At 40.5% G+C, this 277,495-nt stretch overlaps 6 protein-coding genes across 10 annotated transcripts; 4 read left to right on the forward strand and 2 right to left on the reverse strand.

Moving 5' to 3' along the window:
• Positions 1-278: 278 nt before the first annotated feature.
• On the forward strand, positions 279-39,993 carry MTCL3 (MTCL family member 3; the record flags this gene model as incomplete). The annotated part of the gene is made up of 6 exons (XM_080929537.1): positions 279-1,373; positions 1,840-2,064; positions 3,839-3,997; positions 30,589-30,660; positions 37,285-38,460; positions 39,883-39,993. 6 exons carry the CDS (start codon positions 279-281, stop codon positions 39,991-39,993), a joined length of 2,838 nt encoding a protein of 945 aa, XP_080785663.1.
• An 11,810-nt stretch (positions 39,994-51,803) lies between these two features.
• Positions 51,804-68,140, forward strand: KIAA0408. 2 transcript variants are annotated; one of them, XM_080929539.1, is made up of 6 exons: positions 51,804-51,964; positions 57,733-57,985; positions 58,947-59,291; positions 59,878-59,957; positions 62,186-63,335; positions 65,022-68,140. In XM_080929539.1, the coding sequence occupies exons 2-6, from the start codon at positions 57,812-57,814 to the stop codon at positions 65,193-65,195; spliced, it is 1,923 nt and encodes a 640-aa protein (XP_080785665.1). In that variant the 5' UTR covers positions 51,804-51,964; positions 57,733-57,811; the 3' UTR covers positions 65,196-68,140. The 2 variants fall into 2 exon arrangements, with proteins under 2 accessions (XP_080785665.1, XP_080785666.1); XM_080929540.1 differs by having other exon boundaries at positions 57,747-57,985.
• Positions 68,141-92,738: 24,598 nt separating this feature from the next.
• On the forward strand, positions 92,739-160,682 carry LOC308430284 (protein LEG1 homolog; the record flags this gene model as incomplete). Its single annotated transcript, XM_080929438.1, has 6 exons — positions 92,739-93,039; positions 95,164-95,250; positions 97,046-97,230; positions 97,722-97,822; positions 103,274-103,512; positions 160,576-160,682. 6 exons carry the CDS (start codon positions 92,739-92,741, stop codon positions 160,680-160,682), a joined length of 1,020 nt encoding a protein of 339 aa, XP_080785564.1.
• Positions 160,683-163,933: 3,251 nt separating this feature from the next.
• Positions 163,934-195,829, forward strand: ECHDC1 (ethylmalonyl-CoA decarboxylase 1). 2 transcript variants are annotated; one of them, XM_080929351.1, is made up of 6 exons: positions 163,934-164,039; positions 168,101-168,316; positions 173,689-173,831; positions 180,653-180,705; positions 182,790-182,870; positions 194,503-195,829. In XM_080929351.1, exons 2-6 carry the CDS (start codon positions 168,103-168,105, stop codon positions 194,909-194,911), a joined length of 900 nt encoding a protein of 299 aa, XP_080785477.1. In that variant the 5' UTR covers positions 163,934-164,039; positions 168,101-168,102; the 3' UTR covers positions 194,912-195,829. The 2 variants fall into 2 exon arrangements, with proteins under 2 accessions (XP_080785477.1, XP_080785478.1); XM_080929352.1 differs by lacking the exon at positions 163,934-164,039 and adding an exon at positions 164,228-164,456 and having other exon boundaries at positions 194,503-195,828.
• Positions 195,830-196,298: 469 nt separating this feature from the next.
• RNF146 (ring finger protein 146) lies at positions 196,299-213,011 on the reverse strand. Of its 3 annotated transcripts, XM_080929488.1 has the most exons (4): positions 212,927-212,980; positions 207,834-208,044; positions 202,221-202,328; positions 196,299-198,027 (listed from the first exon to the last, which is right to left on the reverse strand). In XM_080929488.1, exons 3-4 carry the CDS (start codon positions 202,226-202,228, stop codon positions 196,953-196,955), a joined length of 1,083 nt encoding a protein of 360 aa, XP_080785614.1. In that variant the 5' UTR covers positions 202,229-202,328; positions 207,834-208,044; positions 212,927-212,980; the 3' UTR covers positions 196,299-196,952. The 3 variants fall into 3 exon arrangements, with proteins under 3 accessions (XP_080785614.1, XP_080785613.1, XP_080785615.1); XM_080929487.1 differs by lacking the exon at positions 207,834-208,044 and having other exon boundaries at positions 212,927-213,011; XM_080929489.1 differs by lacking the exons at positions 207,834-208,044; positions 212,927-212,980 and adding an exon at positions 212,229-212,349.
• Positions 213,012-265,116: 52,105 nt separating this feature from the next.
• Positions 265,117-265,248, reverse strand: LOC308430172 (thymosin beta-10-like; the record flags this gene model as incomplete). Its single annotated transcript, XM_080929303.1, has 1 exon — positions 265,117-265,248. One exon carries the CDS (start codon positions 265,246-265,248, stop codon positions 265,117-265,119), a length of 132 nt encoding a protein of 43 aa, XP_080785429.1.
• Between the last annotated feature and the right edge of the window lie 12,247 nt (positions 265,249-277,495).

Below are 277,495 nucleotides of genomic sequence, written 5' to 3' on the forward strand. Positions count from 1 at the left end.
AGGATGAGACGGCGCCACTTTGGGCAACGTGAGAACTTACAGCCCTGAATCTTTTACCTAGTCAAAGCTTCCATCTGCATTTGGCTTCCGAATCTGATATTTCTCTCTAGCTTCTCTAGTACAGCACATTGACCTTTGGCTTTGCAACAGTGTTAAACATACTGTATATTTTTCTTCTTTTATTTCCACCCCAGCTTACACAGGAAGGTTGGTGGCAGAAAGGAGAGAAGAGGATGATCTAGAGTTGGACGCATCCAGTAGATTCTTTCTAGACTGCCATGAGTCAGCCACCGTCCGGGGGCGCTGCCCCAGCCGCAACCTCAGCTTCTGCCGCCGCCGCAGCCACAGAGGCTCGCATGCACCCGGAGGGCAGCAGCAGAAAGCAGCAGCGAGCTCAGTCACCCGCTAGGCCTAGGGACAATCCTCTCCGACAGGCCGCCGGGGCTGCGCGATCCCCGCTTGGGGTTGGCCCTAAACTCAATTCTGTTCGGCAGCAGCAGCTGCAGCTGCAGCAACAACAGGGTAACAAGATAACCGGTCGGGGCGCCTCGGGGGCCGGCTCTAGAGGAGTCGGAGGCGGGGCGGAGAAGGCGGCGCCCTCGGTACCCAAAGGGGCTGCTCCCGGAGCTGTCCAGCCCGCGCCTGGTGCTGAAGGGTCCCCCGCGGCTATCCTGGCCACTGTGAGCTGCAGGAGGTCCGGACCGCCGGAGGAGCCACCCCGGGAGATAGAATCGGGGCCCTCGAAAGTCGGGGAACCCCCTCCGCTCGGGGGAGGAGGAGGGGGCGGGGAAGGAGGAGGAGCTGGTGGTGGCCCAGGGGACCGGGAGGGGGGCGCTCCGCAGCCGCCGCCGCCCAGGGGTTTGCGAGGGAAAGGCACCCGCGTCTCGCAGAGGGGTAATAGCGGCGGGGAGGGAGTCTCCCCTTCGCCACCCACCGCTGCTACGAGCAGAAGCCCCGGCCCAGGCGGCAGAAACTCCGGTAGCGGAGGCACAGGGGGAGGCAGCGGTGGTGGAGCGAGCTACTGGAAGGAGGGATGTCTGCAGTCTGAGCTCATCCAGTTCCATCTCAAGAAGGAGCGGGCGGCAGCAGCGGCGGCCGCGGCTCAGATGCACACTAAAAACGGTGGCAGCGGCAGCCGCAGTTCCCCGGTCGCCGGCTCTCCTGCCATCTGTGAGCCCCTTGTGGTCCCCTCCTCCTCCCCAATGGCGGCTGCCGCCGAGGGCCCCCAGCAGAGCGCAGAGGGCAGCGGCAGCGGCGGGGCCATGCAGGCGGCTGCTCCCCCTTCGTCCCAGCCACACTCGCAACAGCTCCAAGAGCAGGAAGATATGCAGGAGGAGATGGAGAAGCTGAGGGAAGAGAACGAGACTCTCAAGGTGAGAAAGAGGGGGGGTGGGACCCGAATGGGGGAGGGGAAATGCGGGGCCTCCGATGATTAGGGCGTGTCCCGGCAGGGTGGGAAGGCTGCTAACCTTTTAGGACCACATGAAGGGAGAGAGAACTAGGAAGATGGGGGTCTGGGGTGGTCCATGGCCCGCTCCTAATTTGGAACGGAACTAATATCAATACTATTGTGTTTAAAACCAAGTCTAGGCCTTCGTTTACCCAATTATGATTTGCCCCACTTTCTCATAGGCAGAGAGAGCTAGAGCAAGAGAAGGAAAGACAGGCCTAAACTAGGCCTGATTTTTCGGGTTTTGCTTTTAGCTCCTTGTCACTCTTGTCTTGTGCAAAGGGAGGCAATAAAACTAGGAATTGGGAGTAGGGATGGGGTGTACATGGTGCGCGTCTGAGGGACTAGTGGCAAGACTGGTTGTGACCCGTGGCCTGTCACTGTCTCAGAACGAGATCGATGAGCTGAGGACGGAGATGGATGAGATGAGGGATACTTTCTTCGAGGAGGATGCCTGTCAACTGCAGGAAATGCGCCATGATTTGGAGAGAGCCAACAAAAACTGCCGGATTCTGCAGTACCGCCTCCGCAAAGCCGAGCGCAAAAGGCTCCGCTACGCGCAGACCGGGGAAATTGATGGAGAGCTGTTGCGCAGCCTGGAGCAGGATCTCAAGGTCTGCCTTGGGGGTGGGGTGGGGGACGGCGAGGGTCAGGGCGCGCTAGGGTCAGTGGGTGGAGACTTTGCATTGAAAGGGCCTTCACTGACAGTCTCCAAGCCTTTACCACAAAAATGTCAGCATCCGGGAAGGGAGGGAAGTAATTCAGTTTAGTGGGGAAAATGGGGGAGAGCGTCTTCTGGGAGTAACTCTTCCCGAAGTAATAAGGCGCCTCCCTCCTGGGCGGATACAAGGCCTTGGTTTTGCACAGGCTCTACAGGGCCTAGATTCCAGTGATCTGGCTTCCAGCTATGTACTTCCGGTGAAGGCCAGGTGGAATCAGGCATTCAAGAGTAGCAATGTAGATTACTGTGGCGCACTAACAGCCAGAACAGAACAGCACTGAGAAAATAGTTAAGGTCCCTTTTCTCAGCTTTTGCCCAGGACTCTTTCCCATCAGCATTCACCCATGTCTGTGACTCCCCCAAAGGCAACCTGTCTAAACAGCAAGCCATTTGAAGGAGGAGAGTGCCTGAAGTTGCCCATTCAGAATGTCTCCCAGAGGACAGGCTATCAGAGAGCTGGGCTTGAAGTAGAACCTTTGATGGGGTGCTCTCTCTTCAGTTGGACAACAGGCAGATTTATTCACAAGGCAAACTGGACATTCAACACATCACCACTGACAACCACATATACTTTTAACTGTATTAACTTCATCGATATTCAAGTAGAGTTAATTGCCCTAGATGCGTTTCCAAGAAAGCTCTTGCAAACAAGGAAGTCCTTGCTCCATTAGTGTGGTTTGCTTTGAATACGTCATGACTCAGCGGAAGCTGAAGCAAAAGTTACGTGTGGTACTGATTGACTTCGAGGAAAAATTCCGTGAGGCAGAGGTTATAAACGGAACTGCTTTACAGGTGCACAGATGGCACTTTTGTGTATTGGTATTTTGCTGTAAGCGTTTCTGTGCCCTACATGAGTGCCTGATGTCCTTGGATGCTGGAAAAGACCATAGCATCTGGAAATTGAACAAAAATCCCTCTAGAAAAGCATTCAGTGCTCTTAACTACTTAGGTACCTCTCCAATCCCAAGAAACAGCAGTTTTTACATAAATTGTATGCATGTACCTGGGCCTTGTAAAAGCTAGGCAATAGCCAAATTCCCCCCATCCAACCTAAAATAGGACTGGCCGTGTTCTGATCCTCTAACACTAGATACTCAGCATCCCTTCAAAGCCCTATAATTTTCAAGATAGCTTCAAAAGTTGGGGTAAAAATACATACTAGTAAAGCAAAAAGAAATCTCAAAAACTGTGATGTTCGGAAAACTAAGTACCTGGAACTAGCTAGAGTTATAAGGGAAAGAGCAAGCCCAACTACCCAGAAGTTAAAACTGTCTTTCTCCATTTCTCAGTGGGGGCCACTGTGGCACATATAGCTCCTGGTGCTACTGTAAAACTAGAGCAGATATATTAAACATATATATAACTGAACATGAAATAAAACACGTGTTACCCTGATGTAGTAAAGCTAAGGAATGAAGTCGACCCAGACCATCTACCTACCTGTTAATCGTGCAGCCTTGAACATCTTCCTTTATAATTCTCCACTCTACAAAGCAGAGCACCTGTCCCATGGGTGTGCCGTGAGGATAAAGTGATTGATACATGTGAATGGCTTAAGTATGAGGTATTGGGAACCCTGTGACATAGGAAGTGCTCTGGAAACACTGGCTCTTATTGCCCTCAGTATGAACCAATTATATTTTATTTTTACAAACACATCATTTTAGGTTGCAAAGGATGTGTCTGTGAGACTCCACCATGAGTTGGAAAATGTGGAAGAGAAAAGGTCGACGACAGAAGATGAGAATGAAAAGCTGAGACAGCAGCTTATAGAAGTTGAGATTGCAAAGCAAGCCTTGCAGAACGAACTGGAAAAAATGAAAGAGGTCGGTTTCCGGTCGTTCCGTGCTTAACTGTGTTAGTTCCACTCTTTGAACAGAGTCTCGGGGATGAGCGTCACTGATAAAGTGTTCTTTCCCGATCACAACTTTTCATCCCATGCAATACAGTGAGGGATAGAGGATTTCATACTGATGAATGAAGAGTAAAGAAAATCCTCTAACATGAACATTTAATCTAAGTTCCTGTTGGAATGTGTGTGAATTAAATATGTTAAATATCACACACAATTGATATAAACCTAAGAGTTAAGTGATGGTTTGTTAGGTCGAAGGGAACAGTTTTGTGAGGTCATCGCTGAGCTCCTAGAACAAGAACGTTCTGGAATGGCAGAACTGTAAAGGCCTTTCATTCTATTCCAACCATTACTTGGGTTTGTCTATAACAAAGCTTCTCAAATTGTTTAATGCCCAGAATACGACCCTGAAGATCTTCCATGGCAGCCAGTTCAGTCCCATCAGAGTTCTGGAGAAAGGGTTTCTTTGCTTCCAGTTGGGATCTATACAACTTTACCTGTCTTTTAGGGTGGAGGATTTAATGTTCTTTTTTTCATGTTAGCTCTGTGAAGGTCTACACTTTATTTACCATCCATCTTCTGAAAGAATAATGGTATAGAAATAAATGGAGATGAGAAAAAAACAAAAAGAAATCTATCAAGTAATTAGAGTGGTGATAAACACATCCACTGAACTAAAAATGTTTTTTATACTATTTGAGTTATCAGCAGTGTAATATATAAAAACTGTGAGTGAAAAGCAGCAAAAGCAGAAATGGACTACTTGGATATATAGAATTCCAAAATCTTAGTCTTTGGATGTACTGAATATCGAACCACTCGTGTGGTTCCCAGTGAAAAGACCAGCAGTGTGGCTATGCATCTGTAACGTGTAGGGTCTCTGAAATATTATGGTAATGGAGCAAACTAATCTTTGTGTTCTTTGTGCCCAATTACTCTTATATTACCTTAATTTTAGACACCTTTTCAATTAAAAAAATTTCATTTATTGACTAATTAATTTTTTGAAATAGGATCTCCTTCTGTAGGTATGAAGCTTTCTACATAATCTAGGCTGGCCTCAGGCTTGAGGTGTTCCTTCTGTCTCTGCTTCCCAAGGTCTGAGACTGCAGATGTGACCACCTGCACTTGGCCTAAACATCTTGTTACCATGGCAGTATAAGGAAACTATTATCGTTGCTATACGCTTCTTGGCCACTGATCCCTAGTGCCTCTGTGCTGCAGTGGAAAAATAGATTGAGAGTCATGTAATAGGCTTTCATCAGTAACTAATGGGGTGACCTTGAAAGGCCTTTAACTTCTATTTTTCTCTTTTTATTCTAAACTGTAAAGATTGTTTCCAATCTCTTCTCCTATGACATATTTTCTATGCTTCAATGTCTCCTCCTATGACATATTTATCATGTGGTCCAAGGCATTGCCATTTAGAGAACAGTGCATATCTTTCCCCCTGAAGTTATAAAGTCAAATGTGAAGTCAGTGCATGTATAAGTATGTATTATCTTAAGCAATAATGCCCAGGTAAAGAGATTCAAAGTTTTATTGTGTTTCTGGGGAAGGAGAAAATGAAGTACATAATTGGTTTAATTTTTAAGCACCGCATTCATAAAATACCAGATATTTGACTATCCTGGAGGCCAAAGGGGCAAGGCGGAGGTTTCAGCAGGATTGGTGCTTTCTGAGGGCCATGAAGGAAGGGTCTGCCCTAAGCCTCTCTCCTTAGCTTGTTGACAGTAAATTTTGTGTTCCCATGGCAGGTTCCCTGTAACTACCAAGAAAGTAGCTACAAGGTCTGTGTGCATACCTCACCTCACTTACTAGAGCTCCCCCTTCTCCCCACCTTGCCCATGTGTGTGTGTGTGTGTGTGTGTGTGTGTGTGTGTGCATTGCTTAGATATTTGTGTAAGTCAGAGGTCAACCTCAGATGGAATTTTTCCTTTCTCAGAATCTGTCCACCTTGTTTGTAGAGACAGGCATCCCCACCTATGACTCAAGGACTAGGCTAGGCTGGCTGACCAGGAAGCTCCCACAATCCAATCCACCTCCTCAGGGTAAGGCTTACAGGCATGCACCTCCACACTCAGGCTTGCCGTACAGCACTAAGAATGTAAGTCAGGTACTTGGCTTTGCAGGGCACAATCAGTCACCTTACTGTCTAACATATTTCTCCAATGCCCAATACTTCCACTGAAGTCTGCACTAATAGCTTTACTTTCAATTGATCACCTTTGCAAATAAAATTATTTCCATGTAATTTTCTCCAACCTAGCGATTATCTCCTAACTGGAGATTACGATTTTAACATGAATTTAAAGAAGAAGTTAAAGGAAGATTATGTGATTGCCTAATGTGGGCAAGTGAGAGTCCCGTGCTGTTCTCATGAGTCTCTTCCAGTTTATGTGTGATTATTTTAGTTGGGGGGGGGCTTCCAGGTCTTTGTCTACACCATCAAAAAATTCAAGTATAAACAAACATTACTTGATTGCCGGGGATAAAAGAGAAATGCCTTGCAATTTGGTGTCATGTGAATATTTCTCAAGTGGCTATTCTGAAACTTGTGTTTAGGAATGGCTTAAGTTGAGGAACTGGAATATGGCTCAGTGCATGAAATATTCACTGGGCAAGCATGAAGGCCTGAGTTCAGATCCCCAGCACTCCTGTAAAGTCGAGCAGGCCATGGTGTTCATCAAGCAGCAGTGACTCCAGTGCTGGCAGGGGAGGGGTAAAGACAGGCAGACTCTGGGGCCTCAGTGGCCAGAAAGCCTAGATGATATGGGGAGACCCCGGTCCAGGAAAAGACCATGTCTTCCAAAAGAAAGCAGAAATGGAAGAGAAAGACACCCAACACTAACTTCCAATCTCTAAATGACCCCACATAAACACGTACACGGGTGCATAAAAAACAGAATGGTATAAGGGTTTTCTGATTTTCATCTTGTGCCCTGAAAAGAGGAAAATGCTCTGAGCAATCTCCTTAGCCCAGGTCATTAACTTTTAAAAATACCTTTCTAAGAAAAATAATGTTAGAAAATGTGTGTTGATGTTAGAGAAAGACACATGTGTAACCTATGGAAATGTAGAAAATATTAATTTTATAATAGTAATAAGGAAAAATGAAAAATAGGCAGGTATAACCATCTGGCCCGGGCTGACTTCAGAGTGTCAGCAAAACACCTGTAAAAAACATAGTTTAAAAGCCAGAAATATCTTATTCAAATAAGGTGTTTGGAATAATAGTGTTTTTATTATCTAAGAGAACAATGTTAAAACCGAGCTTCAGGCTGGTAAGGTGTCTTAGGAAATAAAGGTACTGGCCTCCAAGCCTGACATAATCTGAATTTGAGCCCCTGAATCCACATCTTAAAAGGAGAGGACCAACTCCCTAAAATTGACTCCAGAGTTTGGTATGTGGGCTATGACAGCCATCCTAAACAAACAAATACATAGATAAATAAATGAAGCAAGAATGAACACATATAGTTGTCTGATAGAATGGAACTATTACCCACCAGATTCCTTATTTGTAAAGGGAAGATATTTAAATCCTTACTGAGAATTAACCATGTGAACCAGAAGCCCTTTATGATACTCTGAAAAACAGAGAAAAGCAGAACCCTGTCAAATTCTGATGAAAAGACACTAGTAATAGAGTAAAATCATAAAATATTAAATAAAAGCAGTACTCTAATCCTGAGATTTTAGCTGCATGCGTGGATCCACATAAATGCTCTTAAGACCAATAGACCATCTGCTAGAGTTTGGAGCCATTTACCAAGACTTTAACTAGCTTCAAGGGTATTGACCAATGGCTCTCAGAGGTAGTGGCTACACAGAGTCCTATGCACCTGCTTACATCCATCTGCTTATGGACTTCCTCTGAGAGGTTGTAGTGGGCACTTGGGAGTAAGAACTGAGTAGAAGCAGGATGAGCATAATTGGTTTAGGCTCTTGCAATTTGTTCCTTATATTGAAACAGTTGATATTCTGCCAACTGTAAACAAGAGGGACCTCTTAAAATTCTGCCTGTGAACCTAAACAGCAGTCTCATCCCCATTATGAAACACTGATTTGCCTGTAGCTGTACGTCTTCCTCCTGGAGGAAAATGCTCTTAGCTTTCTATAACCCGGAGGAAGTGACAGGCTGACGTTCAGCATCGTGAAGGACCGCAGCAATACGGAGTAATGTGAAAGTTATGGCACACAGACAAGAGCTCTTTGACTGTCAGGATAGGCTGATGCACACAGAAGATAAAGTTAGAGTTTTGTAACTTCATGTACATGTTCTCTGGGTCACATAGGTTTTGTCCCTGTGAAAGCAGTTGCTTTCCTTTGTGGAGTTTTTCTGCTGTTACTAGGGGTAGCATCATTTTTGGTGCCTCAAAGCTTATGTGCATGAAGAGAGATGAGATCTTCCTAGGTCATTTTTAATGGCCTCAGATTGAAAAAAATATTCATGATAGAAACTTGAACAAAAGTCATTTAAAGAAGAACAACCAAAGTGAGCTGATGGTGTGAAGTGTTCGCTGCATCTTTATATTTCAGAACCTCTATTATCTTTGTTGTTTCTTCTCCCAGACTTACTCAAGCTTAGAGAAAACAACTTTCTTAAAATCTTCCAGTTTTGACTCTAGAAGGCTCTTCACTGCCCAGCTGCAAGAGCACCGTCTGCCTTGGGGACTTTTATTTTGTGTGCCTGTTTATATAGGGTATATAACTCTATCTATCATCATGCGTGTTCATCCTGGAACACAGAAATAATTAGCACTATAAACTTTAGCAGAAGCATCACTGTTCTTTTAATACATTGTGATCATAGCCTTATATCTGATGGTTTTAACACATGGGGCATCTTAATAACAAGTTTATGTTCTGCATGTTTACAATTTTATGTGTATCTTCTTATATAAAATTAGGTTTTGCTATTAACTATACTTGGTTTTGGTAGGTCATGTTAGCCTGAGTTATAAGGTACAGGAAGCAATTCTGACTGGTAACTCATTTACAGGATAGCTCATGATACAGTTTTAATGAAGAATTAATCAACATGTGATTATTTTCTGTTTGTTATGGTTTATACTTATATATAAATTACAGAATTTATATATAAAAGTTATGACTATTTACAAAAAAATACAGGTCAGCACTAACCCTACACCCCCAAGCATACACACACAGTTGATCAGACCCCAGCTCCTTGTGTGGTTGGACGTTTTACCTTCTATATAGGAAACAGTAAAGCTTTGTGTAAGCACAAAGTTTATAAAATGACACAGCTGAGTGGAAACGAAGTTACCCCTGATGCACAAGGTCCAAACATCACAGACAAGAAAGGAATAGGAAGGGGGGAAGGGGAAGGGAGGACAGGGAAAGGGAGGGGAAAGAAATTACACTCGATTCAGCACATTCTTTGTGAGCACATTTCCACTTCCTACCTTCAGTCCATCGATCTGAAGGTTTAAAAACATAATGAGTGGGCTGGAGAGATGGCTCAGTGCTTAAGAGCACTGACGGCTCTTCCGGAGGTCCTGAGTTCAATTCCCAGCAACCACGTGACTCACAGCCATCTATACCGGGATCCATTGCCCTCTTTTGGTGTGTCTGAAGACATATACTCACATACATAAAATAAATCAGTAAGTCTTTTTAAAAGATTAAGTTCAGAATCAAACAGGCTAGAGTTAAAATAAACATAATGGGCCTCATCATGCAATAGCTGTGTTTGAAGATCTGCTGAATTTGCTGGAAAGATGTATTTATGAGCCCAGAGTCTCTGCTTTAGTTTGATACCGTCTAGGATCCCTGAGCTGTGCTTTGAATGACCCACCCCTGAGAGGGCAAGTCAGCACTTTATCTATAGGAAAAAAAAATCTCATTATAATAACTGATATCGTTATGGTTGAAGGTTGTTTACAGCTCTGACTTCTACATTCAGCTTATTGTTTTAATAAGTGAATTATAAGCATCACAATAAAGCTAGTCAACAATTGAAACAAAAATTTAAAAGCAAAAGTTCAGAGAACTTCACCCAAGAGACATGCATGCTGTGAGATAGCTCTGAGTTTAGAAGTAATCAAAGAAGGAAGGAGGTTGAAAGAACTTCTTTCCCATCCATGACCAGATTTGGAGGGAACACTTAGGTGCTTAGAACTGTTGTCTTATACAGACTGTATCACAACCAGCATGGATGGATGGATGGATGAGTTTTCTAGGTACTGTTTGCCTCCTGGTTCTATGATGCTTAAATTAGGAACTAAAAGTTTTCAGAAAACAAAATCAGGTCTCTTTTGACTCACAAACTTGAGTGTGATTGGATTAGAACGTTCTTATGTTCTGGAGTCTGGAAACTACATTTCTTATGACAAACACCTGAACTTTGTAGAGCTTGTTCTCCTTATTTATAAGTGTATAATTTAAACAGTGTATTCTCAAAAGTCCTTATATAGAGGGGACATTTTATATTTTGTCAGGCATCATCTATATTCTCCTGTGACGTACTGTGAGCATAGGTAAAGCTGAATTTATTACTGAGTTACCTTGCTGTGACAAGGCGTCAAACAAAAGCCACTAAGGGAGGAGTGGTTTAGTTTTGGCCTATGGTTCTAAGGGATATAGTCTGAGCTAACAGCAGGAATTCAAAGTGGCAGGTCACAGTGCATCTATAATCAGAAAGAAGAGGGTAATAGCTGCTTGTGTTCATCTTCAGTTTCTCCTTTTTATTCCAACTAGGATCCCAGGTGCCATAGTTAAAGTGTGTCTTCCCAACCCACCCTGGTCTAGGTATTTCCTCATGCTGTGTCTCAGGGCTTGCTTTCTAGCTAATTTTACTGAAAGCCTGCAATTCTTTTTAATTTCTCACCACTCTAATTTTGCTTGAGATTGTATGTGTGACTAACATAAACCTCATATAAAATGAGCCCCCATTAAGAATCTCAGTCTGAGACCTACATAGCATTGGTGGTGCCTTTAGACTTTGGGCAATGTTGTGGTTCGGGTCTGATGATCCTCACAGGTTCTTGTCTGAATGCTTCGTTCCTGACTGACAATGCTGTACGGGCAGAGTCTAGAAGTGTCAGAGCTTAAGCTTAGGTAAGGGAGAATTTACTTTTCAGAGTGATGCTTGGTTCCAGGCCGCCTTCTCCTCACATGCTACTCTTTGTGTACAAAAGACTGACAGCCTCCTGAGCCACATACTCCCACCTACGTGCTGTTTCCCTAACGTACTTGGGAAAGCATCCTTGAACTGAGCACTCTGAAATCATAAGCTCCAACAAATCTCACCTCTCTTGACCTGATTCTATTTTGTCATAGCAAATAATAGGCAATAATTAACAGTATTGTTCTCTAGTACTATTTGCCATGGTCAGTCTTGGCACCAGAGAAATGCTTTTGTATACTCCTAGAATGGTCAAAACGTAACATATTCTATACCTATAATCCTTTTATAGATAAAAACCCATACAGTTTTGACTTTAATTTAACAAACATGAATCTCTCTCTCTCTCTCTCTCTCTCTCTCTCTCTCTCTCTCTCTCTCTCTCCCCCTCCCTCCCTCCCTCTCCCTCCCTCCCTCCCTCCCTCTCTCTCTCTCTCTCTCTCTCTCTCTCTTATAGATATAGATATAGATTAGATATAGATATAGATTAGATATAGATATAGATTAGATATAGATATAGATATAGATATAGATTAGATAGAGATAGATTAGATAGAGATAGAGATAGACATAGACATAGATATAGATGATATAGATATAGACATAGATATAGATGATATAGATATAGATTAGATAGAGATAGACATAGACATATAGATAAGATTTAGATATAGATTAGATAGAGATATAGATATAGATGATATAGATATAGATGATATAGATATAGATTAGATATAGATATAGATTAGATATAGATATAGACATAGATTAGATATAGATATAGACATAGACATAGACTTAGGCTTAGACTTAGACTTAGACATAGACAGACATAGATACAGATATAGATAGATAGATATAGATATAGATATAGATATAGATATAGATATAGATATAGATATAGATATAGATATAGATATAGATATAGATATAGATATAGATATAGATATAGATATATAGTACCAAATGATTTGTTGTCCATGTTGTCAGAAGATTTTCCTAAGAACATACAGGTTGAATTCTCTGAGATCAAGGTCTAGACCTGTTTTTTTCCCCCATAGATTTCTGAACACCCAGTTTGGTGTCGGGATATAGGTGATTTGACCATCTATATTTGTAATATGATAGCTTGTGTTTCATAGTCAGTATTTCCTGTTGTTGTTGTCGCTCTGGTTGTTTTGTGACCATGTTTTATATACCCTAGGCTACCTTAGACTCACTCTGTAGCTGAGGATGCCCTTGGACTTCTGACTCCCCTACTTCCATCCTTAAGTGCCAGGATGACAGACATGTGCTCTTCCGCTTGCTTAGGCTTCATCTTAACATCCATTTTCCACATGGTGTTCTGTAAATTCCCCAAGACTTGGTTGAGTTTATTTTCATTATTTCCATAGCAACCAGAGGACAGCCTGACAGGAACCTGATGAACAATAAGTAATTGTGAATGACAAACATAAAATTGTTATTAAGAGAGATGTTTTGTTTTTGAGTTAAAAAAATAAGACAAAACAAAACCAAATAAAATAATGTAAGAACTGTGAACCAAAACAAAACTGTTTCTATGTAGCCTGATGCAATATACACAAGAGGAGAAGGAGCCGTGGGTGACTGTGGCCTCACCTGCCTCGCTCTCCTGCCCCGCTGTTCTCTGCACAGAGAAAATGGCTGCTCATCAAATGCTAGAGCACAAGGTGTGTTAAGTTGTCCTGTAGCGTTACTGATGGCACAGCTAAAGTTCTCTGAATGCATGCGTATATCTACTAAACTGATGCATGTATACCATACGTGTAAAACCTCAGGCTAAAGAGGAAGATGATAAAAGATGAACTTGGTGCCATAGGAGCATCTTGTTAGCTGTGGAAATCAGGACTCACTTGGTCCCCTGGCCCTTTAAAACCCACACTGCCTTGGAACAGACAACACACTATTTCATTGCAAATTGGGATATGCAGTTATTTGTTATTTTAAGATATACAATTATTTATTTGACCTTTTAAAATATAATTTCTTTTTTTTTTTTTGTTTTACATTCTACGGTCATTTAAACTGATCTTTATACCAATGGTAAATGACATTTGAAGATGACATTTGAAGATGTCATTAAGCCTTGCTCCTGACATTTTCCACTTTATACTTACATATTTTAGTTAATAGGGCCATTTATATTCAGCACAATTAAACTTAGAAGCACTTAAAATAAAAAATTCGAAGTAGCCTGCATCCATCTGCTGTCTACCTCCGTTATTCCCAATGGTCCAGCCAGCTCATCACAAATTGTCCCTGTTACCTTTCCTTTTCTTCATAAAGTTTCCTATCATCCCGTTGGCCAAGAACTGTAAATTGTGGAATAAATAATTAGACAGCCCATTTGCATTGCATTGCTAAATGCTGATAGTTTCTATGAAGGTATGCCCTTTGCTTCTTTTCACATGAAAGAAAAGTTCAAACCATGATCCTTTATTTAAATTTAGGAGAACCCACATGGAAGGTATTCCTTTCCAAAGACATCTATAACTGTTGGAGGTCAAGTTATGTGTAAACTAATTGCATTTTATAAGGACTCTGTGAATAGTTATTTTGTTTTTAATTCTACTGTTATTAACTCTAAGAATTTGGTGATTTTTAACATATATTTATTTAGTTTTTAGCTTTTTAAATTACTGGACTTAAAAGTGAAGTGAGGAATTAAAAAGTCAGTTCATTCACACTCTGAGACCATAAGCCGGACTTCATTAGTACAAAGGAAGCTAAGCTAAGCTGGCTAGTGTTAGTTCTTCACTGTTACAGCAGATGGCTTCAGTTTCAAGCCATCTTTGCTTTCATATGCCATTATTTTATATAGTCATCTAAAAATCCTATGTTTGCACTTAATTGCTTTCAATCTCTATACAACTAAACTTTAAACAATATTCTTGCATTGGTTTTCCAGAAGAAAAAAAAAAACTTAAGAGACACTATCTTTTCTGGAATAGTGACTTTTAAAATTTGTTATTGGTAAACTCCAGACAGGATTGGTATATGAAAACCATTGAACAAAAAAATAATGGTTTTCTTATTATCGGTTCAATTTATTTTTAGCTCTGATTTTGTTTGCAATGAGCAAATGTGAGTTCAGTGATGGATGTAGGGTTAGGAGAACTAGGCTCAGCAGACATCTGGAGGAGACTAACAACACATGGACACCATTGTCACTCTAATAGATAGACCTGATAGATGATTTGCTGATAAATATAGATGATGGATGGGTGGATGGATGGATGGATGGATGGATGGATGGATGGATGGATGGATGGATGGAGAGATGGATGGAGAGATGGGTGGGTGGGTGGGTGGATGGATGGGTGGGTGGATGGAGAGATGGATGGAGAGATGGGTGGGTGGGTGGATGGGTGGATGGATTGATGGAGAGATGGGTGGGTGGGTGGGTGGGTGGATGGATGGATGGATGGATGGAGAGATGGATGGAGAGATGGGTGGGTTGGTGGGTGGGTGGGTGGGTGGGTGGGTGGATGGATGGATGGATGGATGGATGGATGGATGGATGGATGGATGGAGAGATGGGTGGGTGGGTGGATAGATTGGTGGATGGATGGAGAGATGGATGGAGAGATGGGTGGGTGTGTGAGTGGATGGATGGGTGGGCAGGTGGGTGTATGGATGGATGCACAGACGGACAGATGAAAGGGTGAGCAAGGTGTGGAAGCAGCATTACAGATGCAGTGGCAGCTGATCTAAGAAGTTTATCTCCCTGGTACTATCTGTTGACTGTTGACTGATTGAAGGGGACTTGGCTACTGTGTTTGATGTAGTGTAGGATGAAGACATGAGAGACCCTGTCCCACATCACCTCCCACCCTCTTACCTCAGCATTCCTGCCATTATCTTTGTTGGTTGCATCCATATTTGAGTGACTGAGGTACTTGGAGGACTCTCCCTACTCTTTCTGGCCTCCAGTTAACAGTGCTTATATTGTTTTCCTGTAGCAGAGAACAGTGCAGAGAAAGGGCAAGACATATATATCTTGGTAACTACAAAGAGAATAACAAGTTCAGAGATTAACGCCTTGGTGCATCTGTATGATCATCTTTGCTGATAATATGTCCAAACTATTCAATCTATAAATCAGAAAGCATTTGTTCATCTCAAAATTCCTTGTGTTATACAGACATTTTATCATACTTTGATACATATACTTAACATATAATTATCAGGTCAAGGTAATTAGCATATATGGCTAATTTATGGCTCCTTGGAAATGATCAGTTCTCTATGTTGGGAAGGTTGAACCTCTTCTAGTTATTTCAAATATATAATAGAGGGTTACAGACTATCAGCTACACTATCATACCAAAGCTTATTTGAACTGATTTTTCTACCTTTTCTAGTTATCCAATGCCATTTTCCTCCTCTGCCCTTATTTCTATATTATCATAAGTTTTAGCTTCCAAACCAAGCCAGTCAGTGTGGTACTTATCCTCTTGTGCCTCATTTTACTTAGCGTAGTGCTTTCCAGGTTTGTTTCAGCAGCTGACAAAAATGTCATCCTTTTGTGGACAGCTATTATTCTACCATGTGTATGACAGTGGATATGAATGTTTAACTCGAGTGAATTTAGAAATCCTCACAGGATTAGGAGAGTGAGGGCCCTTCCAGGGGAGAGTACATCTTGGGCTTTCTTATCTCATGAATGGTTTGATCCATTAGCGGATTCAGAGTTCAGATGAACGATTGGTATCAGGTAGAACTGAAGAAGGGTGAGAAGGATGAGCTTGACTGGAGGGAGGAAGTCTCTGAGGGTGTGTCCCTGTGGCATCTTTGTCTTGGCTGTCTTCTGCTTCCTCTCTGGCCTGATATGAGATACATCAATGCCTTCCCTGCAGGATAGAATGAAACCTCTGGGCCTGGGAACTAAAATCCTTCCTCCTTGAATTTAACTTTGTCAGGTGATACAAAGGTAATTAACAGAGTGGGTACATTACACACTTTAATCATTCACTCATTCACGGACATCTTATTGATTCCATGTGTTGATCACCTTGGATAGCTCTGCAGTAAGCATGGATGATCAGGAATCTCTGTAATAGGATAGTTTGTTTCCCTTAAGATCTACATTTCTTGGCCCTATGGTAGTTTTAGTTTGAAGAACTTCCCTACTGTTTTTCACAGTGGCTATACTAATTTAAGTTCCTAAGAGCAATGTAAGAGTTTTGCTTTTTCATCATCTCCACTATGTGTGGATTTTTTGCCTTTTGCCATTTTTTAATTATTATGTATTATATGTGTTTGATACGCACATGCTGCAGTATCTTTGTGGAGGTCAGAGGTAGGTCAGAACTCAGGAATCAGTTCTCTCTTCGCACTTTGTCAGTTCTGGATATTGAACTCAGATTGGTCATGGGGCTTGGCCAAAAGAGCCCTTACCCAGTAAGCCAGTTCAGAAGACCAATTCTCCTCATTGTGTGAGTACACCTTAACTTGGTGTATTTCTCCCCACTCTGTTTGTTTCTGGAATTATCTCACTGAATGTCAAAAAGAAATATCTGTGCATGTCATATTGGCTCACTGAGGAGGCTTTACCTGTCCATGTAATGCTTCTTATTCTGTTTTTGTTACAAAGGTGTAGTCACCTTGATCTGTAATTTCCCTTTATTTTTGGAGAGCTACTAGCAGTCAGTCTAGCCCTTTTCTATTTAAGGTAAAAATGAAATTAAGTCTAACTCTGAACACTGAGTGACCCTAGGTTTGGGGAGCACTTTAATCTCAGAAAGTTTTAAAAGAAGCTTATCTGTGGAATATACAAAACAATATCTTTTCTCCACGGCTCTTTAATGTGTGAAGATGGTAAGGAAAATTACATCTTGGGGTTTGTTGTTCAGTTTATCATCCTTGCTGTCCCTAAAGGGCTCCTTGCTGTATTGAAATTTTAATAAGCAGAGCATTACTCATTGCAGTTGAGTTGGGCATCTTCTTCCAATGCATGAGCGCTTTTGTGCTTGTACTGGGAACAAAGGGTAGAGGTACAGGTGTTTGAATACCCCAGATTCCCATGTTTTAATAATCTCCAAGAACCACTTCCAGAAACTTTCTTTCCTCCTTCTGAGAAGGCATTTCACAAATTTCATAAGTGATTGTTCTGACACAAAAATGGTTTTATTAAAACTCCCAAGTATAGGGCTGGAGAGATGGCTCAGCAGTTAAGAGCCCTAACTGCTCTTCCAGAGGTCCTGAGTTCAAACCCTAGCAACCACATGGTGGCTCACAACCATTTGTAATGTGCTCTGATACCCTCTTCTGGTGTGTCTGAAAACAGATCCAATGTACTAATATATGATAAATAAATAAATAAATAAATAAATAAATATTAAAAAAAATCCCAAGTATATGCTCATAACACTCATATAAGGATAAATTTTCAAGGACTCATGTTACAGCCATTCCTTATCATCCTGACACTTTGGAATAGCACCTCCAGGCTCATTTGCTACAATATTCTCAAACAAATGCACCCACATTGAAATTATCATGTTCATGATTGGAGTTGGTGGAGACACCACGTGACAGAGATTGAACTTTTCATTTATAGATGCTCTACGTGGTTATTATTTTTGTTTGCCTCATTGTAGAGAAAGTCCATAAGGAACTGCTGTTGTCACCATACACGGCCTTCTAAACGTCTTAACTGGTGAGCTAATGCTGGTTATAACCCACCTCAGTAACCACAGAAAACCAAGTGGAAACTGAAATCTCTGCATTTTTTGATGAGCAGTAGTCACAGCTTAAAAAGCATACCTCACCCATCAAAGGAATAAAATTACTTTAATGATTATTTCGTGAATTATTAACCTGACTCTCAAATTAAAATAACAAACAAACAAAAACAAAAAACACAAAGCCATCAATGTGTTGAGCAAAACTCTATCAGTCTTAACTCCAAATCTTCGGAGGAGTTTTCCAAGGCTTGTGGCTGTTATCTAACACTTACTGTATATGATATGAATACTATCTCACTAGTAGCCTTGAGTCTGCTGGGTGGGGAACATAGAGAAACTTGAACAATCCAGTTTTTTTTTTTTCTACATACATAGAAATTATGTGATCATATAGGCGGAACCACACCGTGAAGGACCAGTAGCTGCTGGATCTAAGCCTGGTTTATATAAGAGACACTTTCACAAAGCTGTGTGAGCTTCAGCTTTTAGTCTCCTGCCAGTGCTCCTGAATCCCGTTAACAAAAATGTCCCCGTTTCTCTCTGTTAGTCAAAGGCCTTAAAGGCCTTTATCTCTTTGGAGCTGAGTTTCTCAATTCTGCTTACCTATATTTGGAGAGTCAGAGTTCTGGAGAGTCAGTTTTCTCATCTAAAGCCTTTAATCACTATACCAAGTAGGATGGTAACAAAGTTTAGAGAGGTTCTAAAGTCATTACTACCAGAGAATGACTTTAAAAAGAAAATACCAGCATAGGCCAGTGGAGATCTGAGTTCGAGGCCAGCCTGGTCTACAGAGCAAATTGCAGGACAGCCATGACTATGCAGAGAAAAACGGTCTCTGGAAAAACCCAAACCAAACCAATAAACAAAAAATCTAAAACAATAACAATGACAAAAACAACACAATAACAAACAACAAAAAAGTAAAGATAGAAACATTATTTAATCCTAAAGTGAGACCCCTGATTCCCAAACAGAAAAATACTAAAGTGTTCTCTTTCTTTGTTAGCTTATAAGGTCATATGCTATAATATTTAATAACAATGAATTTATAAACACTATACCAATGTGATCTTTTGTATGTATCTTCTTTACCACAGTGGGAAAAAGATGGAGGAGCTAAAGAGAGAGAAGTCATTGAATTGTTTGTATTAATAACGTAATCTGATCTTCCTATTTCAATTTCGCATTGAATCAACATTTTAAAAAGACTAACGTTAGTATGTGTGTGGGCCTGGGTGTATATATGTGCACCATGCATGTGCAGGTGCCTTTGAGGGCCGGAAGAGTGCATAGAACCCCTGGATCTGGGGTTGTAGGTGGTTGAGCATCAGCATGTATGTGCACTGAACCAAATAAGGTTTAAATTCAAGGCAACAAGTGCTCCTTACGACTAAAGCATCTCTTCAGCAACTGCATAAAAATTCTTAGAGCAAAACAGCATGCTTTGCGTAGTTAAAAAGTTGCTTTTAATTAGACATTTGTCGGACAGACATGCTAGCATGTGCTTGCAATAGGACAAAACTATTTGGCAGAAAAAGGATGATATATCGGGTGCAGACGTGGAGCTTGACCTTCATAACAAACTCACCTCTCTACGTTTGATTTGTACCTCTGGGACTGAGCATCCTCGGGAAGGAATACATTCTTATTTAGCATAAAAGAAAAATTGTGTTTCTACTTAGTATTATATACTGGGAGCCAATCCCAGAATGAGTTCTAAGGCTGACTCCTGGAGTAGAGTTAAGGATGCTTTGCCTTGCCTTCTTTCTCCATCTGTGCATCTATCTCACTTCGCTATTGGCCTTCTGACATTTCCGTAGAACCGAATCCCAGGGCTTCTTGGGTACAGCTCCCTCTTTGCATTTGTCTTCATGTTTCTATGACTTATTAGCCTTGTGAAAATCAGGGTTGTCTTTCTTCCTCTGCCAAGAAAGACTGTAGGAGCAAAAGGAGAAGATTTTTGGTAAAATTTGGTAAAACTAATTTTAAGTTGTAGATTTGACTTTTTTTCATACATTTTATTTTTAAGCATCTCCCAATGCTTCCTAAATCCTCCTCACATCTCTATACAACTGACTTTATGTCCCTTCTCTGTGATGAATATATATACTTTTCATCAGAAGACCAATAAGATAAAAGAAAGCAAAACAAAACAAAATATCCACCCAAACCCACAGAGTTCATTGGGTGTTGCTCTGTCCTGCAGTGTGGATGGTACACATAGTAACATTCCATTGGAGAAAACTGTTTTCCCATCTGCCATCTAGTATCAATTGCAGATAATATCTTGGTTAGGGGTTGGAACCCCTGTCCAATTCCCCCTCTCAATGTTGGAACCCCATCTGGCTCAAACCTCTGCAAGTCCTAGGCATAGTGCTATAGTCTCTGTGAGGTCATATATGTAGTCATACTGTTGTGTATGGAAGTTGGTATTTTTTTTTTTTTTTTGGAGTAATCCTGGAACTCTGGCTCCTAAAATATTCCATCGCCCTCTTTTCATACATCAATGGAGATTGAGGGGAGAGATTTGATGCACACATCTAATTTAAGACTGGGTGATCAAAGTGCTCCCACTCTCTGTACACTCCAGGAGTTGGCAGATTTTAATTTGAAAGTTAGATCTGGGAAGGGGTCACTCTAAAGATGTGCACATAGTCTCTTCCTGAAGATGAGGGATGAAAAGTAAGCTTAAATAGAAGAAACAGTTCAAAGCTGTGCAGTATTATTAGTCAAGCCCAGTGATAAGTGTGAATGTTGGATCTATTTCATTCAGTCTTAACTCAGATCACACCTTTGGTGCTAATTGAAACACTTTTATTAAAAGACGCACTTGCAATTTAGAACTGGAATGTGAGCTTTTTCAAATAATTGAAAACTTCCATGAAAAGTCTTTTCTGGAGTCAAATATTGGTAGATGTCCTAGGGAAATATATTAATGAGAATGTTTTAAAAAGCCAGCTATGGAGGTTGATGTCTGTAGTGCCAGCACTCAGCAGATGAAAAAGGGATAACCAGGAATCTGAAACTAGCTTTCATGGATCATAGAGTAACCCTATCCAATATTCCTAGGATAAGCGAAATGTATCCAATCTGCTAGCAGCTGCCCATGAGTATGGGAAACTGGGAGGTCTGGGGAAGAATGCGCTGGGTTAACCACTCTGGCTTCTGCCGCTCTTATATCCATTCTCCTTTAGACACAAGATTGTGCCTTGGTACACGGCTTGGGAACCGGTTCACCCTCACAGGGTGAGAATGGGCAATCTGTAGAGCAGAGCCGCACTGTTCTTGTACTCTAAGTTGTCCCCTCTCCTGCTCCCAGGCTTTCTCATGTCAGTGAAGACAAGGCCAACTTTACAGCCAAGAGACCCCTTTGTGCCCTCTTAACGGCCTGGTTGTTTGGTTTCTGTTTTGCTTTGTTTCAAGATAAGGTCTCATACAGCCTGTGATAGTCTCAAATTTGCTATTTAGCTAAATTCGCAGTCTTTAATTCTCGATCCTTTTGCCTCCTTCCTAAATACTGGAGGAGAATCTGCTCCCAAGCCCAGATCCCAAGAAGTGTTTGAGACAGGTTCCTGCTGCTGTCGGGTTCCCGCCATCCTTTGGTGGCGGTGCCTTGTGTATTTCCCTCCAGTGCTGACATGACAGAAATGTCAGATTCTGAGGACCAGTGGGCACATCACTTTTGTTGTGTTGGTGATGGAAGACACCATACAGCTGGGGGACAGCCCCTGTGGGGGTTGGGGTCTTCTTGTCAGTTCTTCTTGAGGCAGCAGAGGGGGAAGAGTATTGGCGGAGGGTAAGACTTGGTCTTAGGTGATACAAGGATAAGACTGTCTTACAAGTATTAAGGGTTGCTGTATAATAACAGGTTTACTATCTAGGTCTGTGTTACTGGGCTACTGTAGCTGACCTATCTTCTGTACTCCTCTGAGGCCAGAAACTTAGCACCTCTTCCTAAAATCAGCCAAGGATTAAGTAAATAGCCTTTGTACTATTTCAACCTGAATGGTTGGGGTCTAACTTTCTGCATGCTAGTCAGAAGTTGCAGGAAGAAAAGGGGACACTTAGAAAAGTGATCACAGTGTTTATTACTACGTTGTAAAAAGTTTTCTATAAAAGTTATCCAAGGAAAAATATAGAAAGATCCTAAGTGAGGAAAGGGAAAAATTCTTCTAAGTGAAAAAAGTTGTTCTATCTCTCTCTCATCTCTTTTGTCCAGATGCCTCTTGCTAGTTGGGCTAGGGGGAAGTTTGGAGCAATAAACTTCTATTGAACCAAGAAAAGAAGATAGCGCTTACAGAAGGAAAAATTGCACATAGGCAAATATGCATAAACTCACATAAGTTCATTTACAGAATCATGAATGCATATTTGTACATTTCCACTCAAATTAATTGGGTCCAACTTTCATGCCTTCTCAAAATTATTTTCTCTCTCTCTCTCTCTCTCTCTCTCTCTCTCTCAATTACATACTTACACACACACATCCATATTTACATGTGTATATGGTGCAAAAGACCAAGCACCCGTGCAGAAAGAACTCACTCATTCTGGATAAAAAATGAGTTCCAATCTTTATTGCATAGAGAAAAAAAAAAGCTTCTACCCTTTTAATGTTGAATGAATTAAACACAAGTTTGTAAAAAAAAAAAAAAAAGGCATTGCTCCTTTTAATAAGACTAAGCCTGCCTTGTTATTAAGAAAGGAGCTGTTCTGTCCGGTGGTGAGGAGAAGCCTGCCTGCTCCTTCTGCTCTCTGCGGCTTCTTCTCTTTCCCCCTCTGCATCTGCACATGACTCAGTATTTTATGTTACCCATAGTCTCTAACTTATCCCACTTACATTCTCCTTCTAATCTTGCTCTGTCCTCCTGCTCTGATGTCTCAATAATGCTCTTACTCTCAATGCCCTTTCTCACAATGCTATGCCTATACTTTTAAGTTGTTGAGTTCAGTTCTGTCTAAAAGTGTTCTGTCTAAAACTTCTCCTCAGCTCAGTTCCTCTCTCAGCTCTGTTCTTCTCAGCTCAATTCTGACTCTTCTTTTCTTAGTCCTTAGCATTTAAACATCTTTCAGATACATGATCACATGTTACAAAGTTCATCACAAGTTCACACAAAATCAAATCAGAAATTGAAATAGGAGTTTACAGCAGAGAATGTTTACATACAGATCCATTAGGAGTAATTATCTGGCTAAACATCCATCACCTGTCTCAGCTCCACAGGTTCACTGAAGGTTTAAAACCATAACTAAGTTGTTAGTGAAGTTTTGTATAGATAAACCCAGTCAATATTTTATCCTCTGTTTTAGCACCTATAATAAACCATCAGTTCCATTTTTATGACCTTTGGTTAATTGTTTTATAACCTCTTGGAATGTTCTCTGAGTAGGAGAAAGTCTGGTTACTAAGAGTACTTAACTGGTGACACTTGGGAGACTGACAGGGTTCTCATTGCAGTTCTGACTATCAGAAATGACCTAATCGCAGTCCCACTATAAAAGACCTTAATAATCACTGTTATAATTTTAGGAATTCTTATAGGATCATTATTAAGACTTAGGAAGTCATCTATTTGTCTCTATAGCACCATTACAAGACAGAACATCTTCCTAGATCTGCAGAGATCTGCTCCAAAGGGTGTGCTATTACTTAATGATTGCCATATATGTTTAATAATAACAGGAAAAGCATTTTAATAGCAGGAATCTTCCCTAAAATGAATCCCTTACAGCCTTGCTGAATAAGGGTGAACTGGTGGAAGATTATAGAGTAACCCAAGGCCACGTCAGGATGATCACCTGCTGGTTATTGACTTGTCCCGTTATGGCTCCTGACACCATATGTCTGTGTAATGTGTGAAGGGGTTCACATGCCTGTGCAGCCAAACTCTGAAAGAATAGAAAAGTAATAATGCTAGTTGCTAGACTTCTGTTCCCCTGCTTCACACTTAAATGTATGTAGTTATTAAGAGCAAGAGCTCTGAGACTGGCAATGTGGATGCTAGTTTAACTTCTGCCAGCTGGGTAATTTATCCAGCTATAATGCCATGACACATATACTATGATGTCACACTCAGAGCAGCCGACAGACTTGAAGAGGAGATAGACATTAAATGTTTAGAAAAGGACAAATCCATATTCATTGCTCTGTAAAAATCACAGGCATTCATATACTTAGTCCACTGATTTAATCACCATACAAATGGATCTCCCTTTATATTATGATGCACATAATAGATCTTTTGGTGGCATCTATTGGGAGTTGGCCTGTAACCCTAGCACTCAGGAGCTGGGGTTGCAGGAGTACTGAGGTTAGTCAACAGCAGGGTGCAGAACATAGTGGGTACTAGGCCAGTCAGGACTGCAGAGCAAACTCCCTGTTAAACCAACAGAACAGGTCGTGCAGAAGCACAAGTACACCAAATCTCAATTAGAAGAGCAATCTTCTAGCACTTTGAGAACATAAACAATCAATTTTATATAATTGCCATGTGCGCATAATTATTGGCAACACTCTCCTTCTGGGCTGTCATGTGGGAGAAGGCATAGCATCCTCTTTTGGACAAGTTATGTCTGAGAACGGAAAGAAAAAGCAAACGAGAAATATTTCCCACAAACATCTCTGGGGAAACTGTCTCAAGTGTCCCTACTGCCAACAGTGCTGTTGTCACTGTTCAAATTGATCCTACCCCCCCCACACTTACACACACACACACACACACACACACACACACACACACGCGAATGCATGTACATGCACAAATACAAATACACACAGCACATATATACACATATACATATAAACACATGCACACACAAGTACAAACATATACATAAACACATGTACATACATATACACACGAAGACACATACACAGGCAGGCACACATGTACACACAGACACATGCACACATACCAACACACAGACACACATACATACAGACACACACAGAAACTGGTAGATTGAGTGTGTGCGGTTTTAGCAGAGTAACAACAGAAAAGGAGAGATGACGTCACTGCTGTAACTTTCTCTATGCTTGTCTGTCTCCTGCCTTTGTCTTATAGGCATCAGAAAGCTAATGAAATCATACTGGCCCATGAATAGATTATAGTAATTACTGAAAGTTGAATGTGGCACTTGAAGTTACTCTAGTCCCACAGTCTTCTTAAAAGCAACACTTCTTTATTTCCAGGGGAGGGATTTTGCACAGAGCTTCCTTTAGCACCATATTTGAATGCTCTCTATATGAGAGTGAAAAACAGGTGCCTCCCAGGAAAGAACGCCCTAGTTTCAGCATTTCTCAGGGGCTAATTCATCCTTTTAACATTGACTACAGGACAACGTTAACTTTCTCAGCTTTGAAAGCAAACGCATCTTTTCTTTGTTTTCTTCTCTCCCCTGTCCTCAGGGTCTAGGCCTCTATTTTTTCTCTATTACTTCTGAAGTTAATGTGTCTGGAGATATACTCACCTCTCTACACCTTTCTTCCGGCTGCTCATGCCATTTAATTTTTCAAAATCCCTGAGCAGTCAGACTTCCTGGATAACTTTGTTGCAACTCTTCCATTCTGGAACAACAGCTTATTCCACTGTCTTCTGACTTCCCTCTATTCATTTGTTGCCTTTAGATAACTCTGTTTAGTGCTTAAAAGCTTTTGTCCCATTTTGAATCAACTCAAAACACTTCAGAAGAAAAATTATTTTCAGTAACATTTGTTTACAGTGTTTCTTGGGGCTGACAAAGGCAACTTGGGGAGAAAAGGTTTGTTTGATTTCAGAGTTCCTAGCTTTGGTCCATCACTGTGAGGACGGCAAGACAACCGAACTTGAAGCAGCAGGATGAGGCCACAGACAAGAGCAGAGAGAGAATGGATGGATGAATGGATGGATGGATGGATTGATGGATGGATGGATGGATGCATAAATTCAGGCTTATGGTTGGGGCCCTTCTTTCCACTCATTCAGTTCAAGATTTGCTGCCTAGAGATTGGTAAACATCATCTATTTATCCTCTACATCACAGGCACACCCACAGGCCAATCTAATTTAGACAATCCATCACTAATATTCCCTTTCCCAAGTGATTCTATACTGTTTCCAGTTGACAATTAGAACTAAACATCACATTATATATGTGAAATGGGTGAGACACAAAGAATAAACAGTATTTTCAGAACTAGAGCACACTTTCCCTCCTAACTCTTGTACACCTGCCTGTGATCTTGAAGCCATTGGGCTGGCATCTGTGTGCCTTTGTATGTCGGAACTGTGATGGTCCAATAACACCCCTCTTCTCCCCTTAAAAGCTGCCCCTACTTCTAATTAAAGCAACCATTTGACGCCAGTGAGATAGAATCCAGACCTTGCTCCATGTCTTTCCAGATCTGACTTGGGTCATATATCTTGGGTCATACATCTCCTTTTCCACCACACCCACACTAAATTCATGTTTCCCAGGAATATGTGTTATTCTTACATAAAAGTTTTGCAATTCGTTCTCTCCTCCCCTTTTCTTTCCATCTATCATGGCCTGGCTACTTATATATCAGATTCAATACAAGACATTACTTCATTCTAAAAATCATGCCTGGATTTTCCCCACTAAGTCTAGCCACAAACTAGGCTAATCCTTTCTCCTATGTGATCTAATTGTAAAGAATTAGGGATCACAGACTTGGGTCAGAACATGATTCTTCTATGTAACTAGTTATTGTTTTCACGTGTATTTATTGGGGGTAGGGTGGAAGTTGCATGTAAGGATATGCATAGAGGCTTTATCATTATGATATCATTTATTATTTATGATAAGGTACAGGAGCCAGATCCTCCCTTCCACAATGAGAGTCCTGGAACCCAATTAAGCTCTCTGGCTTCAGCACTTTTACAGGCAAACAAGTCATAACTTTAGACTAAGGTAGGCTTAACCTCAGAATCACAGTCTAAGGCTAAGTGTGCTGCCTCCTTCTGTAACCCAGCCCTGAGGAGGAGGAGGAAGTTGAGAGTCGATAACTCTGGCTAGCCTTGACTACAGAGTTGAAACTCTGTCACAAGGGGAATAAAAGTAGAAGAACCTACTGTAGATCAGCCTCAGTGTTTCTGATTCACTGGGCCTTGGAAGGGTGTCAACAAGCTGATTTCCTAACTGCTACTGGTGACATTTGTGATGCTGTTTTAGTGACTGAACTTGGGAAACCATTTGTTTATTGGTTTTGCTAAGTTCTCAGTTCAATATCTTCGAAATGATGAGTTGAGGTACACGTTCAGCATCTCCGTGAGTTAGCGCACAATCCAGGGCAGCTACATACTGTCACACTATCAGTGCTGTTGTGGCACTGCTACCCGGCCATGGTGAGCAAACTGGGAACTGTTCAAAGAATGGGGATTGCACTGGTTTTATTAGGACTACGGCATGGTGGCATTTCAGATTTTCTAATTCAGCCCTTATGGTCTTGACATTCTCTGGACTGTTTCTTGCCAACAAGTGACTCAGACACTAGAGCTTCTAATTCTAAGAGTATTTCTGAGGTGGCTTAAAAGAGACAGAAGCCCGGAAAGCAGAAGCACCTGATCTTAGATAGGTGGGGGCACCTTCCTTGGTAGACAAGGTGAAGAGGCAAAGTTTCACCCACCTGGGTTTTGTGACTGTACCACACCATGAAGGTGGGAAAGAGAGTTTGGGGAGAAAGATGGCTGCAACCGTTTGTAGGGTTGGAAATTACTGCACCAGGTTTTCTCTTCTCTGAAGTTACGTTGCCTGGCCTCAAGTGAAGCTGGGAGGTGTTGTCTTTCAGAAGGAAACTATCATTTCAGACTCTAAGGAGACACAGAAAATTAGGGATGCAGAAAAACGAGGGCATAGGCTCTTAAGTTGTTTCCTGCTGAGTAGTGTTTCTGTTGGACGGGGCTAGTTCCATGCTGTTGAAGAGAGGAGTCTTCAGGTTAGTCAGCGGGAGGGAAGTTTTAACTCCATTATCTGTGATGGACTTCGTGATTTCCACCCTGCATTTCTGGAGAAACTTTTGAGTGATACTCTGTAAGCAGATGATTTGGTTTCAGAGTAAAACTGAGATTTTTCCAGGAAAGTGGGCAAGAATGGGGGAGCAGTGGTGGGAGTGATGAGGTGAGTCAGAGGAAGTGGGCACGGAGTTGACGCACAGACTGTCGGAATGCAGCAGCACAGTGAGCTAGCAGAAGCAACAGAACAGGAAAGGACAGCAAGGGGAGAGCAGTACAGCACTGTCGTAAAGAATTGCACAACTTCCGGTGAAGGCTGAAGGTCCCCTGCAGCCAGAGTTTCTCCACAGTGCCTGAAAAGTTCTGCAGGTGTGTCAGGGGACGAGTGGAACAAACTCAGCTGATTGTGGGGTGAGAGCCGGTGGGAGAACTTCCGTGGAACATTCGGTTTTGTTAAAGGGTGAAGTTCAGGAAGTAAAACATGTAAAAGGCAGGGAGAGGAGGGAAAAAGCAAACAAAGGGAGGACCAGGATGGATGAAGCAGGAAGCCCTTACTTAGCTTACGGTTGAATTCTTTATGTTTCCAGTGTGTAGGGCGTCACTGCAAACCAGGTATGAGTATTAGTGTGAAGAAGCCCTGGTCTTGGAGGAGGCACAGATCTCATCATTAGCAGTATTCGGACCCAGTCTCCTTTTCCTTAAAATTCTTCAGCCTGGCTTGAGCCTCTGAGCCTTCAAAAATCTGCTCCCAGTGACACACTTCCTTCTATAAGGCCAAACCCACTTCAATAAGGCTACACCTCCTAATAGTGTCAGTCCCTATGGGTCTACAGGGGAAAGGGGGTCATTTTTATTCAAACCACCACAATCAAAAAGGGGGTAGTATGCTGAGCCCCAACAGACATATTTAGGCTTTGGAAGGGGCAGAGAAAAAGGCAGGCCTGTAAGGGTCCATGATTGGCTGAAGAATGATACCCCAGACTCAAATAGTATGCAAAAGCAAAGAACATTTTATTCTGCAGAAGTCCAAGCATGCTGGGACCTGGAGGTGCCCCATGGAGTTCTCAGGCCTTATTAAAACACTTTAGGGTAATTCTGGGGAGGGGTAGGTGACCTGTATCCTAATCTGTTGGCTCTAAGCTCTAAAACTGTTGCTGGGGCTTGAAACCATTGCTGGAGAAGCCTGGAAACTGTTGCTGACCCACTGTCCTTGCCTCAACCTCAGGCGGGGCAGTTTCTGACTGGCTACCGGAGGCCTAGGTTGTTTTCTATAATAGTCTTGCCTGGACTTGCCAGGTTCTTGGAAACAGAGATTTAAGCCTAGTCCCTGAAGTGCCAATTTGAAGCGTGTCACGGAGTCAGCATAGCCTGTCTCAGCCTAAAGGCATAAGGCAAAAGGATCCCATCTTGTCTTAGGACTGTGATGACACACATTTAGAGAACCAATAGAAGGAACAGTAGTTTCTTCCCATAGACCCTCCCTCCTGGAATTGCCTTGCCTGGATGCAAGGGAAACTGGGAGGTGTAGTCTTTTAGCAGGAAACTCTTATTCTATAAGGAACTTAGTTTACTCTGAATTACAACTGAATAGCAACATGCACCACCCATTGACCTCTGTGGCTTGAATTTCATCCTGAATAAAAGCAGTTACATTCCGATTTCTTCCCCCAGGGTGGCAGAAACAGATACATTTGTTTACTACTTGATAGCATGAGGAATTTTCATATGAAGGATTTAGTTTCCTCTTCTTTGAATTCACACAAAGCTTCTTGTTTTGAGAAGTTATTTCTGCTTTGATTTGTCTCTCCATTCCTGCTCTTCTCTTTGGCTTTAGAACTTAGAATTTTATATTTGCTCATTTGTTTAACAAATACTTCCCATCCTCTCTGCCAAGTGGTAAGCACTTTTGTCATGGAGGAGATGCTGCACTAAAAACAACACCCATGCTTCCCAAAGCCCAAAGCACTGCATTTTCTACTGTGTAATTACTGGCTTCCTCTCTCCTTTGTCTAATTTGAGCCTCTGCTGGTGTACGTGGAACCTAATTGAACTTTGATTCTGTAGTTCAATATCTGGTGTGATGTAGTCACTTGTGGATGATTCGTCTTTACGGGACCATTCTTATTATTAGAGGGTGAGGACGAGCACCAATAAAGTGCTCATCCATGACATGGGCTCTAGTTAATATTCTGCGAATTACTGCTTCAACCAGCCCTTCAATTATGAGAGCCTTTATGTAATGATCCAGACTCCAGGCTCCCTGACCTGTTCTGCCCCACTTCCCACTGCATGCCACGGGTATTTGATTGTTTGAAAGGGTCTTTGATGAGAGGGTAGAAAGACGTAAATTCTACATGAGTCCACTGGAACTGTTTTGGAGAGTGTTCACAACCTAACCAACAAAGGAAAAACAATAGCCTAACCTCCTCTTTCCTTTGCTTTAAACGAGGATTGCTTGCACTTGCCTACTTGTGAACTCCAGAGCTTGCTGAGTCACTGATCCGTTGTATTTTATCTCACTTGTTTCCCTGAATTTCAAAGTACATGACTAATTGTTAGCAACAGTCTATTGTGATTTAGATCTCTCGCTTCCGGTGAAATTGTATCTGATTCTGTCTTGGGAATTTTTACTTCTTTTGGGAACTCATGTATGTGTCTTGGTTTTATATGAGGTTAGGGTACTTAAAAAGAGATGGTGTTAAAAACTATCTTTTACCAAACTCATCATGTTCTTGCTTTGTTCCAGTTATCCCTGAAAAGAAGAGGAAGTAAAGATTTGCCAAAATCTGAAAAAAAGGCTCAGCAGACACCCACAGAGGTATGTCAAGATAAACCTTGAAAGCACACACATGGAGCACGCCCAAAGGCCCATGTTAGCAAGCTACATTTATTATATATTATAAATATAAGTAGACATAATAGCTCAACAGGCTTTTGTGAAGCACAGGAGTTATACATCTCAGTTATGTAGCTGTAGACTCGGGTGGTAAAATGTGTTCAGAGTAGTTGCTTATATGCTAGCATGCTTATCATGGGCTGTTTCATGATGAACCCATAGTGACACGTAGTGCCTTCTGTGAGTGCTAACCTCCTTCTTTCATAACTAACGAACTCAGTGGAATTACTGTTCCTATAGCTGTCGCGCGCCCACGCTTCTCGCCGATAGGAACAGGCGTGCAATAAACAACAAGATTCTTCTGCGGACAACCTTTATTGTACAGCACTCTGAGCAGGGGACTTCTTGAGCAGGAAACTTCTCTCTGAGCAGGGGACTCCCTACCGGGGTCTACTGTATAGGCGACCTCTCACGTGCAGTCTCCCACGTGCGATCTCTCTGCCCAGTCTCTCTCCACGTGGGATCTCTCCGCAATCTCTCTTACCGAGTCTCTCTCCACACGGGATCTCCCGCAATCTCTCCTATCGGGTCTCTCTCCACGTGGTATCTCTCTGCCATCTCTCCACGTGGTGTCTCCCGCAATCTCTCCACTATCTCCCACGTGGGAGAGAAATGCACTGCTTATATATGCCTAAGAGACTTGTGTTGCTACCTGATTGGTGCATCCTCCAGTAGCTCATTCACGTGCCCCGAGATTGGGCTGTGACTTATGTGGTTGCCAAGCAACACGAGGGGAAAGGTTTTTGTAGGCTGAATAATGGGCGGGAAGCTGGCGCCATCTATTGGCGCCAACAGCTTCCTACATATAGCATCTGCAGAATAAAGAAAATGATGCTGTAGGAAGAGGTAGCAGGTAAGAAAGCCTGCAGCTGACGACACTATTCTTGGTACCAATGACTAGGGAGACAAAAAGAGGGAAAGAAAGCACTAAAAAAAAAAAGCTTAAAAAATAGACTGAACATGGGCCCAGGAACATTGGAACAGGAGGGTAATTAATGGGTGGAGGATAAACTAGTATTGAGCCAGTCTAGGGCTATCAACCAGGTTCACACTCTCTGCCACTTAAACAATTAAAAGGCAGAAAAAAAATTCTAAAGTGCATCAGGTGGCAGTGGAGACACCCAAGCACTGAAGAAAATCAGCAGTTGAAGAATGGTCTTTGTTGGGGGAGGGGCACGAACACAGTATGCAGCACAGGTCCAGACACAAAGCATGGGGTGCGGGGGCAGAGAGCTGAAAGATCCTGTTTCTTCTTGAGGCAGGTTTAAGAGCCTTTGAAGAATTTTTTCTTCTTGGATTTAGAGTTGTCCATTAGCCCACAACTGTCCTGATCCGGCCATCGATATCTTGAGCCGGTCCAACCCATCAATATGGAGGCTGCTGGTAGAGACAGGGGCCAGCGAGATGTTAAGCTTCCAAGCTTCTGTCTCAAGTCAGCAAGGAGTGGAAGACGTGACCATTATGGCCGTTTGCCACTTTTATTTCTTAGCGTGGCTCCTCAGCTTATCTGCCTGCCCGGGAGTTTAACTCCTAGTCTAATTGGCATCATATAATTCTCCCACATGTGGAACAGCGAGTTAACTTAATTGCATAAATATGTGATAACAAAAAAGCAAACTATTTGTACAGGAATGGGTCAGTGAGGAGAACTGGACAGATGGCTAGAGGTCCCCAGTACTGGGTGTCTGGCTGGCCCTTGCCAAGTTGTCCCCGAGAAATCGCACCATGCAACAGACCTGGTGCAAAGTTTTATTTGGGGGAATGGGAGAAAAGGGACAGAGGCAGACAGACTGGAGCTGAGCTATGAGGGCAGAGAAGGGGGACAGAGAAGGAAAGAAAAGGGAAAGGGAAGCCAGCAGGGCTGGGAACATGTGGGAGGAGACAGAGGGGGGAGGGGGAGAGAGAGGGAGAGGGAGAGAGAGGGAGAGATTCTAAATACTCCCCTGTGGGTCTTTCCTCAGGAACCCTTCCTGTTTTCAGTGATGAGAAGATGCCTTCCCATCCTAAAACCATGAGCCAAGCTTAACCAGTAATTTATCTTTTAAACCTTCTTTTTTTTTTTTTTTTTTTTTTTTACAAATGGCACTTATTTTGTTAAAATGGATTCAGCTCAGGAGTCCCTTCCTTTGTTCCTGGCTGAGTGGACTGAATCCTCCAGGGGTTCCTGGGAACTGCCAATGACTTCCCCGTTTCCATCCCATCCTCAGGACAACCACCTTACAAAAATCAGTATGCCTCCTGGTCCACTAGCTCTGATGTCCAGACAGTAACTTCCTGGGAAGTACCTGTAGTGCTGTGAGTTTGCCCACATTTCCAACACACTGATTTTCAGACTGTACTACCGCATTTAAAAAACCTACCCAAGGAGGTTGGATGGGGCTCCCTTTGGTGGAAGCTGCCAGTTTACAAAAGAATGCATTTTTTATTCAATTATAAAATGACTTAGTTGTTAAGTCAAGGTTGAAGACAACATATTTATGTTACTATAAGGAACCAACTTTTGTTTTATAACTCTTGCTATGAATTGATCTGTCTTATTTAGAGCACTTTGTAGACAGAGATATTCTGTGTGACCTTGAGTGATCTGTGATCCACACTTCGCATGCTCAGCACACACTTTTAAATGACATTGTTTTATTTTCTGGGTTAAGTAGAAATTGTCAGCAGACTTTTTGTTCGAATCTATCTATAGTCATTGCAATACCAGGTGATCTAACCTGCTGTGGTCTGTATGACTTTTATATCTCATTTGTGACTCTACTTCATGTTCTTTGATTTATTCCATGTACCTTCCAACAGCAGCAGACTGACTCTATTCACCAAGGAGTAATATTAAATGAAGTTCGAGAGCAGTCACTTTTGAATATAGTTACCTATATTGAAATCACTATTTGCTCTCTACACGACTTTTGATTAGCTACTCCTTATTTCAGAGACTCGTCTTCCATAGACATCAGATCTTAGTTGAGAATTACTGAGTCCTTAAATAAGTAAATGTATGTGTGTGTGTGTGAGTGAGTGTGTGTATATGTGTGTGTGTGTGTGTGTGTATGTGTGTGTGTGAGTGTGTGTGTGTGTGTGTGTGATTAGAATGCAAATTATCTTCTAGCATCACCCTTTTGGGTCAAAGCCAGACTGGGTTTGCATCTTGTTAGCCCTTTGCTGTTTCCATGTCTCCTTCCTCATACATCTGTTACACACACATTTGTGTCAGAGTTTTCTTGAGTTTGTTTCTTGAGAGAGTTTGAGTTTTCTTGCCTCCATTTTATATAGAAAAAAAAAAAGAGCAAATATTTTACCACTCAATTACTTTGGACAGAACGTGTTTGTGTGAGTCTTTTTTGTTTGGTTTGGTACTAAGAACACTGTTTCTGTGCCCGGTGTGAAGTGCAGCCTATAAGTAGGTTATGAGACACAAAAGGCACATGCACTCGCAGAGTTGCATAATCCAGCACAGTTTGTATCTTGAGAAGACTTGGCCTCTAAGAAGCAAATGGATTCCTGTGCCCACCTCCTCTCTCTACAGCTCCTTTAAAGTGACTTTGTCGCATAAAGGATATTTCCAAGCCTTAAATATGTTTTTATTCCTTTGGGTAGGAGAGCTGGTGGGCATACAACTCAGACATGCTTCTATCCTTGGATTGAGTGACACAGCAAAGTGCAGAATTGTCCTGCTCCATTGTATGGTTTGTATCGAACCAACTGTTGTGATAATTAGATTAAAAACCACGCCATATGTGAACATAAGAAAGGTTTTTTTTTCTACAGTAGAAAATGAAATTTTCTACCTTAAAGGTGATGCTGTTCAGGCTCACAATAAAACTTAGCCTGTTCGAAGGCACATTTGATTCTGATGAGTCAGACATGCTTTCTGATTGTTGGTCTTCATGGCCTATCAAACCTCCGAACATGGCTTACCTTGTGCTCTCTCTTTTCTTCCCATGTTTCTTTGCCTCCATAGCTGTTAAAATAGCTTCAGCCATTACAATACACCGTGTTCTTTCATTCTTCAAAGAGAAGCTTTCTGAAACTCTAAGAACACAAATGTTCACGATTCCAGCCCTGAACTACCACAAGCCCATTGCTAGATGTTGATACCGTCTCCATCAATGCTGCCCCACAAAGACAGTGTTATAAGCCCCTAAGGCCACATTCTTCGCTCAGAACTTGTTCCTCTTTGTTCTTTCCATCCCTAAAATCATCAGTTGAATCTACCAAGACACTATAGTTCAGAACTTCAGGCTATTTCTTTGTATCTTTGACCACTGTGGTCTTAAACATTGTAATGCACCCTTGATCTAAAGGGTTTCCTACACGACTGCTTCTCTCTTCTCTTGTGGATTGGATCCCCCCATGGAAGCTTGTGATGGGTCCTTTAGCCTCCACTCTCGCTACTACTGAATTTGTTTCACCTCAGCTCTCCCTGCTTTTCTCTGCGATCAAGTGAGGCTTCTCAAGGAGAATAAACAGGCAGTTCCTCTTAGGTCTTCAACTTTACCCTACTGCCCTAGATTCCTTATCGGGACCTGTGTTCTAGAAACAGCTTAAATGTTATCTGTCACTTTTGCAACCAGCCTGGTTACAGACTCTGTGTTAACTGTGTTGTGCCAAAATGAGCCTTCTCCTCTGTGATGAGGTGAAATATCCAGTTGCTCTGATGGAGTGAGGCTTGAAAGGGAGAAGGGCTGTGCTGTTCTGAGGGAGTGAGGCTCGAAAGGGAGAAGGGCCGTGCTGTTCTGAGGGAGTGAGGCTCGAAAGGGAGAAGGGCTGTGCTGTTCCGCGCTCCATGACTAGCAGCTCTCCAACCCTTCCTTCTCTCTTCCATATAAGAGCAAGAGGCCTGCAGCTTTTCATCATGGCTTTTTCGAACATCTCTAGCAGCATCTCATTCTCCATATTGCTTTATCAGAATGCATCTCCAGTACCTCTGGCCTGGATGTCTGTGTGCAGAAGGGATGCTTACTTTAATCTTAGACTAGGGATGTTATTTGTTGGTAGAATGCTTGCAGAGCATGTGCTAGGCCTTAGACTCCATCCCTCTACTGAAAAACTACCCATCTGTCTGTCTGTCTGTCTGTCTGTCTCTCTGTCTGCCTATCTACCAACCTATTCATTCATCTAAATAAGAAACACCAAATGGATTTTGAAAAATGGTCTTTGGAATAAATCTTCTTGGACACTGTATTAGTTATTTTTCTATTGCTGTGAGAATATGCCATGACCAGGGCAATTTATAAAGGACAGCATTTAATTCAGCTTTCCGTTTTAGGGGTTAGAACTCACGGAGACAGTGCAATGGCAGTGGCTTCGGGAATGGCTGCAAGCTCATGTCTCGATCCACACACAGAAGGCAGAGAGAACACACTGGTATTCTCTGGCATTCTCTATTCCTAAGTCTTTTGAAGCGCCAAGGCTGTCTCCCAGCGACACACCCCTTCTAACAAGGCAACATCTTTTAATCCTTCCCAGATAGTTCTATTTCCGTGCACACAAGTTCAGACTTGTGAGCTTAGTGGTTCAATCTTCAAACTACCACACGAACTACGAGAGATCTTAAACGAGATTTCTGTTTCTTTTCCAATCCGTTCCGGTGTTGAAATAAGAACGTGTGAGAGGACCCTCTCCGGGTCTACCTTACTGTTCTGTCAGCAGGCAGAGCCAGCCCTATCTATTTTAGCAGAGGGCAGTGCATCCTATTTCAAAAGCCCCCCTTAAAGGCTATGAAGCAGCTCCCAGTCAATAGCAATGGAGGGCTGTTTCCTGACAATGCCCAGGAACCATAAGTTCAGAGAGCAGGGAGGCTGTAGATCACGTTTCTTCTCTTCCACTGTGTTCCTTGAACATCCCAGTCAACACCTGTGCACTGTGTAGTTCGAGACCTTTGTTCTATTAAATCAAGTCGCTTTTGGAAAGAGCTGAAGAACTGCTGGCTCCCACTCAAGCTCAATAAAAGGCACTGTGAGATCACAGGCACCTCTATGTTCCTCAAAGCAAACAAGTTTACACTTGGGGCAGTTTGGGGAGAATTCAGAGTGAAACCAACTGAAAGAGTAAGAGGTCCACGAAATAGTTTATAATGGTTAGCACATGTAATGATCGCTGAATAGTGCTGGTCAGACTTTCTCACCTTTTCCTATACTCTTCTTTTGGTTTCCAGATCGTCCAACCTTAATTAAAAAAATATTTAGTTATTTATCTTATGCATCTGAGTATACTGTAGCTGGTGTGTAGACACACCAGAAGAGGGCACTGGATCTCTTTACAGGTGGTGGTGAGCTACCATGTGGTTGGTAGTTGCTGAGCATTGAAGGTAGAACCAACCTTTGGAAGAACGGCCCATACTCTTAACCGCTGGGCCCTCTCTCAAGTCCCCCTACCTTAATTTTTAGTTGGGCAAAACTGTAAATGATGTGGAGAAAACTGATTTATGTGATACGCGATTACAAAGGAAATAAATGAGTTTTGCAGGCCGATGTCCTCCCTCAGCTGTTTTCTCTGTTTGCATAGAAATGACCTCCTGTCCTTTCCCACTTTTCCCCTCTTGAGGACGACAATGAGGATCTCAAGTGCCAGCTGCAATTCGTTAAGGAAGAAGCCGCCCTGATGAGAAAGAAAATGGCCAAGATTGATAAAGAAAAGGACAGATTTGAGCACGAACTCCAGAAGTACAGATCTTTCTATGGGGATCTAGACAGTCCTCTACCCAAAGGAGAGGCTGGGGGACCTCCCAGTACCAGGGAGGCGGAGCTCAAGCTGCGGCTGCGGCTGGTGGAGGAAGAGGCCAACATCCTGGGCAGGAAAATCGTGGAGCTGGAAGTGGAGAACCGAGGCCTGAAGGCAGAACTGGACGACCTGCGGGGCGACGATTTCAATGGCTCTTCCAACCCCCTCATGAGGGAGCAGAGCGAGTCCCTGTCGGAGCTGCGACAGCACCTGCAGCTGGTGGAAGACGAGACCGAGCTGTTGCGGAGGAACGTGGCTGACCTCGAGGAGCAGAACAAGCGCATCACCGCGGAGCTCAACAAGTACAAGTACAAGTCCAGCGGCCACGACAGCTCGCGGCACCACGACAGCGCCAAGACCGAGGCCCTGCAGGAGGAGCTGAAGGCGGCTCGCCTGCAGATCAACGAGCTGAGCGGCAAGGTCATGCAGCTGCAGTACGAGAATCGCGTGCTCATGTCCAACATGCAGCGCTACGACCTGGCCTCGCACCTGGGTATCCGTGGCAGCCCTCGCGACAGCGACGCCGAGAGCGACGCGGGCAAGAAGGAGAGCGACGATGACTCCCGGCCACCCCATCGCAAGCGCGAAGGGCCAATCGGAGGCGAGAGCGACTCGGAGGAGGTGCGGAACATCCGCTCCCTCACGCCCACCCGCTCCTTCTACCCCACACCCGGGCCCTGGCCCAAGAGTTTCTCCGACCGGCAGCAGATGAAGGACATCCGCTCCGAGGCGGAGCGCCTGGGCCGGACCATCGATCGGCTCATCGCAGACACGAGCACCATCATCACCGAGGCGCGCATCTACGTGGCCAACGGGGACCTGTTTGGACTGATGGACGAGGAGGACGACGGCAGCCGCATCCGGGAGCACGAGCTGCTCTACCGCATCAACGCGCAGATGAAGGCCTTCCGCAAGGAGCTGCAGACCTTCATCGACCGCCTGGAGGTGCCCAAGTCTGCGGACGACCGCGGAGCCGAGGAGCCCATATCCGTGAGTCAGGTACAGTTCTGCCTTTTGCGAGCCATGGCGATGGCAAGGCTGGCCCGCGGAGCTGCGGTTCCTCGTGGGGCATCTCCAACTCCAACATCCCTCTTTAGGGAAGCTCCAACCCACGGCCTTGCTGGGCTTAAGGCACCCGTATTGTCACACCGTGTTCCACCAGGCAGAGGTTCTCGAAGCCCGACCGATCATTAACACTCCCTTTTGTTCTATTTGAAGGGGAAATTTAACACGGACACAATCAGATTTTGCACCAATGGCTGGTGGATTTTTTTTTTAATGCACATAATCATTTTTAAAAGGTCAACATTTTAAGCATTTCCTTAATGGGTTGGCCAATATAGTACCTTATGTTCTATAGGTACTGACTGGGAACCTTCAAGTGTCCATTTGAGGTTTGTGAGAAGGTCCGAAGTGAGTTTAAGATGATGAAAGTTACTATATAAGCCAGGGTAGAGGTGCACACTTTCTATCCCGACCCTTGAGAGAAGTAAAAGCAGGTGGGTCTCTGTGATTACAGATCCCCGGGGCTACAGAGTAAAACCCTGTCTACATTTTTTTAAATTAAACAAGATTGATCGATACTTCTGATAAATGTATAAGATGGTAGTAAAGAGACATGATCTTGTGCTCAGAGACACATACAAGCGACCCTTTCCCCTCTACCTGTTTCTAGTTAAACTCGATGATGGAGATCCGTAGTGAGAAGCTTTGTAGGCGATACTAATTGAAAGAAATAAGTATTCCAGCGCAGGGGGAAGCAGCGTTTCCCTCCTGACTTGTAGAGGCACAGCGGATGTGAATTGGACTCAGCAGCTTTGGCCAGATATGGTGGCCACTGAAAGATCAATGCATTTGTCCGAGTAAACCGCATACACGGTCTTTATGGACAAAAACAGGTAGTGCTGTGCCTTGCGGCAGCCTGATGCCCTGTTTCCATCGGAGAACCCACCGAAGTACAACAGCACGCATGGCTTTGAACACACTCGAGCCCGCCCCACTCCCCTGTCTAACACCCAGTTCATGAGCAGCAGCATGACTTTAGAGGAACTGCCTGCTGACCGCGCTAGAGAACTCGCAGCCATGCCGCTTTTTCTTGCATGTTGCTATGCTTTTGCAGGGCGGGGGCGGGGGCGGGGGGGGGGAGGGTGATGGAACCCATGGGGTTTCACGGCGTTAAGTTTTATCTTTTTCTATTTAGTATGTCTTGGTACAGGTTTTTGGTTTGCAGGTCTTTGAATAGCAAGCATGTGTTTTCAGCTAGACTCTTGGGTGGGGTGTATATATGTCGGAGGGAGAGGAAGTGCCGTTTTTTAAGAAGGTACTTCATTTGAGGCTGACTCGGCGTTTGGATGAGCCGGTACAAGGCTTGCGATGGTTGCTGACTGGCTCTTCTCTCTGTCTCCACGTTTGCCTCCCCAGATGTTCCAGCCTATCATTCTCCTTATCCTCATCCTCGTCTTGTTCTCATCCCTTTCTTACACAACAATCTTTAAACTCGTCTTCCTTTTCACACTGTTTTTTGTACTGTAAGCCTTTCCTCATTTGCTGTTCATTGTAGTGTTTTCAGTTGTTTTTACTTTGTCCACCCTTCAAGACAAGACATAAAAGAAGCGTCATTTCTGTAGTAACTGCTGCTGTAAACAAAAACACTGAAGACTGCCTATCTCTGTAAAAAGACACAACTCATCCTCCACTGACAAATTCACTGGGACACCCCAGCGCCCCACGTGTTCCAGGTAAGAAGCGAGAGTTATCAGAGTTTTGTGTGGCGTATATCTGTTGCACCTCTTTTATATCTTTCTTTGTTTTGCACTCCTGATTCACGGTTGACATTCTGACTCTGAACATAGCCTAAGTCTCGTAATTATTCTGTAGAAATGGAGTATTGCTCTACACCTGGCAATTTTCAGTTGGCTGCATTCTCAGAATCCATCTAGAGGCATTAAGAGGCACAAGTCAATGTAGATGTTTTATAAATTATCTCTGATATAAGTTATATAGATTTATAAGTATGCTGTTACTCATGTCAGACCAAAAGAAAAACATCAGCATCTAATAAATATCGTTGAAGTTTGGAAATATGGAATGATGAAATGCAGCTCTCTTGGAAAATAAGTAATGTTCTGACCCTGACATGGTCTGTCTCCAGAAATATGCTTGGAAACATCAGCATAAATGATCCTTTATTTAATAAGAAACTACGTTGTCCCTTTCTGCTGAATCCCCCCCCCCCCCCGCCTTCCACTAAACCAGCTCTCTCCATTTATGGATTATGCATGAAGCCGTGTATCTATGACTGACCAGGTTGCCTCAAGTCCCTTCTTTTCCATGATAAACTATTACACAGAACCCCCTTCTCTGCAGAAAACATGCCAGAAATAGCATGAAAAACAACTCGAAATAAATACAGTGTCCAGAATTTTCTTGAGTTATAATCCACAACCGAAGCATCATTCCAGTGGGAGATACTTTGCACACCTAAACTTACTTTGGTCGCCCCCAGCACCCTTGTCTTCGCATGTGTAACTAAAGGCACCTGGGGACTGTAAGTTCACAAGGTTCTATTCTGCCCATCATGTTGGCAGCTCAGCCACCGGAATCCCCGAGTCCGTGGGAACTCCACGCAGGACCTAGGGGAGATGATCCACTTATCCCAGTACTGGGGAAGGTAAGACAGGGGCATTGTGAATTGGAGGTCAGCCTAAGCTATCTAGCTAGACGTCAGGAAAAAAAGGTTAAAAAAAGATCACATTCTTCTCAGTTCATGCATTGGTCAGTAGACGTGAAAACCTGTGACAAAGGGAAGTACCATGACAACAGGCAGTAGATCCCGTGGGAAGTTTCTCAGCTAAAAGATACACAGGTCGGCCTTTGGGACCCCAGGAAGTTAATCTGCAAGAAAGTGTTTTACCTCATCCCCCTACAGCGATATTTTTGTTCTTTAGATATCAACCTTTGGAAACTTTTGCAGTGAAATGGTTCCATAAGTAAGAGAACTTCCACATAGACACGACTGGAGTTCAAATCCCCAGAACCCATGCAAAGAGCTGGGCATGGCCGTGCACCATGGGCGGGTATGCTGCAGCAAGGCCAGGAGGACGACGTGATAGAGGGGACATCCAACACCTTCCTCTGGCCTGAACAAGTGCTTGTACTCATGTACACACACATTACATACTACATACTAACAAACATACTACATGCATATGCAAGCATACTACACACATATACACTACCTACTAAACACATACTACATATATATAATATATATATATATATATACACACTAACTACTATACACACACACCACATACACATACCACATATTACACACAAACATACAAACACACCACATCCACATGTATACACATACCACCTACTACACACATCACATAACACACATATCAAGTAACATACACACTACATATGCATACTATACCTACATATATACAATATCCCCTTCTACCCTTCATAAATACATGTACCTACATATTCACACACATGCCATACCTTCATATATGCACATACACACCACATACAACATCCTTCTCTGTCTTTCACTAGTGTATGTACCAACATGCTCACATAACCATAGTACCTGTACATACACACACACACACACACTAACACCACAACATACTACACATACAAATCACAACACGTAGTACATACAACACACACACTACACATCCATACACAATAATATTCCCTTCTGACCTTCATAAGTGCATGTACCTGCACACTTGCATGCATGCAGTGTACACACACACACACACACACACACTTAAATTTAGAAAGTTTTACAGTTGTTCAAAAGTTAGATTTAACTGTTCTTAATGTTCATTATCTTTGCTTTGCTTGGGATTTTTTTGAAGTTCGTTTATTTAATTGTAATTATTTCTGTGGGGGGAGGAAAGAATCGTCTAATGATTAGTTACCAGCACTTGGAATCAATCAATCAATAGACTTTAATTGGATGTTTTCCCTTTGGTGTTGCAGTGTTAGTAATAGAGCCAAGATCTTGTGTATGGCAGGTAATGCTCTACCTTAGAACTATGTGTCCAGCCACACTGGGCTTTTAATCTTGAAATGCAAAAGGAGAAAGAAGGGAGAAAATTCTGTCCTGCTCAAATTGCTGGCACAGCCTACAGTTGGAACAGTCGGCCTAAGGCAGGGACCACGGGAAGCTTGAGACTGACTCCAAACCAACCACTCACGTAACAACAACAACAACACACACACACACACACACACCTGTCTGCAAGATTTTTGATACTTTTCCAAGTTACACACTCAATGGAACTGAACAAAAATGGGTTGGAACTGAAAATCTGAAATGTCTATATCACTTAGAGCCAGAGACCCCCCCAGCCAAGCAGCGGCTCTTAGCTCCCCGTGGAGCGTCTGGGGGTACATTAAAGGGTTTCACCATGCACAATGACTGGGAAGTTCTCTACTGTGCTGTTGCCATTTTAAGAAGATGGAGCTAAAGAGAGGCTTTACGTACTCAGTGCTGTGCAGAGAAGCTGGGTTCCATTCTCATGGCCCAAAGGCTTCCCACAACTGCCTCTGTAGCTCCAGCTCTGGGGGCCCAGTGCTGGATTCTGGACCATTCGAGCATTGTCGGCATTTGACGCTTATATAGACACGCAGGCAAACACTCATACACACGAATCACATAACAATAAAATTAAAATTTCAAGAAGAAAGGAAAACTCTCCACTACTATTCAGCTTCTCTAAAACTAACAAAGTCAAAGAAGACAAAAGGAACATTTATGCAGTGGGAAGAGGAGCCAGGATAGACAAATGTGAGGTGGGCACATTACAGATGTGTAGATGTGCACATAATCCAACCTTTGTGATGACTCTGTGCAAACAACAAATCCACTGGCTTTCTGAAAGGTACTGGAAATGTCAGTAGTGGCAATGAAAGGACCAGAATAATGATTTTGTGCCCTGGTCTAGCCAAATGTCTTTACATCTCATTTGCCAGACATGCTTATCCTGGTGACAGCAGCATTGATACAGACTCAGATGGCTGATTTTTTTATACCAGAGCTTTATGTGACTCTTACATCCCAGCCACGCTTTCCGTAAATAGAAATGTCTTAAGATGCTGGGAAAGGGACACCAGGTCGAATGGGACTGGCCTGGCTACTGTACTCTGGGCGCTTTGGATCCCCTCTGAGTGCACCTTAAGGATGTAGACTTACTGTCCCAGTGATGTCTGAGAAAGGCATTTCTAACTCTGCTCTGTCGACTGTCCAGAAAGGTTTCTACATGTGCTTCTTCCACATGTACACATACACACATATGCACACAAACACACACATGTGAACACACAGCCAGACTGCTGTGATGTGTAATAAATTCACTAGAGTCAGGTAGTCAGAGGCCGCTGTGTCATAGAGAATACAGCTGTTGGGCTAGTGAAAGGAACGTGGTCTCAGCACACCGCCAGTGAAGTCTTTAATCATCGCCCTTGAGGGAGGAAGCTAGTAGTACTTAGGGCTGGGAAGAAAAGTCAAGAAAGATGGTGCCCGAGACCTGTGAGAGTTCCCAGCATGCCCTTTCCCTGACGTCTCACTCGGCATCTCCACCCCACAGGCTTCCCTACCTGTGTCTTTGTCCCTCATTGCAGCAGGTTTTTTGTTATTTTGTTTAGTGTGCAGTTATTTCCTTTCTGCTTGTTTCAAACAGTCAACTTCACAAAATCCCCCAGTTGTGGAGACAAAGAATCTTCTCTTCTCACTTTCAAAGCTAAAGCTACGTTATTTAAACGGCGTGCTGGAAATAATCTTTAAAGCAAAAAATTTATGATAGATGATTCCCTTCTATGGTACTTTCTTGGGCCTAGAAACAAGAGCCTTGGTTAATTTAGTCCAGGTTTAAGAAAAACAGGAATCTGCTTGGTTATTTTTAAATAAAAATGACTGAAACTCATTAAACAAAGAAAAGTTTGGTCCAAGCCGAGAATGTGCAGTTTATGCGGGAGACTGGGATGTGGGCTATTTAATTGTCTACCACTGAGGCTTGGAATGTAAGCCTAGCAGCTCAGCTTCAATTCCAGCACTCTTAGTGGCTCCCCTGGTAGAATCAGGTGCTCAAACTGATTGTAGGGAATAAGCAGGAAGTGGCAGTGGGTAGTATTGAAATGTATTGAAATGTGTTAACTATTTATTAACATAATGAGATTTTGTACAATTCAAAACCTTATGCATAAAGACACATCTTTACAATGGAGAAAGGCACACGGGGATAAGCAGGCTCGAATCTGTAATCTGGTTTGGGGTAAGTGAGATGGTTTCGTATACAGTTTTATGGCAGTGTGCCCCAGTATTCTTAGGGCGCTGGAAATATTTCAGAGAGAAACAAAGGGAGGATCCTTTACATTCCGAATGCACTAGCATCCACATGCTCCTACGTAGTGCTTTTGTGTCAACTGTTAGTGGGGGAGGAGGTACGGGTGGCTGTTTTTCATGACCATCCTGAAAGTTTGTGGAGCCATAGATGGTTCTGGTTATATAACCTAATACATTTCTACCAGTATCTTCTCTGCTTGAATGTATATAGATAGATAGATAGATAGATAGATAGATAGATAGATAGACAGACAGATAGGGGATACATATACATATATATATAAACTCAGTTCTGTGTGTATTTCATTATTCTTTTTCATGACTAGCTATAGTTTTTTTTTTTTATTTTTTTAATCTCTGACATTTTATTTGTAGTATTAACTCCCGAATGGAAAACAAACACCTTTAAACTAGATCAGTTATGTAGAATTTCCAAGGTAGATCATTTTACATGACGAAGTACAGAAACTAATTTATTCCGGAGTTTAGGTGAGCTCTAGGAATCTGAGCACCTTCATGTGGAGGTTAGGGCTACTGGGCTTAGGGCTACCACCTGGAGCGCCGTCCATTCTTCTCACAGGCTTGGACTCTATCTGGGTGAAGAAGCCACAGTGAAGCGGGCAGAGGACAGTGTTGGAGGGAAGTGAGCACCTTCCTATTCTGGCCTCACTCACAGAATTGCTGTGAGAACACACTACCAAGATAAACGTGTATTTCTGATCGTCCCCTGACTTTAGAAGTGACGAAATTGGTTCCAAAATAGGTCCGTGTTTAAAATTACTGAAGTTTTAGAAAATAGGTAGATTCAAAATATCACAGTGGGTTCCAAATAAGTGCAGTAGAAAAAAGCAGAGCTTTAGGGTTGTGATTGTGGAAACTATTTCAGAAGCACCGAGAAGCGTGAGGTTCAGACAGACACACCGGTGGGCTGACCTCATTGGACACTAAACTACCTCTTTATTAAATACTACAACATTTTAATGTCCCTCGCTTCTTAATGGACACCTGAGATGTTTGCAGACAAGCTTTCTTGGATTGTGTCATGTTTCCGAGTTCACGTGGGCTCACCGAGATGCCTTGACCTGGGGGAATGAGTCTGGCAGCCGTAGAAGTTTTCTGATTACACTGCGATCTGACTTAGGGCCTCTCTTTCATTATTAGGCCTTTCTCCCCAACTATGGCACAAGTCTTCCGTGCTCCAGATGGCCTCAGAATCTAGTCCCCAGCCCTGCTTCTTCCTTTCCAGTCCTTGCTCCTTTCTCACCCATGACATAGAAAAGAAACAGCTAACTGCCCTACACCCCCAGCTTGTTCCTTTCCGTCTTTTCTATATGGTGGCGATTCTCCTTTCCTGTGCAGCTTGTGAAGATCCAGCAATTGGCTTCTTATATCACTGCCATTGTAGCAGACAAATTTGGAGACATAATGCCATTGCGGGTGCATAGCCAGACTGGGCTTCAGAACTTACTAGCAGAAAGAAATGACTCAGGTTTGCCCTCTAGTGGCAAACACTAAATACACACCCCCTAGCCGACTCCCCTGTTATTTTGATTTTTTAGTCATTGTCAACAGGTCATGAATCTGTAAATTACAGAGTTAGATGCTAAACACGAGTTTGAGAGCTTAAAGGCATGTCTTTTTTAAATTTTAAATAACATAACATTTCTCAAAGTCATTGTTATTTTACTCTGAATTTGGACTTGAATTTAAAATAAAATTTGATAGTTCAAAAAGCGTTTCTTTGGACTATTTCTTACATTTGGAAGTGCCTGTATATAAGCCCAATGATGGATCTACTTGACTAAAATATCTACTGGCATGGCCCCAGACCTCAGAATAGAAGAATTCCAGCATCCCACGAGTCTCAGGAAAAACACCCAACATAGTGCACTAGCTGAAATGTAATAATCTAAGTATGTAACTTCTAAGGAAACATGTTCTTCGTGTAACCACCCCAGCTTTTACCCAGAATCAGAGTCTTATATGCATCAATGTTGTTTTTATTCTCTTAACACACTCAAAGCTCTGCTCTTCTAGGTGCCGAGAGCATAAGACCACATTTGATGGGGGAGGGGCACACTGGACGAATTGATTGAAATAGTTCAAAGTACTGGAGCAACCCAGTTCTCACATGTGTCTCAGTGTGAGCCTCTGAGCAGCGTGAGCTACAGCTGCAACACTGGACCAAATCCCAGTGTTACAGGAGACTTGAGGAGTTGTGCTGCAGGACCCGTTTCTCCCCTTCCTCGCAGTAGCTTTTGAATACATGACTTTGTCTTATTCTTCAGATCTCCCTGAGTCTGACCTGGGATGTAGTTGCTGCTCATCGATGTTTTATAAGTGAAATATTAACTGAAATACCTCAGATCTTTCTTCCTTAAAAATTGGAGATACAAACTCAAATAGAGGATCAGGGATTGGAGAAACGATCATTCAGAGGCTGCCTCATCTTGGGATCCACCCCATATGTAGCCACCAAACCCGGGCTCTATTGCTGATGCCAAGTAGTGCTTACTGACAGGAGCCTGATATGGATGCCTCCTCAGAGGCTCTGACAGAGTCATACAGATACAGATGAGGATGCTTGCAGCTAACTATCAGACTGAACAGAGGGACCCCAATAAAAGAGCTAGAGAAAGAGCTGAAGGAGCTAGCGGAAAGAGTTTGCAACCCCATGGGAAGAACAACCTTATCAACCAACCAAACCCTCCAGAACTCCCAGGGACTAAAACACCAACCACTGAGCACACATGGAGAGACCCATGGCTCCAGGTGCATATGCAGCAGAGGACAGCATTGTATGGCATCAATGGGAGGAGAGGCCTTTGATCCAGTGAAGGTTTGTTTTCCCAGTGTAGGGGAATGCCAAGGCTCTGAGGTGGAGTGGGTGGTTGGGAAAGGGAGCACCTTCATGGAAGCAAGTGGAGGGGGAGGGGGAATGAGAGTGGGGGGAAAGAGGGTCACATTTGGAATGCAAATACAGAGAATATCCAATAAAATAATTAAAGATGGAGATACTTTAAGACTAAAGAGCTCAGCTGAACAAGGAAGATCGAATACCTTCAAGAAGCTATAGAAGGCAGACATTCTGGAGAAACAGTGGGCAGTGTTGGCACACCTTTAGTCCCAGAACTTGGCAGGCAGAGGCAGGCAGGTTCAGGACCAGCCTGGGCTACATAGTGAGTTCCAGAATGGTCAGGGCTTCACAAAGAAACTATTAAAAAAAAAACCCAAACCAAACAAAACAAAAACAGCAACATCAAAAAGTTGTGAGTGGTAGGAATGACTACCTAAAACACATTGCTTCTACTATACTTTAGCAGGAAAAAAAATGAGCCCCTTTTGTTCTCCAACTTTATTCTGTGATTTTGGGTCATTTTTATAGAAACCAGGAACACACTGTAAATATTATTAAATGGTAAAGAAGGAAGGAAAAACAACTGTACAGATATTCCCCAGTCTTACGTTCCTCAGAGTAGAGGTCAGAGTGCAGCCCTGAGGCGTCGCCCTCACATAGCCTATGTCGGCACAGCGAACCTCGTCTCTGTGCCTGTGCGGTGCAGCTTCAAGTTCTAACTGCCTCCCATCCTTCCCCGGAAGAGCCAGGCTCACAGATGCACCACCTCCTTCAGCTTTGTACATTGCTTTCGGGGATTGAGGCAGGGCCATTAAGCTTATATGACTAATACTTTTACCCACTGAGCCATCTCCCCAGGCTCCAAGTCTCTTTACCGTATTAGCAAAATAAATTCTTAGCCATATGGCATGTATGGTGTACTTGACAGAGAGACTATCCCTTCCCTTGATTTAACACAGAATTTCACAAAGCCAGAAGCCAGCATCTTATTCTCCGGTCACAGTCAACATCCTTATCCCCCATCTTGATTCTTGTCTCTTGACTTGGTTGGAATTTTAAATTTCATGGGGCTGCACTGGGAGAGAGAGCCAGGATTCTATTCTTGGCGATACTAGTGACCTTGAGCAGATGATCTCATGACAGGGTCTCCGCCTTTACTGTAAACTGAGAAGGTTCGCTACATGACCTCAGAGGCTCCTTTCGGCTCTAGATTTGGCAACTCTGGAAACACCTGCCCGTGCCATTTATGTGTTCTGCATCTTTCTTTTGCTTTTCCAAAACGTTCTAGCTTGTGCCCAGTGTGACCATTAGCACAAATGTTTTAAAACCCTTTCCTGTTTATAATTTGCTGTATTACTTCTTAATAGCAGCTGATTGTTAAATACTGTGTATATTCGGTCACACTTTGGATTAGCAGGCAGGCAGCTGTGGGTGTGAAATCTTTCTAAAATGGAGAGCAATAGTTTGGGTGTGTTTCTTGTTTTGAGAAGAAATCCAGTGTTCAAATGGCTTACAAGTCTAATGTATTACACAGTAGATGGCACGTTCTCTATAACATTGTTGTTATTCTAACACCTGCCTTAAAACATCAAAACATTTAGTGAGCAAAAGTATCCCTGTTACTGTGGGACTCCATATACTATCATTAGGGTTTTCTCAGTTCGCTACCTTCTGCACGTGCGGTAGCCGATCTCCTTACAATGCAGTGTTCGGAAGCTCCCAAAGGTGTTGTCTTTGTATCCTATCAGTTAGTTGGTGTGCCCATGCCAGAGACAGAGAAAGACAAAGAGAGACACAGAGACAGAGAGACAGAGGCAGAGATCAAGAGAGTATGTATGTATGTATATTTATGAAATTATTTAGTAGAAAGGGATAGAAGACATTCACATTGGTATTAAATTTAAAGTGACTCATTGGTAAAAATCTACCTACAATACAAGAAGCTAATTAAAAGGAACTGTAGTTTTTTTTTTTTTTTTTTTTTTTTTATTGGCACAGGAAAGGGGGCCTTGGAATAGCTGAGGGGAAGACCTGAGTCCATACATGACTTCTGAAAGTCAGCCAGATGTTCTTTGACTTTCCGATAGAATTTTGGAAGGGCCTTTTTTTTCTCTTTCTTCTCTTTGGTTCTTGCTTATGGGTTTATGTCTGTTTGTTTGGAGAACAAGACCTCATGGAGCGTAGGCTGGCCTTGAACGTTATCTGAGATTAGCCTTAAGTTGCTGGTCCTCCTGCCTTTACCTCTCAGGTTCTGGCACTCCAGGCTTATGCCAACACAAAGATGCAAAGCCCAACCTGCGTAATGGGGAACACATAGAAGCTCGATGATTTGGAATGAAGAGTTCACAGGAGCAGCATTTGGTAGCTCCAGCTGATAGTTCTGAGCAAAGTTTCTTCTTTACCCCTGTTTGCATTAGCACCAAGACAAGGAGGAGGAGCCAACTGTGACTGTCTGTCATTCCCTTATCTGTTTGCCTTATGAAGTAAATACATCTAATTGTTTAAGGAAGAAACAGAGGCCATAGGCTCACACAGTTAAATGGTGGGGGGTGAGGGAACAGAAGAATTGAACCCTAGGTTCCTGTGACAAAATTCCAGTGTCCCCCAACTGGCTCCAAGTCTCTCTCTCCCTCTTAGAAGCCTTACTGTGGGCTTTGTCAAAGATGGTTTAGCCCTCTAAGCCATATAAGTTAGATCAGGTTAATAACAGCTGTAGAGACAGTTGCTAAGGGAGCAACCTAACAGGAAGCTCCATCCTGGGCACAGAGCAGCTCAAAGCTGCTTGACTGAGTCCCCAGTGTTCCTGCTGTAGCTCTGATGGTTATTGCAGCCGTTGGAATTATGGAGCCTCGCTCTTTAAACACAGGGAGGCATTTCTTTCCGTTATGCTGCACTTATAATGATGCCCTTCTATGGAAGTAAAGAAGCTGAACTTGGTGGCTCACAACCGTAAGTCAAGGGCTTGGAAAGGCTGAAGCACCATTGTGCTAAGTTGAGACCAGTCTGCGATGCAATAGTGAGTTTCAGGCTAGCCTGTTTGGCAGAGAAAGACTTTATATGCTAATTAGTCGGTTGATTAAATTAAATAAATATATTTCTACTAAGACCGGTTCACCATTATTAAGCAAGTTAGCTACATATGAAATGGTGCCTGGAGGTAGGCAAAAAAAAAAAAAAACAAAAACAAAAACAAAAAAAAAACAAAAACAAAAACAAAAAAAAAACCCCAAAAAAACAAAACAACAACAACAAAAACAAACATAAAAAAACAAAAAAAACAAACAAAAAACCAACAAAATGATGGCATGCTTCAAATAACATATTGTACAGGTGGGAAAGTTCACCATGTAGATAAGCGCATATTACTTAAAATTCAGTGTAGCTTATTTGCTATATTAACCCTAGAGACTTTATTGACTGAAGTTAACCATCAGATCCCTGTATACATAAGGCCAAATATAGTCTCTGTCTCTCTCTAGTACACACACACACACACACAGAGGCACACACACTCGCACACACATATACACACACACACACACACACTGTTCTTTATATATGTTCCATTTCTCTTTTACATAAAGCCATACATTCAATATGTTCCAACATACATTTTTACTTTTTGACTCTTGCTTGCTGGTGTGTGTGTGTGTGTGTGTGTGTGTGTGTGTGTGTGTGTGTGTGTATTTCCTATTTTTTCTCACTCTGCGTGATTGATGCATTTTTACACTTCACCCCTGGCCAGACTTACAAAGGCACTGAAACTGTGTGTCACTGAGGGGAGGGAGGGAAAGAGAAGAGATGGAGGAAGAGGATAGTTTTTGCTCCTGAACATGAGGCTACTTTCCAAATAAAAGAAACCTAAATATGGCCATTGTCATTGTGTGCAGCAAACAAGCAGATTTCTCTTAGCAAGTTTGAAAATGCTGGGCTTTATTATAAAAGCTAAAAATGTCCTGGACCTGGAGTTGTTTACCCGGAGGGAGAACTGCTCTAAAGTTACAGAGCTCTGGTTGGAAGCAGAGGCCTTAAGGCCGCCTCCAAGTCCCTGACGTCACAGTAGCCCAGCTGCTGTTGTGAGACTGAGCTGAGTAGCCCTCTGAGGGGGCAACTTGCAAAGGGGTTTGTCAGGACTGCAGAGGGAAATGGGTGGACCTTGTTTAATAACAGAATCGCCGTGCCTGTTCTTTAAGATAGCCAGCTCTCTGCCTCCCCTCTTCCATTGCTAGACTGGCCACACACAGCCTGCCTGCAGCAGGACGACCCCCAAGTGCAAGAAGGTATGTTTCTTCCTGGGACACTCAGAGCAGACAGGCTAGGGCAGGGTGCAGATGGGTTGCTTCTGCATCTTAGAGTAAAGACAGCAGGAGTGAGCGGTGTCAGCATCTCCTGTGCTGACTGTGCTGGTGTCTGGGCCTCAGAGCAGAGGACAGGGTACATAATGGATTCAGCTGCTGGGGGTGGATTTCTAAAGCTTAGACAACAGCAGCATCCTTAACCCTCAGACTGTCCTCGCTCATTCTCAGTAGTTCAGTGTGAGTTTCCATGAACTAGATTTTAGAGTGCAATCTGTGGTATGAGGAAGTTATTTTTCATATCTGTGATGTAAAACTTTACAATCCATGAGTTCACTGTTATTTGAATTTTATAATTTTTCTTTTAAAAAATGTAGTTTTACTCAAGGCTACTACCATTGCACCACAGGAGAAGTATTTTTTTATAATGTGAGCTCAGAGGCACTGGTGTTTTCGAGAAATCACAGAAGCACCTTTGCTCTCAAGGTTATAATTACTTTTAGATCTTTGTTTCCCCCAAGCTTAAAAGTCATTTTTAATCAAAGCTTTACCCGTGTCTTCTTGGTTAAGGGAACTAAAATGGATGGGCCTGTAGCTTAAACTGAGACTATGAGTAAACAGTTGGAGAACCAAGGATCAAGACGGTGGCCCCGTGAGAGAACAAGACTGATTTCTTTGGGGTTCTTTGTGCTGTATTCCTTTGACCTTGCTAGAAAGGGGGGGGGGGGCAGGAACAGCAGTGAATGGTAACAGATTTTGTTTTTCATTTTAATCTTCCAATAAAATCAAGTGGGAGGTCTCTGGATAGATGCATTTGCTGATGATCAGTAGAGGAGAAATATGATTCTTTAACTGCCCAAAATGGTCTCAGTGGTGGATAATAACCTGGAAAGTGAGGGAAGGAATTTTGGAGACTAGTGACACAGTACTCTGATGTATAGGCATGGGGCTTCCTAACCCACAAAGTTCACCGGGAGCAACTTATTGTCAGGACAAATGATTCCTTCTAGGAATCGTGAGGTTGGCAGTTTTGCTGTCTCTGACATTCCTTCTGGAGTCTGCAAGTGTGTAAAGGACCTAAAATATAAGAAATGTAATGTGCTCAGAAAGAATAATGGAAGGAAACAATGGGCACAAAGCAAGTACTCCCAGCGGAGTTCTCCAAAGACAGAAGTCGAGGGAGGACCAGCCCTCCCGACTCTGTTCAGTTAGCATCGCTAAAATCCGGTGTCAGCAGGCAAGATGGAGTTTGAAATGGTCATATCTGTGATGGAGAAAGCACCGGGCGTGCCTCGGGTGAGCATGGCCTAACTGAGGTAGATTTAGGGGCAGAAACTGCAGCAGTAGATCCTCTGTTCATCACATTGGTTTCTTTTCTTTTCCAACCCAGAAGTTGTTTGCAATTCAAGTTTGCATTTTATCATGTGCACTGTGTGAGACGCACTTGCTGTTCTTAGATTGTGTCCCCTGGCAGGACTGAACCGTCAGCTAAACCGTCTTTGCTTCCATTACAGCACGTGCATAACCCACTCTCAGCCCTTTACCATCCTGGCTTCTGGCTTTGGGGAGAAGTAGATCTAAAGGAAGTGTGAAATGCAGATCTAAAGGAAGTGTGAAATGCTAGCTTAGTGTTGCTGGGGGCGGGGCATGTGTGTAACTAACAAATATGGCTTCCTCTCTCCGTATTTCCTCTAATAAACGTCTATTCTGAATGAAACTGGGGAATGCTGCATTGAGACAGGAAGGAACTTTAGGGAAGGGGATGTGGGGTGTAGAAATCCTTTCTTCTCCCCCACAGAGATGCCAGAATCTGTGGGAGGGAAAGACGGACAGCTAAGAACAAGGACAGCTTTTATACTGGCTTCAGTGGAGAGCTCTAAAACCAGGCTTTTGAATGGCTGGTCCACTTGGCCTTGAAACATCACGGAACATTCTGTTCCCATAAAATTGATCATTTAACCTGACATTCTAAAGACTCAATTTAGAACAATAACAAAAAGCAGTTTTAAATATTCATCCAACTTTTTACTAGGAACAAATCGCTTTACACTAGACCTAACTTGGCATATATCTTTAAGAAAATTGAAAAATACCAAGGCAAGACAGTCAAAGGAAACAGAAGTTAACCCATTGAGATTTGCTTTCAGCGAGGTAAAGTTTGAAAAAGTCAGTTTTATTTTAGAAAACAGTGGTTTACATAGAGTGAAGGAAAGGATGAAGGGAAAGAGGGAAGATGACAGGCAAGGGGGACAAGTCAGCACTTAGCAAGAATTTGCAGTCCTGGAGAGATGGTTCAGTGGTTAAGAGCACTGGCTTCTGAGTTCAATTTCCTGTAACTACATGGTGGCTCACAACCATCTATAATGTGATCTGCATATAATGCCCTCTTCTGGAATGCAGGTGTACATGCAGATAGAACACTCATACATAACATAAATCTTTAAAACAAATCCGTACGCAGCAGTGTTAGATTCTTGTTATGCATCCTCCCACTTGCTAATCCTTCAGAATGCATTTAAGTGCTCTCCCTGCATGCTTTGTGTACAGAGGACATTTAAGTGTATGTCGATGACAAGGCTGAGATCCTTCCAAAGCTAAGGAAATGCCCTTCCAAAAACACTGCCAGAGAAACAGCTGTAAATAAACTTCCAGAAAGCCTCCCTTCTTGTTTGCAACGGCTATGGTTGGTTTTCAATCACAGCCATTACCGTTCGGGGACTAGGTTTTACTCTGGCCCTGGCAAGAGTAATCTGCGTATAGATCAGCCCTACAACAGTGATGAGTTTGACTCTGCAGATAATAAGCTTCAGACCCTCATGCCTGTTTCCTGGGTGGACATATTTGCTGTTACTACTGACAACACTGATGTAAAATCTTCATGGATGATTTTATTGCAGATAAAAACAGGAAGGCTTAACCACTATAAACTCTGAGGTGTGAATGGTCCAAGAAGAGTTAGGAATGAATACAAGAACCAAACAAAAGTACTCGTGAGCCCACCAGTTGCGGTGGCTGTAGTAAACCCTTGTGAGGACGATACTGCACAAGGGCACTGTTCTAACCCTGGACAAAGCGTGGGGCGCTATAAAGCCTCTTTTCTACCCTGTCATTACTCCACTCCTGTCTTGACAATGTCTTTGGATAAATTTGTAGTTGCCTCGTGATGTCTACAGGTCTCTGCTTTTCCTAAGAAGCCCCAGAAACAATTCCTCCTGGCCCGTGAGTTGCTTTCTATATAGACAAGTTTTTAAGCAGTCTTCCATTTTCAACACAACCCTAGTCTGTGTTTCCTAAAGTATCACTAGATTAGTAAAGCTTATGTGAGGAAAACAAAAGCCCAGATTCGGTAGTTCTTCAGTCTCTTCCTTTGTTAGATTTCCGTGGTCTGGCTTATAAGTAGGGTGCGTAGCAAAAGAAAGCCAAGGTAAGAAGGAAACAAATGAAAATGAGGCTAAGCAGCACATTTGTAACCACACTGGAAATTGTTTCCTGTTCTTGATTGAATTATTGATGATACCGTGAATGACAAGGAAAAACATAACACTATCAAAGGGCCGCTGGCAAATGGTTTTTGGGAAACGTCAGTAAGGATTTTTTCTTTTTAAATTAAGTGCCGGGTTTTAATTCCTTAAGTCTAAAATAATTCATTCATATCTCGACTGGAGAAGCCTGACAAAAAAATGAAGTTGTCTTTCATAGTCCTCTAATACGCAAAATATAAAATATGCATCTATCGGCTGCGAAGGCAAAGTAGCTCTTACTTCGTAATCGTGCAGACTTAATTCTGCCAGAAACAGCACACACTGACTATTGGCAGATCCGTGCATAAGTAACAGGAAGGTTGTGGTCTTCTGAACATATGTTAATTAGTAATTCTGCTAATTGATTGGTGAATGATAATTAATAAGCTGAACAATCAGGGTTTAGGTGTTTTGTTTTCTTCTCTTTTGAGAAAGAGAGAGAGAGAGAGAGAGAGAGAGAGAGAGAGAGAGAGAGGGAGTGTGTGTGTGTGTGAGTGTGTGTGTTACTGTGTGTGTGTGTGAGTGTATGTGTGTGAGTGTGTGTGTGTGTGAGTGTGTGTCTGTGAATGTGTGAGTGTGTGTGAGTGTGTGTGTGTGAGTGTGTGTGTGTGTGTTCTGTGAGTGTGTGAGTGTGTGTGTGTTGTTTATGGGGGTGGGGAAGATCAGCCCAGGGCCTAGATAAGTTAAGCAGGTGCTCCTACTAAATTACATATAACACTATGTTTCTTATTGGCATAATTGTCTTAAATAAAATTATTCATTTATAAATATGTTTTTTTTGTTCAGTACAAAGGCACATGATTTTATTAATAAAAACCTTTTTCAGACAAAGCAAAAGTTTTAAAGTCCAAATTGTAAGATTTTTAATTTCTCATACAGTCTAAAGTCTATAGTAAGTCTACAGATATTCTCGTTTTAGTGTAAATAAGATACTAAAGCCTATAGGAGAATTATATATCCAGTCTTTCAAAGTTTATTTTTAACTATGTGCATATGTGTGTGTGGTGGGGATGGAGGTATGAGCATGTGTGAGTGTGGGTGCCCACAGACTTCAGAAAAAGCTGTTGGATTCCTTGGAGCTGGAGTCACAGATGGTTTTAAGTCACCCGAGACGGAGGCTGAGATCCAGACTTCAGTCCTCCGTAAAAACAGTGTGCAATCTTAAGGTCTGAGCCATCTCTCTGGCCCCCATAGCTGTTATTTTAAATTGTCTCTTCAAACCCTAAATATCCATATGCTGAATGTTAGAAATTAAATTGTTTTTTGTCACTACTTAGTGTAACATAAGCAGTTCCTGGGCTGGAGAGATGGCTCAGTGGTTAAGCACACTGACTGCTGTTCCAAAGGTTCTCAGTTCAATTCTCAGCAACCATATGGTGGCTCACAACCATCTGTAATGGGATCAGATGTCCTCTTCTGGTGTGTCTGAAGGCAGGGCAGTGTACTCACATACCTGAAATTAATAAATCTTTAAAATTACAATGTTGTCCTATCACTTTAAAAAAAGGGAAGTGGTTTTCCATAGTTAGTGTTCTATATTTCCTATAGCTATGTTTCAGACATAAATAGTCCCAGTGACAGAGAAGAGGTCGCGAATACGTTTTAACACATGATAAAATTCTCATGGAACAATAGTGATGCTTTAGATTTTATTTGAGGAAGTAAAATAATGAGCTTTTCATTTTGAGATTAGGCTAGTTTCTTGCTGAGACGTGACCGCCTGCTTTGGGTGCTGGTACTTTCTTCACACATGACATAGGTTGGTCTCTGAACACATAACTCAGACAGTTGTCCTGAACTGGCTCACAGTCTTAGGTCATGGGTGTATGTAACTAACTTGTGCTGCCACATAAAGAGTTAATTCCATTTTAACACAGTCGGCCCACCTAGGCAGATGCAGCCATGCAATTGTATTTCATACTCAAACTTGTGAATGTTTACGAAGAAAGTCTGTTTTTAGATTAGGTAGTTAATTAGGTAAGGAAATATTTATATCAAACTTGTGCACTCGGCCAGCTTGTCCACCATCATTTTCCTGTTCGTCTTGAAAGAGAGGAAAAGGTCTTAGGACAATACCACTCTTATTGACTTTAATTTTTATAAAAAATGTTTGATAAGCAGATTTTCGTTATATTTTCCCTTCCTTTTGTTTAGTTTTCTATAGTTTAATGATGCCATTGACTTTAGACAAAAATGCTATGTTGAGAGAAAGTCTTGTTATGTTTGTCTCAGGCTTTATTTTAAAGGCAAGTGAGACCACTTCAAATCAAACAGCTTAACACTTCCAAGAATCAGCTAAGAGAAGGCAGAGATGAGCAGAAATCCTTGGGCTGACACTCACACAGTTGCCACGGACCTGCATGGGCAGTGGGAGGCCATGAAGGCCAGTGAGCACACGGAGAAGATGGAGCTACTGGACCAGTTCGACAGTGAAAGAAAAGAGTGGGAGAGCCAGTGGAAGATCATGCAGAGGAAGATGGAGGAGGTGAGGCTCCGTTTACTTAGACATACTGTAGATCCCAGCGGGAAATGAATCCTGCTACATTCATTTATATTGGGAACTACTCTCATGTTTCTCCTTCCATCAAAGAAACAGACGTCTAGTCTTGTGATATTTACTAGAACAAAACTGGCTCAATTCCACCCAGTGGCATCTCTGTGACCACATTTATTTTATAGTCTTGCATGGACATGAAGACTTGGTCATGTTACTCTGCAGTGTATCAATTTCTTTTTCTCTGAATTCAGAGGCATGGTACCAAAAGTAATGTACACATTCTATATAAGTGTACATTAGACACTAGAACCTAGGACATAATTTGTGGGACAAATACTACTATATACTATATACTATATACTATATACTATATACTATATACTATATACTATATACTATATACTATATACTATATACTATATACTATATACTATATACTATATACTATATACTATATACTATATTATATAATACATAATACATAATACATAATACAACTAATATATAATATATATAATATATAAGTATATATAACTTAGCACTAGAATAGAGATTGTTCCTGAGATGGTATCTAAGTCATGTATACCAAAGGATGTCAAGTAACTCATATTTGTGCCATATGCCAAATAGAAAGTGGCAGCTGCCACCAGACTTACTCTGGCAGGGGTCCTCAGTGTTAGCACACTTACTAGGAAATGGGTTTTTAAAGAGACATGTTCTGGCTCTCATCTACTCAGTGATTTTATTCTTAATCATCTCCTAGTCATCCATACTTTGTTCTGAAATATTTCTTCCTACATATGTTTTGGTATGGATTCCGCCTTTCCCCATCTGAAAGTGAATTTGTTCTAGGCTGCCCAGGGCTACAAGGTGAAAGTGCCTTTAGAAGGATATATTTATTGGTCAGGTAAATTAGGGAAAATATACTTCTAATTTCTTATTCTTACAGCTTTGCCAGGAAGTAAGGCTGCGGAGGAAAATGAACATGAAGGAACATTCTAAGGTCATTGATCTTTGTCACGATCAAGACAAAATGGAATTTCCTCCAAATCACTTCAGCTCAAAGCAATGTGAATTCCGAGTGCTGAATCACCAAGATGATCCAGAAAAGAAAAAGAAAACAGAAAGGGATTTCCTTGGGGAAGAAAGTCAAATGTATCCAGAACACAACACACACAGAGAAACCAAAGTGGGGTTCCGGAATCCTTTGGCCACAGACAGGGAGGTATGTGAGGCCCAGGCTGGTGGCACAACCTCTGAGGAGAGTGAAGATTGTTCTGCCGCCCTTAACACAGTAAGTAAGATGGGCCAGCCAGGAGCTCTTTCTTTTTGTTTTTCCAACTTTATTTTAAAAAAATCAGAGATACATGTACATAATTTTAAAAAGCATTTTGGCATAACACTATATGAATATATTTTTGTCAGTACTTGTTTTTTTTTTAAAGGTTTGATAGTATACATTGAAATCTTACTAGTTACCATAAGCATAAAGTACATGTAAAACAAAACATAACATGGAAATAGTTAAAGTTTTCTTGGTGTGTATAGATTAGACATAATGATTTTTAAATACCAAAAATTGCCACAAGGCTACATTCTTAGCTCTTGAGTTATTAATTATTTAAGGTCTAGGTATACTCCACTCTGAGAGGGTGCTATACACTTTTTTTTTTCTAAGAAGGACCGAGGCTTCCACTTTTTGGCCCTTCTTTTTTTTTTTGAGCTTCGTATGGTCTGTGAGTTGTTTCTTGGGTATTCAGAGCTTTCTGGGGCTAGTATCCAATTATCAGTGACTGTCTATTATGTCTGTTCTTTTTCTAAGAAGCCTTTACTCCTCAGCATGCTAACAGCAGGTCTCTTTTATGTGCTATGGTTTGTAGGCTCTTGAAGAACTTGCAAAAGTTAGTGAAGAATTGTGCACCTTTCAAGAGGAAATCCGAAAGCGTGTTAACCACAGAAGGTAGGTTGACACATGTGATCACTGCAGACAGGAGAATTGAAAAGAATTCTGTGTGTTGTCTATGAATCTACACTGATTCATCATGTATATCTTAGCTCATGATCCTTAAAAGTAGTCTTCCAGTATATTTCATAACTTAAGTATTAGGAATATGTACTGTTCTCTTTCACACAAAACGACTACATGTCTACTCAAGTTCTTTCTCCATCTGAGTTTTTGACCAGAAGAAGAATTTACAAAATCTACAAACCCAGTTAAATTGGCTTTTAAACTGTGACAGCATTAACAACATGGTATCTGAATAATGTAAGATGTTCTATTCAAACATTTTATGGCTTGGTCATTTATTTTCAACAGTGATGTGTAGAGAACAGAAGTAAATGTACCTTTCAAAGTAACACATTATATATCTACAGGGCACAAACTCTTGTTTTGGATCGGAATTACTATGTAAACTCAAGACTACATTTCAGCTAAGTTAAAAACCAACAATTTAGAATTCTGTGAATAGTTAATATGGGTTATTCTTTATCAATATTTAGCTCATTAGGAAATCTGATATTATGGGAGGAGATGCTGTTGGTCCTGCCGAGGCTTGATGCTGCAGTGTAGGGGAATGTCGGGGTGGGGAGGTGGGAGGCGGTGGGTGGGTGAACACACTCATAGAAGCAGGGAAAGGGGTAATGGGATAGAGGATAAGGAGGGGAATCAGAAAGGGGATAAATTATATTTAATAAAATCAGAAAAAAATCAATACTACTCAGAATGCAAAAAAAGAAAGAGAGAGAGAGAGAGAGAGAGAGAGAGAGAGAGAGAGAGAGAGAGAGAGAGAGAGAGACGGGGGGGAAGTAGGGAGGGAGGGAGGGAGGGAGGGAGGAAGGAAAGGAAAGGAAAGGAAGGAAGGAAGGAAGGAATTTGATATTCTCTTAGAATAGTACAGCAATGAGATTCATTCTTATTATTTAGCTTTTGGGAAATTGAAAATTTCTGTGCTGACTTGCAACAGAGTTTGTTAGCCACTGTACGCTGCCCTTTCTCTGCCCATTGAGCTACCCTGCTGTCATTTGTTGGGACGTGCTTAGTTTACGTCACTGTAAGTTGTCATAGAAGCTTTTTCTAAGTGTGACTTACTTTATTAAGTGATTTTATCACTTGTTAGTTCACGTCGTTGCTCTATTCGTGTTCTGTGCAGAAACTCATTACTTTCCATTGACAGATCACATACAGTACAAAGCCTCACGGTGATAACAGAGCAGGAGCAGGAAGGTGGGGGAGATGGAGCGGGGGCTTGAGGGAAGATCACAGCATATGGGCAGAATTTATTGTATGGAATTCTCAGGAATTCTCAAAAAGAACCCATACACATTTAAACAGGACACTTTCCCTGTCATCCCCCGGCCTCCAGAAAGCTCTTCAAAGCCTCAGATGTGGTTCCGAGATCGTTGCAAGATTTGCCGTGCTCAAGGCTCTCTGTGTCATCAATTACTTTAAGTCCAGCCGGGTATTCTTTCTTTGCTCAGGGGGCACACTCCGTCGGAGCCTATTTCTTTGATTAATAAAATGTAATCTTATGTTCCTTTCAAGTTGGAACGACGCACTCCATTTGGAGCTAGAGCTCATGATGCTTCATTCAGAACAACCCCATTCTCCGTGCTGTTTAAAACGCTAGGAGAAAAGGCTGAAGAGGAATTATGAGTAAGGGATAGAAACTGCATAGGAAAAGAGGAAGAAAATATGTGACAGTAGAAGAACTTTAGAAATGAGAACGTCAAGAGCAGAAACTGAAGAGACTACATTGTCTACTTTGAGTCTAGCATACGTTTCAGATTATAGGGAAAATGAAAGGGAACACTGAATAAAATTTGGGATAGACTCATAAAGGTAACACTAACAACATTACCCTACAATAAAGGGGATTTGCAACAAGTAGATTTAGAATATATGTGTGTATTTGTATATATGTGTGTGTATGTGTGTAACATTATATATATATATTCATATCACTTATATATCATATTATTCATATATTGCAATACTTATATATCACATTATTTATATATGTGCACATACACTATATCTATTCATACATATTTATAGATTATATAAACATTTGATCAAAGTGTGACTCTTTTCTATAGCAGAAATGCATTTTTTTTAAACTATGGCTTTTCAAAGTGCACTTTGAAAAGGTAATTGTCACCAATATATCATGATTTGTAATTGCTTAGGATGAAATCAGATCCTGTTCTCCAGGAAATGCCAAATGCAATCCATGTGCCTCCTGAGGACCACTTGACCAGCAATGACCAGGGTAGTCTTCCAACCAATTTGGAGAAAGAAAAGCAGAGCAAGAATCTGAGCTGTGTCAATGGGCTCCAGAACCACCCCATGGGCAACTCTGGAATTGGTACAACTGGTTTACAAAGAAGCCAAATACCACCAACTCCCCCTCCAAGAAGTACCTCTCGAAATCTCCCCAGGTCATATTCTGAACTAGCCCAAGAAAGACTGAAGGAAAGTTTATACCAAGGATGGGAGGTCCATGAGAAGAAAACAAATAGCAATCCTCATCTCCTCTTGAGACAGTCCCCATTGTTTCCACAAGAAGGCAAGAGTTTGAAAGATAGTACCACGTTTTCCTCTTGGACACCAGAAGTCAAAATAGATAGAAAGTCTTCAGGTAGCAAAGACATTGGACTTAATTTGTGGTCATGTGACACTGTATTGGGTACAAAAGAGAGCCCTTCCAGGCCATCTCAAAAAACTTGTTTTACCCCCAGTGGAGCAGAGTTTGAAAAGGTGATTCCAGATAAGCCTACAAAATTGCGTCTTGATCTTCATGTGAAAAGTGACTTTCTTCCCTCAGTGACAGAGAGAGACCCACTTAGAAGCTACAACTGCAATTTTGAACCAACTCCAAGGAATGAAAAACTGGCTGCAAAGATCGATGAGTTTAACAGAACTGTTTTTAGAACCGACAGAAGTTGTCAAGCAGTACGGGGGAATGAGAGCGATACTAAATCAACTGACAATCTCTGTACCTGTGATATCTCTACTGCTCACAGAGGGATCAGTGTTCTGAAAGCTAGTGGTGATGTGCCCGTGCCCTTGGAAAACGTGTTCAGTGGTCCCACAAGAGTATGTGCACCAGGCATGAGCAGACAAACGCAGACAGGTGAGAACCCCAGCAGCTATCAGCTTATGTTCCATGAGCATGACTGGAGACCAAACAATTTTTCTAGCCGGCCAAGGTCAGCTGATCCCAAATCAAATTATGGTGTTGTGGAAAAGATGCTGAAAACCTACGAGACAGAAACAAGATCTGCACTGCAAAACTCAAACTGCTTCCAGGATAACTGGACCAAATGTGGCTCTGACGTAAGTGGTTGCATTATAGTGAGTCAATGTTTAGAATGCATCAAATGGAACATTTGCTTTACACAGGAATCAGCAAGTGGATCAAGGAGTAGATTCAAATAAGATTACAGAGTTGAGAAAGCAAGGACTACATTCATCTTTAGCAATAGCTCTGAAATCAGTTCAGTACCTTAATCATGTAAGTAGGATGTAGACATATTTTGTCATCTTTTGAACATCTTGGTCCTCTGTGAGCAAACAGCTTAATATGGGTTAAGGTTATGGCTTTTAAAACTTTAACTAGAAAAAAAACTTGGACTAGCACATTGTTTCTTTAAGTGAATAATAGTAGAGACACCTGTGGTGACCTGTACATTTAATTTCAACACTCAGTAGGCAGAAGCAGGTGGATCTCTCTGAAACTAGATTGATTTCCAAAATGGTTCCAGGCTATCTGGGACTATGTAGTGAGATCAAGTTTCAAAAATTATATATATATATATATATGTGTGTGTGTGTGTGTGTGTGTGTGTGTGTGTGTGTGTGCGTGCATGTGTGTGTATGTGTGTGTGTGTGTGTTTGTGTGTGTATTTATATATACATATATGAATATGAATAATTAACTCAAGATGTTTTCAAGGACTTGGGGAAGGTTGTTTTCTTTCTTTAAAAAATACAGAATACATATTTGTTGATTTACAGAGTTTTACTCTAACAGTTTATTATTTCTGTACAAACACAATACCTTCCACTTTCCCAGTTATGCCTCATTCAGACTTTCCCATTCCATGATCCATGTCCTCATAGGGTTGGTCATATGAGGGTGAGTAAAACAATAATTTAAAACAGTGTCCAGCAGAAGTCTTTGTTTGTGCCACTAAAAGACTGTCTACACAATGCAACTCATCGTACATAGTCTTTACATGGAAGTTAACAGGAGTGCGTTCTTCAATCAGCCTTTTTCCTTCTGTTTTTATCCACTCAAAACTGACAGTCTTCATTCATCGTAAAGGTCAACCAAGTTGTTACATACTCTGAACACTGATTCAAAATGCCCTTTAATGTGTGTAATTAAACAACATAACTCATAAGATGTTGTAGGGCATGGTATTATCATTAGCAAGCATTTGCAAATAATTTTTCCTGAACTAAGAATAAATGCTGAGTGTTTTCTTCTTTTCATTAATTGGGGATTTGCAAGGCATTATTTTGCTGTTGACCCTTAAAAACAAAAACAAAAGAAACAGTGAGTTAAATTTAAGTCTCCAAAGGGACAATAAAAAAAAATTGAGGGTATTAGCATCTGAGTGTGTCCTTGCTGCCTGTCTCAGAAGTAAGAATATTAGCTTTATTAGCAAGATCAGTTGGAGGAGCTGGAGAGATGGCTGTTCTTCCATCCCCAGCTACCACATGGTGTCTCACATGTGTCTGTAACTCTTCCAGCCAATCCATGTAGACCAGTCACATACGTGGTGCACATACATACATACATACAGGCAGTCTATCCATATATAGAAAATAAAAATAAATATATCTAAAAAAAGGTCTTGAAAGGAGGCTCATTGGGAAACCATAAGTATAAAATCTCATGAACACTTTTATTACGATGATGATGATGATGATGATGATGATGATGATGATCAAAAGGATATTTCCAGGATAAAGGTGGTATGTATTAAGAGATTACAGCCTTTATTTATGTTGTAGGAGTCCATAGCAGTGAAAGCCTCCAATGGAAAAGGATTTTCCCGACCTGCTAGACCAGCAAATCGCCGGCTCCCATCCAGATGGGCATCCAGATCACCCTCTGCACCCCTAGCCTTGAGGAGGACTGCCCACAGCTATAAAGTCTCTCTGCAAAAGGAAGCCCAGATGCTCTAGACCTCTAGCCTGGATTGCTGGATTCCCCAAGTTCTCACACCTTTTGCAAACTGGATATTCAGAATGTTTACAGACAGTCCTGTTCTCTTGTGTCTTCTAAGACCACTGGGATGAGCAATCTAAATCCTAACCCCCATCAGTCTTCAGTGTTTTTCATCCATGGGATAATTATCTTTTTGTACTTTACTTTCTTACATTAGATTTTTTTATTGCCATCCTCATTGACTTTCCAATGTGATTTAAGTTGACACAATGTACAATATTGTATATTCTAACTTTTCCTTGCAAATGCAGAAAATGAGGTTCTGTGCATGGTCATGTGTTTGTGGGTGCATGTATTGTCATAGGAAGTACTCTGGTATGTATTTAGGTAAAACTTTATGTGCTAGCGTTGACTTTGAAATTATAACATGTAGACCTATATATACTTTGTGTTTATTATTTAAAGTTTTGAAAATATACAATCCTGTTTATATTTTGCATACCTTTTAATAGGCACTCACCTAAGGCATTTGACGTTCACATACCACTTAGTGACTTCCTTGGCCATCAACTATATTGAAAAATAAGAATTATACACAAGCCTAACATTAACAGTTTTCCAGAAATCAATCTTAAATAGCATTTTAACCCATAGGAGGATAACAGATACTACTGGTTTCTTCTTAAATGAAAATGTCACAGGTCTAATATACCAGCCCTCTAAAGATGCCCACACATGCTTTTATATATTACTTGGTAGTCTCACGTGGCTTTAACTGTATACTTGACTCTCAGAGCCAGGATCATTAGGCTGCCTTAATAATGCCAAGACAAAGGAATGAACTTATTTTGCCATTTGCATTAACATACATCTCTTAGATGAGATAAAGAAATGAATCAAATCATACTAAACTTTCCTTTTTGTTAAAATATTCCTGAGTTTTAAGTTGTCTGCTTTATCTGGAATTCCTCTGTAGAGGTAAGTTGCTTGGGCTTTTTGTTTGTTTGTTGTTTTTTCCCCTTCTTTTTTTCATACAATTTCCCCAAAATTAGTAGATAAGACTGATTCACTTTTTTCTGTATAACAAGAATAATCAGGAACAAGGTTTTGTTAACAGCTCAATTTAATTGTATTTCTTACACTGTGTAAAAAGGCCTTAAACTAAATTGGGCATTGATAACATAAGAAAGGGTGATGTACATCAAGGGTGTAATTTGCTTACACCTGACACATAGAATCTATACTGAGACGTGGAATAGAAGAAATAGAAGAGCTAAGGTTAGAATCCTCCACGGATGATCTTAGAAACAACTTTGCTGTCCATTGTTCCTATTTTAAATCAACTATATTAGATGGTTTGTTAAATATTAATTCTACTTCATCCAAAACGATGTTAAGAAATTCCCTTTGCCAAACGAAATCAGTGGGCTTTCTGCTTATAATACCCATAGCAACTAAGAGAATTACACCCTATTACACCATTCTCTGACGTAAAGAAAATCACTTTTAATCACTGATTGCCTTAAAAGGCTTGAGACTGTAGCTCAGTGATGGTGAGATTTGTGGCTTACTGTGAGAAGGCTACTAGGGCTTAGGGGGTATTAGGTGTCTAGAATGTGAGTTTGGCACAGACCATGAAGGCTATAGATCCACTTCTCTCCATCTTGCGTCCTTCGGGGACCTGTTCTACCGCAGGAGAGTAGCCTAGATACCAGATGCTAGTTATAGCTCATTTTCCCAGCAGAGGAGAGGAAACACTGGAAAGGTGCTTCCTTGGGGGCATGAAGTGATATCCCAAGACTACTGCTGTGGCCACATCTGATTCTCTGTGCCCCAGATTCCCAGGCAGTCTGGGAATGATCTGTAACACGTCTGCATGTTCAAATCTGAATGGCGAGGTCTCCTTTCAAGTTGGGAAATCTTGATCTCATCCCCAAAATAATAAAGACTTCCAGCTGTGGAGACCTGAGATCCATAAGTCTTTAATAAAACAAAACAATGTAATATATTTGATGATCATACTGGCTTAGAAGCAGTGATGCTGAGTAGGCCTGGAGTGGGTTAGGACTTGGGTAGTGTCTTTGATCACTAATACTTACCTTTGTTATCAACAAACAGTTGCCTTGCAGACTTCAGAAGCTTAAGCCACCTTTTCTATTATCATTTGAATAGACCAATGGGATCATTTTAATACCATATATTAATGCAAATCATAGAATATTAGAACTGAGAAAAATTAGCATTTAGTCAGGCTCCTTGATTAGAAAACAGAACAAACTAAATTGATTAGCCTATCTTTTAAAGTAGTTTATAAATTTTATAGAAAAATTTACCAGAGAAGTAGAAGCTGTCACTAAAAATATTTTTTTGAATTGTTGTGATTTCTAACTGGTTCTTTTTCTATTCTGGGTAGACATTTTCTTCTCTGAAAACTTCATTATGCCATCATCCTTAGGTTTAAGGTATTTTTACTGTTTACAGGAATATTTCATTAGGAATATCTAGTAAGAGATGTTTTCCCTAGCAGGTTTTGAAAATAAAATAAAGGTCTTTTTTCACAGGGGATTATTGGGACTTTTAGCTGATCTCAGAACTGGAGTACTTGAATCTCTCTCTCTCTCTCTCTCTCTCTCTCTCTCTCTCTCTCTCTCTCCATTCCATCCTCCCTTTCCTCCCTCACCCTCTCCCCTTCTTGCTCCGTGTTTGCACTTTCATGTACATTATTAATATTTGCCTTATTTCCCCAAACCAAATAGAAAATACACGTGATAATTTGTGTCATTCAGCACTTCACACATCACCATGCCTTTCACCTGTCCCTCACAAGAAATGAAGAGAAGGTTTCATTATGCGGACCTTTCCCCAAAGTGTGATCTACTTTTATGTGAACAACTTAACAAGGCCACCACAAAGTCTTAAAGCAAAACAAAACATCCGATCCCCAAAAGAGTATCAAGTTCCATTAAAAGCATCTTTAAACTTAGTTACATTTTTCTGATAAAAAAATAATTATTTGAAGTCTTCAGCCATTGGAAGTGATTAAATAAAATGAGTTTGGAAACACTGTTGCAGACACAATAATGTCTTTTTTTCCCCTTCTTTCTGATACTGAATGCCAGTTGGGCCTTGAGTTCAAACCTAAATGCACCTATTGTTTAATTCAGCTGCCTCCTGAATAACACAGAGTTTAGGACAAACCTATTGATAGACACATCCAACCCCATATAGCTCTTTGTGCACATCCACTATTTCCATCTGAATGCTATTAAATCTGTGCCATTAGAATCGGCATGATGGACTTAAATTAGTTTTAGGTAGATAACAATTGTTTTGTATCATATTCTACTGCATGACATTTTATATGCTTTTCTTAAGTAGAATTTATAACTTAGTGACTTCTCTAAGAAAATGCAATTTTTTAAAAGGGAGGAGTATTATGAGACAAACAAAATACATGAATTGGAAAGTCATCCTTTGGAAAACATCAGAGGGATGCCTGCTCCTGAATCCTTTTTTCTTACCATAGGAATTTTTTATATCAGTAAAATAAATCATAAGACTTAAAATGGAGGTCATGTTGGGTGATCTCATGAATCTAACAAACTACAGTGGAGGACGTGTCAAGTTGGCGAAGAGTCAGGTTTGGAAGCATCTTCAAAATCTTTATCTTAGAGGATGTGAGCAGATAGGCCAGATGTACTACAAGGGGATTTGTTAGGTCATCTGACATGATGCATTCTGGGTAGTTCTACAGTGGCTGCCTACAAGCTGGAGAGCCTAAGAACCTGGTCACTGCTCAATCTGTGAGGCTGGACCCCTCTGCAGTCAAAATCTGGTACAGAAGGAGGATCCCTGCAAGGCACTGGTCTTCCGCTCACACTGGAAGGCTGAAGACACCGAGTGAGATGTAAGACAAAGACACCAGGAGAGACGAAAGCACACTCACAGTGGGAGCACACAAAGCAATAGCCTTTCCCTTAAACCCCAGAACCGGGGTACAATTAGGTACAGTTAGTAGGTGCCGCTTACTTGGAGGAAGTGAGTGTCTTTTCATTCATACAATTGGAAATTTCTCCCTTTCAGGAAACACCCTCAAAGATTTCCCCAGAGGCATCTTTCTTAGTTGACCCAAGATCTATTAACGTTGACAACCAGTATCCACCGTCATGATCCCTAACACCATCTTTCAGAGGTACAGAATCTCTGACAGCTACCCACAGCCCAGGAACAGAAGGCAACCCTCGATGTGACCATCCACAATCTGCTCCCTGTATAACTTGTTCCATGTGTGACTTAAAGTTTGCCAAACACTTTCTTGGTCTATGATTTGTTTCCTTCTTATAGCAAATTTCCGGACAGACCTTGCAATTTCTAATTGCAAAAAGGGAATTAAATAGAATAAGCTGTAGTAAGGCTCTCTCAAGGGCTCCTGAGTAAGCCTCCTCAATCCTTTCTTCCCATAAAAAGGGGCAGAGGGATAAGAGGGAAAAAGAGGTAGACAGTGCCCTATCATCAAGAGTTTAATTTTGCCTTGCGGTGTCCTGTGTGTGATGCTCGCCACAAACTTGTATGTATTTAACAGCTTCATGACGTTCCACTCAACACTCACATTAAAGAACTGGTTTCCACACTTGCTCTCTGGTTTCCGGTGGATTTCAGGGTAGAGAGTAGGAGATGGTACAGTAAGTGAGCCATCGGTATCTATGCAGTATGAACTAAATCCTGGCCTTTCCCTGCCTTCAGAAGGATTATCACAGTTTCATGCACCATGACAACCAACTGCAGAATAAAGATGCCCTGCACCTCGAGCTCTCTCTTCACCCTTCCTTCCCATCGTGACAAGATGTGGACAAGTGAGTAACTTTTGAGGGACAGAGCTGTAGGTTTTACAACTCTGGCAGCTGCTGCTAGCAAACTGAGTGCCTGGTAATGAATGACATTCCTTACACCTAAGAATCTAAGACAGGGTCTTGTTGCTGCTACTCAACATGTGAGAGGTGTCCTTCCAGAGCCAAATACAAAAATGTCCCAGTGGTAACTAAAGCTAAGGTTTCTCTCTTTAGCAGGGTCACAAATTTGTTCATTCTTGAGAAGGTCTCCTGATGCTGTAAATGGAAGGGCCTGCCTTTTAACAATGTTGCAATGAGATTAAGTTTCAATGTAAATTTTGGAGGGGCACATCCAGACCATAACAATCAATTAGTTACCTCCAATTTAAGTCTCAGTTAAATTTGTTCCCCGAGGATCATTACATTTTTAAGCCCATTTTCCATCCCGGGGTTGAAACCAAAACTACATAGCAGAATCCAGAGCCAGAGTGCTCAGGGGTGAAATGGGTCACAATTTTCTTTTTCAAAAAGAAGTTCTGATTTCTCTGTCAGGGCCCCAGTAGAACTAAGGAGGCCCAGGATAGAAACTGGCAGATGCAAGATCTGAAACCTGTAAAGCCAGAAATGAGGCCCCATTTGTAGGCAACTAGGACAATAATCATGCAAAGCTAGAATGAATGGTGAGGCAGCACACCTTGGGTTTTAACATGGGACAGCTTCAGGAGCTGGAAATGGCAGAAAGCCATTGGAGGACCTCGTTGGGAAGCACCAGAGAAAACGAGAAGGAAATCTCCCTTTACTGTGATTGTCTTTTGTTTTCATGCTGGAACATAAATGTTTCCTGAGAACACAATAAATAAAGTAGTTTATTCATGACTTCATAGAATAGATAAGAGAGAATTAGATAACCCAGAGACTGCAAACTCCCACCTAATACACATAAAGAGGCAAAGTGTTTTAATAAGAACAGACTTCAGTGTCGAGGACAAACAAGTGCAATGTGGTGATAGGTGAAGCAGTTGTAGCATTAATCATTCTGAGCATCGCTGTCTGACAGGAAAGGAATTGGGCTTCCAGGAACCCACACAATGGGATGTCAGGTACAAGAATGCTCTGCCTTGGTCCACTGTTGCCTAGTGGGAAGGGCAAGGTACTAGAAGTGACACTTTCCGGCTCTAAGATTAATCCATGCAGAGGCAGGAGACTCCCCAGGCAAACGGGGATCACAGGTATCACTGATGCCATCTACGGCTGGGTGACTTATTCCAAGTTCATCACTCCTGTCTTCTCACTACACACTATTTTGGGTGACACCATTCCCTAGGCTGCACTCCAGGACTGTATAAAGAGAATTAGGGGCTGGAGAGATGGCTTATCAGACAAGAGAGTTCACTGCTTTTAAAGGACCTGAGTTTGTTCCTAGCGTGCACCTGAAGCAGCTCTCAATTCCCTATAGTTCAAGCACCAGGAAATCAAACACTGTCTTCCCAGTTCTGCACCTTCATCACCTCACATACCCTCAGACATTTATACATACATACATTGGAAAGAATAAACACAACAATAAAAGACAATGTAACCTATGGGGTTGCCATCCCCTTTAGCTCCTTCAGTCCTTCCCCTAACTCTTCCCTATTGGTCCCTGACCTACAGCCTTGGTCCAATGCTTGGCTGTAAGTATCTGCATCTGTCACAGTCAGCTGCTGGTACAGCCTCTCAGGGAACAGCCATGATAGGCTCCTGTCTGCAAGCACACATATTTTCCATATCTGATTTTTTTGCTAGGTTGACGATGTCATTTATTTTTAAAATTTTGAGCATTTCATGCGTATATGCATGCAGTGCACTATGATTATGTTTCCCATCCCTGTGACTTTATCTTACTCACTTCCCCTGGTTGTCCATTTGTCTTCCTTCTGTTTTCCTGTCTGTTTATGTGTACTCACAGGTAGTTGTGGCTACCAGGTGACTGTAGCCAAAATGACCATGGTGTAGACAGAAGAGAACATTTCATAGTCATCCTCTTTCTCCAACTGTGTGTTCTCTATTCCACAGTGTTCCCTGGGACTTGAGAGACACAATGTTAATGTCCTTTTTAGGGTGGAGAACTCAATAGTTATTCAGTTCTCTGCACTGGGACCAATTATGACTTACTGCTTCAGCTGTCACTCAAAGTTGGTGTCTCTGGCCAAGCACTAGTCTATGGTAGAAACAAACATTTGGAAAGCAGTTTAAACGCATTACACTTAGTCATGCATGAGTACCCCTAGGGCCTGTGGCACCCCCAACTGTGAGAGATTGTTCAAGTCAGGTTTACAATACCGTGCATGTCATTTTTTTCTTGTGGAATAGGACTTGAGTTCAATCAGAACATTGTGAGTTTCCACTAGGACATTCATGTCAGTGCTGTGCCTAATGGACATTTATTGCCTGGAAATCAGGTTAATAGGTTCATGGTCCACAGCTGGATAAAATCTTGATAATCTTTGTTCTGCAAAACAAACACTAGAGAGCAGGTAAGAATCTTCTAGATCGGTTCCAGTTTGATTTCTATTTTATATCCAAAGTGTGTAGGTAGCATCAGCAATAGAAAGACTACCCCTTCAACCCAGGGATTACTTAGAATATTGTTTGAGTTTGATTTTTTTTGTGGGCTTTCTTGTTCTCTTCCAGTAACTTATTTCTGACTTGATTCTAATATGGTCAGAAAGAACATTTGTTTGATATGGTTTCAATCACTTCAAATTTCTTGAAGCTAGTTTTATGGCCTTTTCTTCCAAATTAGTTGACCTAGAAAGAACATCCAGTTAAGTACTGAACAGGAATGGTAAAAATAAATATTCTTTTTCATTTTGAAGATTCATTTTATTGTTAGTTGTGTGGATTGCCTGGGTCTGAAGTCAAAAGAGGTTGTAAACTTCCCTGTGTGGGTTCTAGAAACTGGACTCAAGTCTTAGCAAGAGCAGCTTACTGAGAAATCTTGCCAGTTCCATCTGGCTTTATTTCTTATTTAGGGGGAAGAATCCAGTCTTCATCACCAAGTGTGATAATTAGCTCTAAGATTCCCATATTTAGTTACAAAAGAGTATCCCATTTGCTCAAACTTTAGTGAATTTTACCATAAAATAGAGTTGGATCTTGCCAGATGCATTTCTATATTCAGATAATAAAACAATCTTTCCTTAATATTCCACACGTAGGCAGGGCATGAGACCGTTTTTACAGTTGCTGACTTTAGTTCTCTAACATTTTGTTGAGAATTTCAGATGTATGTTTACAGAGTGGATATGGACTTCTTTTGTCCGATGTCTTTGGAGGAATCTGTTGTTGTCTTTTGTTGCATAGAGTAAATGAGAAAAAGTATTTCATTTTCTTATTTTTTTCAAGGATTATGAAGGCATATTATGAAGTTGTAAAAATATTTAGTAGAATTTGCTAGAACAATAACAGGCCAATTTTTATATTTTTAATTTTTTTCGGTATCTGTCATATATGTGTATTGGGGGTATATGTAGGCCTATGTGGGACATAGCATGCCTTTGGAAGTCAGAGGATATCTTCTAGGTCTCAGTTCTAGCCTTCTAACATGAAGGTCCTGGAAACTAAATTCATATCATTGGACTAGGTGGACAAAGCTTTGACCAGCTGAGCTACCTCACAGCCTCTGTGCCAAAATTTTTTAAGCTAAAAAAAAAAAAAAAAAAAAGAAAGATAATTTTAAATACAAATCTTCACTTTAAGTTTACATCCTGGGATCTTATGTTGAGTTTATTATATAATGCATTAAGCATGTCTCCATTTCAGAAGCATGACCTTTGCTTCCCAGGGAGCATAGTTTTGGATGCTTCTTTTTACTCTGTGTTGAAGACCTAAGTTCTCCTTATTGTGTGTGAGTTTCAGTAGCTCTTTATCAGTATTAGTCAGGAAAACACAGACAACACCAGAAAGCTAACCTCAGAACAGAAGCTCGTGGAAAAGATATTGGACTGTCTGGAAGGACAGAGTGGGGGGGGGGAGTTGAAGGAACAACAACGAAGATGGGTCTGGATGTAGAGAGGAAGCTACTGTACTCCCTCAAGCTAGAAGCCTCTGCTTCACTGCTATCTGATACTAAGGAATTCCAGATTGCAAAGTGTTGCTCCTGTCTGTTTGGAGCACCTTTCACCATTTTTGCAACGCCACAAGAGCAACTAGCTACCAGATTTGCGCTAGAAGCCAAAGGCTGATCGTGTCCTGTATTTTTTCTGATCTTCTGGTTTAAGTGGAACTAGTCTCCCACCCCCGATCCACACAGTAAATTATACACAGGTACATGGCACAGACCCAACTGTCTTTGAAGAACTTACTCTAAAGTTAAACAACATGGGGGTGGGAGAGAGACAGACAGAGAGAGAGAGAGAGAGAGAGAGAGAGAGAGAGAGAGAGAGAGAGAGAGAGAGAGAGAGGATGTTATTGGCCACACGATTTTCTATTTATTCCAGTGTTTTAAACTTAACAAGACTTCTAGGTGGAGTTCTTCATTATCGACAATGATGAATTGCGTTTGAACTTGGAAGAGAGCATTACAGAAAGTGCAAACTTGTCGGAGAAGAGAATAAAGAAAATTATTTGGAGGATTTTGTTTTTACTCAGATTGTTAGCTTGTATATGTGAATGAGAATAAGAAATAAGACCTCCATTCTAAAGAACTGAATCCATTCCAAAAGTAGGCAGGATTTATAAACTATTGAAGTTTAGTCTTCAAGGTAAACTTTCCCTGTGTGCCCACTACGTCAAACCCTTTGAGTTTATGTATCCATGACTATACTTAGTTACCCATTATATATTCTCCAAATTTGTAGCTTAAGATTCCCAAGTGCCCATGGTTCATAAAAATTATTTTGATCTCAAGTCCATTTTAAAAATATATATATACACTAGAAGCAAAATTCATTTGAGTTTTGTCCCTTAAAATATTTCTTCAAAATATTTTTACTTTTTATAATTTTGTATAAATAATAAAGGAAGCAAAGACTCAGAATGGAAGGGAGGATGATGAATTACTGCCATTGTAATGAAATGGTTGGATGTTTCTCAGTTCTACTTGGAATTAAGTGAGAGACCCTTTAAATGTCATAAAATCACAGTGGAAGGGCAAAGCAGATTTAAAGACACCATAACCATCTCTCCAGTTCAGATACACATGACATGAACTGTACCTTTAAAGGTACAGGTTTATTACCTAGAGCCAAAAGGTAAAGGAAAAAACTGGACACCTCCTCGCCCCCAATCATTTTGGGGCACTGAAAACATAGACTTGTGGCAAATGGGACACTTGTGAGCTCAGACAGGAGTGTTTCTGGTAAGGTAATAACCAAAGCACTAAGTTACCAAAATGAGAAATAAATGAGCTGCTAGTGCAACATTCTCAAGTAGTCTTTCCTTGCTATATTCTGGACTGTGGTAGCCAAGGGAAGAAAAGCTTCAGGAAGAATTTTCGAACATTAACTAGCAAACAGATCCACTGACTGGAGGAGAGACAATGGGCAGCACAGAATACAGAAACAGCAAGAAGGTAACTTCTATGCCGTAAAGTATTTTTGTTTTTGTCATGCAAAATATTTATCGGAACAAAATTAGGAAAAGTATGTTTTAAAACACAAAACAACATACAATTTTCTCCACCTTCCTTTGTAAATAAAGCCACTTTTTATTGTTCTGATTAGAATGCCAGCTTAATTTTCTCTCCCCCAAACTAGAAAAATCTCATTTTAAATGATAATTTTATGTCTATCCAATGAAGTGACACAGACTTGAAAGTTTCATTATATGTCATCTATTAATTTAAAAAATATGACAGAAATGAGTTGATTCACCCTAGTCATTATAATGAAATTACTAAGGACGATTATCTCCTGAGTATAATGACCATATATCCTACATTTGGAGAACCAAAAACATAAATAAAGAACAACATTTTGGACATAGTTGGATATACTCTATTGAGACAATGGAGGTAACCTGGGGCCAAGGAGCCTTTCTTTCAGAAAATATAAGAGTCTTATTTACTTTTCTATTGCCACAGCACATCACCATGGTCAAAAAAAAGCTTATAAAATATAGCATTTCATTTGGGGCTCACAGTTCTGAAAGATCGGGGTCCATGACCATCACAGCAGGGACTGTGGCAGCAGGCAGACATGGTGCAGGAGCAGTGGCTGAGAGCCTACATCTGATGCACAAGCGTGAGGCAGAGGAAGGGAAACGCTGGGGACGGCATGAACTTCTGAAACCATAAAGCTCACAGTCAGTGACTCATCCCCTCCAACAAACCCAAACCTCCTAATCTTTCTCAAACAGCTCCCCCAACTGGGGCCAACCATACTTGACATGAACTAGTCATTTAAGAAGAGAAGATCTTAACTAAGAAAATGCCTTCATTAGATTGGGCTCTGGGTTAGCCTTTAGGGCATTTTCTTAATTAGTAATTGATGGTGGAAGGGCCCAGTCCACCATAGGTGGTGTGATTCCTGGGCTAGTGGTCTTATGTTCCTTAAGAAAGCAACTGAGCAAGCTATGGAAAGCAAGCCAGCAAGCAGCACCTCTCCATGACAACCGCATTACCTCTGCCTCCACCTTCCTGCATTGTCTGAGTTCCTGTCCTGATTTCCTTTAATGCTCAACAGTGGTGTGGAAGCAGAGGCTGAGACCCTTCCTCCCTATGTTTTGTGAGTCATGGTGATTCACCACAGCAAGAGTAACCAAAACTGAGTAAGAGGCCACCCTCACTAATCATATTCAGTTAGCCTGTCTTTCAGCTAAATGATCATAGGTTCCAGCATTTTCCTCACAGCCTTTTTATAAGGTATGGCCACTGGGAAGAGACATCTGTGTAATACGTGGGAGATAAGGGGAAAACATCTCTAACCCCACACATTTTACCCCATCTATCAAACCATAGATATATCCATTTTCTTCTGATTTTCTAATTTCTTGGAAACACAGGGAAACTGAGGAGATGGATTCACATACTTGGATAGCTAGAAGCATTTTTCTGTTTCTTTTCTTTTCTTTTCTTGAAATTGTCTTATCCAGGAGAATTCTGATTGCAGAGTGACTTCTTAGCAATTATTCCACTTTTGGCTCCCAAGTAACTGGTTCAAACAATAAAATATGTGTCACTTCTATAAGAATCCATCTTAGTTAGGGTTTCTATTATTGTGAAGAGACATTGTCTTAGTCAGGGTTTCTATTCCTGCACAAACATCATGACCAAGAAGCAAGTTGGGGAGGAAAGGGTTTATACAGCTTACACTTCCACATTTCTGTTCATCACCAAAGGAAGTCAGGACTGGAACTCAAGCAGGTCAGGGAGCAGGAGGCAGAGGCCATGGAGGGATGTTACTTACTGGCTTCCTTCCCCTGGCTTGCCCAGCTTGCCTTCTTATAGAACCCAGGTCTACCAGCCCAGGGATGGCACCACCCACAATGGGCTGGGCCTCCCTGCCTTGATCTCTAGTTGAGAAAATGCCTTACAGCTGGATCTCATGGAGGCATTTCCTCAGCTGAGGCTCCTTTCTCTGTGATAACTCCAGCTTGTGTCTAGTTAACATAAAATTAGCCAGCACAGACACTATGACAAAAGCATCTCTTAAAAGTTACATTTAATTGGGATTGACTTATAGATTCAGAGATTTAATCCATTATTATAAAGGCAGGAACATGACCGCTCCTAGGTAGGCATGGCCAGGAAGAGCTGAAAGTTCTACATCTTCTTCCAAAGGCAAACAGGAGAAGACTGTCTCAAGGGCAGCTACGAAGAAGGGTCTCAAAGCCCACCCCAACAGTGACATACTTCCTTCAACAAGGCCACACCTCCTAATACTGCCACTCGCTTGGCCAATCATATTCAAACCACCACAGCATCCAAAGTTCTCATGGGGATATCAGTAGATAAAAGAAAGAAATCCCAGTGTGGTACTCAGTCACCTTCTGCTGACTGTAGATCAAGACATAGGATTCTCAGTTCCTTCTTCAGCACCATGTCAGCCTGCAAGCTGCCATCCTTCCCACCATAATAATGATGGACTCAACCTCTAAAACTATAGGTCAGCCCCAAGTAAATGTTATCCTTTATAAGAATTGCTTTGGTCATGATGTCTCCTCACAGCAATAAAAATCCTAATCAACACACTCACTTTTATGAACATTGCACTATAATCTGCCTTGTAGGCTTCTTTCGTTGTTATCTTCCCATATATTAGACAAACACTCCACCAGTCAAGCTGCATCTGAACCCCAGTATACAATTCTCTTCACATAAGGAATAACTCGAGTGTTAGGCACATACCTACATTCCTAGCATATGGGAGACCGAGGCAGGAAGATCATAAATTTGAGCCCATCTTTGGAAACAGTGAGGCCCTCAAAGAAAACAGGCAAAATCACTGCAGTTGGGAAAGTATCACAGGCAGATTGTGAATGCCTAATCCTCAGCATAGAAAGATTTCATATCTTAGTCATCCTCAGTCATATGTGGCTGAGAAATGATCTATCCATCATCCTCCACGACCTTGGTGCCCACATCACCGGTGTCTACACAGAGCAGCCAGCTGGGAGATTAATGCTTCCTGCCCAAACTCAAGAACAACAGGAAAGTGTGGGTATAAGAGTTTATCACTGGTAGCTGTGGGTTACACTGTTTATCTTTCCTCCTACTTCTACAAAGGAGAATGAAGCTTGCTATTGAAAACAAATGAACAGTTTTCATAACGATAAAACTAGGTAGGATTTTGCCACTTCACTCTTCAAACAAACAAACACAACATAACGCACACTCATGCGGATAAAATGAAAATCCCAAAAGCACAATCGAAGGGTTTCTTGCTCTTTTTTTTTACATACTTTATTTTTGCACCCCCCCCCCCCAAAAAAAACCCTGGAGTTACTTAACTGTTAATTTATATTTCTTGCTCATGTTGTTAAGACGGCTTTCCTAACAGCCACTTCCCCAGGTCTACATCACCCTGAATGAAGTATTAATATGAAGTGAAAGAACAAACTTCAGCATGGGAAGCCATCAGCTGTCCAATAGGCCAACATCACTAAATGTCCCCACCCTGTCTTTGAACAGTGTTATGTGCCTCATGGAGTTGTACATTGCTCTGATGACACCTGTGAAGTTCCTGTCAGACAACAGTATCTCAATATTAACTGCACGGAAAGGGAATTTGCTTGATATACCTCAGAGAGCAGGCCTAAAACCCCAGCTATTTGAAGGCTGAGGCAGAAGGATGATTTGATGCTTACTTGGGCTACAAAGTGAGTTCAAGGCCAGGCTAAGTGACATGAGACCTTGACTCAAAAAACAAAAACAAAATAGGATTGCTACACAGAGGTAGAGGGTTTGCCTTACATGTGTATGACCCTGGCTTCTATCCCAGCAGTGCATTAATAAACACTCAAGGAAAATCACAGAGGGACTGTGGAAAGGTATTCAGAGTAAGAAAATCTGCCTCTTGATGCTGACAGAGGTAGACAGACTGTGTGATCCTAAGAACTGTTTCCTTCAAATGCACCTTGGTTATATGATGTAGAGAAAGTAAACAGGCCACTCTTTCATCTGTATGACTTAGGGCAAACAGAAACACTGAGCCACATGTTCCCAACACATCATACACATCATAGCAATAAACTTGTAAATTATGTATGCAGAACTATAGTTTACATACCTGAAAAACACTGAATTTTACTAAATTTAATTTCTATTGCATATCTGGATTTTTAATTCATAGGTATTCTCATAAAAGTAATAAACAAATATAATTAGTAAATTATAAATTTTCAGAATATTTCTTTTTCATATTGTGGCCTTTCATGTCTTTCCTTAAGTGCTATAACAGCTCACTACAAGAAAGTAAAAATCAAGTAAAGCAAAACGTCTCACAAATAACTTCTTTGTTAATTACATACTGATGGAATAACATCAGAAACAAAGGGAGATGACAGATCTGTGGAAATTGGGTCACAATTTAAAAGAATATACTCTACAAAACTGAACAATCAAAAATGGATGTTTTTCTCAATAGGTACTACTTACCAAAGTTAAATCATGATCAGGTAAAGAATTTAGAAATAATCCTCAAAGAAATAGGAGCAGTCATTAAGTCTCCCAACCAAAAACAGCCCAGGGCTACATGGTTTTAGCTCAGAATTCTATCAGATTTTCAAAGAAGAGCTAATGCCAATGCCACTAAAATTATTCCACAAAATACAATGAACATTGCCAAACTCATTCTAGGAGGCCACAGTTACCCCATACTAAAATCACACAAGTTTCAACAAAGAAAGAGAATTACAGAGTAATTTCCCTTATGAACATATATGCAAAAATATTCAATAAAATACTAGAAAACTGTTCAAAAAACACATCTTAAAAAATCATCTTTCATAACCACATAAGCTTCATGCCAGAGATACAAAGATGGTTCAACACTAAAAAATAAGTCCATGAAATCCACCATATAAACAAAGTGAAAGAAAGAGAAAAACACCATCTGATTATGTTACTAGGTGCAGTAAAAACCTTTAACAAAATCCTACACACTTTCGTGGTAAAAGGCTTGGAGAGAGTAGGGATACAAGGAACATATAAAAACATAGTTAAGGCAATTTAAGGCAAGCCTATAGCCAACATTAAATTAAATGGAGAGAACCTCAAAGCAATTCCACAAAAATCAAGAACAAGACAGACTGTCAGCTCTTTCCACGTGTGTTCAAAGAGTAATGGAAGTTCTAGCTAGAACTGTAAGACAACCAGGGGAAGTCAAGCAGACATAGGAAAGGAAAAAGTCAAAGTGTGCTGTTGATATCACAGTTGATATGAGAGTATATATACATAAGAGACCCTGGAAATTCCACCAGGGAACTCCCACAGCTGATACACACCTTCAGCAAAATAGCTGGATTCACTAAACAATAAGAATTAAAACAACAACAACAACAAAAATCAATAGCCTGTCTATAAACAAATGACAAACAAACTGAGAAAGAAATCAGGGGAACAACACTATTCACAGTAGGTACAAATGATATAAATCATCTTGTAACTCTAACCAAGCAAAATGAAAGACTTGTATAATATTGCAAGTGTCTGAAAAAATAAATTAAAGATATGAGAAGATGCAAAGTTCTCCCATGTTTATGGAGTGGAAGGATTAACACAGCACAAATAGCCGTTCTACCAAAAACAATCTACAGTTTCAACACAATCCCCATCAAAATTCCAATATAATTCTTTACAGACCTGAAAAGGACAGTCATTTCACATGGAAAAACTAAAGTCAGAATAGCGAAAACAACCCTATATGACAAAAGAACTTCCATGGGTATCACAATTCCTGATTTCAGGATATACACCAGAGCAATAGTAATAAAAGTCACATGGTATTGGCATAAAAACGGACACATTGATTCATGAAATCAAATCGAAGACCCAGAAGTCAATCCACACACCTATGGATACCTGTTCGTTCGTTTGTTTGAAATGACAGAAACCAGAAATACACACTGGAAAAAAGAAATTCTATTCTCCAACTGTTGCTGGTCTATCTAGACATACATATGTAGAATGCAAACATACATATTTATCACCCTACACACAAGTCAAGTCCACCTGAATCTAAGACCTTAGCATAAGCCCCGTTTACATTATTCTAAAAGCTATGTTTTAACTTCCCTATCAGGGCTGCTGTGCACATTGGAGAAAAAAGTATTTACACTTCTGCAGAGCAGTACTTTCCCCAGGAAGCAACCAGCAAACTGAACTGTAGCCTTATTGTTGCCAAATATTCTGGTTGTGTAGAATCATCTCAGCCATGTAAAACTCTGGGCATGTCTTCTGCTTTTTTCAACCAACACTTTACACCTGTTGTGCAACTTTTCCTCTAGAAAGATGAAGAAACGTGTATATGCCCTAGATAGTGCCTGAAGGACAACTAAAGAAATCATTCCACACCATTCTAGCTGAGTAAACCGATGAGCTTATCGGGAATTATTTAACAGTATGGGCAGAAGCTGCTTACAGCAGCATTGGGATTAAAGACAACCCGGTCACAGAAGAGCCACTCCAAATTACTCAAGTGATTACTGAAAGGTTGCATCCCTGGAGCTTCCTGCTTGGCTTGCAGGCTGTTCAGCTTGGCTGGTCATGGTGAGTCAGTCTTGCACTCAATTCAGCTACCATTCTTTAAGAGCAAAAAGAATAGAGAGTGAAGGTGCTATGTTTGTCTCCCCATTGAGAAGTATCAGTGGAAGAGAGAATTGGTCCTGGTGCTCAGAGAGAGCAACATCTGTCTAGGGCTCTAACCATCTCTAGAAGACAAAAGATGAAGAGGTTAAACTTCATGGTGCAAAGTACCTTACTGACAAACTCAATGGATGACATTTAGTATCAGCTCCTGCAGGCATGAATTGTCTCTACAGTGGGCCTACGTTAGACAAAATATTGCCTAAAACAACTTGAATTCATTGGAACAAGAAAATATATCAATACATTCAGTGACTTTATACTTTTAGGGCATTTGGCATGTACTGAGTGTGCTAAGAATGTCTAGGGAAATACATATTAAATTCATAGTCACATAGACCGTATTTAATTATATGAAGGAAGGAAAAAATATGGGGTGGTGAGGGTATACAGTAGGAAATGTTGCCTGGTTTGGAGTGTAAGGGAAAGTTCCCCTGAGAAAATTTTAGTTGAAAGGTAGATGTGTAGGAGTGAGATAAGTACATGAGTAGAGTAGAGAAAGAATCCATCTAGTAAGAGGCTACAAGGCCAGCCTGCACATCTCCCTGTAGCTTGAGAAGCTAAAAACTAAAACCGGGCCAGTGTGACTTGAGGTGATCAAAGCAATGGGTTGATGAAGATAGGGTTACTGGGAGTAACACTGGCAGGATTTGTCCCGTCGAGCCCTAGTTCATTATTTACTATCTTGCCTGGAGTCAGAATCTCATGATGTTATTCCCCCAACTGCTCACAGTTGCCTTTCACAACGAGCTCAGTAAGATGACTGGCCATTGGTGGATATACAGTATGTCACTCAGTAAGATGACTGGCGATTGGTGGATATACAGAATTTCACTATGAGAAGAAGAAACCTCTTCCTGGGAGATGTGATTTAAAAAGTTAGGTAAAAAAAAGTAATGTTTGATACATAAAATTACTTAGCCATTCACGATAAAAGCAAAATTTTGTTGGCGACCACTGCAGTATGGAAAGATATGTCCCGCCGGAGCTCACACTGCACTGTGAGCCATGGTACTTGTGCAGACATAGACTTTGCAGCTGTTTCTGTCGAGCCAGCGATACTAGTTACACATTTTGCATCCATGTCCTTGACAACATCCCCTAGAAGCTGAAGAATTCTGATCCACTGCAATAAACTTCGATTACAATTTTTATTAACAGATTTTGGTGTTTAGGTTTCAGTACATTTCAAAACATGCGTACAAGCCGTCAAAATGTTCTGTATTTTTTCAACAGCACATTTTGAATACATGAGAATTTTAAGGTAAGTTTGCAAGTGATGTCTTAAAGTTTAAAAAAAAAAAGGAAATACAAACAAACAAAAACAAAAATGGCTCCATGGTGACTTCACTTCAGTTTGCTACAATGGAAAATTAGATTGAGCCATTTCAATTCCTTCCTTTGGCTGTGTGTGTGTGTGTGGGGGGAGTCTAGTAAGGGAACCGAGTCAAAAAATAGCCCCCCCCCCAACCCTTTTCAAGAGCAAAGCAAACGCACAGTTACTTTGCAGAAATGAAAGACACAGTGAGGGCAATCCACAGAACCAGATGGAAAAGCCACAGAACACAATCTGAAAGCTCATCCTCAGTGGGTGAATAGAAGCAATTTTGAGAATTTATAAAGAAACGTACCACACATATCAACACTACAAACAACCGTTGTCATTTTTGGATGGAAATTCTCCAGTTGAGAAAGAAAGACACATAGAGTGAGAGAGTTAGAGGGGAGAGAAAGAGGCAGAGAGAGGAAGGGAGGGAGGAAGAGAGGAAGGGGGGTGTGTGAGAGAGGGAGAGACCTGACAACTTGGTTTTGGAAGGTGAAACAGGCCATCTGAGTCTGCTGGGCTATTTTCTCAGAAACAGCACAGTTCTTGGGAACCAGTTCACCATGAGCTAGCTTTGGGCTTGCTTCCTTTCTCTTCCTGTGGTATAGATTGCCTCTTTCTGTGTTTCTATTCCTTTTCTACTACACTGGACTATACAGCTAGAAATTGCCTGGCTTCATTCCGCATAGCATTCCACAGTTCTCACCCGGGTTTTAGGCTTTCTGAAGTTCCTCCGACGTGGAAAATAAATCTCCTCTTAGTTAAAGGGAGAAACTGTGATTCTTCTAGTACTTCCACTAGATCATGTTTTTAACTAAATATAAAAGAACTCTGATAACCCTGATTAACTAGTAAGTTTCCAGCTAAAACTAGTAGAGTACGCTCAAAGACCTTTAAGGTAGAAAGCGTGGCTAAGACCTCAAGGTGACACGACTCAAGTAGGAGAGCTGAGGAAAATCCTCCTGATGGCCCCATGCCGAAGATGGAGCCTCTCAGATGTCCTTGAATCAACGTGGCAGGCAAGGCGTAAATGTCACACCATGTCACTTCTTACAGATATAAAAATAGAAAAAATGTATATTAAAGTACATCTATCTTTGTATTTTAAAAGAAAAAAAAAGAAAAGAGAAAATCAAGTACTGACAAAAATATATTCATATTGTTTTACGCAAAAATGCTTTAAATTTTTTTTTATAAGCTGGAAATTTTGAGCACTGAAACCTCTGGAGAGGACAGGTAGGGGTTTGTCATCTGCCTGCCACATTGGAGGAACATAGTAACGTAGTTGCGGTGTCACGTGAGCAATTTGAGCTAATACAAATGCTTTACTTAAATCCTGGATTATATTTAAAGAGATCTCAGGCATCCAGACATGAAGAGAACTTGAAAGCCAAGTGTATACACCCAACACACCAGTCCGGCTAATCCTCGCTACACTCTAAATCAACCTGGAGTAGGGGGAAGCCTTGTTTCAAAAAATGATGATGATAATGATGAGGAGGACCATTATTTATCTATTCTGTCAACCTTGATACATAGGGCCCCACGCTCTGCCAGAGGTGAACACTCGTGGGAAATTACATTACATCAGAAAGGAAGAACACGAGTGGGTTGTTTGTGATCTAGGGTGTATTTTTCTTACAGGGTTGCTGTGACGTCTCTACGTTCTTGGCTTACCTACAGCCACTGCAACACCGCCTTTATGCTCCAGTTATTCTGTATACAAGGATGACTTCTCCTTCATCCTGTCTTCTTCTGATTTTATCTTTGGCTTATTCACTTAAATACTGCCCATTGCTCCTCCAGGCCACAATCCTTCCAGACCCCCTCCCCAAATCCTCTGAGTTGGCCCCCCCAGGTATGCCCCTACCATGTCACTTCCAGTCTCTGTGAGGCTAGGCACTTTCTCTCCCACTGACACACATGAACACCACTCAGTCAACTGACTCTTGCTCTGTCATTTACAGTTAAAGCTAACCAGGATGGGTAGCAAGTCCCAGTTAGCAAATAACAAGAGAGCCCTTGTCAATGCTTAACTTTCCTAACTGTCCTACTAATAATGTCCAATCAGTTAAACAGCAGGATACCACCATTTGTATTTGATCCATTTCTTTATTTCATTGCTGTTCTTCCTCTTCTCCCATCCTGAGTGCTGGGAATCACACACCAGACTTCAAGCACACTAGGTTAGTGTACGGTATAGCACCAGACACCTGTGCAACTCGGCATCAATGGTACCTACTGCTGTTACTTTAAAGGTCAGTACTGAATTTTGGCCATTTTATGTATGATAAAAGTCACAAAATGTAGGGAAAAAAAGAACTAAATCCTTTATTGAAAAAGATATCCCAAAAGTATTAAATGTCATTTATTTTGAAATAGTTCACATATATTTACATATAATAATAATAATATAAAATATAATAATATAATTGTATATAATTATATATACTTTTATTGCTATAATATTTATTATACAATATAACATAATTATTTATTATAGTTAATATAATATTTATTATGCTATATATTATATATAATTTAAGGTAGTTAGTATTATCTATCATATGATATAAATATAAATGCATCTTACAAATATATTGCAGAACAGGCACTGAGATCATTCGCCACCAGGAACAGCGGAGATCCAGGAACACAATCCTGGTGAGAAGACATTCCGACTAGCTGGGGTGCAGAGAGATCTCTGCAGAGAGATCTCTGCCGAGCTTGCAGAAAGTGCACCACCCCTCCCCAGCTTGGTTCAGGGAACCAGTAACCCAGCATTGGGCTATTCCCAGCAAGAGGACATTGAGTGCAGAACCTTCACTCAGACCATCCACCACCAGGAACAGCGAGGATCCAGGGAGACAGGCCTGGTGAGAAGGCATTCTGACTAGCCTGGGGGCACAGAGATCTGTGGAGAGAAGGCATTCCGAGTAGCCAGGGATCAGGAGATCCAGGGACACAGGCCAGGTACAAGGGAGAGACAAGAACCAATCACTTACAACAAGACCACGTATAATCACAGACAACAAGATGGGAAGAGGAAAGCGAAAGAATGTACCCCAGGGAAACCAAGACAACCTGGCAACACCAGAACACAGATCTCTCATCACAGCAAACAGTGGAATGCCAAACACTCTAGAAAAAGAAGACTCAGAACTGAAATCATACCTCACGATGATGATAGAGATCCTTAAATGAGAACAGGAGGAAAAGCATAAAGAATTAGAAGCTTTTAAGGAGGAAACAAGAAAAACACGCAAAAAACTCAAAGAACTAGAGGAAAACAGAACCAAAGAGATGAAGGAATGAAAGAAGGAATTTAGAATGGAAATGGAAACAATAAAGAAAACACTAAAAGAGACAACCCTAGAGGTAGAAAACCTAAAAAAGAAACCAGTTGTCACAGATGCAAGCATTTCCAACAGACTACAAGAGATGAAAGAAAAAATATCAGGGGCCAAAGACAACATTGAAAACATAGACAAAACAGTCAGAGAACATGCAAAAACCAAAAAGCTCCTAACCCAAAATGTCCGGGAGATCCAGGACACAATGAGAAGACCAAACCTAAGGATAATAGGAAGAGAAGAGGGCAAAGAATATCAACTGAGAGGCACGATAAATATCTCCAACCAAATTGTAGAAGAAAACTTCCCTACCCTTAAGAATGAGATGACCATGAGCATAAAACAAGCCTACCGAACTCCAAATAGGTTGGACCAGAAAAGAAATACCTCCCGACATATAATAGTCAAAATGCCAAGTGCCCAAAGGAAAGAAAAAAATATTAAAAGCAGTAAGGGAAAAAGGCCATGTAACATATAAAGGCAGACCAATCAGAATTACACCCGACTTCTCAACAGAGACTATGAAAGCTAGAAGATCCTGGAGAGACATCATGCAGACCCTAAGAGAGCACAGGTGCCAGCAGAAGCTGCTACACCCAGCAAAACTCTCAATTACCATAGATGGAGAGACTAAGAAATTCCAAGACAAAACTAAATTTACACAATATCTGACAACAAACCCAGCACTACAAAAAAATTATAGAGGAAAAACCAAATCCAACAAGGGGAACTACATCCTAATAAAAACAAGAAAACCCCTAAGAAAGAAAACCAAAAGAAGAAAGACATACAGGCACGATTCAACCTCCAAAAACAAAAATAGCAGGTAACAGCAACCATTATTCCTTGATATCTGTTAACATAACTGGACTCAATTCTCCAATAAAAGACATAGGCTATCAGACTGGATACATAAACAAAACCCAGCATTTTGTTGCATACAGGAAACTCATCTCAGAAACAAAGACAGATACTATCTCAGAGTAAAAGGTTGGGGAAAAAAATCTTCCAAGCAAATGGCCCAAAGAAGCAAGCTGGAGTGGCCATTGTAATATCGAATAAAGTAGATTTTCAACCAAAAGTTATCACAAAAGATAAGGAAGGACATTTTTTATTCATTACAGGGAAAATTGGTCAGGAGGAACTCTCAATCTTTAACATATATGCTCCAAATACAAAAGCACCCATATTCATAAAAGAAACCCTACTAAAGCTCAAAAAATACATTGTGCCCCACACAATAATAGTGGGAGTCCTCAATACCCCACTCTTACCAATGGACAGATCATGGAAACAAACACTGAACAAGGACACTGTAAAACTAGCAGAGACTATGAACCAACTGGAATTAATAGATATCTACAGAACATATAATCCTAAAGTAAAAGAATACACCTTCTTCTCAGCACCTCAGGGCACCTTCTAAAAGATTGACCACATAATTGGTCACAAAATGAGCTTCAATAGATATAAGAAGATTGAATTACTCCCATGCATACTTTCAGATCACCATGGTCTACGGCTGGTCTTTAACAACAACAAAGACAACAAAAGCCCATATACACATGGAAACTAAACAACGCTCTATTAAACAATAGCAGGGTCAACGAAGAAATAACGAAAGAAATTAAGAATTTTCTAGAATTCATTGAAAACGAAAGCACAACATACCCAAACGTATGGGATGCAATGAAAGCAGTACTGAGAGAAAAACTCATAACACTGAGTGCGCCCAAAAAGAAATTGGAGAGAGCATACATCAGCAACTTGACAGCACTGCTAAAAGCTCTAAAACAAAAGGAAGCAGATACACCCAAGAGGAGTAGATGGCAAGAAATAATCAAACTTAGGGCAGAAATAGATCAAATAGAAGCAAAGAGAACCATTGAAAGAATCAACAAAACCAAGAGCTGGTTCTTTGAGAAAATTAACAAGATTGATAAACCCTTAGCCAGACTAACTAGAGGGCAAAGAGAGAGTATACAAATTAACAAAATCAGAAAGGAAAGTGAAGACATAACAACAGAAACTGAGGAAATTCAAGAAACCATCAGATCCTACTACAAAAGCCTGTACTCAACAAAGCTGGAAAATCTGGAGGAAATGGATGAATTCCTACACAGATACCAGATACTAAAGTTAAACCAGGACCAGGTAAACCATCTAAATAATCCCACAACACCTAAAGAAATAGAGGCAGTCATCAAAAGCCTCCGAACCAAAAAAAGTCCATGTCCAGATGGGTTCAGTGCAGAACTTTGTCATTTATTGATGACTTAATACCAATACTCTCCAAACTATTCCACAAAATAGAATCAGATGGAACACTACCTAACTCATTTTTCCAGGTTGCAATAACCCTTGTTCCTAAACCATACAAAGACCCTACAAGGAAAGAGTACTTCAGACCAATATCAGTTATGAACATTGGTGCAAAAATACTCATCAAAATCCTTGCAAACCAAATCCAAGAACGCACCAAAATGATCATTCACGATGATTAAGTAGGCTTCATCCCTGGGATACAGGGATGGTTTAATATGTGGAAATCCATCAATGTAATCCACCATATAAACAAATGCAAAGAAAAAAACCCACATGGTCATCTCACTAGATGCTGGGAAAGCATTTGACAAAATTTAACACCCCTTCATGTTAAAAGTCTTGGAAAGAACATGAATCCAAGGCTCATACCTTAACATAATAAAAGCAATATACAGCAAACCAACAGACAGCATCAAACTTAATGGTGAAAAACTTGAAGCAATCCCACTAAAATCAGATGGAACAAGGCTGCCCACTCTCCCCCTACCTATTCAACATAGTACTGGAAGTCCTGACTGGAGCAATTAGACAGCAAAAGGAAATCAAAGGGATACAAATTGGAAAGGAAGAAGTAAAAACATCACTATTTGCAGATGACATGATAGTGTACTTAAATGACCCCACAAATTCCACCAGAGAACTCCTACAGCTGATAAACAATTTCAGCAAAGTGGCTGGATACAAATTTAACTCACACAAATCAGTAGCCTTCCTCTACTTAAAGGACAAACATGTGGAGAAAGAAATTGGGGAAAAGATACCCTTCACAATAGTCACAAAAAATATGAAATACCTTGGTTGACTCTAACTAAGCAAGTGAAAAACCTGTCTGACAAGCACTTCAAACCTCTAAAGAAGGAAATCAAGGAAGATCTCAGAAAATGGAAAGATCTCCCATGCTCATGGAATGGAAGGATCAACATTGTAAAAATGGCCTTCTTACCAAAAGCAATCCACAGATTCAATGCAATCCCCAACCCAATTCTTCATTGAGTTGGAAATAGCAATGTGCAATTTCATCTGGAAAAACAAAAGACCTAGAATAGAAAAATTCATCCTCAACAACAAGAAAACATCTGCGGGAATCACTATCCCTGACCTCAAGCTATATTACAAGGCAATTGTCCTGAAAACTGCACGTGAAAATAGGCACCTGGATCAATGGAATACAATAGAAGATCCAGGAATGAACCCTCACATATATGGACACCTGATTTTTGACAAAGGAGCTGTAAGCATTCAATGGAAAAAGGACAGCCTATTCAACAAGTGGTGTTGGTCCAACTGGCATTCAGCATGCAGAAGAATGAATATAGACCCTTTCTTATCTCCTTGTACAAAGCTCAAGTGCAAGTGGATCAAAGATATCCACATTAAACCAGGTACACTGGAACTATTAGATGAGAAAGTAGGGAAAACCTTAGAACTCATAGGCACAGGAGAAAATTTCCTGAACACAACACCAATGGCTCATGCTCTAGGGTCAAAGATCGACAAATGGGACTTAATGAGATTGCAAAGTTTCTGTAAGGCTAAGGACACTGTCAAGAAAAACAAAATGGAAGCCAACAGAGTGGGAGAAGATCTTTACCAACCCCATATTAGATAGAGGCCTAATATCCAAGGTATACAAAGAACTCAAGAAGCTAGACACCAGAAAATCAAACAACCCTATTAAAAAATGGGATACAGAGCTAAACAAAAGTTCTCAATTGAGGAATATCGAAGGGCTGAGAAGCATCTAAGAATGTCCTCGACATCATTAGATAAAAGGAAATACACATCAAAACAACCTTGAGATTCCACCTTACACCAGTCAGAATGGGTAAGATCAAAAATTCAGATGACAGCAGATACTGGTGGTCATGTGGAGAAAGAGGAACACTTCTCTTTTGGTAGGGTTGTAAACTGGTACAACTTGGAAATCAGTCTGGCGGTTCCTCAGACAATTGGACATAGTACTACCTGAAGACTCAATTATTCCACTTCTGGTCATATACCCCAGAGAGGCTCCAACATACAACAAAAACACATGCACCACAATGTTCATAGCAGCTCTATTTATAATAGCCAGAAGCTGGAAAGAACCCAGATGTCCTTCAGCAGATGAATGGATACAAAAATTGTGGTACATTTACACAATGCAGTACTACTCAGCTATCAGAAACAATCACTTTCCAAAATTTAAGAAAATGGATGCATCTAGAAAATATCATTCTGAGTGAGATAACCCAGTCACAAGAGAACAGACATAATATGCAGTCACTGATAATTGGATACCCCAGAAAGCTCTGAACACCCCAGAAACAACTTATAGACTATATAAAGTTCAAGAAAATAAAATGAAAAACCATTATGCTTAACGTTTACACGCCAAAATAACTTTGACTATTTCCAGGTTACATCTTGTTATACATGTACTTTATGCTCATTGTAACTAGCAAGATTTTAATGCATACTATCAAACCTTTAAAAAATCAAGTATTGACAAAAATGTATTCATATACTGTTTTGCAAAAATGTTTTAAAAATCTGTACATTTATCTTGTTTTTTAAAATAAAGTTGTTCAATTAAGAAATAAAGTTAGCACATACAACATGAAAAAAGTATGTGTATCATTTTATATATTACATTATGCTATATTTATTAGTATATACTGTATTGTATATAATATATAACAATATAACCTATTATGTATTATATAAACATAATATAATATAGATATTTTATATAGTAAATATTATGTTATACATAATATAGTACATATAATTGTAAAATATACTATTATATAATATATAAAACATAATTTATTATTATAGTTTTAATATTTATGAGGGATTCAGAAATGTAGGTTATTAAGGAACATTCTTAGAAAATGTATAAATGCTGAAAATTAAATAGGAGTATTTAAATTTTTTTAATAAATTGGCTTTGTCCATTTGAGATAATTTGATATATTTTAAGCATTTTACTTGAAACAGAAAGAATTGCCATAAATGTATTACATGTACTTTACAGTATAACACTAAAAATTATTGTAAATATCTATATTTCTATATTTAATTATTCAATATTTTCTATGAATTATATAAAATTAATTTTATGAGGGGTCATGAATATAATACCATCAATAATGTAATTTGTAATTACAACATCGACTGTACACCTTCCAGAAGAATTTCTTCATTAAGATATTGCATCATTCAATCTCTCACAAGTTTCTGCTTGCGTTCAGGTTCAGCTACAATGTATTGTTCATGGAAAGGTGACAAAACTCTTTATCTTTAATGCTAATCCCCAAGATACACATTTTTCTCCATTGGCAGTCAGCCTAGATAATAATATTACTTGCTTGTAAAGCATGAGATAAGAAAATATCCTGTCTTCCTCCTACCCTCTTCAATAAAAGCCAGGTCACATTCTTGGTTCCCGGTTTGGGACCATGGCTGTCCTGGCTTCCTGGGTCTGGGTACTGGCTGGCTGCTTCTCTGCAGCTGGAGCAGAGATTTCTAATATCTTAGCACTGTATCCTCCTCTCTGGAAAGAGAGCCCTGAGCAGTTAAGTGGCTATAGGCTGGAGGGAGGGAAGCATGTAATTAACCCTTGGGTATTCACTGACAGAATGGGATTGTACAGAATCTTACTGAAAGAGACAGCCACGTATTTTGCCAGATATGGTCCAGAAAATGAACAGAATCTTCTGTGGGGGTTGCCAATGATGCTTGGCTGGCAGTATCAATCAGGTAAGAAGACACTTGTTCTTCTATACACCAATATAATCCTGAAGTATTAGGAACAGAGGATTCTCCCTGCCTTACACTGCTATCTAGATTTATGTCAACTTGTCCCAGGGTGATGTCATGAGAGGAGGGAACATCAATCGAGAAAATGCTTTCCTAAGATCAACCAGTGTAGAGAGCTGTTTGTGCCGCACCCAAACATGGCACCGGCTTCCCGCCTAGGACTCAGCAAACAGAGCCGTTGCCCAGCCAAAAGACTTAGAGTGCATGTACCACATAAGTCACAGCCCGCTCTCGGGGCATGCTAATGAGTTACTGGAGGGCGCACCAATCAGGTAGCGACAGGAGTCTCCTGGGCATATATAAGCAGTGCATTTTTCTTCCACGTGGGGTCCCCTGCTCAGAGTGTTGTACAATAAAGGTTGTTCGAAGAAGAATCTTGTTGCACGCCTTTTCCTGCCGGCGGGACGTGGGGCGTGCGACAAACCAGTCAGCAAGTCTGTAGGTCACTGGTCACTTTCTTAACCAGTGATTGATCTGAAAAGGTCCAGTTCACTGTGGATGGTGCCATTCCTGGGCTGGTGGTCCTGGATTCTATGAGAAAGCAGGCTGAACAAGCCATGAAGAGCAAACCAGCCTTCTTCCAAGGTCTCTGTGTCAGCTGCTGCCTCCTGGTTCTAGTCTGATTTGAGCTCCTGCCTTTGCATTCCTCAGTGTACTGTGATCAGGGTAAATAGGCTAAACCTTTCCTCTCCATGTTTTTGTTTGTTTGTTTGTTTGTTTTATCTTGTTGTTTCTTCACTCCCATAGTAACTGTAACTGAGACACCCACACGTCACTTTGAAAACTGATTCATTTTCAATCTCCTCATATTAGTCCTTTTATTTGTGTTTGTCATGAACCACAGACTCTTCCCCTGTGGACTTATTGTTGCTACCAGACACTTCAGAGACATATCGGCATGAAGACCAACCATAAAGACATATTTTTTCCTCTAATTTGAGTATTTTCAAAATAGTTACTGAACCACTGCTAACTACATATTCCTTCTTGTCCCTGTGAACAGACCAGGGTATTGGTTTGAAAGAGGAGTTGATTATATTGATCTTTGTGACTGTCTTAATTGAAATTGCTAGATTGTACGCATAAAATTACAAATGAGTAGTTCTTTGGTTAGTGGTGGTCTGTGCCGAGGGTTGCTTCTTCTTGGAAACCCAGTCCTTTCCAGTGTATACACTTGGGAGATGTTTTGAGGCAAAACACTGATAAAAAGACAGTTCCTTCTGGATAACGGAAGATGTGCTGGAGAAGGTTTCACCTGGTGCCCAACCTACTGTACTTACTCATTGCTCAAGAAGAGAAAATGCAGGGGAAGAGGAGAAGGGAGAAGGAGAGTGGTATCACATTTGTAGAAAAAGGAGAAACATTTTATGATGTTCTGGTGCCCATTTCATATATAGACAACATGTAACTTCTGATAACTTCTCTTACTTTAGGTAGTACTGAATATTACTGAATGTTCTCTAGGTAGTACTGAATGTTACTGAATGTTCTCTAGGTAGTACTGAATGTTACTGAATGTTCTCTAGGTAGTACTGAATGTTCTCTAGGTAGTACTGAATGTTACTGAATGTTCTCTAGTACTGAATGTTACTGAAAGTTCTCTAGGTAGTACTGAATGTTACTCTCACGTGCACTGAATGCTGTTATCTCCACTTTACAAGAGGGTAAAATAAAATGAAACAGATATGCTAATGGAACATAGGAAATGTAGTCTAACATTTAAATTTGACTATTACCCCCTTTTGTGTGTGTGTGTGTGTGTGTGTGTGTGTGTGTGTGTGATTGTTGCTACCGTGATTTTTATTAGGAGGTTGAGAAGGCAGTAAAATACAGTTATAAAACTAAAACTACCTGTATCCTATAAACTAAAAGTAAAAATTTTGATGTCACTGAAGTATAGGAAATAATTAGGTTGAGAGACAAGAAATAAAATATTTTAAAATGACAATAAGTAAAATATAAGTAATTTGGAATATTTTGCACCTATAATTTAAATGCATGTATACAACAACTTTGAAGGCATATGATGCCTTCGAATACACCTATGCCTTCTCTGTCCTCTAGGTAGATTAGCTGATCCCACTGGAACAACAGACTGTGGCAATGAACCTCAAGACAGCCTGTGTGTCTCTGTGGACAGTTGGTGGGCTGGTAGGTTCCTTTTCTTTTAATTGGATAGTTTATGTATTTACATTTCAAATGATATTCCCTTTCCAGGTTTCCCTCTCTTCTATCCCCCATCACCCAGCTTTTATGAGGATACTCCCCGTCCCACCCACCCACCCACTTCCACCTCAACACACTGGCATTTCCCTACACTGGAGAAATCCAGCCTTCATAGGACCAAGGGCCTCACCTTCTATTGATTCCAGACAATAACATCCTCTGCTACATATGCAGCTGGAGCCATGGGTCCCTCCAGGTGTACTCTTTGGTTGGTGGTTTAGTCCCTGGGAGCTGTTGGGGGACTGTTGGTTGATATTGTTGTTCTTCCTATGGGGTTACAAACCTCTTCAGCTCCTTTTGTCCTTTCTCTAACTCCTTCATTGTGGTCCTTGTGCTCAGTCTGTTGGTTACCTGCAAGTATCTTAATTTTTATCAGTAAGGCTGAGGCAGAACCTCTCTGGAGACATCCATATCAGGTGCCTGTCAACGTACACTTTGTGGCATCAGCATTAGTGACTAGGTTTGGTGGCTGCATATGGGATGGATCCCCAGTCTCTAGATGGCCTTTCCTCAGTCTCTGCTCTTTGTCCCTGTATCTCCTCCTGTGAGTATTTTGTTCCCCCTCTAAGAAGGACTGAAGCATCTACATTTTGGTCTTCCTTCTTCTTGAGCTTCTGGTCTGTGAATTATATCTTGGGTGATATGAGCTTATGGCTAATATCCACTTATCAGTGAATGCATACCATGTCTGTTCTTTTGTGTCTGTGTTATCTCACTCAGGATGATATTTTCAAGTTCCATCCATTTGCCTAAGAATCTCATAAAGTCATTGTTTTTAATAGCTGAGTAGCAAAATCTTACTGTTACCTCAAAAAATACATTTAGCTTGAATTTTCAAGGAAAAGACAAAACTGAAACAGTGCTGCCCCTTTTCCAAGATGAATCCACTTCATACACCAGTGGCTAGATGACATGTGGCAAAGTTGGCCAGCCAAATGGAATATAATCATTTTTAAGGATGTACTCAGACTTTTCCAGGAAGAATTGAATCAATGTCCCTCTAGGGACCAGCATGTTTGGTGGCAATGTATCTTTGAAACATGATATTGAGATGATGATGCTTTGCTTTTGTGTCAGAACAAATTTTCTGACTACTGAAACTCAAACACGTGCCAGACTAGTATTATACTTTGTTTGGCTAAGAATCATTATAAGCAAATTATCTATCTAAATTAAAATTCATAAATCTGCAGGACTTGCTTCTCTATAAGTGGGAAGCTTGAGGTTCTGAGAAGACTATTAGGTTTCCAGTCAAATGTTATTCCTTTAGTGAAACAGGATAAAAGTACTTAGCAATATTCTGTATAAAAATTAGGCTAAGATGCAAAACACAAAATACTCATTTTTCAAATTCATAATTGTGCTTGATTATTATAGAAAAATTAATATTGGCAGTTTTACTGAGAATTTTACTGAGAACTTCTGTACCATTCTGTGAACAATTTGATAGTTTTTCTTTCCTTACTTATTGAATTCTTTGAAATAAGGTTGTTATGTAATCCATTTAAGCTACCTCTCTTAAAATATGGTAATATGACACTTCAGTATTTCTATATATCTTCATGATTATAGGACTATTAAAGTATAAAAGCTGATTTTCCTCAATCAATTTTAGTTAATAATTTTTATCATCATTTGAGATTTGTGAATTTTCTTTAGTGATTTATGCTTCTGTGTTTTGTCCTTGGTTCCGAGTCTGACCAGCCTCTTGTTTTTACAGATGTTAATTACTATCTGAGTGTCTTACCTTTCCTTGCTGCTGTTGGTTCTGGAATAGCAGGGCTATCGCCAAACCAAATCACGATCTCGCCACCACCCAAGGATGAGATGAGGTTTTGTTACAATGTTTCTGGCTGTCGATCTGCCTTCCCTGAAACAATGGACAGATGGAGAGACTTTTTCCAGGTTCTTGTGTTTAGTTTTATGTCACACCACTCATACATGCTTGGAAGAATGCTCTTTGTAAAAGTCCCTCGTGGTTGTTTTTTATGCATTGTATACTTTTCATAATATTAAAATGTAAATTGTAAGGTTTTTTTGTTTTGGGGATATTTTATGTTTTACTCATAAGTGATGTAGAAATACAGTGTATGCCAGGGAAACACACCATTCTAGAATAGTTCTAACACAAAATTTACCTGTTCTTAATGCAAGTAAAAAAAATACCACAAATGGCAATATGTCTTTCAAGTAGAAAACATGGGCACTTTGCAGATACCCCAAGCTTATTTCAACTTGTTGTTATGCTGTACTGGACAGCAGTTTTTCCTTTTGCTGTTAAGCACTAAGCGTGGCATGTCATAACATTACCCACCGCCATGCTGGTGGTTCCTCATATCTCTATCTGGAAGAGCTGTAGGGAGAGTTGTCCACATACATTTTCCTCTGTTCTTCAGAGTATACAGTCGCCTTCTAGTGACTTTGATGGCCTCCTGAAGAAATTATGGGATGCCCACACCTCATCCTTGGAGTATCCCATCCGTGTCTTTGTAGACAGGTAAGAAATACTTTCGTCTCTGTTTTAGCTTGATTTTTTTTATTGGTTTAATAAAAACCATGAGCAAAAGCAACTTAGGAAAGAATGTGGTGTTTGTTTCCGCTTAAAAAGTATAGTCCATCATCAAGGGAAGCCAGGGCGGGAGCTCAAGCAAGAGCCTGCAAGCAGAGACCACAGACAAATACTGTTTACCTGTGTTTCTTCCTTTAGTACAGCTCACTTTCTAGTACAGATCAAGGCTACCTGCTCAGGGACAGGTCTTCCTTCAGTGGGGCTGGGTCCACCTGGATGAATTAACAATCGTAGAATATAATTTCTGAATTAAAATTCCACCTTCCCACATTATATCAGTTTGTTGTTGAGTTGATTAAAGCAAGGCAACATGGCTTTTCTCATCTTTCATTTTCTTTTGGAACAACCACAGCTTTTAATCCTGATAACAAAGGACGAGTGTAGTCACAGGTGATTTAGAATGGAATTTTAGGGGGAAGAGGAAACCATTATTGTGAATAAAGGGACTAGGATATGGTGGAGGGAGTGGAAAAGGAGCCCACAAAGATGCTTGGGATTCAGATTCTAGAGACAGCATCAGAGTTCAGCTATAAATTGATGGTTTAGTACACAAGCTTATATATAGTTATTTTGTCAATTAAGGTACATTGATGGATTCAAGTGCAAGTCAGAATACAACCTGTGTTGTGTAGCAGAATCTGACTAGCCAGTCCAAGAACCTGTAGGATTCCTCTGGAGATTTCTGTGAAGACAGGGAAGCAGCCGCTGTGCTGGTCCTTTGTGTTGTCTTACTGTGATGCTGTGATCCACGTTAGACAGTACACGGTGGTTCAAGACTGTCCTAGCTGTCGCTCGCCCCACGTCCTGCTGGCAGGAATGGCGTGCAACAACAGAATTCTTCGGCGAACAACCTTTATTGTACAATACTCTGAGCAGGGGACCACTTGGAAGGAAAATGCACTGCTTATATATGCCCAGGAGACTCGTGTCGCTACCTGATTGGTGCGCCCTCCAGTAACTCATTAGCATGCCCCGAGAGCGGGCTGTGATGTATGTGGCACATGCGCACTATGTCTCTTCGGCTGGGCAATAGCTCTGTTTGCTGAGTCATCGGAGGGAAGCCGGCGCCATGTTTGGGTGCAGCACGAACGGCTCTCAACACCCAGCAGTCGCAGAAGCCCGTGGCACCTTGCTCTCCATCCAACTTCTTCCAACACACAGTATCTGAGAAACGGCTGGGGCCATAGCTTAGCTGGCTCAATTGCTTGAGCCCCTGACCTGCTGTTCCTTCTACAAAAGCATGAAGACATGGTTTGGTTCCTATAACTCCTGTAATCCAAGCTAAGCATCATGGTATGTATTTGTCATACCCATGCTGGGGAGGTAAAACCTAGTGGATCCTTGCAACTCGCTGGCCAGCCTAGCCTTAAGGTAAGGGCAAGCCATTGGAAGAAGCCCTTTCAAAGAATAAACATGGGTGTACCACAACTAAGGTTGTACTCTGTACTCTACAGGCATGCACAATTCTACACACACACACACACACACACATGCTTACACACTCATACTCAGACACAGATGAATGTACTCAAGCAGCACACTCTCACACATACACACAGATATGTACACACACCAACACACACACACATACTAACATACACACTCACCCACAGACATACACACAAAGAGCAATTGACAAAGGCCATGAATTTAGAAGAGAACTTTTGCAGGGTATATAAAAAACGTTGGAAGGAAAATAAGGAAAAGAATTTATGTAATTATATCTCAACCTCAGAAACTAGAAAAATAATTTTAAAAAAAGAAAAAGCAAACTCAGCTCTATTCAAACTATTTTGAAAATTCTTTCAGAAACATAGAATATAGTTGTTCTTTTACACAATGCCAGAATTTCCTGAATAACAACACATTTATGTGCCAGGCGTGTTTTGTTCCTGTAATGTACCGCGTACTACTAATTCTGCTTGAATATTTTGGTGAGGGACAGTCACAGTCTCTTTAACTTCGATATTAATTGCTGGTGTTCATTCTCAGATTATCTGTCATCCTTGAGATTCAAACATATAGAGAGGCAAAGGGAACCAGTCAGTCTCGTAGCTCCTAAGGAAGGCAACCATTTAGCTGTGAGGGCTGGCAGAAGCAGAGCTGGTTCCGATCTGAGGGGACTCAGGGTAAGAAGTAGGGGCAGCGATTACTTGAGTGGGTACCTTGCTGAACTGAAATCATGGGCAGTCAAGAGTTTAGAGTCTGCCTGTAAATCCCATAATGCATATGGTCAGTGGTCTCACCAAACCCTAACATGAGGGGTTTTATTATCATTTAATAATTTGGTGGTTTGAGGTGTTCAATAATTTTATAAGCCTCGTGTTTCTGATATGGCTTTGAGATGTCCATGCGTCCAGGTTAGGTCTTGACCTAAGTTGGTAAGTCTGTAAGTGGTGATATTTTATGTATAACAGTTACTATCAGTCTGAGTCTCAGGATTGGTGTTGGTTGGAGGCGATTGCTTAATTCACAGACAGGATGCAGATTTATTCTGTGTCATTCTGTATTTAAAATGAAACATATGGTGCTTTGGAAGATGAAGTTGCCTGAAGCAAGGCACACCCTGACAGGTTCCTGTCTTGTATAAAGTACAGTAACTTACAACAATGCAGTGTGGGGTGGGGTCCGTCCTCACAGAACCCACCCCTATCCACACTGATGTTCACTACCTGTGCACACACTGCTTTCTGTCCTTTATCCCTCCCCCATCTTTCTTCTCCTCCTTCCTTAAAAGCGCTTTTTTGTCTCCCCCCACTGTCTCTGTCTCTGGTCCCTCCCTCCCTCTATCTCCCATGATTATTTTGATCCCCCTTCTAAGAAGAACTGAAGCATCCACTCTTTGGTCATCCTTCTTCTTGAGCTCCATATGATCTGTGAATTGTATCTTAGGTATTCCGAGGTTTTGGGCTAATACTCATTTATTAGTGGGTACATGCCATCAGAGTTCTTTTGTGACTAGGTTACCTTACTCAGAATAATATTTTATAGTTCAATCCATTTGCCTGAGAATTTCATGAAGTTGTTTTTGATAGCATGAGTCATTTTTGATACTCCATTGTGTGAATGTACCACAATTTCTGTATCATTTCCTTTCTTAAGGGGCATATGGGTTCTTTGCAGTTTCTGGCTATTATAAATAAGGCTGCTATGAACATGGTGGAGGATGTGTCCTTGTTATATGCTGAAGCATCTTTGGAGTATAAACCCAGCAGTGGAATAGCTGGGTCTTCAGGCAGTACTATGTCCAATGTTCTGAGGAACTGCCAGACTGATTTCCAGAGTGGTTGTACCAGCTTGCAATCCCACCAATGGAGGAGTGTTCCTCTTTTTCTACACGCTTGCCAGTATCTGCTGTCAACTGAACTTTTTATCTTAGCCATTCTGACTGTTGTGAATCTTAGGGTTATTTTGATTTGCATTTCCCTGCTGACTAGGGATTTTGAACATTTCTTTAGGTGCTTCTCAGCCATTTGGTATTCCTCAGTTGAGAATTCTTTGTTTGGCGCTGTACCCCATTTTTAATAAGGTTATTTGTTCTCTGGAGTCTAACTTCTTGAGTTCTTTGTATGTATTGGATATTAGCACTCTATTGGATATAGGGTTGGTATTCTTTGCCTTGAAGAAGCTTTTCAGTTTTATGAGATCTCATTTGTCAATAGTTGATCTTAGAGCCTGAGCCATGGGTGTGTTCGAGGAGCTTCTCCATGTTCTCTTCTATTGAATTCAGTGGATCTGGGTTTATGTGGCGGTCCTTGATCCACTTGGACTTGAGCTTTGTATATGGAAATGAGAATAGATTTACTTGCATTCTTGAGCACATTCATATAAGCAAAGGGGAGGGGAAACTGGGAAGAGTGGGGACAACATTTGAAATGAAAATAAATAAAATAACCAATAAAAATAAAAAACAAATAATTATAGAATAAAAGTGCTTTGTTGCTGTTTTCTGTGCTTGCCATTGAAACAACCCAGAGCCCCATGCATTCATGGCCAGTCCTACGTGGGAGGTGAAACTCTATCCCATGGCCAGTCCTACATGGGAGGTGAAACTCTATCCCATGGCCAGTCCTACGTGGGAGGTGTAACTCTATCCCATGGCCTCTGTTTAAATTTCTGTGTTGAGATAGTGTCTCACTGAACTGATTTAAGTTAGCCTCTGGAGTAGCTGAGATTATAGTCATTTGCTAACAAGACCTGCTATGGCCAGTCTTCTTTAAACATACTTATATAGATAGTGCTTTGTTTTATTTGCAGTTCTGGGTAGTAGCCTTTGAAACCTCACCTTAGGAAGATATGGCTTAGTTTCTATGATTCTCATGCTATGTGTAACCAGCTTGCTCTGGATAGAGTTGTTCAGTACTGCTCTTTATGTTGATAATTGGAGATTGTTATTTTTGTGGTTGAAATCACTACTTACATTTTTGCTAGCTCTGTAAATCTATCAAATTTCAAGAGAAATTTGGAGACAGAACTATTCGAGAAAATGAGTTTCTGTTCACTTTGGCTAGACAGGGAAAGGAAGTCTGCTTTCTTTTACTTTTCCTGCAGCTAGCTGTCTTGTAGCACTTTGGAAGAATGAAGGAAAGTCGGGAAATATACGTACGTCAGCTCAACTAAGAGATAGATACACTTTCAGAATTTCAAGAAATCTCTTCCTGCCATGGGAGTTGGTCCTGTTGGACCAGGGCTTTATTTATGAGCCTGTTTTCCCTCAGCATGAAATTCGCAGGTAAAAGGCAGGTCTCTGGTGGCCATTGGTTTACTATTCCTGTTTGAACATCTTTGGCATTGATAGGTTCTCTCAGTATCTTAGCCTCCTTTGAGTCCATTTTTGTTTCTGATTTTTATTCAACAAATGTCTATAACACTACTGGTCATAGACCAGACAAGCTAGAACAACTTTCTACATCTGGTCGGAGCTTCAGAGATTCTGTCCATAGACTTTCTTCTAAGGAGCTCTGCTTCTGAGTACGTTATTGGCCCTGATCTGAGCAGGTGCTTTGCATGGCAATTGTGGATTGGTAGGTTGTGGCATTAGTCCTTGTTTGAATTTGTTGTTTCACAGATAGATTGTAGCATTTAAACATGTTTTTAATATGTTTACTCCATGGGTTTCACATACAGTGTGCCCAAGGACTATCATAAATGAAAAGTAAAATATTAAGAAGAAATGGCGAATTGCATCAACCTTCATAGATTTATGTTTTATTTAGCCAGCCTCACAACTCCTGAAAGACAAGCCAAATTCACTGTATTCTCAGACTTCCTTTAAAAATAATGTCTGTGTTTTATTTTTTGGTAGCAAATGATTTCCGCCAAGTGAGATGCAAAGTCTGAGGAAATTCTAGTTGACATTTTTGTCTGTTTGTCTTTTAGATATGGCTACTATTCTGACAAAGAAGCAACTTTTGTGCATGACTGGGCTGTTGCTATATACTACATAACTGCTACCCGTCTCCCTACAACCCTGAGTAGATCACACAGCTTCCAGAGTTGTCTGCCCCCACGGGTCCTTGCTGAAGCTGACATGGTCTCTTTTATTCCTGACTTCACTCCTCTTCAGAACGAAGTCCTGATATCACTCAAACTTCTTGGTGATATTGACAGAAGTACAGGTAAAAATTGTAAAAGGGTACTAAAATAAATCATATCTATAAATTGGAAGGGTGTAGAACCTACTTTAAGTGAAGATCTATCATCATACCAGCATGCATTTAAAACGTTTTGAGTTCCTATTTCAGATTTCCTTCGCAGTAATTATACTTCTGAGATAGTAAAAGCATTGATCAACCACAGTTTTTAAAAGTTACAGCCTGTCCCCTCATTTGAATGCCATTGAACCTTCCCATCTGTAATATGGAAGGAGCCACATGACATAGACCAGCGCGTTGGTGTAGTCATTATTTCACCCACAAAAACTTCTGTTTTTGTTTTTAAATTTTCTTCTATTTTACTCTTAGGTTTAAAGAAAATAAATTAATTTCAAAAGAAAATTTGCCATCATTAATGAAATCGCTGTCAACCCAAGTCACCCAATGCTTTTAACCTAAAATTACTAGTCAGGGAAGAAGTCCTTTCCCCCATAGTGTCAAAAGCCGAGAAAAATCCAACTTCTTTAACTAATCATTTGAAAATTAATGTGTCATTCTTGGTTTACAGTTGTGCCCTGAGACCTTGAGATGAACTAAACATATACGCTATTTCTATTTCGCAAAGGAAAGCTTTTTGAGTCTCTAAATTATAAATTAAAAAAAAAAAATGGCCATAAGTTTGTTATCTTCAAATCTGTGGGAAACTCTGGCGATAGATCTACTGAATGCATTGGTTCCCAGTGCATATGATGTGTCTTCTCAGCCTGGGCTGTAGTGTGACACTGTCAGTCAGCACGTCGCTTCCCTCACTCAGTGAACAGGAGCCCAGCCTCCAGAGGGTGGGTAACATTTGGGAGGAATATATTAGAATCATTTCCTCACAGACATGCAGTATTTTCTTCTGTGGATTTATTATGACTATGGAAATGTTATTATAAGCTGTGGCTGACAACAGGGAATCAGTCCATATATACAGATATTTTAATCATTTGTCTCTGCCACTTAGAAAGCTTGACTTTCAGGTTAGTTATTACAAAATGACAATTGTATCAAATATTTTTGTGAAGCAAATATTTCTTGTGCACTGATGATTTTATTAAGTGACAGAAAGCAACATAAATCTGATCAACGCTTATTGCTTGATAGAACTAATACGTGTACGTTTTCAGAAGTTGCCATGAACTCATATTTCTATTTAATCTTTTCTAGGATCATTATCTTTGACTCTATGCGAAAGGCTCATGGATATAAATTTTGCAAGGGAACTATTTCTAAAAGTCTTTGATTGGTTCCTGAAAATGTCTTCTTAAAGTATAACATTTTTAGTGACTTGTGAACTGCCTTTGACCACAAGCAATTACAAATAATGAATATGATCAGAAACCTTATGATTTGGGGGTTTTTTTTTGTCCTGGTGTTCATTTTTCAGAATTTCCCCCATGTATTCTTAGTATAAAATTTAAATTAATTTTGCACAATAACTCATAAATTTTAAATTCTTTGATACTTAAGATATAAAGATACTGGTCAATGACAACCAAATCCTAGAGATATCATTAAACTGATATTAGGCTTGTATGGCTGTCTTGATGCTAATTGATGTAATGTATTCTTTTTAAATATAGAATGTTATATTTTATTGATGCTTAACTAAAATCCAGAACACTTTGAAATCCAATACTGACATTCCACTTAAATATTTAAACCTCATAAAACTTAATTTTAAATGGAACTCATCAACTTAATCAGGTTTGAATTATGATTTGCTAAGTTTATAATTACTTCCTCGAGTTCCCATCATTGACCTATTTGTCAAGAATCCTTCAGCGTCAAATGTCTCGTGGTTGTACCCTTTAAGAGAGAGGACACACTGGACTTGATGGTTTCCAAAGGCCTCTGTCTCACTGCTTCAGACCCATCCAGAGTCTGCACAGAAGCCAGCGCCGATGGTTGACCGACTACGTCATCATCTTTCTTACTGCAACAACTCGGCTTCTCCGTATCGGTGTTCTATACTAGCTGCTTCTCCACTTGCTGTGACAGAACATGGCAGAGGCAACCTAATGGAGAAGAGCTTCGCAGTTTAAAAGCACATATTCCAATATGATGGGGCAGATATGGCACCTCCTGGCACAGCACTGGGTGACTGATGCCTCTCACGTGGAGTTAAGTGTGGGAACCAGGAGGGGAGAATTATAACTAAGTGTCTGTCTCTTGTGACACAGCTGAGCCAGCCAGGCCACATGACTTCAGAAGTGTCACCTGCTAGAACCTGTGTGTTCAAATACATGAGCATGTGCAGTAAATTTCACACTCAATCTGTAATAAAGCCACATGGATGGCTGTGCAGAAAACCAATCATTCTGTCAACAATAAAATAAAACAAACAGCATCCAGGAGGTAGAAGCAAACTGCTCTCTGGGGGGGGACAATAAGAAGATACATGGCACCTGCAAACTTACAGCTCTTTCTGCCTGTTGTCTCACGTGCCATCTCTTTCCCAAGAATGCTGATTCCCCAGATTTCTTCTAAGACAGAAATAGTCCTTTCCTTCTGCCAACTCCTAACATTTCGACGGCATTGCCAGGATTGAGTGTTGTCTTAGGGCTTCATTGCTGTGAAGATACACCATGATCACGGGAGTTCTCACACAGACCATGGTTTACCTGGGGCTGCCTTACAGTCTCAGAGGGTCAGTCCATTGTCAGGATTCGGGGAAGCATGGCAGGGTGCTGCAGACTTGGTGCTGAAGGGGCCACGAGTTACACATCTTGATCATGAGGCAGACAGGAGGCTGCTCTGTACTCGGACATCAGGAGGTTCTGATCTGATCCTTTAGCGTAGGAATCCTCAAACTCACTTCCTCCAGTAACAACACACATGCTCGAACAAGGCCACATCTCCTGTGTTGCAAGTAGCCATGGGCCAAGCATTCAGACACATGGGTCAGTGTGGGTCAAACCTACTCAAACCATCATATACGTCACTGGGACTAGACCTGTCTCACATGATCAGAAGCTGCGTAACCTACCACTGTACAAGTGCAAGTGTAAGACTGGTGACTGAACGCGGAGTCTGAATCCTGTTTTTGTCCAGGTAAAAGTATGGTGTCCATTCTTTCCGAAGGTCATGGCATCCTTAAATTGCTAGAGGTTTTTCTTTTCCTTCATCTTCTCTCTCTCTCTCTCTCTCTCTCTCTCTCTCTCTCTCTCTCTCTCTCTCTCTCTCTCTCTCTCTCTCTTCTCTCTCTCTCTCTCTCTCTCTCTCCCTTTCTCTCTCTCTCTGTACAAATACACCCCAGTGTCTTCTACTGATGTGCAAGTTCAAGTGGAGATTTCAGTGAGGACGGAGTTCAGACAAGTCCTGGGGAGAGAGCCACTTCTTCTCAACACCTCTGTTTTCTGAAAAAAAAGCTAAAATACTTTTTTTGACATTGGCTCTGAAATGCTCACAGTTTCCCAAAGGGACACATTATACTCATGAGTGTGACAAGTTCATCCTGGCAACAACGGACAATCAATACCAAGCACAGGCACCTTTAGAAAATAAACATTCTCAGAAAAAGAGAGGAAATTTTAATAACCTGGACTGTGATTGTGTCAGACTTGAGTAAATACGGCAGTGATAAAAGCTCACAGTAACAGGGCTCTTGTGCAGATTCCCAACACCAACATCCAAAGCTCTCCCAATTCAATAAGGATTTTACAAACAATGAAACTAAATGAATAAAATGGGCTGTGCCTATGGAGCCATTTTTATCATTTTATTGGATATTCTATGTATTTGCATTTCAAATGTTTTCCTCTTTCTCCTCTCCAGTCCCCTCTCCCCTCCTGTTGCCTCCATGAGTGTGCTCCCACTCCTAACCACCGTTTCCACCTCAGCACCTTGGTGTTCCCCTACACTGGGAAAATGAGCCTTCGCTGGACCAAAAGCCTGTCCTCCCATTGATGCCACACAATGCCATCCTCTGCTGCATATACAGCTGGAGCCATGGGTCTCTCCAAGTGTAGCCACTGGGCCATTTTCAAAGCAGAGAGTTTGCACAATTTATTCATTTAGTTATCTAACTTTTATTCCTTCTTGGGTGCTACTTCACAGTCTGTGACAGCATCACCACAGGGCATTACGTTAATAGTATCGTCCTCTAGCAGATAAAGTGACTATACATCTATGACAAGTTTCTGCAGAACAAAGCCTTCATATTGCATGAAGGCAGATAGTCATGTAATGAAACAGCGAAATGACCTAGATGAGAAAGAGGAGACCTGACAAATACCTATGTCCCTGGCCCCAGGACCAGGCAATAAACACTTATGCCACAGTTGTCAAGGCGTCGACCTGACTAACGAGACAGCAATAGGCATAGGAAACATAACACTGGCAAAGGTGCCTGAATGGCCAGGAGGAGTAACCAGAAAGATTAAGTCAAAACTGTTAATGACACACGCCTGCAATTGGAACATAGGCTCTCCTCACAGCATGAACAGAGGTATAGATTTAGTGTTAGTGTCAAAAAAACAGCCTGTAATATATAAGAATTTTCTTTATAGAGGAAGCTTCATTTACATGGATTGGCAGTTTTAAGTGACCGTTATTTTAATAACATAAGTACTGGGGAAAAAGCCAGAATGAATGGATCTGATCGTAGGAACAGACAAACAGAAACATGATGAAAGGATCAGAAACATAAGTGAGTTACTAATCATCATTTTTGCATAATCTTCATATGTATGTATGTGGTTTATGTGTGTGTTCATGATGTGTGCATATAAGCATGCATATATGTGTATATGCATGTGGAAGCCGGGCAAATTTGGTGTCATTCTTCAGAAGCTGTCCATCCTGTGTCTTGAGAAAGTATCCTGAAACTCACAGGTTAGAGTAGGCTGGTTAGCTGGCTGGAACTTGCCTGTCTCGTCCTCCCTAGTGTTGGGATTACACGGCTTGCCACAGCTGATGTGCTGGTCTGTTACTTTGGATATGGGTGCTAGGGATTGGATCCAGGATCTCTTCTTTCTTTTGTGTAAACACTTTAGATTGGACTATTTCCCAGAACCTAGTATAGATTTCTTTCCAACATGTCAAATCAAATGGGTTAAAAAAGTAATTTGCTTGATCTCATAATTTTCTCAGGTCAAAACTCAGGCCACTATTAAAATTTGCAGTTGTGTTTGGAGCTAATGATAGATACTCTATACAAAATGAAGGTAGAGTTCTGTTTCGTCTGTTTGCTTTGCTGTTAGGTAATTACCTTGTGGGACCTAATGGTGAGGCAATGATTTTCAGCAAAACAGTTTCAAATTCCCTTTGCGGTTCCTAGAGCTTTTTTTCAATAACTATTTATGTACATCTAGCATTTAAATGTACGCCAAGTAATGAAAAGTGGATTGTTCTATGAGGACGTATTGGTTATTCAGCGTGTTGTTCACAGGCAAACGAGACATATCTGTATAAAATACTGTATATAGGATGAAGGTTAGTAATGCCAGAACATGCTCCATGAATGAAGCTGTGTTAGGGAAATTCGTAAAGCTGGTGAGAAAACTCCAAGCAAACAAGACAAGAGTTTTGCTGCCACTGTTCCTTCATAGCAGCTGTATGGTTGACATCAAGGATATGTATGTGCATATTGATGCCATCAAGGACATCAGTCAAATTACTATATGTTTGACATGGGCTTCTGGGCATAAAGGCATATCGTCACCCTCAAAACCCAGCCTCTATACTTGAAGGTAACCAGGGAAGAAATGGCTAAGCACATGTTGTTGTTGTTGTTTCCAGTTCTGTTGTCAGGAGATATCGAGGAGAGACTAAAGCTAGCAGATGACTTTTCTGGAGAGCCCACTGTATTGCTTGGCCTTCCATGGGTGAGCTCTAAGAGGAAAACCCCAAATAGACTTTATCGCAGGATTACTTCTGATAGGCCTTTCTTGTCACTATTAAATTAATATAATAATTCCCTGGGCATTAGTAATGGGCAGATTTTCTGCAGATCAATGCAGTACTCTCTGATAACAATGCTATGGAGACAAGTTAATTATTTCATAGTTCCTCATAATGATTCTAGACAATTCATAAATTTATAGAGGTAATTTTGAATCTTCTGTAGTAAGAAGGTTGCAATTAGGGCTCTGTTAGCCTTCATGTATCATGGGCTCATTGCATAGAAAGCAAGTTCAAAACAGATTTACAAACAGGGAAAACATTAGTTCTAGGCTGGCTATGAAACCATTACATGACAACTGGGCTTGTAAACTGGGAATGAACAATTTATTATGGGCACAAGGACAGAAGAGAAAACATTGAGTGGATTTATCTCCACAGAACTTCAAAACTAATGAGACACTGGGCAGATGATTTGCCTCTTGACAAAGCCATGCTAATTTATGATATGAGAATTATTTTTTAATTATTAATGACCCCATAAAGCTAGTGGCAGATAATGAATGCTAGATAACTAGTCTTAATTTAAACACATGTAAACATTTTTGCTGTGAATTCTTATACAATCTAACTCGAATTTTTGTTTTAATTTTGTGAACCTTAAAAGAAAAGATACTTGGAATTCCATGTGATCATGTACCCAAATAAAGTACAAGAACTAGGAAAGACAATGAGAGAACGGAGCAGAAAGAATAGGAAGGCTTCTTACCATGAGACAGGATTTTTTTTTAACAGCAGGCTTCTTCTTACTGACAGGACAGGGCCTTCTTACAGACTGAGGTTTCCTTCGTTCCTCAATAAAAAAGTAGAGGATTTTTCTTTCTCTGAGCAATAAAGTTCAGAGCTTATTTTTTTGAACAACTTTATTTTAAAAAACAAGGATAAATGTACAAATTTTAAGGATTTTTGCATAAAAGTATACGAATACGTTTTTGTCAATGTTTGGCTTTTTTTTCCCCAAAGGTTTTATAGTGTGCATTAAGGTCTTACTAGTTACAATGAGCATAAAGTACATGTAAAACAGGATGTAACCCAGAATTAGTCAACATTTTCTTGGTGTGTAAGGATTGAGCATAATGAATTTTTCTTTTCTTTCTTTTCCTTTTTTTTTTTTCTTGAGCTTCACACAGTCTGTGAGTTGTTTCTGGGGTGTTCAGTGCTTTCTGGGGTTAGTATCCCATTATCAGTGACTGCATATTATGTCTGTTCTTTTGTGACTGGGTTATCTCACTCAGGATGATATTCTCTAGATGCATCCATTTTCTTAAGAATTTCGTTAAGTCATTGTTTCTCATAGCTGAGGAGTACTCCATTGTGTAGATGTACCACAATTTTTGTATCCATTCACCTTCTGAAGGACAGCTGGGTTCTTTCCAACTTCTGGCTATTATAAATAGAGCTGCTATGAACGTTGTGGTGCATATATCTTTGTTGTGTACTAAAGTGTCTCTGGGGTATATGCCCAGAAGTGGTATAGCTGGGTCTTCAGGTAGTACTATGTCCAATTTTCTGAGGAATTGCCAGACTGATTTCCAGAGTGGTTGTATCAGTTTGCAACCCCACCAACAGTGGAGAAGTGTTCCTCTTTCTCCTTAACCTCGCCAGCATCTGTTGTCATCTGAGTTTTGGATCTTGGCCAATCTGACTGGTGTGAGGTGGAATCTCAGGGTTGTTTTGATTTGCATTTCCCTGATGGCTAAGGATGTCGAGCACTTCCTCAGATATTTCTCAGCCGTTCGATATTCCTCAGCTGAAAACGTTTTGTTTAGCTCTGTACCCCATTTTTAATAGGGTTATTTGATTCTCTGGTGTCTAGCTTTTTGAGTTCTTTGCATACCTTGGATAATAGGCCTCTATCTGATGTGGAGTTGGTAAAGATCTTTTCCCATTCTGTTGGCTGCCATTTTGTATTCTTGACAGTGTCCTTAGCCTTACAGAATCTTTGCAATCTCATTAAGTCCCATTTGTTAATCTTTGACCTGAGAGGTTGAGCCAGTGGTGTTTTGTTCAGAAAATTTTCTCCTGTGCCTATGTGTTCTAAGGTTTTCCCTATTTTCCCATCTAATAGTTTCAGTGTATCTGGTTTAATGTGGAGATCTTTAATCCACTTACACTTGAGCTTTGTACAAGGAGATAAGAAAGGGTTTATTTTCATTCTTTTGCATGCTGAGTGCAAGTTGGACCAACACCATTTGTTGAATAGGCTGTCCTTTTTCCATTGAATGTTTACAGCTCCTTTGTCAAAAATCAGGTGACCATATACATGAGGGCTCATTTCTGGATCTTCTATTCTATTCCATTGATCCACATGACAATTTCTGTACCAGTACCATTCAGTTTTCAGCACAATTGCCTTGTAATATAGTTTGAGGTCAGGGATAGTGATTCCCGCAGATGTTTTTTTGTTGTTGAGGATGGATTTCGCTATTCTATGTCTTTTGTTATTCCATATGAAATTGCACATTGATCTTTCCAATTCCATGAAGAACTGGGTTGGAATTTTGATGGGGATTGCATTGAATCTTTGGATTGTTTTTGGTAGGATGGCCATTTTTAAAATGTTGATCCTTCCAATCCATGAGCATGGGAGATCTTTCCATTTTCTGAGATCATCCTCAATTTCCTTCTTTAGAGGTTTGAAGTTCTTGTCATACAGGTCCTTCACTTGCTTAGTTAGCGTCACACCAAGGTATTTCATAGTTTTTGTGGCGATTGTGAAGGGTACCTTTTCCCTGTTTTCTTTCTCCACATGTTTGTCCTTTGAATATAGGAAGGCTACTGATTTGTTTGAGTTAATTTTGTATCCAGCCATTTTGCTGAACTTGTTTATCATCTGTAGGAGTTCTCTGATGGAATTTTTGGGGTCACTTAAGTACACTATCATGTCATCGGCAAAGAGTGATGTTTTAACTTCTTCCTTTCTGATTTGTATCCCCTTGATCTCCTTTTGCTGTCTAATTGCTCCAGCCAGGACTTCCAGTACTATGTTGAATAGGTACGGGGAGAGTGGGCAGCCTTGTCGGGTCCCTGTTTTTAATGGGATTGCTTCAAGTTTCTCACCATTAAGTTTGATGTTGGCTGTTGGTTTGCTGTATATTGTCTTTATTATGTTGAAGTATGGACCTTGGATTCCTGTTCTTTCCAGGACTTTTAACATGAAGGGGTGTTGAATTTTGTCAAATGCTTTCTCAGCATTTAGTGAGATGACCATGTGATTTTGTTCTTTGAGTTTGTTTATATGGTGGATTACATTGATGGATAAAATTCTGCATTGAACCTGTCTGGACCTGGGCTTTTTTTGGTTGGGAGGTTTTGATGACTTCTTCTATTTCATTAGGTGTTATAGGATTATTAAGATGGTTTACTTGGTCCTCGTTTAACTTTAGGATCTTGTATCTGTCTAGGAATTCGTCCATTTCCTCCAGATTTTCCAATTTTGTGGAGTATAAGTTTTTGTAGTAGGATCTAATGATTTCTTGAATTTCCTCAGTTTCAGTTGTGATGTCTCCACTTTCCTTTCTGATTTTGTTAATTTGTATACTCTCTCTTTGCCCTCTAGTTAGTCTGGCTAGGGGTTTATCAATCTTGTTGATTTTCTCAAAGAACAAACTCTTGGTTTTGTTGATTTTTTCAATGGTTCTTTTTGTTTCTATTTGGTCTATTTCTGCCCTAATTTTGATTATTTCTTGATGTCTACTCTTCTTGGGTATATCTGCTTCCTTTTGTTCTAGGGCTTTTAGCTGTGCTGTCAGGTTGCTGATGTAAGCTCTCTCCAGTTTCTTTTTGGAAGCACTTAGGGCTATGAGTTTTCCTCTCAGTACTGCTTTCATTGTGTCCCATAGGTTTGGGTATGTTGTGTTTTCATTTTCATTGAATTCTAGAAAATCCTTAATTTCTTTCTTTATTTCTTCTTTGACCCTGCTATCGTTTAACAGAGCATTGTTTAGTTTCCATGTGTATGTGGGCTTTTTGTTGTCTTTGTTGTTGTTAAAGACCAGCTGTAGACCATGGTGATCTGAGAGAATGCATGGGAGTATTTCAATCTTCTTATATCGATTGAGGCTCGTTCTGTGTCCAATTATGTGGTCAATTTTCGAGAAGGTGCCATGGGGTGGTGAGAAGAAGGTGTATTCTTTTACTTTAGGATGATATTTTCTGTAGATATCTATTAATTCCAGTTTGTTCGAAGTCTCTGCTAGTTTTACAGTGTCCTTGTTCAGTTTCTGTTTCCATGATCTGTCCATTGGAGAGAGTGGGGTATTAAAGTCTCCCACTATTATTGTGTGGGGGAAATGTATTTTTTGAGCTTAAGTAGGGTTTCTTTTATAAATGTGGGTGCTTTTTTATTTGGAGCATATATGTTAAGGATTGAGAGTTCCTCCTGACAGATTTCCCTGGTAATGAGTAAAAAGTGTCCTTCCTTATCTTTTTTGGTAACTTTTGGTTGGAAATTTACTTTATTCGATATTAGAATAGCCACTCCAGCTTGCTTCTTGGGGCTGTTTGCTTGGAAGTTTTTTTCCCACCCTTTTACTCTGAGATAATGTCTGTCTTTGTCTCTGAGATGGGTTTCCTGTATGCAGCAAAAGGCTGGATTTTGTTTATGTATCCAGTCTGATAGCCTATGTCTTTTTATTGGGGAGTTGAGTCCATTTATGTTAATAGATATCAAGGAATAGTTGTTTCTGTTTCCTGCTATTATTGCTTTTGTGGGTTGAGTTGTGTCTGTGTCTTTTTCCTCTTTTGGTTTTCTTGTTTAGTTTTCTTGTTTTCACTAGGTTGTATTTTCCCTCATTGTATTGGGTTTTCCACCTAAAATTTGTTGTAGTGCTGGGTTTGTGGTCAGATATTGTGTAAATTTTGATTTGTCTTGAAATATCTTCATCTCTCCATCTATGGTGATTGATTGCTTTGCTGGGTATAGCAGCTTGGGCTGGCACTTTGCTCTCTTAGGGTCTGCATGATGTCTGTCCAGGCTCTTCTAGCTGTTGAGAAGTCGGGTGTGATTCTGATTGGCCTGCCTTTATATGTTACCTGACCTTTTTCCCTTACTGCTTTTAGTATTCTTTCTTTGCTTTGGGAACTTGGTGTTTTGACTATTATGTGTCGGGAGGTATTTCTTTTCTGGTCCAACCTATTTGGAGTTCTGAAGGCTTCTTTTATGCTCGTGGTCATCTTATTCTTGAGGGTAAGGAAGTTTTCTTCTACGATTTTCTTGAAGATATTTACTGTGCCTCTTAGTTGATACTCTTCTCCCTCTTCTATACCTATTATCCTTAGGTTTGGTCTTCTCATTGTGTCTTGAATTTCCTGGACATTTTGGGTTAGGAGCTTTTTGTTTTTTGCATGTTCTCTGGCTGTTTTGTCTATGTTTACAATGTTGTTTTCTGCCCCCGAGATTCTTTCTTCGATCTCTTGTAATCTATTGGAAATGCTTGCTTCTGTGACTCCTGATTTCTTTTTTTGGTGTTCTGCCTCTAGGGTTATCTCTTTTAGTGTTTTCTTTATTGTGTCAATTTCCATTTTAATTTCCCTCTTCCATTCCTTCATTTCTTTGGTTCTGTTTTCCTCTAGTTTTTTGAGTTCTTTGAGTGTTTTTCTTGTTTCCTCTTTAAAAGCTTCTGAATCTTTTTGCTTTTCCTCCCGTTCTTCTTTTGGTATCTCTATCAGCATCTTGAGGTATGATTTCAGGTCTGCATCTTCTTTTTCTGGAATGTTTGGCATTCTGATGTTTGCTGTTATGGGAGAGCTGGGTTCTGGTGTTGCCAGGTTGTCTTGGTTTCCTTGGGATATACTCTTTCGCTTTCCTCTTGCCATTTTGTTGTCAGTGATATGTTCTCACCTTTCCCTTGTATCTATCTGGTCTGTGTCCCTGGATCTCCACTGGTCCAGATGGCAGATGGGCTGAGCCCTGTTCTGTGCCTCAGAGTCGCCGGGTGGGAACAGAAGTTCCAAAGTTGTGTTCCTGGTCCCTGGATCGGGCAGGGCGGGGGGGGGGGTTCGCTTTCTGTGTGCACTCCGCAGAGATCTCTCTGCTCCCTGGCTGCCTCAATCTCCTACTCACCAGTTTTTAAACCTTTAGTGCCTGCCGGACCAGGTGGCAGATGGGCTGTGCTCTGTTCTAGAGCGTATTTTTTGTCCAAAATGAATGAGCTTCTTTTGCATTGGTGCTTGCTTAATGGAACTTGCTCATGGGGACTTCTGTTCCATCCTCCAACTGTAAAGACAATACATATATGTATATGTATACAACATATACATATGTATACGTGTGTGTGTGTGCGTTTGTGTACTGCATGAATCCACTTGTGGAATAGAGGAGACATGTGATTGAGCCCAATAAAAATGAGACGATGTGTATGAACATATGTATGAATGTTTGTAGGTCTATGCATAGCTGCTTGTATACATGTTTCTTTTTGTGAGCTTGACTTTCTTTTCTGGGTACACAAAGACCTAATTGCTCCAAGCCTTCCCCAGCCCTGTCCAGTGAAAGGTAAGGCTCCCAGGTAAGAGTGAAAGGAACTCTAACAATGAATCCTTATTTGATTTCCTGCTGCTGCCAAAAATTAATTGCCAAATGTATATCTGTTTATCTGTCTCTTCATAAATACACGTAAGAGTTAAAAGAGCTCAGAGTTTCTCACTTTTTTCTCACCAGCCCCAGAAAAATAAGTTTTGTCCCATCAATACTATTGCCCTTTATGTCACTAGGCCTGCCTGGCTATCCGTGTGACGCAAATCTCCAGTGATTCCCCACATCTGCTGCCTTTCCAGAGAGAAAGGCTGCCACAGGCTCCTGGAACCTTACTGCCAGTTTGTGGCTCTGATTTGTTCCTCAAACCTCAGCATAGGTGTTTGAGATAGAACATAACTAAGTTCATTTATTTTACAAGCTTGCCTCCTAGATTTGAGCCAACTAACAGCTGCCCCAACATTGGTCCATCCCTGAGTTTCAAGCCTCAAATATCTCTGCTGGTTCAATTTCAAATCACAAGCTTCAGAATTGGTTGCTTGCACAACATACTAATTTGCATGCCTTCTGGGATGGAAACTACCTGTTCATCTACCTTTCTTCAACTGCTCTGCTGCTATAAAGAGCATAGTTGTGAACAAACTTTCTCTTTCTTGATTGTTTACAGCAAGGCAGAAACGCCTTGCCTCCTCCCCCACAGCTACTTTGCTCACCTGGTGTAGCAGAGAGAAGGCTGGCTCCTGAGCTTCATCAGGTCCCTTTCCTCCAGATGGTTTGCAGGCACAGGGTACATCTGCCCTGTCTTGAGATGGAGAAGCCAGCTAGCCTCAGAGGAAGAATGACAAACACAAATAGAAGAAAAAACAAGGAGGTTAAAAAGAAAGCAAAAATGATCAGTTTTCAAAGGGACATGTGTGGGCATCTTGGTTACAGTTACTATGGAGCTATGAAACACCATGATCAAAAGGAACTTGGAAAGGAAAAGATTGGCTTATTTACCCTGATCACAGTTCACTGAGGAATGCAAAGGCAGGAGCTCAAATCAGACTAGAACCTGGAGGCAGGAGCTGACACAGAGACCTTGGAAGAAGGCTGGCTTGCTCTTCATTGCTTGTGCATAGAATCCAGCAATCTGCTAGAAAGAATCTGCTTTTTTATAGCATCCAGGGCCACCAGCCCAGGGATGGCGCCATCCACAGTGAGCTGGACCTCTTCAGATCAATCACTGATTAAGTGTAAGTCCTATAGGCATGCATACTGTTTGATCATATAAAGTCAGTTTCCTCCTCTCATATTACTGTGTCAAGTTGACATAGAACTAGACAGCAGTGTAAGATAGAGAAAATCCTGTTTCCCTATACATCAGGATTACACTCGTATATAGAAGAACAAGTGTCTTCTTACCTGATTAATACTGCCAGCCAAACTGCAGAGGCAACCCCCCACAGAAGATTCTGTTCATTTTATGGACCATATCTGGCAAAATACGTGGCTGTCTCTTTCAGTAAGATTCTGTACAAACCCATTCTGTCAGTGAATACCCAAGGGCTAATTACATGCTTCCCTCCCTCCAGCCTGTAGCCACTTAACTGCTCAGGGCTTTCTTTCCAGAGAGGAGGATACAGCACTGAGATATTAGAAATCTCTTCTACATCTGCAGAGAAGCAGCCAGCCAGTACCCAGACCCAGGAAGCCAGGACAGCCATGGTGCCAAATCGGGAACCAAGAATGTGATCTGGCTTTTATTGGAGAAGGAAGGAGGAAGCCAGAATTACTTTTTTCAAGTTGTATTATTTTCTAGTCAAAATGCCAATGGAGAAGAAATGTGTATCCTGGCGATTAGGATTAATGATAAAGTGTTGCATGAAATGTGCCACTCCTGACACTGCAGGATATGAGCACATGAACACTAACCCTAGCCACACAGGAATTTCCTGGGACACACCGATGAACGGAGACAAAATACAATGTTGCAGGGACATAACTGTCTGGGCTATAGCGTGATGCTCCAAATGTGGCTCCTTGACAACTGTTCACACTGCAGATGGAAAGGTCACTCATGTACAGAGATTCTCTGTGAGGGCTGGCCAAGAAGGGATCCTCTGACACACCTCACCCAAAAGGAGGTCCGAAGGTCCCCACTCGGGAGAGCTGCGCACTCTACATGGAAGACAGAAAAGCCACACAGCGAACACAATAAAAACGTGTAAAGAGACCTTGTGAATTCCCCTGCAGCTCATCAACATTATCACATCACAGATCTTTAGATCCAATCACATCTCTACATCACTATTCCTTCTTCATTGACCTAAAGCATAGTTCTCCGATGCCTTTATTTGTGGAAACAAATGACCGCATAACGTTTGCTTAAATGTGTCTTGTTAGGTGGTGAAGAAAACTTAATTTTGAGTAACTTGTTCTGAGATTGCAGTCCATGGTGCTTAGATTCAGTGATTCTGGCAAGAGGTGCAAAAAAAAAAAAAAAAAAAAAAAAAAAGAAAGGTTGGGTTTTGTAGAGGTACATGGGGGTGGAGAGCCCAGAAGTGGGAACAGCAGGTGGTGAGTGTGTTGGAGTCTGACAGAGAAAGTGCTAGAAGCCGTGGCCAGAAGCATCCACCTATTCTGGGCTGCCCACACTCCATCCTTGGAGTATCCCACCAGTGTCTTTGTACATAGGTAAGAAATATTTTTGTCTCTCTTTTAGTTTGATTTTTTTATTTATTTAATAAAAATCATGTCCAAAAGCAACTTAGGAAAGAACATGTTTGTTTCAGCTTACAAATTATTAGTCCATCATCAAGGGAAGCCAGGGCAGAAGCTCAAGCAAGAGCCTAGAGTCAGGAACCAGAGCAGAGACCATGGGTAAAGATCGTTTAACTGGCACTCTTCTTTTTGTCAGCCTAACTTTCTTGATTAGCACAAGGCTACCTGCTCAGGGATGGTACAACCTTCAATGCATTGGACCACATGCATGAATTGGCAATCATAAAAACACTTCGCAGGCCAATCTGATAGACACAATTCATGAATCCAAAGCCTTCTTAGCATACACGTCTAGATTTGATGTAAAGTTAACTAAAAACTACCCAACATAGCTTTATTTGTTTTTCATTTTCTTTCAGAATAATCAAGATTTTTAATCTTGATAATAAATAACAAATATAATCCCTGTTGATTATAAGAGTGAAGAACAAATTCAGAATATATTTTGGGGTGGAAGAGGAAAACTAATATTTGAGAAACAGCTGGGAACATAGTTCAGTTGGGTCAATTGCTTGAGCCCCTGCCCTGGTTTTCCTTCTCTAAAGTTTGAAGACATAGTTTGGTTTCTAGAACTCATGTAATAGAGGCCAGCATTGGGGCATATATTTGTCATACTCATGCTGAAGAGGTTACTACGGAATCCCTGAAACTCACTGGCCAGCCTAGCCTTATGGTGAGTGCAGTCACTGAGAGACCCCTTTCAAAGGAAAAACACAGTGGACCACACGGGAGGTTGTACTCTGGCCTCCACAGGTATGCACAATTCTCTCTCCACACAAACACACACACACACACACACCTCTCTCACATACATACACACTCACACACACATCTATACCCTCACTGACACAGATACATAGGTGAATGTACTCACACATATACATAGTCTGAGAAGAGAGAATTAAATGACCTTGTGAGTAGTGGTGGTCAATTTACAATATTTGTTATACTTTCCCACATTTAGAGAATTTTTATACGTCTATAACAATAAAACAATAGAAGAGAAAACTCTATAATTTTTATTTTTATTTGTATTCATTTTTTACCTGCACACATGTTTCTGTGCACTACTTCCATGCCTGGTTCTCAGGGAAGCCAGACAAAAACTGTGGATGCCCTGGAACAGGACAGCTGGGTGTGTGCTTCCAAGTGGATTCTGGGAATCAATTCAGGTCCTCTGGGAATGAAACTCGGGATCCTGAGAGAGTAGCCTGTGCTCTTAACCACTGAGCTGCCTCTCTGGGCCCCGGAACAATACAGATCAAAGCACAGCAATTGTTGAGTATTTAAAACATTTATAATTTATAGTGATTATAGAAGTTTTCCTTTCTAGATTATTTCTTTTCTCTTATAGTTTTATATGTCCAAATTCTTTGCATTTAGGACAGGCCAGATTTATTTTAAAATTGCTCTAAAATGGAACATTATGAAATTCTTTGTTACTAAATGATATAAATATCGGTATCATATGTTCACTAATTATAGCAAAATATTATTTGATTTACTCCTTGAACCTCAGGTTCCCCACACCTTTGGCCTTTCATATAGTGCTACGAAATCTTTAAAGCCAATTATTAAAATATCATACAGTAAATTGTATACTTTAATATTAAGAATAGTAAAATAAATCATTACATCCATCAGTGTAACATAATTTCAGCTTTATTTCATTTCACTGGCACAAAGTCTGGGTCTTGTCTGTTCAGTTTGGCACTAACACCTTATAACTGGTGGCTGTAAAGTCTGATGCTCACATCCGTGTGACTTGCTGTTCCTCCCTTTTCCCTCCAGGCTCTGCTGCGTCCAGTTCATGGGGCACGAGCTGGATGTAAGATCAAGTCCACTCAGTTTTCTCACATTGGTAAAGTCACACTGGACCTATACATAAGCTTGAACTGCTACAGTATATTGATAAGTGAATGGATGGAGCAGAACATGAACTGTGGGTCACGTCCTTTAGTGAGGAACCTCTGTCTTCAGGAGACATGAACCACAGCCACAGCCAGGAAACCGAGCAACAGCTGTTTCATGTCCACTTCACCCAGATATGGTAAAGGATGGCGGCATCCAAGCAAGGCCTCTGTGTCTCTCCAGTACACACATACACACACACACTTATACACTAACACACACATACACACACACACTTATACACTAACACACACACATACACACACATACCAACACACACAAACACACACCAACACACAGACATTACACACACATCAACACAGAGACACATACCAACACAGACACACACATACACACACACACTTACACATCAACACACAGACATACACACATACCAACAAAGACATACACACACACACACACACACACACACACACACACACACACACACACAGAGCAATTGACAAAGGCCATGCATTTGGAAGAGAGCTGTGGTAGGGTATATAGGAAAGCATGGAGGGCAGAAAGGAAGGAGGAGAAATGATGTAATGTTGCTGTTTTATGATGAAGTAACCCAGGGCCTCATGCATCCCTGACAGGCTGTGTCTGAGAGCGGTGACTTCATCCCATGCCTTTTAGAAAGAATTTTATCTTGAGATATTGTCTCACTACAGTGACACAGCCTGGCTGTTCTTGATGTCAACCTGTACGTATCACAGTGTAGACACTTCTGAGATGCACGTGGCATCATGCTTTAGCTTCAGCTCCTCTAAGCCCTGCTGCTGCTAATGTGTCCCTTTCACAAAAGCATTAACTATGTTACGTTAGTCACTCCCACTTTTCCAGGGACCCAAGTGTAGCAGTGAGCATCAAGAACATTGGGTTTTCAAATGAAAAAATAAAAACCATCCTGGCATCCCCAGCAGCTGCATCTAAGTAGTTATCTGGAGGGGGTTCTGCACAAGCAGGTGGTGTAGCAGAAGCTAAGATAAGCTAGCTGGGCATCTTTCACCTTGGGTTCCTAGAGGAGAATTTTTCAGTGGTGTTTCTCACGAAAGAGATCAAATCCTAGTCAGCAAATTCTAGTCTACTTTGGCCTCAGTAAGAACAAAAGATAGAACAACCTCTGTACATGTCACACCGCATGTTACGAGGCATTTTAAAATGACTTGGGAGGACGATTTTGGTTGCATTTTTGTAATATACATTGAAGGCTATTGATGAATTGACCCAACTCACTGTGTGTCATGAGTCTATAGAAACCGTAGCAATAGTGCTTTCCCTGAAAGGAAGAAATCTGAAGTATAATGAATGTTTACACTAACTAGGAGGTATCTATTCAAAGTGGCTTACTCCTTAGATTTGAAAAACCAAGCCCTAGATTACATTATTATAGCCAGAAGGTGTTATATTCTCAGTATGAAAATGAGAACAGGTGCTGTCTCCTTCCCCTGGCTTTTAGAAGAGGTGTTTGGAGTGCAATGGTTTGAGTTGAAATGAAAATATTTTTGTAAGAATGGGCATATGTCCATGCACGCGCATGTGGGTGCAGCTGTCTGTGGAGCTCAGTGGATCCTCTGGAGCTGGAGACATGGATCTAGGGAATCAAACTTGTGTCCTGTACAAGAGCAGTGTGTACACTGGACAGCCAAGTCGTCTATCCAGCCCGGAGGGAAACATTTTTAATGAAGAATTAAAGAGCTCAAATTCAGTGTCCCAGGATCTTCAGAAAGCACAAGCAAGAGAAGGCCAGTGAAGCTGATCTGAGGAATTAACACGCAGCTCTTCTCGTCTGTTTCACTTCAAGGTGTTAAAGAACCTAGAAGTCAAGATGCGCATGCCTCATTGCTGGACCTTCAGAGTTCCACCGAGATAACCCAGGGTTGAAAGCATATTGTACTGATTTTAACAAAGATCACAGTGATGGGAGACAGTGCCAGACTGATTCCACTGGTAAGCCTTCTCAGACTGTTTCCCTCAGAAATGCTAGCCTTCCACGTGTGCCATCCGGAAGCCTCACGCTCAGTCTGGATACCTTAGTAACTTTAATTCCAGGTATTCTGTCCCACGTGGTAAGTCTGTGCTACTTTTTCTGTAGGAGCCCACATGTCCCATAGATTTACCATTTCCCCAAAGGTCTAGATATTTCATAAGAGCTAAATTCTTTATAAAACAATAATGTGAAGGAAGTTTACAGATAGGTTACCCATGGGTTCAAATTTTACTTATTCCTGAATGGTATTTGAACCAGAAAGCTTAACTGGCCTTGTCAAGAGTTAGTAGGAGAATTATTAATTAATAGAACCTTGACTAGACCTTAACATCACAAGAACTATTAACTATATCTAGGAACATGTCATCTTACTGGTTATAAATCCTATCATAAGGAAAATAAGCACAGAGAGGGTGCGGTCCATACTGGCCCATACTGGTCAGTTTTGTGTATCAATTGGGTTCTAAAAGAAAGCAGGTTGAGCAAAGCAGTAAACACACCATTCTTTGGCTTCTGCTTCTAGGACCATTGTCCTGTCTGAGTTCCTGTCCTGACTTTGTTTAGTGATGAACACAATGTGGAGTGTAAGCTGAATAAACTGTTTCCTCTCCAACTTGCTTTTTGGTCAGTGTCCTGTAAGAGTAGTAGAAACCCCAAGACACTGCATGCTACTACTTCTCAACATTAAAAGAATAAATGGCTAGTACACAATTTCTCTTTTTGACTTCTGAAACCCATCTGATTTTATTCATTATATTTTAAAAAAAGAAGTCTTGAGAGAGCCGGCTACAACAGCATTCAGCTTTCCTGGGAAAGACTCAGTCTTCTAAGAGTTGTGTACATTTCTTTTTTGTCGTAAGATAAACATTGCAGGACCAGGAAGAAATATACTCAAAACACCTCCAGAAAAAAATATGTTTTGGCAGAAGAGCAGGTATCCGAGCTCTAGTTAGGAGTTCTAGTTATTACTTTGTCATGTTTGTATGAATGAAAGTGACTTTCATTGTTCTCTTCTAGTCTGGGCCCCAGATCCTTTAGCTTTTTGGCAGCTAAACAGAACAGCTAAGTGTTGATTTCTCAACCACTTTCTATGTTGGCCTTAAAGGAGCACTCAAACCTAAAATTCTGTCTCTTCCAAAATGTAAGATTTTAAAAAGAAAAACTGGTCCTATATGAGAGCCAGCATGAGTCTGTATCTTGGCTGCCATCTGACTGGTGACTGGGCCAAGGGGACAGGGAAGGTTCTACTACAAGCCACACAGTGTGAGGGATGTTTTTGTCCCTTTTGCAGCTTACCTGCCTGATGCTTTCAACTGCTCTGTCTGGAAGGATGGTCTCCTGCAGTCATTATTTAATGTGCTCTTGGAAATCACAGAAAGAATGGATTTTAAGTGTCCTCATGATAAAATTGTCATGATTGAGTAATAACATGATGGGTTAAATAGCTCACTGAACTCATCTTACAGAAGAGAGACATTTCAAAACACATACATTATAGACATGCACAATCTTTGTAAATATAAAACATTTCTTTTTATTTCAATGAAATGAAGGAAGGAGATGACAGCCATTCATTTAAAAAAAATCTATTCAGGGGTAGACTAATCACAGGCTTCTTCTGAAGCCTTCACGTGTGGGGAACAATGTAGTTTATTATCTAAAACTAGGTATGTGCTTGGCATGAGGGGGGAGCTGTGGCTTCAGATTCCGAGAACCCAACTTTTTCTACTCTAAGTAGCTGTGGTTATCAGTCCCCAAGCCTGCAGTGTACTTATTCTGTGATGTTTCTTTGAGCAACACTGTTCTTCAATAGCAGGGCAGAAATCCCACAGGAAATTTAGCAATGAGTAAGGAAGAGCTCACGGTTATTATGAGCTAATAATAGCTAATAGTCAGTGAGATGACCTTGAATGACCTATCATACACCAGCAGAAAAAGCACCTCTCAGTTCTCATCTGAGAAGCTTCTGACTGCAGAAGACAGCGATTCCTTCAAAGCCCAACAACTAGGTGAAGTGAAGAGAAGAAGCAGAATGCTCATCCATCCCTAAGAGGAACTGAGATTGAATCTACGCTCTCCCAAGGCCCAGGGATCATTGCAGAAGAGGGATGTGGGGGAAAACTACTAGGAAACGTCACCCCGGCACAGCAGAGCAACTGCAAACGTGGACTTACAGTGATTATGATGATAGGCTCACAACACACACACTCTCAATCTACACCAAATCCCAGTGTGAAGAGAGGAGCCTCCTGCAAAGTCCTATCCCCAGAGGAGAAGCAAGAAGCAATGGCTAGCTGCTGAGAACTGAAGATACCGTTTTCTCTAATAGTGTGTCTGTCCTCTGAGAAGTTGACCATGCTACAAAACTGAACAACTCGTTCTTGGAGTTCTCCCCCTGTCCCGGTCTCTTTAAGATACAATATTGAGTGGATACAGAAGGGGTGGTAGGTCTGGAAATGTTGGATAATGATGGTGAATATGATCAAACTATGTAGGAAATTCAAAACACTCGAAGAATAAAATAAAAATATAGGGTCATTTGTGCTCCTACTAATGGTGACCTAGTTGATCAGAAGAGGGCAAAAGCCCCATGAGAGTTACATGAGATAAATGAATGACTGGGAGATGTTGACAAACATGATTGCAGTATACTGTTCCAAGAGCTGTTCTCTTCCTCAGGCTCAGACTGGTGTGTGTGTGTGTGTGTGTGTGTGTGTGTGTGTGTGTGTGTGTGTGTGTATGAGTGAATGTCTTTCTGTGCACGACACTGTGTGTTTGAGTGTGTACAAGAGTGTGTGACTGTGTATATGCTTTTGAGTGTGTGCATAAGTGTGTGCATTTGAGTGTGTGTACATGTGAGTGTAAGAGTCTACTTATGTATGACTGCGTGTGTGTGAGTAAATGTGTTTGTGAGTGTGTGTATATGTGTGAGTGACTGTGTGTATGTGTGTCTATGCATTTGTGTGTGAGGGTGTGAAGACGCTTATGTGTGAATATTTATATGAGTGAATGTATAAAAGAGGATCTGTCTGACCATATGTGTTACTTCTGAAATCTATCTACAGTCTTCCAACAAATTCCCTGGTTTTGTGTTGTAAATAATCTACTGCTGTTTTTAGAAAATTCAGGTACCTAAAACTGAGATGGTATGAAGTTAAGATAAACTTTCTAGGTGGTCACATGTTACCACTCTGGTTTGTGTGGACAGCAGAGGTACTAGATATATATGGCAAATGCTACCACTGTGTGTGGACAGCAGAGGCACTAGGTACATACTGCACATGCTCTGTGTGTGTGGACAGCAGAGGCACTAGGTACATACTGCACATGTTATCACTGTGTGTGGACAGCAGAGGCACTAGTTACATACTGCACATGTTATCACTGTGTGTGGACAGCAGAGGCACTAGTTACATACTGCACATGTTACCACTGTGTATGTGGACAGCAGAGGCACTAGTTACATACTGCACATGCTCTGTGTGTGTGGACAGCAGAGGCACTAGTTACATACTGCACATGTTATCACTGTGTGTGTGCAGCAGAGGCACTAGTTAAATACTGCACATGTTATCACTGTGTGTGGACAGCAGAGGCACTAGGTACATACTGCACATGCTCTGTGTGTGTGGACAGCAGAGGCACTAGGTACATACTGCACATGCTCTGTGTGTGTGGACAGCAGAGGCACTAGTTACATACTGCACATGTTATCACTGTGTGTGGACAGCAGAGGCACTAGTTACATACTGCACATGTTATCACTGTGTGTGGACAGCAGAGGCACTAGTTACATACTGCACATGTTATCACTGTGTGTGGACAGCAGAGGCACTAGTTACATACTGCACATGTTATCAATGTGTGTGGACAGCAGAGGCACTAGTTACATACTGCACATGTTACCACTGTGTATGTGGACAGCAGAGGCACTAGTTACATACTGCACATGCTCTGTGTGTGTGGACAGCAGAGGCACTAGTTACATACTGCACATGCTCTGTGTGTGTGGACAGCAGAGGCACTAGGTACATACTGCACATGTTCTGTGTGTGTGGACAGCAGAGGCACTAGGTACATACTGCACATGTTATCACTGTGTGTGGACAGCAGAGGCACTAGGTACATACTGCACATGTTATCAATGTGTGTGGACAGCAGAGGCACTAGTTACATACTGCACATGCTCTGTGTGTGTGGACAGCAGAGGCACTAGTTACATACTGCACATGTTATCAATGTGTGTGGACAGCAGAGGCACTAGTTACATACTGCACATGCTCTGTGTGTGTGGACAGCAGAGGCACTAGGTACATACTGCACATGTTATCACTGTGTGTGTGGACAGCAGAGGCACTAGTTACATACTGCACATGCTCTGTGTGTGTGGACAGCAGAGGCACTAGGTACATACTGCACATGCTCTGTGTGTGTGGACAGCAGAGGCACTAGTTACATACTGCACATGTTACCACTGTGTGTGGACAGCAGAGGCACTAGGTACATACTGCACATGCTCTGTGTGTGTGGACAGCAGAGGCACTAGGTACATACTGCACATGCTCTTTGTGTGTGGACAGCAGAGGCACTAGCTACAAACTGCTCCATTAGTCTTGGATCTCTTACTACCTTATAAACTTCACAATAAAAAAACCCTGAGAAACATCTCTAAACCATGCTTTCTGCACTGAAAGCTTGGCATCTAGCAAGGGCCTCAGTTTTAATGATTACTCTCAGGTGTGAAATGGATGTGATGTAGAATCACCTGTGGGAAGCACCTAGGGGCACCTCTGTGGTCTTATGGTCATTAAGTTAATCAAAGTGGATGACCCACATACTGCGGATTGCAACATTCAGTGGTTTGGAATCCTACACTGGGTACAGAGAAGACAGAACGTTCTCTGCTTCCTGACCTAAATTCCTCGAACCAGGACTTCCTTATGAGACTAATGAACTTGACCCCACATAGACACATTTGTTTTTTTTTTTTACATAGTGAATGTTTTATTATATTTAGATATTTCATATATAATGATAAATAAAACAGGTATCCTTAGTTACATCAACTTGTCTACATTATGAGACACAGGCATTATCAAACAAATTATACTGTGACATAAACACATTATGTTACGTTCCTAAAAGATGTAAGTAGTGCGTCAGTATCATAAATACTATCAATATGCATGAAAACTATAACCTGTTGCATTATAAATTTTGGATTAAGTTGTCAAACAGTTTATTCAAATAATTTAAATAAAATATTTTAACCTGTCTAGCAGACAGAAATAGCGGAGTAATGTAACTAAAGAAAGATAATAATCCAGTAACTTATTCAAAGTTTGTGAGTGATTACTTGAAAGAATAACACGGTTTTTCTTGTCATAGTTTTAACTAGTATAGGAAATACTGAGCTATATTTTCTCTCAAATATAAGAGACATTACCCATGAACTCACAGATATTTCTGTGAAAAGAACATATATATCTCTTATGGTCTATACTAGTGATTTTATGTACTAATGAAGAAACAAATAAATAAAAAGAAACATAGCAGCAAAGGGAGTTGTTACAGATTCCAAGGTAATGTGTTGAAATGTAACACAGTAAACTCCTCTGATCTTTCTCAGTCTTGAGTAAACTGACACATTTGTTCTTTACAGTACTTTGTCTAAGTATGTTATTACAGACATAGAAAACTAAGACATAGGACAAGTAGGACAAAGTGGAATCATTGACTGCTCCATGGGTGTGAAGAAGAAAGGCTGACTATAAATATGAAAGTGCCCTGTGCAGAGAGAGCAGCAGGGGTGTCAGGGGTAGTTCAGAGCTGCCCTGGCTATCTCTCAGGGGCTGAAAGAATTGCAGCCAGGGAGAAAAGTCTTGCTAGTTCTTTGTTTTGTTTTGTTTTAAAAGAAAACTGGGTAGCTGCAGGAAGAGGAAAGTGATGGGTGGGGATGGGGTGACAGGACAGGTAGCAAGCCAGAAGTGCCAGGAGCTCTGAGATTAGAAGCTCTGGAGCTGGGAGGTTTCTATAGGACTCTGATTTGTAACTGGATGCCCCACTTTGCAGGCAGTAAAAGAGATTAAGGAAGTGGGTTCTTGCCAGGCTAACCTGTTTCGCAGGTTTCTGCTGGTTCATCTATCTGCCAGGGATCCTTTCATAGTCCAGCCTGAGTTGAGACTAAACTGTAATTCTAGACAGTGCCAATGATTCTGTCTCCCCCATAAACCCTACTAGGGACACTGGGACCTAAGAGGAGTATTGTATTATTGGATAAAAAGTTAATGATATAGGTATACTTTTGAAAAATAGAATATGTTCTTTTTTTCTACAACAAAACTAATAGTATTTTCTTTTTAATTGGGGATTTTTATTTATATTACCTTACAAGTTTTTTATACTAAATCTTGAGTCTGAGTTCATTTCTTTGTTTTGAAGAATAAGTGTATTTAGTACTTATAATGCAGACATGAGACTGGAGCTTCATTCAGCAACTGAGAGTCACATATGAAAACCACAGGTGAGGGGCAGACTTATAAAAACAAAACCAACAAATGAAGGAAACAAACTACTGATCCCCCACATTCCTCTTTCTGGTCTTGTCCTCTAACTCAGCATGAGAGAGAAGCATGAACCCTGTGAACCCCTGAGTCAGTGGAAAATCAGCTTTCTCTTGGAAGGTATTTAGTGTAGCTAATGCAGTTTGCAAAGCATTGGAATCTGAAATGTCACACTCTGAATTTGGCAAACAGACTGAGCTGGTGTGGTGGATGGGCTGGGTCTGTGCCTAGACAACTGTACAACAGCTGGAGTCTGCTGAGAGCCTTGAGCCTTCAATGATGTAACAGATCTAACACCAGACCTAACAGCAGGTCTCTCTGATGATGAACTACTTTGAAAGTTTGCACAACTGGCTTTCTGGGAAAGGAAGACAAAGAAGACAATAAACAAAAATCTAGTGGTAGTATTTGACAGTTTCCACGGTCTGCATTGTTTCCATAGTGGCCAATTTCCAGCCACAATGTGATGTTCACCAGTTTACAAAATTCCTGAATGTTTTTCAGTTGTTCCTAACCAAATGGCACAAATAATCCCCAGAAAACAAGCAGCTCTTCTTGTTGAAACAATCATACCATAGTCCGTTTAAAGTCTGGCTTCGATTATTAATACCATGTGTACTTGTATTTACTTATTAAACTTTAATCTTTATGAAGTGTCTTGTGAAAGAAGTGGAAGAAAATTTACGATCACCTAAAAGTCTCAAAACAACAGAACTTTGGTAAGGATAATACTGCAGTTTTCATATTCAGGTTGTCCTGGAAACATGAAAACAAACATTGTCAACCTATCTAAGAAGGTCAAGAAAAACAACAATCACCATTTGGTCATTTGATCAGAATACTTATTAACTATTATGTGATTTATGACTAAAAATGTGACAATAAAGCAAATTACACTTGTCTACTGAGATCTTCACCGGTGACAGAGCAAGACAAGGCAAAGTTTCCTCCATCTTGTATTATTTTTGAGGTCATTTAAGATTTACCTAGAATTTAAACTCCTTGATGAAGACTCCCATGAAAACACAACCAAACTCCATCCTAAGAACCCAATGGCAGGATGTCCTAGCTAATGTAAATTAGCTTCTTTTAAACTGCTTGTTTGTGCAAACCTCCTCCTCCAGCTAACTGCTTGTAATATACATTATATCTGTTAAACTGCTTGCTTCTATAAAGCTCCCCTCTAGCTGCTGAGAAAGATGCCTGGACATAGTTTCTGCCTTTAAAACCCCTGCTTTCTAAATCAGGTTCCCAAAGACTTCGATGCTGTCTCAGCTGACTGGAACAAAGACTTTCAGTTGGCTATCAACTGTGTCAGAGTGGTAAACTCATCTCTGGTAAACTCCCTGAAACAATACTAATATAAAAATGATAGATTGTGGATGGAGATGTAGCTCAGTTGAAGAATGCTTACCTGGTGTGGTAATATAAAAATGCTTGGCACACGGGAAGTGATACTACTAGGAGACGTGGTTCTGTTGGACTAGATCTGGCCCTGTTGGAGTAGGTGTGACAATGTTAGAAAAAGTTCATTATTGTGGGGATAGACTTTGAGGTCCTGTGCTCAAGTTTCACTCATGGCAGAAGAGATACCCTCCTCCTGGCTGCCTGCAGAAGACAGTCTCTTCTGGTTGATTTTAGATCAAGATGTAGAATTCTCAGCTCCTCCAGTACCATGTCTGCCCACACATTGCTAGTCTTCCTGCCATAAAGGTAATGGACTGAACCTCTGAAACTACAGGCCAACCACAATTAAATGTTATCCCTTATAAGAATTGCCTTGGTCATGATGTTTCTTCACAGCAATGATAACCCTAATAAGACACCCAGCTTGTATAAGCACATGGTATGAATTCTCAGCATCACATAAAATTGGGCTTGGTAGCTCACACTTGTATTTCCACCCCTTCAGAAATAGCAGCAGCAGAAAAAGAAGCTGAAGATCATTGGTGGTTTGAATGAAAATGGCCTCCATAGGCTGTGGCACTATCAGGAGGTGTGGCTTTGTTGGAGGAAGTGTGTCACTGAGGGCGGGATGTGAGGTTTCAGATGCTCAAGTCAGGCCCAATGTCTAACTCTCTTCCTGCTGCCTGCAGATCCAGATGTAGAACTCCCCAGCTCCATGCTTGCCTGCACTCTGTTGCTATGCTTCCCTCCATGATGATACTAGACTGACCCTCTGAACCTGTAAGCCAGCCCCAATTAAATGTTGTCCTTTATAAGAGTTGCTGTGGTCATGGTTTCTGTTCACAGCAGTGAAAGTCATCCTCAGCTATATCCAAATTTGATAGCAGCTTAGGTGACACAAAACTGAGGAAGGTGAAAGAAAAGTAAGTTAAAGATCGCAGTTGAATGTAGGTGCATCATAGGTGGGATATCAGGAACAGAGACAGTACACCCATAGACTCCACATCAACAGTATTCAAACTCCAAGTCAGAGAACCCCAGCGTCCATTCTCTTGCTAGGCGTGCTGTTCATGTTCATCCCAACTGTGTATCTGAGCTCTGTTAAATTTCCTTTTACTGTAATTAAGTAATTTAAAATATATCCATATAAATAGTGTTAGATTTATTTATTTTATTCTATGTGTGTGTGACTGTTCTGCTCACACCATGTGCATGCTGATGCCCATGGAAGCCAGAAGAGAGCATTGGGTATCCCAAACTGGAGATACTAATGGTTGAGAGCCACTGTGCAGGGTCCCTACAAGCACAATAGATGCTCTTAACCACTGAGCAATCTCTCCAGATTCTACTCTATACATTTGGAAAAGAGATACAATACAGTAGCCTCTATCGGTCTCTCAGAGATTCCTTATACAAAGAATATTAGATATTACTTTAACAAATTATTTCATGGCATTGTATAAATGGCTTTGAAACTTGTCTACTTGAAATTTTCTTCACAGACACAATACTAAAGCCTACATTTTAAATTCTTTTGAGCTGGTATGGAGTTTTCACAAAATGTTACATGAAGTGATAAGAGGGTAACAGAAACATGGCGCCATTACTATTTTTCTGAGCACTGGTGCCTAAATGCAGAACAAAAAAGCAATTACTGTTATTTTCCAAGCACCATGCTTTTTTGCTTTGAGGTAATAAATAGCATGTCACAAACTGGAGATTTGCATTTGTCTCCTTTTCCTTCTGCCTTTTCTTTTACTTTTATTGTGTGTTTTGTTCAATGCTTAGAGAGTTTCAGCTTTTTTCATACAGTAAACCAAATATGTATTAGAAAGTCTAATTAAGATGGTAGTCTTGAGTTTAACTACATCAAAAATAATGGCCAGTTTAGTTAGGCCCTTGAATCATTTGTTTCAGAAGCCAACAGCACCTGGGCACGCAAAGCTGACTCTGACATTTGCAGTTTCACTCTTCAATGGCTTCCTGATGGAACTATGATCTGTTTTGTCTTTGCAGTATACTGTCTTAGAGTTTGTATTGCTGTGATAAAGCATCAGGACCATAAGCCACATTGGGAGGAAAAGCTTTATTTCCTTACAATTCTACAAAAAAAGAATTTGGCACAGGAAGTCATGGCAAGGACTCAAAAAGGATTGGAACTTGGCAGGAGGTGATGTAGGGGCCATGGAGGGATGCTGCTTACTGGCTTTCTACCTGTTGCTTGCTCAACCTGCTTTCTTATAGTATTCAGGACCACCAACATAGGGGTGATAGACTCTCATCTCATGATTAAAAATTAAACAAGGAAGAAAATGACTAGCGTGTTACCATCTCCTTAAAAGGATGCTTTCAATGACTTAAGAGCCTCTCAGTGAGTGGGCCCATTTCCTAAAGGGTCTACTATCTCCCAACAGTGACATCCTTAAGACCAAGCCTTTTTTATTTATTTACTTTTTGGTGTGCATATACTTTGTTCATGTGACCAGTAACTGTATGTGAACCATTGAATAGTGGAAAGGAGTTTATAGGGTAAATGTAAAATCATTGGCTAGAGCTTAAATTACTGTGAATGCTTGAATGCTTCATTTGTATGGACAGGTATTCCAGCAATCCCAGCTTCTTGACACCAAGCTTTAAACACAAGGACCATTGCAGAGGCAGGGTCTTTCGAGATCCAAACTTGAGCAACAAATATTTATTAAAGTTCTAGGATATCCAGATTTGAAGTGTTGTTTATGAAATTTAATAATGTAATAAAAGGCAATCTCAAAGAAGTCCAGATTTAGATGATATAAATAAATTGCCTAGGAACGAGGCTTGGTTCGGTCAGTACAGTACCCACCTGAAATGGGCAACGCCCGGGGCGCAACCTCCAGTGTCACACACATATTACACAAGCCAAAGGAAGGTCTAAGTTACAGCTGACTGAACATATACAAGCCTGAAAGTTCATTTCTGAGCAGATAGTAAGCAACACATCATTCTGCATGAGTAACAGCAGCACTAATGGGTAGATGTGGCTTCTTATTTCATTGTGAGAAGTTAGAGGCTTCTTGGGGTAGAGGCTCATCAACATATATCTGAGCTGTCACAAATCAGGATGTGGAGGGAATCCAGACATGAGGCAGTCCAGTGGCGAGGGAGGCTAGCTCTCAACCCAAATCCATAGCTATGCCCAGAACTAGATGAACAATGTTCTTTAAACTTCAGAATGTTACTTCTGAGTAATAACCGAGGAATGTTTTTATTTAGTTAATTTTCAGGAGAGGTGAAAGTGCAATCCTGGTTTGTCGTGCAGTGTTCTTTGTTACTGAATTTACCTCATAAACACTTGCTGGCTGTTCTCAAGATGGCACAGACATTTTTTCCGTACATACAGCCTCTTCCCCACATCAGGTTTCTTTTTTCCTGAAACCCAGTTTCCAATAATGTCAAGAGAAGCATATCTAAAACATAAATTAGGAGGACAGGAAGGGAAATGCCTTCACTTATTGATTATTGAGCTAAGCATGTCTGTCCAAATGTGATGTACGTGTGAAGTCAGAGCTGTTCTCATTGCTGGCAGTGAGCCTTAGACTATTGTAATGAATATTTGAAGTAAATCAACTTATAGCAAGGAAACTTCATTCTGGCGCATGGCTCTGGAGATTGTTAGCTCCATTCCCTCTGGAACAGGAATGGGTGCAGTGTGGCACAGTGCATGAATGGAGCAAGTTGTCACCTCCTGAGGGTTACAAGTAATCAGAGACAGACGATTCCCACAATTCTCTCTGAGAGCACACACTCTGATTTAAGGCCTCTAGTATGTCTCACCAACTAACAGATACACTACCAGTCAATAATATCACAATCTGGGGAACAAATTTTAAAACATTGCCTTTTAGGGAATATTGCAGATTCAAACTATAGCATTTGATGATAAATTTATTTTAATTTTTTTATACAATACTCCTTCAATGAATATTTCTGGCCATTCAAAAATAACATTTCAGTATGTGGGCTGTGATACACTGTAGAAAGGAAGAGATCCCACTATTTCTTTAAAAAATTTTAGTGAAAATGCTATATATAATGTAGATTTGGCTTGAATGTTTGATTGACTTCAATGTATAAACAAATATGGTTGATTCGTGTTCTTATATGTATCATGCCCTGCATATGATAGGCTTGGTAGTATTACCGTTGCATTGTTTAAGGTCAGAAACACTCCCTATCATTTCAATCTAACTCCCCTCAAGATACTGTATGGGAAACCCCACTCCCTTGACCCTAGCTTCCAGAGTGACTTTTCAGGCTGACAAGAATCTTATGGCTCAGTTGCTAGCTTTTCAGATCATCTACCAGGAAGTTTGGCCTAAACTTAGTGCTCTGTATAGCACAGGCACTAAGATTCTATACAAGTACCAAGTTGGAGATTGGGTATATGTTAAAAGGTACCATGCTCAAAACTTGGAAGCAAAGTGGAAAGGGCCATACTTGGTGTTGTTGACCACCCTGAACACATTAAAGTTGGAGTAACTGCCTGGTTTCCCTTAATTCACGTTAGACCTGCACCTGACGCCAACTGGATAATAGCCAGACACCTGAACAACCCCCTCAAACTCAATATCACCTGCCCTTCTGCAAGGCCGGAGAAACCATGAGATAGCTATGGTGTATCTCATTTCCCACGCTGAGCCTTAGCACCCTCATTAACCCTACCACAGTGACTTGGCAAGCAATCTCAGCCATTGGGGATGTATCTTGGTCCACTCCAGAGGAATACTTGCCTCATACCTGGTGGCCGGATCTTGTCTTTGATCTCTGTAAGTTAGCAGTAGGCCTTGACTCCTGGGATATTTCTACCCTAGGGACACAGAGAGAGGGGCTACCCAAATGTGAGGGGTGAGGGAATTATGAATCTAAATCATGTCCCAGAAGCAACCTTGGAGGGTGGAACTTGAGGTATGGGCACCCAAAGTTGAGGACTGTCTTTCGAGAAACCCCAATATATGTTTGCCCCCAGATGGGAGAAGCTGGCAGCAGGCCCATCAGTGTGCAAGGAGGGGGGCAACCACTTTTTATGTGCTACCTGGGGTGTGAAACATCGGGAAGCACATACTGGAGACCTAGCTCTTCATGGGATCTGCTCAGAGTGAGGAGGAAACATATGGGGGCCAGGCTAAAAGCCAGTGTGAGGGACACCAACAATCCTTAGGATTTAATGACTAAACTGAGGGCACTTGAAGAGGAGAAGGCACCTGTCTCTCCCTTACCTGCAACCCTGTTATTCAGTTTACTCAAAAGGAAAAGGAAGCCTGGGACTGGACCAAAGGAAAAACCTGGGGCCTACGATTATACACAAGAGGGTATGATGACAGAGTCCTGCTGACTGTCTAAATAAAATTATAAGTTTCCTTCATGTTACTGGGACCTAACCCAGTGCTAGCTCCCTACCAGCCCATTTTGGTCCAACCCACTGTTCTGTCCCTGATATCCACCTCAGCCCTAGAAGGGGGTGCAGGTGATGTGGCATCCCTCTTGACCATGTTCATAGAGAAGACCTTCCAGGTCCTCAATGAAACCAACCCTAATACCATCCATTCCTGTTGGCTTTGCCCTACCATATTATGAAGGAATTGCCTTCAGTGTCTCGGTGATCTCATCAAACAATACATCACTGTGCTGATGGCAACAAAAGACCATCCTAGCCCTACAGGCTGTAACGGCAGCAGGGTTTTGTGTATGTAAGGTCCCACCAACTCATCTCCACCAAAGTTCACAGATCATAGTCATTAGCAACTCTCCTGTCTACTACCTGCTTCCCCCCACACCCCACCCCAGTACAGATGGTGAGTTTGTACCTCAGGATTGGCTCCTTGTGTACACTCTAACATCCTTAATGAGTCCTCTGATTCTTGTGTACTAGTTTAATTGATTCCAAGGCTTATTTACCACCCCTGTGGAGAGCTTCTAGATAGATGAGACACTATCCTCTATCGAACGAGAAGGGAACTCTTCATGTTGATAACAATGCCGTTGCTCTTGGGGCTGGGAGTGGCTGGAGTGCCTACGGTTACCTCTTCCTTGGTGCTACAATGTCAGCAATATCAGCGCCTCAAGGCCACCACAGATCTGGACATTGAGAGGATCAAAACATCAACCTCCCACCTCTAGGAGTCTCTGACATCTCTGTTAGAAGTGGGTCCTACAGAATAGAAGAGGGTTAGATTTCCTGTTCCTCCAACAGGGTCCACTGCCCTCAGTGAAGAATGTTTCTTTAACATAGACCATCCTGGTTTGATTCCTACCAGTGGATGACAACCCTAATCTCCACTTTATTGGATCCCATTTTTATTTTGCTGCTAGCACTAACCTTTGGTCCTTGCATTATTAACAAGTTTATAATTTTGTAAAAGATAGAATAAGTTTGTGCAGCTGATAGTTCTAAGGCAATATGAGTTCCTAAGATTAGGAGAGGAAGACTATGAGCTAGCAGACCCTTATGACCAAGAAAGAAGAGTTTTATAATTGGAGCTCACACAAGAAGGGGGAAATGAAAAGATTAAGCAACTCTGACCCACTCCTGAGTTGGCTCCAGAAAAGGGTGTTAGGCCCCAAGGAAGAGTTTCATGCTCCTGATCCCAGAACAATTTCCTGGAAATGATTCTGATAAAATACTTCTCAGAAAAACAATAAAATATAATGGGCAAAGGCCACCTGGGTCCTCTGGGGAAAGAAGGTACCCTCCTAGGATGACTGTAATGTGCTCTCTAAAAATGTAAGTTAGAATGGAGATTGCCTCCAGTCTCTGGCTTGGGAGATTACTGAAGGTCCATCTGGGACACCTGGAAAAATAAAGCTCTTGCTTTAGCATTGATCTGAGTCTCACTCGAGGTCTCCTGGCAAAGCCCTTGTGGGGCTTTGCAGCAAAGCTCTTCATTTGAAAGCAGGATCAACAAGGGAACCCTGCTAGATACCACACTCCTATTCCTTTTAAACAGCTAAAAAAATTAAAAACTTCCAGCGTTCTATATGGACCTACTGCTCCATTCACTATGCCTATGTTAGGCGGCCTGTCCATTGAGGCTCTTCTGCCTGCAGATTGGAAACAGCTCAAGCATGTTTGGGGGAAGGAGATTATCTGTTATGGAAAACAGACATTTTTGAAACATGTCAGCAGACAACAGAGTTACATGCTAGAGCTGACAATTCAGGTTTTTATGAAATGGTAACAGGAGATAAATTATGAGGAAATACAGAATCAGTTTCAGTTTAATCTGGTACTTATGCTCAAGTTGCTGCTGCTGCTCTTAGGTCCTGGAATACCTTGCCTAATAAAGGGGATTTGTCTCAAGATCTTTTGAAAATAAGTCAGGAACCTGATGAGCATTTTCAGTAGATTGTTGATATGCTGATTAAAGCATCCTGGAGAGTATTTGGAGACGTTAATACTGGAATGCTTTTAGTAAAACAATTGGCTTATGAGAATACAAACAGGGCCTGTCAGGCTGCCATACCTTATAGAACTGGAACTGTTACAGACTGTATTCGATTATGTTCAACATTGGTTCCTCTTATGCGCCATGGCTACCGCACTACAGGAAAAAAGTATACAACAAGTTTTGTTTCAACAGACTGGAAAGGAAAAAGGAGGGTCAATTGGCCTCCTGGAGGTTGTTTTAGATGTGGAGAGGCAGGACATCTAGTGAAGAATTGTTCAAATAAAACTGAGGAAAATAGTGGGAAAAAAATCCAGGACTTTGTCCTAGTTGCAAGATAGGGACATACTGGGCTAATGGATGCAGGTCTAAGAGATGATTCAGGGAATCCTCTCCCTAGGTCCAGACCCTGACCCCTAAACAATGTTATGGGGCAATGCAGTTCATTCCCCAGCAAAATAACCCCTTCAGGAGTTGTTCTGAGCCATACCAGGCAGTGCAGGACTGGGCATTAGTTCCTCCACAGTACTAACTCTTGAAATGGGGATGCAGGCTCTCCCTACTTGAATATAGAGTCCCTTATTGCCAGGAACTGTAGGCGTGTTATGGGAAGAAAGAGCGCCACTATGGCAGGATTGATGATTGTCCCAGGAGTTATAGATGCAGATTATATCAGGGAAATTAAAATTATGACCTCCTCACCTACCCACATTTCTGTTCTCCAACCAGGACAGAGAATTGCTCAGTTACTCCTTACACCATTGATTATGACAAAAATAAGGTTAAAACTAATGTTCTAAGACACTTATTGGGTCCAAGTGATAAAAGCTGAAAGACCTGAACTAGTCTTAAGAAAAAAAATCAAAAAAAAAAAAAAAAAAAAAAAATTAGAGGGCTGCTGGATATAGGATGAGATGCGTCTGTAATGACTTCTGTTCATTGACCTGGATCTTGGCCTAAAACAACTATTACTCAATTACAGGGAATAGGGCAAAGTCAGAGTCCTGATCAAAGCAGTGATCTCTTACATTAGGATGAATGGGAAGGTCACCAAGGATATTGGTGAACTGGAGCTCATAATAGTAACCCCTAGAAAAGGAAAAATAGGTGTGGGCATTTTTAATGGAGAACATTGTTAAGCCTGCACTCCATGTGGATAAAGTTACTTGGAAAAAGAATGTTCCTGTATGGGTGGATCAGTGGTCTCTTATTTCAGAACAAAATCTGACTGCTCAGCAGCTACTGCAGGAACAGTTGTAGGCAGGCCACACTGAGCCTTCTAATTTCCCCTGGAATTCACTGATATTTTTAATTAAGAAAAATCAGGCAAGTGGAGACTACTGCAGGATTAATGAAAGTTTGTGAAACTATGGAATGTATGGGAGCATTACAGCATGGCCTACCTACTCCAGATGCCATTCCAAAAACAATGCATAAAATTATCAGAAATTGAACAGACTGTTTTTATACTATTCCTTTGCATCCTGGTGACTGTGAAGTGTTTGCATTTAGTGCAGCCACTGTAGTTTTGAAGAACCCTGGAATCAGTATCATTGGAAGGTTTTGCCTCAAGGGATGGCTAATGGCCCTACTTTTGTCAAAACTTTGTTGCTGTTTCAATACAAGAGGTTAGAATTCGAATCCTTCCGTGTATCTTATTAAATATATAAATAATTTATTACCTGATTCCTCTGAAGAAGGTTTACTACAAGACTTTGCTCTTATACAACAAGCTTTAAATTCTTGGGCATTAGTTGTTGCTCCAGAAAAGATTCAAAGGCAATGTCCTTTTCGGTATTTGGGACATCAGTTATATCCTAGATTGTGGCACAGAAAACTCAAATAAAAATTTACTTACATTAAATGATTTTCTAAAGTTGTTAGGAAATGCTAATTGGCTAAGGTCACCACAGGAGAACTTAAACCTTTTTGATATTCTTAAGGGGGATACAAATCCTAATTCCCCTAGACAATTAACTGATGAGGGTTGGATAGCTTTGCAGAAAGTAGTCATCAACAGATACATTATATAGACGATGATCAATTGTTGAATGTTAGCATTGTTGCTACCTCTCATGCACACAGTCCTTTGGTAAAAGGGACTATTCGTGTGGATTCATTTATCTTCATCTCCAAGTAAAGTTTTAACACCCTATTATGAATTGCTGTGTTAATACAGAATTGTAGGATAGAATTACAAAAGTATTTTGGGAAAGAACCTAATAAAATACTCCTTATTCCAAACAGCAATTAAATTGTTATTGCAGAATACTAATATTTGGCCTATTGCATGTGTAAACTTTTCAGGTAAAATTAACAATCATTATCCACAAGACAAGTAGTTATAATTTGCCTTTATGCATGCTTTTGTATTTCCTGTAAATGTCTAAATATAGCCAATAGATAATGTGTTTACTGTATTTACAGATAACTCATCTAATGGGAAGGCAGCAATGTAATTGGATCACATGTTTATTCTCTTAAGTTTCCCTCTGCTTCATCACAAATAGTTGATGTATATTACAGAAGTTATTAGTAAGTAGCAGTCTGACACTCCAGATAGAGAGCTTATCAGATGAATGGTATATGTAAGTCGGCAGAATAAATCATAGTCTTTCTACTATGAGCTCCATTGGAATTTTGGGTTGATTTCCTGGCATGACAGATTAGAGAGGCCTAAGAATAGACTCATACAGGGTTTTAGGTTGTTTCATTTGTTTTGGATTATTTTAATTTCAAAATGTCTGTGATTTTAAATTTTGTGGTTATATTATTTCTCTGGAAGAAGATGCAAGATAAAAGTTTTTCTGGTTGCCAACTAAAGGACATGATATTTTGTGTTTTTAAAACTGGAGATTACTTTGGACACCTTCCAGAGTTATATAGATTCGATTTGATAGAGAGAGACCTCCTGAATAACTAGATTCAAGAGAATCAAACAAAAAGATATTTAGAGCATAGTAAAATTTTGTTTTGAGATTTATATATGACAGAATGTACAATTGTGGTGAGTCTTGCCATCAGACATACAGAACTGGCCTGCTTAGACTCCTGATCAGAAACTTGCAGCCTGGATCCAGTCAAGACACACATCAGAGACTACACCAATCATTGGTGTGGCCTTCTTAACTCCTGGCCAGTTTCCTCATTTTTATTACCTCACCCCTTCAAGATATCTCAATGACCATGGACAACTTGAAGAAGTTATTAAAGATCCATTGCCCTGGTTCCCTGAAATTTGGGAGGCTGAAGCGGGTTATTCCAAGGTGTCTTTACTGGGAATTTAGACCTGTTCTTAATAAACCTTTAGCCATACTAACTAGAGGGCAAAGACAGAGTATCCAAATTAACAAAATCAGAAAAGAAATGGGAGACATAACAACAGAAACTGAGGAAATTCAAGAAATCATTAGATCCTACTACAAAAGCCTATACTCAACAAAACAGGAAAATCTGGAGGAAATGAATACATTTCTAGACAGATACCAAATACCAAAGTTAAATGAGGATCAGATAAATAATAAATAGTCCCCAAACACCTAAATAAATAGAAGCAGCCATCAAACCCTCCCAACTTAAAAAAAAGCCCAGGAACAGATGGGTTTAGTGGAGAATTATATAAGACTTTTATAGAAGACCTAATACCTATACTCTCCAAACTATTCCACAAAATAGAAACAGAAGGAGCACTACCCAACTAGTTCTTCAAAGCCACAATTAAGTTAATATCTAGACACACAAAGACACTACAAAGGAAAAGAACTTTAGACCAATTTCTCTCATAAACATTGATGCAAAAATACTCAATAAAATTCTTGCAAACCGAATCCAAGAACTCATGAAAACAATCATCCACTATGGCCAAGTAAGCTTTATCCCAGGGATACAGGGATGGTTCAACACTTGGAAATCCATTAACATGATACACTATATAAACCAACTCAAAGAAATAACTACATGATCCTCTCACTAGATGCTGAAAAAGCATTCAACAAACATCAACACCCCTTCATGATAAAGGTCTTGGAAAGATCAGGAATCCAAGGCCCATAACTTAGCATAGTAAAAGCAATATACAGCAAACCAGTAGCCAACATCAAACTAAATGGAGAGAAACTTGAAGCAATCCCATTAAAATCAGGGACTAGATAAGGCTGCCCACTCACCTGCTTCCTATTCAATATAGAACTGGAAGTCCTGACTAGAGCAATTAGACAACAGAAATCAAAAGGATTCACATTGGAAAGGAAGAAATCAAAATATCACTATTTGTAGGTAACATGATAGTATACTTAAGTGACCCCAAAAATTGCACCAGAGGATTTTTACAACTAATAACTTCAGCAAAGTGACTGGCTATAAAATTAACTCAAACAAACCAACCACCTTCCTCTACACAATGAATAAACAGGCTGAGAAAGAAATTAGGGAATTGACACCCTTCACAATAGTCACAAAGACTGTAAAATACCTTGGAGTGACCCTAACCAAGCAAGTGAAGAATCTGTATGACAAGAACTTCAAGACTCTAAAGAAGGAAATTGAAGACCTCAGAAGACAGAAAGATCTCCCATGGCAATCTATTGGCAGGATCAACATTGTAAAAATGTCTATCTTGTCAAAAGTAATCTACAGATTCAATGCAATCCCCATCAAAATTCCAACTCAATTCTTCATAGAGTTGGAAAAAGCATTTGCAAAATCATCTGGAATTACAAAAAACCTAAAATAGTGACATCTATTCTCAAGAATAAAAACAATTCTAGGGTAATCACCATCCCTGATCTCAAGCTGTATTACAAAGCAATTGTGATAAAAACTGCATGGTACTGGTACAGAGATAGGCAGGTAGATCAATGGAACAGAACTGAGGAACCAGAAATGAACCCACACACCTATGGTCACTTGATCTTTGACAAAATAGCTAAAAACATTCAATAGAAAAAGGACAGCCTCTTCAACAAATGGTGTTGGTTCAACTGTCAGTCAGCATGCAGAAGAATGCAAATCAATACATTCTTATCTCATACAAAGCTCAAGTCCAAGTGGATCAAAGATCTCCACATAAAACCAGGTATACTAAACTATTAGAAGAGAAAGTGGGGAAAAGCTTAGAACACATAGGTACAGGAGAAAATTTTTTGAACAAAACACCAATAGCTTATGCTCTAAGATCAAGAATCGATAAATGGGACCTCATGAAATTGCAAAGCTTCTGTAAGGCTAAGGACAATGTTAAGAAGACAATGGCAGCCTACAAATTGGGAAAAGATCTTTACCAATTCTACATCTGATAGAGGACTAGTATCCAATATATACAAAGAACTCGGGATGCTCAACTATAGAGAATCAAATAATCCTATTTAAAAATGGGGTACAGAACTAAACAAAGAATTCTCACCTGAGGAACATGGAATGGCTGTGAAGCACCTAAAGAAATGCTCAACATCCCTGGTCATCAGGGAAATGCAAATCAAAACAACCTGAGATTCCACCTCATAACAGTTAGAATGGCTAAGATAAAAAAAAAAAAAAAAAAAAAAAAAAAAAACTCAGGTGACAAGGATGTTGAGAAAGAGGAACACTCCTCCACTGTTGGTAGGATTGTAAGCTGGTACAACCACTCTGGAAATCAGTCTGGCGGTTCCTCAGAAAATTGAACATAGTACTATCTGAAAACCCAGTTATTCTACTCCTGGGCATATACCCCAAAGATGCTCCAACATGTAACAAGGACACATGCTCCACCATGTTCATAGCAGCCTTATTTATAATAGCCTGAAGCTGGAAAGAACCCAGATGTCCTTCAACAGATGAATGTATACAGAAAATGTGGTACTTTTACACAATGAAGTACTATGATGCTATTAGAAACAATGACTTCATGAAATTTGTAGGCAAATGAATGGAACTAGAGACTATCATCCTGAGTGAGGTAACCCAGTCACAAAAGAGCACAGATGATATGCACTCACTGATAATTGGATACTAGCCCCAGAAAGTTCTGAATTCCCAATACCCAAGAAACAATTCACAGACATTATGAAGCTCAAAAAGAAGGAAGGCCAAAATGGGGATGCCTCAGTTCTTCTTAGAAAACAGAAAAAATCTCTCATGGGAGGAAAGGCAAGGTCAAATAGAGGAACAGGGATTGAAGAAAAGATCACTCAGAAGCCACCTCACCTGGGGATCTACCACACATGCAGTGACCAAATCCAAGCACTATAGCTGATGCCAAGAACTACTTAACTGGCAGGAACCAGATAGAGATGCCTCCTCAGGGACTACAATACAGTCATATAGATACAGCTGAGCATGCTTGAAGCTAACCATTGGTCTGAACTCAGAAAGGACCTAAGGAGCTGAAAGGGGTTGCAACCTCATGGGAAGATAACAACATTATCCACCAACCAAACCCTCTAAAACTCCCATGGAGTAAAATACCAACCTTTGTGCACACTTTGAGAGACCTATTGATCCAGTTGAGTATGTAGCTGAAGATAGCAGTGTCTGGCATCAGTGTGAGAAGAGGCTTTTGTTCCAGAGAGGGCACATTTTCCCAATGTAGGGGAATGACAATGCAATGGGCTGGAGAGGGGGATCAGAAGGGAGTGCACCTCTGTGAAGACAAATGAAGGGGGAGAGGGAATGGGAGCAGGGTGAGGTAAAGGGATAACATCTGAAGTGTAAATAGAGTGTCTATTAAAAATAATAACAATAAAAATATAGACTTTAAGCCCTCTTAAGCCAGGATAGAGAACAGAATATTCTATTTATTTAACAAAAATGATAGACTGGGTGTTAGGTGTATTTTGTAATAGTTGTGATCAGCTTATATTGCAAACAAAGGGTGAACTGTGATTAATGTCTGTGTGCAGGTAAGGGCAGGCACAGGGTGGGGTAAGTCCTGTGATTAGACAGTTAGAAAGTAAGGCAGGCACAGGGTTTTCGAGAGTCTGGAGAGTTGGGAGAAGTGTGGAATAAGAGAAAATGGAGAAGGAGAAGGATGACCCACCCCTGCGTGGCTTTAAATATCCACAGGTAGCTATGACTATCTTATAAGAGGTGTCTTATTACCAGACAATTTGTCTTATCTAGGTGGGCAGTTTGTATCAATATCAATTGGCTCTGAGTTTATTGTGTGGACATTTTGTGGAGTTAGAATTTACTGATATAAATCTGATTGATAAATTACAAGCCTCTAGAACTTTGATTTTACCAGGTTTCTGGGAATGTAAGGATAGTCTTCAGCAGAAAGGCATGGGACACCAGCTACTGCTGGGGCCAGAGAGTAGCTGGTACCAACATGGGGCTAGCCATGGAGTGGAGAGACCACCTGACAGAGAGTAGCAGGAGGTAGCATGGCATGGTGCCTTGAACTATCACCATTTTCTAATGTGTACCACTACAGGTTCCATTTTTTACATACTGCTAATTCTCAAATTTTGCAATTATTTATGCAAATACAACTCAATTTAAAAGAACGTACTGTTCTTTACTTTATAGGACATTTAGAGCTTATAGTGGATTACCTGGAGCCCTTAGTGAATACAATGTCACAGCAGATCTGTATACCAGGCAGATTATAGGCCTTACACATGAACAATTAGCCAAACAAACTCATTCTTTACATCATCGAGATAGTAGTAGCTTGAGAGAACAATTTAGAATTTCTAAAGAATGTGCGTGTCAAACTGTAAAGACTTATCCTCATTTTCCTCAATTTCTTCCTGTACCACATAATGGTGTTAATCCTTGAGGACTTATATCTAATCAATTATGGAAAATAAATATAACCAATATTTTTTAATTTGGAAAATTAAAGTATGTACATATGACTATTGGCACATTTTCAGGCTTTCTAGTCGGAATTTCTTTAGAGGAGTATGTGTGCGCTGTGTATGTGTTGTGTGTGGTGTGTATTTGAGTATGCATGTGTGTGTGTGGTTTTTTTGATTGAAGGAGATTATAGTCGAAGAGTTTCTTCAGTTTATGAAGAACAGGAAGGAGATGGGAAAGGAGAGAACAAGAGAAGGATGAGAGGAGGAGGAAGAACAAACCAGGGGAATATATTCTCAAAGAGCTGGGACTTCTTTCCTCCAGCTATGTTCCATCACTAGAGGTTCTGAAAACCTCCTCAGATGGTGCCACAAGCTGAAGACCAAGCTTCGAATAACAAATCTGTGCGGGCCCTCTCACACTCAAATCTCAACCGTTTTATTTGAGCGTGGTGGAATATGCCTGTAATCTCAAAATCGGAAGGTGGAGGCAAGAGCCGCAGGAGTGCAAAGCCAGAGCTGCCCTCTGGTGAGTTCCAGGCCCACCCAGGCTAAGTTAGGCCCTTGTCAGGAAAACAAAATCAAAATCTATGATTTTAAAGATGCCATTCATAAGAACATCAAAAAATTCGAGGATATCAAGAATTAAGCTCAGTTCAAAAAATAAAAATATTATAAAAATACATTATCAAATATATGAAAAAAAGTTTTTTTATATAACTGATACCTAGTTCAGTTCATTATGAAACTGAAAAACTGCCTTGTAAATGGTTAGGCAGCCAAGAAAAGTCAAGATTTTGACATTAGCATGACAGGGGAGATTGCCCAATTATGTAGCAATGCTTCATACAAACCATTCATAGCTGAAACGTTGTATTGTCTCAGAGCAGACAAAACATACAGCAACCAGAGAGCAAGCCTAGAAATAATTACATAAACACAACTTCATATATAATGGTTGTCCTAGGTATTCAGTATCAAATTTTAGCTATTTCAATAGAAAGTGCTAATAATTTATACATATAAAAAGTATCTATATGTCATAGCATACTTGAAAGTCATTCAAAGTAATAAATAAAATAAACTAAAATTTAGGAATACTGCCTTATTACTTTAAGCAATAAAAACATTCTTTTTGTTTGTGTTTTTTTCTACTTTTGTTAGTAACATAATTAAATCCTTTCTTCCTCCCCGTTCCTTCCTCCAAATTCACCCATAAATTAGTCCTTGCATTCTTTCAAATTTATGGATTCTTTTAAGGTGCTTTGTGTTAAATGCATGCATGTATATACATATATAACTTGCTCATCTACATAATGGTACTTGTGTGTATGTTTTCAGGGCTGACCACTGGGTATTATAAACCAACTGCTGTGCTCTTCCCTGGGTGAGACTGTTTTCTTCCACTGCCAGTATTTCTTAGCTGCCTCTAGTTTTTATGTAAGCTAGAGGCCTTGCTTGGACCCCATGCCTTCTTCCACTTAGGCATGTCTATTGTTGAAAACATCATGCAGTTCAGACACAGAGCCAGAGGCCCTTGAGCTCAAACAGACCTAAATGCCTCCTCCTGGGGACTAGTTTCAAGGATGCATAATGAAATCTTCCAAAGGTTTCAAAGTGATCACTAGTCCTACCCAGCTATTCTCCTATCAACTACAACAATGGCCAGCATGGTACAGAAGCATCTATCCATGCCATATGCACGCAAACCTCAGTGGCTCTCTAATCAGAAGTAAGATCTGCTTAACTAGGGGGGAGATCATCCCTGATACTGGAAACCCAGTGCATACCTACTGCTAGTGGTCTCATGGACCTTGTAGAAGAATCTACAATCACCACTTCACTAAGCCAGCTTAATTCCCAACTGTTTTCTAAATATTAGTTCTTATATGTCCAGATAGATGTCATCCTCACCCTTCATCAAGGAAACTTCTCTGAAAGAAACAGGGGCCTTTACAGAAACTACAACCAATCACAATGCAGACTTGTGGAACTCGATCAATGGATACGTGTTCTATACAACTGCTGTGCCTAAGGCACAGGGAACACTGCAGAAGAGGGAACAGAAAGACTGTGAGACCCAGAGGTCCCAGGAGTCTGCTGTGGTGGTATATCTCTTAGCAATGACAGAAGCAACACCCAGAAAGTCTTGCTGACATGGCCATCTAAACATGCGCTGAACAAGAAGGCATGAGGTTTTAGCTGTGAGGGGCCAGCTTTGGTTCCCAGCGTTCAGGCTGCAGCTCACCACTTTCTGCCACTCCTGTTCCTGGCAACGTGACACCCTCTCCTGACCTCCGCAGGTACTTTTCACTTTCATGTGCACATATTTAGCTACATGGAGGCAAAATACCCATGCAAAAATGTTTTAAGCCATTTAAGCAGGAAGAAGACATTGACAGTGTGTATAAAGAGTTCAGCTTCAGGAGTCAAGTAAATTGAGTTTCACATATTAATATTGGTATAGAATATTTTTATCAACTTATGGATTTCAGGGTATTCATGATCACATGAATCACCACATAATTAATTTCTATTTCCATTTAAGAGAAATACAAGTTGTGGGCTATGCACTGTGTGTTTACAATACACACTGACTGTATCTCGGAGGTCTGAAGATCAGAGCCTTATTTTCTGGACTCCAAATAATCAAGGGATGGATCCAACTGCTCTGTTTCCAGCCTGATGCTTACCAAGCTCCTCTGAATTCGCTTGGACTCGACACACATAGAGCAGCTACAACACTTGCTACACAGTCAAAAGTATATAAAAGGCATGCATATCATTAAAAAGAAGCCAAGCTCCCCGCCTCCCAATTTCCCAGTAAGCCAGATGCCAAAGTAAACCCAAGCCAAGGCTGCCAACAACCCCCCCCCCCCAGAAGCAGACCAAGTCATGGGTTTCACAAAATGGAAATTAACATTTGCTATAGTCAGGAGTACATTAGAAAGCACTGTCTAAATATTTCAGATAAAAATGAGAAAAGTTTCCCCCGGGCCTGACTTAGAAAGCTAGCTATATCCCTTTCATTTCCTGCCCTCGCAGACGACTATATAAACCTGCCAGCATTGTTAATGCATCTCACTGTGGGTCCTTGGTGTTACTAAATATGGAAAGGCAGAGGAAAGGATCCTTAAAAGAAGAAAATATCATTGCTGCTGACGGAGGAGCAGTATTTCCTGTCCTTTTTTTTCTTTATACTTTGGGTCTTCATATAGGAGTGTCTGCAAGTGTAAAAGTAAAAATAGCTAGCTCTACTGGATGTCACATACACAGAAATATACACTCAGACACACACCACCACCATCACCAACACTGCCACCACCACCACCACCACCACCACCATGGAATAAATGCACTTTACTTAAGTCTTAGATATTTTTTCTTTAGAAAGAAATTATAGCTCATGTGTAAGTAAAACTTTCAATTCGTAAGTGTATTATTTTGTTGTAAGTTGGTGCCTAACCATGGTTTATCTGTTTTTGTCTTTGAATTAATTGCTTCCCGGGCTGTGTGGTGGTTAATGTGAGTTCAGTTTAAATGGCGGTGCTTATGGCATCCGTGTTTTTTAAAAAGCCTTTAGCCTGTTAACCCCATTTTCACAAGCACAGATAACTTCCTGGAATGCTGGGGGCTGCTGTTCATTTAACATAACAAACATGCCTGGTTTTTGCTTCTGTAAACAAAATTGTTTGCCCTGAGTACACAGACTCTGTGCTTGGTGACACAGAATCTGTGCTTGGTGACAAGCGGGCAGGAAGTAATAGCCCTGTGAGTTTTACCTTTATGTCTCTCTGTGGAACTGAGAAACAAACAAAGGAAGAGGGAAAATTAAACTTTAGGGTCTTTTCAGAAGAAACAAGAAACAAATTAAAATGTTGAAATTGAACTGAATTCATAAAGGCAGAAAGTCCATAACTTTGAGTTTTGCCTGTATCAGTCCCTCATTAATGTAATTCCAGGTCATGTTCTGAGTGTGAGTGTCAGGTAAGCAGCTAACTAGTATCCACTCTCTGGCCAGTATTAATTGCTCTGTTATTAAAATTCTTCATGGTCAGACTGGTAAATCCCTGAACAGGTTCAAAACTGCCGTATCATCCCACGAAGACTAATAAGTTCCATCTCACAATTTTTGCTTTTCCTCTAATGCTCAGTATGGTATTCTGTATGGACCATGATGGTCCTGATTGAATCTTGTAAGGCTCTTGTAATTTTTTTACTTCAACATTTTATTTACATTTTTTCTTCCAAAGAGACCTTGAAGTTAACTTTTCTTTTTCTTCTGACTCCCAGTTTCATGGTGACCTGTTTTAGGTTCTTCATCTAATTTCCATAGTACTGTACTGGCTGGTTTTATGTCAACTTGACACAAGCTGGAGTTATTACAGAGAAAGGAGCCTCAGCTGAGGAAATTCCTCCATGAGATCCAGCTGTAAGGAATTTTCTCAACTAGTGATCAAGGGGAGAGGGCCCAGCCCATTGTGGGTGGAGCCATCCCTGGCCCAGCCCATTGTGGTTGGTGCCATCCCTGGGCTGGTAGACCTGGGTTCTATAAGAAAGCAGGCTGAGCAAGCCAGGGGGAGCAAGCCAGTAAGTAACATCCCTCCATGGCCTCTGTATCAGCTCCTGCTTCCTGACCTGCTTGAGTTCCAGTCCTGACTTCCTTTGGTGATGAACAGCAATGTGGAAGTGTAAGCTGAATAAACCCTTCCCTCCCCAACTTGCTTCTTGGTCATGATGTTTGTGCAGGAATAGAAACCCTGACTAAGACAATTGGCACCAGCAGAGTGGGGTATCCCCATGACAATCTGACCATGTTTCGGGGAGAACTGTGAAAGGACTTTGGAACTTTGAGCTAGAAGAGCCATTAGGATATTAAGAGCTCTGTGGGATTTTCTGTAGGAGCTTGGAAGATAATGTTGAGAACAGTGCAGAAGGTGGAGGCCTGGCTTGTGAAATTTCAGAGGGAAGATTAAAGACTCTTATCAGGGCTGTTGCTATTTTGATTGTAAAGATTCTGTGGTGTTGGTTAGCTGGGGCTGATGAATCAGCTGTGATTAACAAGATACTAGAACTACTTAAGCAAAACCTTTACATTAGTGGGACTATTGATGATGGTCAGCTGGAGCTAAGAAATTAGTGGTGATTAAGAAGAGACCAGCATCACTGATGTGAAATCTGGGAAGTGTTTCCTGAGAGCACAAAGAAGCTGTGTTCCAGAGATAGCCAAGGAACCTCATGCTGTGGCTGGACTTGAAAATGTGTTAGAGTCACCCAGGTGGTACTGGTTTTGAAGGAGTGAAGGGGTCATGGAGAGCAGCTGAGGCTTGGCACTGTGAGAGGCCATGGAAGGCCATTGGTGAAGGTTGCAATTAGTGCCCCAGGACTGACAGTAGTGTTTTGGAGATGCCAGTACCATAAAATGAGCACCAAGAACAGCATTGGCAGTGGAGAACAGACAGCTGGAGCCTAGGAGGTGTGTGCTACAAATGGCAGAGCTAGAGAAGTCATCCAAGCTCTTGGAGGGGCCCAGAAGTTTGTGAGTGGATCCTAGACATTGATTGGATAGTTAGAGTTTGATTTTTCTTTGGAATGTGATAGTGCCCCTGATATTTTTCCCTCTTAAAGGAAGAAGTGGAGCCCACAGTTAAGAGACTTTGAATTGAAAAAACTTTTGATTTTAAAAGAGACTGGTTATTTTAAGGGGATTACAATTTTGATATGTAATAATCTGTAAAGACTCTTAAGGTTATTTAGATCTTGGGGATGAATAAGTAAGGGTTGAGTTTTAATAGTGTTGTGTTTGTGTGTCAAGTTGACAAGGGGTCAAGTGTACTCGCTGGTTTTGTGTCAACTTGACACAAGCTGGAGTTGTCACAGAGAAAGGAGCCTCAGTTGAGGAAAGGCCTCCATGAGATCCTGCTGTAAGGCATTTTCTCAACTAGTGATCAAGGGGGGAGGGTCCAGCCCATTGTGGGTGGTGCCATCCCTGGGCTGGTAGACCTGGGTTCTATAAGAAAGCAGGCTGAGCAAGTCAGGGGAAGCAAGTCAGTAAATGACATCCCTCCATGGCCTCTGCATCAGCTCCTGCTTCCTGACCTGCTTGAGTTCCAGTCCTGACTTCCTTTGGTGATGAGCAGCATTCGGAAGTGTAAGGTGAATAAACCCTTTCCTCCCCAACTTGTTTCTTGGCCATGTTTGTGCAAGAATAGAAACCCTGACCGACAGTCTCTAACCAAAAAAACTGAAATTGTTTGCCATCAAAACACTTCCTAAAGCTTGTGAATCAATTCCATCTTTTCTTTCTTTCTTTCTTTCTTTCTTTCTTTTTTTTTTTTTTTTTTTTACAGTTCAACAAGCAAAGATAGCTTGAGATGAAGGTTGGGGAGAAAAACAGGATTCACACTAATTTCTTTGTTGATAAGCTTCTGTTAGGAAGCAGGCACTGGCAATGTCACAATGTCCACACATGGTAGCATGTTTTCTGATAGCTAGTCACTACATCTTTGTCACTGAGCCACTCTTGGAATTTGTCACTGAGCATAACAGGCCAGATGTGCTTGCATGTTGACAGCTCCTAATCACACCTTACATAATGCCCTGCTGTGGAGACCTAAGTGTACATGGCTCTGACCCCTGCCTTGACAAGATGCTTTGCATGTTATACATGACGTCCTAGGCCTGCCTGTGGTGTCAGACTCCATCTGTCTTATTATATTATTGAGGGTTGTCCTGGTGATGTTTTGTGTTCTGATATCAATTCTGCTTCTAGAGGGGTTGAGCGGTCCATGACATGTTCAGGTGATCTTGTGTGAACCTTCTCCCTGTTTTAACTGGTCAATCAAGGCTAGACCTTGTGATTGGGCAGTGGAGGGGAAAAGAGAACAAGAGAGAAGGGGAGAGGATGGAAGAGGAGGAGGAAAAAGTGATGGATCTGAATCATGTGGCCAGGAGAAACAGTGAGATGCAAAGGGTCTTATAGCTTGGGAATAAGTTAGTGTAGTGTTAAATCTGTCCAATCTAGGCAAATAGCTTACAATTATAATAATTGGAATCTGAAATTTTCATATGGGCTTATTGGGGTTTGAAATTCCAGCAACTTTATATGTCCTAGTGGTACAGAGTCAGTGCAATGGGATGTAGAGCTAGGGGAAAGACAGCCAGAGCATTCTAATATACAATTTCCTCAAACATACTGTTGGAGATCAATAGTTCAGCAAGACATCACAACCAGCTTGAACTGACCCTTATCTTCTACTGTTCCTCTGCTAATAAATGTTGTCCTAACTTTTCTATAACTAGAAACTGCACTGTGGTCAATCTTGTGGGACACATGTATAATATCTACCCTTGACACCCTTCCTACTCTGTGGAACAACCAAGTTCAAGATCAGACTGAGAACCCGTATCAAAAACAAAATTCACAGTGAACTCATTTAAGTTTCTCATACTTTCAAACTTCAAGAGGCATCTGTTCTCTTTAAATTTTTAAAAATTTTTATTATGTCTAATAACATATAAAATAATTTGTAGTATTGTCCTAGCCCCATTAATATATTTTCATCACAGATTAGCAAATATAAGCCCCAAAATACTACTTTACTTCTTTCTCAATGTTTCTCAATATTTTCTCAAGTATTTAATTGCTAATATCAGCTGTTTTGGAGTTATAACTAAAATATTACTACCTTTAAGTTAAAGTATTGAATTTGCTCATTTTGTGTATCACAAGAATCTGGTTTCACTTTTAGGTGTGCACTTATTTATGTAACCTGTGTGTGCTTGGGTGAACTCATCTGCACTGTATTTGTACATGTGCTCTGAAAGGCATTAGATCCCCAGGAGCTGGAGTGACAGGTAGTTACATGCTAAAAGGCATTAGTGTTGGGATGTGAACTCAGGTCTTCTGGAAGAGTAGCAATACTCGTAACCACTAAGCCATCTTTCTATCCCTCTCTTTAGTTATTAATCATTTTACTCTTTCCAACTTGAAGCTACTTATGCAAAAGTAACATATTTGAAGAGTTCACTCCTGAAGTAACAGCAATAGGCCTAAACCATAGTTGGTAAACAAACATAGTTGGAAAAAGTTTTCATAAAAACCACAGCCAACAAGTGTGTATGGAAATTGATGTAAGAGCAGACAACAGTCTTTTTAACATTGTTGGTAAAAAACGTATTATAATTCATTTAAAAACAATTTAGAATTAGGGGACATTTGAATCTCAGTCTCCTTTTCAGCTGCTTTCTGCTAGCTAAACACTGGGGTAATTTCATTCTAGACAAGTACAGCCAAGTAAATGGCTCCCATGTATCCATTCCATTTCCTTTAGTTGCCAGGTGAGGTGCCAGATACTGCTATTTATCAAACACTCTGGCTAGGTTTTCATAAAGGACAAATTCCAGCTGCCAAATTAGCAAATATGCCTCTATTTATTCTTTCTTCCACCTATCTACTTAGTGCAGAGGCATCATGAAGGTATGTAGTTGGTTAAGACTGATGTCTAGGTTATTCTCATACTAGGTTATATTCATGGGATAGAGTTCCTACTCTGAAGAGCAAGCCATAGCTGCTGTAGGATACTATATCCTTCCAATACTTAATCTAAAGTAAAGGGATATAAAACCCAAATAGTGATATCTTTAGAACAGAGATGACTGAAGTTCTCTACCAAAGTATTAACTTTATTTGAAATGAAGTGTGGGAGAATTCTAGTCAAGGGTGTCCTTAATACAATGTAGGTGTTTGTAGGCAGTGAAAGACATCAAATTATTGCTTATAGCAATTTTGGCAAAGAGGACAAGATAGGTATCAGAGAAGTATTTCTGGATCAGGGCAATCTTCCAACTATTTCTAAAACAAAGTTCAAATTTAATCGCATTAAAGGTAAGACAATTCATGTTCAGAGATGGTAAAAATAACAAAGTAGTCAGCATACAGTAACAAAGGTTAAAGTATTAGCAAGATTAGAGAAGAAAGTTTCTAAGGGAACCCTGCAGAGCCCTTTCTCACCCTAGTTGAAGGTTGAACTGGTGATTGTATTTAAAATTTAATGGACTATTGGAATTTACCAGAAAACTGAGATGGAATTTTTGTGACATGTAGACTTCATTGTCATTTTCTCTGCATGCAGAATCATCTATGAGATTAAGACTTTCATCTGGGTGTCTTCAGGTCTCTGAGGATGTCTTCTGAAAGGATTCACAGAGGAGGGAAGACTCCTACTGAATGTGGTGGTATTATTAGTATAGGTTGGAAATTCATGATGCCAAGTAGAAAAAGAGAGCATGAGGCAGATGCTGACATTCCTCGCTTCTGGTTGATCATGAAAATAGCTCTTTGTAGCCACTTGCTCCCACTGGCATGATTGATGTTCTTCTGTCTCAACACATGAGGTTAAGTGTTGCTAGTCACTCTGTGACCATGACCCAAAATATCTTATGTCTCCTCTAGCAGATTTTTGTCACAGTGACAAGAAAGTATGTAATAGACCCTGTGTTTAAAAAAACACTTTGTTCCCAATTCTTCTGCTATACTCCCTTTATAGCCCATCATGATAATGTTCTCCATCAATACAGATCCAGAAATAGTAGCGTCATGTGACCATGAACTGAGATTGTTAGCATCAGATGCATCAGATCCATGGACATCCAGAAGCTATTTATAGCCAGCTCCTGGACCCAGGGACAAGACAGGTCATCTCTAGGTGACAGACCTGCTCCTGTGTCTGTTGCCATGGTACCCACCACACATCCCATGTGCATGTGTTACATGTATAATGGCCTGGATAAGTGTCTCATCTCCTGGTCTTCAGCCCTCCTCTTCTTCCTCCTCTTTTTTATTTCCTCTCTCACTCCCTGAGATGCCACCTCTGCCAATAAAACCTCCCACATAAAACCTGTGGTTGGTATGATTTGTTCAAGATTGGGCTACATACTCGAACAGAGACCTTTGAGATGCAAGGTAACAACTACTTCTACCTTCTTTTCTTTCTCCTCCTTTTGTTGAGACAGAATCTCTGTGCATAGCCTTGGCTGTCCTGAAAGTCATTATGTAGACCAGATTAAGAGTGTGCAAGACACCTGGAGCATATTCTTCTTTAAGTAGGGTATTCTGTCACAGCCCATTTACTTAGAAATTAGAGGTCATGGTTGATAAATTTTGACAAAGAATTGTCTGCATTTTCTTCAGGCCATAACAACTGTGGGAAAATTAAAGGTACCAAACTCACCAACCCAGTGAAGGAAATTTCAAGGGGTCCCACAATGCAGGCTGTAAAATTGGTATTATCATTTGACTGCCTTTAGTCACATTTACAGGAGGAGCATGAGCAAAAAGCCAAGCAGAGAGATCAGAAAAACTGGACTCTGTATAGCAAATTGTTGTATATAAGGCTACACGGTATCATAATACTATTACTGTGATTATTAAACCAGTTTCTCTCCTTTCTTCTCCCTTCCACTTCTCACTTTCAGTCCCCATTCCTCTCTTCTTCCTTTGCTGTCCTGCAGAAAGTAGATAATCCCAGAATACTTACTCTCTAAATGCTGCATGGAGTTCTGCCTCACTACAAGTTCAGAAAGGACAGTCAAGTGACAACTAACACCCCTAATAGCAGAAGACAAAATAGCAAGGCTTTGCCTCCTTTTTAGCCCAGGTGTTTAGTAAATGATACCCAGATCTGATGGCACACAGGGTAGCTACTCTGAAGAGCAATGGCAGAGGCTCTGCACCGAACCCTTGATGACCAAACAACTAAGCAAGCAAACAGCACCACAGCACATGGAATCTTTATTTGCAGTTGTATGTATTTTAAATATTTTGTACTTTTTTAAATAGAAAAACTGTTTTTGATATTTTAAAAACTGTATTTACTGTTACTGTAGTAGGATGTGTGTGAGGGAGAGGGAGCAAGTACAACAGGGGAGTGTGAAAGAGACACAAGGTAGGAAGAGGAGGGAAGGGCAAATGAGAAAGGGGGGAGGTGCGTATTATGAAAGTCAGACAACCTCTTTTGGGATCAGTCCTCCCCATCCATAATTGGTTCTGGGGATTGAGTTCAGGCCACTGGCTTTAATGTGGCAAGTGGTTTACTCTTGGAGCCATATCACAGGTCTCAAAGGTATGTGTGTGTGTGTGTGTGTGTGTGTGTGTACACATTAAGTTATATATCTGACAAGAAACTAATCTATAATTATGAAAAAAATTTAAAACTTTAAATAAAGTCCTAATCTAATTTTTAATGAGAAAGTTTTGAGTAGACATATTAGAATACCTGCAAATAGCTAATCTGAAAATAAAACTTTAAATTCCATGTAACATATAAGTAATTTCATAATAAAGTCAAAATAACTTTTGACTTTTTGGAGTGGCATTTTCTGTCATATAAGGATACAAGTAATTTTGAGTTTATTTTGTGTATAGCAATCAAGCAGCACACATTTAATACTCTTGAACATGAACATTCAATTGTTACTTATTGAAATGACTGCTACTTAAAACTGGGTCTGTTTTCATACCTCTGCAACTCCGTCACACAAGAATCAGAGGCAGGATTATTTCACAGCCCCTCTAAATACATAACAAGTCCCAATATTAAAATCATTCATTAAAATTATCCAAACTTTTCTTTGGGTATTGATTCTGCATTGGACATTCAGACTGATTCTATATCTTAGCTGCAATAATGATGCTTTGATAAAATAGTACTGTTCAATGTACACATTTCATTTTCCTCTCTATCTTCAAGAGATTTTTGTTTAAAAACCCACATGTACAAATGGTGTTATACAACAGATCTAAGGTATTTCTTATGCTATTTTCGAAACAGCCATGACTTCAGTTTCTACAAACATTGTTCAGTGTTTCTATTTTCACATACTTATCAAAACCTTTTGCTCTATCAATAGGCAACAAGTGTGATATGGTAGATTAATTGGGTTTTAACTAGCCTTCTGGAAATTAGTGGAGCTGAACATGTTCATTTTGCTTGTGGGTTTTATTTTGTTTCTGTTCTCTGGTGGTACAGTCTGTGTAGTACATGCTACCCTCAAACCTGATTGGTGATCCTTCTGTCTTCACATCTTGAGCACCAGTGCTATAGGCATCCATGACCATGCCTAACTGTATACACTCTTTTGGAAAGTGAATGTTTGAGAGCACAATCCATCTTTATTTTAAAATATAAGGACAGTTCTATTAAGTTAAGTAGTACTGGACTTTAAATGTCTGGGTATTGTTCATAAAAATCTCTCATTTGCAGATCTCTCTTTTAATTCTTTGTGGTGAAGAGACTTTTCAGTTTGATGTAATCTTTTCTACTTGAGTTGCCTACACTTTATAGATCATATTAAAAATCATTAGATTAATGTGAAGAACCTGTTTCATACTTCTTTTCTAGTACTCTTATGGTTATATGCTTTATTTTTCTTTACCCATATTGAATTAATTTGAAGTGAGAAAAGATTCTAATTTCTTTCTCAAGTGGGGGAAATCTGCTGTTTAGGAACTATCTTCAGTTTGCCACCTGTTCTTTCTAAATAAACAACAATATCCAGACTCCTCCTCTCCTTTGGGGACTGCAATCTCTGGTTTTCCAAGATTCTTTTGCTGGAACTGGTGCTAGGGCTGAGAGTCTCAAGTCAGATTCTTTACTGACATTTACTAATATACTTAATGAGAACAATCTAAATCTTCTGAGATAATTTTTAAGACATCTGAAAAGACTCTTAGGTAAAAGGGTGGGTTAAGTGTTTGCAGTATATCTGTTGGTTTGCTGAACTCTTCTGAAATTACTCCAAGGTAACCTGAAAAAAAGAAAAACAAAGAGACAAACTGTGGCGCGCTCCTTGTCCAGTGAGGAAAGACGACCACCACCAGAGGATTCTTCTCAGATCACGCTTTATTGTGGGAGCCTCTTGATTGAAGGGGAGAGCAGGAAGCGAGGGGCCCGAACTACCCTAGCTGTCCACTTATATAGGGAGAAGCACATACGGGCTTGCCATGATTGGTTGTCACCAGTCTGCTGACACCAGAGGCCTCGGGATTGGCCGGAGATAGGTTATGTACTACTCATGCGCAGGGTGCAGCGCCTTAGCTGACAGGAACATTACTATATAAGGAGTTGTTTACCTCAAGCCGTTGAGGGAGCCAACGCCATCTTGTCCGCATTCGGCTCCCCACAACAAACAATAAAACAACAAAAAATGTTGCAGTAAATATTAAAAATAAAAAACGGTTTATCTCTTTACCAGCCCTGAGGTCTCACTCCTCAGGCCCAACCCTGATACAGAGCCATGCGCACCTCTGTTGCCCGAGCCACCGTGGCCCAACTCATCTGTGCAACTCCCTTCCCTTGGTGGTTTACTACCTGTTCTGCACCTCTGTCCCGACATATTTCTGTGCCCCCAAATCCCACACAAACACAACTCTACAGCCTGATAGCTTTTCATACAGGTTTATATGTTCAACTCTCAATCCACAAAACCTCTACACAACAAGATTACATCAAAAAGACAAAGATACAAACTGCCCTTCATATAAGATGCTCTACCTATAAAATCCTTAATGTTCATAGCTACTTAACGCCAATTAGTATCACCTGAGTCTAGCTGGTCCTTGGGAAACTTCATGTTGCCATGATGACCTGCCCTCTGACCTCCTCTGCCCTCTCTACCTCCCTCATCCTGCCCAGTCACTGGCTTTCCTTTATTTTACTAATTAAAATGGGAGGTTCAGTTGGATGGAGTCATGTGACTAGGCAGCCCTTCTTGGGGAAGTGGAATTAACATTAAAATACAAACAGCTTCAGGACACTCTACAAACAAAAACAACAAAAATCCCTAAATCTTTCAAAAGTCCTAAAAATCTATGTTTTCTGTGTTTCCAGCAGTTGATTAGTAGTATTAGGAATTTAGGGCCAGCTGCAGCTTCAGAGTAGATTCTTGATAGCCTGTGGTATATGACACAGTTTCAGGAGACTAAAAAGTAAGAAAATACAAAAAGAAAATAAATACCCAAACTCTAACAAATGATGGTTAAGTTAAACAACTAGTGAACATTTTCATCACAATATTTTGGTGAACTTCCACTTCCATAAGTTGGTTAAACTCCCTACCATGGAATTGAAATTTAGCATTTATCTGATTTTGCCACATGGCTGGCCCAATTTAGTCTCAACAGTAGTAGAGCTTTTTAGGTCCTTACTAACCCTGGCCATTTCATATAACATTTTAAAATAAAGTCTTTATTGTCTATTAGCCACTGTACTGGAGAGGACTCAAGTCCACATAATGATATAAAAATGCCAGAAAGCCCATTTCCTTCAGCACCAGCTATGTGAATGCCCCCATCCAAGAATAGGCACCAGAGAGAATAATTTCAGCTTCTGTTCTTAGCCCTTAACTGACACAGAGCAAAGGCTTGACTGTTCCCATGGCTGTGCTGATGTTTCTGGGTCTGTAGTGAGGCAATAATTCATGGCAGAGGAGCATGCATGATAATCCAGAGATGATCATGCAATGGCAGACAGGTGGAAAAGAAACGAATAAAGATTTTTATATAGGTTGCAGGTAGTACAAATTAAGTATCTGGGCTCAAGTACATATCTGTCACCTTCCTGTTTTCTAAAAGCACTTAAAATTTATTTCATGTGGTTTAGTTTAAAAGTTTATTCCGATTTATTCAAGATTATGCTTGTGATAGTTATTCTTGATTGTCAGCTTGGCTAAATCTGGAATAAACTACAATCCAGAAAAGGAGGGCGCATCTGTGAGAAATAGTCTGCTTGGTTTGTGTAGATTTGTGTTAAGTCAATTCTTGATTGGACAGGGAGAGGAAGTGGGAAAAAGGAGAGGAAACGGAGGAGAAGGAGTCAAGAAGAGGAGAAAGAGAGGAAGAAGCAGGAACAGGAGGCCTGGAAAAACGGCAAGTTATAAGGGATTCCTAGGAGGGGACTAGAGAGTGTAGTGCACAGTAAATTTGCACAATATAGACCCGCAGCTTGTGTTCTAATTACTGAATTGTGTTTTCATTGAATGGGTTTATTTGGGTTGAAGAGGATATTGCAACAAATTGGTGATTTGGGTTGAAGAGGATATTGCAACAAATTGGTGATTTGGGTTGCAGAGGATATTGCAACAGGTATGAAGTGAGTCAATCCTTTGAGGTGGAAAGGCACAACCTTTTGATCCAGATCTTGAGGTAGAACAACACATCTTTAATCTTGGTCACACCTTCTGCTGGAAGCCAATATAAGGACATAGAAGAAGGAAAGTGTTAGTCTTCGCCTGCTTGCCCTTGCCTTGCTAGTACATCTATTTCTTCAGTGGCACTGTAGCTTTGTTCTTTAAGATTCCATCATATACAAAAGACCAGCTGAGATATACAGCCTGTGGGACTGATCAACTCTTATTCTTGGATTTTCTAGTCATACCTGGCCATTGTTGGGTTACTCGGACTGCAGCCTGTAAGTTATTCTAATAAATTCCCTTTATATATACATATATGTTTCATGTATTATGTATTTGTTCAATATATATGTGTGTCCCATATATATGTGTTCAGATATATATGTTCCATATATGTGTTATGTATATATGCAGTCTATAACTTGTGACTCCACAGAAAACTAATTAATACAATGATTACATCATACATATGGATACAGAGGGGATTGTATATGAAATATAAAGAATGATTGGGTTACTTCAGTTCACCAAGTATTCAGTTTTTTCTTTATCCCAAAATTTCTAAGATACTTTTAAAGTCATTTTAACTTTTTTCCTCTCTTTTGCCCATTCCATTTCAACTTTCTGGTAAATTCTTTGAGAACTGGCAACTCATGAACTACTTAGAAAACCGATGTAGAACAGGGTAGTGTAATGTCTTATAGAAATCTACTCAATAAAGATGGTATCAGACAGTTACACAAGGACAAAGGCTTCCAATGTTGGACAGCAGCCTGGGACACAATATATACATCCAGTCAAGGAGAAAGTGACAAATGAGTTCTGTCAAGTCACTATTGTCAAGAGGTTTTTCTGTTCAACACTCTAACAGTGTATTTTGCTTACCATATAAGAAATAATATCAGGCTGGCCAAAAAAAACAAAACAAAACAAAAAAAACTGAAACTAAAAGACAGTAAGTTATTTTAAATACTCTAAATATAAAAATCATTCATAGAACACAAATAACCATACATACAGGAAAAACAGTCAATCTAGTTTTAAAGGAACAATTTTGATTGGTTACATTTTCTGCTCCCTTCTTTTGCTGTCTTCTTCTTAGTAGGCCAGCATTTTGATTTTTAGGTGACACTTTTATTATGTCTGTATTATACAAATATAGAGAAAAAGATAAGCCAGATCTGTATCCTAACGTCCATAAGATTCTGACAATATGATTCTGGAGTTTTTCCTTTAGTGGATTTACTAGATACTCCTTTCTCCTAAAGACTCATTTCCTGAGTATTACTCAACCCATTTAATGTGCCTTCCTCACAACTACAGGGAACTATGACAAAGGTTTCTGGAAAGAAGCACAGGGAACACTGACTCTTCTGCAAGGCCAATTACCTGATTAAAGCCTTCAAAGTTTGTGCATAGGCTGGAATGTTATAGGTTCAGGATCAAATAACAAGTTATCTTGGGCCATCTTTATCTTAATAGTCCTTTGCTATCACCTCTCTACGTGACCTAATAGTTTTACAGTCATTGATAAATCTTCTGGAATAGACAAACTAATAGCTTCCACCAGTAGAACTAAGGATGTTGTCCGATATCATTTTCTACCCACAGACTGAGACCTAAGATCTGAGACTTAGGATTTCCCTGCTCCTTTCACCCGATGATCTCACATTCCCATCAATGTATTTGGAAAATAATTTTCGTTGGTCTATTACTATAACACCTTCATAAAACTGCTACCGTAGGAGAACAAAGAACTGGGGGTAACCCAAACCTCGCTTATATTTGGCTTTAGAATAAACTCTCTGCCTTTTGAAAAAATACTGGAATTAAACACTTCTAGTAATGACTTCTTCCTACCAGTTCAGCTAACCTAGACTCCCGACTCCTTATTACACACACCTCTGTGTTCTAAACTGATCATTTCTGTCCCACTGCTTTGCCACATTACATCCACCCCACCAGAAATGAATGCTCTTATTTCTTTGATCATTATCTATGATAATTACAGAAATCTTCCAACGCCAGAGTGCCACCCGAACCAAGGCACAGAAATGAGAGAACTGACCCCCAAGAGATGCTCTCTGGACACCCATCTTTCTTTTCTCCCCTTTTCTTCCTTTTGAAAAAACAAAACCGTAATTCCAAGTAGCCCAGGCTGGCCCTCGACTCTCCATAGCTGAAGGAGTCCTTGAAAGGGCTGGAATAACAAGTGTACATCATCAAGCTTAGATTTCTCTTTCTTAATAGGGACAAAAAACAAACAAACAAACAAACAAAAAAAACAACGTTTCAAGTGTCAATTTCTCACACACACTTCTGGACACTTCCACGGAGACAAGAAGCACTCAAGAAGAGCAAAGTCTTTTGCCCCCCAGTTCCTGTAGGTTAGATTTCTGTGGTAAACTACACAAATTCGGCTGGACTAGCTGCCTCTACGCTGGCCAACAGGCTGTACTTTTCAGTTCTCTGCTTATTAAACTCTGAAGTCCTTTTTAAAACACTCAAATTATGTCAGCCCAACTAGGGTCAGATACCTCCCTGTTCCTGACATTTGCAGTTACTGATTAAAATGTTCCAACCACATTCTTTTTTTTATATCATCTACCTAAGACTTAATCTGAGGCCTTTCTCTGTGATAAAACGATTCTTACAGAGGATTTTTTTTTTAGCTTCATGTCTCTGTCGTGTCACAAAAATCTGATTTTTTTTTTTTTTTTTTTTTGATAAACGACAAAATACTGTCCACAGCTCTTAAACCCATGAAGGCTCGCTGTTCTTTACCTTCCTCTCCCCTTCTCTTCTTATCTTTCCCTTTTTTCGTTTGCAGCCAAACGGAGTAGGATTTGGGTGTCCTCCTTTCCCTTGTCTGAAACCTGAACTCCCTCCTCTAGCTTGCAACGTTTGGGGAGAAAGTTCCAGAAATGAAGAGTCTGATGGCAAGAGGCGGGACTTCCGGGCTGCAGGAGTTCCTTAGGATTACAAAAGGGCTCTGGCCAAAGAAGGACCTCGGGGAGCAAACCGAAGCGGAAACAGGCCCGCGGGGGAGAGGAAACAGGCCCGGGAGCCCTGTGGAAGCCGGAAGAGGGTCGCGCGCAGCGGAAGGTGGGGTGCGGGAAGAGCGGCTCAGAACTCGGAAAGGGACAGCAGAGGCAGGGGCTGCAGGCCGGTGTGTGCGAATGGGGTGGCGGTAAGGCTGCGCGCGAGCGTCAGGCCGCGGAGAGCCCCCCTCCGCCCCGCACCCCGGCCCACGAGCTGTGGCGTGACGGGGGAGGAGCGCCTTTTCCGGCGAATCCCGAGCAGAGGGGGCGCGGCTGCGCACAGGCTCGCCGCGCAGGCGCACTGCCCTCTGCCGGCTCGGGACCGCAGTGCAGGCGCCGCGGTGCCGGTGGGCTCGAGGGGCTCCGGAGGTGTCCAGGAGGAGTCCTGAGGTGTTACAGAGAACGTGGGGAAAGGATGAGGAGGCTCGGGTTAACTCTAAGCTGATTTCCGAATACTTTGGAATCCCTTGTGAGAACCGAGGTAATGGTCCGTGGGATCCCTAGGATATCTACTACTTGTGAGCGAAATGATCTTGCGAATTTCAAACATTTCCTACACCTTTGTTTCGTGAAGCCCAACTTTTCAACAACAACAAGAAAAAAAAAAAAAAAAAGAGGAGCAACCCAGTTTTGATGGGAGTTATTAAAGGTATCTTACCCCGTCTCCACTTGTATCAAATCCCAAGGAGTTACTTCCCAAGGACGGCAGAGTTTAGCACTTCTAAATTTCCTAACTTCCACGTGCTCTAACGAGTTGTTTGTTTCTTGTTCTCAGTGCTACACGTTTAGAGATAGAACCGAGACTGATCAAAGACTTAGTTTGAAGAAGCAGCACCCTCATAAGGGTAGAATTGTGAAATCTTGGGGCAGGGCTGGAACATGGCAGCAAGACACCTTTTTTTTTTCTTTTGTCCTTTGGACACCTTGTTAGACTATGACTCGAAAACCAATTAGGTAAGAGCTAGGTGAGGCACACAGAGGATGGTCATCACTCCACTGAGACAAAGTTGCAACAGGTGAATCAGAAGAATGAACCGGGTGGATGGTGAGTCATCCTTGTGGTCAGTCAGGACCTTCACCCTACCAAATTGTTTTAAGAAAATTCTTGGAAATTCCTGTTTGCCGGTCACTATTCTCAGCAACTAAATTTAGTAGGACGACTTGTCAAAAAGAAGTTAATGATAGTGTTTGATGTGACCACAGCTGTTTGTAGTGAAGATGGATTTTATGTAGCCCAGCAATTTAGTGATGATGGCTTGAAATTAGTGTCTGGGGATGGGGGCCTGTAAGGGCCCATACTCTGAAATGTGGGGTGACAAAAATCAAGATTTGAGGAAATGAAAGTTGTTTTCTTAGGTGTGTGTGGGGAAAGGTGTGGGTGTTGTGCACTGGAACTTGAAAAGGTAAAGTTAAGGAGTATAAAATTGAAAACTTGAGAAACTCGTTATGTATTTCATTCTAAAGTACCTTCTGATTTTTCTTTGTTTACTTCCTCACGCTAACTGCTTTAAATATGGAATTATGTTAGTTTTCTAGTACAATTTAAGGACTTTTACTGGAAAAACTAGCATGTAAGAACTTGGGGCGGGGGGGGGGGCTTTGGTTTCAGGTGGCCAGACATGCTTTTCAGTGGCTTGGCAGTGAGCATGCTCACCTGGAATAATCTGTTTCCTGATAGAGCAGCTGCTTTGCTGTCCTACTACCTGACACAATTTGGTTTTCTTTTCCCCCCTGGAGAAAGTTTTATAACTTTATAACTCAGATATTTTCATTGCCTTGTGTTCCCAGGAGTAAAGCAAATACAAGCTGTTTATGTGTGTCTACTCAAGACAGTCCCGGAATCTTAAACTCTACTTACATTTTCAGATACTACACAAATTCACCAATGTCTAACATCTTGCCGTCTTAGCACTGTAGCCACCACAGTTGTTTTTAATTATGTTTATGGGGTGTGGTGGGCAGGTTATATGCACAGGAATGGGAGGTCAGAAGAGGCCTGGGTTTCCTGGAGCTGGAGTTATCGGCCAGAAACCAAACTTAGGTTCTCTGAGCAGTGGTAAATGATTTTAAACATTGAACCAACTCTCTAGCCCAGACCACTGTGTATTTTTAGTTTGTGTATTTAGAATTTGGATGAAAATAGGCACAACAAGCTGTTAGCACATTGTTACAATGCAATTTCCAACATTTGGGTCAGTGTGTCTAGCAGGTTTGAGCTGTTCTTTGAATTAGGCTGGTACAGACAAGAAATCTGAAAGAAGTACAGGAAAGAAGTCACACAGACAAACACACAAAGAAAGGAAGAAGAGAAAAGTAGGGAGCTAATAGAAGAATTGGCACATGTCATAATAGGCTTTCTTGGAAGAGTATCTGTTTCTATTGAGGCAAAGTAATGCATTACATAAATAAATGTCTAAGTGTCCAGTGAAGGGGTATGATCCAATACCATTTATACTAATCATGCAAGAGTTGCCAGATGTTGGAGGGCTAGACAGTATTTCTAGATAAATTAGGCAGACCCCTTACCAAATATATGTGTGTGTGTATGAATATGTACATATATATTTTTTCTAACTTACAGTAACATTTAAAATGCCCATGATTTCTAAGCCTTAACTCTATATTTTATACTTTGATTTCTTGTTCTTTTTATAGACCAATTAATAATCTTTAAATAGCCATCTAAATTATAATCAAGTTTCCTTAGCATTTTCATTTGACGTTATAGTCAGTGTGGGGAAGATCAGAACTTGTGCTTCAAATTAATTTCCTAGTTGAGTTATGTATATACTAAAGGTACTCATGAGCAAACCAAACAATTTGCAGAGCACACACAGCCATATATAACTCTTCAATTTGAATCCTTGATCTTGAGAACTTATGTTTTTCTAGACTAGAAGCCGATCCAGCAGAACTGTGACACACCTAGTCTGTTTACGGTGAGAGGGTAAAAGTAGCTCCAAATGTCTTTTCCTAAAACATGACAGGTGTTGTGGGGGAATAAGACTGGACAGTAGAGAGGAAATGAAGGAGAAGAGAATTGAGTAAGTCAAAATATCAGCACCAGTAGAAGCAGGCACACTTTGTTCCTTCCTACAGAGTCCACATTTCAGTCTTTTTCTAGAAATGCATAGGATGACACCAGTCACACAGGGTTTTCTCACTTGTGTTTGCTAATAATTTTTTGGTATTTACTGGTAAATTACTTCTAAATCTGAAAGAATATATTAGTCCTAACCCAAAACATCCATTAGCCTTGTAAGAAGAAAATTACTGATCTGTGTAGCACAATAACATTGGATAATATTAATAATCATTTCTGGGTGGAAACTTAGAAATTCTGTTCTGGATGTATCAGATCAGAAAAAGGAGAAAAAATATTTTAGGAAGAAGTAATGTAGCATGTTATGCTTGATATACTGTTATTATTTGGGTCCATATTAGGTGTGGGTATGTATATGTAGGGTGAATGGTAAGAGAAGAAAAAGCCAAATCAAGGATAGTTTTGGACAAGATTCTTTTGTTAGTAGAGAGGCATTAAAAATAATGTCAATTTCAGAATATCTGCATTGGATTGCAGGGGCATCCAGGTATCAATAAGGCCTTAATCGGAGCCAGGAATATGAGATTTGTTTCTCACAGACCTTAAGAAAACTGTGGGCAATAGAATGAAGGATTTGTAACAGTCAATTAAAAATGCAAACAATAAATAAATGCAAACACTGTGTTATGAGATACTGTTCCTAGGGGAGATACAACAACACAAATGTGGGTTCAGTCCAAAGAACCAATAAGAGACCAAAGCATCACTCTACTGAAGTTCAGCGTGATGCACTGATTTGGACGCCTATAGGAGCAAAGATGACTCAGAGCTGGTTGCATCACTCCTGAAAGTTGGTACCTTGAAGAAAAATGAGTTGTAGACTAGCCTAGTCTACTTAACCAGACCTTGTGTTTTTGTTTCATTTTTTGTTTTGTTTTGTGTTTTAAACTGGAGCTTACCTTCATTATCCAGGTTTTCACAATTCAAGAGAAAGGGTTGTTTTTATATCCAATACAACAGTATAAAAATAAAAATGGGTCTCTTTGTATTGGGAAAACTTGTATACTGTTTTTCTTTTCTAGAAATGGCAAAAAGTCTCTTGGCTTCATCTCTGTCTGTAAGAACAAAGCTCTTACAAACAGGAGTATCACTTTATAATACGACTCATGGCTTCTACGAGGAGGAAGTGAAGAAGATACTGGAGCAGTTTCCTGGTGGATCCATTGACCTTCAGAAGACGCAGAATGGCATTGGCATTCTGACGCTAAACAACCCCAGTAAAATGAACGCCTTCTCAGGTAAGAGGGGCCTGCCTTCTCCACACGGAGAAAGACACTGAGTCATAGATTTCTACCATGCTTTTGCTGCTCTTGCCCCAGTGGAAAAATTAAAAGCTTTGGTATTCTTCGTAGAGTATATGCACACAGACACCATTTCTTTTTTTTTTTTTTTAATTGAACAACTTTATTTTAAAAACAAAGATAAATGTACAGATTTTAAGCATTTTTGCATAAAAGTATATGAATACATTTTTGTCAGTACTTGATTTTTTTTAAAGGTTTGATAGTGTGCATTAAAGTCTTTCTAGTTACAATGAGCATAAAGTACAGGTAAAACAAGATGTAACCTGGAAATAGTCAAAGTTTTCTTGGTGTGTAAAGATTAAGCATAATGGTTTTTCATTTTCTTTTTTTTTTTTCTCTTTTGGCCTTTGTTTTTCTTGAACTTCATATAGTCTGTGAGTTGTTTCTGGGGTGTTCAGGGCTTTCTGGGGTTAGTATCTCTCTGCCTTCCTCCCACACACACAGTGTGTGTCCCTGAATACATAGTGTAACCTGCTCAGCCTGTATAATGTCAGTTGTCTGCATATGTTTTCAGAACCGACCACTTGGTTTTAGATAACCAAGAGCTCTTTCTTCCGTGAGGAAGACTTTTTTCCCCAGTTCCAACATTCCTTAATTACCTGTAGTTCTTTGTATAGGGTTGAGTCCTCATGAACTTTCCCAGTTCCAACATTCCTTAATTACCTGGAGTTCTTTGTATAGGGTTGAGTCCTCATGAACTTTCCCTTGTCCACATTGTCATGAGTGTTGGTGTCATCCTTCTTCAGGTCAAATTTAGGCAGCCATGTTGGCGAAACCTCATGGATGTAGCTTCTGATATTTCTAGAAGACATACCATAAAGTAAACTCACTTTTCCTCTGGCTTTTACATTCCCCTCTCCCCTCTTCTGCAATGTTCCCTAAACTTTAGGTGCAGTAGGAGTTGGTGTTGTAGGTTCATCAGTTGGAACTGCACTATACAACTCTGCATTTTGATTGACTGTGGCCTTCAGCACCCCTCACTGTTAAGCTGATAGAATTCTTTGATTATTAATTGTTATTTTCACACACATACACACAGGTGTATCAGTACAAATTGCTGAGTGCTTTTTGTTGTTTGTATTTATCTGGTTTCAGCACTGACCACTTTGTATTGGGCTCACCCCAGAAGCTAATTCTCTCTCATGAGGAATTAGTTGACTCTGTTCTTTGTCTAGGGGCAGGGCCCTGTAGGAGTTTACACGTTTACACATCTATCGATGGTGCTATTGCTCAGGTCTTGTTTATACAACCATTTCTAGGAAAGCCCTGTGTCTCCTCTTACTTTGTGTGAGCTGTGATGCAGATGTGTCCACTGTGACTGAGCGCACTCAATCCGTCGATCTCTGCGTTGAATTCTTCACTTGTGGTTTTCTGTGATGGCCTCCATTGCAGACATTTCCCTTTTGTTTTATTTTATGAAAGATGGTAGCCACGTTTGTCTGTGGTATTCTAGTCCAGCAAAGGAGTGATAGTAGATTTTTCTTCTAGGGTCCATGACTTACTTCACTACCACTAGGAAGTTTGCTAAGTTTCTAGTACTAGGTATGATTTCCCATGTTGCGTGGTCCTTCAGTTTAAGTAGATAGTGTTGGCATTAGGACAGCTCCTACCCCCAGTGATAGTGCCACTACAAGTGACAGGTACCTGGCACATCCATTGCCATGGAAATAGCCAAAGCATTCCCAGGATACATAGGTTCAGAAGCCCACCTCCACCTGGGAGCAAATGACGTCACTACTCCCATAAAAGACTAAAACCCCTCCCCCCTTCTAGTCTCTTGACCCAGACTCTTGCCCTGTTCTATTAAACCTCTCCACGTGGAACCGTGTTGGTTTGGTGTGGTTTGTCCGGGCATGAGCCAAGAAATCTAATAACAGATATTTCCTGGCAAATACCAATATGTGAGCACCAGCAGTCAGCACCACTGCACATTTAAGGTTGCCTTGCCTGTCGCTTGGTTCACAGGTGTCAGCTTTGAGTAGAGCCGTTGTCGGCAGCTTCATAGTGTTTTCTGGCACCATGTATGTTAGGCTAATGCCCACCTCAAATAGTCCAAGTCCTGTGTCCAGTGTTTTCAGCTTTAGAGATTTACCTTCAACCTTTGAAAGACAAGCAAGAGCAACACCAATGGTCTATGTTGTTTGAGGAGAGACTTGGATGACGTTGACTAGCCATTTAAAGATTTCTCCAGACTGGCTTGGGCATTGTTAGTCTCTGATTCTTATGGAAAGCAGCATAGTTTACTTTGTGTGTGTGTGTGTGTACTAATATGTAGTATGTATATTTTCAGATACATAAAAATAATACAAAAATAATAACTTGAGGTTTTATCAAACACCCTTGGTCTCCGTACCTCCTCCTCCTTCCTTTGGTAGTGAGCTCCCTCTACCCTCCCTGTTCCCTCTTCTGTCTCCACTTTGTATCTATCACCTGTGTCTTGTTATCCTCTCAAGTCCTCCACCCATCCCTTTATACTTTCTGATATCTGTGGTTTCTCCATGGTGTATACGCTCATTTGAAGATTTAGATCTAGAAACTGCAAATGAGAGAGGACATGTGACATCTGTCTTTCTCAGTCTGGGAAGGCATAATTATTTCTAAGCCTACCCAGTTACTTGCATATTTTGTGATTTTATTTATATTTATAGCTCAATAGTATTGTATTGTGTATATGACCACATTTTCATTACCCATCATATATTGAAGGACATTTAGGTTGTTTGGCTTTGTTTTGCTTTTCTTATTTCCTATCTATTGTTAGCTGAGTGGCAGTGTGTAGATTGCTGATGCCGTGTAGGTGAGGGCAGGTGTAATATAAGACTGGAGTCTGTGCTTGGGCAGTGAAAAAAGGAGGCGGGCTGGGGGGGGGTGCTTAGAGATGGAGGGTGAGGGAGGAAGGGGACAGAAAAAGAGAAGATGGAAAAAAGAAGGATCAACCCAATCCATGTGGCTTTAAATAGCCACAGGTAGCTATAAATATTACAGAAGACATGGAGTAATACAGGACAGTTTGTCCCGGCTAAGTGAGCAGTTTATATCAATGTCAGTTGTCCATGAGTTCATTGTGTGGGCCTTTCGTTGTTGAGAATTTACTGATGTAAATCTGACTGATAAATTACAAGCCTCTGTAGGTTGGTTTACTGGGATCTGTGACAGCTAGATCAGGGAGGCGGATGACTAGGGATGTGAGCAGGTTCTGGCAAGCAAAATGCTGTAGCTGAGTCGGTCCATTTATCCTTAGTTTGTGAGGATTTTCCATACTGATTTTCACAGTGGTTGCACCAGTTTGCAGTTTTACTTTTAGCATTTGAATTGTTAGGCTCAGGAGTATTTGAAGACATTTGATGTATTTACACATAATTCAATCAATTGGAGACTGAGTTTCCAGCACTTTCCTTCTGCTTATGGAATGCAGACCTGGTTTATAGCAATGCTGATCAACAAATGGAAAGCCACGCACAGTGAGATTTATGGGTAATGTTGAATATTCTAACAGCCATCATTTAGACAGAACCAATTAGGTAATAATAGTTCATTTTACTTCCTTTATTTAAAATATTTTCACCGGAGTAATGAACATAAGAAATTTCATGTGAGATACTTTCCTTTCTCTTTTAATAGTATGTCTTTGAAATATGCTACTACATGTAGAACCTATCTCAGGTTAACACCCACATCTCAAATGTTCACAATTTGCAGGTAACTAATGATAGTCACTTCATATATTCCTTTTTGTTGGGGGAATAATAATTCAATGCATGATGTTCAAAACAAGGAAAAGTAGAGGTGCTTTAAGTAATGATGTTTTGTTAACATGTGTGTGAAGATGAATCCCCAGTTCCTTTGCTTAGATGGTGTCTTAGTCAGGGTTTCTACTCCTGCACAAACATCATGACCAAGAAGCAAGTTGGGGAGGAAAGGGTTTATTCAGCTTACACTTCCACATTGCTGTTCATCACCAGAGGAAGTCAGGACTGGAACTCAAGCAGGTCAGGAAGCAGGAGCTGATGCAGAGGCCATGGAGAGATGTTACTTATTTGCTTGCTTCCCCTGGCTTGCTCAGTCTGATTTCTTATAGAACCCAGGTCTCCCAGCCCAGGGATGGCACCAACCACAATGGGCGGGGTCAGGGATGGCTCCACCCACAATGGGCTGGGCCAGGGATGGCTCCACCCACAATGGGCTGGACCCTCCCCCCTTGATCACTAGTTGAGAAAATGCCTTACAGCTGGATCTCATGGAGGCGTTTCCTCAGCTGAGGCTCCTTTCTCTCTGATAACTCCAGCTTGTGTCAAGTTGACACAAAACCAGCCAGTACAGACATCATCAAAGCAGATGCTCTAAGGCCCTGAGTACATAAGGTCTCCTCCAGCTCTTAAGTCAAAAGAATGGGTTTTCAATGGACTAGTGGTATAGTTTTTATATTCATGGCCATCATTATTGTTTAGGCACTTAAATATCATTTGTGATTGAAGATACAGATTTGTCTACATAGATTTATTCTTACCCTAAATGTATGGATTGTTATTGACTCCCAAACTGTAAATAATTTTCATGCAAGAAAACTTTTCAAGCACGAAGGACATTCTTGACACGTTTCCATTTTAAGTAGGTAGTACTTAGAAAGGATGATTTTTTTATTTGTGAATTCATAACATTGACCTAACATTTACTGTGGCAGAATATATTATGAGCCAAGATATGCATAGATGTAGGTAATTTATTAGAATTGAAATGATACTTTCTGCTGTTTCCATATGAAAATTACTTAGTGTGCAATCCATTGACGTTTTTGCTGCTACCAGCAATTTTGTACTGTGCCTCAGGTGTGTTAGTTTTTCAGCCATGGCCTTAATTTACTATGTGTTTATTAGCCCTTTCCAGATGTAAGTGAGCACTCACTAGTCCTGCTGAGAAAGACTAGTTGGAGGTTTGTTTTAGACATTTCGTATGTGGTGTATGATAAAATCTCAGTCATGTATGCTCATAGAGCTCCTTGAGCTTGTTCACTGAGACAACATGTCACTGTATCCAATATAATATATTCCAATATTTCTATTCCTAGGACATGTATGACACATTCTTATTTTTCTATCTAAATACATAGATTTGTCTGATTTCTTAAGATACATAGAGTAATGAATTTAAATTTTAAGGCAGGGTCTTTTTTATGTACCTTGTATGTTCCATTGTATGGAGACAGTAAGCATTTAGTAACTGTGTCTGTTCGATCTGTCCTCTTAGCACTTCACTGCATCTGCTTTATTACATCCCAGATGGGTTTATGTTTTCCTCTCATCTGATAGGTGTCATGATGCTGCAACTTTTGGAAAGGGTTATTGAATTAGAAAATTGGACAGAAGGGAAAGGCCTCATTGTCCATGGAGCAAAAAGTACTTTCTGCTCAGGATCTGATCTGAATGCTGTGAAGGCCCTCTCCACTCCAGAGGTAAGCACGGGGCTGTGTGCTCAAGGCTGCTCTCAGCTTTACCTCTGCTGGCATTGTTATAGCTCTTCAGACAGTCGTCTTTGTTTGATTTGGTTCATTTTGTTTAGTGAGAAAGTAGGAAGATTTGTAAGGGGACAAACAAGGGGGATTCATAAGGAAAACGAGGAAATGTTAGGGGCTTCTCTACAGAGTATTATAAAGGACATTTTTGCTGGTGCCATGAGATGACTCATCTCTGCGGTCCAAGCGGAGCACCCTTGGATGTGCCTGTGTTTGGAGCATGAGCGTCTCTTGCTTTCAGTGCTGCTCTTTCCCCCAGCAGTGCCCCTGCACCTCTTCTGTAATTTGGTTGAATATTTTTAAAGAAAAATTTAAATTCTAGAAATTTGGGAATTATGAAAAAGTTACAAGAGTAGTACTGAGTCCCCAATACCTGTACCCCCTGTCCTTTGCTTGAATGTATTACTTCAGTGTAAAGGTTTGTCAACAACTTACACACCAACATTGGTGTTTTACTGCTAATGCAACAGCTCTGTATCTAGTATGTGGACTCTGAAATAGTGAAGCTCATTGAAGCACAGAGTAGAATGGTGACGTCACAGGCACTAAGGGTAGATATGAGAAATTGAGCTTCTATTACGTGTGGCAAATTAGTGCTGTAGCATAGTGTCTGTCTATAGTGCATCCATCAGGGTTCCCACGCACCCATACTGGTAATAAAATGGAGGACAGAAAATACTTGAATTGCTGGGTATACCTAAGCCTGAATGGGTGTTGATAGTTGAGTTGATTATATCTACTAACTCCAGTTGTGCACATTAGATATCTATTTATTTATATGTGTCAGAATGGTATAAAAGAGAAGAGAGAAAGGAAATTTCATATGTTATTAGTATGGGTCCTTGTGTCCTTCTCTGCTTTGGAATGTGATTCAGGTCATCCTGATTCCTTAAGTCTGTCCTCTGTGAAAGTTCCTCAAACTCTGTGTGTGCATGTGTGCATGGGCATGCACACGTGTATAATCTTATCCTGTAGCTCAGACTGTCCTGGAACTCTTTATGAACATTAGATATCTTTGACTGGATTCAGAGTCCCTGAAATTCTGCTGTCTCAGTGTTCTGAGAGCTGGGATTATAGGCATGAGCCATTACATCCAACTTTTTTAGGTAATATTCAGAATTAAAATAATATTTGTAATGTATAGAATATTTTGTGACATGATAATTTTAAAATTGACAGAAATGGTATATATTAAATGCCTGAACCATTTATTTTTTTCAGATAGACTGTACTCTTTTGCACTCGAGAAGTAGTAATAAGTCTTTGTAAATATGGAACTTAAAGTCTTGGAGCTGTGGAGCTCACAGACTTAACATGAGTTGCAGCTGAGTGTGTAAATCATCTTAGCACTTGCAGCTGAGACCATGAGACCTTCCTGTGATCTCACATTGTAATTGGGTTCCCAGTGAGGCTCTTCATCTCCTGCACACTGATGCTGTGTGTTACAGAGGTATCAGTGGTGTCTGTATGCTTGGTGAATATGATTTCTGGGAATGCTTGAAGTAACTGAAATATATTATGATTGAGTAAGTAGATCACCATTGTCCTCTAAAGAAAATGAACTGCTTTAAAAGATTATTAAGTGCCTTGCCCTTTAAAGATCACTGTGTTGGTGTTTGCCACTGCAGTTTTTCAACTAACATTTTTGAAGAAAATTTCCAGATGTCCACAGAAACAGAAAATCTAGTGCAGCCTTCATATTCCCGTGATTGTTGTCACTGGTAATGTCCTATTCCTAAGCTCTGTCCTTGGCTCTTTCCTTGTACTGGCACAGATCACTTAAGAAGCTGGTTTCATTTGGACTTTTCTGTGTAATGCTGAGAAAAAACTGCAGTTTTCCCTGTTACACAGTTGTTTCTTCTTCTTTTGACTGTTAGGTATTTTTAATTATGAATGTAAATATATAATTCTAACATTTAGTATTTTGTATAAAAACATTTTACAGTACATAAGATATTTCAAATGCAACAGAAAGTATATATGTGCCAAGTTTACAGCCTATGGTGAAGCATTTATCTTAAAAATACCTTCAGGAGAATAAATAAACATCCAACCAGTCCTCTCAGCTTTAAAAAATATTATTAGAAATATGCAATTTAATAAAATATCAAGACAATGGCTGATCAGACACTGATGCATCAGAAACATTTTAAAACTCCATCTGTACATGAGTGCACAATAAAGTCTTCAAACAGTGGATGTAAGACTGCAGTACTGGAATCTGACAGACATGTCTATCCACAGTGAGTTCTACGGGGTCAGCGAGGTCATTTCTTACACAGTATAGGCAGTCTTTTAAACACGTCTGTACTGTTTCCACTCAATGACACGGGGACACTCAGATTTATGGAGAAATGCAAGAGTGGTAGCTGTCCTCACTAGTCCACGCCAGAGGGAGAGATCTTAAAATAGTTTTTATACTGTCTGTCTGTCTTTTGAGACAGGGTTTCTTCTCTGTAGCCCTAGCTGGAGAGATGGTTCAGCCATTAAAGACTCACAACCAAAAATACAGTCATTTCTTAATCGAAGCTATGGAAGCCAGGATGTGGGCTAATGCAACACAAGGGTTAGCCCTGAAGAGTTATGGCAAGGAGTAAAGCAAACCATAAAGGAAAATGTACACGATTCATTTGTAAGATTGTGGCTTTATGCAGTAGTTGCTCTAGAGACCTTGAGAAATCTCTGTAGAAAGCTGAAGGAATCAAAGTCCACAGTTGTAAACTTAAGTGTATAGGAAGACATAAAATTGCTTACTTTGCAGCAGTTGAGTGTAATGTGTCAAGGAAAGACTTAATGCTTAGAAAGCTTCAGTTTTAACCTAGTGTGAAGAGGATGTCCTTTCGCTCTGACCTCTGCTACTCCTGCCAAATTACTGCTTAGGTCGTTGTTGCTTAAATGTCTGTCAGCCCCCAAATTTCTGAGATTTATAAACATTTTCGGTTTGGTGTTACTCTGGTGCAATTTTATTTTAGCCGTAATAGTGTATAGATAAGTTGTTTATACTCGGTATATTTGGAAGGAATTCACTACTCCATAAATTAGGTACTTCTGGTTATTGAATAAGATACTTCGCAAGGTGGGAGTTTTTATACTCAAGAGGCATGTAAGTGCAGAGGCTGACGCTTCTGGTTCCTGTGCACACACAAGGATTGTACAGGTTTTATCTTGGTTGTTGGTGGCATGACCTAGAAAAGTGAACCTGACTCCCAGGATACAGACAAATGAAAAACCACATCTGTTGTAGTTTTTCACTCCTTGTCCAGTGCTTCCCAGTGCCTGTCCCCGAGCACTACAGTGCTGTCGTTCTTTTCTCTGGCTGCTCCACAGCACTGTTCTCCCCGTGCCTGGCAGTGGTTGTTGTTGACATCTTTTCTTTTTTCTCTAACGTTCTGAAATGTGTTTGCTGGTTTAGCCTGTGTGTCACTCTCATGCTCAGGGAGGACAGAACAGGGCATTCGATCCCCTGGAGTGTAAGTTCTCATACTATGAGCTAGATTGTGGGTGCTAAAAATTGAACCCTGGTTCCTGGAGGAATAGCCAGTGCTCTTAACTGGTGGGCCACATCTCTAGACTCCCGACCTTTTCTTCCTTCAGATCAGGGAATAGATAGATAAGTATCTGACCCTGTAGCTTTGCGTGAGGAAATAATAGTTTCTCTTCCTCCTCTTCCTCCTCCTGTTCTGCTTCTTCCTCTTTTCCTTGTAGCCCAGGCTTGTCTGGACCTCATAGAGATTGTCCTGTCTCTGCTTCCCAAGTACCGGGGATTAAGGTGTGTGCTACCATGCCTGACCAAATGAAATCTTATCCTTAGGTCTTTTCTTCTAGTATTAGTCTCCTCTTTTACAATACATTTATAGTCAAAACACTCAATACATTGTGCAATTTTTATTAGTGTTGGTAGTATACTGTCAGCCTCAAGTAACTTATTGCACAGGCCTAGCATTTCCCGCTGCCTCTTTTCGTATGTAAGGTCGCCCGCATCTCTGTTTAGTTGTTTCTTCATTGCTACTCTTGTCAGTTATTACTTTGTGTGCGTTCGTGCATGCATGTGTGGGGGGGGGGCTGGTATGGTACATGTGTGTATGCATGCTTGTCCGTGTGTTATATGTTGCTATATATGCTATATAATGTTATGCTTATGGTATTTAGAGGGTTGCCAGATATTTGAAGTTCAGATTCTTGGTTGAAGGGTATGGAAGTTAATAATGATGTTGGTAAGATACTTTCAGATAATGTGCAATTTGGAGTTTTCAAGATCTTAGAGTTTATTCTGCCGGTGACAGGAAATCATTATCCTACAGGAAGGGTTACCAGGCTGCAGGATGGAAATTATGTCTAAGAAGAAATTAAATACAGAAAAATTGATTAGGAAGGAAAGCTTTTTTTAAACTTATAAACCCATGAACAGGTCCAAATTAGTTTAGTTGGAACAGAAGTGAAAAGAAAGAAAGTAAATATTGGCGCTAATTCTAAGGAGGAGCTGAGAAGGCACAGTTAGGTCCTGACGAGGAGGGTTTTGTAAGCTAGAGGAGTTGGAAATAGTATTGCAATCCTGAACCTGCTGACTATGCCTAACTTTTCTAGTAACTAAGCAGCTAGTGTTAATCGTACAGAATGTTCGGGTCTTTGTCTTTCCCACTGTACTGTAAGTCAGCTACAATTTGTGCATCCCTTCCTCATTGCTGTGGATGAGGACGTGGGCTCATCGGCATGACTTGCTCACATGCATGCTAATACTAAGTGGTAGAACTAGAACCCAGGTAAGTTTGGCATTGAGAGCCTGAGAAACTACATGCTGAAAGTGGAAATACCTAGTAGGGTCTACTGCTTCCTTAAAAGTCAGCAGTTGGAGTGGCTGAAGCTTCCAAAGAAGAGAAGGAATGAGTAAGAGAGGAAGAGCTATGGCCTGGGTTTGGGGGGAGTGCATGCATTTAGGAGATTGGCTGATGAGAGTAACAAAGGGAGAAGACTACAAAGAAGCAGTTTCACAGAAGGCAAACAGTCAGGAGTAAAACCTATTTTTAGCAGGGGAGGACCAGAGTCAAGAAACTGGTGTTAACAGTCAGAATGGCTAAGATCAAAAACTCAGGTGACAGCAGATGCTGGGAAGGATGTGGAGAAAGAGGAACACTCCTCCACTGTTGGTGGGATTGTAAACTGGTACAACCACTCTGGAAATCAGTCTCGCAGTTCCTGCGAAAATTGGACATAGTACTACCTGAAGACCCAGTTATTCCACTTCTGGGCCTATACCCCAGAGATGCTCCAACATACAACAAAGATGCATGCACCACAATGTTCATTGCAGCTCTATTTATAATAGCCAGAAGCTGGAAAGAACCCAGATGTCCTTCAGTAGATGAATGGATACAAAAATTGTGGTATATTTACACAATGGATTACTACTCAGCCACCAGAAACAATGTCTTTATGAAATTCTTAAGAAAATGGATGCATCTAGAGAATATCATCCTGAGTGAGATAACCCAGTCACAAAAGAACAGACATAATATGCAGCACTGATAATTGGATACTAACCCCAGAAAGCTCGGAACACCCCAGAAACAACTCACAGACTATATAAAGCTCAAGAAAAAAAAAGAAAAAAGAAAGCCTCAGTCCTTCTTAGGAAAAAATGTATAGCACCCTCTCAGAGTGTGGTACACCTGTACCTCAACTCATTCATAGTCCAAGAGCTAAGATAATAGCCTTGTGGCAATTTTTGCTATTCACAGATCATTATGCTTAATCTATACCCAACAAGAAATCTGCTTCCATGTTACGTTCTGTCCTACATGTACTTTATGCTTATGGTAACTAGTGGGATTTCAGCGCATGCTATCAAACCTCTAAAAGAATTAAGTACTGACAAAAATATTCTTATAATGTTATGCCAAAATGCCTTTAAAAATCTGTATATGTATCCCTCTTTTTTAAAGTTAAAGTGGTAAGAAAAAAGAAAGAACTGTGTTAAGTTTGAGAGAAGATGATAAGGAGAAGGAAAACTCACTTATATTGACAAGTGGAATACTAAAGAGTTTGGGGACAAGGTTGAAAGCCAGATTATGCTGTGTTGAAGAAGGTAGGGCTTTTATGAAAAACCTAGGAACTAGAGCCTTAGAATGCAAAATCCCAAAGCTCATTCTAACTCCTTCATTTTCATATACCTTCCTAGCAGTGGCCGGTGGGAGACACTGTGCAGGGAACTGTTCTGTCTTCTAGGACGCTGTAAATGTCCTGCTTGGTTGTCAACCTGATGTTTAGAGTCACCTTAGAAATAAAGCTCTGGATATTCTTAGGAAGAATTATGTCGGTTAAGTTGACAGGAAGAGCGCTGGAAGTGTGGACTACACTTTGCACAGACTGTGGGCCTGGGTCTGAGTGAAAAGCAAGCAGGCTGAACAAACCTGCTCACCTCTGCCTCCTGACTAAGGACGCCATATTCCCAGCTGCCATCCTTACCACAAGTTCTCCTAGCCTCACACCATTCCACCGAATCCCCTTCCTTCAACTTAAGTCTGCAGAACTTTTGCCACATCAGCAAGAAAAGTAAATAATTTGGGTTGCAGTCTGACTCACCTTGGGCCATCCTGCGCTCAAGATCTGGGTGAACTCACAGCACCATTTATACTTCAGCCTCAGAGAATTGAAAGTGAAAACTTTAATTTTCAAAAAGTTTGGTCTTGTTCCTTTTAAAAATCTGAATTTTAAAAGTACCTGTTATAAAATATAATCATGCTTTTGTTTATTTTTATTTAAAGAATGGAGTGGCCCTGTCTATGTTCATGCAAAACACCTTAACAAGATTTATGAGGTAATGTATCTTTCTTTTAAAAATAGAATTTTTAACAGACTGGAATTTGCAATTCATTCTTGCTTTATTTGTACATTTTAAAAAGTTAGCTGAGCTTTGTAGTGTGGCTGTTGTGATGGTGAACTATTACTGTGCTGTGGAGAACAGTCATTGGGGTGAAATAGTCGTGAGCTATGAATAGTTTTGTAAATAGCGAGGCGGAAGAGGAAAACAGTTTAGGAAACAGCACCCATATAACTGGCCACCACTGGGAACAGCAGGGGACGTGACATGCAGACTCCCAGGATGGAGAGACGTGGAGGGAAGCAGACTGTCCACAGACAGAGAAGAAGGCAAATACTCTGAAAAGCTTTCTAAAAATGGGTTTTCTAGATAAAGGCAAGAAAGGAAAAAAATCTGTGCATGTGAGGTTACAAGTGCAGTATGTTGTGAATCTTTCTGATTTTGTCTTTAAGATTTATTTTATAAATGTGAGTGCACTGTAGCTGTCTTCAGACACACCAGAAGAGGGCATCAGATCCCATTACAGATGGTCGTCAGCCACCATGTAGTTGCTGAAAATTGAACTCAGGACTTGTGGAAGAGCAGCCAGTGCTCTTAACTGCTGAGCCATCTCTCCAGCCCTCTTTCTGATTTTTTTTATATTCATAATATAAGCAATTTAAAATTATGAAAACTAAGAAAATTCATATTTAAGCATGCTTATTCAACATTTCTGTATTCTTAGTACTCATTTGAGAGTCTAGAAAAAAATAGTTGTAACTTTAAATATCATTGCCTTACCTCCTGTTGACTCCCAGCACACTAGAATCTACTTTTTTTTCTGGTTTAAAGCTCTTTAAAGATTATTTGACATATATGAATGTTTTGCCTTCAGTGACCAGAGGAAGGCATCTGATCCCCTGAAATGGAGTTACGGATAATTATTAGGTAGCATGTGGGTGCTGGAGATTGAACGTGGGTCCTCTGCAAGAGAAAAAGTACTCTAAGCCACTACGCTGTCTGCTCTTTCTTCAAGATAGTCTTCTCATTCTTTTAGTTATCTGTCTGTCTATTCATCTATCCACAGAGTAATAATATGTAGCCCAATTTGTTCACAAACTTACAAGTCGAAGCTGGCCTCAAACTCCTGATTTCCTTACTTTTATCTTATAAAGTGCTAGGATTACAGGTAACACCACATCTGGCTAAAATATTCTTGTCGAAGTCATCCTTTCTATGTGAGAGTAGGGCACATTAAGAAAATATTTAGGTTAGACCAATAGCTTTCCATTTTGGTTAGAATCTGTAAAAAAAAAAAGCATACTTTGAAAACACTTTACATACCTAATAGTATTCTCACAATGTTGTGACATGTTTTGCTTTTATTTTATTATTATTTTTCAAGCCAAGGTCTCAACTCTATAGCCCTGACTGTGCAGAAACTCAGTAGACCAGGCTGATCTTGTACCCTTAATTCGTTTGTCTCTGTCACTCAAGTGCTAGGATTGACAGTGTTTACCAATGTCCCCCCCCCCCCTTCTGACGTCTTCCTCTGGTCTCTGAAAGGCTCTAGACATATATAGAGAGTATATGATATAGACCCCAGGCTAAACACTCATACATACAATTGTTAAAAAAAGATTAATCTGGGGGGGGGGACTAGCATAAATTGCAGTGTGGTAGACGCAAACAGGAGTTAAGGCAAATCATCTATATATTATTATATATATATATATATATACATATATACATACACACACATATATGGTTCTTTATAAAAGAAACAGTAAGGTTTATTTTAAATAACTATAGAAACAGCCTACAGCCATGTAGTCTTTTGATGGAAACCTTAAACACTTGATTTTGTAGCTCTCTGTTGACTGTAGAGCAATGCAGTGGAGCAGTGTCACATAGTCACTAGGATAGACTAAAGGCTCTGTCCTAGGTTCCTTATTCAGAACACAGTTCAGTCTGCTTCACTGTAAACCAGGCGGTGACCTGCTGGTGCCCTTGATGGTTCCTGTTATTGCAAAATGTTGATGATGTATATAAATGCATACTAAAGTTAGAATCATTCACATCTGTTTTCCCTCCATATACAGACTACCACTAATAAGTGTTGCTCTGGTTCAAGGCTGGGCAATGGGTGGAGGAGCAGAACTTACTACAGCATGTGATTTCAGGTAAGACAGAATTACACTGAAGTAGGCATAAACATAATTAGCACACGCGTGGATTTAGTTTTACCATAATTTCAATATTTCATACACTCTTAAACACAGACACATCTTCACACACTTCAACATAATGCTTACCCTTAATGTAAACACAATATTAAAGTGGGTTTAAAGTCACCTTATTTTTTCCTTATAGTTTTTACTAGAAAAAAATCAATAAATAGTTATGTGTCATACTTTAAGACTACTCATTACTTGACATACTTTCACCCATTATTTTGGCTTCATTTTATGTTTTTTAAAGTACTTTATGTTTTTTAAAGTTCTTTATAGCAATACAGTTTACATATTAAATAACTCATCTAATGATTTGATATAATTTTAAACAAAACACAATTTCAGATTCTATAATTCTCCACACAGAATATACATTTTTGAAAATCACCTTTTAAAAGGATTTATCTCTTTTTTTGTATGAATATTTTTCTTGTCTACATGTGTACTCATAGAAGGCAGAAGAGGGTACCAGATCCCCTGAAACTGGAGTTGAGAGGGTTTTGAACTGTGATGTGGGTGCTGGGAATCAAACTGTTGTTCCTGACAAAAATAATAAATTCTCTTAACTGCTGAGCCATCTTTCCAACTCCTAAAATCATTGTGTAAATGTTTAATTCCTTGTCTACACATTGTGTAGACTTCATCTTTTACAGTTGGCATGTACACTAAGAGACAAATTTCAGTCAACTTTTGACCGAATTTCTAAGTCTAAGGACATGACCCTTCTGCTCTGGTAAATAGCATTCTGGACATTCCAGTAGGTTATGTTGATTAAAGTCACAAAGGTTTTTGTTTGTTTTTTAAATAATCTTATACTGAGATGTAAATTACATGTAGCCAAATGCATGTATTTTATTTGTACATTATAAATGAATTTGATGACTGTATATACCCATGTAACTACTATAGTTAAAATATAGAACATTTTTATTTCCCTTATGTGTCTGTAAATAATGCTACAATAAACATGGGTATGCAGGTGCCTCTACCATATGTTGACAGAGATTTCAGAAGGTCTAACTGCTGGACTTATAACTGGATGGTCTAGTAGATCTGTCTGTGTAGGCAAGTGTATCTAAAGTGGAATCCCTTCTACCTCATCCTGCCAGATAACTTAGTTACAGGTTTGAATTTCTCCACATTTGCTTTTTCAAAGAACAGAAATTTTTAGTTTTAAAGTATGTTTAGTTTCTCATTTTAAAATATTTACAAATGTCTAAAAACTTTTACTCAAGACTGAATATTCAAATGCTAGTTACCAACCAGGGTACAATTACAAACCAAGAAAGTCAAAGAAAAGCAATAAATACTTTTAACTAATCTGTAGATGTCATTAAGGTTTGTGTTGTTGTTAACATATTAATAGAGTCTTTTTTTTTGATATGAATTGATCAAGAATCTATTTTGCTTGGTACAGGTATAGCCACCCTCAAACTTTTGTATTTAACCTTTCTGTCCTTTTGTATACTTGATATATAACTTGAACATAGATTCAAGTAGATCATTGTGAATTAGGATCATATTTCTTTCCTATTTGGTAGGACTGGGTATTGAATTTATGGATTTGTTGGCAATCCATCTACCACTAAGCTACATTCCCTGACATTTTGTTACTTTAATGGTGAGATGGGTTCTCAGCAAGTCACTGGGGGAGAACTTTAAGAAGTTGTTGACCAAGACTCAGGACCAGCCCACAGACAGCTGAGCCCACAGTAAGACCTAAGACCAATGCATACCCTCACTGGCTGTCCCGGGAGGGAACTCCTGGAGGTGCTGGAGGGCAGATGTCGGGTTCTTTCTAGCACAAAGAGAGGGCAGGGTGACCACCATCAGGACTCAGGGCCTGCCCCCAGACAGCTGAGCTCCCAGAACAGCCTCTCAAGGGGTCTCCCAGCTGAGCTCATGGAGACAGAACGGAGTCACTGCCATCTGAATTCACTGCCTGCCCTAAAGAGCCAAACACAAAGAAGCAATCTTCTTCCTGAGCCTCAGACCCACAGAAGAGACAGGCTCCAGTCAGAGACAACAAGACTAGATCACCTGTAATTACAGATAACAAGATAGCAAGAGGAAAGAGAAAGAAACTAAGCAATGGAAACCAAGGCAACCTGGCAACATCAGAACCCAGCTCTTACACCGCAGCAAGTAGTGGATTGCCAAACATGCCAGAAAAAACAAGATTTAGACTTGAAATCATGCTTCACGGTGATAACGGAGATCTTCGAGAAGTGCTTGAATAACTCCTTTAAACAATTACAGAAGAACAGACATAAACAAATAGAAGCCCTTAAAGAGGAAACACAAAAGTCACTCAAAGAACTACAGGAAACACAACCAAACAGGTGAAGGAATTGAAAACGGAAATAAAAACAATAAAGAAATCACAAAAAGACAACCCTGGAGATAGAAAACCTAAAAAAGAAATCAGGAGTCATAGATGCAAGCATCATCAACAGACTATAAGAGATGGAAGAGAGGATCTCAGGGGCAGAAGACAACATAGAAAACATTGACACACAGTCAGAAAATCCAAAAACTAAAAAGCTCCTAACCCGAAACATCCAGGATGTTCAGGACACATTGAAAAGACCAAATGTAAGAATAATAGGTGTAGAAGAGGGCAAAGACTCCCAACTAAAAGGCACAGTAAGTATCTTCAAAAAACTCACAAAAGAAAACTTTCCTACCCTTAAGAATGAGATGACCATGAACATACAAGAAGCCTACAGAAATCCAAATAGATTGGACCAGAAAAGAAACTCATCCTGACATGTAATAGTCAAAACACCAAGTGTTTGAAACACAGAAAGAATCCTAAAAGCAGCAAGGGAAAAAGAACTATTAACATATAAAGGCAGACCAATCAGAATTACACCAGACGTCTCAACAGAGAATATGAAAGCTAGAAAATCTTGGACAATAAGACATAAACACCCTAAGAGAACACAAATGCCAGCCCAGGTTACTATATCCATCAAAGCTCTCAATTACCATAGATGGAGAAACCGAGACATTCCAGGACAAAACCAAATTTACACAAGATCTGTCCATGAATCTAGTCCTACAAAGGATAATAGATGGAAAAATCCAACACAAGGAGGGAAACTATACCCTAGGAAAAGCAAGAAAATAATCATGCAAAAAACCAAGAGAAGAAAAGCACACAAACATAAGTCCACCTCTAACAACAAAAATAACAGGAAACAACAGTCACTATTCCTTAATAATCTCTTAACATCACTGGACTTAATTCCCCAATAAAAAGACACAGATTATCAGACTGGATATGTAAACAGGATCCAGTATTTTGCTGCATACAGGAAACTCCTCTCAGAGACAAAAAGACACTACTTCAGAGTAAAAGGCTGAGGGAAAAAACCTTCCAAGCAAATGGTCCCAGGAAACAAGCTGGGGTAGCTATTCTAATATCAAATAAAATAGATTTTCAAACAAAAGTAATCAAAAAATATAAGGAAGGACAGTTTTTAATCATCACTGGAAAAAATTTATCAAGATGAACTCTCAATCTTGAACATCTATGCTCCAAATACAAGGGCACCCACATTCATCAAAGAAATCCTACTAACGTTCAAAGCATATATTACACTACACACAATAATAGGGGGAGACTTAAACACCCCACTTTCATCAATGGACAGATTACGGAGGCAGAAACTGAACAGAGACACAGCAAAACTAGCAGAGCTTATGAACTAACTGGAATTAACAGACATCTACAGAACATTTCATCCTAAAACAAAAGAATATACTTTCGTCTCAGCATCTCATGGCACCTCCTCCAAAATTGACCATATACTCAGTCACAAAACAGGGCCAACAGATATAAGAAGATCAAAATACTCCCATGCATCCTATGAGATCACCATGGACTAAGGCTTGTCTTTAACAACAACAGAAAGAACAAAAAACCCACATACACATGGAAGCTGAACAATGTTCTACTCCGTGATAACAGGGTCAAGGAAGAAATAAAGAAAGAAATTATTGATTTAAAAAATTTTAACAAAAATGAAAGCACAACATACTCAAACCTATGGGATGCAATGAAAGCAAGGCTAAGAGGAAAACTCATGGCTCTGAGTACCTCCAAAAAGAAACTGGAGAGAGCACACACTAGCAGCTTGACAGCACAGTTGAAAGCTCTAGAACAAAAAGCAGCAGATACACCCAGGAGCAGGAGACGGCAGGAACTAACCAAACTCAGAACAGAAATCAACCAAATGGAAAGAAAAAGAACTATACAAAGAATCAACAAAACCAAGAGCTGGTTCTTTGAGAAAATCAACAAGATCAATAAACCCTTAGCCGGACTAACTAGAGGGCACAGAGAGAGTATCCAAATTTACAAAATCAAGAATCAATAAATGGGACCTCATGAAATTTCTAAGCTTCTGTAAGGCTAAAGGACACTGCCAAGAAGACAAAACAGCAGCCAATAGATTGGGAAAGGATCCTTATCAATCCTATATCTAATAGAGTGCTAGCATTCAAAATATACAAAGAATTCAAGAAGTTAGACTCTAGAGAATCAAATAATCCTGTTAAAATATGGGGTACAGACATAAACAGTGAATTCTCAGCTGAGGAATATCAAATGGCTGAGAAACACCTAAAGAAATGCTCAACATCCCTAGTCATCAGGGAAATGCAAATCACTACAACCCTGAGATTCCAGCTATCACCAGTCAGAATGGCTAAGATCAAAAACCCAGATGCTGACAAGGATATGGAGAAAGGAAGACCCCTCCACTGTTGGTGGGGTTGTATGTTGGTACAACCACTCTGGAAATCAGTCTGGTGGTTCCTCAGAAAACTGGACATAGTACTACTTGAAGACCCGGCTATTCCACTCCTGGGCATATACTCCAAAGATGCTCTAACATATAAAAAGGCACATGCCTCCCCATGTTCGTAGCAGCCTTATTTATAATAGCCAGAAGCAGGAAAGAACCCAGGTGCCCTTGAACAGAGGAATGGATACAGAAAGTGTGATATATTTACATAATGGAGCACTACTCAGCTATTAGAAACAATGACTTCATGAAATTCTTAGGCAAATGGATGGAACTAGAGAATATCATCCTGCGTGAGGTAACCCAGTCGCAAAAGAACATACATGGTATGCACTCACTGATAAGTGCATACTAGCCCCAGAAAGCTCTGAATACCTAACAAACAATTCACAGACCTTATGAAGCTCAAAAAGAAGGCAGGCCAAAATGGGGATGCCTCAGTCCTTAGAAGGGAGAACAAAGCACTTCATGGGAGAAAATGTAAGTTCAAATAGACAAAGAGGGATCAAAGAAAAGATCATTCAGAGGCTGCCTCACTCAGGAATCTACCACATATCCAGCCACCAAATCCAAGCACCATAGCTTATTCCAAGGAGTACTTACTGGCAGGAACCAGAGTCCTCAGGGACTCTATCAGATTCATATAGATACAGCTGAGCATGCAGCTAACCATTGTACTGAACACGTGGACCCCAATTAAGGCACTAAAGTAAAGACTGAAGAAACTGAAAGGGGTTGCGACCTTATGGGAAGAACAACATTATCAACCAACCAAACCCTCCAAAACTCCCATGGACTAAAACACCAACCTTTGATCAGACATTGGGAGACCTATTTATCCAGTTGCATATGTAGCTGAAGATAGCAGTGTCTGGCATCATTGTGAGAAGAGGCCTTTGGTCCAGGGAGGGTATATTTTTCCAATTTAGGAGAATGCCAAAGGCAATGGGGTGGAGAGGGGGATTAGGAGGGAGTGCACCTCGGTGAAGACAAATGGAGGGGGAGGGGGGATGGGAGTGGGGCAGGGGAAAGGGATAACATCTGAAATGTAAGTGCAGAGTATCTAATAAGAAAATGAGAAGAAAAAAAAAAGTTGTTGATCCTACTTCTTCCTTGGGTTTTCAGGAAACTAGGATTAGTGAACTGCGTACCAGGCCAGGCTAGGGGTACAATTTCTTTATTCAGTATTGCAACCTGTCCTTTCATTGGTGGATATGTACTGTTTCATACTCATTGTTGCTATTGATATGATTTTTTAATATTCCATCGTCTTAAAATATTTTTATATTCCTGAGTATTTTATCTTTATGCATATATACATACCACAGTGTGCTCTTAAGAGGGCAGAATAAGGTGTTAGATCCCCTGACACTGGAGTTATTGGCCATTGTGAGTCACTGTTAGTCAATGCTGGGACCTGATCCTGAGTTCGGTCCAAAAGCAGAAAATGCTCTTAATCACTAAGCTATCTTTTTTGCGCCGCCAATACCATAGATATTTTTTTCTGATTTTGATTCTGTCCTTTCTTACTCTTTATTTTTTCTTGCCTCATTGTTGATTATATAGTTCATTTTACTTCTATTGACTACACAGACATGCATGCAAATACACACACAGAGAGAGAGAAAGAGAGAGACAGACAGACAGACAGAGACAGACAGAGAAAGGGAGAGAGATAGGGAGGGAGAGATGAGATTTCTTTCCGTTTTGAATTAAACAGTATCTTAAGGTGGCCACAGACCACTACAAAATCCTAAACTAATTGAGGTGAGATATTGGGACTATATGTTTGTTCCTTATGTCCTGTTCTTTGAGTATTATCTTTATTTTGCTTCTATGCATTGTATTGCCACAATTGCTATATGTTTGCTTTAGTTGATCATCACTTAAATATGTATACATGGTGAAAGTAGATTAGCAAGCCAATTGTTTTCTTTCCGTCAGAATGAATATTTGGGTTCAGTATGTTCATTTACATTGATTGTCAACCTGACAGGACATAGAATACTTCAGAGACAAACCATTGGGCATATTCATGAGGAATGCCTAAATTAGGTTAATTGAGGTGGGAAGATTATCCCTTACTGTATGTGCTACCATTTCATGGCCCAGGGTTCTGGACTGTATAAAAAAGGGAATGCATGCAGAGCACCAGACTTAGAGCTTTCTGTTTCCTGAGTGTGTCTGCAGTGTGCAGAGCAACCCTCCCTTTCCTGTTGTTAGACCCTCCTTGTCATGAGAAAGTACACCCGCAAAAGCAGCCAGAATAAACCCTTCCTTCCCTCCCTCCCTCCCTCCCTCTCTCCATCCTTCCTTCCTTAGTTTCTTGTTAGACATTTTGACATCTCAGTGAGAAGAGTAACTATCCCAGACTCCATGCAGTCACTCAGGATTTTTGTCAGGTTTTTTTTTTTTTAAGTCATAAGTGAAGGGGAAAGTTTCTCTAAGAAGGGATTCCTTTGGCATTAGATTTATTTTGTTGAATGTTATGCACTAGTTTAGAATCTAAGTTTTGATAAAGCAGTTTAACATTTTGCTATGTATATCGATGTATATGAAACACAAATGTCCTGTTTCATGAGCTGTTACAAAATCAGAACCTAGGAACCCATGACTCGGTCAACAGTGGGCTCCTGGCAACAGCGTTGGAGCCCCACTTAATCACCCCTTAATCACCCTAGTCACAGCCTCTCACTTGCATGTCATTAAAATGTGCTTTCCCTTTCAACTTCGCACCTGGATGATAGACACAAGCAAACTCATGAGGAAGATTTGTTTTTCACTTGATAATTAAGGTCTTGTTTCAGTTAACAGATTTTTTTTTTTTTAACTCAGAAACTTTAAAATTGTTTTGATGTAGGAGACAATTTATCGAGAGCTCAACCTGTTTGAAAACCAGTATAAGGGATGGATTTGTAGATGGAATGGAAAAAAGAGGAAAGGTCATTTCATGTTATAGCACCCTCTGCAGTCCTGACTTCAGACTGCATTATCTCAGTTCTGTTCTTTGAGGAAGCAGTCACGTGGCTTTATGGGTGCTGTGAGATTAAATAGAAAACACTTTATGTATAAATTGAATAAATGCCTTCCTTATTTTACCCAGAGATACAAGTACTTAGTATACAATTCAAATATGTAATTATATAAACATAAAACATCTTTAAAGAATTCTAGGCTATATGTAAACAGGTACTAATACACTTAATGTTCTTCCATAGGACCATTGAGAATTTTTACATGCTCATTGATTAAAAAAATTTTAAAAATTAATATTAGCAAGGTTTTAGCTTTAATACACTGGTTTTTAACAAGGAAGTATACTAGTTATGCATTGTCTGTCCTGCTCCACTTAATCCTTACAATACCAATGCGATAATCTTTACAATATTTATCCTGTTACCTGTATTTCCTAGCTATTCTTAAACTAGTTACTATTAAAGGTATAAGTGTCTGGTTTTCTATTTCTTTCATAATCAGTTTGAATCTTTTATTTCAACACCATGTCTAGATAAGCAAAACATTTTTCATTACTTGGAAAGACAAAAATGTCCGTCTGTCTTATGGTCTCTATTCATGTAATCATCATTGAAAGGTGGCCCACTACCATATGGGATTCCACAGTGTAAAGATGGTTGTTTTAAATGAATTAGATTATGTAATACTAGACAATGAAAGAATTCCCAGAAACACAGTGTTTCTGTGCTAATCTGTTTAAGTGTTGTACTAAATTGTAACAAAAGCTTATGTGTGAGGTTACAAAACATACAACTTTAATATTTCTAAGTACATTATAACACAGTATCATAGACTTTTAAAATAAAGCATAAAATAAAATAGCTATTTATATATTATGTATAAAGGAATTGGAAAGTACATGTACTAAGTATCTGTTATATAGAACACATTTGATAACTAGTGGTTCTGTGGCATGAGTAATGCTTTATAAAGCACACTCTGGCCAAGAGAGGGTAACTACCTAGGATCTAAATAATGATATTTCTCTTCCTATGTGTCCTGGTTCCTAGTACTCTATGGGGTGCAGTGTGCAGCCAGAGACTGTATTAGGAAGCCTAGCCCGAGCCTGGCTATGGCTCCATGCATTCACAGGAAAGATGCAGTCTTCTAGTTCAGTACATATCCCACCATTTATCACAGGTCACAATACCTTTCTTCATCAGTGAACACTTGCAATACTGGATTTCTTGTATACATTTCATAAAACATGTCCTATTGAGTAGTTTGTTAAGTTCATTATAAAATGGTCTTGGATATGGTTACAAACCCTGAAACTTGGTGTTAACTCTTTAGAAAGTAGTATCAGCACACAGAATAGCCTCTCCTGAGAACATTTGATATGCATCCCTATTCAAAGTAACAGTCAGGCCACAGAGATGGCTCAGCAGTTAAGATCACTGACTGCTCTTCCAATGGTCCTGAGTTCAAATCCCAGCAACCACATGGTGGCTCACAACCATCTGTAGTGGGACCCAATGCCCTCTTCTGGTGTGTCTGAAGTCAGCTATGGTGTACTCACATACATAAGATAAATAAATAAATGTAAAAAAAAAAAAAAAAAAAAACCTGCATGATGTGCTCTCTGTGTGTGTGTACACACAGAGTAATAGTCGGCCCAGAGTGGGTAGTTTTTCCTGTAACTGTTCCATCCAAATAGCTTTAAGAAACATTTGGTGAATTTCATTTATATCCTTGATATATGTCAGTGGCACATAGAACTTTTATGTCAAAGGGAGTTTAATGGTCTTATAAGTGGACTATTATGTCTTTATAATTATGAGGACAAATTCTTTATGGGCACATAGATTCTTCCTAGCAATAGCATTTCAGTTAATACTAGGTAACTGCACGTAAACTCTACAATTACTGCAGATGATGAGGCAGTATCTACTTTGAGAAATACCTTTTGATTCAATGATTTCTTCTTGAATTACTAAAATTATAGTTTAACTTTGTGAGGCTAACAAAGAATTTTGTGAAAGGTTTTCTGCTGTGTGCTATGTATCTGTCACTGTTGAGACACTTTCTTTATTGACAGTGGATTTTCAAAATTATGTTTAATGCATACTAAAGGGTACGCCAACACAAGCATATTAGCTATGTAATCTATAAAGAACATGTTAGACTATTGTGCGTGCTTTTATAAGAATGTCTTGAGGATTTGTTAGTTGTAAAATAGGATTCAAAAGGGGCAAACGTGGGGCAGTGAGTTTGGCTTAGTTATTGAGGGCACTTCCCGCCAAGCCTGACAACCCAAGTCCCATCCGCAAGACTCACATGGTAAAAGAGAAGCAACTGACCTTCATACATGTGCCGTAGCATGTGTACCCACACGTGTATGAAAAAATGTGATGAAGCTTCAAAAACTGACTAAAGTAACCTTGTAAAATAGACAAAACGTATATAAGGATGCTTGCCCAGGTTTCTTAGACACAACGGATCTCATGCAGTGTTAAATACATCGTACCAACATCTAGTCTCACTAGTTCAGTTACAAGTAAGTTTACTCCTTACACCGTTTCTCAGTTGTCATAGCTAAGTCAACAAATGTCAGTCCCAAAACTTGGTTTAAAAACTGGCATATTTAAGCAATTATGCTACTTAAGAGTAGCAAATATTTCTATTCCCATAATTATTAGTATTATATTTTGCAAATTTAATTCCTTCCCAAATTTTTGGCAGCTTCCCATTATGGTATTTATGGTATTAGACTCGGTCCTCTGGTGAAGCTTGTTCTGTTTGCTGTCCATGTAAAGGCTATTGTTAGAGCCATTTCTGTACACCTGACCGTAGAAGCAGTTACCCATCATTGTGACACACCACAGGTGGACATCCGTCTTCCGAGGTTCCCAGTGGGTTAGGCTTTTGCAGGAATTGTCCACTGTGGTGTCTCACAGGTTATGATCAGGCTACAGTCTAAGACACTTGTGCTATGAGAATTAAGTCATCCACACTTGAATGTACAATACTGAAAGGCAATCACTTCAGCTCTTCTTTTTTCTGAGTAGTTTTCAAAATGACTACTTTTAGGAAAATATTAAAATTTCAGCTTGACATTTAGTTCAGATTAGGTTTTCACATTTAAAAAGCTTCCATTGTTGCATACAACAACAACAAAATGCACAGGTAACCCTTCCTAGCGTCACTGTACACTTTAGAACTTTACAGGACCCTGATTACAGAAGTAACTAGATGTGAACTTCTACATCCACCAGTTATTCTCTTTATGAATTGTCCTCTCCAGAGAAGCACTAGTTAGCTGGACTCTGTGGACTGCTGTCAGTTCAGTCCACGCTCCTGTCATCCATCCATCTTCTACTCCTGTTTCGGCTTAGGCCTAGCTTTGACTTGTACCATCAGATAAGCATGCGGACACTGAAACCAACTATCTGGGGGTCAAGTCCTGGTGTTACTAGGGCTGTATGACTTTAGATGAGCTGTTTGGCTTCCACTGCATGTTTTCTCAGCCATAAAAATCAGTATTTATGTCACAGTTACTTTTGGGAATTTGTTAACAAAGTTCCTTAAATGTGAGACTGAGTTCTTACAAAAATGTTACTTTTAAAAGAAGAGTTTCTTGAATGACAAGTTAAATTCTAGCTGGAAACATTTGCTAACATTTTTATGCTAACATATTAGCTAACATTTGCTGCCTAAAAAGATCAGCGATTTCCTATCAGACCAGGAGTACTAACTACTTTGTGGTTCTCATATATACGTGTAGTTACAATTTTTCCTCTTTGTTTTTACAGGTTGATGACTGAGGGAAGTGTGATCAGATTTGTCCACAAGGAGATGGGTATAGTTCCAAGCTGGGGTGGTGCCAGCCGGCTGGTGGAAATCATTGGCAGCAGACAAGCTCTCAAAGTGTTAGGTGGGACTCTCAAACTGGATTCCAAGGAAGCTTTAACTATAGGCTTGGCTGACGAGGTCTTACAGTCTTCAGATGGAACGAAGGCTCTAGAGCAGGCACAAGAGTGGCTGGAGCAATTTGTCAGTGGACCTCCACAAGTCATCAGGGGTTTAAAAAAGTCTGTCTGTTCTGGCCGAGAACTGTATTTAGAGGAGGCATTACAGAATGAAAGAGATGTTTTAGAAACACTGTGGGGTGGACCTGCAAATTTAGAGGCTATTGCTAAGAAAGAAAAGCATACCAAATAGTTTTAAAATGTAGTGTAGCACAAGTGAAGCTGCAGTGAGAGCATGCATGGCAGCGGTGGCACTGGAAACGAGCACGGTCACTGAAGGGGACTGCTAACGTGCCTACTTGGTCTGGGTGGCATTCTCCATACTTCAGCCAGTGCCCTCTTATCTTTCTTTTTCAACATTTAACACTTCTACCAACTTCTACATTCCTGTAGTAATTCTTAGCCTGGGCTTATGTTTTGGAACACCCTTACTAACTTTTAAGAGAGGGCCTTCAACTTGCTACGTAGCCAACGGTAGTCATTAATTTCTGACCCTCCTGCCACAGCCTCTGCTGTTTCTGGCTGTTTGTTCTTTAAGCTGAAGTAATTTACAAAAGCAAAGTTGAAAACAAATTTAAAAGGCCTTAGTAAATCTTTCATAAGAAGCAAAAAGTAGGGAGGTTAGAGAGGCACTGTAAAAAATGTTAGGATTTTTGTCTGCTCTGTACACCTAGGATACTGATGGGAAATGGTTCTTCATTTAAAGGAAAAAAAGGTTCATATTTGCCTGGTTTTGGAGCTTTTGTTGGTCTTTTTAACCATCTGTCTTCTATTTTAAAAAGTGAAAGCCACTCTACTGAGCACAGACTGCCTATACAAAGTGGCATTGCATTTGTCCCTGGAATTTTCAAGTAATAATAAAACAGTAGTGTTGATAGGGTTTTTAAATCGAAACTATTAAAGATTCATGAAGCATCCTTTTCATTTTCACCAAATTTATATTTGAATAATAACTTTTAGTGTAGCTATCTTTTAATAACTAAATTCAATAAAAACACATAACCCAAACTTTGTGTCCATTCCAGAATTCACTTATTACAAACTGTTTTAAGAATTAATTTCTAACCAGTCTCAACCAGAGGTAAAAGACACTCAAAATAATGACTTTTCGTTGTTTGTTGTAGCACTCCTTATCTTGATAATCCTAAATAAAAGGAATTTAGAAGGTTGTAAGTACAGAATCCATTTTTTAAAGGAAACATAGACCAGACAGGTTTACTGAGACAAACTCTCAACTCTGTATCCCTACCAAGCCATATGAAGTGGGCTTACTGGAGCTATAGCACTGTGCTTTTAAGTTTTCTGTGTAACCCAGACAGTAACACTACTGGTAAAAGCAATATAAATTAATGGTATTAGCTGCTTGAGAAATTTAAATCCCATGGCCTTTGGATCCTTTTCCATGTCTGTTTATTGCGAGCACAGTGTCCGTATTCTCTTCTAAAGCAATCAGACTTACTTCCAAGTAGGGAAGTTTGAATAGAAAACAGTCAAACCTCACCTTTTAAAAAGCTCTTTAGCTGCAAATACCAGTGCCCCCATCCCGTTTTCAGAGTCACACAAGAAACAAATTATTTCTGATAAACTCTAGTATTTATTAAATTATAAATTTTTTTAATCAAAAAGAAAAATGCAGACTAAGAGAAACCTCAAAGTACAAGGACAAGACAGCAAATTTTACGGAAAGGAACGCCATGAAGTGTGTTACAGATTCTGAAATGCATTAGCTGCAGCTTTACACTTGTACCTCAGTAAGACCAACCATAAAATAGTTGTTAGTCATCTATTTTTAAATCCCAAATTCACATCTGTTTTCCACATTAAGCTTCCTGTCATGATATCAAATATCTCACAGGTGCCAAGTTTTAGTGAAGATTTTATACCAATCCATGCAGAAAAATAAGGTAGTGCAAGAGTCAGATGAGGACCATTAATGCACAGGGACACACTAGCCCAAAGAACTAAAGACTTAAAAAAAAAAAAAAAAACACTATAAAGTAAACAGATGCCAAGAAAACTGTGTTATACTGAACAGCTCTCAACTATCAACACCCCAATCCCTCACATTAAATAAATTCCAGCAGAGACATGTTAGACATTTTAATTTCAGGTCTGTCCTTCCCACATCCCTTCCCGCCCCAACTCCCACAATGCACTACTAAGGATGAGTGTTATGTGGGCAGAAATTTACAGGTATTCATTTCTCCCTTGAGTGCGGTGCTGAAGACCTTCGTTTAAACCTCTGTCACTGTGCACTGTCCATCAGGCCTTCTGGATCTGACACTGACACTCATGGTCCCACCCCCTGCAACTGACTGCTCAGTTCCTGATCGGTCAGCCCGGTCAGCTACGGTCTGGTTTGTACTGGAAACCAAAGGTCTCTGTTGGGTCAAGGAGTGCTGTGCAACCAGCACAGGGGCATCCTCACTGTCACTACTGGCATCTGACTCTGTTTCTTCAGCGGAGGTATCTGGAACCCTACCGGAAGACGGCGACTCATGATCTTCTTCTCCTTCACCTCTATGACTCCTTTCAGCTATGCTATCTCCACCGAGCTGTAAATGAGCAAAAGAGTCTTCCAAAGCAGCGCCTGCATCAGGGGACGGTGTTACAGGGCTGGCTAACTGACCATCAACTGAAGTCAGCGGCCTTGCAGAAGACGGCACTGGAAGCTGGACAGAAGCTGCAGTCTGTGCTGATCCGCTGTCCGCACCGTCCGCAGAACTCTCTCTTGCTAGGTTTACAGTACTGGTGTCGCAGTCCAGCCTAAGTCCAGCTACCCCCTTCTTTGGTATATCTATTATGTCTCGCTTAATCTTCCTGCGACGCCCATGTTCATTCCTCCTATACTGAACCATGTTTTCAAGATCAGCGACATACAGAAATCCAGCAATTAGCATCTCCGTGCTCTTTTTCCCTTTGGACAAGGCGTCTTCTAGCTCCCGACTCGTGCGCTCGTCGTACTGCCACCACCCGTTCCGGCCTTCGTAGTACCACGCAAACTCGCCATGGCCTCTGCTCGCGGCCTTGAGCTCTTCTGGCGACAACAAGGTTGGCTTGTCCAGAAAATCCTCAGGAATCTCTTGCCGACAAAGAGCACATCGCTTCCCAAGCCATGAAGCGCCCTTTACACACAGATAACAGAAAACATGCTTACAGGGCAGACTGACTGGATGAACACATGTCTGTAGACAAATGGCACACTCGGGAACTGTTAGAGAAGGTGCGGTATTAGTACAGGACTCGTTCGCCTTCTTATTTGTAGGAAGCATATTTATTGAGTGATCAATTTCACCGCAGCCAGCCATCCTATGGAAGTAAGAAAAAATAGAAATCAGATTTAATCTTTTCTTATATTTAACTCACTAGTTCAGAAAACACTCAGTAAGTTCATTCCATACAAACCACCTGCTATGTAAGGTATAAAGAATGAAGAGACCAGCAAATTCAAAGCTAGCCTATATAATGCTCTCATGGAAAAGACAAGGGCAGGGAAGTAAAAGAAAACAGCAAAAACTCAATATATATAAAAACCGTTTTTCATTTATAGTTATATGTTGATGCAGGAACCAATGAAAAGTATAGTTATTAGACAAAACAGAAAAGAAAAAAACCCAAACAAGGCACATATAGCATATCTTAAATACTGAGAATTAAAATCAAACATTTAAAGACATGAAAACTACTCCAAGTTGACTTCAGAATCAGTATGAAGGGTAGGAAAACAGCTAGGATCTTCAAATTATAACTCCAGACAAAATGAACCATCAGGTGACATTCCTAGATGTTTATTCAAACCAGTAATTTAGCTCCTAAACTGCACTTATACCTCAATACATCAAAACATCAAAAAGTCATACTATCATCTCCCATCTGCCCAAACCATTTTAATTTGGTCACACTCCTTCCTCAAAGGGCTGATGTTAGGATAACCCAGAAGCTCTTAGGATCCTTAAATGGTCCGGCTGCCACTTCATCTATCAAGGTTTCCTCTCATCAGGCTTCGAGCCATCCTGTGGACTCCTGCAGTGTCATCTATGTATTCCCACAAGACCTTGCAAATATTTGCTAAAACAAAACACCTTTTAATAGCAAAACCATGAGCACATTATATTGTACAACAGAAATTTAAGTTTTTATTTTAAGTTCCAGTATCTAGAGCAAAGCTTTTTCAATACTTGTACCTCGTCACTATAAAAAGGTTCCGTCAGTGCCTTAAATGTACTGCGTATCAGTACTGAGAAAGCACAACAAAGCGCCCAAGTGTGGGTGGCTGCAGCACCCACAGAGAAAGCACACCGTCACTGGACTGTGAAACCAATGCTAAGCAAGAAATCTAAAACCCCAAGTCTCACCGCCCTTTATTTACTATGTGCTTTTAGCCATTCAGATAAACCAGTAGCTTACTTGAAAATCACATGGTTTGGGTTAAAAAAATGAATTCTAAATTTAAGTTTCTAAAGTTCTATGAAAGTTCCACATAATCATGAGAGAAAAATAGAGAATTTACTGTGAAGAGGGGAAAAAAAGAAAAGATTTGCTTAATCTTTTAATTATTAATCCATAAATAGAAAGCAAAGGTAAAAAGAAAACAGCTGACTAGAGACAGGAACTAAGACTGAAGAATGGAGGTGACAATCCCAGAGATCAGAAATCATGACTCAACTGCTATTTAAATGAGTGACGCCTTTACCATTTCATTCTGCCACACTACACACAGACCATTTCAAACTGAACTAGTGTAAGGCGTCTGCTGTAGTCCTACGTCACTCCACACTAGGGCCAGTGGCTATAAAAGGGATAGCCAATAAAAGTGCTTTCACTTTCAAAACTGAGGAAGAATATCCTTTGCCTTTCAATCTTAAATCCCCATCAAAGGCAGGAGGGATGTAGCCACAGCAAGTTGAAGCAGAAATCCTTAAGCTGCATAGCTCACTGATTCTGCTTTGACTGTCAGGAATCACAGTAAGTTTGTTCCCAGTAACTTAGTCAAGACATCTTTACTTCCTGGGTTATGAGATTTCCTCACCCCTCTTAGTTATGAAACAGTCGGACTCCTGTTACTGGCAAAACACAGCTGTGTCTGTTCTCTGCCTTGCTGTCATTTACTCCTGGTTCGGGATGGGGTTCTGCCAGCCATTTGCAAAACTAACCCCTTACATTTTGTAATCAGTACCACACTCTAACTCCTCTAGAACTCTGACTAGCAACTCAAAATCAATGATCCCCCTTTACCTTAATAACTTGAACCCATTCTTTTTTCTAAAACCTTATGCTTTTCATTTGGATTCTGGAATATTCTCAATTCATTTAAGTTTCTTCTTCCCTTTTCAAGACTCTATAGGTATTCCCTGTTGTGTACGTTATATGCTGACTTCTCACACTTCACATCTGAAAATGCTCCACCTCAGACCTATATTCCAAAATTTCCCATCAAAACTGTCTAGGCCCTTGACCTTTAATGTGACTGAAAACCGGATACTGCTCCCTGTATCCTGTGCATTGTTTTTCTCTCCTCCTTTATAAATACCTAAGCCCTAGCCTCTTCATGCAAACATGACCCTTAGCTACCCCTTGCACAGAATACAGACCTCCCCACAGACTGCAGTCTTCTCTCCCTGGCTTCTCTGCTCAGTGAAGTCTGAGTCATCTCTCAGCCTTTGAGTCTCCTCCTGTACACACAGTGCAGGAGTTCCCAAGTATGCTACTGCACTGAAAGTTAAAATCTTACTATGGTAATACTTGCTAAACCTGCCTAACAGCAGGAATTAACTAGTGTGCTGTTTCTGAACCCTTGGTTCTGGATTTGGGTTCAATAGTCTGTCTTTTAATAAGTGCCTATCAATGTTGGTATAGGTGCTACAGTAGAAAGAAAAGCTTACCAAGATGCTAAGACTTGATTTCCCAAAGGAAAAGAGGGGCTTTAGCCTTCTTGAAAAAGACTGACCCAGCTAGCTCACTTCAGTCTCAGAAGTAAGAACTCCAGGTTTTCCAGGAGATTAAGATTTGTGCAGCTGCAAGCTTTAACATAGCACCAAGTGCAGATTTGCCAGGGAGACCACATTTTTTCAAGGTTCAAACAGTCTCAAAACAATTTCTCAGCCTCTACTGATTAGGGCAAATATAGCAAAGGCTTTGAAAAAACATTTCACTCAAAGCCAAACACAAAGGTTTTACTACACTTATAACTAACTACATGTGTCTCAAGGGATTATACTTAGAGAAATTTGATAAATACTCATAGGGAAATTACTTCATTTCTCTGCTTCTTCAACAACCTAGGCTACTCTTACATTTAATAGTTAAATTCAGCAACCGGAGGAAAATACACACCAGGCACCTGGTACTATACTAAGTCTTAAATAAACACTGACCCCTTTAACTGATGGCTCCAAAAGCATCTTATTGTGATCTCAAATTGGTACCTACACTACCATTTCATTGACAGCATATTTGTCTCATCTCATTTACTAGGCTATAGTACGTTCTCTGGTGATCAACATCTTACAGACACACAATTTCAATCCCACCCACACACCACACACATGGGTGAGAAGCAGGTATCTGCCTCAGCTGTAGGGAGTTTGCCTAGCGAACACAAAGCCAAGGTGTCAAATGTGTTCTCCAGTGTGTGTGTGTGTGTCAGTGAGAGAGAGAGAGTGTGTGTGTAGTACACAATACACAATTCACTGGTTCCAATTGAAAAGAAAGTGACTTGTACAATTTTTCTCTAACCAGTTCTCAACGCTGACTTAGTATGATATAGTCATAATGACAGTTATGCCGAAAAGGGAGGTGACAAACTAGTTTCTGTGTCCCAACTTGGAGACTGTGAAGTAGTATCTGCAAAGTCGCTCTGGTCCAGGAACCTGAACACTGTAATGATCAAGACTGAAAGTCAGCAATGTTTCATTTCTCATGATCTAGACCTATGGTGTTGATTATAGGAAATATTTCATGAAAATACAATGACCTTTAATATGATCAGGATCAAGGTTATCAAACCCCTGAAGGCATATTACACAAAGCCTAAATGAGAGGAAAACACAACTAATGAAAATACAAATTAGACCGAATGATATGAATAAAAATTACACAGTAATTTCTAATCTAAACACAAGTAGAATTGTATGGAAAAGCTTTAAATTTCATGAATCAAACTTTTAGTAATTAGTTCCAAATTCCAGAAATCTTTCTCATCTTAAAAAAACAAACCTGAAATCTCTTACCTTGGTTATTTAAGCAAATTACTATGCAAAGAAAAGACGGAAAACATAGGCGTCCAGCTTTTTACACTTAATCATGGTTTCCCTATGTGGAAACTTTGAAATCTTGATTGTAACCATTTAGTATGCATAGGACTGCTTTCTCTATAAAGCACTGGTAAGTCAATAAAATTTCATTTTACACAATTAAAACTAAATACAAAATATTTTTCTCTGCATTTAGCTTACTCCATTGGCGCTTCGACAAAGCTGTGACACTCTAGAGGCTATACTTACATTTCCATCACAGATCCCACAGGCACCCGTCACAAAAATATAGCATCCTCTTTAGCAGCTGTCAGCTAGTCTAGTGTTTTCTCTTGCATGGCTGGTTCATTTTCTATGCTGCAAAAGAAAAAACATCAATAGCAATCCCTCTACAAACAAGCATCAATAGAATTAGTTAAGTATGGCCATTTAACTAAATGTACTGGCAATTTTTATTTTAAAATTAAAATAAAATTGAGGACAAAGAACAAGGATGTTCTCCTTTACCACTACTATTAACACAATGGAAGACCTAGCAGACAAGTTAGACTGGAGAAACAAAGCTGTACAAAGTAACAGAATAAGATCTTAAAGTACATTGTTCACTTTGCTGATAGAAAAATAATTTTTTCTCTGTAAGGAGAAGTTAATTAACCAAGTCCAGCAAAGTTGTAGACTATAAGTCATACACACACCAAGCACCTCAATTAACCAAACAACAACAAAATACCAGTAGTGTGTTCCTGTGTGATAGCAGTCAACAAAACAGAAATGAAAGAAAAAAACCATTGAAAGTAATAAATTAGGTCTGGATTGACTAAACCAAAGCTTCTCTGAAAAATAATAAAATATTAATGACAAAAATACAATAGGGCTAAGTAAGTAAAAAAAGGCAGCCAGTGATCATAACCTGGAGACCATGAAATGACAAATACTCAGAAGTGGTCCACAGACTGAATAAATTCCTACTAAGATCTTCCCAGTCTTGTTGCATAAAGAGAAAAGCTAGTCCTTAAATTCACATCGCATTAGCTCAAAGATTCTTGGAAAATAAGAGCGAAGTTCAACACTGCCACCTCCCAATATCATAACTTACCACAAAACTAAGATACTATGGTATGGAATTATACATAGATAAATACATTAATAAAATACAATTATGAGCCAAGAAAACAGATGGCTCTGCAGTTAAGAGCACTTAATATTTTTTGCAGAGGTCCCGGGTTTGGGGCGGGGGTGGGGTGTCTCAGCACTCATACAACAGCTCACAACAACCTATACTGTCAGTTATAGGAATTCTAATGCCCTCTTTTGGCCTCCATAGGTTGTTACATGTATGTGATCCACATAAACTTATATAAGCACATACGCATAAAAATATATAAACAAATCTTTTCACCAAATGCAGAAATAAACATATTGCATGGCCAAATGATCTTTGGGAAAGTGTATTAAGCCCATCCAATAGGGAAAGAATATTTCCTCAATAAATATTGGGATGACTCAATTTAGACAGGCAACCAAGTCAAGCCACACTTCATACAACATATAAAAATTAACTCAAAGTGGTTCAATGACCAAATTATAATCAAATCCTTAAAATGTTAAAAGCCAATAGAATGTAAACTCTTCAAGCATTGGAACACACAACACCAACAGCATAGAGAACAAAAGAATATATAAACTGACCCTTATCAGAATATAAAGAAAAACTGACAATTTATAGAAAGGAAGAACATTTTTGAAAATCAAGACAATTTTCAGACTAACTACTTACAGAACTCTTACACCTCAATGAAAAAACAAAAATAAGTAAGAAACAGGCTTGATAAATCATTTTTCAGAAAAAAAATGACCAATGAGCACATGAAAAGGTATTCAGTCTTGTTAGCCATTAGGATAATGTAAAGCAGACCTACAGCAATGTATCTACCAAGAGAGCCAAAATTTTACAACATGAAAACCCATGTAGCTGAGGATGCAGTAAAATGAGCCCTTTAGTGAAGTAATATGATGTCACCCTATGGATTTTTGATAACTACTATGTACCCCAACAGTTCCACTGCTAGAACCAGACCAAAAGAAAACTAGGACTCACAGACTTTCAGACAGAATTACAGCTGAAAGATGAACACATTGTCTCTTTGCAGATGAATGGATAAAGGAAACATGACATTGCAGTATTCAGAACAAAAGCATTAAGTTTGTCCACTATAGATGTAACCTGAAGACATGTTGCTAAAGTCAAAAGGGCCAGACACAAAGGAAGAAATCATATATTTAGTCCTGAGTGAACACAGAACTTCTTAGAGACCAGCTTGAGGGTTATCAAAGACCAAAACAAAGAGAGAACACGGAGCTCCTGCCTCAAAAGTACATAGTTTCTGTCTGGAATATGAAATATTTCCAGAAATACACAGTAAGGATGACTATCCAACAGTGTCATCAAAATGAGCTCTTTTGAGTGTCCATTTACAGATGGTTAGAGTGTCTTGTATCTCACAATTCTACCACAGCACGTTTTAAGTAAAATAGTCAAGTTCTGTATGAACACAGGCAAAGTGGCCATAGCATGTCAATAGCCCATTCTTAATGCTGAGTCGGCAGCTCTGCTTTCCTACGCAGGCGCAATTAGCACATTAGCTAATGATGCTGCTATTCATTTTACTAACCTTCATAGCAACTTCTTCTCCAGGTACCTCCTGTCCAGGGAATTAAAAAGCACCATCAGCCTCTAGTTGTTGTCATACCGTATTCCTTCCTATGGTTTGCCTACTTCAAGAGGCACATCATGCACACTAAAGAGTTGACCAACCGCACATTAAGTAAATCTAAGAGATGAGCGACATGGATCTCGTTTTGGTTCCTATCTTGCTAAAAGTAAATGTAGCACTTACAGTCTCTAAATAGAAGCCAGATTTCCCCACCAAATGTGTAAGAGAACAGTGAATCTGTTTTGAGGACAAAGAAATTTCTATGTAACTGGATAAACAGCATTTCTACTAAATGTGTTTCAGTTTATTCTGGCTTTAGATAACATGGCTGCCACTTTCTATTCTTCCTACCAGCTTTTACAGTCTGCCTTTGTGGTGAAAATTCAGTGGTATCACACAGAATTATCAATGCAAACACCTCCCACAGCCTACTCAAAACTGCCCATTTGCTCAAGATGCCATCTGCAGGTCAGAGGGAACCATTCAATTGTTCCAATGTGGCTTCCTCTGAAACTGCCACTGGCTGTGTGGGCTTCAGCATCTCACTGCACAACATGTTCTCATGCCATCCGCTGACAGCCCCACAAATGGACTTCACTGTCCCTGAGGACAAAGAGCCAGCTTCTCAGATGTCCTTAGATCCCCAATATCCATTGATTAGAAACAAGAACATAAACGTATGCATTTTGGGGCCCTCACACTGTAGACTTTAGGCTAGAGATACTGAAGAAATGAGTCTAAAAACATAAACCTGCCCTTTATTTTCAACTTCTAAACTCCTAAATTCAAATCCCTTTATGTTCTCTCAGCAATCAAGGACCACGTGGCATAGTCATCTAAAAGAAGTCCCAATCCCATTCTCAGACCACAAGTGTGGCCCTTCCAGATCATTTCTCACTCCCACACCTGTTCTTTAGTTATGGAGACCTCTGGCCACCTCCTCATCTTCTTTCCTTTATACAGTTCTTGATGTCATTTCCTTTCCTGACCAATCTAGAATCATCTGAAAGTTCTTCCCTAACAAAACCTGTCTTGGTCTCTTCTGTGTCTATTAAACGCCTACCTCTGCTGAATCCCACAGTGAGCCGCTTCCATTTTCATGCCTGGTCACTCAATGGTCAGAGGAACAGAGAAGACACTGTTACTACCTTTTCTGGTCCCATGCTGTCACTCTAAATCCTGTCTTAATCCTGAATACTGAACAGTCTGGGAATTTCCCATATACTATTATGTAACCAGCCTTAAGTACACTGGAAAAAATGGACCATGGTCCTCCTAAACTAGAAGTCAAATTTTAGTTTTCTAGTCTATTCAATAAAGGCAAACTCCTTAGGAAAACAAAGGCTTTAGGTCTCTGAACCCTAAACAAATAAGTCCCTCTCATTTATCCTTGGCAACCAGCCTTCCACATCAACACCAAAGTTATACCAAAATAATCAATGCTCCAAAGAGCTCTTGATAATTCTGTATATTCTACTACCTTTAAGTCTTCCTCTTTCACAGCTTATAAAATATCCAGTGATGTTCACTGCACTGCACAGGAATTGTCACCCAAACTATTTTCCTCTCCTGTATTTTTATTATAGAACTCAACACGATGATTGGCATTATTAATTTATACACTTACTTTTTTCACAGAATCATGAGGATATGACAAATGTTGTATCTTTAAATGGTTGGTAAACTGCCAAACAATTTATGTTGATTTCAACTGGTTTGTCTAAATATCACAATACTTAAGTGACATAAAATAAATACCTGAGTTGTCTGAGAAGAAGGCACTCTTCTGGAAACTGTCAAATACATATAGTTAGAGAATCCTTTAAAGAACCTGTGATTAACTAAGCATTAATTACAGCTACAGCTATAGAATCTGTCATCTTACACAAAATTCACCTGACTAATGTCTACCTAAGCACTGTCCAGAATGCAGGTAAAAACCCAAGAATAGGTAACTGGATGGTAAAATTCTTGCTTGTAAAATTTAGTCACACATTTCTTATTTAAAAAATTTTGGCAAACCATTGCTTACAGGTAGGAAAGGTGCCTTTTTCTTCCCACTAAAATACAGAGAAAAAAAAATTGTTCCTATTTTTAATTCCCTCCTTCTTCTATACATTTACTTACATATTGTCCTCCATTTTTAACCAATAACAACTGTTCTTGCCTATTCACTCACCTATCTTGTCCATAAATATTTTATTTCTATAACTGGTTTGTACTTAAAAGATCAAAGAAAACAGAAGCAAAGAGGTTTTGAAATAAAGCATATAAATCTTTAAGAATGCCTGCAATTGGACACCTAAATAGGTTGTAGTCTTTTATAGAACTAGCCACTCCATAAACACCAGCGAGAATCTATCTACTAGAACAAGGCCACTTTCTCTCCCCAATCCTATCCTGTCCTTACCACACCTATCTACCGTACTTACGGTTAGCAGTTTAAAAAAGCATTCCTAAGGGACCACAAGGAACATCCACATATATTTTTTAGTAACATATTAGTTAATATACAGTTATATATAATGATATCTTTTCAAAACATGGGTAAGATACATTTACTTTGCCTGATAAAATCTTTTTTCACTTAAATTTGACATTAATGACAGAATTCAAGGAAGCATGGTCATCTCCATTTCCCATTTCAAATATCACTAATATTCCCCTGAATACACCACACTCCAATTTAACTTCTTTTTATTTATTTATTTATCTTTCTTTTTTAAAATTTTATTTTACTCTCATATATTACATCCTTACCACAGTTTCCCCTCATCTCCTTCCAGTTCCCCTTCCCACCTCTGCTCTTCCCCCAGATCCACTCCCCACCCCCACCCTCATTTCATATCTGAAAAGAGCAGGCCTCCTGGGGATATCAACCAAACATGGCATATCATGTTGCAGTAAGACTAGGCACCTCCCCTTACATTAAAGCTGGATTGTGATACCCCAGTAGGAGGAAAGGGATCCCAAAAGTAGGCAAAAGAGTCATAGAGAACTTCCCCCCCCCCACACACACACACACACTCTGCTCCCACTGTTTGGTGTCTCACAAGAAAACCACGCTATACATCCACACCATATATGCAGAAAACCCAAGTTAGACCCATACAGACTCTCTGATTGTCAGTTTAATCTCGGTGAGTACCTATGAGCCCTGGTTACTTCATTGTGTGGTTCTTTTCTTGTGTCCTTGGCCACTCTGGCTCCCGCAATCTTTCACACAGCCCACATGACCAGAGTGCTTAATGTTTGGCTGTGGATCTCTGACTCTGCTCCCAATGGTTGCTGGATGAAGCTTCTCTGATGACGATTATGCTAGGCTCAGGCCCGATCAATCTTTACACTCTATATTTATTCTGTTTTAAAGAAATAAAAAATAGAACTCATAGAAATTCTTTTCACAACTTTTTAAGCTATTGATTTTATTACTTTCTCCAAAGATTGTTAACAATACAATAAACTCAAATACTACCATTACTTATTCAGTGCATTCTTCCAATTATTTCAAAATCTTTGGCCCTCATAGACAAACCTTGTCAAAGTGTTCCATCAACAAATCCGACTCCAGCTAAATGGAAATAACTTTACAGATGTAAACAGAAAGTCCATAGTGTCTCTGTGAGGGCAAAGTACACATATTTTCTAAAACCTTGCAGGTTATGGTAACTTTTCCAATTTCTATATCTCACAGAATTTCCAAAATTCAGACAAGATAGATAGTAAATTTAGGGGAAGGAAACTGAACTAAAATGCCTACAGAAACCTAGGTCACAGAGGACCAGCAGCATCAGCACCACCAGAGCATTTCTTGGAAGTGTCAAACTGGATCCCAGACTAGAGTGAGGTCTCCTGACTACGTATCTGTTCAGTGAAGCAGGGAAGCACCACTGAATCCTCAGAACAGCCTTGAGACTGGGACTACAGTCTACAAAGAGGGCACATGAGCTCAGAAGGTATAGGCTGACTGAAAGTCTAGAAGCTAGTGAGACTTTAAGATGAGATTCAAATCGAAGAAATAAACAAACTAACAAAAGAAAAACAAAACTGTCCCAGCGCTGGATAAGCAAAAGCAGGGAGATTGTCAGGAGTTCCTAAACACACCCATACACACATGCACATCCAGGGGCACAAGCACTCATAAGAAGAAAAAGAAGAAAAGAAAGGAGAAAAGGAAAGCGCCACAAAGAAACAACCTTTCTCTTGGGAAAAAAACTTAACATTATCTTATAACAAGCCAGTATCTGATTTCAAATGTTTTACTAATTACATTAAGGCTAATAAAAATAAATAGGTTAAATTAAATTTAAAGTGTATTTTATATAACTCAGTGTATCTACAGCACTATCACTGCAATATGTATCCAATATAAAATCATTAATAGGATACGTTCCTGTATGTATACTCTGAAATCCATATATACTTTATATCCTACACAACTCAGACCTGCTGAGTACTAAGTGCTTCAGATCTACCATCCCACCAAAGTGGATCTATAATGTCTTATATATTAACATACTTTTCCCTAAAACACGAACAGGAAAAACTGAATGACATGCTAAATACAGATCACACAGATCAAACAAAACTGTATACATTGTGTCATGATAGGTTTAGATGCCAAACTGATCCATTAAGTACAATTTTGCAAACTACAATATCAAAAGGCAAAAAAAAACAGGGCCTACATACCATGTAACATGGTCTATGTGCCATGTAACACAGTCTACATGCCATGTAGCACTGAGGAGTCAGATGAAGATGCCAACAAATAATTTTTACATTATTTCAAACAAGATGTATTTCAAGCCAAAAAAAGGGTATTTTTATTTTACTCAAGAGGATTTTTAAGGGGAGGGGAGTGCTAAACTAAATGCTAGACATAATTTAGCAAACATATACAATTTAAATACACATAATTTTTCCCACAATGATTTTTAAATTATAGCAAATCCAATACAAATGAATAAAGTAACATGAAAACAGAAAAGAAACAAGGTTCTTTAGCAATTATAGAGGAAAAAGTGACAGACTGATTTTTATATAAATGTTTATAGATTAGTAATGAATTTAGATTTTTATCCATTAATCTAGCTAAATTAAAAACTGAAAAATAGTCATATTTTATTACTTTAAAATTGTAACCACTGAAGAAATTCAAATTGTAATTATCTGAATACGCTGTTAATACCTAATGTAAATACTTAGGATTAATATTAGGGTTAATAATCTAAATAATTAAGATTGATTTTAAGCCAGCCCAACTTTTTAAAAGTCTATTGTCCCTAGATAATAAACTTGAATAAAATATTGGCTCTTAAAAAAAAAGACGAATCAAAGAAAATGATGAATATATCACAATATAAATAAAAATATAAATGTCAAATTATATACCCTTGGACATTTTCTGCTTCTCCTATTTAAAGTTAAAGTGTAATGAAATAAGAGTTATTCAAAATATATTGTATAGAAAATGTATCAATGATAGGGGGACTACTTCAAACATTATATGTGTGTATACATGTGTATGTATGTTTACTTACATGTGTTTCTACTATAAACACAAGAAAAAAAAGAGTAGGGGTCAGGTGAGATTAAACAGACATCTTAAAATTTCTTAAGAAAGATTCCCAAATTTAAAATGTGCCAATTTTTGTACTTCATCAGCTTTATTTAAAAGTCTAAGTTAAGCTCACAAGTGTTGTGTCAAAACTCACTTCAGTCAAATGCTGTCCCATACTTTTTAGGAAGGGCAGTCATCCTATGGCTTTATTTACTTCTGCCTCAGTCCTCTTATTTAAGAGCAGCCTTTAGATTCCTTCTCTCAAACGTGGGCTTTGTATTTATTTCATTAACTCATGAGATATGAATGTCAATTTAGTTTTACATTTAATACATGCAATCTCATCTAACAGGTATTTCCGGCTGGTAAACACTGTAAATAAAGTCCTCTTATTAACTGGATGTGTGACCTTCCTCAAGTCATCCCCATGCTTTTGTTATTTTCCCTCTGTAATTCAACAACTCTAAACGTTGTAACAAACAGGACTTTAACCACAGGCTTTGTACTAACTAACTAACAAGAAAGGTGAATGAGAGTGTTAAAGCAAAGGAAGCTACAAACTAATGTGAACACAGTGTCTATGCTCCAAAAGACTGTTTTTTTTTTTTTTTTTCCGAATATGTGTTTTTTTTTTTTTTGCTTAAAATTATACATTTTTGTCAGTACTGTTTTTTCAGACATTGAAATAATTTTTACATAAAACCATGTGAATATATTTTTTTAGTCAGTACTTGATTTTTTTCAAGGGCTTGACAGTATGCATTGAAAACCTAATAGTTACAATAAGTGTAAAGTACATGCAAAACAAAATGCAACATGGAAATAGTCAAAGTCTTCTTGTTTTGTAAATATATGTATATTTTTTTGTTTTCTTTATTTCTTGGACTTCATACAGCAAAAGACTGTTTCTAATCCACCCAAGTCACCCAAATTCACTGTGATCAAGGCAACCAGGCAAGGGGTTGGAAAAGACTCATTATCTTTCGTCTGTAATACTGACAGGAATTGTGTTAATCCCTCAAACTCATATATGACTAACAGAAAATGTTTAATACACATGGATATGAAAAGGTTCTTCCTATTATTTTCTTCTTCCAAGTCAAGAAATCATCTTGGATCCATAAATCCAAAACAAAACTCCCAACAGTTCAAAAGTGGCACTTTTCCACCTGACAGGTCTCCTAAAATATTTATTTTTGCATTCCTTTTATCTAATGACCAGTTATTTGGGACATTTCCCCCATGACTATAACTCTACTCAGGTCTTAAACAGCATAAAACAGAAACCTCCAAACGTTTACGTGCCAGGGTTTTTATTCTGCCCACATTACACAGGCCCACTTAAGACATAAATAAACCCGAGTGTTTAACTCTATGATATCCAAGACCCAGGCAAACCCATCCGAAACTCCATCTTTAGTGTGGCAATTACTCTGGAGTCCTCTCTAAAATGGGACTCACTTGACCTATTTTAACGCTTTTACAGCTCCCAGACGCTTTCCTCGCTATAACTATTAGTCTGTGCGGGTTGTTTTCTTCATTTGCTTTTTAATATGGCATGTCCTTTAAAAGTCTAATACAGATAACTTACTGTTATGTTCTACGAATTCAAATTCTATGACAATGCATGCCATTCAAGGCCAAAGCTCCAGGTGCACATCCAGTGTGCAAAACAACACACACACACACACACACAGAGAGAGAGAGAGAGAGAGAGAGAGAGAGAGAGAGAGAGAGAGAGAGAGAGAGAGAGAGAGAGTCTCTCGAGGGGGTGAACACAGCCTGGCACCTAAAATGTTAAAGAACAAAGCCTTTTCTATGTCCTTTTTGCTTTCTTCTTCCCTAAGTTCTCTAGTATTTCGATGTTGTAAAAGAAAACAAAATGCTGAAACTTGTGAAGAGCTTAAAGAGCATCCCGAGGAAAAGACAAAATGTAGTTGTCAGAATGCGTGTGCTAACTTACACTGGGGAACATCTTACCTAATTACAGAACTGTTCCACTTCCACAACCTCAAAAACAATGTCACACAGCCCTTTCTCTTTAAAAAAAAAAAAAAAAAAAAAGTCCAGGAAAATAAGACAGCGGCAACAATGGGGATCCCGTGCGCTCTCAGATGGGGTGGAGGGTAAGGAGAGAACTCCGCATCCAGCAACCAGAACAAAGCGACGGCCGGGGCTCTCAAGATGCACCCGGGTTGGGAGGCCCAGGTCGTCTTCCGACACCTCAGGGTGATTTCGGGTTTGGGGAGCCATCAAAACAAGAACGTTCTGCGGCTTCCGCCAGCGCGAGGAGGAGGAGGAGGAGGAGACGACTCCCAGAGCTGGGCAAGACCCAGAGGCACGGCGGCGGCGGCGGACAGCATGCAGCCCGTGGCCGGCGGAGGCCCGGTCGAGCCCGCCTGCGCTGCCCGCTGCCCGCAGCCCGGCCTGCCTGCGCAGTAATGGCCGGGGCCGGGGCCGCGCCCGTCACGGTCCGGGCTGCGCCAGCTCGGCCTCCCTCCGCGCGCCCGTCCGGGCCGCGCTGGCCAAGGGCGTCCCTGTCCTACCGGCCCCCGACCCGCCGCCGCCCGCCGCGGACCCCGAGCGCCGCCCCGCAGCCCACGAAGCCGCCGCGCGCCCGCCGAGGCCCGCAGCCCACGGAACCCCCGCGCTCCTCACCCGCCCTGCCCCGCGCCTACCTCCCGGCCGCCGCCGCAGCCACCTCGCAGCTTTTTCTCCTCCGCTTCAGAGCCCGCAGCCGACGGGGACGCGCGCGACCGTCACGTGACCGCCCGGCGCTCGAGGGGCGGGGCCGCGCCGGCGGAAGCCACGCCTCCTCCGTGAGCGCGCGCGGCGGCCCCGGCCGACCGTCCACCCGCTGCGCGTCTCTTATCACTACCTATGACCCTGCTGTTCCCTGTCCTTGTCCCGGTCCTCCCTCTCCGGGACTTGCGGGGGAGGCTAGACCTTCAGGACCAGGAAGAAGAACCTTCTCAAAACCCAGCTGTGGGCTAAATGCTGAGTTTCCTTTGGCCATGCCCTTCGCGAGAGACTATCGCCTGTTCCTTATAAAGAAGGCACCTGAAAAGGCTCTGCGTGGACTGGATGTTCCCTGGGACGCTCCAATTTATTCATCTCACAAATGGCTAGCTATGTAATGGAGGAGGGGGCGTGCCGGGGTCTCAAGCCTTTTGAACCCTAACATAGGAAGCTAATAGAAGAAATTAATCGTCCTACGAGTTTAGAATAAACTTCACGTGTTAGTTTTATGGCAAGCATATGGTGTTAAACATCAAAATCTAGTCGTTGTTCATTTTAACCAGCACACGGTCTTTTTCTGAACGGGGTTTTCTCTACTTGAAGTGGGACAAAGTGGACCAGCAGACCTTTTCACCTTTGAAAGTTATTTCCGCATTCTGTAACTGTTGCATTGTGCTTGCAACAATGTTGCATTTGGAGCTTTCATTAACTGTCACAATTCAGGACTGAAAAATGTACCCGGTGCTTATTTATAGGATCTCTACAAAGCACAGCCTCTGATCCAAAGGAAGAGCTCATCTGCTTAACATTAGTAGCTGTAAATCCAGAGTATGGATTCAGGTTACTCGATTAGTTGTTATAGGGAATATTCTATGAACTGTTATAGCCACAAAAGAAAAGGTTATATACCAATGCACACTGATAGTCATAAAACATTACATAGGTGGGGGGTGGGTGTGAGTAAGCATGTCTCATAGGCATCAGATGTTAGCATAGTCTTACTTTCAAAGGGATCCAGTGGTATGGGGTTGATTTATCATGCTTGAGGATCTGGGTTCAATCCCTAGTACCGTTCTAGGGAAGGGGTTGGTGGGAGAGGGAGTCAACGTGTTGATGGAAGCTACTGGCTAGCAAGGTTTCAACAATACATACCAAACAGTCACAAAGATGCTGGGTCAGATGATATAGGTATTAGTAGCAAATGGTTACTGTGGCAACTTGGGGGAAGAGGGATACAACTATTTGTTCTTGGTTACACCATTCTCCTGAAACACTATTAGAAAGTTTAGTCAGCCACTCAGTCCACAGGATCTTCCACACAAGTGTGGCTACTTTAGGGAAACACATAACACACACACACAACTCATACATGCAATGTGTAAAAGTCTTTCAGTGTAAGCTGGTTCAATAAATTTTCTTCTAAGTCATAGTATTTTTATAGCATTAATTAATGTACAGATATTGGAAGACATGCCATCTAACTTTAAGCTTATGTCCCTGTCATGTCCTCTTATTTTTCATTCCAGTAGTATACAATACATGTATAATACATATATATTATAGGGGCAAAGTAATAGCAAAACTTTGACATTTTCTTCAAGATTCAAGCTCGAAGAAAAATCAGTGTGCACAGCAGGACTTACACACAGGCCTCATGCTGGGTGTGCACAGCAGGACTTACACACCGGCCTTATGCTGGGTGTGCACATCTGCTCCCTACAATAATGTGATGTGACCTTTTGCTCTTCCCATTTACAGAGCTGATACACAACTGGGGTTTGAATTCAGGAGGAGACTTCATGAAGGAGTATGCTCAAATTTATTCCTGGATTAGGAGATGACTTCCATAAAGAGTCCTGTTTGAGGGAGCAAAAATCAGACAGATCATAAATATGTTGTCTGGCCCCTACATCTATTAGAGAAAAGATTTTATACTGCCCTTCAGTCTCCGCAGGTGAGATATAAATGCTTACTGAAGATGTGAGGCAGAAATGAAGTACCAGAAACCTAACATAATACTGTCAGATTCAGCCCCTTCCACAGTCTTAGTCAAGTCAATGCATGCCTCTGAGTATCTGTCTCCACCCACCTTTAGTTTCTTTCTCTTCTGTTGCATATACATTTTGCAAACAATTTCTTGCCTCTTTCCATCTTCAAAATACACTCAGGATCCTACTACTTTAATCACAGTATCTAAACCAAACTCTTTAAAACTAAGCAAGGTCACACCATACACACGTACACAGCTCCCTTTGGCTTCCCAACACAAAGCCAAATCAAAAGTCCTCCTTTTGGGTGCCCACCCTCCTTTATGACCTCAGGGATCTCTCCATCCACTTCCGGCTCCCACAACACTCCTGCACAAACTCTCTGCCCCATTCTTTGCTGGCCAATTCTCTTTTGATCACTCCCATAATGCCTTGCTCATGTTCTCTTCTCTCTCTCTCTCTCTCTCTCTCTCTCTCTCTCTCTCTCTCTCTCTCTCTCTTCTTCTTCTTCTTCTTCTTCTTCTTCTTCTTCTTCTTCTTCTTCTTCTTCTTCTTCTCTCTACTCAAATACCTTTGCAGTTCTCTCTCTGCTATTTTAAATTTTCATATCTCTCACTGTCATTTCTTATTCTCCTTTCTATTTTCTCTCATATGTACAGCAGTTTGCATACATTCAGTGTAATGGGTGTTAGGTTTAACTCACCCAAACTCATTGTATTCTTCTCCAGGCCAAAGCCTGGAACTCAAAAGGACGAGACTGTGATCTAATTTGTATGGCATGTTGGTTAATCTTTTCAACCTCCTGGGATTTTGAATCACCATGGAACCAAATCTCTGGGCACACCTATTCGAATTACCTAGATTAGGATAATTAAAGTGGGAAACTCAGTCCCAAGAGTGGGTGGTACCATTTCATGAGCAAGGGTAGCTCTTGGTCTGAATACAAAGAGATCTAAGCACCAGCAGTCACAGAATCTGCTTCTTGCTTGTGGTTACAATGTGTTCAGTCACCTCCTTCTCCAGCTGCTGTTACTTCCCAGCCTGGTGGACTATACCCTAAAACTGTGAGCCAAAACCAACTCTTTGTTTCTTAAGTTCTTTTTTTTTAAAGTTACTTTAGCATAGCAATAGGAGAAATAGCAAATACATATACCAACTGGAGCAACAGTGCCTGACATTATTTAGACAAGTTCCCCACAAAAACTCCAAGTGTGTGAATGATTACAAGTATGCCCACTAGGAAATGTATACGTGTAAATATGCATATACTCCTTGACATGCTGAATAATACATACAAGGAAAAGGTGAACGTATTCTTTTTCAGTAACTGTAGATGCACACAATCACTGAGTTTATAAAATACTATTTACCATATCCCGGTTCCTGAAAGATACTTCAGGCATTCAGATGAATGCCCATCTTTGCATAATCCAAGATGACATTTTCCCCAACATTATCAGGTGTGTTTTTAAAGTACTTTAAATGACTCCCAGTCATTATTAAAGGCTGAAACATTCAAAGTAGTTACTTGAAGAATAAAATTAAGCCCTAACAGATGGAAGATATTTCCATGACAATGTTTCCGTATTGGCATTCAGTTTTGTGTCACTAAATTAAAGATAAAGGGATTGCAGCTGGCTTCTAGGAAGTGCCAGTGTTGGGAATTTATTTCTTCACACCAATTCGTAAAAGACATTCATGGATACCAACATTCTCAGGTTATCATTCTTCTGGATGCTGTCCTGTCTAAGGCTCTAAGGGTTGGATTTTCTTACATTGCAACTTGCTCCATCTTAATTGAAGAATTCCTCTCAGACCAGTGCATGGCACCATAGCATGGACCCCACACTATTGCTTGGTGCCTCCTGCTATGAAATAGGGTTTGCTTAAGTAGAAGTACATTGTCAACAGTGTTTAGCCAGTATGTTTTTCTTTTTCTTTTACCTAACTTGATAATGAATGCTGTCTTCTGCCTTTTTTCCTTATCCAGTCACAGACATTGTTGTGATGATAACTTCAATGAGGAATATTTGAAATTCGGCATGGGAACCAGTGCTTGAATATGAGCTCATGTAGAATCCAGGACACCTCAGGGAGCCTGGCTGAGATGATCGTGTATGAGGCAAACCATGAGCCAGTAAGGACACAGAGAGTCTTGGGACCGGAGCCGCCATTAACAAACACAGCAGCCCATTCATTTAACACTTTATGGTTGTGTGCAACCATAAACCAGAAGTAAGCCATCACCATGACTCATTAATGTGACAAAATACTTATCTGGGTGGACAATCCTAGCTATGATCACTGCGTTGTCACCACCAGACCATCTGAACTTCCTGGGCTTCCAGCTAGCATGTGACAGACGGTTGAACTTCAGCGCCGCCTTACACACCTGAACCACTGCTTAGCGACAGATCTCTTTCTAGGCACTTATGGGTGTTTCTCTGGTTCTTTTTCCCCAGAGAACCCTGTGACCTCTGCGTTCCTTATTCCTGTCATGGTCTTTGACATTCTAGGAAGCACTATTTTGTAGGTGAAGCATACGAAATGGATTACACGGGTGAGTGTGCACAAGTGTGCTAGTGTCTGAAAAGATACGGGCCTCTGAGAAAAGGCAGGGCTGTAGTTGACAGTGTCGAACTGTTACTGAGAATGGAGGGCACACACTCTCTGTTGGGATCCGTGTCGTACCTGCAGCTGATTCGTTCACATTTCTCCTGCCAGGAAAACCGGCTGAAAGGTGAACTCCATGCTGACAAAAGGAGGCCTCACTACCATGGCCTGAAGGCTGTTTGTTTTCTGTGTCTCCATTACATGAGGTCATGTCATCTTTGCTGTAGTTCACTGGAACTATCTGGAATGTTCCTGAAAATAGCATGCGCTTAGGCTGAAGCCTTAGGTCGGTATGGTTGAAAGGTTATAGAAATCGTTACAAAGAGCAAGCTACTGACAGGATTTAGGGGCCTCTTTGCAAAGAACGATGAGAAACTGCTCTCTCTCTCTCTCTCTCTCTCTCTCTTTCTCTCTCTCTCTCTCTCTCTCTCTCTCTCTCTCTCTCTCTCTCTCTCTCTCTCTCTCTCTCTCTCATTCTTGCCAAAGAGGAGCATACTCTTCTAGGACAAAGTGTTACTGAAGGCCCAAAGGCAAGGAATGAAACCACTTGTGGACCAAAACCTTCAATGCTGTGAACCAAAATACGCTTTCCTTTGTAAGCTGATTTTTCGCCCTCTTGGAGTTTGTTATACTAGTGGAAAGTCAGCTAATCCATCCTGGGCATTGTTTACATGAGTTTGGCTTCAATTACAAAGACTTTGTTGCAAGGAAAATTCTGGTACATGTCATAAACTTCCCGTACCCAGTTACAAAGAAGCCCATACACTTATTCCAAACTAGCACATTGCTGTCTCTCCTGTGTCTTCAGTTCCACTAAAATATTAGAAATATAAATGGAGGAGAAACCTGCTTAAGAAATTGAGGCATCTCTCAATCTTTGATAAAATAGGGAAGAAAGGGATTAAGAAAAAATCTGCACGAGTTAGGATTCAATCTGCAGGCTTGTGACTCAATTTTTGTTCACAATAGAGCAATCTATATTTAGATGTTCATGAAATAGTCACCCCAAACAGATGGAAATAGAAGTGATCCAGGGAGGGAGGGAGGGGGGAAGAAGAGAAAGGGGGAGTGAGGAAATTTATGTGCAAAAATAGTTTTCATATCAAGTTTGTCTGGTCATATATTTTGACCACAATGCATCTTAACTAATTAGTAATCACAAAATATTGAATTAGTAAAAACTGTATTAAGTCAAAGCTTAAAGTCAAAACCCTGAGGCAACAACCAAATCAAGATCATAATTTTGGATGATAGTAAAACAAGAATGACGAGAACAAAAGGCATTAGCAGGTTTCAAATTCGGGAAAAAGGTAACCTCAGATGGGATGTTACAGTGTTCGAAGTTCTCACTAAAAACAAGGAATGTGAAAAAGAAACAAGGGAAAAAAGAATGGAGGAACAAAACCCTACTAAATATAGAAGTCAAAGTAGAATTGATAACCCAAATACGTTCATCTAGATTTTAAAACAAAGCTTCAGGCTGGTGAGACTGCTCAGCAGGTAGGTGTGGTGTGTGCTTGGGGTGTGTGTGTGCAGAGCCTTCACGTCTGACCCACAGAGTGAAACATAAGGGTTGAGACAGATTTGCAAATGCATCATGATGACTTTATTTGGAACTGTGCTATAGTTCTGACTTGAGAGGAATGTGCCATTGAGACTGACGAGCAGGATTCATGAGTAGGTGTTCAAGACCCCGGTGATTGTTCAGGGCTCACTGTATCGTAGTCAGGAGGAAGAGTTTGATTGCCAATGGAGTACAGTTTGGGTAGTCCCCTATATCGATTTATAGATCGATACCCTGCACCTCTTCTTTTTCATTTGTCTGCTTTAGACGTCTCATTCCTTGCTTTAAGTCTGTGCATACCCATTATGCACAGACAGAAGATGGTAAGCAGAGCATCTTCCCTAAAAGTCCCACTGAGGACACAGACTCACCTTGCTGCAAAACAGCAACGACAGCAAAAACCTAATCCAAGGCAGATGGGCCTTTCCATTCTTTCTACCAGATGCGTAGGGAATAGACTTGGCTAGAAAGAGCCTAAATGTGATGGAGCAGGGAAATCTGGGGCTACATGAAGGTTCAGGTCCAGGGTTGCTAGGGGAATTGTTTGGGGGGAGGTTTGTGTGCATAGTATGTGCAGGTGAAGGAACCAGGCTGCCGAATGCATTATTACGGGGTGGGGGGTAACTTGGAAGGCGGCTAAGTGTCTAAGCACTTGCTGTACAAGAATGAGGACCCAAGTTTAGGAGCCATTAAAATACTGGGTGACTGGTTGTTTTAGGAGTCCAGCCTCAGAAGAGAGAGACAGAGTTAAGCCAAAGCAAGCTGGCTGCAGGGACTTGCATGGTCACAGAGTTGGCTTCAGTGGACATGTGACCTGGTGATTAATGTGCAAGAAGAATCAGAGATGTTTTGTCCCATTAGCCTCAGAACTCCACAGCTATATGCACCTACATGAGAGTGAACTCACTCACGTGACTACAGACGAGACTCACATACAACACACACATACACACACATGCACAAAGCTGGGAGAATGGGGCTGTGTATAACCACAATCAAACAGGGTCTTGAGCTGAACTCTCCTGTGTTTTATCTGCCTTAAAAGAGCTGTCTGTGCAAGCCTGGGGCGCTGTGCTCAGTCCTCCAAATGGAAGGAGAGAAGCACTTCCCAACAGTTTTCCACTGACCTCCATACCACAATGGCACTGTGGTGTCTGTGCGCATGCATGTCACAATAAAATATTTAAAAATAAATAAATGTAAAATATAATGTGATATCTTGGGACAGCAGTGTATTCATAAGAACTGCTGTGGGGAAGGTGACGGTCTTAGATAGAGCTTTACTAATTTCAGTTTATTTTCAGTCTTCCAAAAGGCAGGTTTCCTGAGAATGGCGTTTTAAGTGTCTGCTTTGCACTGTGAACAAAGCAGACGCAGACCTTTGGTATTGATAAATGTTCTGGGTTTATTAATTTTTAAAAAACACAAAATTGGCTAAAATAGAAAAACACATATCCAGTCATCATAGAATTACCTCCAAATGGTTCTATGACATTACTACTTACACTTATGCACATTCAGGTTGCCAGTGAGGCAAAAATCTTCACATAATGTAAAATGCTTTCTAGGTCAAAAACTACCGACTAGATACTAAGTTTTATAATTATAGAATCTAAAAGAATAGATTTAAAACTTCTTATATTCAGAAGACAAATAAAATATTCAGATCAGCAACAAATATACAAGGGCGTGTTTGCATATTAGTAATAACTGCATAGAAAATAGAATTTCACATCAAAGCATCAAAAGATCATTGTTGGAGATTAACAAAATTATTTTAAAATGTCGCCTAATGGGTGGTTAGGAATAAGCATGACAACACTGAGTCGATGGACAGATGCTGGCTGGAGTCGGGTGGATATATTTTAGATATTAAACTGTTAACAAAGTATTTGTAATAAAAATTATTATTATTATTATTATTATTATTATTATTATTATTATTATTATTCTGTATTATAAGATTGTTGTGAAAATAATAAAGAAAGACGCTCAAAATGGGTTTACCTCCTAGCACATACATTCAGGCTGTTTATTTAAGTTCTGGAGAAAAAAAAAACCATAAATACAGAGAAAAGAATGCATGTTACACATAGCCTTACATTGTAAAGCAAAGACAAGCTGGCAAGCCTTGCAGTGTTTGTTGGATCTACAATGCATAGTTTGTTCTTTGGTGTTTTAAAAGTCAAAAGTATGTACATCAACATAGAAATGCTTCAAGACTTCTTGGAAGAAATGAGAAATCAGGACAAGTAGCATTTCTGGACCCACATTCCCAGATGGCAGCATCTGGGCCAAGCCCAGGAGGCCCCGGGGATCTGAAACTTGGCACAGTCTTTCCAACCGCCTGTTTGGTGTCAGTTTGCCTCTGACTTCACGGAAACAGCTCTCCTCCCGAGGAGTTCTGAGACAGAAAGTTCTAGGGAAGTCAAGGACTTAAAAAAAAAAAAGACGATAAACCGTAAAACAAATTAAAAGATGCTAAAGGTAGATAATTAACTAGCCTGAGATCACTTGATTTGTTACAGTTCTGGAATTACACTTGCTGATTAATTTTGAAGAAGAGAAATATTAGTGAGTGTTTTTACTTTCATTTGTTTTTATTTTTTATTTGTTTGTTTGTGTATTTTGAGACAGGGTTTTTCTGTGCAGCCCTGGCTGTCCTGGAACGATCTCTGTAGACCAGGCTGGGCTTGTACTCATAGACACCCACATGCCTTCCATGTGCTGGGATTAACCGTGTGAAGCATCACTGCCCAGCACACAGACATCATTGAAATCAAAGGACGGATAACGCTTAAATATAAACTTCACGGTTTTGAACTTGCATTGCAAGGAAAGGTTTCTGGCTTTCTATTCCTCTTCCAGTAAAGCTGGCAACAGTGTCTGGACCGGAGATTTATAAACTGGGGGAAAGCCTCAACATATATGTTTTATTTTTTTTTAAACTAAGCTATATAGACAACAACTCCTGAACAACACCAGCTATGTGAGAACCACCAGAAAGCAGGCAGGACAATCTTACTAGAAGATGAACTAGGTTTAGGACTGACTGGATTTCTGCATACTGTTTACATAATGACAGGAAGTATGTCATAACTCCAAAGATTTTAAATATGTGTATGTGTGTGCACTATATAATATACATGTACTTGTATATACACAGTACACATATATAATGAAGTTGCACACACATGTATATATATACACTCATATATCAAGTATCATTAATTTCAAGTATTATTGATTAATTACTATAATTAATAAAAGCCTGTTTCACCCAAAGAAAGCCCATTTACATCCTTCATGTACTAATTTCCAAAGCTTCATGGCTCAGCCTTTCTAACTGAAGTGCTAACTGATCAGGCTTCGCATGCATAGTCCTGATGGAGATTAAAGCTCCCATATAAACCTGAAGCCAGCTACTCATACAAAACAGCACATTCTTCGTATGAGGAGTTGGAAAAGCAAGTTATAGGACAGGGCACGTTGCTTAGTAGTACAGCATTTGGTTAGCAGATCCTGGCTTCAGTGCTTAGCACTGTGAAAAATTAACAAGTAGTAAGATGAAGGTGAATCATAGGCTCTTCTGCAGGGAAACACTTTCCAAACATAAAGCCACTGAAGCCCATTACAGAAGAACAAGATAACATGTTCGACACAGTAAAAGCGGTGAGACCTTTGCACCCGATGGGCGAGTCAGAAACCACTGGAAAATACCAGTAGCAAGTACTTCCCAAGTGAAATCTATACCATGCTTTATCATATATAACAAAACAATGCAAATGCTACATTTATTTTCTGTTTTCCTTACTTGCCAGAGTCTTGGGCTGTGCACCCTAGATAGCCAATCCTTGCGCCCCAGGCTCCAGAACGCCGGAAACTGTATGTTGGCTCCCACGCTCAGCTCCTGCTCTTCTCTCCATATTTTAGTGATGACTATTTACACGAGATCGCCTAAACTGAGTCAGGCCTGGCAGGGAGACCCCTGTGACTCCAGGTACTTAGTATTGGTTCGAGGCTTGCCTGAACCACACAGTGAAGTAATTCAAGGCCAGCTTGGCCAATTTAGTGCTAAAGCCTTGTCTCAGAATGGCTAAAGGACACTGGGAAGCTCAGTAGCAGCGTGCTTGCCTAAAATGCAGGAGCTCCAGGTCCAGCCCCCATCACTACAAAGTAAGTGAAGGAACAGGAGAGTCTAAGGTAGTTTCCAGCCCAGCATGGGAGCCACATGGGGCACAGGCATCAGAGTGTTGTCTCTCGCTCTGACTTGTCACCCAGCTGTCCATGCTGTTGATTGCTGTGACAGTTATTCTGCCAGGCACAGACCTTCTTGTGGTCACCCCTGGAGAAACCACATCTTGATTTTGAGCAGAGCAACACTTTCATCTTCAGGCCAAATGACATTTTATTGCTTTGGGGTTTTTGTTTTTGTTTGTGGGTTTTTTAAAGTAGGTTTTAGTTTTTGAGATTATAATTATATAATTACCCTCTTCCCTTTTCTCCTTAAGCCCCCCCCATGCACCTACTCCTTCTTGCTTTCTTTCAAATTCATGACCACTTTTTATTTAATTGTTGTAACATGTGTATTTGACAGAGGGGGATGTTCCCTTGTATCTTGTTTGTCTAGCTGTGAACCAAATGCTGACCACCCCTGCAAAGGTATCTTCTTTGGCATGAGATGTCTGCATACTTTGAAGGGAGTCCTGTTACTATTGGCTCAGTACAGAGATCTCAGCAGCTACCACAAACAGGGCCAGCTTTACAATGACACCCTGGTCTCATCAGAACGACTCCAACCACATCCTCACAAAGACACGTCTCATCTTACGTCCCACCTTTAATGATTTCCCAGAATGGCTCATCTTCACAGAATTTTTTTACTTAGAAAATAAATGATCTTTCACCAAGCATGGAATCGCAACACTGTGGGTACATTGGCACATTTCGTATAATCCATTCTTCAGTCACGCAGTGGACATCTGTTGACTATGTTTGCCAAAAATCCATTTCCCCTTCCTTTGAAATGGTGCCCCAAACTCACACTGGGAAGGCCGCCCCTTCCCTAGGCTATGGAGGCACCGGATGGTTAGACGGGATGTTTTCATCTTCTCCAGTTGGGGGATGGGCATCTAGGCCAAACGATATGAACCCTGAGCTCCTGCTCCTTCTTTGAAATCTGGAGTTCACAGGAAATGTGACAATGATATAAAAAGCGGTTGGCATTAATTATTACAGCCTGTTAAAATTGTTCCTTGGTTTGTTTTTCCTCTAAACATGTCAGTTTCTGACTCCAAGAATGACTCTCTAATCACGTACAGGGACCTGAATTCCTCCGTCCCACCTGTGTCATGTGCTTCAGGAGCTGGGCTGGTGTCATCTGCACCCAAGTAACCCTAAGTGCTCCAAGTTATCCCCACGACGCATTTTAATAGAGATGCGTTCTTACCTCAAATCTCCTGTTACTGGGTCTCATTTCTGTTCCAAGATAGAATCATGCATTCCTGTCAGGTGACTTTTGCTGGGGCAATGTGGGTAAAGGCCTGTTCACCCCAGGGAGCACAACGAAGGCAAAGGTAAGAAACGATTCCATCCGAGTCTGCCTTGCTGGATGAGGGTGTTCACTGTGCTTATTTATAAGGGATTATAGATAAGGACATTATGAGGTGAGGGTTTACTCACTGAAAGACCCAGCTCTACAGAGGTGATGGTTCACAGAATCGGCCTCCCGGGTCCCTCTCTAGCTTGCCGGCAGATCAAATGAATGGAATCCTTTCTGCACCACTACAGTGCTAATGTAACCCTGGGAAGAGGTTCTGAGAGTCCCGCAACTTTCTGAGCTTCATGGGTCTTGTAAGTTTGGTGAGTTTCCTGCGCCTCCTGTTGACTTTACTTCCTGGCTCCTATGAGCTTCCTTTCTCTTTCCAGGAGGAACTATTTTAATTTGGATGAGGTAGAAATACTGAAAATTTATTCTTCGTTCACCTAAAACTTGGTTATTACCTTTAGTGTGTGTGTGTTGGGGGATGTATATGGTGCCCCTGGGCTCCTGTGGAGATCTATGACAATATGGGAAAAATTGTTCTTTCACAGGGCTGGGGACCAGGGATAGAACTATCCTCGCGCTTGTTGGCATGTGTCTGAACTAGCTAGCTCTGAACCTCACCAGCCCCGGAGTTGAACTTTAACTGATATTTATGTTGTTGCTTGTCTGCGTTTCTTCCCCCCCCCCCCCATTGTTTGGACTGAGTTTTCATTGTTTTTGGGTGGGTGGGTGTATTTTTTTTTTTTTTTTTTTTTTTTTTTTGGTTCCTTTATTTTTTGGCTTTGAGGAAGAGTTTACCGTGATCCTACCTTTTCCATACCTTACGTGCATGAAGAACACCTCTTACCACCTCCCAAGTGCTAGAATCTTGGATTTGCACTGCTATCCCTAGCTGGTGGTCTGTATTTTTACTTGCCAAATCTGGCAACCCCAGTATTAAAATAAGTCAGAGTTTTAAACACCGAATCACTATCTTCAAAAATATGTTGTGCTTTCTTCTTAGGGTTTATAATATACAAAGTCAATAGGTTATTTAATTTTGTTAAATATAAGTCCCTAGTGACTTAGAAAGATTAAATATACCTTAAAGAGATCTACACTGCAGACACTTTCTATTGGTTTTATATTTTATTTTTTTGTTGAATTTATTATAATTAATTTGTATGTGTGCGTGTGTGTGACGTGTGTGCGCGCACACACACCACACACACACAGCAATGCACTAGGCATAGCTTGTGTGTGGCAGTTAGAGGACAACTTGTGGGCTTCAGTTTTCTCCTTTCACCATATGGCCCCTGTGGATCAAAGTTGTATCATCAGGATTTATTATAGGTCCTTTTACCCATGAGTTGTCATATTGGTCCCGACTGATTTCATGAATTTGTTTTTGGGAATATCATACATAGGAACTGTGTCTACGTCATTTCCACCCCTCTGTCCCCACTACATTTTTCTTGTTTCCATGGCTTCTTCTTTGAAAGCAACTATAACTTATAGCTTTGCTGCTTTCAATGTGCCTGGTACCGAGTCACATAAGACCATTCTCACACTGGTACCTAATTCTGTGCATCTTCCTCCTCTGCTGCTCCTGTAGGTCACCACCCCCTTCCTGTGCTTCCCAGCTTTGCTTCTGCCCAAGCATCATGTACACACATGACTTTCTGTGTCTGTATTCACCAGGAGCCCCTCACAAGAGAACTCCGATGTTTGCCTTTCTGAACCTGGCTTGACTTGCTCAGTGTATGATGGCTCTTAGTGGTGTGCATTTTCCTAAAAACGCCCCGTTTATCCTCTTTATGCTTGGAGAGCGTCCCTCCTTTGCTTGTTCGTCACATTTGTCAGTCCATTCCTTTGTCGTTGGACACTTAGGTTGGATCCATAACTTACCTCTAGTGCACAGAGCTGAAGTAGGCAGAGATGCACAAGCGTCTCTGTGACATGTTAACTTAGGATCCTTTAGATAAATACCCAAAAATATTATAGCTAGGGAACATGGAAGAGCCACTGTTGGCTTTATGAGAAACCTCCACACTGACTTCCATAATTTCTCGACTAATTGACATTCCCACCAGTAGTACATGAATGTATTCCCTTGTCTATATATCCAATAGCAAATGTTATTTATTTTAAGGTTTTGTTTATATTTTTAATTTTTTATTTCTTTAGACAGGGTCTCAGATACTTATGGTTGGCCTGGAACTCATGGAGATCTACCTGTCTCTTCCTCCCAAGTGAAGGGATTAAATGTGTGTGCCACTATGGCAGGCTTATTTTTATTTTAATTATGTGCATATGTGTGGCTTTGGGTGAGGGTAGTGCTTATGAATTCCCTGGAGCTGGGTTTACCAGAAGTTGTGAGCTTCCCATTTTGGATGTGAGGAAAGCTACCCAAGTCCTCAGTAAGAGCAGCGTGCTCTCTTCATCATTAAGACACCTCTCCCAGCGATGACGTTTGTTCTCACTGAACGTTTAAAGCAGCTACTGACACAATCTAGTTCTGCAGTCCCATGTGGCTGGCTTAGAACTATGTAGAGCAGGCTGGCTTTGAACTCACAGAATTACCAGCCTCTCTGCCTCCAGACTGCTGGATTGAAGGTGAGTATCAACATTTCTGACTCATTATTTTCTTCATGGCTGCCTTTCTGACAAGGGTTAAGATTGGAATCTCAACCTTGTTTAATTTTCACTTCTCATACGAATAATAGAGCTAGCAGTATTTCATAAAGTGAGTGGACATTTGTGTTTTCTCTCTTGAGAGATGTCTATTTTATTGACCTATCAATTGAATTGATTCTGCTTTGCTTTGCTTTATGTCTCCTGGCTGAGAAGCTTAATTTTTTTACTTTTATTGATTTATATAATTGAAAGTAGATTTTATTCATAAAATATGTTCTGATTGCTGTTTCCCTTGTTCCAAAACCTTCCTGTTTCCCTCCACTTGTCTACCTACCCAAATTCTTTCTGTCTCTGTCTCTGTCTCTGTCTCTGTCTCTCTCTCTCTCTCTCTCTCTCTCTATCTCTCTCTCTAGAACATAAACAGGCATCAGGAAATGATAACAGCAATACGAGGAAAGTAAAATGAAAACACAGAGGAAAAGAGCTGAAGGAAAAGGAAAGGAACACACACAAATGTTGAGATGCCCAGATACGTGCACACAGAAATATAAACACAAAATCTGAAGACCCAGGCAAAGTATCTGTAAGTTTAAAATATAGATTAAATTAAATAGTGAATGGAGAACGCTCAGCAAAGCATGATGAGACAAAAACAGTTGAGTCAGCTTGTGTTGAGCATAAGGTCTGGCCTTGAATGTGGTTTATATACCCAGTGAGACGCCACTGAAGAAAACTAATTTTTCCCTTGCAAACCATTTTTTGTTGGACATAACTTCTGGGGTTAGGAACAGGGTCTTGTGTCTAGTGGCTTAGACCTGTAAAGGCTCTGTGCATCCTGCCTCCGTGAGTTCATACGTGTGTCAGTTCTGTTGTGTTTGGAGTGTTTCCTGGGTGTCCTCACTGGCTCTTACAACTTTCCTGCCCCTTTTTCTGCAGAGTCCCCTGAGCCCTGATGGCAAGGGATTTGATGGGAACATTCTGCTTACGACTAAATGGTCCAAGTTTCCTCAGTTTTTGCACATTTTTCAGCTGTGGTCACTGCATTTGTTTTAAACTACTACATGCTCCTCTGATAATGGCTGAGTAAGACACTGAACAGAAAGTATAGCAGAATGTCTATTACTGTGCGCCTTTAGCAGGACCACAGTACTGAATGTCCCTGAAGGCCTCTGACCTATCTAGTCTCAGGTTCTTGGACACCTAGGCAGGGTCAGGCATAAGTTCCGTTGGATAGAATGAGCCATGACACGAATCAGATAGTGATTGTTTTCTACTACAACCTCTGTGCCAGGAATGCACCAGGATATCTTTCTGGCAAGTCACCATGGTAACTCATTGGGTTGGGAGCTAGGTTAGTGTTTACCTTCTTCTCTGGGGGTATGCACAATCATGAGAGGATGGCTATCCTTGATATGAAGATGTGTTTCTCAGATGCAGCCCAGGGCTGGATCCCTGGTTCTGAATTTAATCTGTTCACCTGTATGGTTTTATGGGGGAGGAGGGAGTATTGTGACATTGATGTTGAGAGCTATTAATAAGCAGTATTTGCTTACTACTGTTATTTTGTTGTTATAATGTGGATTTTTTTCCTCCTTGTTTGATTGGCTGGTATGGGATTATTTATTTCTATGTTTTTTGGGTGTTGTAGATATGTCTGGTTTAATCTTTCTTTCTAGTGCCTTCTGTCAAATTAGATCTGAAGAACAATGGAGTGACTGATTAATTGTGGAATTCTCTTCTTTCTCCATCTTTGGTGATTGAAAGTTTTGCGAGTGTAGTAGTCTACACTGATATCTGTTGACATCAGGCTTTAGTCTCTTTCCTGCCTTTTGTGTCTTTGCTATGTACTTCAAAATATAACACTTGATCTATGTCATTTAACTCATATCCTTTTCTGGCTTGAAAAAATTTTTATTACAAAAATAAAAGGAAAGATAGAAACATAAAACCATTGAGATTTTGGGCCTTACATTTGAGAAAATAATATATCAGTATGCAACTTGGTTGTAGCAGTTGCAGTTTTAAGATGTGTATGCTGTATTTTGGTTCTAACTTACTTAGTGTGATTTGCTCTTGAAAAGAGTTGTTCACTTGTAGAATTGATGCCAAAGATCAATGACATAATACAGAACTAAAAAGTGAGAAATATTTGTCCTGGGGAATATAGGACCCATAAAAGTCAAGTAAAGAGACAGTACTTTTGTTGTTGTTGTTGTTGTTGTTGATGATGATGATGATGATGACAAGGTCAGATTGTAGCTTTATGCATTCCATATCATTTCTGTCTCATTTGAAAGTTTCCAGTTAACACATTTTCATTTTAACTGAATACAGAGTTACAAGCATAGAATATTATTGATTATTTTCCCCAGAAATCTGAAAAATTCTTGCACTAAACAGAAAAGCAATGCTACATATCTGTTTTGCCTTGGGGACATACAAGATTGCTCATCTTGATTTCGGCCTAACGTAATTACAGTGTTATTTGTAATGCTGTTAAGACTTTAAACATTGGATGAATAATGGCTTTCACGTTAGAGACTTGTGCTTCGCTTATTTATATTACTTGTGTGTGTGTGCACACGTTGTCTGTGCACAAGGTGCACACAGTGCAATGGGAGCAAGAAGAGGGTGTTGGTGGCATAGCCATATCCACTGGAAGTGTTGAAGTTATTATGTTTGGACGCAGTTCCAGCGAAGCCGAGCTGAATGCTGTGGTCACTGTCACCGTGTCTCTTACGTTTAGGTTTTTGTCTCCGCATGTTGCCTTCTTGGGGACGTCCTGCATTATGATTCATTTTATGTCTTTTTCCTGAGAAAAGCTTAGAAAAAAATCTAGGAAATCGTAAAGTTACAATCCCTTCTGCTTTTAGGGGGATAACTTTATCCAGCCCTTTTTGGAAGTATCCCCATGTGCCACAAAGATTGTGAAAGCACAAGATAAACACGAGGCTAGGAATTTCTAAACGGAGCCATGACTCCAGGGAACTTTTTAGGATATCTACTCCTGTGCAAACTAAAACAGTATGTTTGCACAGGGTAAACAGAAATAATTGACTAAATCTCACTGACCAGGATAATTAGTAGCAGATTCAGTGCCTCCTACAACACACTTAGAGTGCTCTGAAAATGGAGTTTATAGATAGGGAATCATACAGGGTACACCTCTGAAGGAACAGTTAAAAAGATAAAGTAACTAAAATAACCCTTTCCTACTTTATAATGTAAATGATAAAACAATGTAGTAGAAGAAGTAAGGTATTAGCATTTTCTATTCAGAAAAATATTGGTTCAGATATTTTCTGTTTGTCTAGAGTACTTTAAAACTGCAAATACTGTCAACATAAAACAGGCTGTCATATAATGAATGTTTGCTTTTTTAGACACATTCTTTAGAATCTTTGAGTTGGAGTTATAGGGCTAATAATAAAAATAAAATGTGTCCTATTCCTATATTCCAGTTGTGACTGAACTTGTAATCCTGGACAAGTAATGAAAAATAAAAGACCTGTCCCGAGACAACAGGATATAACCTGTACTTCTTGGACAGTCACTAGTCAGTTTTTGTTTTGTGAAACCTGTATAAATAAAGAGGCAACCTTATCACAGTCAGTTTGAGCTGCAAGATTCCCCTGGCCACCATTTCTGACTCACTCCTACCTTGTGGACCCCTCACCTCTGTTCAGGCTACCCTGTGAATGTCCCCCAATCTCACCAGACAGCCTGTAGTAACTACTTATCCATACGTCTAAAAGTTACCGAAACAAAGCTCACTAGTTTGCCAAGTTCCCACTTTGGTCTAACCCTATCTCTTTATTTTAGATGAATGTGTGTGTGTGTGTGTGTGTGTGTGTGTGTGTGTGTGTGTGTGTGTGTGTGTATTATATTCTCTGAACAGTGTAATACAGCACATAGAGGCTGAGAAATCCCAAGGTGTTTGAAGGCTGGGTAGCTTGGCAGATGCAACAGAAAAAACAAACACAAACAACCAAAATATACAGTTTTACAAACAAGATGAGGGGCACGTGCATAGTGTAGCATAGCCATGCCCATATTTACACACACACGTGTGTGAACGCACACATGCACCGCAGAGCCCAGGGATCATATTCTCTCTGAAAAGAAAATAACTTCATCAAGTCATCATGAGCACTGTCAAGGATTTTCTGGAGTTGACAGCAGTTAACGTTTTCTTACTACGTTGTATGAATCTTTGACTTAGTTGATGCTCAAAAAGCCATCTCTCCAGTGACATTATGTCACCCGTGACTCTTCACAAAATGGCAGGTTGAGCCCTATTTGCAGCATGATTTCATTCACTAGGAAAACATAAACTTATCAGATATAGAGCTGTCTATATTAACAGGTATTTCTGTATCAGAAGATATACTGCTGCAACATTAAACAATGAGAATTGAAAGTTGTAACCTCGATAAGTACAGAAAGCACTTCTATGCTGCAATATCCACTGGGTGATAGTAATTTTCCTTTTTAAAAAATTTATTGGATATTCTCTGCATTTACACTCTGATTGTTATACCCACCCCTAAAGAAGGAAGTCTAGAATGTGGATGCCTCAGTCCTTCTTAGAATGCTGATAGTAATTTTCAACTCACAGTAAATAAGAAATAAAAAGGTATTAACCCCATCAAAGATACCCATATTTTTGCAAAGTATTAACCTTTTGGATATACGTTTGAATGAAATCATAGGTGTGCTCCTTTCAGACTGTGGATGAGACAAGGCATCCACATTCATCCGTGTACCGCAAGTCCTGCCTTGTTCATCAAAATATTAAAATGAAATAAAATATAATGTGTGTAGCCAACAGTAGATTATGCATAAATCAGTAAGTGCGACAAGGTCACTTGTAAGATCACCACATAAATATCAATAGAGAGGGAACAACCATGAAAAATAGAATGGCAGGCATTGTCTACTAGAATCTCCAGAGAAACTAACTGAGGAAATGGTAGAACAGCAGCTCTCAGAAGTGGGGAATAGCTAAAAATATCTGTTTCAATGTGAAACTTTCAAAACAAATGGAAAATGTATGCTCAGTTCATCCGGGAAGAAAGTGGATCTAAGGACCCCTACTTCAGTGCTAGAGAGTGCTCGAGATTTGACTATGACAGAGAACATCAGAAAATCAATATGGTACCCCAAAACACTGACATTTAACAGAAAAGGCAAAGGGGAATGGAGGTAGGCGAAAATGTCTTGTGGCAAAGGCAGAGAGGGGATGTGCCAGGAAACACGGTTGCCCGTGGCACTAGGTCTGAGCAGGACAAAAACTGAATTACAAAGGTCTCTGCGGAGCATAGAGTTCAGCCAGCACTGCTTCTCTGTGGACCATATGGTGGGAACCTGGAGCAGCATAAGTCTGAGAGAAACCATGGGTGAATGAAGACTGCTCAGTGAAAGATGAACAGGTGACTATTTTTTTTTTGTCAGATAAATAATAAGACATTTAGCTTATTTTGTAGGGAAATTTGTGCAAGTTTTCAAAGACTATAATTTGAAAAGATGATACTCGGAGAAAAATACGCGCTATTAAATTTGTCGAAAAGACAAAACACTTGAACTGAATAAATGTCTGTCTTCTCAACAATTTTCAAATGTTTCAGCGCAGACTTTGCTGTCCAGCCGTCTGTGTAAAAGCATATCTACTAAGAAGACTATTCCAAGTACTTACTGATGAGAAGTTTGGGAAACAGGATAGATATGTTATACTCTGAGAACAGTGAGATTGAGTTCTTGATTTTGTTTTGGTCTTTGGTTGGTTGGGCTGTTTGTTTGTTTGTTGTTTTTATAATCGGGTTCTCCCATCAGACTATAGCCAGGCAAATTGAAGAAATTAGAAAAGCTCTATCACTCTAGACCCAGCCTTTGGGAGACCCCTCCCCACTCTGTTCTCAGGTTTCCTGAAGCTTCCAGTAGTACCTGGTGTCCAAAAACCTGAGAATCAGATGGTCCTGACCTCTTCGAAAGCCCGGGACCCCCAAACCAGCTCCGTCTGTCCGATGCTATAGACTACACTTTCCCACTCCCTGAGCAGTGTCCCAGGGCCTCACTATAGCGTTAAGTGCAGTCAGCACATGCGTTCTCCCTCCCCAAGTGGGCTGCCCTGTGGCAGAGTAGATGAAGGACCCACAACACTACAGTACTTCACGTCGGACTCTGGAACGGATTCTACATGATCATGAAGTGAGACACTGCTATGTTGATCTATTCTTTAGAACCGTTTGTATAAATTTGAGTTGGTACATTCCTTGGAGTAGTAATCCTCAGACTCAGCATGAATATCTCCATGCATATTCGTCAGCCTCACACTCAGGGCTTCTAATTTAGTAGGTATGAATGAGACCTTGAGAGTTTTCATTTATAACATACGCTCAGCTGATACTGATGCCTTTGGGATGGGATCTAAACTTTAAGAACCTATTTAAAGTTTGTTAAAAGTTTATTTGTAGATCCTGTGGGCGTGGCTTATCTTGTTTTGATAAATAGTACGTGGATTTTAAACTATTCACCATCCTCATGATTCATTCATCCTCACTGTCAATTTCAGAAGAATATATATGATATGTGATATGTGATATATGATATATGATATAATAACAATACATGATACATTGCGATATACAATATATGATATATGTTTGTGTGTGTACACATATAATTTTAAACACAGATCCTGTAAATCATATCCATACCTAGTGGATCCATGAACTCCAGAGCAGAACCCACTATCAAGTTCCTGAACAAGTGTAATTCCTAAATGTATTGGAAACAGTCACCCTTCCATCCACAGATGAGAGTTCTCAAGCCTCATCAAAGATGCTTCTTTGCTCTTTGCATCAGGCAGAGACCTTTATAGGAAGGCAAAATGGATCAAACTACAGAGAAGAAATAACCATGGGTTTCCCAGTTCCACCTGATACATCTACAGGTCAACTCCTATACCTAAGGCTCAAGGAACGTTAAGAAAGAAGGAGAATGAAGACCATGACAATCTGGGGACCAGGATGCCTACTGTGGGATTATACCTTCTGTGTACGATAAGAAGGCTGTACTTATGAAATCTCAACAGTGTGGTGTCCTGAACAAGACCTAAACAAGGACAACACCAGTTGACATGTCAATGTTGATGGGACAGATCCCACAGGACCTCCCTGCTCCTAGATGAGCTGCAGGCAATTATGACTTTCTAAGAGAGGGAGAATTATCCTTTCTTGGAGATGGTTACTCTAGGCCAGTGGTTCTCAACCTGTGGATAGTCACCTCCATTGGGGATGACATATCAGATATTTATATTAAAATTCACAACATTGGCAAAATTACAGTTATGAAGTAGCAACAAAATAATTTTATGGTTGTTAATTACCAGAACCGGAGGAACTGTATTAAAGAATCACATTAGAAAGATTGAGAACCTACTGTCCTAGGTTATCCAATGCCAAGCATCAAACCTAGAAAAGATATACATATTAGCAACACTAAGAAAACTTGGCAAGTTATGTTTATATGTTTATTCATTTATACATATGTAACAATAGCACAGAAAAGAAACTATGATGTAAAGGGATGGGACATGGAAGAAGTTGACAGAGAAGGAAATGATATAAATAGAATATATGGATTTACAAAAGATTCATACACAAGAAAAATATGTAAACTATATCCCAGTTTAAACACATTGGGCCTGTGGCTCATATTCCTAATGCAAAATAAAAAGAAAGTTCAGTAGGGATTTGCCATAGGGCAGAATAAAACAATATTATAAGTACTATAATTTTTTGCCAAAGATAAAAGAAAATAATTAGTTTGGGCTCATTGAGCTCATATCTGAAGTGAAATGGAGATTGAAACTACATTAATCATAATAATAAAATAATTCTGATTATATAATAATCAAAATAATAAAATAATAAAATCAAAGTTTTCTTATATATATAGTACCGAGAAAGTTACAGCCCTAACCGAGGGAGTTCATCAAGAACAACATGGAGACTTTGCCAAAAGTAACAGAGCCAGGTGAAAAGGAGATTCCATGGTTTCAAATCCAGTCTTTAGAAAGTAAGCATGTTAGGACAGGAAAGATGGTAAAGTACTTGTAGAAGCATCAGGCTCTGTGTTTACATCCTAGCATATACATAGAAGTTGGGGAGGGCAGTGTGCACCTGTAATCCTGACACGGGGTGGGGGGTGGGGCAGAGACAGGTATGTTCCTGAGATCATTGATTCCAGATTCAGTGACTTATCTAACCTCCACATAAGGTGGGGAGAGGTTGAGGAAGACTGGAGACACTGACCTCTGATAGACCTATAGCTTCCATATACACACACATACTCATGCACACACAGGTACACATGCACATGCACCCATATAATACCCTTATAAAAATTAATATGTATATGCTTCTTTGCACACACACACACGCTTTATAAATACCTCAGAATATATCCTTAAATACAAAAATATGTCTTCTTACAGAAAAAAATCTGAGAGTTTCGTAGGTGAGATTAGCTTTTATTTTCATTTGAAAAAAATATTTTAAGAGAAACCATAACCTGTCAAATTAAACAGATTCTGAAATTTATTGGATAGTTTTAAAGCAACCACATCAAAAACGATGTGTTATCACATAAAAATAATAGTTTATTCACAGAATGTTGTCCATACCAACTCCCCTTCAGAAAACGGGATTAGAAAGCAGTAGTATGATTTAGTAATAGGACTTGGGCTGAGTGTGGTGGTGCACACCTTTAATCCCAGCACTCTGGAGTCAGATGGAGATCTGATTTAGAGGCCAGCCTAGTCTACAGAGGCAGGTAGGTTCAGGTCAGCCAGGCAATGTAACGGTTCCTCTAGTGAATGTTTCCTTTATAGAAAATTAAAATCTGTACTAAAAGGTTATGATTTATGGAATCTATTTGATGTGGAAATAGAATCATGGTTGGAGCTGTCGTTGGGAACTTAAGCCCTGCTGACTAAGTGAGTGAAGAAAATTTGCTAATATCATAATGATCTGTGGGCTTTCCCTTTACCCCGACTCATACCTTACTGGTGGGATCAGTCTTTTCAGGATTTGGGATCTGGTTCAATGAGCCAGAAAAGTAACTTTGTAGTTTCAGAATGTCCTCCAACTGTATATTTACTTTATTGTAAATAATGATGAGCAGGGTCAATACATAGTTTTATATTTCTCTAAAAAGAGATTTCCAAGCACATATTATTTAAAAATGTACTTAAAATGTTTAAATTGGAAGTTTCTTTTTAGTGAGCTTGAATTAGTTCAGGGTGAGCCAAATTACAGGGGTAAATTTCGTCCATACCCATTGGTAACTAACTACAAAAGCAGACAAATGACGGAGAGTTTGGGAGATCCTAGGAAACAGTAAGTGACACAAGGTACTCGTATCTCTAAGGGACGGCAGACAGAAGAAGAACCTCGGTTTTATCAGGCTTTTGCTTGGAGGTAATTTTGGGGGATATTATACCTATTGGTACATTAATGATAAAACATAATGTTACTTATGCACATATTATATGAATCAAACTTCATATTGGGAAAGGAAGGAAAACTTACATTAGTATGTTACTTGGATATAGGAAGGTACTTACACACCTCAAAAAGAGCCACAGATACACACAACTTCCAGAAAATCTGGATCATCTTATTTGCTTAGTTTTGATTATACATTTTCACCTAAATCCCAAACTTATTAAATCTATGTTACTTTTGGCACCATAGGTGTCTGGGGACCAAAGACTGTGCTTTCTTTATTGTGTTTCTCCACCAGGATCCCCCTGGTATAAAGATGCACTGGACAAGGGAAGGATGAAAAACAGAGGTTCTGCCCCTAGAGGCACTGCGGTTGTGGCTGCTATATCGCATGTTTGTCAGTAGGTGGCAGAGGAGAGGCTATGTCTACCCCAGTGTTCTGACTTGTGAGCTTCTGATATGCCCCGCAGAAAGCAAGCCCGAGAAAACCACCAGTCCAGCAGCTTTCAGGCCTGGAGGGCAAGCTGTGCCTGAGATAACCCCTGACCAGTGCCATATGCATGAATGGGGCCTAGCACTCATGAGACCACTCCTGAGATGACCCCAGATGCCCAGCGACTCAAGTAAGTGGTGGAGGAATGGAAGAGAAAAAGAACCGGAAGGATGTGGGCACAGTGAAGAGAGGAGCCCTGGAGACTTGAGAGCTGCGAGGCATAGCCTCATATTAGCAGCCGGTGATGCCACCTAAGACCATGATGTCCGGCACTGTCACTGGGAGCCACATCTGGGTCCGTGGACCTGTGGCAGAAGGAAACTGTTACCACCTAAGGTCTTAGCTATTTTAGAGCTTACATATTGCCAGCTACACTCCAGAACAAGGCTACCACAATTCCACGATATGTAAAAGAGAAGGAAGGTCAACTGTGCATAAGTCACAATACTTATTATGGGTCAAAATGAAAAATTTACCCCACAGTTCAGGAAAACCTGACTTAACTAAGACAGACGAGCCCAGAAAAGGTAGCAGTAACAGGATCTGTAATAATGTGTGCAGTACCCTTCCACGTGCAAGCTGCCTCTTTATGAGCACGCCACGAAATGATGAGTAAGATAGAGAAGTAAAAACAGCCCCTGTGGGATTTTTAGAAGTGAAATGCAGTCATCTGAGATGGGATTAAGACCATTAGGTGCCTCGGAAGAAAAACTGGTAAACGCTTAGACAGCAATGGGAGGGGTCCCCAAGAAAGCATAGTTAAAACAGAGTGATTTGAAAGTTCATCAGGGGTCAGTGCCCAGTAGCATAAAATGTATTAACTTAAAGTGAAGCAGTTAACATTTTAGAAGAAAGAAGTGAAGGAAGAGGTGTTAGAGACATAAACATGGCCCACTGAATTTAACAAAAGTGATAAATACAAAGATGCAGGGAGCTCAAAAAAAAAAAAAACATTGAAATATGTTCAAACACATTATAATTCAATTGTAAAACAGAAGCCAAAGCAACTCCTAATACCTGCCAGAGAAGCAACAACACTGCAAAGAGTTCAAAGTATCAGTAGACTCTTCTCGATCCAACATAGTCTGGGGCAATAACATCAAAGCTCAGAAAATGAATACGGTCAACCCACAATTTACAAGTCAGTAAAACTGGGTTCCAAATGCCAAAGCAAAAATAAAGCTCATTTCTGACTAAAAATGCTAAAGGAACTCCTTGCCAGCAGACATGTGCACCAAGAATTATAAAAGACACTTCCGTGGGCAGATGAAAAGTGTCATTGGAAGGAAACTTGGATTTGATCTAAGCAATGGAAAGCTCCTAAAAGCGCAAAAAGATGATGGATATCTCGTTCTTAAATGTTACCTTTAAAGACAGAGACTGTGTAAAGCAAACATCGTATCTGTGATAACTAAAGCCTTTGTAGGTTAAAAATATGTGAGAATCAAATGTAGGAGAAAGGAAAGGAGTGCAATGTGGACTTACATTTTATGGTCTTTGGGTAGTGTATAAGCTTCAAAATAACAGAGCCTGCCAGTGCTGGCACATGTCTGTCACACAAGCTCTTGACAGCCTGAGGAAGGAGGGTCAACAGCTCAAGGACACCTCAGGCCACACAGATGCTATGAAAGACAACACTAGAGCCCGTGAGATGTTCAGCAGTTGCTTATACAAAGCCTGGTGACCTGAGATTGAGACACTCCATCCTCACAGTAGGAGAGAATGGATTACTGAAAGTTGTCATCTTACCCTCTCCTAGGTGACAGGGAACACTGTCTTTCTCAGCTCCTCCTTTCCCTTCTCATCTTTCTCTCTCTCCCTCTCCCACATCCACAACTTTTATACACTCACACACAATAAAAATATAACTAAAATTGAGGCAGAAATTTTTTAATTCCATTGTCTTAGGGTTTTATTGCTGTGAACAGATACCATTACCATAACAAGTCTTATAAGGGGCTGGCTTACAGGTTCAGAGGTTCAGTCTATTATCATCAAAGTGAGAACATGGCAGCATCTAGGCAGGCCTGGTGCAGGAGGAGCTGAGAGCTTTACATCTTCATCCAAAGGAAACCAGGAACAGATTGAGAATCTTCAAGCAGCTAGGAGAAAGGTCTCCAAGCCCACCCCCAGAGTGATACACTTCCTCCAACAAGGCTACAACTTCTAAAAGTGCCATTCCCTGGGACATATGCAAATCATCACACCCATCCTGGCCTTTCTACCCCACCTATAATCATCTAGTTCTTGGATAAAAACAGACACAAACTTTATATTTACAATTTGCCTTAAAGAATGCAAGAACTGGGCAGATGCCTACCCTCTATGTTGTTAGAATCTACTTTCCTATAGGTAAGCCCAAGTTATTACTCACTTGGTTTTATATGAGTTGTTCTTAACTCTAATTGGCCAGCTCTTTGGACCATGTTTTCTTGACTCTTAACCCAAGGCAGCTTCTTCTTCCTCCCCTTGTACTCCTTTTTTCTTTGTGGTCTTCCTTTGACCCCAAGCCCAGAAAACCTAAACCCCACCTCTGTCTCTTCTGCTTAGCTATTGGCTGTTGGCATCTTTAATTACCAATCTGAAAATACTTGGGGGCAAGGTCTACCCATGGACTTTGTTGTCTTTTGAACAACCAGGTTTTGGGGACCCACACTTAGCATTGCCACAGATAACAAAAGACCAAACCTCAACATAAAATATTTTTAAAAATTGATTAAAGTTGCATTGCTACTGTCATACACACACACACACACACACACATAAATTGTAAATAATGTTGCCAAAATTTCTGGGTAAACACACACATACATACACACATGTGTATGCGACTATCTCATGTGTATGTGTATATTTGTGTATATATGTCTATATGTATATGAGTGTACAATGTATTTATGTATATAAGATTTTATACATACAATCATATATACATACACAATAAATGATAGTAATAAAATAGAGTAAAACTATAATTTCATAGATGTAACAAGATAAGTAGAATTTTAAATGGGACAGCTGGAAAGTGAACAGTTTGTTAGGCATGGTGATGCGCATCTGTATTTGTAGCAAGCTGAGAGTTGGGGGCATAAGGATCAAGAATTCAAGACTAGTCTCTGCAATATAAAGATGTCAAGACCAGCTGGGGCAACAGAGGCTTTCTCTCAAAAACAACAACAATAAAACCAAACAACCAAACATCAAAAAAGACAGGAAGAAGAAACGGGGATAGTATTTAACTTTTCAGATGAAACAACATAAAATGCATGCATAATATGAAGCACCAGCCATTTCTGGGAAGGAGTTGACACTGTTTAGGACCAAAGTCGGATTTTTTCAAATCCTTGGTTTCCTATTTAAGAAAAACAAACAAACAAACAAAACAAAACAAAACAAAATCAATGCTCACACGGAATGGAAAGCAAGAAGAAAACCTTTTATTTAAAACAAGGTGATGGGTCAGACAGAACGAAACTGTCAAGATGACAGCAGGACACATGGACGAAGGGACCAACTACTGTTTAGGGCTTCCTTTTATGGAGTTCAAGAGACAGAGGAATTTGGTTGTCTAGGGGAGCAGTTTAAGTGTTTTCTATGTTGATTGACAGCTAAATTACTGCTTCTCTATTGATAGTGTTTCCCCTCATAGCACATAATTGATCATGTGCACACCCAGTTATGAACAGCCATAAGGTGATAAACATACATTCTCTCTAAAAAGTCACTGGATGATGCATCCAGAACCAGTCAAAGCCAGATCACTCTCTCAACTTTTGGACAATGTATTTAGAATAAATGTAATTAAGACCATCCACATTTGGTGGTCATTAAGAGAAGAAGGCATTTAATTTTTTATTTGGAGAGGATGTTTATGCAGCTAGATTCAGGTAGGGCTTGTAGGTTGTTAACAGGTTATAGATTCCTTGTCTGGTGTGGGGTGTGTGTGTACAGTGTGTGAAGGTAAGAGTTATATACTACCAGATGCATTATTATTGTAAGAGATGTGTGTGCATAATTCAAACTATGTGGAATCAGAATTTCCTGAAGTATTTTTTACCTTTATTGTCTCAAAAAGTGTAAGTATCCCGAGAAGTATTATGATGAGTCCACACACGTGCGCACACACAGGCTTCCCTCTTTTAACTCAACTTTGTCACGGAACAGAACGACCCTGAGAATTTGTTCCCACAGATCTCTGACTATGGCAGCCTAGAGACGCATTCAGCGCATCCGAGGTGGAGCAAAGGTAATTCTTATTTCCAAGTCCACATGTGGCTCTTTGTAGTTACACTTGACAGTAACCTAGACAATATCTAGTTCTAATTATGACTCATGATACTAAATGATGTATTTTTAGATTAAAACTGGAGACATTCCAGTAATTCTGGTTGTCCAAAATAGCAGAGTAGAAACATATGCCTGGCAGTCATGCAGAAATACTGTGCACACAAGCTAATGTTCACTATTCAGTACTTCAGACGTGTTCTAGGTTGATGGAGCACCTGATAGGATTACGTGTGCAGGTTAAAAGATTTCTTCCTTGTGTTCATTTTTTTTTATTGTACAAAGCTACCCCCTAGTCTCTCAACATCAAACACAACTGTTACATTAAAGACAGCGTATTCCTAGTCAAATATGCAAGAGTATGGACTCAGAATTATTGTGAACATCGCTGTTTGTTGAGTTTTAGATCTTATATTTTCTATAAACATCACGTGCCCTCCCATGGGTCTAGCCTCAGCAAAACACCAAGTACATAAGCATCATATGGCATTACCAGAAGCTTCCACTTCAATATAGTCACAAGAAGCTTATGCATTAAATCATGAACATATGAACCATTATCAAGTACTGTAGTTAGAAATTTAATGACTTTGGTGCTCATAGGAGAAACATGGTGATAAATTCAACCATGAACTTATCAATGAATTAGTCTATTGATGAAATGATCACCCTCATAATCTACTCAGATCCCATCAGCACCACCAGCTATGGTCCAAGCATTCCACACATGAGTCTTTACATAGGGTAGCACATATCATAACCCTTGTATGTCATTACTTGCTTCCACAAGCTCATGTCCATCTCAACATTCAAAATGCCCTTAGCCTATCTGTACAGTTCCACACAGTCCAAGAACTCTAGCACTGTTCTATCTGCTTCCTGCCAGTAAGTACTTCTTGGCATCAGCAATAGTGCCTGGGTTTGGTGGCTGCTTATGCAATGAATCCCTGTTTGAGGCAGCTTCTCAATGTTCTTTTCTTTAATCCCTGATTCTCTATTTGACCTTGTATTTCCTCTCATGAGTGTTTTGTTTTCCATTCTGAGAAAGACTGAGGCATCCCCATTTTGCCCTTTCTTCTTTTTGAGCTTCATAAGGTCTGTGAATTGTTTCTTAGGTATTCAGAGCTTTCTGGGGCTGGTATCTGCTTATCAGTGAGTGCATACCATGTGTGTTCTTTTGTGACTGGGTTACCTCACTCAGGATGATATTCTCTAGTTCCATCTATTTGCCTAGGAATTTCATGAAGTCATTGTTTCTAATAGCTGAGTAGTACTCTGTTGTGTAAATGTACCACAATTTCTGTATCCATTTTTCTGTTGAAGAACATATGGGTTCTTTCCAGCTTCTGGCTATTACAAATAAGGCTGTTATAAACATGGTGGAGCATGTGTCCTTGTTATATGTTGGAGAATATTTGGGTATATGCCTAGGAGTGGTATAGTTGGGTCCTCAGGTAGTACTATGTCCAATTTTCTCAGGAATTGCCAGACTGATTTCCAGAGTGGTTGTATCAGTTTACAACCCCACCAACAGTGGAGAAACGTTCCTCTTTCTCCACATCCTTTCCAGTATCTGCTGTCATCTGAGTTTTTGATCTTAGCCATTCTGACTGGTGTGAAGTTAAATATCAGTGCTGTTTTGATTTGCATTTCCCTGATGACTAGGGATGTTGAGCATTTCCTTAGGTGCTTCTCAGCCATTCAGTATTCCTTAGTTGAGAATTCTTGGTTTAGCTCTGTACCGTGTTTTTTAAATAGGATGGCTTGATTCTTTGGAGTTTAATTTCTTGAGTTCTTTGTTTATATTGGATATTAGCCCTCTATCAGATGTAGGATTGGTAAAGATCCTTTCCAAATCTGTTGGCTGCTGTTTTGTCTTCTTGACAGTGTCCTTAGCCTTAAAGAAATTTTGCAATTTCATGAGGTCCCATTTGTTGATTATTGATCTTATATCTAGCAATGTTCAAAGTCCACATTTAAAACTTCTCTGAGATTCAAGGCAAACTATTAGCCCTGGTGTTGTATTTTAAAATATAGGATTAGGTACAATCCTATATCTTATATTGGTATCATGGGGATTGTATGCTAGGAGCAGAGTTATCATTGCCATTTCAAAAGAAGGGGATGGGAAGCAAAGAAAGGACGAGCCTAATGCAAGACCAAAACACAGAAGGGCGAATATTGTATTTTACACATCTATGTCTGAGTTACCTGTAACCTATAAGCCAAAATTTTGATGTCACTAAAGTATAATAATTTGGTTGAGAGACAAGAAATAAAATATTTTAAAGTGACGGTAAGTACAATATAAGTAATTTGGAATATTTTGCACCTATAACTTAAATGCATGTATGCAACAAGTTTGAAGGCATATGATGCCTTCGAATACACCTGTGCCTTCTCTGTCCTCTAGGTAGATTAGCTGATCCCACTGGAACAACAGACTGTGGCAATGAACCTGAAGAGAGTCTGTGTGTCTCTGTGGACAGTTGGTGGACTGATAGGTTCCTTCCTTCCTTCCTTCCTTCCTTCCTTCCTTTCTTTCTTTCTTTCTTTCTTTCTTTCTTTCTTTCTTTCTTTATTGGATAGTTTATGTATTTACATTTCAAATGATATTCCCTTTCCAGGTTCCCCTCTCTTCTATCCCCCATCACCTAGCTTTTATGAGGATACTCTCCCTTCCATCTACCTACTCCCACCTCAACACCTTGGCATTTCCCTACACTGGAGAAATCCAGCCTTCACAGGACCAAGGGCCTCACCTTCTATTGATTCCAGACAATAACATCCTCTGCTACATATGCAGCTGGAGCCATAGGTACCTCCAGGTGTACTCTTTGGTTGGTGGTTTAGTCCCTGGGAGCTGTTGGGGGTCTGTTGGTTGATATTGTTGTTCTTCCTATGGGGTTACAAACCTCTTCAGCTCCTTTTGTCCTTTCTCTAACTCCTTCATTGTGGTCCTTGTGCTCAGTCTGTTGGTTACCTGCAAGTATCATAATTTCTATCAGTAAGGCTGAGGCAGAACCTCTCTGGAGACATCCATATCAGGTGCCTGTCTTGGCAGTATCATGGTCTTTCTAGCTCCACTCCACGTAGCCTCCTTTTTAGCCTCAATGTGTTCACTACACACAGCATTCCTCTTTCTTTGGTATTTGTTCTACATTCTTAGAATCCCCATTGTAGCTAAGATGTCACCTTCACAGCTTTTATACATTACTCTCTCTGGGCATCTTCTGAGCAGACTCTGTTGCTCATTACCTGGATCTATTATCGACCTTCTTTCAACACCCAGATGTTTTGACTACATAATTATAGCATTGTGGATACCTTCAAAACCAGCATCAAGTAGATACAGTCGAGGTCTGCCACTAGTTCCAGCAGTCACAGTGTCTTATTCAAGTGTGGTTTTGGTATCCTTTGAATGTTCTGAGTAGCCTTCTTACATGGAGTCTTCTAGGGGCTACTCAGAAACTGTCTTCCCTGCTGTCTTTCAAGTGACCTTTATAACCTTGAGCCTGCAATGGGTATAGTAGAACCAGTTCCTGAGATTCCCACAAGCCATCTTGTCTACTGTGCTTCTGCCAAGAACTTAGCTTTTCTTTGCAGTGACATGATCATCTCCTTTCTTCACTACAACTTTACACTTACTTACTTCTTGATACTCCACATCTTGCAAATCTTTTAGTTCATAAATTCACTTGTAAATCACCTAAAACCTGCCAGCAATATCTGTGTGAGAGCATGAATGGCAATTTGTCCCGAAATCTCCACCAGATTAATAAGTTCACTTCACTTTACAGTTTAAAACCAAGTGGTACCCAGTTATTTGTCACTAAGTAATGTGGGCCTGTCTAATCCCAAATGACCTATTCATTTCCATCTGAAACCTCTTGTACATAATCTTTTCTGTTCACATTCCTGTCAGCATACTAGTCTTTGGTGCTCACAACTTTCATCAACTAGAACGCTCTACCTACAATCCTGTCAGCATTTTCTAGTCTATTTCCAACATGCAAATTTTTCTCACACACAAAGGTTCCTAAACTCCATGCTCAGGTATCGTCATAGCAACAACCTCAGTTCTAGGTTCCAGTTTATTGTGCTAGCTGTCCTTTTGCTGAAAGTGCCTTAAAAGTGACAATAGCAAAATAGAAGAAGGATTTGGTTCAGTTCCAAGATGAACTTAGGGGCTTGAGTGCATGGCCACCTGGCTTCATTGCTTCGGGCTTGTGGTGAGACAGACCATCCCATGCTTCTTTGTCTATGTCTTGCTCCTGATAGTCCTTGTTCCACTTCTCACATTTGGAAATAATGGATGTAGAACCTATATGTTCTGCTTACATTACAATAATTCCATTTTTAATTTTAGAAGACAAGTATATTGTGAGCTATTACTATTTTTTCAAACCTTCAGCGGAGAGTCTGGGGAGGTGGCTTCCTTGGTAAAGTGCTTGCTACTCACATACGTGGGCCTGAGTTTCTTGCCCAGAACTGATGTAAAGCAATCAGACATAGTGTGGCATGCCAGAAATCTAAGTGCTGGAGAGGTATAGACAGGTGATCCTTGTGGCTTTCTGGAAGGCCTGCCTAGCTGAGCCCTGGGTTCAGTGAAAGACTGTGTCTCGAAGACCAAGGTAGAGAATGAGTGAATACAGCTGATGTTGCCCTCTGGTCTCCACCTACAGGGAACACAGGTGCATCTATACTCCCACAGACATAACCCATGATTCCCAATCCTCATGGAATGTTTGTTCATGTAAGACTGCTTAAACATTAATGGTCATTATCTTTGTATATTTTTCTTGAAGTACAATATATACCTTCTGGTCTCCATCTGTGCCCCATCTGTGCCCCAGAGTTCTACTCACCCCAGTACTGCTCAGAGATGAGCTGGTCTCCCAGGAGTGCTGACCCATCTAAAATCACAGACTCATACTCACAGGAGGGACAGGCTACAGTCAGGGACAGCAAGACCAGCTAATACCAGAGAAAACCAGATGGCAAGAGGCAAGTACAAGAACATAAGTATAGAAACCAAGGCTAGTTGGCATCATAAAAACTCAGTTCTCCCATCACAGCAAGCCCTGGATACCCAAACACAGCAGAGAAGCAAGATTAAGATTTAAAATCACATTTTATGATGATGATAGAGAACTTTAAGATGGACATGAATACTCCCTTAAAGAAATACAGGAGAACACAGGTAAATAGGTAAACAGGTAGAAGCCCTTAAAGAGGAAACACATAAATCCCTTAAAGAAAAACAGGAAAACACAACCAAACAGGTGAAAGAATTGAACAAAACCATCCAGGATTTAAAAACGAAAATAGAAACAATAAAGAAATCACAAACGGAAACAACCCTGGAGACAGAAAGCATGGGGAAAAATTGGGAATCAGGGGCTGGAGAGATGGCTCTGTGGTTAAGAACACTGGCTGCTCTTCCAAGGGTCCTGAATTCAATTCCAGCAACCACATTGTGGCTCACAACCATCTGTAATGGGCTCAGATGCCCTCTTCTGGTCTGTCTGAAAACAGCTACAGTGTACTCACATAAAATAAAAATATTAAAGAAAAATTGGGAATCATAGATTCAAGCGTCATCAACAGAATACAAAAGATAGAAGAGAGAATCTCAGGTGTAGAAGATATAAAACATTGACAAAACAATCAAAGAAAACGCTAACACAAAACATCCAACAAATCCAATACACAATGAAAAGACAAAATCTAAGGATACTACCTAAGGATAACAGGCATAGAAGAGAGAGAAGATTCCTAACTCAAAGGGCCAGTAAATATATTCAACAAAAATACAAAGGAAACTTCCCTAACCTAAAGAAAGAGATAACTATGAACATACAAGAAGCCTACAGAACCCCAAATAGATTGGGCCAGAAAATAAATTCCTCCAATTGCAAAACAGTCAAAACACCAAATACACAAAACAAAGAAAGAATATTAAAAGCAGTAAGGGGAAACGGTCAAGTGACATATAAAGGCAGACCTATCATAATTATACCAGATTTCTCAGTAGAGACTCTAAAAGCCAGACGATCCTGGGAAGGTGTCATACAGACCCCAAGAGAACACAAATGCCAGCACAGGCTACAAAACTCTCAATTACCAAAGATAGAGAAACCATTATATTCCATGACAAAACCAAATTTAAACAATGTATTTGCACACATTCAGCCCTACAAAGGATAATATATAGAAAAATCCAACATAAGGAGGAAAACTACACCCAAGAAAAAGCAAGAAAGTAATCTTTCAACAAACCCAAAAGACAAGAAACATATAAACATAATTCCCCCCTAACAACAAAAATAAAAGGAAGCAACAATCACTGGTCCTTAATATACCTTAACATCAATGCACTTAATTCCCCAATAGGAAGAAATAGACTAACAAACTTGATTTGTAAACAGGATTCAGCATTTTGCTGCATAGAGGAAACACACCTCAGTGACAAAAACATACACTACCTCAGAGTAAAGGGCTAGAAAAAAATTTCAAACAAAAGGTCCCCAGAAACAAACTGCAGCAGTAGCCATTTTGATATCCAACAAAATAGACTTTCAACCAAAAGGTACCAAAAAAGATGAGGAAAGACACTTCTTTCTCATCAAAGGAAAAAAATCTACCAAGATGAGCTCTCAGTCCTGAACATTTGTGCTCCAAATGCAAGGGCACCTACATTCATAAAAGAAACTCCACTGAAGCTCAAAGCACACATTGGAACTCACACAATAACAGTGGGAGACTTCAACACCCCACTCTTACCAATGTGCAGATTATAGAAACAAAAACTAAACAGAGACACAGTGAAACAGAAGTTATGAACCAAATGGATTTAACAGATATCTATAGAACATTTCATCCTAAAACAAAATAATATACCCTTTTCTCAGAAACTCACAGTAAATTCTCCAACACTGACCACATAATCAGTCACAAAACAGGCCTCAACAGATATAAGAAGACTGAAATAATTTCATGCATCCTATCAGATCACCATGAACTAAGGCTGGTCTTCAATAACAACCAAAACTACAGAAAGCCAACATGCATACGGAAGCTGCACAACTCTCTGCTCAATGGTAACTTGGTCAGGAAAGAAATAAAGAAATTAAAGACTTTTTAAGACCCAAACTTATGGGCACAATGAAAGCAGTTCTAAGAGGAAAACTCATAGCTCTGAGTGCCTCCAAAAAGAAACTGGAAAGAGCATACACTAGCCATTTAACAGCATATCTGAAAGCTCTAGAGCAAAAGAAGCAAATAAATTGAAGAGGAGTAGACAGCAGGAAATAATCAAACTCAGGGCTGGACTCTGATAAGTAGAAAGAAAGAGAACTATACAAAGAATCAACAAAACCAAGAGCTGCCTCTTTGAGAAAAATCAAGTAGATAAGCCCTAAGCCAGACTAACCAGAGGGCACAGAGACAGTATCCACATTAACAAAACCAGAAATGAATAGGGTGACATAAAAACAGAAACTGAGAAAATTTTAAAAATCATCAATCAGATCCTACTACAAAGGCATATACTCCACAAAACTGGAAATTCTGGATGAAATAGATAATTTTCTAAACAGATATCAGGTACCAAAACATAAGCCAGGATCAGATAAACCATCTAAACAGTCCTATAAAGAAGTAGGAAAAAGTTACTAAAATCTCAAAAAAAAAAAAAAAAAAAAAAAAAAAAAAAAAGCAGAGGACCAGACGGTTTTAGTGCAGAAATCTATTAAACCTTCAATGAAAACCTAATACCAATATGCTTCAAACTCCTCCACAAAATAAAAACAGAAGAAACGCTACCTAATTCGTTCTATGAAGCCACAGTTACACTGATATGTTAACCACACACAGATCCAGCAAAGAAAGAGAACTTCAGACCAATTTCTCTGATAAATATAGAAGAAAAAATTCCCAATAAAATTCTCAGACTGTATGAAGCTTAAAAAGAAGGAAGGCCAAGTGTGGATGCTTCAGTTTTTCTTAGAAGGGGGAACAAAATAATCACAAGATATAGAAGTTGGGAGGCACTTGAGAGGAAGAGTGAAGGGGAGGGGATAGGGACAGAATCGGGTGTGGGAGGAGATGGAGTAGATATACAGGAAATTGAACAGAGGTGTGTAACAATGAAGTGTGAGGAACTGGAGGTAGCCACCAGCAAGTCCCAGAGGCCTGGAAAGCAAGAGGCTCCCAGGACCCAACAGTAATAAGATTAGCTGAAATGTCCACAAAGGGGAGGGAGAACCTGTTGAGACCATATTCAGTCATTAGGCATGGCCTCCAGTTTATGGGTGGAGCCACCCACCCATCTCCAAAATTTAACCCAGAATTGTTCTTGTCTGAAGGAACTGTGGGGACAACGTGTGGAGCAGAGACTGAAGGAAAGGCCATCCAGAGACTGCCCCACTTAGGGATCTGTCCCTTGTGCAGATATCAAACCCATAGGTAAATGTTTAAAAATTTAATAGTGTTTTGTATTTTTAATAGTTTTGTATGTATTGTATTTAATGAATGCAACTTTGTATATAATGTACTTTGATACCATTACCTCTTTTTCTCCAACTCTTTTCAATTTTTTCCCATCTCCATACCCATCCAAATCTATGTTCTTTCTCTGTCTTTCAAATGAAAAACTTTAAAGTTAAATAAAACTGACAAAATTATCAAACCAAAACAAAACAAAAAAGGAAAAAAATTCATGGAGTAGTACTTTTTGTGTTGGCCAACTCCTGATCACGGAGCTTTCCCCGAAGTGTGACTAATATATCCAGCATTATATGACTAGAGAAAACTGATTTTCCCTATTTTGGAAGCATGAATTGCAAACATCTTCTTGATTAGGAGTGAGACTTTGTGTCCACTTTCCCTTCTCAGTCTGCAGATTTTGCCTGGCTTGAATTTGAGCAAGTCTTATGCACTCTGTTATGGTTTCTGTGAGTTCATTCATTTTTGCTTTGGCTCTGTTGTGTCTGGAAGACACTGTTTGCCTGGAGTCATCTACCAACTTAGCGCTTACAGTTCTTCTGCCTCCTCTTCCACACAGATCCCTGAGATCTGAGGGAGAAGTTTCATAAAGACACCCCGTTTAGGGTTGATTGCTCTAAATTCTTACTCTCTGCACATTCTCCATTTACTGATTAACATCTACTGCTACCCCACAACCCCCCCAAAACAAACAAAAAACCCCACCAATTCCCACAAAACAAAAATAATAAAACAAAAACAAAAACAAAAAAAGCAACCAACCAAACCAACAAAACTCTACTCCCTGATGAGGTTTGAGGGAGGCGCTCCTGTGTGGATCTAGCAGAATGCTATCAGGAGTCATCTTCTTGCTATGTTCATTTAGCTGGATCACAGGAACAGGCGTTGCCTCAGGTTTTCAGACACTCGTCAGTGTTAGACATGGGTCTGTCTCATGGAGTGGCCCTTACATCTGATAAAAAGTGCCTATTTTCTCTAATTCCGGTTGGGTTTACTGGATAGCCTTTATGCCTGACCTTAACCTCTATGTCCTATTCTTTATGGAGAAAGTATGTGAAGGAAGAGATTAGCTTTGGCAGAACAGGAACACAAAAGCAGCCAAGGAAGCAGATCAATAGAATTTTGCTATGGTGTCAGATCCTCTGCAACAGAAATTCACTGCTGGGTCTGTTCTGCCTGGAACAGGACAGAGGTGGTCCTTCATATTTTCTCTCATGTAGCAAATGGCCACAAGATGTTGATGGGAGGTAAACAAGGTGCCAGGAACTCTCAGTTCTTTTACACTAACACTGAAACTGAAAACTCTTCAGGTATTTTTCACAAGCCTTAGGGACTTCCAGAAACTGACAAGAGAGCTGCTTGGGAGTAGTGGAGGAAACACGACGGAACAGCGTCCTGGCTCCATTAGTGTGAGCATATGTGGAAGAACAGTGATCATAGTCGGGAAGGAAGTGGAGTCTGTACAAATTTGCCTTTAAAGGTAAATGTCTCAGTGGTGACAGTTTGCTGACACAGCAGATGGTATCCTCCATGTTAGGAACCTTTGGTGTCACAACCACATGATACATGCATATACATTTATGTATAGATTATATCCATATATACAAACACATTTGTATATGTATGTATATATACACATTTGTATATGTATGTACATACACACATACATATATACACACATATATACACACATATATGATGGAGCCCATGTCTTAATGATACTAAGTGGCTAAAAACTGATAAAAAGCCTAATTCTGGTAAATGAACATAGTAATAAAATGACCCCAATGGCATTGTTTTAGAACCACAGATTACTTCTTTATATATTATACATGTAATATATATTATCAAATATATGTATGTCTGTATTTTATATATGCACACACACATATGGACAACCCCCCATTTTTAACAAAAACAACAACACATCTGTACATTAATTCAAGTTGCTCTTCCTTATGCTCTGACTGGGTTTACAAACTAGCACAAATGATGCTGACATGGGAGAAAGCATCCATCCCATGCTGCCAAGCTATTATTGTCTCATCATCTCCAAGGTGATAAGTCTGTCAAAGGCTGCAGCAGCCATCCCTGATTTGCTGGATACCCCAGTCCTCTCCCTCATTTCAAGGTTCCCAGGGGCCCTTTCAAGTCATGCCTTGCTCTACCTTGTTCTCGAAGTTTGGAAGATGCTTGATGAAGCCAAAGGAGGAAGCAGTGTCATGGAGAAGTGTGAGTGGACCAGCCGTAGAGTCTGTGTTACAGTCCCTTTGTCCACTCCGGGAACTGAGTTCACTGCGCCAGGCCTGTCCTGGTGGAAAGTGAAGGGACCTCACACTGGGCTCTCGCTGTGTCAACTATTACTTTGTGATACCACATGCAAAATAGTTCAGTCCACGTGCCCTTAGTTGCCATGATCTGGCTCCATGTAGGTATGTTTCAGTCCATGTAAGAGTTACTGTTTCACCTGGACCTAATTCTTCTTGTCAAATTTGCAGAGTATCTTTCTAACTCGCTATATCTATCTTTTGCTTTTCCCCTCTTATTCTACCTTCCCTCCCTCCCTTCCTTCCTCCCTCCCTTCCTCCCTCCTTCCTTCCCTCCCTCCATTTCTCCATCCCTCTCTCTCCCCCTTCCAGCTACCTATATGAGAAAAAGCAAATGGAAGAAAGGAATGAGAGAAAGAATTTCAAGGTTAAGAAATGCAGCTGTCTGAAAGTGTGTTGTGTAACAAATTAGAAGAATCAACTCTCTAAAATATAAACCACTTGTAAAGGAGGGGGAGCAGGGATGGGAGTGGGGGAAAGGAGATAACATTTGAAATGTAAATACAAAGACTATGCAGTAGAAAAATTAAAAAAATAAAATAAAAAATTACCAACAGCAAAAAAAAAAAAAAAAAAAAAACCCTAACATGTAAAGATACAAAAGAGACATTTCTTAAAATACTAATGAGGGCTTTTCAGTAAGTACAGCAGAAATCCCAGTGTAGCTGTCTTGGTGAAAATATCAGGGCAGTAGTAAAAAAACACTGAAGAATCCCAGAGTTTGGTGTATTGGACCTGAATAGTTTAACCAAAGTTGAACAGGCAGCACGCTTTTTTTTTTTTTTTTTTGTCTTCCATGCCTATCTAAATTTTGCCAAACGTTCCTGAGTGAAAGAGAACATAGTATTAAAGAACTGGACAATAGCACAGAAAACCAAGAAAGTTCTTGGCCGCAGACACAGGTTAGAGTCTGCTGGATTTCTTAGAACACTCTGTATTTTCGGTTTGGCTGGGAAGGGAACTCTTGGGAGAGCCCTTGGCTCTTCTTGTGCAGCTGGGTGGAAGAACTCGCCAGGGTTATGCAACACAAGATAAAAGCCTCCATCCTTCACAGAAAGCCAGAAATTTAAAGTGCATGAAAATTGTTGTCTTTCTATAAAACCAAACAAATCTTACCACCAAGAACGTCCCCTTTTCCTAAAGAGAAACAAGAAATATCCTCAATTGATCCTCTTCCAAAATTATTCCTGAAAAGGCATTAAAAATCTCAAGTTCTACAGTAACTTTATTTTCCCTTTGCTTCCTGTCCTGCTGGTAGAGTGGGCAGTCATGATTTTCAAAGTTTAGCATGTTAACTCTAGAACTAAGAGAGAGACATCAGTGGACTTCCTGTTCTCAGTGCCTTCCCTGTTTTTCACATATAACTCCCGTTTATGTGTTCCTTATGCTGGTTGTGAGAATGACTTTTAGAGTCAGAACCATCTCCCCACTCCTGCTTTACTGTTTCCTTTGCATTGTCTAGTTGGTGGCTGACAGTGAAAGTTCAGTGGATGAGCTGTTTCTCAAAATGGCTCATCAGAAAACTGGAATCTCTATTTTCCCCTGTCTCCTGAAATGTAGACCATAGATTTGCATAACTTCACATTTCAAGGATAGAGAGATGACTCATTGCTCAAAAGGTACCACATATTCACTGTTGTAGCACGATTATGGAATGCCCCATATAGGCTCGTATGTTTGGATAGTGGAACCCTAGCAAACCATGCTGATTTGGAAGGTTGTGGGTCCTTCAACAACTGGAGATTTCCTGGTGGCAGGGAACATTAAGAGAAGGTGTTGAAGTTTTATATCCTGCCTGTATTTCCTGTCAACATTTCGCACACTGACAGCAGATGCAGTGAGACCGTGTCCCTATGGCCACGTCTTCAGGGCAATAATGAACGTATTATTCCCAAATCCATGTGCTAAAGCGAACTCTTTCTTAAGTTGCCTGTAGTGAAAGTAGCATGCTGGGAAAATTTCCAGAACAGAGTTGCATAACTTCACCTTGTAAAGACATAGATAAGAAGTAGACAGTTTTTGGAAATATTACCATATGAAAAAGATCCCTTAAGGATCATGCATAGAAGTTATTTTAGTGTCTCTTCTCCAAAAGTCATGGGAGGTTTTGGTGATTTCTTAAATTTAGAGCATCAGGAAAAATGTCAGATTCCAATAGATCTTTATTTGTTGTTGTGTGTGTGATAAAACCCTGATGCTCTAAGATTTTCATTATTCCATTTCCCCCCATAAAAGCATAGTTACACTGTTTTAGACTGGAACTTCTGGATCAAGCTCCCTGTGGAAACTTTGGTTGATGAGGATTAGTCATGAAGACCCTTCTGCATCAAGAACTGACTAGTCCTGAGTCACTTAGATCAAGATCCAGAACTTGTAGAGCCCACCTTTTCTGGTCAAATGCATTTCTTGGCTGTCATTGTATGGAAGATTTAGCAAACAGCTCATAATAGAAATCACCCATAAGAGAAATCCTGAAGTTATTTCAACATAAGCTCCCTGAAAGTAATGCTTGATTCCCCCGCACCAACCTTTCCTATACCTGAAAATGCCTTGTGGCTAAATTTGGGTCGGTGACATCTTAGGATAGGTTTGCTCTGTGTCTTATTGTCTATATTTTATTGTCAGATTTTTTTAATTGGATATTTTATGTATTTACATTTCAAAAGTTATCTTCTTTCCTGGTTTCCCCTTTGGAACCCCCTTTCCAACCGCCTTCCCCTGATTCTATGAAGGTATTCCCCCTCCCACCTACTCCCACCTCACCTTCCTGGCATTCCCTTACCCTGGAGAATCTGAGCCTTCACAGAACCAAGGGCCTCTCCTATTGATGCTAGAGAAGGCCATCCTCTGCTACATATGCAGCTGGAGCCATAGGTCCCTCCATGTGTGCTCTTTGATTGGTGGTTTAGTCCTGGGAGCTCTGGGCAGTCTGGTTGATTGAAATTGCTGTTCGTCCTATGGGGTTGCAAACCCCTTCAGCTCCTTCAAGCTATTCTCTAACTTTTCCATCGGGGTCCCTGTGCTCAGTCCAATAGTTGGCTGTGAGCACTCACATCTGTATTGGTCAGGCTCTCTAGCAGAGCTTCTCAGGAGACAGCTATATCCGGCTCCTGTCAGCAAGCACTTCTTGGCATCAGCAATAGTGTCTGGATTTGGTGTCTGTATATGGGATGGATCTCTAGGTAGGACAGTCACTGGATGGCCATTCCTTCAGTCTCTGTTCTACATGTTGTCCCCACATTTCCTTTAGACAAAAGCCATATCTAGAGATAAGTGGGTGGCCCCATTCCCCAAAGGAGGTCCTTGCCTAAAGTCTGAATATGGTCTCAACAGGTTCTCCCTCCCCTTTGGTGGGCATTTCAGCTAATCTCATCATTGTTGGGTCCTGGGAATCTCTTGCTTTCCTTACCTACCCCCAGGTCCCCATCCCCTATTGCTACACACCTCTGTTCAATTTCCTGACCCTTTATACATTATCCCTGTCTCTTTCCATACCCGGTCCTGCCCTCCCTTTTCCCTTCCCCCTCTTCTCTTCCCTTTAAGTTTCTCCTGTCCTCTACTTCCAGGCAAGTATTTTGTTTTCTCTTCTAGTAAGGACTGAAGAATCCACATTTTCTTTTTCTTGAGCTCTATATGGTCTGTGAATTGTATTTTGGGTATTCCAAGCTTTTGGGCTAATATCCACTTATCACTGAGTGCATACCAGGTATGTTCTTTTGTGACTGGGTTACCTCACTCAGGATGATAGCTTCTAGCTCCTCCCATTTGCCTAATAATTTCATGAAGTCATTGTTTTTAATAGCTGAATAGTACTCTACTGTGTAAATGTACCACATTTTCTGTAGCCATTCCTCCTGTCTTTCCAGCTTCTGGCCATTATAAATAAGGGTGCTATGTGCTCTTGTTATATGTTGGAGCAACTTTTGGGTATATGCCTAGGAGTGGTATAGCTGGGTCCTCAGGTAGAATTATGTCCAATTTTCTAAGGAGTCACCAGACTGATTACCAGACTGGTTGTACCAGCTTGCAATCCCAGCAGCAATGGAGGAGTGTTCCTCATTCTCCACATCTTCATCAGCATCTGCAGTCACCTGGGTGTTTTTTTTTTTTTTTTTTTTTTTTTTTTATCTTAGCCATTCTGACTGGTGTGAGGTGGAATCTCAAGATTGTATTGACCTGCATTTCCCTCATGACTAGGGAAGTTGAACATTTCTTTAAATGCTTTATGGCCATTTGATACTCCTCAGTTGAGAATTCTCTGCTTAGCTCAGTACCCCATTTTCTAATAGGGTTATTTGGGTCTCTGGAGTCTAACTTCTTGAGTTCTGTGTATATAAGGGATATTAGCTCTCTTTCGGATGTAGATTGGTAATTTCTCTAGATGGGAAGCTGGCAATGCCGTTGTTGTCCCTTTTCTAAGCATCTCTCTTGGGCTGCAATACAGCCTAGCTGAAATTTAATCGTGCCTCCTGTACCATGAGGTAGACATGGTTGATATTGCTGCTTGTCTCACTTTCATTCACAAGTTTCTTCTTAAAATTATTTAGATTGCATCTGATTGCTTATCTATCTATCTATCTATCTATCTATCTATCTATCTATGTATCTATCTATCTATTCATTATTTATTTGTGTGTGTGTTTGCACCCTGCCTGCTTTTGTACAAGTCTAAAGAAAATCTGTCATCACCATCATCTGGTGGTCAGACTTGGTGCCTCACGCTCTGTGTGTATATCTGGTACAGCCCAACCATCTTGCTGTCCTTGAGGTTTGTGTATTTATTTTGCATTATGAGTTAGAATGCACATCTATCTTTTTAAGGTAACTATTATTTGCGATCTATAGGCAAACTAATCTTAAGTGGGGCAGCCACTGGAGGCAGGACTGTATATTTAAGACCATGTTTCATAGGAGCGATATCATGAGGCCAAATGTGACCGCATTCCACCCGCTAGAATTGTCGAGAAAAGATGCATTCTGAGGCTTATCGTTAAAATAGGTGCCAAGGATCTTGGCAGCCAGTTTGTAACGATTTAAGACTTTTAAATCATTGGTATAAAAAGCTTATATTCTTCCAGGATCTAGAAAATCCTGAAGTTTTATTTTATAATTAATTTTAGTCTTTTCAATACATACCAATACTTTAATAAAACCAAATCAAGTATCCACACAAGGTCAGTATCACATTATTAGAATTCCATGTCTAGTGAGTGTAATTATGCTGATAAACCTCCTTCTGCAGAAGCAACACTTAACAGAATTAGTAAGTATTGCTTTTCTGTCTTTTTCTGGTTTGGAGTGTCCTTTCTAGTAGCTAAAATTCCACAAAGGTAGAGACCATGACTATATTCCTGGCCTCATAGATCATGAACACATATTTATTAAATCAATGACAATGAGACATATGACTGATGCTCTCTTCAGTTAGAGGAACCCTCTGGTGAAGACTGTTTTGTAATAGCATCTAGATTAGACAGAATTTCTTATGGTAGTTAAAATTCTGGTGAATGAAAACTTCATGCTAAGTAGTACTCATTAAAACAGTCTTATTCTGGCTGTTCTATTTGGAGATAATACTCTCTGCTATGCCGAGTCTCTGGTTCCTGACTATGACCTTGTGTCATTTCCACCTCTGGAGAGTGGGAAAAAACCAGTTTGTATAATGGGCTATTACTCTCAGAAGTAGCTTACTAATCAGTTAGCTAATTCAGTGCACCATGTAAGCTCCTCACTGACCTTGTTAGAGCTGGAGAAGCTCCCCCAAGCCTCTAAGCAGAATTAGTGGTGTGTCTGGGCAGGAAGAGAGCAAACACGCTCTCTGTGAGCTGACTGCGGAGGTTGCACTGCAAAGAACTGTTGGTATTTTCTTCTAACTAGTGATGGGTAAGAGCCAACAGCCAGAAATGAAATGAGGATTCAGCACACAACCTCCAGAAACTGAGTATATCCACAAATACAAATAAGGCTGGAGAAGACCCTGCCCTCCAAATACGGAGCCCTACCTTTTGGTAGGCTTTGTTTCTTTGTTTGTTTGATTGATTTTTTTAAAACAAGAACTGAAGCAGAAAAAAAGACTTAAACCTTCCAAACTTCCCAACACTCGGAGAATTGTTTGGGGGTTCTTAGTTTCCACTTATTATTTTCACATCTGATAAGTACTATATAATTTCATAGAAAACCCAGACTTTGTTTTGTTTTGAAAGAGTAAACAACACACTGACGTTGCCTTACCAAGAATGTGTACAACACGTCCTGCAAAAGCTGTGCGGCCAGCAGAAGATTCTACACAGTGTGTTCTGTGATGGAAAAGAATGAGCCGAGTCTGCAAACGCCTCTCATCTGCTGGAACCTCTTCCATCCAGTGGAGGGCATCTTGAACTCTTCTTCTACTCTGTACGATATGACGGGGCTAAGATCAAATCTTGAACTTGGGATTGCTCAGAGGCACTACATTTTACAACCACGGTTTACTCTGTAGCTCTGATTAGGGTAGAACTTGTTAAGTAGCCTATGTTGCTTCACACTTATGCTGGAGGACCCTGCTTCAGGTCGTGAACACGGAGATTACAGTTGTGGACCCTAACACCTGGCTTTTGTAGGTGCTTCTTAAGGATGCCACGGTGGTTTGAATATGCTTGGTCGAAAGGAAGTGGCACTATTAGAGGTGTGGCCTTGTTGGAGGAAGTGTCACTGTGGAGTTTTGAAGCTCTGCCCAAAGCAGAAGAAACCCTCCTCCTAACTGCCTGCAGAAGACATCTTCTGGATGCCTTCAGATCAGCTATTCTAGCATCATGTCTGCCTGGACATTACCATGCTTCCTGCCATTATGAAAATGGACTGTCCCTTTAAAACTGTAAGGCAGCCTCATTTGAATATTCCCATTTATAAGAGTTACTTTGGTCATGGAGTCCCTTTACAGCAATGGAAACCATAACTCAGATGATGCTTGTGTTTTATTTTACCTTACCCACATGTTTTTTTTTTTTTCTTTTCTTCAAAATTTGATTCCATTATTGTATTTGATGTATCCATGCTGCAAAACCTTTCAGGCACTTAATGGCATGGAATATTGAAAGAGAGACGGGGGTTGGGGAGATGAGTGGAGGAAAGGAAGATGGAGGAGAGGGAGAGAAACGGCAGATGCTACAGAGTGAGTTTTACAGCTTGGGGATGCTGGGAGTCACAGTGGTTAAGTGACATGCCCACTCACTTTACAGACTATAAAGCCTGGTCCCCAGATAGGGTGCTAAGATTTAAGCACTTTTCAGACTGAGGAATGCTTGCCTCTTCTTACCAGCTGGCTTCCCTGTCTTACCTCGGTGAGCACAGCTGAAGGTCACACCTACTCTCCCTCAGGTGAAATGCTTTGTAATAGACAACCAAGCTCATAGCCAGTTTGGGTTTGTTTTTGAGGGGCGATTATTAACAGAAAGAGACGGACTGAAAGACAGCATGAAAACATGGTATGGTAGGATGAGCATTTCACCGTATGTACTCTACAAATCACAAATCAAACCCAGAAAAAAAAAAAACAGTGCTTGAAAGGGAAACAGGCCACAGTTGTTCCCAAAAAAAATTTCAACATAAGTAAACAGAACAAATAAATAAACACCCCAAATACAGAGGAGAAGGGTTTGGAAGGAGGAGGAAGAAAGAGGATGAGAAGGATTATAAAACAAAACTAAAAAAATAGATTTTTTTTTTCAAAAATAGACCCACTCTGGGGTTTGCATTGCATTTTCCGCAATCTGTAAGCAGTTTCTGCTTGTGCCTTGCATTATGGATGAAGTCAGAGCTGTAAGACTTTTTGATGCATAGGAATATCAGAGAATCTAGAACATTCTGATCCATCTGCCTTTGCCCTTATTTCACTTTACAATTGGAGGTAAGACAGCGTGTTCCGCACCATGTCTTTCTTCAAGGATCAATTTATACGCTTGAAGAGAAAAAGCAAAGGCCACGCCCTCTCTCAGAGTCTTGCATTCATAGTGGCGTCTCACTCTTCGATACTGATGTGTGTGGCAAATCCAAAACCCGGATCTCTTGGTATTTGGATCTCTCATTACCACACAGTCAGTGAGTGTTTCCATTGCTCAAAATGGCTTCCAGAGTCTTGCCGGTTTCTCTGCCCTCTGAGAAAGAGCTGCTGCAGCAGTTCCTGCTCCTTGAGATGCTGACTTACACACTGAGGCAGGGTGTTGAGGGCCTTCAGTGACACCAAAAAGCAGAAAGGAATAAGGTCGACTGTCTCTGTGCTTCCTACGCATGCAAACTGGCAATGCCTTTTTACTTTAACTGTTCTGCCAGCTACGATGCTATCCTCCTTAGCACTTAGGTCAGACTTTTCAACTTTCAGGTGATACCTCACACTCAGCTAGTCAAGCCACAGATACTGTTATAATTGGACCCTAGCTTTGATTCTTTGTATCTATGTGTTTCACTTGGAGTGAAACACCTGTAGAAGCCAGCAAACTAGGAAGAAGGTATTTGGTATTTGGGATGGAGGATGCCTTAAGGAACAAGGGTTAACAGAACACAGGTGGCATTAAAGCAGGAAGGACAACACGAAGATTTAAGGGGAGCTACTCCTGTTGTTTAGTTATGCGGACAGGACATCAAACTGCCTTCTAAGCATCTGTCCTTGTATCCACAAACAAATGTTCAAATCCATTGCATTGATGAACTCACCTTTGCTAGGGTTAAGTGCACTGTGTCTCTCGAAGAATTGGTCTGTCAAATAGCTAGCCACGGATGGCGGAGAAGCATGTGGGACTGTATTCTTACCTGCTGAACTATTGGATGACGGATTTTGGGAGGGGGGGTCACTATTTTCAGATCAGACCCACCATTGAGCACAGTAGGTTTCATGTGATGGTTCCATCCCCATAGTTACCCTGATGACCATAGTTAAAGTTACAAGAAAAAGAAAACATGACCAGGAGAAAGTGATGTGTAGAGAGGGGGATGATTGAATGGGTGGGTGGGGTGAGGGTCATTGGGGGTGAGCATGGGTGGGGGTGAGGGTGGGTGGGGTGAGGGTGGGTGGGGGTGAGGGTGATTGGGGGTGAGGGTGGGTGGGGGTGAGGGTGATTGGGGGTGAGGGTGGGTGGGGGTGAGGGTGATTGGGGGTGAGGGTGATTGGGGGTGAGGGTGGGTGGGGGTGAGGGTGGGTGGGGGTGAGGGTGATTGGGGGTGAGGGTGATTGGGGGTGAGGGTCATTGGGGGTGAGGGTGGGTGGGGGTGAGGGTGGGTGGGGTGAGGGTGGGTGGGGGTGAGAATAATCAGTGTGGATTATACACATGTATGAAATGGCCCAACAACAAATTTTAATTGATAAGAAACTCACATAGCCATAGAAATGTCTCCTCGTGGACTCTTTTATAAAGGAAATCACAAAGTCAAGAGACTGTTTTCAATGTGATATGCTATAAAACATAAAACAATAATAGCATTAATGTCAACATTAATTTTGTAACTCCATCAAGTTACAAACTGGAATTTAAATCGGATTTCAAATCATGAACAAGAACAAAAACTTCATGATGACATCATTACCTAGTAAAATATTTTACTACAACTTTAAGCATATGAATTATAAATTTATGCTCTCTGCCTTTTCACATTCAGTAGCAGCCCAGTGTACACATAACTGTTTAATTCACCTTGTTATATTGTGTGGTAGCTTATGACTCCTTTTTACACATTGGCCGGCTTTCAGCTATTCAATTAAAAATGGGATGTTTTATTAATGTAGTCAGCTGTTGATATAAACCAACCTGTACTTTTCATATTCAGCAAAAATGCCGCTAAACTCTCTCCGTTAACTTCTTAACAGCTAAAAATAGAAGCCTAATGTAATGTTTATAGTACAGACCCAGTGATAAATATAGAATTCTAGTTTTCCACCCAGTGGAAATTCAAGCTTGAATAAAAGGCACATGTTCAAGTTTCTTCTGGGCTAATGGTAGAGAAAGGCTTGCTTTCCTGTTAGGAACTGACTTGTAAAATCAGGCACAAGGTCAGAAAAGTCGTTTTCTTGTGTCTTTATCCTTGGAGGAAAACCTTGAATACATGTTTGAATACATGTCTGAATACATGTTTGAATACATGTTTGAATACATGTTTGAATACATGTTTGAATACATGTCTGAATACATGTTTGTCGGGCTATGGGTCCTGCATCTGCTCTGCCACAGGGCTTGGCCGCTGGGGACGCAAGACCCGGGAAGTTGGTCGTGGTGGGTGTCTGGCTGTAGGCTGTAGGGAAGCCCCCACCCCTGTGACATTGCTCTGGAGGTGGGAAAGGACAGTCTGAGGCACAGGACAGCCAGAGCTGGCTCTGGGGTTCCTGGGCTTGCAAGGAGGCCGAGGTCGTCTGGTTCTCAGGTTTTTGGACACCCCAGCACCGCTAGATGCAGCTGAAGAGCTGAGAACACAGTGGGGCCCATGAGGGCTGGATCTAGCCCAGAGCCCAGGGGGGAAAGGGGTGCTCCAGCTGGTCCCGCAGGGAGCGAGTCCTAGGCTTAATAGCTGCAGGCAGCCTTGAGCTTGAGGTGGCCATGTCAGGGAGCACAGAGCCTTCTACAAGAGATTAGGTAAAGGCCTTCTCCTTAAGGCATTTATTTTCATGGTGGGAAGTGGATGTGTAAAACCATGCCCTACTTCTTAGAGTGGGCCTGAGATTGAATACCTTTTGCAGGGAGGAGTGTCTGGGAAGGAAAGCTTATTGGCTAAGCTCTCCAGGCCTTTAGGTATCTCATTAAAATGGAGATCTGTATTGAGCCTCCTTAACCACAGGTCACATCCTCTACATGTGGCGGAGTGGGCTGTTGCCCTTATATGACTGATGGCCACACATCTTGGGGATGCTGGGGTTAGTGACAGGGGCCTGGTACCCGTGAACAAGCAAGGCTCCTACGGTCCACTCAGCCTCTTTGGGGTTTTTAGCCTTAGCTCAACCTCTCTCTCTCTTCCCCCTCCCTCCTTCCCCCCTCCCCTTCCCCCTTCCTCTCTCATACACACACATAAGCAACTAACTTTCAAATTGTTTTATTTTCCAAACAAATCCACCTTAAGGAGCCATTCCCTGAAGAACATGTGGAAATTCCAAATGCTGCTCAAAGTTGCCCGTGGCTATATGACAACATTATACAATTAATGTGAAGCACTGGACATGGGAGCAGGAAACCCAGGCTTAGCCACTAGAGGAGGTAGCATAGAAAGTTTGAGTCACAGCAATTGTCCCCACCTCAGGCTCTGCCTCGCCCATGGTATTTTTCCTTCTTTGTGGCTGTTGCTGCTTAAGGTTTTTACAATAATATACAAAGACATCTTTATAGAATCATATTGACCAGAAGATGTGATGGTGCTTTTAAGAACATCTCTATGGATAATACTTAGAGAGCCAGCTACGAAGTGCAAGCTTTGTATCTTACTGAGCAACCCGTGTAAGGGATGTTGGCAGAATTCATCAACTCAAGTTGCACAATAGTGTGTTAGAGTCTGCATCCTTCATCCTGTCTGTTACTGTCACCTCGGTAACCCAGGCACGGCTAAAAGAATGGGCGGCTCCTTAAATCCGAAACAATAAGGGAATGCAAAAAGAAATAATTGATGTTCGGCATGAGAAAAATCAATCGGGATGGTACAAGAGTCACACAGGCTAGAATGATAGATTTGGGACAAATGATTAGAAAATGACGGCCCTCCAGTAAAGCAAGGTCACATGAACAAGGGATTGAGAGGAGTTGTCATGGACAAAGATCATCCCATGGAGGTTTTAATTAACCACAAGTTTAAAAGAAGAAGAAGAAGAAGAAGAAGAAGAAGAAGAAGAAGAAGAAGAAGAAGAAGAAGAAGAAGAAAGAAGAAAATCCGACGTAGTATCTAAAGGAGCTAAAAAAAAAGATGCTCAGTACGCAGCGTGCCATCTTTAGGGGTGGAGAGAATGGTGCTACCGACATTTCTACTTCGCCACCAGGGCCTGAGAACTAAGTTGCATTGCTGAGCTAAAGTTTCTTCAGAGACAACATATTTTTGTGAGTCTTTGGAATCTTTAAAAGCAGCGATTCAACTGTGTCCTCAAACCACCATGTGAGAGCTCAAGTGAACATCTAAGTTCTGTCAAACTCTCGTGAGTTTGGTGCGTCCACGGGCTTCTCAATTGAGAGGTCATTTGCCTCCGTCTGAGTATGAACCGGAGAAAGGGGAGCTGAGAGTGGGTAAGTCAGACCGGAAGCTGCACAGATTTGGAAAGGGATAGACTCTGAAGAGTGAAATGGTCACTACTCTTGTTAAAACCTTCAGGTCTGACAAAAGCATGGCTTTCCCCATGCTGTCACTTCTTCCCTCCCAATTCCCCCACTAGAGAAAAACGACTGTTCCTCAAAGACAGAACACCAACCCCACAACCTTTTTTATTCTTATTTTGGCCACGAGGTGTGTTTTATTCTCATCAATCATAGAAATAATTTTCTATAATATCCCAGAGCAAGCCGGTGAAATCTGGCAGTCCGATTAGTGGGGGGGGGGGGGGGGTTCCCACGGGCTGGTGGCATCAGCGCGGAGTGCCCGGGTTCACAGCGCAGCTTGTGGCTCGTGACCATCTCGCAGGTGGCACTTCCTCCACATCACGAGGGGTCTTGGAGATGACAGGGCGGGGTGGGGTAATATTCCTTAGCTTTTAGATTTCACTCCTCTTTTCCTGTTCGGTGGTGTCTTTGGTCGGCAGGGTGTTCTTCTCCTGCGTCTCGGTTTTCTTCTTCTTGGCCTTATCGAAGCTGGCGATTTCCCCCAGGTCCGGCTTGTCTGCCATTTTCTTACAACTCGTGGATTCTCGTTCCGAGCTCGCGCTCCAGGTGCTCCCACTCGTGTGGCTGCAGCAAGAGACCTCCCACAGCCTTCTTCTTGCCTCTTCTAATTTCTCTCGGTGGCTCTCAACCCTCCTAGTCCTGCGGCCATTTAATACAGTTCCTCCTATTGTGAAGATTCCCCCAAGCATAAATTTACTTTCTTTGCTACTTCATAACTGATTCTGCTACTGTTATGAATCATATTATAAATATCCAATATTCAAGATATCTAATATGCGGGCTCCTGTGAAAGGGTTGAGACTCAGAGTAACAGAACCATACACTCTCTTAATGACTGCCATTTTTGTGTGGATAGTAATCCAACACTCCCACCTCAATATGCGCATGAATATCCATGATACCAACCGAGGCCTAACCAACTCTGGGGTCATCGTTGCTAGATTACCATTTTTCACGGTCACCTCAGTTTCCTTCTGTCCCTTCCTTTTGGTCTTCCGGCAATATTCTCGGTGTCAAATCCATCTCACTTTCTCATCCGCACACTTGGTCCACTTAATCATTAATCTGAGCTCATTTTATTATAAGCAGGCAAACTATTACCAACCCCATCTATCTGATGTTATAAACAGATCAGTGATGAAAATAACATCGCTTTCTTACTAGGAGGAGACACGTGGCCCGGGCTATTCACCCCATGCATATAAAGCTCGTGATTTAGTACTTTTAAAACTCTTTTTGAGACTGTAAGTTGTCCTCTTCTGTTCTTCGTAAAACCTCAGATCTAACCCTAGATCAACCAGTTCCCCCCCCCTTTCCCATCATACATCTGAATGCCAACCTCCAATGAAAAGAAATGTCTTGACGGCGTGGCCTCCTGCCATAACAAACTCAGTCTCCCACATCAGTGGCGCTGTTAACTGCACACCAAGGCTTCTAACTCCTCATTGTCCACTTCCTCTTTCGGGTCCTACAATAATATTTTTGAGCCTTTGATACTTTGATGTTCTCCATCTTTTTTTTTTTTTTTTTTTTTTTTTTTTTTTTTTTTTTTTTTTTTTTTTTAAGCAAATGAACTCTACATCAGAGAGAAAATGCAGACCCTTCTGGAGGAACATTTTTCCACTTCTGGATTCTTCCCATGATGCACACTGAAAAACGGCTGCTGTGTATTGGGTTCTGTGGATTACATCTTCCTATTTCTTTAGGCTCCTTAAACTTTAGGTATGTTTCAAGGGTTTTATTTTTTTCTTCTTTGATTCTCATTTACCAGATTCCCATGTCCTGAAACTCTCTGGTCCCTGTCTGTGCTTCATTGTTTCAGTCACAAGTCTCACCTTGCCGATGTTTCTGGTTACTAAAATCAACAGGCACATTTCAGTCCTCACCTTATGTTCCCTCTGATTTCTTTAGATTCCTGCCTCCATCTTTCTGATGTTCTTTTCTTGCATGGTTTCTATGGCATGACTCTAACTTGATTCTTTTTTTTTTTAAATGCCGTTTTCAAAACTCTGGTCCATTTGTAAGATATTAACCACAGTTAACAAGATTGTCTAACATTTGAATTTCTAACTCTAGTCGTCCCTATATCTTTGTAGCTAATGGATAATTCCAAAGAGCTCAAATGAAACTCATTTCTGGTGCCCTATATAGCATTGCAAACATATGCTGCCTTGAGTTGAATTGTCATCCTCCTGTTGTTAAATTTATATACCTTCTGTCTTTTCTGGCTTGGCAAACAGAACCACATTATACCCTCCTCTCTTAAGCCACAAGTTTATTTCATCTGCTTATAGAGTCTTATCCAATTTTTTCATATCACTTTTAAGTCTATTCTGTAATTATCTTCCTGGGAACACTGTTATATCCTTGGACTTTGTTGTACTTTCTTCAAAAGCCACCCCCCCTTTTTTTTCTGCCACAAGGCACTGGGAAATCACATTCCTGTCAGAGAACCATCATAGAAATTCTCTCCATATTTCCTATAACTCTCAACTTCAAACGCAATTTACTATAAACCAATTTGTATTGTACTAAGTGCTCACTGTATATGACAGTGACTTTTTTGTTCCCCATAAATTCTTTCAGAATAAAAATAAAATAGGAACAAATGAAGATTAAACTATTAGGAAATGTATTAAAGTCAGAATTCAAAAAAATTCTTTAAAACATAAAAAGGACTCATAATGTTTTTTTTTTTTTTTTTAAATGACCCAGAGCTGGCTTTGAGTCTTGGTCCCTAGAATATTTATTTCCTCACAGGAGGCCGAGCTCTATTGTTTTAAAAAGTATGTGCTAAACTCTAATTTATACATTCAGTTATGTTAAAATAACTCAATCAAACAGAACTTTAGCCATTTAGCGACTGCCAGCTCTGTGCTCTTATAAAACTCCACACTGCATCTTCTGACCACTAATACGAGATTCCAATATCCTTTGTTTTCAAACACAGAGATGTGGAGGCAGAGGGTGATATGCCTGAGGTTTGTGTTACTCTTGGTAGAAACCCTCAAAAATGTCTTCAGAGGACCTTCCACAACGCGTGGGATATTTCAACAGAGTCGCTCTGGGTGGACATTAGGTCTGGAGGAACAGAACAGAGCAAGCAGCCGAGAGAAGTCGGTGTAGCAAAGAGGTAGCCGCAGCTCTATCCACCAGTAGAGGTTCTCAGCCGAGAACTGTGTTAGAAACTGAGCTACCGGGTTTGCTCATTGGCTATGACCCTGATGTGCAAGAAAAGGCAAAGGATAAGGAAGGCCCCATCTTTCCAGTGTGAACAACAGAAGGTGGAAGAGCTGTGGAAACCGAGAGCTGTGCTACGAAAAGAGTCTCAGAGACCAGGTGCCCGCTTAACTGTGAAAAACATCACCTTTGAGAATATTTCAAGCAGTATGGGGGAAACTGAAGTGGTAGAAATTATGACTGACAGAGTCAGTGTAAGAGAGGGGGGCTTTGCTTCTGTCACCTTTGATGACCCCGACTCCGTGGATAAGATGGCCATTCAGAAAAACCATACTGTGAATGGCCATAATCTTGAACTAAGAACAGCTCTGTCAGCGAAAGAGATGTTTACTACTTTGCCCAGCCAGAGAGGTCAAAGAGCTTCTGGGAAGCCTGTTGGTGGCTGTGGAGGTGTCTTTGATGGCAACAGCAGTTTTGGTTGAGAAGGAAACTTCGGTGGTCACTGTGGTGGCCTTGTTGGCAGCCGTGGTGGTGTATATGGCAGTGAAAATGACTATAATGGATTTGGGCAGTGACAGTGGTGATGGAGAAGGTGGCCCTGGCTATTCTGGAGGAAGCAGAGGCGATGGTGGGAGTGGCAGCTATAGCGGTTGTCACCACAGAGGGGATGGAGGCACTTGTGGTGGTGGTGGAAGGAACAATGATTTGGGCAGTTACAACAAATCAGATTTTACATTTTGGACCCATGAAAGGTGGAAACTTTGAAGGCAGGAGCTCTGGCACTTATGGTGCTGGAGGCCATGACTTTGCTAAACCAAGAAACCAAGGTGGCTGTGGAGGTTCCAGCAGCAGAAGCAGCAGCAGCAGCAGGAGCAGCAGCAGCAGCAGCAGCAGAAGCACAGTTTAGAACATCTGAGGACTACACAACTGTGTGTCACTAGGAACAGAGTATGAGCAGAGGAAACTACAGCTCAGGCACGGTTCAATGACCCTCCTCTGCCAAATGGGACTCTGTGGAAGAGACACACATGCACTCCGAAGACATTTCTACAGGATGAAATATCGCTGTGTGTTCACCAATACTTCAGAAATATTTACTTCTTCTCTGGTAGCAAGTTTATCTATTTTTTTAAGTTAAGGATTAAGATTTTTGATTGGTAAAAAGAAATAAACAAGGGTACATAAATTAGGGGTAGTTTTACTTCTATTTATTTTTCTCTTAAACTTATTAGGTTTATATGTCTGAGTTTTCGGCTTGCATGTCTGTGTACCAGGTACATGCCCAGTGGCCACAGAGGTAAAAGCAGGTGTCAGTCCCCAGAGACGGCTCTCGATGGGCACCGGTGAGGTGCATGGATCGCTTGGAATCAAACACAGGCCCTCTGCACAAACAAGAATTAACTGCTTTTAATCACTGAGCCATCCGGCCAGATGGCCATTTTAATTTTTATTGGTTCTTATTAATAAGACCTAATGATTTTCGAGGGGGTATTACAATTTGATCACACATTATATATATTTCTAGTGCCTTCATTTCTTTGGTATCAGAGGTGTAATGCTTAATGCATTATCTGCAGAGATCTTATTTAGAACATTACAAAGGAGAAGTGGAAGAATTTGGGGGACAGGGATCTCCATATTTGTAAGACTTGCCTGGAGGGCTTGGAGTGTTTTCCTGCATAGGGAGGGGGCTTGGTCATTATGTAGTCTCTTTATAAACATTAACTGAGTGAAGGGGCGGCAGACACGCATGAGAATGAATGCAGGAAGCCCATGAAGCTTCCTCCCTCTGCTATTATAATGAGAAATGTTAAAACTGTAACCACAATAGTGCTGCTGTGCCTCAGGAGCACATTATACTTGTGACTTTGTCATATTTGTTTTTTCTAACTCAGAAGAGCAAACATAGGTTTTCTTTCTTCCAGCTACAGCAATAACTAAAGCTAACTATAAACACTTTTCATATTTAAATGGTCTGTCTTAGTAAAAGGATGCTTATTATACTGGTTTCAAAACTAGAAGGCAGGAGAGTTAACATGTTTTCCCAAGATCAACCCAACTCGAGGGAACAGATTTTGCAGACAGTATTACATTTAAGGTTTTAAAGTAAAACCAAGTTACTCTTTGGTTTGCTTCGGTTCATAGTGAAAATCATTTCTCAAAAGAGAAATTCATTCTCTAGTAGCAGTACTAAGAAGAGTCAGCCCCCCTCACCCCACTGCATGCAGAGCCTTCCCTCCAGATGTTATTTAGTATTTATTTTGCAATGTTTATTATGACAGTCCAAGATGTTCATGTATTCGAGATACATCAGGGAGTTTATTTATAGTCAGACAGCTTCTTGAGGTGGAGAAAGTTTACTTTGGGTGTGGGCTAAGGTCCATAAGTACCAGAAAAACTGGGCGTGTCTGGCTTCCTCCTGTGTATCCCTGTTTCCCCTTATTTCCTTTCATTAAGGGGACTCTGTTTCATTCTTTGCTTTCCGTTTGTGTTTTTAGCACTGGAGTTTTGTACAATTCATGTTGCTTTGCACAGGGAATGGGAGAAACCCATGGCTGGGTGGATGATAGACTAGACACATTTGCTTATGAGTTGGGCTGCCATCAGAGGTGAGACAGGAGTAGATGAACTTTCCCAAGGCAACCAGGATGGAGAGCATTTGGATGTCTGTTGACAGGATGTTGGTTGATATTTCTCAAAGGAAACTTAGGCCAGGAGAGCATAGAGGCCACAGATGTCCGTCTCTGCTTGTGAACCAAGTTGGCTGGGGATGCTCATGGATGAAGGGTTCTCTTCCCCTTCTTTATGGATTGCAGACTAGGACAGTGTCAAACTGTGAAGGCAGAAATAGAAGCTCAGCCAAGTTTTCATTTCTTTTCCTTGACTACCCCAGGACCACTTTGGTAATTGATGTTGAACAGCATTTATTTCAACAACTTTTATAACACAAAGCCACACTATCCCCGGCTCCAGTGGGCTATTTTTCTTCCTAAACTTTGCCGTGTTCCTCAGTGTGTGCTTAGTTTTACTCATACATGGATGTCTCCTGAGAGGCTTTTCCAGAGCCTTACTGTTACAGATAAGGATGCTTTCGCCTAACCATCAGTCTGAGAATGGAGACCCAAATGGAGGAATTAGATAAAGGCCTGAAGGAGCTGAAGGGATTTGCAACCACATAAAAAGAATAACAGTATTTACCAACCCAGCCTTCCAGAGCTCCCAGAGACTAAACCATCAACCAAAGAGCACACATGGAGGGACCCATGGCTCCCACTGTATATGTAGCACAGGATGGGATTGTCTGGTATCAATGGGAGGAGAAGCCCTTCCTCCTGTGAAGGCTTGTTTTCCCCAGTGTAGGGGAATGCCAAGGTGGTGAGGTGGAAGAGCATCCTCATAGAAGCAGGAGGGGGATGGGAGTGGGAGGGGGGAACAGAAAAAGGGGATAACATGTGAAGTGCAAATACATAAAATATCCAATAAAAATGTAAAAAAAATGGAAATCCAGTGTGTAGGTAAGAGGCTAGGGGCATTAGGAATCTGAGAGGCAGTGAAGGCTGAGGAAGTGCTTGAGACACTTTTCCCTAGGATTCCACTGAAGGCAATGAAGCCCTTTGCAGGGACTCTGAATTCCTCAATGCTCAGCCCTCTTGTTCTTCTCTTCCAAGGGTAGTCTGGGGAAGAATGTGTTCTGAATGTTTTCAGCTCATTTGTAATATAATGTTTGTTTCTTGTGTTTCCAATGGGCAGAAGGAAAGGCCTCACAATCTGACACTTCTTTGAGGAATTATAATGCTCTTACTCCAAGGAAGGGTCCCCTTGACAAACAAGTCTCCTGTGGCTAGCCATCATAACTGCCGGTTCCACTGGATGTTCCTCAAGCGTGTGTTTTAGTTTTTGGTCATTTGAAACACTGCTGTATGGTGACCTTGATTTTTTTTTTTCTTTTTTTCCAGTCCAGGAACTCATTCCTGATTATTACAGAGATACTTTCTTTGAAACTGATAGTTAAATAACTGTTGTTTTATATGAATATATATCATACTCTTTTCTTTGTAGGTGGTGGTTAGGTACCAAAACCTTACTTTAAAAAAAAAAGTGAAACAAATAACCAACCTAAAAAGCAACAGTATGTTTTCGTCTTATTTGTATTAAGTGGAAAGCATTAATCCTTATTGTGAATACCAGGTTTGAGATATGAATTATTACAAAATAACACAAGCCTGTAACCTCCTTAACCTGAGGGACTTGATACTTCCTTCCAGAATGTTCACATCTATTCTGAGAGCTTTACTGGGGGCATCACGACAGTGTCGGGAATTTGCCATACATTAAGGATGAAAGAACCCGTGCTGTTCTCAGCTTGACTTACTTATTCACAAGGTGCCTTTCGGACGGATGGACAGTGTGTCTTATATCTATGTGTCCAAGGGAGCACCCTAAACATGAACTACATGCTCCTGGTTAAAGTGACTTTATAACTTTTCGGTTCCTAATTATATTTTATTAATTTAGTCTTTACCTGTTATCTAATTGACTGACTTCATGGAAAGGGGTGTTAGAAAAGGTATGGACATAAAAGAAAACTGCAAAGGTCTTTAAAAATGCGTGTGAGCAAATGTCGTATTCTGAACATCGTGGATCTGATGATGTAAATTTGGAGGTATCTGTAATATCCACAGATCCTAGACAAACGTTCTAAAATGACATCTTTCTTTCTTTAAATAATGCTATTTTGGATCCTATGAGATGTTGTGTACACAATTCACATACTTTCTTACCCCTTTCATGTGTGCATAAAGAGCTGTTCTCTCAGCGTTTCAGTCAATGAGGGGATATGTTGACTATGTGCAGTAATTCCTTCTTCTCTCACCTCAATGTAAAGCCTCCGGCAATAACAGGGAAACTGGTAAAGAACACACGGAGTACCTTGCTTAGGCTGAGTCGCCTCTGTAAAGTGACCCTGCTTGTTCATGCCTTTTGGGGTTATAAACTGCACTCATTGCGGCTTTGGATAAGACTGAAATACATGTTGCTGTGGCATTTGAAATCTTCTCCTTCTGTAGAGACTTTAAGGTACTGAGGTCAGATGGTTGGAAGCTTGGGGGCAAGCTGGTCTGGGGTGGTCACACATGGTAGCACTCAATAACTGATTCCCGAAGGGCTCCGGTTCAAGTGTTGAGAATTAGTAGAGCTTATTTTATCGTCTCTGGGTATCACAATATGTACAGTTATTCTTCTGATGCTAAAAGCTATAGCCAGCCAGAGACACTGGGCTTGGCGCTCACCTCGGGCGTCAGCACTTCCATTCACTCATTTTGGGGAAGGTTCTGAGTACTATCCTCTAGGAAGAAAATCCCCAGTGAGGTAGTGGTGTGGGAAACAGGGAAGGAAAAGCAGTTGTTCAGTATCTCAATAAAACTTCCCTCATATTTGCAAGTTTTCCATCTTTATGAATAAAAGATATTTTAGTCTCTCTTGATTGACTGATTGATTTTGTCTGTAAATGTGTGTGAGTTGTGTATGTGTGTATTTGTGTGTGTGTGTGTGTGTGTGTGTGTGTGTGTGTGTGTGTGAAATACCACAGAGCACATGTGGAAGTGAGAGAACCACCTTCATGAGTCTGTCCTCTCCTTCCACTGTGTAGGTTTATGGGGGTCAAATATATTACCAGGCTCAGTGCTAAACACCTTTATCTGCCAAGCCAATCTTAACATCTCCAATTTTGGGCAATGAAATACTCCAGATACTGAAGTTGTTTATGTGCCAGATTATTTTATGGTTATGTAATTTTGTCTGCTGAAATCCTTATGCATTTCATATATACAAGGACATGGATATTTGTCATAGTCAGATGTCCCTCATCCCTGGATCTTAGTGGCTAGGAATAAAAGTCATTGCTACCTCGTCTGTCTCTCTTTCCTTTCTCCCACCCTAACCTTGCTCTCCACCATGATTTCTTTCTTTCTTACATGACCTAGACAAACAAGAACAGGTTCGTGAACACGAGGGTGTGTGGACTGGGTATAGGATTGTGGCTGAAGGCAGAAAGGCATCATTTGAGATTGCTTTGCCTGTTGCAACATTTCTGCATTTCTACATATCTGCATGAGAACTAAGGAAAGACGACTTTCCGGCCATCACCGTGTCGGCAAATTGAGGACAACCGAACGGGTGCAAAATGCCGAGGCTTTCTCGGGATTCAGACCTGCTGATGTCTTTTGGACTGATGTTTGTTTTTCTCTAATGGCATATGATGTTCATTCTTGTTTTTAGTCTTCTTGCTGTTCAGTTCATGTATTTACTACCCGACCACACTGGGAGCCATGTGCTAGGTTCTGGTTTAGGGGTAAGTCATATCCTAGGACATTCCTCTAACAGAAAGTCTTGATCCTTTCCATGAGGTAGATTCTTAGATCATGGCATCTTATAGTCAATTTTGCAACTGAAATGAAATGATTTTAAAAGATAATGGTGAATGGAGTTTGGAGTTTAGACTCACTGAATATGGTCGAGTGATTGTTGGAGACTTTTCTGTGCCTTAAGTCTCTCGTCTGCGGAACATGGATATCACTAACTTCTTTAGAGGGATTTTGACAGAATTGTGTAACACATCTTACTGAGAACATTACTGGCTAACTAAAAGAGACCATGTTGTTTCTCTTTTTCTAAAAATTAAAACCAAATAATAACAAAAACATTGGAATAAAACAATAATCTGTTTAATTAGTGAGAATAGGCATCGTTGTTTAAAATGGAATTTTTTTTTCTGAGTTACTTTGAAGGCTTAGTGATAGATGGGACATTTATCATGTCACTCATGTTGGAGTTCATGGCATATCACAGAGGAAGGGTGGAAAAATCCAGGCGCTGAAGGAAGGTCAGGCTTGTGGGGCACATTTCTAGGTTCTCTGGGATTCACAGCTGTTGTACTTCTCTACATGAGACTAGCTTCATCAACAGCCTGTCACTGGAGAAGGAGGGACAATGAGGTCCCACTCTTACTTGAGGATGTTGTTAAAGGGGCAGGAAGGTAAGTTTTCTGTAATGGTGTAGCTACTGGACAAGATGTCCACGTACCTGTAAACCAGTCCTTACCCATGCCGCTGTGAGTAACCCTAAAAAAACTCAAGGGGTCACAAACCAAACCAAACCAGAACAAACCAAACCAGAACAAACCAGAAGAATATAAGAGTAAAAAGGGATCTAGTTACAAGGAAGAAGAGGAAGAGAAAAAGGAGGAAGAGGAGTAGGAGGAGAAGGAAGGGTCAGCAAGAGTTGGAGGTGGAGAGGAACAGGTAATGGGGTGTGAGTGTGATCAAGATGCCTTATGTACACACGTGGACATGTATGAACATGTGAGGAAGCCCATTATAATGCACAGCTAATACATGCTAGAAAAAAATCAAAATGGGATTTCTCACTTGATTTGACCAACGTCTTTAATTAAACTTTTAGTGGAAAATGAATTCCACACAAGCTCCCTCAGCATGGAGCAAAAAAATGTGCCTGAGAAAGAATTCCTTTCCCCTTAATTTGCTTAAAGACAGTTGCAGTACTCCAGAGAAAGAATTTAGTCAGTCCTTTTGCTATTGAAACACATCCCCCAAAAGAGATGAAATATCTATGTGGCTACTTAGAGAATGTGCATATTCTCAAGAAAAATCATTTCTTGCTTTAAAGATCAAATGCAAATAGCAAATTGGTGTTCATCCTTGGGAAATAAAATTGATTTACCTGTTTGACTTGTAGGCAACATTCTTTGTGTGTACGTGTGTGTACATGTGAAATTTCCTTGTCTACAGCATAGTTGTTGTTACACTGAGTCATGGCGATTTTACTCTCATTGCATTCTTACCAGAAAGAACAGGCACTATGAAAGGCCACCCAATGGGTCAAAGGTTGATTAAATTACAACCAAGTAAACAGCAGAATCCAGGCATTAACATTACCTGTCTATGTCCAGACACTGCACATTCTCCACTTTCTTCCCCATTCGTTTTGTGAGGACAAGCCTCTATTTTTGGCAGTGGCTATTTTATACATTTTTCTTCCCTCTGATATTCATTTGCACATTTGAGTGACACCAATATTAGCTAGGGTGACCAATAACACCAGAGCAGCAGAGTTAGGACTACCTCATCTTACACATTTCCGGTTTCCTGAAAAACAGAGTTTGGGTCATTTCCAAAGGACATCTTCACCAGTGAAGATTCACTAGGAACATCACCATGGTGCGGAAGAAATGCCAGATATCCTCTGGCCTGGGAGCCATCTCTGATCCCCCAACTCCATTCTTGTTGCAATGGAAAATGGAGGTCCCGAGTGGTTAAGTGACCAAATGACTGCATACCTACAAGGACAACCATTCAGGTTAGAGAGCAGCTATAAAGCTAGAATTAGGAGACTAGGGTAGTGGTATGGAGTGGGTACCAAGAGATACATGATGCTCTAATCTTATGCTTTGTAACCTATTTCTATACCCAGAGCTTCCTGAACATTTATTACTATTAGCAATGCCTTTAAGGGTAAATGCAAGATGTTTTCCATAAGTCAGTGGTGAGACCTTGCTCAAGGAGGGCCGCTTATTTGAGTGTTATATGATTGATTTCTTACACTTAAGGATCTACCCTGGTAGATTGAAATTTTAATAGAAGTTATTATGTCTTTATATATATTCTATTAAAAGTATGATTCATATTAGTTGCAATTTGTTTCCTGTTGTACCTAGTATATTTACGTTTTGCATCAAAGTTGTAAATGTTTTGTGGTATAGAGGGCCATATGGAAAGACATGCCAATAATTCACCTCTGTTTGCTCTGTCTTAGTGGACTGTAGTATTTTATAGACCTTACCAGGAAGTGTTGGAGGAGAAATAAAGATATTGATGAAGAGAAGTATATGTAAAAATATGGTGACAGAGAGAGAGAGAGAGAGAGAGAGAGAGAGAGAGAGAGAGAGAGAGAGAGAGAGAGAGAGAGAGATGCTGTTTGATACACCCAAAAGTTCTTAAATAAAGATATATTTCCACTTAACATAATTCAGTGAAGTTTGATTCCCTTGGGTAACATGAAGCTTGAATGAGAACTCCCCTAAATAGAAGGTATAGATCCATTTGACTGGATAGCTAGTGCCATGCAGACAAGAAAAGAATAAAAAACAGGGATACACTATTTCAAACTTTTATGTCTCAAAGGAGAACTGGGAAGCCATTTAAGCCAAGTGGCTCATGTGAGCAGTACAGTTGGCAAAGAAAGGATGTTCAGAGACAGACAGGTAGAAGGCAGACTCAGTGAGTTTCTTCAGGAAGGCAGTGACCCCCGAGAGGACCGGAACCATGGTACCCAGAGTGGCTGCAATCCCCTGCTGTTGCAAAAGGCTAAAGTGGGTCACGAGAAATTGCCTCCTCCTGTGCAGGTCTGTCTGCATCCTCTGGGAAATATGGCTGAGGCTTCTTGCTAGGGTGACTCAAGAGAGATCCACAGACTGAGGAAATGTGGAGAAAAAAGGGCTAAATGTTGAACATACAGAAGGACCACGTGCTCAGCTCTAAGAAGGGAAGGGTCAGT

Source organism: Micromys minutus (genome assembly GCF_963924665.1).
Source record: "Micromys minutus genome assembly, chromosome: 15".
Lineage (NCBI taxonomy): Eukaryota > Metazoa > Chordata > Mammalia > Rodentia > Muridae > Micromys > Micromys minutus.

Coding starts and splice junctions, on each gene's coding strand:
- ECHDC1 (XM_080929351.1), top strand. CDS start 168,103: ATGGCAAAAAGTCTCTTGGCTTCATCTCTGTCTGTAAGAACAAAGCTC. Junction 168,317..173,688: donor TAAAATGAACGCCTTCTCAG/GTAAGAGGGGCC, acceptor CTCATCTGATAG/GTGTCATGATGCTGCAACTT. Junction 180,706..182,789: donor ACCTTAACAAGATTTATGAG/GTAATGTATCTT, acceptor CTCCATATACAG/ACTACCACTAATAAGTGTTG.
- KIAA0408 (XM_080929539.1), top strand. CDS start 57,812: ATGAGCAGAAATCCTTGGGCTGACACTCACACAGTTGCCACGGACCTG. Junction 57,986..58,946: donor TGCAGAGGAAGATGGAGGAG/GTGAGGCTCCGT, acceptor TTATTCTTACAG/CTTTGCCAGGAAGTAAGGCT. Junction 59,292..59,877: donor GTTCTGCCGCCCTTAACACA/GTAAGTAAGATG, acceptor TATGGTTTGTAG/GCTCTTGAAGAACTTGCAAA.